Genomic DNA, 288,358 nt, shown 5'->3' with positions numbered 1-288,358 from the left:
TTCGCGCTGGCTGAGAAGACTGTCTAGCATACTGTTGAGGCTGTCCGCCTCGAAACTCCCCAGAATACCCAGCTGATCTAGCCCTCTTAGGCTGTCTCCTATCACAATCCCTATCGGGCTGACGCCCTCTATGTCGGTCCTCCATACCTTGTGCGTATGCCTGCAACTGTGCAATATCCATCCCGGACTGAGATGCCATTGCCATACAGCTATCAATCAGGTAGTCATCCAACCCTATCACATATCGGTGCATCCTGTCTGTCATATCAGCCACGATGGTAGGTGCATATCTAGCCAGGGAATCAAACTCTAAGTTGTACTCTCGGACACTCCTGCCTCTCTGCCTCAGTTGTAAAAATCAGTCAACTCTCGCCCGCCGCAACTCTGGGGGTAAAAAGTGGTTGAGAAAAGTTGTTGTAAACTCATCCCACACAGCTGGAGGAGCATCCTCGCCTCTGGACAGCTCCCAAGACTCGTACCAATTAATCCATACGTCCCGCAATCTGTGTGAGGCCACCTCGACAGACTCAGTCTCAGAAGCCCTGACCAATCTCAATGTGCGCTGCATCTGTCGAATGAAATCCTGGGGGTCCTCATCGGGCTTAGACCCGTAGAACTCTAGGGGATTATAGGTCAAGAAATCACGGACCCTCAAACTGTCACGTCGGTCACCATCATCACCCCCTAGCCCGCGTCTGCGAGCCTGTCCTGCTACTAATGTCATCAATAACTGCACGGCGTCCCTCATCGCTCTATCCTCCACCCCTGGCTGAGGAGCTGGAGGCTCGGGCGCTGGAGCCTCTGGGGCTAATGGTGGAGCCGTCCCCTGACCATAGTGGCAGTGGCTGCTGCTCCAGGCTCCTCCAATGGTAGGGGTGTAGCAAAACCCTCTGACTAGGGTGCAATATCGGGCATAATCTGAGCCCGAGCCCGAGTGACACTCTGTATCTGGCTGGTCTCTCCTGCCACTGCTTTGCCCTTCTGGGCAGCAGTCGTCTTCTTTGGAGGCATCACTGTAAACATAATAATCGGTTAGAAAGAAATCATCCTAATAGCACAGCTCTATCGCACGATCTAAGATCCAAAGAAAGGTAACATCCTAAATGTCCTGTAGCCTCCTGTTTATAGATGTGGTGCACAACACACCGATAAACAAGACTCTACTAGACACGACCTGTAGACATTCCGAGGACAAACCGCTCTGATACCACTTTTGTCACGACCCAACCCCGTAGGCCGTGACTAGTGCCCGAGCTGGACACCCATACACACTTACCTAACCGATCGACATATCCATAACTTATACTTGTCCAACATATATTAGTTCATATAGATGCTAAGATAGGACATAGTCTTAAGCGGTCGCAGATAACAAACCTATTGTATAAACACACACACACACACACACATATATATATATATATATATATATATATACACGCACCAGCCGTTAAGGCTGTCACCGCAACAGGAGCCACTTAGACGCAAACTACACAGACATAACAGAATCATAACGACCCATGACCCACATACATGTCTACAGGCCTCTAGCAAAGATAACAAAATTATATGACAGGACAGGGCCCTGCCGTACCCCTGAATAGTCATATATACATAAATATGTACGATGGAAGGATCTGTACCAAAAGTGTGAGCTCCGGATCAAAGGAGCACTCTCAAGTAGCAGAATGAGCACCCTAGGCTGGCGGATCACCACAATAAGCGTCTGTACCTGCAGGCATGAAACGCAGCCCCCGAAGAAAGGGGGTCAGTACGGAGTATGTACTGAGTATGTAAGGCATGAAATACTGAAAACAGAATCATAACCGGAATAACAGTACAGAACTAGGTACACCTTCCAGAATACCAAGATACTTACCTTCCAGACACAAATCACGTATACCGATGTCATATGTCAGAAAAGTACAGAAAATAAGTGAATCTTCCAGAGTGCCAAAAGAGCTCAATTTCCAGACGCGGATCATGCATGACAGAATCACATATCATAGATGCATATAACGTGCCCCGGCCCTCCCGTGAGGGACGTGGTAAAACATGTACCATGTATGCATATAACGTGCCCCGACCCTCGGTGAGGAACACGGTGAATCATATATCATGTATGTCAATATCATATATGCATGTAACGTGCCCCGGCCCTCTTTTGCGGAACGCGGTGAATAGAATCATCATATGCCATCCTGGCCACCACCTCGTCATCATATCATCATATCAACATATCATATATAACGTGACCCAGTCCGCAAGTGAGAGGGACGCGGTGAACAATGCAGAGGAGTACGCACGAGAACATATCCTGGCCCGAGCTCTGTGAAGGACATACTGAAGCTGCATGAATAGAGTAGTGCGAAACCATATACACATAAATCGAGACCCGATAGATAGGTGTACTTATCGACACCTAAAGGTTCAGAACAAGTTTCAAACCAATCGGAGCTAGTATAGGAAAGTAACGGATATTTTATCCCAGAACCTTACGGATATTTCAGGAGCCATTTTTGGAAAACCGAAGCAATAATCATATATACATATAACAGATTTTGGAACAATCATGTTAAGTACCTTTCGGATCTCGTGATGGATAAAATCAAATATAGCTTTTGGAACCGTACGTACATATCAAGGTATATCAAAACTTAACGAAATAGTCGGTCGTGCTATCATTCGAAAATCAAGACATTAATCATATCACTTATCTCTTAAATGCCAATTCAGGAACATATCAAATAGGTCTTTGGACATCATGCCGACATCATATATAATCTATATATACATATAACAGATTTATGCACGCATACTCGTAGAACATCGTACATTGTATTGCTGCGGACGTGCAGCCCAATCCATAAACGTATTATAGTATTGCCGAGGAACTTTCGGCCCGATCCAAGATTGTATGCGAAAGTTAGAAACATTAATACTTGCAAAATCATTTTAAGGACATGAATTATTATACTTGGCTTATTATCCAATTATGCGATAATCTCAACCATACAACGTATACTCGTATCAATAGGCCAATAGAAATCGTAGACGAACTCGGAAACTTATCAAATAGAGCTTCGGAATCATGAAGACGTATCGAAACCATATGAGACGGCTTATGGAGGTCAAAGATATTAGCCACCCTAATGGCTCTAAGAACGAGAATTTCTTTGAAATCATACATATACATCATTTGTTTATTTCATAGAGATCATGCCATAAGAAAGAAAGGTAAGCCTTACATACCTTGCCCGCTTTCTACGCAAATCCGAATTTAAGTCTTTGGCTTCACAAGATCTACAACAACATTAATGTGCACCAAACATTAGGTATAAACACTTAAGAATTCAATTCCAACCAACACTTTTTTTTCTACGGAAATTTCGGCAGCATTTCCCCTGTAAATACTACCATCCCCGAGAATCCAACTCGGCTATATCATCAACAACAAATCCGAGAATTTAACTCGGCCAAAATATCAACAACAATACCAACAATTATTCCAATAATACCAACAATCAATTTAAGACATATTCTAACATTAGTAACCTTCTTCTCTACATAGTTCATCAACATTCAATTCAACTACGTACATTTAAACCGATATCAACACTCACATATTCATTATTAATCCGAGATCATCCAAGCACAATTCAAGAACATTCAAACAATCTGCACAATACTCAAACAATTCCACCAACACACCATACTCCACCCGAAACTTCCAATTCCAACAAGGACAATAACAACACATTTCCTATCTTTCAAATTCATGACTACACTTAACAATTCACACGTTAACAATGTTATTCCCGCAAATACAAGAAACGATATTAGAATCACATTAGCCTCCAAATCAGCCCGTAACCACCACAACTTCAACTTGAATCATCAAATTCTCATTTTCATCATAGAATACATATCAACAACAACCAAATTACTACATAAAAATTAGGCCATCTTTCCTACACTACACACACATACACGACCAACCCTCCAACATGCATAGTTCCATGATTTTTATCCATTTCTACATACTACAACATATATAAACCATTTATAACATATAAAAGAGGATTAAATCTTACCTCTTCTTCTCAACTCCTCAACTTAGCTAGGGTTGTGATTTTGCAACAAAGAGCGATTTTCTTGTTTAAATAATTATACCACGTTGGAGAGGACCCTTGAATTAGTAATATTACTAGGAAAATATAATTTTGGATCAAAGATTTAAGGCTCCAATTTTTTTTTCCTTTTGTTTTCTCCTTGGCCGGAACTCTCCTTGCTCTTGCTCTCAATTTTGTTTCTTGAAAGTTCTTGAATTTTATGGCAAATAATAGTAGCCCTTTCTCTATATATTTCATGGATTAAATTTCACATGGGCTTGCCCCATGCCACCCCTATGGCCGGCCACTTTGTTGGGCCTTTTGCCTTTTTCCTTTTTTTTTTCCAAGCCCAACTTACTATAATTAATATTTTGTAATTTATGAAACCAATTTCAAAATTCCAATTTTGCCCTTAGCCTTCCTCAATATTTTCGCACCAATATTTTGTGGACAACTTGTGTGCCAAACAAGACCAAACATATAGGCTTGCTCTTAGCTTCCCGCAATTATCTTAAATTATCCAAATGCACTAAATGCGGGATATAACAGTACCCTTCAATGGTATCGGGGCCCAATAATGGCTTTTTCCCTCAGTACTAATTATATCGGTGTAGTTTTGCCTCAAACCACCTTACACCTTTCTTTGACGTGTCTAAAATATCGCAACCGCATTGTTGTTACTGAATTCTTACCCCTCTTATCCAGTACTCACTTGGTCTCACTCTTAGCACACAAATATTAGTAGGTTGCATAACTATTCTTGTACAATTTGTACAAAGTGCATCCAATCTTAGTCACAGTCTTTCCTTCTCCTGGTTTATCCTACTCTACATATCTTATTGTACTATCACTCACTTGCTGTCTATTTCGCCATACTCCTTTCCCTTCCTCTATTCACCATTTGATTTCCTCATATTCTACTATAGGAGAGATTTCTTATCCTTTCTCTTTTGCTGCTTTTATGTCACAATATCATTAGCCAATAACTCCGTTGTCAACATCATAACCTCTAATCCAGTATAGCCTTGCTACCCCTTATAATATCTTTTAAGTTACTCGTTACCATTCTCTTGTAGTATTCTTCCTTTTTTATAAGCACCCACCTTCTGATGTTATATTATCCATGATCTTTACCAATAATTCTCAGCACTGTTCCCAATACTATCTTGGCTACTATCCGTTTATTGCTTGCTTTCAAATCTTACTAACTTGTTTCAGCAAGGGGTCTCACTTAAAGTTTAAGTATTCACATTAAACGTGTTGCATATCAGTTGATTTCATCTTACAATTGCATTCCTCTCATCCGCTTCCCCCCTTTAGGGTGTACCCACATCACTATCTATTTATATTCTACTCTATGTCCCTACTTCAAATTTTCAAATTCCTATGATTCTTTTTCCAATACATTTGGTATACTGCGCCATATCCATGTCTTCCTTTATATCATCTATAACTTAGATTACCCATGTACGAAACCTTAACACAATCACGAGGTGATGAGAACTCTCGATATATAGTACAAAATCTTATTTGATAATTTGTACTCGAGCAATGTAATCAATGTAGAAATTCACCCAAGGCCACATTCCATTCATTCCAATCAGTAATTAGCTAGTGCTTATAATCGTTTCAAATTCTCCATTCGGTAGCACTTATATTCTAATGATAATTGTCCCAAGCTTTCCTATAACACCGTGTTTATCCCAATGGATATCATCTGTTTCTTCTAATAAATTCACAGTACATCAGTTGTTTCGCAACTCCACATTCCTTGTCCTTTAAGGATTTCACCATTTCCGAGGTGAAGTCACATACGTAGTACTCTTTTATGCCTCATGCTCTTTCATTCTTGTTGTATACTCAACGCTAACTTCTAACTTGCTCAAAATCATGTCGAATTTGTCTTACTAGTGGTCTTGTCTTATCACCTTGTCGTCGTACTACACCTTAAGTTCATAGTTATATGTTTCCCCTTTGTCCTATACTCATACTTAATTGATTACGTCTATCTTGAGCGCTTCCTTTAGTATTCCTTTCATTTCTCCAGTCTATGTCCATATTTTATTTTATGCATGAGGAATCTCATGCTACTCCCGTATCCTTCAGAAAGCACTACTTCTGCATAACCCCTTTCTCATTTTTAGAACATATTCTGTTCTTATCATACCAGTCATTTCTGGCATTCATTTTGTCTTGTTGCTCACCTTCCTTTAGGTTGCTCCTTCATAGTTCTGTCACTTGTAGTACTCATTCTCCAAGCTATACATGTCATAACGTATCGCTATACTGTAATCCCAATTGCTTCATTCTTATCTTCCTCTGCTCGCTTTCACTTTTGTTACCACCTGACTTTTATTCTGAACTTTCCCTATTGAACTTTGTAAGTCTTTCTTGTTCATTATACATTTGCTTTTCCGTTTCACACCAATCACATCATATCCTTTAGTTACTTCCTTGCTAGGCTTTACTCATTTCTATAGCAATCCTTATGGTATTCACATTACATCTTGTTCGTAATCCATCCATAACGTAACACTGCTTAATCGTATTCACGATTATTACTATGTTTTAATTACACTCTTTGGGCTAGGCGTACTTAACCCTTCACCCTTTCTGATCAATCTTATCCTTAATATCTCACAAGCTGTCTTATCAATATTTCCATGACTTGTCATAATTCTCCCTTCTCCGTACTTTTGTCTCAGTCATACTATTACTCCTTTTAACTATAAACTCGCCGTAATTTATCCCTACTTATCAGTTCACCTGATACCTCAATAAAAAGTTTTGTTAAGAGTTGCCACCTTTTTCTATATCATCCCTTAGTATCACAAGCTCTTCCGAATCATCCTAGCATTTCATCAATAACACGTGGAACACATGATCCATGACAGCTCACAAGTTTGAGTTTTCCTCCACAAATTCCATCTCCAATTAGTTGGTTAAGAACTAATAAAATGTTACGATGAAGCATTCTCCAACCACCACCAGAAGAAAACTAGAATCTGACAAGCACCACAGGACTTCTTAGTGCTTGATTCACATGGTTTACCTCCAGGTTTATTCTTGAGTCGTGAACGAATTGTTTAGTTCATAAACTACTTGTTGTATGCTTTGCACTCTTCCAATAAAGTGAAACTTAATTGCTGGACGTATTTGCCCTACAACATGAGCTTTTTCTAAGGAAAAATGTGGTTAGAACGTATTCTGGTCCGTTCAAATGAATTGAGAATTCGCTGCTCACATACGCTTCTTCAAAACAAGGTCTCCTAAATAAGAATGATGCTTCTTATGGATGACGTGGGGGGGGGGGGGGGGGTAACACTTAAAGCTTTTAGTCCACCATAACAAATTTACCCAATCAGTATAGATTTTCAAGACATATTATGAACTTATATCTCATTCTCTTCTTTTTCCTATTTCTGGGACAATTTGGGCAGAGTTTCCTCTGCACTTCTTACTATCCCAGAACCTGCACGTAGGAAATACTAACAATGCCTCACAGGGCCAACATATGTACACATATATCATATCGTATCATAGCCACACAGGGCCCCCAATTTCAAGAAAAAGTATAAAGGTGTCGGGACTTACCTCACATATCGCACCTCGAGACGTACCTGATCCTTTAACAATCTGCTCTGTTATAATTTCCTATCCACCTTCTCTTTCATCCTCCAACTTTACATTTCAATCCTATTTCAATATTCTTACCTTATCTGACATGCCTCTTTCGCACTGTTACTTACCTGTGTACTTTGTAACTGCCAATATCATCGGTCGCTTTCTTCTGTCAATGTCGTTCTTCAGTAAAATCAAATGTTAGTATAAGGAATTTCATTTCCTATGGCTGGGCTCTATCGCACTATCTTAGATATGAAAGAAAGGTAACATCCTAAATGTCCTGTAGCTTCCTGTTTATAGATGTGGTGCACAACACACCGATAAACAAGACTCTACTAGACACGGTCTGTAGACACTCCGAGGACGAACTGCTCTGATACCACTTTTGTCACGACCCAACCCCGTAGGCCGTGACTGGTGCCCGAATTGGGCACCCGTATATCAACCTGTTACATATAACATCAAACTGAAACTACGACAATACAAAAACTTATAAAGGAACTCCAAAGTTCGTAACATCATCATATATATATACTTCCAGATGAGCTGTCTCCTGAGGAGTCACAACTAATCATATCATGAAATAATACGCAAGCCGACAAGGCTGCCATCACATATCAATATCGTATGCAAGGCGATAAGGCTGCTACTAGAGATGAACATTATACCACAGCACATCGTATAGACACAGCTGAATAGAACCCATACACAACCCACACATATATCTACAGACCTCTAAGAATATGAATAGTGAAATGTGACGGGACAGGGCCCCGTCGTACCCCTAGATAACATATACATATGTATACCATAAGATCTGTACTAAAAGTCTAAAACCCGAAACAACGGAGCTCTACAAGACAGCAGAAAGGGAGTCCTAAGCTGGCAGATCACCAAAGTGAGTATCTGCACCTGCGGGCATGAAACGCAGCCCCCCGAAGAAAGGGGGTCAGTAAGGAATATGTACTGAGCATGTAAAGCATGAAATACAGTAAACAGGATCATAACTGAAATAAGGAGTACATAAAACAAGTACAATGTCCAGAATACCAAAACAATTGCCTTTGAAACATAAATCATGCATGTCAATATCATATATCATATACATATATACCGTACCCGGCCCTCTAGTGAGGGACTTGGTGAATAAAGTCATCATATGCCCTCCTGGCCGCCATAACATATCTTCATATCATCATATCATCATATATATATATATATATATATATATATATATATATATATATATATATATATATATATATATATATATATATATATATATATATATACCGTACCCGGCCCTCTAGTGAGGGACTCGGTGAACAATGCAGTGAAACTGTGCATGATAACATTCCCGGCCCGGGACTCGGTGAAAGACATATTGAGGCATGCACGAGCAGAGTAGTGAGAAACTATATGCAATTTAAAACATTTTCAAAGACTCAATAGAATAATCAACATGAATTACCATTTGAAAATCAGGACAATAGTCGTATCAAATACCTTCCGAATGTCACTCGGAACATATCAAACATCCCTTGAATGTCATCATAAGTATATCACAAATCCTTAAGGATCGTAGTAATATGCCACTATAGTATGAAACACCTTATAGGAGTCCAGTCATTAGCTATCATGGAGTTCCCAAGAATAGGAACGGATATATATCGACTATTGTCCAACGTACAGAAAAACTGAAAAAGGGAGGCTCAATCACTTGAGAATTACAAAATCAATAAGTGAATAAGAATCATAAATATCACTCGAAGTCTATGAATGGAATTACCCCAAAGTTCATATCATTCATCACTTAAATCTAAGACATGCCAATAGAAAGAAGGGACAACTTTACATACTTGTTGACGACTAATCGCAAAACCGTTCGCTTGGTCGCTCTTTTAGCCTATTTAATATAAGAATAACGTTATCGTTAGTGACTATATTTTCTAGTCCACAAATCTATAGCCCATTTCTTATAGAACCTATATTTTGGCTTATATATTCTCATTTAGGGTTTTCCATTAATTAAGGGCTTAACGAAAATCGGGCAGCATTTCCCCTATATATTCGCCTAACCCGAATTTCTAATTGTCCTCCTGTCAACACAGAAATACCAACAACAATGATATACACATACAAGTCTCACAATTTATCCCATAACAATTCTAACAACCCAACAACTTTCTCTTAACCTATTTCAACCCACAATTTCCTATAACATCGATTTTATGCATTTTCTTAATTCCAATTTCATCCAATCCAATTTTAATGACTCCATCACAAAATTATTAACACAATTACACCATAAAACAAGAAAATCTTACCAAATTTTCTCGGAGGAATTTCTACGCTCAATTGCTCCAATTTTGCAATTTCTTCTTCCTCGATTCAATATCCAACGTTGCTATCAACTCCTTGAACCTATGTAACACTTGGAACTTGATTACTAATAAACAAAATTAATTTTTCACCTCCATCCATGGCTGGCTGTGAGCAGCCATGGAAATTGTTCTTGCTTTCTCCTTTTTTTTTTTTTTTTTTTATTGCTCTTGTTTTTTTTTTTCAAGAATGAAATGCTACATAAGAGGTATGAATCATCTCCTTGGTATATATATACTCTCTTCCTAAATGCTACACGTGCACTCTTATGTGTCACCATTTCCTATTTTTTTTTTTAATTCGGGTGGGGCCCACTTGTATAATGAATTTTAATTAATTTAATTAATTACTAATTCTGAATTAATAATCTAATCACAATTGATTAATTCCTAATCTCCAATAATATTTTTACAATAAATAAAATTTATAAACAATTTATGTTTTTAATTAAAATTAAAAATTAAAGATTTCTATTTCGTGTCCGAAAATAACTCCGCCTTTAACTTGAGTCGATTTGCTTGCGAATAATTCGACATATAAATATACGGGGTATAACAAGTTTGATATGATTTTGAGTAATATTATAAGTTAGTGTTGGATACACAACAAGGGTGAAAGAGCATAAGGCATAAAGGAGTACCGCGTGTATATGACTTCACCTCGGAAAAAGTGAAATCTTTAAAAGATAAGGACTATAAGCCTGAGGAACAAATGAGGTATTGTGAATTTCTTAAAGGAAGGGTAAAGATAATGTTACAAGAGAGCCTTGGATACTTATCATCGGGATATAAGTGCTACCTAATCGAGAATTTGGAACGATTATAAGTACTAAACAATTATTGATTGGAGTGAGTGGAATGTGACTTTGGATGAGTTGCTACATTGGTTAGATTATTCGATTACATATTATCAGATGAGATTTTGTACTATACATAGAAAGGTTCTCGTCACTTCGAGATTTTGTTAAGGTTTCGTACGTGGATAATCAAAGTTATAAATTATAAAGAAAAGACATGGGATGGTACAGTATACCAAGTGAGATCCCTTGCTGAAACAAGCTAGTAAGATCTGAAAGCCAGCAATAAACGAATAGAAGTCAAGAGGGCATTAGAGACAGTGCCGAGAATTATTTGTAAAGATCTTGAATGATATGACATTAAAAAGTGGGTGCTTATAAAAATAAGGAGTACGACAGGAGAATAGTAACAAGTAACTTGAGAGATATTATAAAGGATGGCAATGTCAAGCTGGATTAGAGGCTAAGATGTCGGCAATAGAGTTGTGCGCTAATGGTATTGCAACTTATAAGTAGTGAAGGGAAGGGATAGAAAATCTCCTATAGTAGGATATGAGAAAATCAAATGGTGAATAAAGGAAGGGAAAGGAATACGACAAGATAGACACCAAGTGAGTTTTAGTACAAATAAGATATGTAAAGCAGAATGAATCAAGAGAAGGAAAGACTATGACTAAAATCGGATGTACTTTGTACAAATTATACAAGAATAGTTATGCGATCTACGCACATTTGTATGTTAAGAATGAGACCAAGTGAGTACTTGATAAGAAGAGTAAGGATTCAGTAATAACAATGTGGTTACGATATTTTGGATACATTAGGGAACGGTGTAAGATGGTTTGAACCAAGTACCGACATAGGATTAGTACTAAGGGCAAAAGCCATAGTTGAGCCCCGATACCATTGAAAGGTATGAGAAAAGAATGCAAGGTAAAGCATACAGACTAGTGAAACGACGCTAAGGTATGCTTAAACATTGCAACATAATGTGTGACATGAAAACTAGAAACAAAATCTGAGTAAAGGGGCAATAGAATATGCCTAAAGTGTTACAAGTTAGGCTAAGGGAAATTACAAAATGATTTAACCGAGACAATCAGAACAAGCGGGTTACTGGTTACTGGATGACAGTAAAGTTATAATATGAGGGGACCCTAGCGCTATTTGATAGCCAACCCTAAAGATCGAGATCAAGAACTAGAAGCAAGTGATAGTTCAAAACCTTTAAAAGAAAGTCAGAAAGAGACACATGATGCTGAGGATTCCAGAATACGGACTGTAACAGCAGAGTAAAGCAAGGATATTGGCGTAGAAAAATGTTACCCTCTGGGAAATTTCGTTTTACTCGTAGAACCTGCGAAGGGTCTACAGGTTACCAGAGGCATGCAATACTCTAGGGATATTGAAGTCTAATGAACCAAACGAGGGACGTCTGCACGTTATAAAAATCTTATTTAAAGATTAAGAGGTAAGATGAAGGGAACGATATCTTAAGGGAGTAACTATAGGAGAAGAAGGAGTCGAGTTATGACTACGTGCACCATTAGTAAAATTCCAAATCAATCAGTGACAGTAACATTTCAGCAGAAGAGCCCGCAACACAACTGACAACCGACTCGAAATAAAAAAGAGAGTAAAGACAATGACGTGAAATTATTACCTCGAGAAGCAACAGAAAGAGGAAATATTATAGGGATGACTATGTAGAGATCTGGAATGCGTTATAGTGAATTATAGCGAATCGACAAATGGAAGAGGTATGTGAAGGGCATAATTAAAAAAGAGAACACTTGAGAAAGTATTGGGAGTTCAGGTCCAGTTTAACATTCGAGGATGAATGTTCTAAAGGGGGGAAGGATGTTATACCCCGTATTTTTATACGTCGAATTATTCGCAAGAAAATCGACTCAAGTTAAAGACAGGATTATTTTCGGACATGAAATAGGAACTTTTAATTTTCAATTTTAATTAGTACATAAATTGTTTATAAATTTTATTTAGTGTAGAAATATTATTGGAGATTAGGAACTAATTAATTATGATTAGATTATTAAGTAAGGATTAATGATTTATTAAAATTAATTAATTAAATTATTAGAAGTGGGGCCCACCCGATTTATTTAAACAAAAAAAGGGAAAGGAATTTTGATGAGTCACTAGGAGTGGACACGTTTCCTATGGTGAGAAATCATATATATATGATGAATCACGTTAGCCATGATTCATTTTGGCAAAATGCAATTCAAAGTTAAAAAAAAAAAAAAGAGAAAGGAGTTATTTCCATGGCTGCTCTCGGCCAGCCATGGATGGAGAGAAAAAATATGATTTGTTGCATATTTGATCAAGATCCAGGTGAATTACAAGTTCAAGGAGGTGATAGCAACATTGGATATTGAATTGGGGAAGAAGAAATTGTGAAATTGGAACATATGGTTGCTCACTACTCTACTCGTGCATGCCTCAACATATCTTTCACTGAGTCCTGGGCCAGGATACGTTTTCGTGCACAGTTTCACTGCATTGTTCACCGAGTCCTTCACTAGAGGGCCGGGTACGGTATATATATATATATATATATATATATATATATGATGGTGTTATGATGTGATGACGTGATGGTGTGATGATGTGATGGTGTTATGGCGTTATGATGTGTTTATGGCGTTATGATGTGTTTATGGTGTTATGCTGTGTTATGGCGCCAAGGATGGTATGTGGTGACCATCTTCACCGAGTCCCATAATGGGCCGCTTATGATATATGATATTGACATGCATGATTTATGTTTCAAAAGGGCAAGTGTTTTGGTATTCTGGACATTATACTTGTCTCCTGTACTCCCTATTTCAGTTATGATCCTTTTTACTGTATGTCATGCTTTATATACTCAGTACATATCCCGTACTGACCCCCTTTCTTCGGGGGGATGCATTTCATGCCCGCAGGTACAGATAGTCGGTTTTGGTGACCCTTCCGCATAGGTGTCACGACCCAACCCCGTGGGCCGCGACTGGTATCCTAACTGGATACCCATACGTACCTACCTGACAGAATCGGCATACCAGACAGAATATTTCAAATAGGTGTTTACAGATTCAAGCCAATACAGATACGGCGCGCGCGAAAATACATATACATATGCATACTGAAACTTTTGCATAAGTCGATGAGGCTAACATAGCAGACGGAGTCACAAAATCCTACGCACCTACCTGAACAGATGTAACCCGTAACCCACATACATATCTACAGGCCTCTAACAGACATACAGAATCAGATGACGGGATAGGGCCCCGCCGTACCCAGAATTGTCATACATACAGAATATACAGATGTCAGAAGATATATACCAAAAGTATTCGCTCCGGATCGAAGGAGCTCTTCAAAATAGCAGAATCGGAGTCCTAGACTGGCGGTGTAACTCCAGGTGCGTCTGTACCTGCGGGCATGTAACGCAGCCCCCGAAGAACCGGGGGTCAGTACGGAAAATGTACCGAGTATGTAAAGCGGAAATGTATCAAACATAATCATAATCTGGACCAGAAACACAGAAATATAATAGATAGAATCATAAGTCGAATAGACAGACGGAAGTATACCGGACAGAGTCACAATCCAGACGGACAGACAGAATCATGGTCCAGACTGACAGACAGAATCATAATACATACGGACAGACAGAATCACAATACATACGGACAGACAGACGTATGCCGGACAGAATTATGCATGCAGAGTCATACAGAATCATACAGAGTCATGTGCTTATATAAATGCTGATAGCACATACATACATACATACAGATCCCGGCCCTGTCACGGGGGCGCAGTAAACAGAACCCGGCCCTCTTAGTACGGGACGCGGTGGACAGACAGAATCAGATAATGTGCCATCCTGGCCGCCATCCCCATACACAGATCATAATATCATACTGATATAAACAGATCCCGGCCCGTACACCGAGGGACGCGGTGAACAATGCAGAGGAATATGCACGATAACAGAACCTGGCCCGGGACGCAGTGAAGGAAGCATTGAGACATCCACGAACAGATTAATGAGAAACCACACAGATACAGACTCAATCAAACTGAAGTATGCCAAGCGGCGAGTCAAATCAGAGTATTCGGATGGTATTCATAGTACGCGCCTATATCCTACTTGGGAAGGCACGACAGATTATCACCAGAATCATATTTCCAGATGTCAAAACCATTTTGTAAGATTTATATAAAAAGTAGTCATATCGTGATCAGAATAATAGTCCAGAAGTTACTTGTGAAAATCGGACAGAAATGAGACAATTTAGATCATACAATAGGTATCGGGGCCCCGTGGGCCCACCTCGGACCAACTCGAGGCGACATACGTAAATTACTGATAATAGACCTTATGAGGTCATCCATAATCATATGGAAGTATTCCGACTCCGTTTAGGAAAGTTTTATACAAAAGTTCACTTTAGGGACAAGTTATAAGAAAAATAATTCAATCTTACTGAAGGAATTGGAGCGGATTTCCATCTCGAATTCCGAGGTACGGAGTTGTACTTAAGGCTCGCGGCCGAGCCTATTACGTTCAGAACATGCCTAAGAATGAAGGGGTAGGCTTTACATACCTCGATTGCGTCTTACGCTCGCTTGGCTTCGATTCCAATTTCGTCCAGAATCTACAAATGGTCAAGTTTACCAATTGTCAATTCAAGCCTTTAGGATTCCATACTTAATCACATAATTGCCTACCGAAATTTCGGCAGCATTTCCCCTATATATATAACATCCCCGAGACTTAGCTCAGCTTAATATATCAACACAGCAACCCAACAATTCAACAACAACATCGATAACAACATCAAATATCACAAAACACATAATATGGCATAACTAGCCATCTTTCCGACATAACACAATATCTTTCATTCCGACATTACACTTCCAAACCAATCTTAATATTTCCATATTCATCATTAGTCATGATCATTACAACGTAAATAGGAAGCATTTCATATCCTTTCTACAATATATTCACAAGGTATACACGATATACAAACTTTTCACCAAAACCATAATTCATCTAAAATTCCCAATCTTCAACATAATCGTTCATAATGCATTCTTAACTTCCAATTTCATTGATGAATATCATGATTTGCACCTTACCACTTTCATTTCCATATATACATAAACTACAATAAAGTTGCATATTTCCTACAACAACTTAACAACAAACTTTCCATAACAACAAGAACCATTTTTCTTCCATTCACTTCACAACAACATAATCATCATACTAAGGAAATTTAATTTATCCTCCACCATCAACACAACACAACACCACACGGCTACACTCCATATTTCCAATTTCTGTCGAATTCATTCAACTTTCATTTCCAATATAATTTCTATCATAACCACAACTAGACTACAACATAAAATTCAATTCATGTTGGCTACACATCAAGGCACCCACACGGCCACACAAGCATATATATAAATACCATGCAAACTTCCATATTTTCATAGTTTATACTCATTCCTACATTCCACAACATAAACAAAGCTTCATAACATGAAAAGAACATAAGATTCTTACCCTTTTCCCAACAAATTCTCCTTGCTACCAAAGATAGTTTCTTGCCAAAATAATTGTACCACTTTGTAGAGAACCTTGCACTTGGTAATAATCCCACAAGAAATGAATTTTTGAACCAAGGATTAAGCTCCAAGAATTTTTTTCCTTTTCTTTCCTTTCTTTCTCTCTTGGCCGTGACCTCTTCTTCTTTTTCTCTTCTTGTTCTTTCTTTGTTTTTCTTGAATCTTCTTTGGATATAGATGAATATATAATGTCACATGGGAATTAATTAGTTCCATGGACTTGAGCCATGTATGGCCGGTTGGGCCTCCCATTTTGGGCCTCACTTTCTTATTTTTTTTTTTAATCCAATTGGCTACATTTTTGTAATTCATGAAGCAAGTTTCCAAAATTCCAATTTTGCCCTTGGCCACCTTTCGTAATTCCACACCAATGTATTCACGACCGACACATTCATACCAAGTAAGGTCCAAATATGGCCTTATTCATTACAAGTCAAGTCATCTCGAATTTTTCGAATATACAAAAATACCGGATGTAACAATAGGACTTCTACTCAGCTGTCTTGGAGGGCTCCGTTGTTCCGGAGTCTAGACTTTTGGTACAGATCTTATGATGTATATATATATATATATATATATATATATATATATATATATATATATGTTTATCCAGGGGTACGACGGGGCCCTGTCCCGTCATATTTCACTGTTGATACTCTTAGAGGTCTGTAGACATATGTGTGGGTTGTGTATAATTTCTGTTCAGCTGTGTCTATACGATGTGCTATGATATGATGTCCGTATGTAGTGGCAGCCTTGTCGGCTTGCATATGACATGATATTGATGTGTAGTGGCAGCCTTGTCGGCTTGCGTATCATTTTATGATTTGATCAGTTGTGACTACTCAGGAGACAGTTTATCTGAATATACATATATGATGACCTTATGAACCGTTGGAGTTCTTTTGCAAGTTTCCATATTGTTCATAGATTCAGTTTGATTATATTTAACAAGTTCGTATACGGGTGTCCAGTTCGGGCACTAGTCATGGCCCACGGGGTTGGGTCGTGACAATAACGATGTGTTCCTATAGTTGATTAACTAACATAATGCGCATTCTCCCGTGAAGGTAGCAACCTGATATTGAAGGAGAACGAGTGAACGATCGCTTAGCTAAACGACAAAGGTATGTGAGGCTAGTCCTTTCTTTCTATGGCATGACTCCGAGCGTATGAGTCTCCTTTCTTATCATGAATTCTCTACATATGCCTGTCGGAAAGTCAAGTGTCTACAATCATAAATAGCTACGAGATAAGAGACATGTTATAAGTTCAATGATGATGTTAAATGTTGTAAACACTCACCTCATACCTTATTCCCTTCGAGGTGAGGCAGAATGCTATTAAGTTAAGTAAGCTATGTATGGCGGGTATCAGAGGGCGGGGAAACACCAAGCAAGACAGCCAAACTACAAGCACAATAGTTTTCTTAGATAGTAGGATTGGGCTTCAACATCCCGAAAGATCGTAGATATGAAAGTTTTTCCTACAAAATGGGCTGGCTTCCTAACCAAGCTACTCAACTCGGAAAAACTTTCGCACTACTACAGACATACTGTCAAAGCTTCGGAAAACTATTGTACTCATAGCAAGCTCAACTTGCCCAATATTTCCTAACCTATACTAACTTAGGATCAGCCTTTCCATGCCTTTCAAAGAGAAGAACAAGAGAACTTTAGAAGGAAAACATTTTATTGATATCGGAAAATTTATAGGGAAATTGTTTGATGCCCTCTAACTACTATATAGCCTCCTATTTATAGGAGGTGGAGGCTTCCACAAGACTTATCTTACATGGCACACGGGCCCCGCTAGACATGTGAAGGGCCTAATAAAACAAACCTAATAAAACAAGCCTGATATTTGAAGCATGACAACCATGTGCACGCATGTGACCGTGGGGTCCGATTTTTTATTTCTTGTAAGCACGTCAGTAAGCTTTATCCGACGGAGCGGTGCTTGATGGAGTCGATGGCGGAGTTGCGTATCCTTCCTCTATCCACCATTCCGGTCCATGTTTTTGCTTGAATTTTTCTTTGTTTTCCAAACTTCTTTTTCGCGACCTTGTGTAGTAGCATTTTTTGTTGGATGGCCCTGTCATCTCTGGATCTATTTTTGCTGAATCTTGAGATGGAAAATCCAACCTTATCTTTGTGATAGCCTGAGTGACTTCATCTTTGATTATTTCATACGGCACTCGGTACTCCTTTGCTGCTTCTCGAACTCTTTCCCAATGGGGATGATTATCAGTGTAATTCCATCGAGCCTATTCTTTCGGCCATATCTCCTTTGGGATGCACTTATTTTGCTGGAAAATAATTCTCTGTGCTTCGCTGTATTCATCTTGTAAGGACAAGACAGAGACGGGGAATTCCCACCATAGTGAAATATCTGGTTGAGCATAGACCTTCCCATCAATAATTTTTATCGGTCGATGTAACGTGAACACTTTTGCTGCATAGGAGTCTTGGAAACATTGAACCCAATATCTTCGTGGTTTGAACAATTGCAGAAACTTTTTGAGAGCAGGTTCAATCTTGTCAAAACATCGGAACATGTCGCACTTGAATTCCATGAAAATATAATACTGGTGACACAAGTACCAGAAAAACCATAATAGCTCCTATGGAAATCATTGTGCATGGCTATGAATACGTGACAGAATGGGTATTCTGGATTTACTCCGAATGGCTTAAGGATGGATCCTCCATATTTTCTGAATACTAGGAGCTCATAGAAAGTCATTCTTTCTGTGAGGATGGATGGATCAAACGGGTCCACAAACTTGCTGAAGAATTATGGCGGATGATCTGCTATTCTAGATGGACTAGCTCCTGATGAGCTTGTAAGCATGAAAATGTTGCTAGTTAGCCTCTTTTGCAGCTTGGCTTGAAATCTCTTTGAAAACTCATCTGGCCTGGATAGGAAATCCGCTAGAATATTATCTTTCCCTTTGAGGTGCTTTACTTAGAATTTGTAAGGGGAGAACTGTTGTGCCCATCTGAGAATCTGCGGATTTGGGATAATCTTTGGATTTATGTGGATCATCTTCGGGAAAACTTTCATATCCATCTCGATAAGAAACTCTGTGTGAATTAAAAAAAATTAAACTTTTTAATCCCATTTTTTACGGAAAGAATTTCTTTGAATGTGGAATGGTAATGTTGTTCAGCATCTTTGAACTTTCCACTGGCATATCCGCATATTTTCCGTTGGCCATCTTCAACTTCAAAAAGTACCGCACTCCAATATTCGTTGCTGGCATCTGTCTGCAATATGTTTTTCCCATCTGATAGAATATGGAGGGCTTTAACCTCTTTTGAGATTTCTTTTATCTTCTGAACTGCTTCATCCTGTTCCTTCCCCCAACCTTGGGCATTCTTCTTGAGCATTTTTGTAAGTGGAGCAATGTATGTAGACACATTAGGGATAAAATCTCTAACATAATTAATCACGCCTAAAAACTGTTGGAGCTGCTTCGTTGTAAAATTGGTGTCTGGGAATTTGAGCAGTTCTTGACAAATATGTGGCCCTGTATGCTCCATGAACAAAATGCATCCCCAGAAAATCAATTTCCTTCCTGGCAAGAATCATTTTTTTCTATGAGAGCATGATTCCATTTTTCTCTACTAGGTCATGGAATTGTTGCAGCAACGTGAGGTGTTCTTCCATAGTGTCACTAAAGAGTAAAATGTCATCAATGTAGACTAGTGATGCATGGAGGATGGGTTGAAATAATTTTATCATGGCCTTTTGGAACAATGAGGGTGCTGTTTTCAACCCAAAGGGCATGACCTTCCATTGAAAGTGGTGATCGGGTATACAAAACCCTGTTTTTGGTCTATCTTCTGGGTGTATTCCCAATTGCCAAAACCCCGATTTAAGGTCAAACTTGAAAAAATATTTAGCTTTGGCTAAGTGTGAAAAAAGGGTGAGTTTATTTGGGATATGGAATTTATTATCTTGGAGGAAATAGTTAAGAGGTTGATAGTTTATGACTAATCTGAGTTTACCTCTTGTTTGTTCTGCCCGTTTATTGACATAGAACGCCTCGCATGCCCATTGTGAATTAGAGGGCTCGATAAGTCCAAACTCCAAGAACTCTTCGCATTCTCTTTTCGCAAGCTGAAGATGATCCGGATTCATGCCGGAGTGACTTGCCTTCGTTGGATTAATTCTTTCATTCTTCTTGAAGGGGAGTTTAATGAAAAACTCCTCATTTAGCCATAGAGGCTTTTTGCATTTTCCCATAAACTCCTTGTGAGAATCCGCACATGAATGCTCCACCAACTGCTTTTCTATCTCCTTGATCTGTTCAACATCAGTTATTTGGAACAATCGTAAAACATCTGTATATGGCTTGAATTGTTTCTTGAACGTTATTCCATGGGCTTTAATCTGGAGCTGATCTTTAAGTTGGCTGAAGATGTCAAATCCGACAATGAGATCTTTTCCTGGTATATCTGATCCAATCAGCTTTGTTCGAAACTTCAACCCTGGGAAGAATTCAATTGTGATTCGATGCTTTGTGATGACTGTGGTGGTTAGGACTCCAGTCCCAGAAGTGTTGAAATCTTTGAAATGTGGAATCCATTGATCCTCAGGAAGGACGGCTGGGTTCATCAATGAACATGCCGCTCCAGTGTCCATGAAGGCAATAAACTGGATTGGTTTATCCCATTTGGATGGATAAACTTTAAGCTGGACCTGCAGGATCACCATGATGTTGTTGATATCTTCCTGAGCCTTTCCCTCTTGTTCTGAAATCTGGTAATATTCATCGCCATATTCTTCGTACACATCTATGGAAAAGAGGGTCCTCTCTGTGGGTTCGTCCTCTAATGAGAGTACAGATTCAAGATCGCTATCTTCATCTAGATGGATACCAGTGTAGTCCTCTATTTCAGTAAGAAGCTTGATCGACCTTCTAGATTGGGGACAATTTTTTGCATAATGCCCAATCTTGTTGCAGATGAAGCATCTATGATTTTTTCGGGACTTGCCTGGGCTCTTCCTCCTGAAATATTTTGTGCGACTCCTGAACTGGGATCCTTCTCGTGAAGGCCTTGGCCATTTGAATCGCTTGAACCTTCCCTTTCGTCTGGGGACATGGCACGAACAGCTTGACCTAGTAATTAGGTCAGACTTTCCGCAAGCTTTATCAAGGGCTGGATTGTTTTGTATGATCTGCTTCAAAATAGATCTCTTTGTGCAGATATCATCCAATGCTAGAAATATGGCTTGCCTGATGTAGCCGATTGGTTGGATTGTTATTGATTGAAACCTCTCCTCAACGATTGTCATGGTCCAGCTTGCTAACATCTTTTGAAGTGATGAAACAAAGGCTTGCTTGAGACTAGCTTCTCTGTCTAACTCAAAGAACATTTTAGCCATCTTATGAAAATGGATATCGATGGCATCTCTGTCAAATGCTACGCATTTCATTTCAAAGAACTGTCTCCTTATTTTTTCTTGCCTTTGGCCGGTATCTCCACAAAATACCTCTTGGAGTATTTTGATGTTGTAAGCAAAGTCTTGGGATGTGAGAAACATATTTTTGTCTTGTGTCCCAAGTGAATTCCACCAGTCTCGGAGAATTCTGGAGAACCTTGAAGTGAATTCTGACAGGATCATATACTTTTCCCATTTGACAAAATTCTTTGTCACCATCCAAGTGAAGAAATCTTTGATCCTTTGGGGCCATCTTGATACTTTGATATCATCCTGACTGAAAGTATGGAATCCAGTCCCAACGAATTTTGCTGTTCTTGGTTCTGGCCTTCTTTCTAGAATTGGCTCATCTGTCATCCCGTCCCGATCATCATCTACTTCAGAGATTTCTGGTTCTCTGGGTTGATTCATGAATATTGGCGGGTTATTTTCTTTTGAAGAGTCAACTGAGGAATCTTCCCTTGTCTCAACGCTTGCTTCCGTAGGATCAGTATCAAATGAATCTTGGTCACTGGATCCTAGGGTATCATCCTCCTCTACATCCTTTGTGGGTCGGGTCACGTAGAGGTTTGGAATATTATGGGCCGAGATCATCAAGTTTTCCAGCTCGGGTTCTTTTGAACCTTCTCCGAGTTCTTTCTTTAGTTTGGACTGCTTTTGGGGCGCCATAGAGTCTTTCCTTTCCCAAACCATTTTCGCAATGTCAAACTCACGTTCATTTTTTTGTTTTTGGGCAAAAGGCATAGGGTCTCGCTTTGTGGATTGGAGCACAGTGAAAGAATGGTCAAGCTTTGGTGGTGAGTATGTTTGTGAGGACATAGGGAAAAAGGTAGGTTTTGATGGGCAACTTTGTGTTTTTTGCGGTTCACGGTGACCATATCTCAGTAGCTGTATTTGTTCTTTAAGGTCAGCCATTTCCTTTTGTTGTTGGTTAAAGAAATGGAAAAGGGAAGTGTCTGGTGGACAAATCTCATACTGCATGTTTGTCATTCACAATTCTAGGGCTTTGATCAGTCCAGCATGCTGAGAAGATGCTTGTTCCACCTTCTTCTCAATTGTCTCCACCCTGCTCATCATCTTATTCTGTGTGTGAGCAACATTTCTGATGGAAGTGCTAATATTAGTTAACACTTTGTTTTGGCAAATGGCATTTTCGGATTGCCAATTGATTGTCGCTTCCACTTCACTTGTTGGTGGCTTTTCTCCCGTGGGCAGCACAACATGTTGCCTTGGAATTTTTTGGGCATGGCTTGCACCATCCTTTTCAAAAGGTTGTTGTGGAGGAAATTCAGTGGTGTGACTGGAGCTGGAGGGGTTCATCATGAATATTTCTGGCTTTGGGATACTTGGGTTTGAAGGTTTGTGATGTAAATTTTGGTTAGGGAGAGATGGCCAATTTTGGGGTTTGTACGAAACAAGGAATTCATATTTTCCTAGACGGCTCAGTGAACCGATAGATGAGTCTCCTTCTTAATACCTTGTTCGGAACTTTCTTTCAGAGTTTCCCCTCTTTTTCTTTAATCTGGCTCTTCTTGTATGGTGTTCATCCCATTCAATTTTATCGTCAAGACATTCTTGACAGTCACATTGGATATCCCATGGGCAGTGTCCGTGAAAGGACATTTGAACCACCATACTTCATGACCTTCATTATCGAACTGCTTTATCCAGTCATGTTCGCTCATGATACCGGGGAGATGGTAAGCGAATGTTTCAGGGTCATCTTAGTGTGCTTGGTTATGAGTGGGTTGGTACATCTGGAAAGAGAAGGTTGTTTTGTTGGGTTTTTTAAGGTGAGAGTGGTCAAAGCTTATGGCGACTATTTTATCGGGTTTTTGGGAAAAAGTGGGTTCAGAAGATTGGAGAGGTTCAATAGGTTCTATCAGCTTTTCATAATTCGTGACCCATGTATCTGGAAGGACTTTGATAAGTTCTTCTCTAGAAAGCTGTTTTGGGATTTGGGTGCACATGGTTATGTATTGTCCATTCAAGGTGAGGTACAGTACTTATAGATGTTCATAATGGAATCGGGGGATCATGACCTTACGTCACTCCGATAAGGTATAGTTGTCCTTGAGTCTACATGCATGTATTATGATGAGCATATGATGATGGCATTACACCGTACCTATATGGTCGGGCAGATATACACACCACTATAGTGGGTAGCTTATACCCCGGACGCGGGAGACCTGGACGCAGGTTATCTACTATTACACCGCTCTTACATGGACGGGCAGCTTATATTTATACATGTATGCATCTATGATGTGACGATGAGTACGAGTAAGACAGTATGCATTCTTTATTTTATATTTGGCAGTCAGATACAAATGTTTCATATTGATATCTCCTTATATCATTGTCTTATTTCATTGCTTATGCCTCTCATACTCAGTACAATATTCGTACTGACGTCCGTTTTCTTTGGACGTTGTGTTCATGCCCATAGGTAGACAGGAAGGTGAGCTCGATCCATATTCTTAGTAGCTGTCAGCTGATTGAGAGCACTCCATTGTTCGGAGGTGCTTATGATTATTCTTTTAGTACATATGTATATTTTGGGCACGACGGAGTCTTGTTCCGTCTACATGTATAGTATGGCAGTAGAGGCTCGTAGATGCGCAGTGTGGGTTGGATGGTCTCACAAGTCTACTGTGGCATATTTGTATATATATATTATCTATTTTGATAGCCTAAAGAGGCTTATGTATATAAAACCAATTGTACTTTCAAATGGAAAATGATTGTTTTACGATTATGAATGATAAAGAAGTGTAAAATGACCATGACGAGTGAGGAAATAGGTGGTGCTCGGTGGTTAGCCCGGGTACCCGTCGCGGCCCCTAGTGGGGTCGTGACAGAAGTGGTATCAGAGCAGTTCGTCCGAGGAAGTGTCTACGAGCCGTGTCTAGTAGAGTCTTGTTTATGGTGTGTTGCGCGCCACGCTAATAAACAAGAGGCTACGGGGCATTTAGGAAAATGACCATCTTTCTCTTATAAGATCGTGCGATAGAGCCGTGCATAAGATTTTATTCTTCTTAAAAGTGTGTTGTGATTTCAGAAAAATGCCGCCAAAGGGAAAATCCACAGCCGCCCAGAAGGGCAAAGCTACGACGAAAAGGCGAACGGAAAGAGAGCCTCCGATGAATGTAGAAGAGGGCGAATCAAAAAATGAGGCCTCGCCCAATGTAGAAGAGCAAGGAGGAGCCTCAGCTCCAATTCCTCCACCAGTCGCTTCGGGTCAACAAGTGACCGAAGCTATTCATCTATTGACACAGTTGGTTGCCGCCCAAGCACAGCAGCAGAATGCGGGCCCGAGTGATCGTTCAGCTAGTACGAGAGCCCGTGATTTTATGACTTTAAATCCTACAGAATTTTTTGGGTCAAAGCCTGTTGAAGACCCACAAGGCTTTATTGATGAGATGCTGAGGACGTTGAAAATTATGCATGCTTCTGAGACTGAGTCCGTGGAATTGGCCTCTTATAGACTCCGCGATGTGGCGGTATTGTGGTACAACAATTGGATAGCATCGAGGACAAAAAATGCACCTCCTCCCGTTTGGCAAGAGTGTTTTGACGCTTTCATTCATCATTATTTGCCACCCGAGGTCCGCCGAGCTAGAACGGACAGGTTCTTGAATCTGAAGCAAGGAAACATGAGTGCTCGAGAGTATAGCCTGCAATTTAATTCTTTGGCCAAGTATGCCCCGACTATGGTGGCCGACATGGGGGATAGTGTGCATGGATTTGTGAGTGGTTTGGGGCCACACTTATTCAAAGACTGTCTGACAGCTTCATTGCAAGATGGGATGGATATTTCCCGAATACAGTTTGTTTAGAGTTCAAGAATTAGCCATAGTTACAGCGAGGACAAACATTCGAGGATGAATTATCCAAAGGGAGAGATAATGTAACATTCCGTAAATCTAAATTAGGTGTGAATGTGTTAAATGAGTGTTACCATGAAATTTTAGCCATGTGAAGTCCCATCGTGATGAGTTTGGGAGGAAATATGTCACGACCCAACCCCGTAGGCCCTGACTGGTGCCCGATCTGGACACCCGTATACATACCTATCATCCTTATTGTATACCCAACGCTAACTTCTAACTTACTTAAAATCATATCAAATTCGTCTTGATAATGGTCTTGTCTTATCACCTCCTCGTCGTACTACATCTTAAGTTTGTAGCTATACATTTCCCTTTTATCCTATATTCATACTCAATTAATTACATCTGTCTTGAGTGCTTCCTTCAATATTCTTTTCGTTTCTCCAATCTGTGTCCATCTTATATTCTGTGCACGAGGATTCCCATGCTACCTGTATATCCTTCCAAGACACTACTTGTACATAATCTCTTTCTCATTTTCAAAACACATTCTGTTCATCCCTATTTGTTCGCATCATACCGGTCATTTCTGGCATTCATTCTGTCCCGTTGCTCATCCTTCTTTAGTTTGGGCTTTCCCAATTCTGTCGCTCATATTACTTGTTTTCCAACCTATACATGTCATAACGCATCTCTACACTGTAATCCCACTCGTTTTCTTCTTATCTTCCTCTTTCTATTAACTCCTTCTCTTCCCGTGCTCGCTTTCACTTTCATTACCATTTGACTTTTATTTTGAACTTTCGCTATAGAACTTTGTAAGTCTTTCTTATTCATTCTACATTTGCTTTTCCGTTTCACACTAATCACATCGTATTTGTTTTTGTTACTTTCTTGCTAGGCTTTACCCATTTCTGTAGCAATCCTTATGGTATTCATATTACATCCTGTTCGTAATCCGTCCTATAACGTAACACTTCTTAACCTTATTCACGATTCTTACTATGTTTTAATTACACTCTATGGACTAGGCATACTTAAACCTTCACCCTTTCTGATCAATCATATCCTTAATATTTCACAAGCTGTCTTATCAATACCTTCATGATTTGTCGCAACTCTTCCTCCTCTGTACTTTTCTCTCAATCGTACTGCTATTCTCTTTTAACTGTAAACTCGTCGTACTTTATCCCTACTTATCGGTTCACTCGGTACCTCAGTAAAATGTTCTGTTACGAGTTACCACCTTTTTCTAAGTCATCCCTTAGTATCACAAGCCCTTTCGAATAATCCTAGCATTTCACCAACAACATATGAAATACATGATCCTAGACAGCCCACAAGTTTAAGTTTTCCTTCCACAGATTCCATCTCCAATTAGTTGATTAGTGAACTAATAAAATGTCACCATGAAGCATTCTCCAACCACCAGCAGAAGAAAACTAGAATCCGACAAGCACCACAGGACTCCTTAGTGCTTGGTTCACATAGTTTACCTCCATATTTGTCCTTAGGTCGTGAGCGAACCATTTAGTTCACAAACTACTTGTTGTACGCCTTGTACTCTCCCAATAGAAGTGAAACTTAAATACCGGGCGTTTTTTCCCATCAACATAAGCTTCTTCTAAGGCAAAAATGCGGCTGGAAGGTATTCTCGTCCATTCAAATGAATTCCAAATTCTGTTGCTCATATACGCTTCTTCAAAACAAGGTCTCCCAAACAAGAATGATGCCTCTTATGGATGACGTGGGGGTATTTCTTAACTCTTTAGTCCAACATAATAGATTTACCTTGTCGGTATCACCCTTCAAAATATATTATGAACTTATGTCTCATTATCGTCCTTTTTCCTACTTCTGGGATAATTTGGGCGGAGTTTCTGCTGTACTTCTTACTATCCCGGAACCTGCACGCAGGAAATACCAACAATGCCTCACAGGGCCAACATATATACACATATATCATATCGTATCATAGCCACACAGGGCTCCCAATTTCCAGAAAAAGTATAAAGGTGTCGGGACGTACCTCACATATCGTACCTCGAGACGTACCTGATCCTTTAACGATCTGTTCTATTATACTTTCCTATCCGCCTTCTCTTTCATCCTCTAACTTTACATTTCAATCATATTTCAATATTCTTACCTTATCCGACATGCCTCTTTCGTACCGTTACTTACCCGTGTGCTTCGTAGCTTCCAATATCGTCAGTCGCTTCCTTCTGTCGTTGTCGTTCTTCAGCTGAAATCAAAGGTTAGTACAAGGAATTTCATTTCCTATGGCTGGGCTCTATCGCACGATCTGAGATATGAAAGAAAGATAACATCCTAAATGTCCTGTAGCTTCTTGTTTATAGATGTGGCGCACAACTAGACACGGTCTGTAGACACTCCGAGGACAAACTGCTCTGATACTACTTTTGTCACGACCCAACCCCGTAGGCCGTGACTGGTGCCAGACCTGGACACCCCCATACATACCTATCAGATATAGTCAAACTGAAACTACGAAAAATATGGAACTTTACAAAAGAACTCTGTAGGTTCATAGCGTCGTCATATACGTATATTCAGATACACTGTCTCCTGAGGAGTCACAACTGATCATATCATGAAATGATACGCAAGCCGACAAGGCTGCCATCACATATCAATATCATATGCAAGCCGACAAGGCTGCCACTGTAGACGAGTATCATACCACAGTACATCGTATAGACACAGCTGAACAGAACCCATACACAACCCACACATATGTCTACAGACCTCTAAGAGTACGAATAGCGAAATATGACGGGACAGGGCCCCGTCGTACCCCTGGATAAACATATATATATATATGTATATATATCATATGATCTGTACCAAAAGTCTAAACTCCGGAACAACGGAGCTCTCCAAGACAGCTGAGTAGAAGTCTTATGTTGAAGGGTCACCAAACCGACTATCCGTACCTGCGGGCATGAAACGCAGCCCCCGAAGACAGGGGGTTAGTAAAAAATATGTACTGAGTATATAAAGCATGAAATACGGTAAAAAGGGTCATAACTGAAATAAGGAATGCAGGAAACAAGTACAATGTCCAAAATACCAAAACACTTGCATTTGAAACATAAATCATGCATGTCAATATCATATATCATATACATATATACCGTACCCGGCCCTCTAGTGAGGGACTCGGTGAATAAAGTCATCATATGCCCTTCTGGCCGCCATAACATGATGTGTACATCACCATAGCAATGGAGTGTCGGAGACGTCTCATGCCGTTTGGGGAGGTACAAGTCATGGGAAATATGTAACAACGAAGAAAAAGGGTGAATTACGATCTCGTAAGTCGTAATCGGGAAAGAGTATTTTGAAACACGAGAACATGGTCATTATTAGTATAATAAGTGATAAATATCATGTATGGAGGGTTTCGGAATATTTCAAGATCGAGCAAATTGAAGAAAATAAGTTCGACGAAAAATTGAGAAATGCTGGGCGGATTTTTAGTCAAATTTGGAGGCGCATATCTCCTAGTATATATGGAGTTTTAAGGTGTTTCAAAATTCTAAAATGAAGTTCGTCGAGTCTAGTTTGTAATGCAACAAACCGCTCGTCGATAGGACGTCGGAGTAGAGAATTATAGATGTTACAAACTGAACTGTCGACGCAGAAACAGTACCGCTACAGTACTGCTACAGTACTGTAGCTACAGTGACGCCGACTTTTGGCCACTTATAAAAGGGATTAAAATCCCATTTTTCATCCAAAAACCTTCCAAAATTTTCCAGAAAATTCATCCCACAAAGGGGCCTCTTACATCACTTAAAAGAGAGGATTTTGAGCAAATTTCAAATCACGAAATACTAATCGAGTTCCGGACAACGCGTAGACGCGATTATATTTGTGTTTTGCATTGCAGTGAGTTTGAAAATAAGTGGATGATGAAGATTTGGCTACCTTTATAAAAATAAGGTATGAATCATTAAATCTCTCTCTTTATCAACCTTGATTAAGGAATATTTGCAAGAATAAAGTTATAGTTGTTATGTTGATGTTGTAAAATTATGGATTGGAATTTTGAAGGGAATTTTGAATGAAAATATATATATTAATCTTGTTGGATGTTGAGGAGGTTGTTATTGATGTTGTGGTATTAATTTCGGCTTCTTTATGAAAAATAAATTTATTAAATGGTCGTATCATAAGTTGGTTGGTTGAGAAACTATTGGAGGGATGAATGTGATCCTAATATGGTTTCTTGTGATTATAAGAATAAATTTGTTAACGTAGATTACTAGTGTAGTTTATGAATTTGAGAGAAATGAAATGTGATGTAATTATTCTTGTTGGATTTGAAAGAATTCGGGTAGTGTATGTGTTGGTTGGGCCGTTTGAAATGTTGTGTGGGATGTTGAAGTATTCTTGAATATTGTTGAATGGTTTTGGAGTAGTATTTGAATATGTAAACAATTATGAATTAAATACAAATGAAATGTTGTTGAATTATGTAAAAGGAGTTACTAAGGTTGGGATGTATTTTGAAATAATTATTGAAGTTAGAGATATGATTGTTGGTATCGTTGTTGATAATTTGGCCGAGTTGCATTCTCGGGTTTGTTGTTGTTAAAATTGGCCGAGTTGAATTCTCGGGGATGGCGCATTTACAGGGGAAATGCTGCCGAAATTTTCGTAGACAAGTGTTACTTTAAGATTTAACTTCTAAAGGCTTCTAATTAATGTATGGTAAATGTGACCATTTGTAGATTTTGGAGAGTTTGGGACTTGAATTTGGAGAAGCTTAAGAAGCGGAAAAGGTATGTAAGGCTTCACCTTTCCTTCTTTTGGCATGTCTTAGACATATTAGGTTTGGATACGAGCCTCGGGGGCGATTCTATTCCTAGAAATCTGAGTTTGAATTTGACCCTTTTTCATTCAATAGAATTGAATCAAATTCTTCATGCCTTGTTGGAATAAGTGTTGAAATATCTATAACTTGTCCAAATGGAACCGAATGACACTAAGACCTTCATAAGTGACTCCATGAAGCTTAATGTATGAAATCTGTGTATGCCATCTCGACCTGACCCGAGGTGGGCCCGTAATCCCCGAGACCTATTTGTGTTGTCCTATTTGATTCATTTCCGTACCATAATTAAGGAAAACTTTTGGCTATTGCTCCGAGCTTGTTGTGATTCGTATGCATCCTCTAAAATAAGCATCTAGAAACGTCGATATAAGTATTCTGATTTGACTATTCCGATATAAATAGTCCGATACAAGTAATTGGATATGAGTGTTCCCAATTCTAAGATGAGTATCCTGATATGAACATTTTGATACAAGTAATTCGATATGAATATTTGGATATAAGCATTCGGATATGAATATTTTGATATACGCATTTTGATATCAGTCTTCTGGCATAAGTATTATGATAAGGGCATTCAGAAAAATGTATTCTGATATAAGTATTCTGACATAAGTACTCTGATATAAGTATTTGATATAAATATTCAGTTATGAGTAATCTGTAACAAATATTCTGATGGTACGTTCCATTATTCCATCGAGTCTTGATTTATGTGCATTTGGTTTCTCACTACTCTGCTCGTGCATATGTTATGTTTTCCTTCGCCGAGTCCCGGGCCGGTATGTATCGTGCGAATGGTTCGCCGAGTCCTTGTTCGAGGGCCGGGTTCCATATATGAATTCCGAAGTATGATGTGTCCGGTTCCAGGGTACTGTGGTATCCGTCCGTCCCCGGTTACCGTGTATATGAAGTATGATGTTTCTGGTTCCGGGGTACTGTGGTATCTGTCCGTCCCCGGTTACCGTGTATATGAAGTATGATGTTTCTGGTTCCGGGGTACTGTGGTATCTGTCCGTCCCCGGTTACCATGTATACCGAGTATGATGTATCCGGTTCCGGAGTACTGTGGTATATGTCCGTCTCTGGTTACCGTGTGACCAGTCCTCGGGTTCTCGTGGTATCTGTCCGGTTCCCGGGGTACCGTGTATATGTATATGGAATATGATGTGACCGGTCCCCGGGTTCTCGTGGTATCTGTCCGGTTCTCGGGGTACCGTGTATCCGGTTCCCGGGTTCTCGTGGTATCTGTCCGGTTCCCGGGATACCGTGTATATGTTTTGATGTGTGACGGAGATGTTCGGAGATATGAAATCTTCTGGAGTATGACGTATTATGGTGCCAGAGACGGGAGTGGCGACCATGTTCCTGTGCCCTATGCATGACTTTGATATGCATCATTTGTGATTAAAAAGTAAGTATTCTGATATTCTGGATAAGCTACTTACCTTCTGTATTTCTTCTGATATATGACATTGACATACATGATTCTATTCACCGAGACCCTCACTCGAGGGCCGGGACACGTTATTTGCACATATGATATGTATATATGGATCGGGCCGTACGTTCCACGGCAGTATATGATATGTGTATATATATGGATTGGCTATGTGAATATGTATATGGAGACATATGATGCCAGCACGTAAGGTCTGTATTTGGAAAGTAAGTGTTTTGGTACTCTGAACGATTTTTCTTATTTTCTGCACTTCTTCTGGCGTACAACATCAGTGTACATGATTTGCACTCTGAGAGATAAACACCCCGGTATTTTGACTAGTGTACACTCTCTTCGTACTGTGATTCTGATTGTGATTCTGTCTGTTATACTTCTGTACTTCTGATTCTGACTATGACTCTATTTACTGTATTCTGCCTTGCATACTCAATACATATTCCGTACTGACCCCCTTTCTTCGGGGGCTGCGTTTCATGCCGCGCAGGTACTCCCAGATGAGTTGAAGACATTATAGAAGATGTTCCAGCGAAGATGGCAAACTCCATTTGCTCCTGGAGGACTGCCGAGTCAGAGGTATATGTGATATGGTTTCTGGTTAATGTTAGAGACTTTGCAGACAGAGTCGTGGGTATAGTATGTCAGTTCTGTAAGCGGCTCCATCAGCCGATGTGTCAGCTTGTATTATAATGTGAATTCTATATAATTACAGATTTTGTTGAATTTGATAAGCAAAGAAAAAGAAAAAAAAAATTCTGAGAGCCTTAATATGTATTTCATGCTTATTTGATTTAACAAGTTCGGAAAGATCATGTATGAAATAAGAGTCTGTGGGTTCGCTCGGCTTCGGATGTGGGGTCGGGTGCCCATCACACCCTAGCGGAATTAGGGTGTGACAGTTATTACCGTGTTCCTGAGAATAGGAGCTTATGTATCGACAGTTATCCAACGTACAGAAACTGAAGAGGCAGGCTCAATCACTTAAGAATTGTAATATCAAAAAGTGAATAAGAATCATAAATATCACTCAAAGCTTATGAATGGAATTACCCCAAAGTGTGCTACATCCAGAACTGTTAGAAAATGAGGTAACACATAATGGGGAAGGGTCGCAGAATAAAGGAAAGGATGCAGTTGTAGCAGATAATGAGCTTGGAACAAGTGAACAAGGCCAATTCCAATAAGGAAGATATATAAGAAACAAGGGGTGGAAACAACTAGTGCAGCGATATCTACCAAGGGTGTTATTAAGTTGTACTGTGGTAACTTATCCTGGTAACAAAGGGCAGTACCAGAACAAAGGGAAACCAACTGGAAGGGATGATGGTCATAAACAAGTGAAGGTATCAAATAAATTTTAGGTATTGAACCAAGGAGAGGATGATGTTGATGTTAGGAGGCTGGAAAATAGTCATGAGGAGCATGGCACTAATGAAGAGGTGGTTGCAGTACAAGGGGTAATAGCTGGAAGTATAGATGACAAGGAGGAGCATAATAAGGTGCATGCTGGTGTGGATGTTGCATACTTGTGTTTGGATAAATGCCAGGCTACAAATGAAAATAAGTCATTGGAGGAAGGTGAAATGCATGAGTATGAAACTGACAAGAGTGGCACTGATCACAATGTAGTAGGTATTGCCAAAGTACAACAATCTAAAGATGATTCTGTTCAAATAGAAAGTGATACTCCACAGCTGAATGGCAAACTAAAATGTCTGGAGGTCAAAAAAGATTGTGACTTAAAGGTTTCTCATGAATGTAATGAATATGAGAATATAAAAGTTACTGCAGATTATCAAATGTCTGAACTGGTACAGAGAAGAGTTGGAGAACCTGATCAGCAATTGGGAGTTGAAAAAGGGGGTGGCAAGGATGCAGATGAATATGTTTTTCAAAGGCTGGATAGTAATAGAAGTCATGGTGGAAATGAGGCTTCTGAAAATTCTATGCAAAATCAGGTGTCTGAATGTACTCAACCAGGTGATGTGTATTTGAATGATGGCCTTGTTGACAAAATGCAAGATAGGACTGGTTTCATGGACCAGGAGGAGTCTAGTCAGGCATTAATTCTGAAGGATAATGCTGTTGAGGAGGTACTTAGTTCTAGCTGTAACTTGCAGTTGATTAGCTATTATCCAGAAAAAGTTACTGATGCTGAATATGGGAAGTTAGCTTTGGCTATTATTCCTGACATGACAGAGATGCAGCCTTTGGATCTTGCTGAAAGGGTATCACCAAATAAAGTTTTACATCAATTAGTTTCTCACAAGTTACAAGAGGAACATGATCAGTTAAAACTGATCAACAACAAGAAGGAAGATGCTGAGAGTGCTGCTATTGATATGAAACTACAACAGATGTGTGTAGAAGCAGGACTATCTCCAAAATCACAAAGCAAAGTGCTAAGGAAAGGAAGAAAGCAAAATCCTGAAGTTCAACAAGCTGGGAGGTATGGAACAAGGAGTCACATTAAGAAGTCTGTTAAATGATTGTTAAAACTTTATTCTGGAATATAAGATCAGTCAAGTCCCAACAAGCATTTCATAGAGTTCAAATGTTACATAAGCATCACAAGTTCTTTTTGATAGCTCTGATGGAACCTTTTCAACATCAGAGGCAAATCCAGAAATACAGAAGGAAACTTGGAATTCCTTATGCTGGTTCCAACTGTAATGGAAAATCTGGTTCTTTGTTCAACATAATGTTGATGTTGAGATTCTATTGGATACTGAGCAATCTATTACTGTAAAGTTGCAGTTCCAAGATTATAGTAAGGATATGGTGGTCACAATGGTGTATGCTAAATGTTCTGAAGTGGAGAGACTACAGTTGTGGGACAATCTATACCTCTTATCTAGTAATATGACATCTCCATGGCTGGTTGGTGGAGACTTCATTGTTTTATTGAATGAAGAAGAAAAAATAGGAGGACAACCAGTTTTTCCATAAGAATATGAGGATTTTGCCTTTTGTTTGAACTCTTGTGAACTACATGAGATGCCTTTCAAAGGGAGTCCTTTCACTTGGTGGAATGGTAGGGCTGCTAATGACTGTATTTTTAAGAGATTGGATAGGATGCTTTATAATGATATCTTTCGGAATTGGTTTGGACAATTAGAAGCGGAACATTTGTCAAGGACTGGTTCTGATCATGCACCATTACTTGTATCATGTGGAGATCAAGTGAAAAAGTTTATCAAACCTTTCAGATTTCTAAAATTCTAGGTGGAACATGATAATTTTCTTGATTTTGTTAAGCAGCAATGGGATACAGTCTTAACTGATGATGCATTTCTATCATTTAAGCTCAAGATGAAGAAACTGAAAACTTCCTTAAGTACTTGGCGTAAGACTACTTTTGGGGACATATTTAAACAGCTTGTTATGAGAGAGGAAATAGTTAAGATTAAAGAGCAACTGTTTGAAGAAAATCCATCAGAAGAAAATAGAATGGTCATGCAAAGGGCACAGGCAGAACATAAACTATATCTTCATTATGAGGAGGAATTCTGGAGGCAAAAAGCCAGGATGGACTGCTATTCTGAAGGTGATAAGAATACAAGATATTTCCATAGCCTGGTAAAAGGAAGAAGAAAGAGAATTCAGATTAAGAGGATAAAAGATGATGATGGTAATTGGCTTGAGGATGTTGATAGTGTTGCTGCACAAGCTGTCAATTTTTTCCACAAGCAATTTACTCATGAGGAGGTTAGTGAAGACTCACCAATACTTAATAACATTCAAGAGCTGATCAGAGAGGAGGATAATATTTTACTTGCTGAGCAACCTACCATGGAGGAAGTACAGAAGGCTGTATTTGAATTAAATGGAGATAGTGCCTGTGGTCCTGATGGTTTCTCTGGTATATTTTATCAAAAGTGTTGGGAGGTGATAAAGGCAGATGTATATAGTGTGGTTAAAGCTTTCTTTGAAGGACAAACTCTTCCAAAATCAATAACTCACACACATTTGGTTTTACTGCCAAAGAAGAATGTTGTTGACACATTCTCTAATATGAGGCCTATAAGTCTTAGTAATTTTATCAATAAGGTCATATCTAGAGTAGTGCATGACAGACTAGATAAGCTACTTACAAGGGTGATATCTTCAAATCAGTCTGGTTTTGTAAAGGGCAGAAATACAATTGAGAATGTGTTGTTGACACAGAAAATTGTTACTGATATAAGGAAGAGGGGAAAACCATCAAATGTTGTAATTAAGCTGGATATGGAAAAAACATATGATAGAGTCTCATGGTTATATCTCTGTAAAGTCATGGGAAAAATGGGATTTTCTCCGTTCTTCATTGATCTGATATGGAGGCTGTTGGCAAATAATTGGTATTCAGTTCTTTTAAATGGCCAGGCACATGGTTTCTTTCATTCTACAAGGGGTGTCAAGCAAGGAGATCCACTTTCTCCTGCTCTCTTCATCATTGCTTCAGAAGTTCTTTCAAGGGCCTTAAATTCTTTGTTTGATCAGTCTGGTTTTGTGGGATATGGGATGCCAAAGTGGAGTGCTGATCTGAATCATCTGGCATATGCAGATGATACAATCATTTTCTCATCAGCTGATAGCCAATCTTTACAGATGATCATGGACATTCTTCAAGAATATGAGAAAGTATCTGGACAGATGATAAACAAGAGAAAAAGTTCTTTCTATTTGTTCAACAAGGTATCACAGGAGTTAAGTGAGCAGGTAGAAACAATAACAGGATTTATGAGAGGACACTTTTCTTTTACATATCTTGGAGTTCCCATTACTCATGCCAGAAAATGGAAGGTGGACTATACTGAATTATTGAAGAAAATCAAAGACAGGTTACAAACTTGGAAGGGCAAGTTACTATCCTATGGAGGAAAAGCAGTGCTGATCACTAGTGTGCTTCAAAGTATTCCAATTCATGTTTTATCTACTATAAGACCTCCTAAATGTGTTATAAAGGAACTACATAGCATCTTTGCTAGGTTCTTTTGGAATAATAAGGAGGATGGAAGATGCAGACACTTGGCAGCTTGGTTAAACATGTGCATTCCCAAACATGAAGGTGGTTTGGGTTTCAGGTTTATCTATGACAAATCCAAAGCTGTATGTGCTAAACTCTGGTGGAAGTTTAGAACCACTAGCTCTCTTTGGGCTAATTTCATGTGGAATAAATACTGTAAAAAACAAATTCCTCAGGTGGTTCAATGGAAGGGAGGGTCACAAGTCCGGAAGATGATGTTGGAGGCAAGGAAAAGTATAGAACAGGAAATCTGGTGGGAGCCAAAGATTGGAAGTTCAAACATTTGGTTTGACAATTGGACTAAGCTAGGTGCTCTTAATTATGTGGTTCTCCAGTCCTGGCAAATCAATGAGCAGGTTGAAGATGTTTCAGAACTTATGACAGATGGAAAGTGGAATATCAGCAAACTAATGTAGCTGTTTCCTGAGGATATTGTGCAGCATATAATACAGGAAATTTACATTAAGTATGCATCAAATGAATGGGATAGACCTTGGTGGATGATGAAAAGCACAGGCAAGTTTACAGTAACCAGTGCATGGCAATTACTGAGATAAAAAGCTAATGTGATAGTGCTATTTCAGAATATGTGGATTAAAGGGGTGCCTTTTAAAATTTCATTCTTTATGTGGAGATTGTGGAAGTTTAAAGTCCCAATTGATGAAGTGGTGGCAAGTATTGGTATTCCATTAGTCTCAAAGTGTTGCTGCTGTCAAAATGCTCAGATAGAGACTATAAATCATATGTGTCTATGTGGGGAATTGGCTACAAAGGTCTGGAGATACTTCAATATGGGGGCAGGACTGAGCATGAACTGTGTTCAGGTCAAGCAGGCTATAAGAAGTTGGTGGGAAGCAAAATGCCATTTCAAAATGAAGACCATATATAAAGCAGTGCCTGCTTTTATAGTGTGGGAAATATGGAAGTGGAGAAACAATAGGCTTCGTGGTGGAAATATGAATCTGAATCGAGTGTTGTATGACATAAATATGAACATTCATATGTTATGTAAAGTTCAGTTCCCTGGGATGAACATTCCAACTATAAGTCACCAGATGGTTCAATTCTTTGAAGGATATAAGCCTACTGTCATTTGTAGAATTATTGAATGGAGGAGACCTGCACCTGGAATTTACAAGTGCAATACAGATGGAGCTGCTAAAGGAAATCCAGGTCTAAGTTCTGCTGCCTTTTGTATAAGAAATGAAAAGGGAGATCTGGTGTATGCAGCTGCAGAAACTTTGGCAGATGGAACAAATATTATGGCTGAGGCTGAGGCTATTAGATTGGGACTGAGGCACTGTGTGGTAAAACAGCTTTTTCCAGTGATCATAGAGACAGATTGCATGACCATGAAGATGATTATAAATGATGAATGGAAGGTTCCTTGGATTATCTCAATGTTGGTGGATGATATCAAGAGGATGATGGCTGATCACACAGTTTCTGTGGAGCATATACATAGAGAAGGAAATGGGCTTGCAAATTTTTTAACTAACTTTGTTTTTGGTTTTGCAGGATCAGTTCAGTTTCATAACTTTCAGGAATTGCCAAGTCAAGCTAAGAGGATTTTGAATTTGGAGAAGAGAGGAATTCCAAACTTGAGAATAAGAACCATTCAAGATAAAGCACCAGATTGATATCATCACTGAGCACAGTTTGTCACCTGATTATGAGTATTTGCAGCATCTGTATTAGGGTGGTATTAGTGTTCTTGGCATGCTCATTCCTTAGTTCAAATGTTGTGATACACATGATCAAAGTAGCAGGCTGTGATAATTATGGATCAAATACTATACAAACCTGGTCTCATGATAAAGAGTAAGCTAAACATTGACAGATTTCAATGACCAGCAGACTGATAAGCAACAGATGCAGATTCAAATGCTGTATGCACTAGTATGGACATTACATATCTAGTCTAGGATGTATGCTCCTCTGACACTAATGCAGATTTGAAAGTGGTTTTGGCTCCCATATAGATGATGGTTTGGAAAGAAGATCACAACAGTTTTAAGATGCCTGAAGAATGATTCAAACGATTTGAAACATGCCACCTGTGAGACTTGAGGTGTGATAGATGTTATCAAGTCAAGGCTTTTTTGAATAGCTGTTAATATTCTGTTCAAATTCATAGTCTGTAATTCCATGTCCACTTTTCCTTTCCTTTTTCATTTCTGTTTTTTTGGTTCTTTTATTTATTTGATCAATCACTTTTGGATTGATATGTACATATTTTCTTTATCAATAAATTTCCATCTTTATGGTGGCTTTGAAAAAAAAAATAAAGGAATTACCCCAAAGTTCATATCAGTCATCACTTAAGTCTAAGACATGCCAAAAGAAAGAAGGGACAACTTTACATACCTGTTGACGACTAATCGCAAAACTGTTCGCTTTGTCGCTCTTTTAGCCTATTTAATACAAGGGAAATGTTATCGTTAGTAACTATGTTTTCTAGTTCGTAAATCCGTATTCCATTGCTTATAGAACTTATTCTTTTAACTTATACATTTTCCTTTAGGGTTTTCCATTAGTTAAGGGCTTAGCGAAAATCGGGCAGCATTTCCCATATATATTCGCCTAACCCGAATTTCTAATTGTCCTCCTGTCAACAGAGAAATACCAACAACAACAATATACACATAAAATTCTCACAATTTAGCCCATAACAATTCCAACAACCCAACAACTTCTCTAAATTCATTTCAGCCCACAATTTCCTATAACATCGATTTCATGCATTTTCTTAAATCCAATTTCGTCCAATCCAATTCTAATAATTCCATTACAATACCATTAACACAATTACATCATAAAACAATAAAATCTTACCTCAATTTTCTCGGAGGAATTTCTACTCTTAATTGCTCCAATTTCGCAATTTCTTCTCTTCCGACTTAAAATCCAATGTTTCTACAACCTCCTTGAACTTGTACTTCAGTTAAAACTTGATCAAAAATGTGAAACAAAGTATTTTTCTCAACAACCATGGCTGGCCGAGTGCTTGGCAGCCATGGAAGTTCTCCTTTTTTTTTTTTTTTTTTTTTTTAAGCTTAAATTTCAAGAAATGGAATGAAAAAGTGTTCTTGATTCATTATACAACTACATATGTATATGGCTCCCCTTACAATGACACGTGCCCACTATGATGATGATGATTCATCCATTTCACTTTCCTTTTTTCTTTTTTTTTAATAAATCGGGTGGGGCCCACAAATATAATTAACTTAATTAATTAACTAATTAATTACTAATCCCTACTTAATAATCTAATCATAGTTAATTAGTCCCAAATTTCCAATAATATTTCTACACTAAATAAAATTTATAAACAATTTATGTTCTAATTAAAATTCAAAATTAAAGATTTCTATTTCGTGTCCGAAAATAATTCCGCCTTTAACTTGAGTCGATTTGCTTGCAGATAATTCGACGTATAAACATACGGGGTATAACAAAATAGTTGTTTTGGAATCAAGACGGATAGTGAGGTGCACAAAGTTCGATGGAAGCGACTAAGTTTTTGATAGGTGTGTCTTCCAGCCCGATTTAATGATAATCTGATGGTAACTTGAAGACAATTAATACATGAAAGTTGTATCCCTTTCAAATAGTTTTCTAACGATATATGGTGGTGCACAAATGGAGCTCTATACAAAGTGTTATGCCCATTTTACTGAAGGCAGTGCAGCGGCACCCTTACGTCGCAAGGGTGGCGTGAGCAGAAGCAGTTTCTGACCAAATATTTTCCTTGTGCGGGACCTTTTCAATGAAAGAGTAGCATGGGACTAATATTTTTCTAGGTTACGTATTTTACTATATATTTATGGTCGTGGTTTATTTCCCAAACTTCCCCAAACACAAAAAACAACCTAAAAGGAGATAGAACTCATCCCAAGTGCAAGAACACTTCAAGGTAAGTATTATTGATGATTCTAAGTTGATTTCAATTCCCCAATACCTTATTAACATGATTAAAACCTTTAAATCTATTGATAATAGATTGAGACTTTGTTTTGGACGAAATAATGAAAGAATCTCTCAATTTAAGGGAATTGAACATCACAAAAGTAATCCTTTCCCCTTCTAATCATTTTTAGTTGTGAATTGATGAATTTTTGGGAAAGAAGTTTATGGGTTTGATAAAGAGAATCATATGAACTATGGTAGGGTTTTGGATTGTTGACTTAGGATTGTTATAATCATATGGGTGAGGAAGAATTAAATTCTATCTAATTGGGATCGTAGAATCACCTAGAAGTAATAGAATGGGAATTGGGTGAAGAAATCGCCATTAATGGAGGTTGTGGAGTTTTATGCCCACCAAGTGTTTGATGAAATTCCTAGATGGCCAAAACTTGAGTATTGTTGCTATTGTTGATTCCATTAACATATATTGATATAGATCACCGTTGAGAAGGGTGACGAACATTGTATTACGCTCAAAGGTCGGAGTTAAGGTATGTGAGGATAACTTTCTATTGTTGGGATTAATAATGATTCTCCCTACGCCACGTTCTTTTAAAACGTTATGAATTGCCTCATAAATAAAGTTAAGCTTAGTTCCTTGAATAGTTGCTGAACTTCCATTCTCTAGTTTCGTAATTCATTCATGACTTTCATTATGAATGTTGTGAGCTGAGTACGTAATCAATATAGATATGTGTTTGTTACCTATGAGTCTCATTCTAGATTACCAAGAATGTTTATAAATAGTTAAGGCTTCAAGTCTCATAATCAGTTCATGAGTACATGTCTTAGTGAATTAATGCTTAATATGTTAGTGTTGGACCTTTTAGCATGATTCTCAGTTATTTTATGTAAATTGATTTAATGTTGGACACCTGTGTTTTTGGGCCTAAGGCCACAGTTGTGTATACGTATACTTGGCCCCAGGCTATAGATTTGTCCACATATGTAATGACCCGTTAGGTCGTTTTGGTTATTTTCTTATTTTTGCCCATTAGACCTTGTGAACCCGCCTCTGTTCTTATCTTGGATTCCTGTGTGGTGGGTGTGGTTGGCATAATTCCCGAGGTAGTTGAAGAATCCTCAAGTGTTTGGATGACTCTAGGCATCCTCAGGGGTAATGGTCTTATTTTGGGAATTTTGTTGGTTCCAATAGCTTTGAAACGTCGAATATAGGTTGGTTAAGTATTTGGTTTAGTTCCTATATGTCTTGGGGGCATTTTTTTCATTAGGTTGGAAAGTTGGTTTTTAGCCATTCGGGGTTGACTCGGTCAATGAGACATCTTTGGGGAATTTTGAGTGTGCGAGTAAGTTCATAGCGCGTTTTTAGATATGTCTGCATATTTGGTTTGTATCGGCGACGTTCCAGCAGAGTCTCGGGATTTCGAGGTGTGAGAGTAAAAAATCAGATTTCTGCTGGTTCTTTTGTACTCGCGGCAAGCCTTTGTCCGCCCCTACGGTGTCGCTCCTACCGAAGGAGGCCCACAGGCGCGAGATTTGGGGAAGCTGTTGGGTTTCATTGTTTCGTCGATTTGTTCGCAGGGGAAGAGTTGCCCCTGCATGGATTAGCCCGCAGGAGCGCATCTCTGAAATTTTTTAGGGTCTTCGCCCCTAAAATCATTTGTCGTAGGAGCAGACTCACGGGCGCGAGGAATGGTCCAATGAAGCGGAAATCGCTGGGCAGAACCCTGTTAAAAATCCTATTTTGAACCTTAAACATTTCATTCACATATTTGGAGTTTCGAAGCTCGGCTAATGGTGATTTTTGAGAGATTCTTCAAGTTTCTTCAAGTGGGTAAGTTCCTAATCCCTCCATTATGATTATATCATCCTATATTATGTAAATTCATGCTAGAAATCTTGATTTAGGAAGGGGAATTGTGGGTTTTGGAACCCTAACTTAAGAGACTAAGATTCTTTCAATTGAGCATGAATTAGGGGATATTTGTAACACCTCGTCCTCTCGGAGCATGAGCACGCCACGTATTTCACCATATTAAAGGAATATCGGAGACGTCCCGTGAAGTATTGAAAGGTACAAGCCATTGAAAGTACGTAACCATGAAGTAAAGGATGAGTTATGATCTCGTAAGTCGTAACCGGGAAGGACAACCTTGGAACCAGGAGACTTGACTCTTATCAAGTATAATTAATTATAAATATCATGTATGGGAAGTTTCGGAAGTTCCGAGATCAAGCGGATAGAAGAAAAGAAAGTTAATGGGACTGTGGAAGAAGTTGGTGAAATTTCAGAAGCAAATTTTGGTCCAACTAGATGGGAGTGTAAATTTTAGCACACAAGGAGTTTTATTCAAGAGCCTAAAATGAATTTCGTCGAGTCTAGTTTCGAATGCAACAAACCATTCGTCAATACGACATTGGAGTAGGAAGTTATGAGCATTTTAAAACAAACTGCCAAAAGCCCGAGAACCTACGCGGAAATTCCAGAAACCACTTAAAAGCCCACTAATTTCGGCCCATTAAGCCAAACCCAATCCACACACATAGAAATACCCCACTAACTCACCATTTAAACTATTTCACCCCAAAACATCATATTTACATCCATAAGCAAACCTTAGAGAGATTAGGGATATTTTGGCACAAACTTTGGTAATATCTAGTGGACATTAAGGCTCGGGAGGTGCATAACTCTTCGTAAACCTCGGCTTTTGTCACGGCCCAACCGGAGGGCCATGACGGGCACCCAGAGCTAACCCACCGAGCACCTCTCATCGTATATTCTCATTCATCTATAGGTGAGCCACATGGCCTATTGACAATTCTACGCCTCAAAATGCCATTTTCAATGGCTAAAACACCTTTATATATCAACGTCAACAACTAAGCCCTTACACATAAACACAAGCCGATAAGGCTAACAAAATAGTATATCAAAACGTGAGCCGACAAGGCAAAAGACATCTGATATACATGACTGTCTACGAGCCTGTAAGAAGAGTATGAATATCATCATAAGGACATGACAGGGTCCCGCCATGCCCATACATATACACAAAAGAATAGTACCAACAGCTGCAGCTCCGAATCAAATGGAGCTCCTCTATGCGGTCTCTGAATGTTACCCCTCAAAATATTTCATGTCGTTGCACCGTAAATAGACTAACATAGGGTGAGGCGTATGTGATGTCCCTACAAGTAAGAAAGGTTACTTAACGATTCAAATTAAGATTCCAAAGGCGTTTGAGGCAAGAGAAGAAAGTTCGTTGAAGAATGCCAAGTATAAGTCGTGTTTTGGAAGGTTTTTGATAAGTACCGAACTAAGGTTGACTTAATGACGTCTTGAAGAAGAGTTATAATGCTCCTTAGGTTGATAATGAAGTGTTAAACAAGTGCTAAAAAGGTTCGATAAGGATTGGAGATCAAACGAAACGACGAGATGAACTTCAGAAAATTAGAGTTATACGACTACTTATACAGTCCGTATAACTTTATACGGTCCGTATAAGGGTCCGTATAACCCCCAACAGGAAAGCTAAATCCCTGATGCTGAAATTCGGTAAGTTATATGGACCGTATAATATTATACGCACCGTATAAGGGTCCGTATAACACCCGACGGGCTGAATAATTTTCAAGTATATAAATGTGTTCCCACTTCAAAAATTTCATTCTTCCAACTTCTCCACTTCTCTCTAAACATCTAGAACATTCCAAGCATTTCATCTACTAGAATTTAAGGGAAATAAAAGGTTAACATCATTAATCCAAGTAAATCAAGTGCAAGGGAGCCCTTTGAGGTGGCTAGAACTCAAGAATTCCTTTGGAAGTGGAGCTAGGGTTTTCTTCAAATGAAGCATTTCTATCCAAAACCCGTTCCTTCACAATCAAAGGTAAGTTTTATAATCATTCCATGTTATTTAGAATATTGAATGGTTGAAAGACTTAGGTTGTGGAAAGAGGTAGAATATGGAGCTCAATTATGAAAGAATGGTGTTCTTGAATAATAGTTTGGCATGAATCATGACTCTTGAAATATTATGAGTATGATCTTGTTATAAATGGTATTAAGAATATTGGTGAAGCATTATGTGAGGATAAATGTGGTGTTGTATTATTGCCATGGTTATGGATGACCTTGAGAAAAATTGCGAGAATTAGATAATGTCGAACTTGACAAAATTAATGATTATGATGTTATGAATGTTGTTATCGATGTTGGTAGTTGTTGTTATATTATATGGACAATGTTGTAGAAACAAAGGAAATTTTTCCCAATTTTCGTTCGCTTTAGCTTAAGCTTAAGTATTCTTCTGATTATCTAATTCTAGCACGAATTCTCTTGAATGTAGAATCGTGAACATGGAAGGAAGCGTTTAGTCGGCAAGTTAGGAAGGCGAAAAGGTATGTGAGAATAGTCCCTTCTTTTTCTAAGGAATGATTCCTATGACATGACTTCCTTTGTCCTTCCATGACCTTTTTACATTCTGGAAACTATGAGTCTATGTTTATACAGAGCTTTTTATGAGATAAAGATAAGAGTTACGTTATGAATATGATAATGATGATGATAAGTCTACGTTGAAAGATTCTAAATCTAATGATTCCTTGATGTTATTCATTGCTATTACACTCAACCTATAATGATATTTCCTTCAAGGTGAGGCATGATAAGTATGATTACTCCATAATGGGATCGGGAGTTCTCGACCATACGTCACCCCGATAGAGTTATAGCTTATCCTTGAGTTTGTATGCATGCTTTATGATAAGTATATGATGATGAGATTACACCATGCCTATATGGCCGGGCAGACACCGCTAAGGCGGGCGGCATATAGACCATGTCTAGAGGGCATGGGCAGACACCACTAGTGGACGACATGAGATGGTTACCTCGGACGCGGGAGGCCTAGATGCGGGCTAATGAAGATTACAACATACCTATATGGTCGGGCAGCTTTTATATGTACATACTTGATATGATGTTATTTATGATGTAAGTCAGCATGTATTATTCTGTCTTAAGTGACATTCAGTTATAGGTTGTTTCCTTACTTGATGTTCCCTTATTTCATCGATATGTTATTATTGTTCACGCCTTACATAATCGGTACAATGTTCGTACTGACGTCCTTTATTTTTTGATGTTGTGTTCATGCCCACAAGTAGATAGGGTGGCAGCCCAGATTCCTAAGAGCTACTCAGCAGATTTACAGGAGCACTCCATCGTTCCGGAGGTGTCAATTTTGAGATATTATTTTGTGTGTATATATATGGGCACGACGGGGTCCTGTCCTGTCCTTATGTCTTAATACTCTAGTAGAAGCTCGTAGATACATATGTATGGGTAGTAGATGTCCCCTAATAACTACATTGTACAATTGTATATCCTTTTTACAGTGGTGAGGGCTTATATCTATGCATGTGTTGCCTACGAGAATATATGTGTCCAGGATGAGAACGATGATTAGTATAATGAGTGGTGCTCAGTAGTTCGCTCTGAGTACCCGTCATGCCCCCCTAGTCGGGTCTTGAAAAAAGTGGTATCAGAGCACTTCTGTCCTAGGCTGTGTCTACAAGCCGTGTCCAGCAGAGTCTCATTTATGTGTGTGAAGCGTGCAACACTTATAAACCAGAGGCTGCGGGGCATTTAGGAAAAATAATAATTTTTCTTCTTATTAGATCGTGCAATAGAGCTATGTTATAAGGTTTCCTTTTCCCTAATTGTGCGTTATGATTTCAGCGACGTCGGTAAAAAAAAAAAACCACCGCCGCCCGGAAGGGTAAGGCTACGATAGAAATGCGGATGGAAAGGGAGCCACCAACAAATATAGAAGAAGGTGAATCTCATAATGAGGCTCCATCCAATACCTCTCACACTCCGCCTATTCTAGAAGAACATGAAGGTGTTCCTGCTCCGGCTGCTATGCCTCAAGTTTCTCCATCGGGTGCTTCGGGTCAACAAATGACCGAAGCTATTCAACTATTGACTCATCTAGTTGTCGCTCAGGCTCAGCAACAGAATACAGGTCCTAAAATGCCTGCAGCCTCCTGTTTATAAGTGTGACAAGTAGCACTCCCATAAACAAGACTCTACTGGACACGAATCGTCGACACACCCTAGGACGAAACTGCTCTGATACCACTTTTGTCACGACGCAACCGGAGGGTCATGACGAGCAGCCGGAGCTAACCCACCGGGCACCTCTCATCGAATATTCACATTCATCTATAGGTGAGCCACATGTCCTATTAACAATTCTATGCCTCAAAAATGCCATTTCCAATGGCTAAAACACCTTTATATATCAACGTCAACAACTAAGCCCTTACACATAAACACAAGCTGACAAGGCCAATAGAGTAGTATATCATAATGTGAGATGACAAGGAAAAGGACATCTGCTATGCATGACTGTCTACGAACCTCTAAGAAGAGTATGAATATAATCACAAGGACGGGACAGGGCCCCACCATGTCAATACATATACACAAAAGAATAGTACCAACAGCTGCAGCTCCGAATCAAACGGAGGTCCTCTAAGTGGTCTCTGAACAACCAGTCTATGGGTCAAGTACGAATAATGTATTGACTATGTAAAGAATAATCAATAACATAATGGAAGCATAAGAAATAACATAATATAGAAAAGTCATCGAATGAAAGAACCATTATACCTCTAGCGACGTTCATCATATTTAGTTACCCTCTTTCTAATGAGAAACTTCCATTTCATACATTTATACATATAGTAGTATCATACCCGACCATAGAGGTTCGGTATCGCACATACCCGACAATGAGAAGGTTCGGTGTTATACATACATGGCCCTACCCAGGCTCAGTGTCATCCATACCCAACTGTAGTGGTGTGCGCGCGATAGATATAATACCCGACCATATAAGCTCGATGTTCTTAATAGTAATACTTTAATATATATATATATATATTTATATTCACAGGAGTACATACATGTCCTTAACATCATCATCATCAACATTATTTTCATTATATCCTTCCTTAAAAGATCAACTATCATAGGATGGGACCAATGGTATCATGAGAATATCAAGATGATGAGCTTTAGTCATTCTAGGAATGAAATCATCATGGGACATGCTATGAATTTCACATGAAGGTATACATCAATGGGATCATGCCTTAAGAAAGAAGGGTTAGCCTAACATACCTTTATGCCTTCTTAACTACTTAACGTTCACCTCTAAAGCCCGAGAAATCTACATTTAAGGGGGGTACTTACCAAGGTTAGGCTTCAAAGGCACCCTTAAGTTCAAGAGAGTATAAGTCATAAGCTAATGAAAATTGTGCAGCATTTCCCCTATTTCATTTACTTCTACCAAATTCCAAAACAACTCCAATCAACAATGACATTATCAACAATAACTAAATCAAGAAATTTCATTCAAGTTAAGCATCATCCAATCCCAAAACTCCTTTTCATGATCATTCATAACAATGGCTACAACACAACACTATATATGCTTACATACAATATTTCCTCAACATCATCTATAACATCCACAACAAGATTTTACTCCTAACATGCCAATAATTTCAATTCAAGTTAATCTATGGCTCATAATATCTCCAATTTCATACTTGAACTCTATTTCCACTTTTCTTTCTTTACCCACATGGCATAACAATCAAACAACCTTAACCATATGTAAAAGATATGAAATCTTATGTTAATCACACAAGAACAAGTCTTGGATCAACTTACTTCACCAAAGTGAAAAACCCTAACATCAATACCCAAGGAAAACTAGCAAGCTTCTTAGCACTTAAATCTCTTAATTCTCTTGGATTTGGCTTAGATTAGTTTATGGTGTTGAAAAGAGGGTTTTTGGAGAGCTCTTGGATCTTATTTGAGAAAATAAAATGGGCAAATGAAGTGAAATGAAATATATAAAGCGCAACTTAAAATCTTGTCAGGCAATCCAGCGGCCACTTTGATGGGCCGTCAAAATGCTCCGTCAAACTACTTAGCTAATCATGGCTCACAGTAACTATTTTAAACTGGGAAGGTGCTATTTGATGGGCCACAGAAATTTCTGCGGTCCGTCAAACTGGTCCGTCAAAAATTTCTGCTCGAACAGTCTGTCTTAAAACAACCATAACTTTTTATTCTGATGTCACATTGACGAACGGTTTGTTGCGTTGGAAACTAAACTCGATTAACTTGAATTTAGAAAAAGGAAACACACCAAAACTCCTCATATTCTAGGAGATATACCTTTCCCAAGTTGGATCAAATCCGATCCAAAAATTTTGCCAAGTTTTCCCAAAGTTTCGACATACTCAATTCCTTAATTTTCTTGTTCTCAAATCCTTCCATTGCTTATTTCATGAGATTAAACCCCCATAACCATGATATAGGAACATATAATCTCATATATCCTAGAAGATAACTTCAGTTTCCACGATTAGGACAACTAACACCTAACAAATCTCAACGAACGAAACTACGAGGTGTAACACTTTTCCATCGTGGCGTCGTAGGAGGAGGAGGAACCCCTCCATGCAATCTGGTCCTTGATTATTTTAAGACAAATTTAGGTAAATCCCGATCCTTCTTTGGTAATTTAGTTAATCCGTAGTAATACTCGCTAGATTATTGCATATTAAGTCGAATTGATCGGAAAAGTGAGATTATCCTCGTTGTGGGTGTTACGGGTGCATTGATATGAATATTGGTCTGAATGGAAGTTGTGGATGTTGATTCTTGAGTATAGTGGTTGTTGTTGATGGTTGTTGTTGTTACTGATATTACAGATATTTGACACATGCCGGGATATAACAAAAATAGAGGAAGTACTGCCAAATTTTTCGTAAATCGAGCTCTTCAAGAATATAGGATTTAGATAAGTGGAATCTACGAAATTGACTGAAGGAAGTATTTGTCGATATAGGTTCGGGAACGAGCGGTGTAAAAAGGCAACAAGTCGGGATTGGTAAGGCAGCAGAGACAGGCCTGATCTCCAGTGACCAAACACCCTTATGCTTGTACCTGAATAACACTGTCCAACAATAACCCATAGATGACTTAATTTGGAATATACTGTCTCAACAAAGGAGGACATAATGATCTCTGTACAATCTGTATTTATATATATAGATATATGAACCGGAAAGAACAATACAACCCGACTAGGCCCCTACATATACTATACACAAAAGAATAGAAGCCTACAAGGCTACATCATCTGTCAAATACATACAAGTGTCCACAGACCTTTACTGGAATAAAAGCTGTAGAAATGAGGGGACAGAGCCCCGTCATACCCATATACATATACATCTCAAAAGGATAGCATACCAAAACAGACTGCAGCTTCAGATCAAATGGAGCGCACTGACCATGCCTCTGAGGGCGTATAACGTGTTCTCAATGATAATCATGCTCATGTATGTATAGGTCATAGTGCTGAGAAACGTTCAGCCAGATCGATATATCACACAATAGTGCCGAGGAACGTACATCCCGATTTATATATAAAATAGTAGTGTAGAGGAACGTATGGCCCGATCCATATATCATCATCACGGTGCACCAGCTGATCATGTGGTAATGCATATATAACGCCTATCCCTTTCGCCATACCCCATATACATATAATATTCGCGTATATAACACCTTCTGGTCACGGGTTAATATGCATATAAATATATGAACGCAATGCATGTATAAACTGAATACATAGAACTCTCAGAGTGACACAAGGTCGTACTATCTTCGATGAACATCTTTTAAGCTAGCTTCATCAACATAAGAAATCTCAAGACCCATGAACAAAAGAAACAATCATAAATGGGGTATAGGAACATCAAAGACTGAAGTAATCCTAGTGCTTCTAAGAGTAGAGTAATATGGAAGCTTGTTGCTTGCTTTTTTGTTCATATCATAAGATCATGCAACAAATGAAGGAAAGGGTAGCCTTAACATACCTTGAAGTGTATCTAATCGTCCAACTTCTACTTCTCAAACTCGTAAGTCTACAATCAAGATAACATAGGCCTTAATCAGACTATTCACCTCACTTACTAACCATTTTAAATACAAAAAGAGCTTAACGAATTGTGGATAACATTTCCCTTGTAAAATTAACAATCTTCCAACTCCAGATTCAGTCTAACATCAACCAAAATATCAACAACAACAATTTCGACACTTACATATCGAGATATAATCAAATCGATTCCAAATGATCTCTTAAAATAGCCCCTAATCACCATCTTACCCTTCATCAACTTACCACTTCATAACTTTCTTCTCTTTACCTAAAACCACTAAAACTCTTAGTAATTAACTTAAATACAAAGGTAGGAATAATTTACATACCTTGAGAGGTCCAAGAATCCAAGGATCAACTTCAACTCCAACTTCCCAAGCTTCATAACTTTAATAAAACCCTAGGAACAACCTTCTTCTTCAAAAGCTCGGGTTTACGGGGCTCGGATCTTACTAGAATTCCTCTAATACGACGGGAATTGTAATGGGGAGATATTTTAGGGTTTGATCTGGTTCGGGAGTGAAAAATAATGAAATAAAATATGAGGGCTCCATATTTATAGGTGGAACAAGACAGCCCCAGAGGTTGCGGGTCAACGAGCAGGTCGACGGCTCGTTAACATCTCGACGGTCCGTCAACATCTCGATGGTCCGTCAACTTGCGCCGTCCCTGCTCCACCTGAGTTTCAGAGGTTGCTGGAAGTTGACAGTGTGAAGGACGCTTGCGTCCACATATTAGTGGGCCGTCCCTTTGCACCGTCAATATGCTCTGATGCTTGAATTCCCTAAGTCACCTAGTTCACGTTGATTCGATTCGTTTCACTTCTAATCCTATCGTATTGCAAAGAATGCATACTTATAATTTTTTTCACCCAAGGTAAAGCACTTGATATCTCAAAAACTCGAGTGCGGGTTTCTATATTAAGGATATGACCCACCAATAAGTCAAAGACTTTCTCGTGACGAAAACGGGAGGTGTAACATTCTCCCCACCTTAGAAACATCCGTCCTCGAATGTTCATAAAAGCCATGGGCTATAAAAATTTCGGCAGACTCTCCCCTGTAAATATGACAATCCAACCTGTACCCAGCAACCCAAAATAATGCCACACAAGGCCATATGCTAAAATTTACAACACCATGGCCTCACACGACCAATCACAATGACTATAAATGAAACCATCACCTGGAGGAGATGATGCCTCAGACTGAGCCTCCTGAGATGACGGGAATAAATAGCGATATTTAGCCTTCATTTCCTCTTTCGCTTCCCAAGTCATTTCCTTTACATTATTATTTCTTCAGATTACTTTAACAGAAGCCACATCTTTAGTTTGCAATTGACGAACCTGTCTATCCAATATAGTCATTGGAGTTTTCTCATATGATAACTGCTTAGTCACCTAGATATCATCTATCGATACAACCCTCGAAGGATCTCCTATAAACTTGCGGAGCATAGACATATGGAATACTGGATGCACAGACTCTAAATCAGAAGGTAACTCTAACTCATATGCCGCCTTACTCACTGTACGAATAATTGTATATGGCCCAATGTATCGAGGGCTCAGCTTAACCTTTTTGCCAAATCTCATCATTCCTTTCATAGGCGAAACCTTCAGGAAAACCCAGTCGCCTAGCTCAAACTCTAACTTGTGTCACTGATTATTGGCACAGAATTTTTGTCGACTCTGTGTTGTCAGTAATCTTTCTTGAATCAATTTCACTTTATTAACCGCTTGTTGTATCAAGTCTGGACCTAAGAACTGATTTTATCCACCATTAAACCATCCTATAGGCGATCTACATCTCCGCCCATATAAAGCTTCATAAAAACCATCTGAATGCTGGAATGGTAGCTGTTATTATATGCAAACTAAATAAAAGGTAAATGATCATCCCAGTTACCTCGGAAGTCAATCACACAAGCTCTCAGCATGCCCCCAAGTGTCTATATAGTACGCTCAGCTTGTCCATCTGTCTGCGGGTGAAACATAGTACTATGACTCACCTGAGTCCCCAATCCATTTTTAAAAGATTTCCAGAAGTTGGCTGTAAATTGCGCTCCGCTAACTGAAATAATGGCTATAGGAACACCATGAAGTCGTACAATCTCTTTAAGGTAAAGTTTCGCATAATCTTCAGCTGCATAAGTAGTTCCGACAGGCAGAAAGTGGGTTGACTTTGTAAGCCTATCAACTATGACCAATATTGAATCATACTTTCGCGAAGTACAGGGAAAACCTGTAATGAAGTCCATATTGATTACCTCCCACTTCCATGTCGGAATCTGCATGGCCTGCAATAAACCTCTGGGCTTCTAATGCTCTATCTTAATTTGTTGACAATTCGGACATTGAGAGAAAAAACCTGCTATATCTTTTTTCATACCATCCCACCAATAAACTTTCTTGAGATAGTGATACATCCTTGTTGGGCCCGGATGAATAGAATAGCGGGAATAATGAGCTTCCCCCATGACCTTCTGACGAAGCCCTGCAACATTAGGAACGTACAATCTACCTCTATACCTGAGTACTCCATCTCCTGTAATCACAAAGGGCGTCTTTTCTTTCTAAGGAGTTGTATCTCGGTAATGAACTAACACTGGATCCTCGTACTGGCGTTCCTTTATCTCGGCCCCCAAATCTGACATCGCAGTATCTTTAACAATAACCCCTGTATCACCTGAATCTAACAGCTGAACTCCGAGGCTAGCTAATTGATAAACTTTGCGGACTATCTCCTTCTTCTCTGGCTACACATATGACAGGCTACCCATGGATTTATGACTGCGAGCATCGGCTACTACATTAGCCTTTCCGGGATGGTACAGAATATCAACATCATAATCTTTCAACAACTCTAGCCATCATCTCTAGCATAAATTCAGGTCCTTCTACTTAAAAATATACTGGAGGATCTTATGATCAGTACAGATATCAACATGAAACTCGTATAAATAGTGCCTCAACATTTTCAAGGAATGAATCACTGCAACTAACTCAAGATCATGGGTTGGATAATTCTTCTCGTGCTGCTTCAGCTGTCTAGAAGCATAGGCGACAACCTTGTCGTGTTGCATTAATACACGGCCCAACCCAATACCTGAAGCATCATAATATATCAAATAACCATCATCTCCCTCTGGAAGAGTCAGGACGGGTGTTGAAGTCAACTTGTCGTTCAATATCTAAAACTCCGCTCACACACATCCGTCCATTGAAACTTAGCTGATTTCTGAGTCAGCTTGGTCAACAGGGCTAAAAGAGAAGAAAATCCCTCTACAAACTTTCTATAATAACCAGCCAAACCCAAGGGACTATGTATCTCTGTTAGTGTCGTAGACCTTGGCCAATTCTTTACAGCTTTAATCTTTTGAGTATCCACTCTAATGTCTTCATTTGAAATAATGTGACCCAGAAAAGCCACAGAGTTCAACAAGAACTCACATTTGGAGAACTTGGCATACAACTCTCTATCTCGAAGAACTCTAAGCAGTACATGTAGATGCTCTGCATGATCAGCCTCTAACGGTGAATAAACCAGAATATCATCTATAAATATAATAATGAACAATCTAGAAAGGGTATGAATACATGATTCATCAAGTCCATGAATATAGCTGGACCATTAGTTAACCCGAATGACATGACATGGAACTTGTAGTGCCCATATCTTGTCTTGAATGCCGTCTTCGAAATATCTTCCTCCTTCACCCTAACCTGATGATATCCTGACCTCAAGTCTATCTTCGAGAAATATTTGGTGCCTTTCGACTTGTCAAATAAATCATCAATCCTCAGAAGCGGATATTTATTTTTTACCGTCACTTTATTCAATTGCCCATAATCAACACACATTCGCAAAGATCCATCCTTCTTTCTTACAAAAAATACCAACGCTACTCACGGTGATGTCCTAGGCCTAATTAATCCCTTTTCGAGTAAATCCTGGAATTGCTCCTTCAATTCTTTCAACTCCGTAGGTGCCATTCTATAAGGAGGAATAGATATTGGATGGGTATCTGGCAATCAATAGTAAAATTAATCTCCCGCTCCGGTGGAATGCCTGGATGTTCATCCAGAAACACCTTTGGAAACTTATTGACAAGAGGGACAGACTAAAGGGTCGGTGATTTTACTTGCACATCCTGGACTCGAACTAGGTGATAAATATACCCCTTTCTGATCATCTTTCTTGCCTTAAGTAGGAAATAAACCTACCCCTTGGTGAAGCAGCATTACCCTTCCACTCTAGGACTGGCTCGCCAGGAAACTGAAATTGGACTACCTTTGTTCTGCAATCAACATTAGCATAATAGGAAGCCAACCAGTCCCAGCCCATAATAACATCGAAATCAATCATGTCTAACTTAGTTAAATCTGCTAGTGTGTGGCGGTTACAAACTATCACAACAAAACCTCGATGAACCCACCTAGCTATAACTGGATCACCAACCGGCGTCGACACCTAAAACAGCTCAATCAAGTCAGGCTCTATCCTAAACTTGCCAGCAATAAATGGAGTAACATATGACAAGGTGGAACCTAGATCAATCAGTGCGTACACATCATAGGAGGAAACTGATAATATACCTGTGACCACGACAGGAGACGACTCACGATCCTGTCTACCGACTAATACATAAACACGATGCTGGGGCCCACACAAGCTAGACCCTCCACTCCTCCCTCTACTACGTCCTGCTGGTGCCTAAGAACCTTGCCCTGAAGGGCGTACCGCAGAAGAAGAACCAGCTACAGACCCTGTGGGCTAAACCATACCCTACTCTCTTTAATCGGATACTGCCGCATCCTATGACCTAGCTGGCCAAAAGCATAACAAGCATCTGAGCCCAGCCGACACTGACCTGCATGTAACTTTCCACACTGGGCACACCGTGGCAAAGGGGGTCTTATCTAGACTAACTCCGGTCTATGTTGAGAACCCGAAGCCCTAGAACTCTGACCCATTCTAGAATAAGAAGACCGATCAAATCTCAGACCTGAAAACTTCGGAGGTACACTCCGTATGAAATGAAATGGATATCGAGAATATTGTTCTCTGTCCTCCTTTGAACACACCCCCGATATCTAAAGATCTAGCACTCTTACCATGACCCTGACCCCGCTCACGCTCTATCCTCCGCTGACGCTTACGGTCCTCTAAATTCCGTATATATACCTGTATACGTGTCACGACCCGACTAGGTGGCCGCGACGAGCACCCGGTGCTGACCCACCCGAGGACCCTCTTAGCTTACTCTTATACTTACATCTAGGCGATCCACATAATTATACATGCATTTCCATTCATTCGTCAACTAGTCCCATATGGACAGCCGCACATTTATATCATCATAGGCATTTATGCCACGTCAATATACATGGGCCAACGTGGCTGACAAAATGATATACAAAACATAGGCCGACAAGGCCAAACACATCTACCCACACACACACATGTCTACGAGCCTCTAAGAGTATAACATATCACATTAGCGGGACAAGACCCCGCTATGCCCATAATTATATACACAAAAGAATGAGTACCCAAGAGATATGGCTCCGAAGGAAATGGAGCTCTCTATGAAATCTCCAAATAGGCAGCTAAGGATCAAATTTGTCTCCCTGTGCACCTGCGGGCATGACGCAGCGTCCACAAACAAAAGGACGTCAGTACGAAGAATGTACTGAGTATGTAAAGCATGATCAACATCAATATAGAAGCATAATAGATATCATATGAAAATAGCATAGGAGGGGAGACAGTAATATCATCATCATGTCGCTTACTTGCATACATCGTCGTTCGTATCCCATAGTAATACTCGTACCATACTTGTGCTCATATTCGTATACATGTCCTTATTCGTATTCCTATACATAGTCTTTTCACATTCATGTTCATATTATATACATACTCATTTCATATACATAGCACTTACATAGCATACCCGACCTCATGGAATCGGTGTCTTATACATACTTGGCTAACCAAGGTTCAAGGTCATACATACCTGGCCCAACCAAGGCATCAGGGTTATCCGTACCCTCTTCAGAGGTGTGCGCGCGTTTCGTAATCGTATACATACTTTATACATAGTCATATACATATAGTCTTACCCGGCATCATAAGCTCGGGGTCTTATTATAGCCCTTTATAGGCACACATACACATATGTCGTAGCTCGTAAGCATCTCTAGTCTCATTTCACTCTCATCATCATTACTATGCTCATCATTATTGTTATATTTACATTATAGACTTACTCGTCATACGAGCAACGTAGTATAAGCCTAGTACATATCAAGGGTCGTGAGCTTATGAGCTCAGAATGTCAACAATGTGAAGACAACATACTCATATAGAGAAATTTAGGAATTTGGCCAAGAATCATGCCTTATGAAAGAAGGGTTAGCCTTACATACCTTTCCGTCGAACTATTCTATGCTTGCACGTTCCCTTCCAATGCTAGCGTTTATACCTTCATTAATATCATAACAATGGCCATTAGTCATTCACATTATCCACATTATCTAGAATTCCACAATTTGCCACCAATTCACCCACATTCATGATTATAACACCTATTTTCGTCCATTCGTCTAAAGTGTGTGGTTCATGAAATTAATACCATTTATAACACATTCATATCACAACACAACAACATTCATAACTCAATTCAAACTATTTCTCAAAATGTCACTATTCATCACTCATGACCTAGTTGACCACATTTCCACAATCCATGTATTTTGATTCTCCAATACCTCAAACATCTTGTAAAAATCGTGAATCTTACCTTAGAAGTTGTAGGAACAAGCTTTGGTTGATAATACTCTTCTTTGAGCAAAACCCTAGTTTTTCTCCATTTGGATTTCATGAATTGGATGATCCTTGATGATTCCCTTATCCTTGATTTACTTGTCTTAATGTTATGGATGACTTATGATCCTTGAAAACTCATAAAATAAATGTAGGGAGAAGTTCTAGAGAGAAGTGGTGTAATGTTGTAAATGAAATAAGACAAGTCTTGATCCTCATATTTAATGAATTGAAAAATATGTGCTGGGTGAACAGTGGTCGTCCATGGAGGTTTACGGTCCGTATTTCAGTTTACGGACCGTCCCTCGTGGTCGTTTTTAAGCTTAAGCAGAACCAGAAACTTTGGCCTGCATGCATGGTGATTTACGACCATGGTTTACGGGCCGTAAATCACTTTACGGTCCGTCCACCAGGTCGTATTTTAGCCATTTCCTCAGCTGGCAGAAAGCTGAAGTTGGACAGGCCAGTTTACGACGTCAAGTTTACGGACCGTATTGCACTTTACGGTCCGTATTTTGCACTATACGACCACTGGGTAGTTTTGCCAACTTTCAATTTTTCTCATTTCTCGACTTTTCATTCTAATCATCCATATCCTTTTACATGCATTTCCCATGAAACATTATACACTCGCACTCCTCGCACACATCATTAGTTCATTTACTTGCATACCAACGGGAAATTTTTCCAAGGTGTAACATTCTACCCCCCTTTGGAACATTCGTCCTCGAATGTTAAAGGCTTGGGGAATTCTATAAAAAATTCGCCAGAGTTTCCTCTGTAATGTGGCACTACCACCCTGTCACAACAACCCACAATAACAATGCCTCACAGGGCAATAATACAACAACACTAGAAATTTGGCCACACACGACCTGAATGTATAAAAGGGAAACATGCATACCTTATGATTTTGACGTCTCATCTTGGACTTCTTCCAAGGGCTGAAATAAATGTGGGTATTTGGATCGCATATTCTCTTCTGCTTCCCATGTCATTTCCTCTCGATTGTTATTTGTCCATAGAACTTTAATTGAGGCCACTTCTGTGTTTCTAAGCCTCCGTACTTTCCTATCTAATATGGCAATGGGTATTTCATCATAAGTTAACTTTTCTGTCACTTGAATATCATTCACTGGGACGATCCTCGTAGGATCTCCAACACACTTCCGAAGCATCGAGACATGAAATACTGGATGGACTGACTCCAAATCTGGAGGTAGATCTAGCTCATAGGCCACCTTGCCTATTTTGCGCACAATTTCGTATGGCCCAATATACCGGGGACTGAGCTTCCCCTTTTTGCCGAATCTCATCACTCCCTTCATTGGCGACACTTTCAAGAATACCCAATCTTTCACTTCGAACTCTATGTCTCTTCGACGATTATCCGCATAGGACTTCTAACGACTTTGAGCCGCTAGCAACCGATCTTGTATGAGCTTAACTTTCTCTATTGCTTGCTGGACCAAGTCTGGCCCTATCAACTTAGCTTCTCCGGTTTCAAACCACCCAATTGGGGATCTACACTTTCGCCCATATAGAGCCTCATACGGTGCCATTTGAATGCTAGAATGGTAACTGTTATTGTAAGCAAACTCAATGAGTGGCAAATGGTCATCCCAATTTTCTCCAAAATCTATCATACATGCCCGTAACATATCTTCAAGAGTCTAAATAGTACGTTCAGCTTGCCCATCGGTCTGTGGGTGAAACGCCATCCTTAGGCGCACTTGGGTTTCTAAACCTTCTTGGAAAGACCCCCAAAACTTGGCTGTAAACTGAGTTCCTCTATCGGAGATAATAGATACCGGAACGCCATGGAGTCTCACTATCTCTTTAAGATAAAGCTTGGCATAATCTTCTGCCACATAGGTCGTCCTGACCGGTAAGAAATAAGCTGACTTTGTGAGTCTATCCACAATCACCCATATGGAACCATACTTACGTCGAGAACGGGGTCACCCTGTAATGAAATCCATATTAATCACTTCCCACTTCCAAGTTGGGATTTCTATAGCTTGCAATAAGCCACCCGGCTTTTGGTGTTCTATCTTCACTTGTTGGCAATTAGGACACTGAGCTACGAAGTCTGCTATGTCTTTCTTCATCCCATTCCACCAATATATAGTCTTAAGATCATGATACATTTTCATCGCTCCGGGGTGAACGGAGTAATGGGAACAATGAGCTTCTCTCAAAATCTGATGACGTAGACCTGCAACATCGGGAACACATAACCTGCCTTGACATCGGAGAACTCTGTCTTCCGAAATGTCAAATGATGACTCCTCCTTCTGAGGGAGTGTATCTCTGTACTGCATTAGCATAGGATCCTCATATTGTCGCTCTTTTACTTCCGCTACTAACGATGAAACTGCTGAATTCTGAATAGTAGCTCCGCTGCTACCTGAGTCCACCAGTCGGACTCATAGGCTAGCTAACTGCTGAAGATCATGGGCCATCTCTTTCTTTTCTGGTCGTACCTCAATGAGACTTCCCATCGACCTACGGCTAAGAGCATCAGCCACAACATTTGCCTTTCCGGGGTGGTATAGGATTTCAACATCATAGTCTTTTAGCAACTCTAGCCATCGTCGTTGCCGCAAATTCAACTCTTTCTGCTTGAAGATGTACTGGAGACTCTTATGATCTGTATAAATATCCACGTGGACACCATATAAGTAATGTCTCCATATCTTTAAAGCATAGACCACCGCGGCCAATTCTAAGTCATGGGTAGGATAATTCTGCTCATGTTTCCGTAATTGTCTAGAAGCATACGCAATCACCTTACCATTTTGCATCAATACACAGCCTAGCCCAACGCCTGAAGCATCACAATAAATAACATATCCTTCCAATCCCTCTGGAAGTGTCAAGACAGGGGCTGAAGTCAGTCGGTCTTTCAACTCTTGGAAACTACGCTCGCAAGCATCTGTCCATTGAAACTTAGCTGACTTCTGAGTCAACTTGGTAAGCGGTGCAGAAATAGAAGAGACACCCTCAACAAATCTTCTGTAATAACCGGCTAAGCCCAAAAAGCTACGAACCTCCGTAGGGGTCGTAGGCCTTGGCCAGGTCTTCACGGCCTCAATCTTTTGGCTATCCACTCGAATACCGTCAGCTGCAACAATGTGGCCCAGAAATGCCACTGAGTTCAACCAAAACTCGCATTTGGAAAACTTCGCGAATAACTCTCGAGTTCGAAGAACTCCAAGGACAACACGCAAGTGATCCGCATGTTCTGCCTCGGATCTAGAATATACTAGGATATCATCGATGAATACAATCACGAATAAATCCAGAAAAGGCCTGAATACATTGTTCATTAAGTCCATAAACACTGCCGGTGCATTAGTTTGCCCAAACGACATTACTCGGAACTCGAAATGGCCATATATTGTTCTGAAAGCTGTCTTAGGGATATCTTTCTCCCTAACTCTTACTTGGTGATACCCGGACCTCAAATCAATCTTTGAAAACCATTTGGCACCTTGCAATTGATCAAATAAATCATCAATCCTCGGGAGGGAATACTTGTTCTTAATTGTCACTTTATTCAATTGTCGATAATCAATGCACATTCTCAAAGAGCCATCCTTCTTCCGGACGAACAATACGGGTGCTCCCCACGGGGATGAACTAGGCCTAATGAAGCCTTTTTCAAGTAAGTCTTTTAATTGCTCCTTCAACTCTTTCAACTCTGCGGGTGCCATCCTATAGGGAGGAATAGATATGGGTTTAGTGTCTGGCAACACATCAATCGCAAAATCTATCTCTCGCTCGGGAGGAAGGCCTGGAAGCTCTTCCGGGAACACATCCGGAAATTCGTTCACTACCGGAACTGACTGAAGAGTCGGCGACTCAGCTTCTACATCTTGAACTCGCACTAGGTGATAAATACACCCTTTCGTGATCATCTTCCTTGCCTTTAGATAGGAAATAAACCTACCTTTTGGTGATGTCGCATTCCCTTTCCATTCTAAGACTGGTTCTCCCGGAAACTGGAAATGAACCATCTTCATTCGGCAATCAACATTGGCGTAACAAGAAGCCAACCAATCCATGCCCATAATAACGTCAAAATCTACCATTTCTAACTCATGCAAATCAATCATGGTACGACGATCACAAATCACAATCACACAATTCCTATATACTCGGCTAGCTATTACCGATTCACCCACGGGTGTAGACACCTCAAAAGGTTTGATAGACTCCGGCTCAATTATAAATCGACCCGCAATATATGGAGTAACATATGATAATGTGGAGCCCGGATCAATCAAAGCATATACATCATGAGAAAATACCGATAATATACCTGTGACCACATCAGGAGAAGACTCAAGATCTTGGCGTCCAGCCAAAGCATAAATACGGTGCTGAGGACCGCTAGTACTGGGAGCTCTGCCTCTACCTCTACCATGGCCGACTGGCGCATGTGAACCTGGCCCCGTAGGGCGTACAGATGCCGAAGATCCGGCTGCCGACCCTGATGGATGGGTCCTACCTCTACCATGTACTGAGGGGCAATCACGCATAATATGGCCTGGCCGACCACATGAATAGCAAGCGTCTGAACCTGATCGGCACTGACCCCAATGCAACTTTCCACACTGAGAACATCGTGGTACGGGTGGCCTTGGCTGGCCTGATCACCTCTAAACTGAGACCCCGAATAACCCTGACTTGGCTCGGAACGAGTAGATCTGTCAAATCTCTGCCCCGTGAACTGTGGAGGTGTACTGGTCATAGAATAGCCTGAATGGCTGGGAAACTGCTGTGGCGGACTGAGATTGAGCCAGAATCTAGGACTCATCTTCCTCTACTACCGGTGGCGGTGCTCTTTCAGCCCGCTTTTCTGCCACAGTCTTGCCCTTTTGGGCTGCTGTAGCCTTTTTCTTTTTAGGCATCTCTGAAATACACAACACACGATTTAGGAACAAGAATTTCTTACATCATAGCTCTATCGCACGATTCTTATGAAGAAAGAATGTCATATATTCCTAAGATGTCCGCAGCTTCTCGTTTATAAGTGTGGCGCGCAACACACCCATATCCAAGACACTACTAGACACGGCTCGTAGACACATCCTAGGCCTGAACTGCTCTGATACCACTTTTGTCACGACCCGGCTAGGGGGCCGCGACGAGCACCCGGTGCTGACCCACCCGAGCACCCTCTTAGCTTACTCTTATACTTACATCTAGGTGATCCACATAATTATACATGCATTTCCATTCATTCGTCAACTAGTCCCATATGGACAACCGCATATTTATATCATCATAGGCATTTATGCCATGTCAATATACATGGGCCAACGTGGCCGACAAAATGATATATAAAACATAGGCCGACAAGGCCAAACACATCTACCCACACACACACATGTCTACGAGCCTCTAAGAGTATAACATATCACATTACCGGGACAGGACCCCGTTATGCCCATAATTATATACACAAAAGAATGAGTACCCAAGAGATATGGCTCCGAAGGAAATGGAGCTCTCTATGAAATCTCCAAATAGGAAGCTAAGGATCAAATCTGTCTCCCTATGCACCTGCGGGCATGACGCAGCGTCCACAAACAAAAGGACGTCAGTACGAAGAATGTACTGAGTATGTAAAGCATGATCAACATCAATATAGAATCATAATAGATATCATATGAAAATAGCATAGGAGGGGAGACCGTAATATCATCATCATGTCGCTTACTTGCATATATCGTCGTTCGTATCCCATAGTAATACTCGTACCATACTTGTGCTCATATTCGTATACATGTCCTTATTCGTATTCTTATACATAGTCTTTTCACATTCATGTTCATATTATATACATAGTCATTTCATATACATAGCATTTACATAGCATACCCGACCTCATGGAATCGGTGTCTTATACATACTTGGCCAACCAAGGCTCAAGGTCATACATACCTGGCCCTACCAAGGCATCAGGGTTATCCGTACCCTCTTCAGAGGTGTGCGCGCGTTTCGTAATCGTATACATACTTTATACATAGTCATATACATATAGTCTTACCCGGCATCATAAGCTCGGGGTCTTATTATAGCCCTTCATAGGCACACATACACATATATCGTAGCTCGTAAGCATCTCTAGTCTCATTTCACTCTCATCATCATTACTATCCTCATCATTATTGTTACATTTACATTATAGACTTACTCGTCATACGAGCAACGTAGTATAAGCCTAGTACATATCAAGGGTCGTGAGCTTATGAGCTCGGAATGTCAACCATGTGAAGACAACATACTCATATAGAGAAATTTAGGAATTTGGCCAAGAACCATGCCTTATGAAAGAAGGGTTAGCCTTACATACCTTTCCGTCGAACTATTCTGTGCTTGCACGTTCCCTTCCAATGCTAGCGTTTATACCTTCATTAATATCATAACAATGGCCATTAGTCATTCACATTATCCACATTATCTAGAATTCCTCAATTTGCCTCCAATTCACCCACATTCATGATTATAACACCCATCTTCATCCATTCGTCTAAAGTGTTTGGTTCATGATCTTAATACCATTTATAACACATTCATATCACAACACAACAACTTTCATAACTCAATTCAAACTATTCCTCAAAATGTCACTATTCATCATTCATGACCTAGTTGACCACATTTTCTACAATCCATGTATTTTAATTCTCCAATACCTCAAACATCTTGTCAAAATCATGAATCTTACCTTAGAAGTTGTAGGAACAAGCTTTGGTTGATAATACTCTTCTTTGAGCAAAACCCTAGTTTTTCTCCATTTGGATTTCATGAATTGGATGATCCTTGATGATTCCCTTATCCTTGATTTACTTGTCTTAATGTTATGGATGACTTATGATCCTTGAAAACTCATAAAATAAATGTAGAGAGAAGTTCTAGAGAGAAGTGGTGTAATGTTGTAAATGAAGTAAGACAAGTCTTGATCCTCATATTTAATGAATTGAAAAATCGGTGTTGGGTGAACAGTGGTCGTCTATGGAGGATTACGGTCCGTATTTCAGTTTACGGACCGTCCCTCGTGGTCGTTTTTAAGCTTAAGCAGAACCAGAAACTTTGACCTGCATACATGGTGATTTACGACCATGGTTTACGGGCCGTAAATCACTTTACGGTCCGTCCACCAGGTCGTAGTTTAGCTATTTTCTCAGCTGGCAGAAAGTTGAAGTTGGACAGGCCAGTTTACGACGTCAAGTTTACGGACCGTATTGCACTTTACGGTCCGTATTTTGCACTATACGACCACTGGGCAGTTTTGCCAACTTTTAATTTTTCTCATTTCTCTACTTTTCATTCTAATCATCCATATCCCTTTACATGCATTTCCCATGAAACATTATACACTCGCACTCCTCGCACACATCATTAGTTCATTTACTTGCGTACCAACGGGAAATTTTTCCGAGGTGTAACAATACGGGAGATATCCATGCCCGGCTGTAATACAGCAGTCACACAATCATCTATCAAATGTGGTGCTAGACCAGCTGTCACGACCCAACCCCGTAGGCCGTGACTGGTGCTCGCACTGGGCACCCGTATACCAACCTGTTACATATAACATCAAACTGAAACTATGACAATACGGAAACTTATAAAGGAACTCCGAAGTTCGTAACATCATCATATATATATACTTCCTGATCAACGGTCTCCTAAGGAGTCACAACTAATCATATCATGAAATAATACGCAAGTCGACAAGGCTGCCGTCATATATCAATATCGTATGCAAGCCGACAAGGCTGCTACTAGAGACGAACATCATACCACAGCACATCGTATAGACACAGCTGAACAGAACCCATACACAACCCACACATATCTCTACAGACCTCTAAGAATCCGAATAGCGAAATATGACAGGACAGGGCCCCGTCGTACCCCTGGATAGCATATACATATATATATCATAAGATTCAAACCAAAAGTCTAGACTCCAGAACAACGGAGCTCTCCAAGACAGCAGAAAGAGAGTCCTAAGCTGGCGGATCACCAAAGCGAGTGTCTGCACCTGCGGGCATGAAACGCAACCCCCCGAAGAAAGGGGGTCAGTACGGAATATGTACTGAGCATGTAAAGCATGAAATACAGTAAACAGGATCATAACTGAAATAAGGAGTACAGAAAACGAGTACAATAGCCAGAATACCAAAATGCTTGCCTTTAAAACATAAATCATGCATGTCAATATCATATATCATACACGGCCCATTATGGGACTCGGTGACATAATCATATTATCATTATATACATATATACCGTACCCGGCCCTCTAGTGAGGGACTCGGTGAATAAAGTCATCATATGCCCTCCAGGCCGCCATAACATATCATCATATCATCATATATATATATATACCGTACCCAGCCCTCTAGTGAGGGACTCGGTGAAAAATGTAGTGCAACTGTGCACGATAACATACCCGGCCAGGGACTCGGTGAAAGACATATTGAGGCATGCATGAGCAGAGTAGTGAGCAACCATGTGCAATTTAAAACATTATCAAGACTCAAACAGAATAAGAAGAAGGGATTTACACCTGAGTATCAATAGCGACAATCATATCAAATATCCCTCAAACGTCATCATAAACAATATCAAAAGAGCCTTAGGAACCATAGACATATGTCAATATAGAATGAAACAGCTTATAGAAGTCAAGGACATCATTTATCGTAGAGTTTCTAGGAATAGGAACTTATATATATATTGACTATTATCCAACGTATAGGAAACTGAAGAGGGATGCCCAATCGCTTAAGAGTTCTAACATCAAGAAGTGAATAAGAATCATGAATCACACTCAAGAATAATGAATAGGATTACACCAAAGCTCATATCATTCATCACTTAAATCTAAGACATGCCAAAAGAAAGAAGGGACAGCTTTACATACCTGTTTAACGACTATTCGCAAATCTGTTCGCTTTGTCGCCGCCTTTAGCCTATTTAACGTCAAAGTAACGTTATCGTTAGTAACTATACTTTCTAGTTCATAAATCCGTAGCCCATCGCTTATAGAACTTATTCTTTAACTTAGACATTCTCGTTTAGGGTTTTTGTTAGTTAGGGACTTAACGAAAATCGAGCAGCATTTCCCCTATATATTCGCCTATCCTGAATTTCCAATTGCTCCTCTGTTGACTCAGAAATACCAACAACAACAACATATGGACATAATCATATCTTCAATTCCTTCAATTCCATAAGGATAACAGCATGTTCATATCAACACAACTTCAACCATAACTTTTTAATTCTTTTCACCCCTTCACCATATAATCCATGACAACAACAACAACAACTATAATGCAACTTAAAATTAATTTACCATGTATAATTAAAGCAGCCCCCTACACGGCTAAATTTACATTTTAACATCAACATGTACAACTTCTCACATTCATCACAATTTACCAATTCATACAAGTTTAGTCACCACCAAAACGTGCTTAAAAAAGATTAAATCATACCTTAACAAACTTGGCTCCTCAGTATTGTTAATCTATTGAATGTGCACAACATCACGACATTTAATTTCCTCCAAGTTCACCCCATTCTAGGCCAAGCAACCATGGCCGAGAGCCCTTCCTTTTTCTTTGTTCTAAGTATTTCTTTTGCTTTGTTCTTGTTCAACTTTGATGATTAAATGGCTTCTTGATGACACATATATTTGAGGCTTCCAAGCCCCACACGTTCCCCCTTATGTGACATGTGTTTTCCACTTTTTTTTGTTTTATTTAAATATCGGGTGGGGCCCACTTTATTCATTAATCTTAATTAATTTAATTAATCACTAATTCTTGCTTAATAATCTAATCCCGATTAATTAATTCCTAATCTCCAATAATAATATTTTTACACCAAATAAAATTTATAAACATTTTATGTTTTAATTAAAATTGAAAATTAAAGATTTCTATTTCGTGTCCGAAAATAATTCCGCCTTTAACTTGAGTCGATTTTCTTGCGAATAATTCGACGTATGAATATACGGGGTATAACATCCTTCCCCCCTTTAGAACATTCGTCCTTGAATGTTAAACTGATTCTGAATTCCCAATACTTTCTCAAGTGTCCTCTTATTTAATTATGCCCTTCACATATCTCTTCCATTGGTCGATTCGCTATAATTCATTATAACGTATTCCATGCCTCTACATAGCTATTCCTATAATATCTCCTCTTTCTGTTGCTTCTCGAGGTAATAATTCCACGTCATTGCCTTTACCCTCCTCTTACTTCGCAGTCCGTTGTCAGTTGTATTGCGAGCTCTTCCGTTGAAATCTTACTTTCTTCCTTGTATGCTTAGTCTTAACTTGACTCCTTCTTCTCCTATAGTTATTACCTTAAGGTATCGTTTCCTTTATCTTACCTCTCAATCTTTAAATGTGATTTTAATAACGTCCCTCGTCAGTTCATTAGACTTTAATATCCCTAGAGTATCGTATGACTCTGGTAGCCTGTGGACCCTTCGCAGGTTCTACGGGTAAAACAAAATTTCCCAGAGGGTAACATTTTTGTATTCCAATATCTTTGCTTTACTCCGCTGTGACAGTCCGTATTCTGAAATCCTCAGCATCATGTGTTACTTTCTGACTTTCTTTTAAAGGTCTTCAAATTCACTTGCTTTTACTTCTTGATCTCAATCTTTAGGGTTGGGTATCAAATAGCGCTAGGGTCCCCTCATATTATAGCTTTACTGTCATCTAGTAACCCATAACCCGCTTGTTCCGATCGTCTCGGTTAAATCATTTCGTAATTTCTTTTACTCTAACTGCCATACTTTAGGCATATTACCTCGTGTCGTTTCTCTATTTTTGACTCAAACTCTCCTATTGCCTCTTTACTCAAATTTGCTCTTAGTTCCCCTATCACATATCCTATTGCAATATTTACACGAGTATGTGTAGGTGCTCAAATCAGCCCAGAAAATGCCTTGGCGTCGCCTCACCAGTCTTCATGTAGACCCTATATTCTTCCCTTATATTTTTCAATTGATACCAAGGCTCAACTATGGATTTTGCCCTCAGTACTAATTATATCTCTGTAGTTTTGCCTTAAACCATCTTGCACCTTCCTTTGATGTACCCAGAATATCGCAACCGCATTGTTGTTACTGAATTCTTACTCTTCTTATCAAGTACTCACTTGGTCTCATTCTTAGCATATAAATATTCGTAGGTTGCATAACTATTCTTGTATAACTTGTATAAAGTGTATCTAATCTTAGTCATAGTCTTTCCTTCTCCTGGTTTATTCCTCTCTACATATCCGTACTAAAACTCATTTGTAGCATTTCTTGTCATACCCATTTCCTTTCTCTTTTGCTACTTATGTGTTACAATGTCATTAGCCAATAACTCTGTTGCCAACATCTTAACCTCTAATCCAGTATAGCCTTGCTATCCCTTATAATATCCTTTAAGTTACTTGTTACCATTCTCTTGTCGTATTCTTCCTTTTTATACGCATCCACCTTCTGATGTTATATTATCCAAGATCTTTACCAATAATTCTCACCATTGTCATAAATATCATCGTGGCTTCTATCCATTCATTGCTGGCTTTCAAATCTCACTAACTTGTCTCAGCAAGGGATCTCACTTAAAGTTTAAGTATTCATATTAAACGTGTTGCAGCGTCAGTTGATTCCATCTTACACTTGCATTTCTTTCATCCGCTTCCCCCCTTTAGGGTGTACCCACATCATTATCTATTTATACTCTACTCTATGTCTCCATTTCCAATCTTCAAATTCATATGATTCTTTTCCAATATGTTTAGTATACTACACCATATCCATGTCTTTCTTTATATCCCTCATAACTTAGATTACCCATGTATGAAACCCCAACATAATCACGAGGCGACGAGAACTCTCGATATATAGTACAAAATCTCATCTAATGGTTGGTACTTGAGTAATATAATTAATGTAGCAACTCATCCAAAGCCACATTCCATTTATTCCGATCAGTGATTAGCTAGTGCTTATAGTCGTTTCAAATTCTTCATTCGGTAGCACGTATATTCTAATGATAAGTGTCTCAAGCTTTCCCATAACACCATTTTTATCCCAACGGATATCGTCTGTTTCTTCTAGTAAATTCACAATACACCAGTTGTTTCGCAAATCCGCAATCCTTGTCTTTTAAGGATTTCACCATTTCCGAGGTGAAGTCACATACACGTAGTACTCCTTTATGCCTCATGCTCCTTCATCTATGTTGTATACCCAACGCTAACTTCTAACTTACTCAAAATCATATCAAATTAGTTTTAATAGTGGTCTTGTCTCATCACTTTTTCATCGTACTACACCTTAAGTTTGTAGCTATATATTCCCCTTTTTTTTTCCTACACTCATACTCAATTAATTACGTCTGTCTTGAGTGCTTCCTTTAGTATTCCTGTCATTTCTCCAATCTGTGTCCATCTTTTATTTTGTGCACGAGGAATCTCATGCTACTCCTGTATCCTTTAGAAAACACTACTTCTACACAACCCCTTTCTCGTGTTCAAAACATATTATGTTCATCTCTATTTGTTCTTATCATACCAGTCATTTCTGGCATTCACTTTGTCTTGTTTCTCATCTTCCTTTAGGTTGGTCTTTCACAATTCTGTCACTGGCATTACTCGTTTCCTAAGCTATACGTGTCATAACGCATCCCTACACTGTAATCCCACTCGCTTTCTTCTTATCCTCCTCTTTCTATTAACTCCTTCTCTTCCTGTGCTCACTTTCACTTTCGTTACCATTTGACTTTTATTCTGAACTTTCCTTATAGAACTTTGTATGTCTTTCTTATTCATTCTACATTTGCTTTTCCGTTTCACACTAATCACATCGTATTCTTTAGTTACTTCCTTGCTAGGCTTTACTCGCTTCTATAGCAATCCTTATGGTATTCACATCACATCCTGTTTGTAACCCATCCTATAACGTAACACTTCTTAATCTTATTCATGATTCTTACTATGTTTCAATTACACTCTGTGGACTAGGCGTACTTAACCCTTCACCCTTTCTGATCGATCCTACCCTTAGTATCTCGCACGCTGTCTCATCAATACCTTCATGACTTGTCATAACTCTTCCTTCTCCGTACTTTTATCTCAATCATACTATTACTCCTTTTAATTGTAAACTCTTCGTAATTTGTCCCTGCTTATCGGTTCACTCGATACCTCAATAAAATGTTCTGTTACGAGTTGCCACCTCTTTCTAAATCATCCCTTAGCATCCCAAGCCCTTCTGAATCATCCTAGCAATTCATCAACATTATATGAAATACATGATCCTAAACAGCCCACAAGTTTGAGCTTTCTTTCCACAAATTCCATCTCCAATTAGTTGATTAAGAACTAATAAAATGTCACCATGAAGCATTCTCCAACCACCACCCGAAGAAAAACTAGAATCTGACAAGCACCACATAACTTCTAATGCTTGATTTACGTAGTTTACCTCCATATTTGTTCTTGGGTCGTGAGCGAATCATTAAGTTCACAAACTACTTGTTGTATGCTTTGTACTCTTCCAATAAATTGAAACTTAATTGCTGGACGTTTGTTTTTCCTACAACATGAGCTTTTTCTAAGGCAAAATGTGGTTGGAACGTATTATGGTCCGTTCAAATGAATTGCGAATTCGCTGCTCATATATGCTTCTTCAAAACAAGGTCTCCCAAATAAGAATGATGCCTCTTATGGATGACGTGGGGGTATTTCTTAAAGCTTTAGTACAACATAATAAATTTACCTTGTCGGAATCAACCATCAAAACACATTATAAACTTATATCTCATTCTCTTCCTTTTTCTTACTTCTGGGAAAATTTGGGCAGAGTTTCCCCTGTACTGCTTACTATCCCAGAACCTGCACGCAGGAAATACCAACAATGCCTCACAGGGCCAACATATATACACATATATCCTATCGTATCATATCCACATAGGGCTCCCAATTTCCAGTAAAAGTATAAAGGTGTCAGGACTTACCTCACATATCGCACCTCGAGACGTACCTGATCCTTTAACGACCTGTCCTGTTATACCTTTCTATCTATCCTCTCTTTCATCCTTCAACTTTACATTTCAATCATATTTCAATATTCTTATCTTATCCAACATGCCTCTTTCGCACCATTGCTTACCGGCGTACTGTGTAGCTTTCAATATCATCGGTCGCTTTCTTCTGTCGATGGCGTTCTTCAGCTAAAATAAAAGGTTAGTATAAGGAATTTCATTTCCTATGGCTGGGCTCTATCGCACGATCTTAGATATGAAAGAAAGGTAACATCCTAAATGTCCTATAGCTTTCTGTTCATAGATGTGGTGCACAACACACCGATAAACAAGACTCTACTAGACACGGTCTGTAGACATTCCGTAGGCCGTGACTGCTGCACCAAACTGGGCACCCCCCCCCCCCCCCCCCCCCGTAGGCCGTGACTGCTGCCCGAACTGGGCACCCGTATACCAACCTGTTACATATAACATCAAACTGAAACTACGACAATACGAAAACTTATAAAGGAACTCCGAAGTTCGTAACATCATCATATATATATACTTCCTGATCAACGGTCTCCTGAGGAGTCACAACTAATCATATCATGAAATAATACGCAAGTCGACAAGGCTGCCGTCACATATCAATATCGTATGCAAGCCGACAAGGCTGCTACTAAAGACGAACATCATACCATAGCACATCGTATAGACACAGATGAACAGAACGCATACACAGCCCACACATATGTCTACAGACCTCTAAGAATACGAATAGCGAAATATGACAGGACAGGGCCCCGTCGTACCCCTGGATAGCATATACATATATATATATATATATATATATATGTATCATAAGATTCAAACCAAAATTCTAGACTCCGGTACAACGGAGCTCTCCAAGACAGCAGAAAGGGAGTCCTAAGCTGGCGGATCACCAAAGCGAGTGTCTGCACCTGCGGGCATGAAACGCAGCCCCCCGAAGAAAGGGGGTCAGTACTGAATATGTACTGAGCATGTAAAGCATGAAATACGGTAAACAGGATCATAACTGAAATAAGGAGTACAGAAAACGAGTACAATAGCCAGAATACCAAAATGCTTGCCTTCAAAACATAAATCATGTATGTCAATATCATATATCATACCCGGCCCATTATGGGACTCGGTGACATAATCATATCATCATCATATACATATATACCGTACTCGGCCCTCTAGTGAGGGACTCGGTGAATAAAGTCATCATATGCCCTCCTGGACGCCATAACATATCATCATATCATCATATATATATATACCGTACCCGTCCCTCTAGTGAGGGACTCGGTGAACAATGTAGTGAAACTGGGCACGCTAACATACCCGGCCAGGGACTCGGTGAAAGACATATTGAGGCATGCACGAGCAGAGTAGTGAGCAACCATATGCAATTTAAAACATTATCAAGACTCAAACAGAATAAGAAGAAGGGCTTTACACCTGAGTATCAATAGCGACAATCATATCAAATATCCCTCAAACGTCATCATAAACAATATCAAAAGAGCCTTAGGAACCATAGACATATGTCAATATAGAATGAAATAGCTTATAGAAGTCAAGGACATCAGTTATCGTAGAGTTTCTAGGAATAGGAACTTATATATATCGACTATTATCCAACGTATAGGAAACTAAAGAGGGATGCCCAATCGCTTAAGAGTTCTAACATCAAGAAGTGAATAAGAATCATGAATCACACTCATTACTAATGAATATGATTACCCCAAAGCTCATATCATTCATCACTTAAATATAAGACATGCCAAAAGAAAGAAGGGATAGCTTTACATACCTGTTTAACGACTATTCGCAAATCCGTTCGCTTTGTCGCCGCCTTTAGCCTATTTAACGTCAGAGTAACATTATCGTTAGTAACTATACTTTCTAGTTCATAAATCCGTAGCCCATCGCTTATAGAACTTATTCTTTAACTTATACATTCTCGTTTAGGGTTTTTGTTAGTTAGGGACTTCACGAAAATCGGGCAGCATTTCCCCTATATATTCGCCTATCCTGAATTTCCAATTGCTCCTCTGTTGACTCAGAAATACCAACAACAACAACATATGGACATAATCATATCTTCAATTCCATAAGGATAACAGCATGTTCATATCAACACAACTTCAACCTTAACTTTCTAATTCTTTTCACCCCTTCACCATATAATCCATGACAGCAACAACTATAATGCAACTTAAAATTAATTTACCATGTCTAATTAAAGCATCCCCCTACACGGCTAAATTTACATTTTAACATCAACATCTACAACTTCTCACATTCATCACAATTTACCAATTCATACAAGTTTAGTCACCTCCAAAACGTGCTTAAAAAAGATTAAATCATACCTTAACAAACTTGGCTCCTCAGTATTGTTAATCTATTGAATGTGCACAACATCACGACATTTAATTTCCTCCAAGTTCACCCCATTCTAGGCCAAGCAACCATGGCCGAGAGCCCTTCCTTTTTCTTTGTTCTAAGTATTTCTTTTGCTTTGTTCTTGTTCAACTTTGATGATTAAATGGCTTCTTGATGACACATATATGTGAGGCTTCCAAGCCCCACACGTGCACCCTTATGTGGCATGTGTTTTCCTTTTTTTTTTTAATTTAAAAATCGGGTGGGGCCCACTTTATTAATTAATCTTAATTAATCACTAATTCTTGCTTAATAATCTAATCCCAATTAACTAAATCCTAATCTCCAATAATAATATTTTTACACTAAATAAAATTTATAAAAAATTTATGTTTTAATTAAAATTGAAAATTAAAGATTTCTTTTTCGTGTCCGAAAATAATTCCGCCTTTAACTTGAGTCGATTTGCTTGCGAATAATTCGACGTATAAATATACGGGGTATAACACCAGCCACGAAATGATGAACTCTGTCCTCCATCTCAGCCACCATGGCTGGGACATATCTGGCTAAAGAATTTAAGTACACACAATACACCTGAATGCTCATACTGCCCTCCTTAATACGCAAAAACCTATTTGCTCGGGCCCGTCGGACTTCTGTTGGTAAATAATGCTGAATAAAAGCATCTGAAAACTCTCGCCAAATAGCTGGAGGGGCATTCTCTCCCCTAGATAGCTCCCATGTCTGATACCACTGTACTGCAATATCACGAAGCCTATACAAAGCTAACTCTACTGACTCGACCTTCTCCGTGTGCATAACCCTCAAGGTCCTCTGCATACTATCAATGAAATCTTGGGGGTACATATTTTACTTCAGGACAAAAAACTCTGGAGGATCCAACCCGAAGAAAGTCTTAACCCTTTAACTACCAGCCCGGTCTACCTAATCAGCACTAGCTCCCTGTCGTTGGGCCTGAGCGGCTACCAATCTAGTCAATAACTGTATAGCATCCCGCACATCTTGGCCCGGTGCATCTGGCAGAGGAACTGGGGCACTGGAGCAGGTGCTAGAAGCGGGGTATGTGAAGTTTGAGATGGGCTCTCACTCTGAGTCTCAACCCGAGCCTTAGTAACCTACCAAGTACGGCTAATGGCCTCACCAACTACTTTCTTGCCCTTCTGGGCAGCTGTAACTTTCTTGCGAGGCATAGCTGAAATCAGAACAAATCATTAGCAAGCAAACGCTTAACACATGGCTTTATCACACGATCTAAGAGAAAAAGAATGACACATTCCTAAATGTCCAGTAGCCTCCTGTTTATAAGTGTGGTGCACAATAGACCCATAAACAAGAATCTACTAGACATAGTCTATAGATAACCCTAGGACGGAACTGCTCAGATACCACTCCTGTCATGACCCAAACCGATGAGTCGCGACGAGTGCCTGATCTCTAGTGACCAAACACCCCTACGGTCATATTTGAACAACACTAATCTAATAATGACCCATAAATAACTCAATTTGGAATATACTTATTACCCCCCGTATCTTCAAAGAAACACTTATCAAATTTGAAACCTAAGTACGTTGAGTTATGGTTAAGTAAAACCACTTTGGAATATAAGGTGCAAACATTATTAAGTAAGTATATTTAATGAGTGAGGGATGTAGACAAGGTATACCGGAAGGTTTTATAAGGAAATAAGTGGAAGAAATGCAGTAGTACGACTTTGGAGAAAGGATGGGTAAAGTTTTGTGTGAAAATTTTGGTCCAACTTGAGGGACGAATATCTCTTAGCATATGAAGGGTTTTGAAGTGAAACGAAAGCTTAAATGAATTTCATTGAGTCTAGTTTCCAACGCAACAAACCGCTCATCGATAAAATATCAAAGTAGAGAATTATGGACGTTACAAGTTAGGCTGACAGAGCAAAAACGCTGCTACAGTACTGCTACAGTGACCAGACCCGAATTTGACCCCCTATATAAAGGGTAAAACCCCTTTATTCACCAGATATTTCCCCAAAACCTCAGAAAAATAGTTGAGGGTGTGAAAAATAGTTGAGGGTGTGAGAATATCAAGAATTGAGCGATTTTCAAATGGCGGAGTAGTTTAGGTGAGGATAGCGCACAGTGGTGATTGCGGCATCATTTGGCAGTGGATTTTGGTTTTGATTCTAGGCTAACACCGAAGATATTTCTGTTTTAGTAAGAAAAGGTATCAATCTCTCCCTATTGATATTGCTCTAGGTTTGCTTACGGAAATAGAGCGATTAAATGGTAGTATAATGAATTAGTTGGTTAAAAATCGGATAAGCATCGTATGGGTTGTCTTATGGAGTATTTGGACATTTATGGTAACGTTGTTGATGATAGTGATCCTAACAATTGTATGAATTCCCTTTATTGTAGATTGCGAGTTCCAGAAGTAGAAGTTCGGCGAATAGATAAGCTTCAAGGCATGTAAAGTTGTCCTTTCTTTCTTGTTTGGCATGAATTACATAAAATGAGCAAACTACAATCATACATGATTCCAATATGATTCCAATGAACTTGATTCCAATGAACTCTAGTTCTCAATAGTACTTGACATGACAGTTGCGTTTGATTCTCAAGTGTTGGTTCATTCTAATTATTCTCTTGTATCCCAAATGACGATTCATTTTGTACATGATTGCTCCCATGATTCATTTTGTACATGATCACTCCTATTACTCGTGCACAGTTTTATTGCATATTTCACCGAGTCCCTCACTAGAGGGCTGGGTACGTATTATATTTCACCGAGTCCCATAATGGGCCGGGTACGGTATATTATATATGCATGACTCTCAACATAAGGTACAGATGCTTTGGTATTCCTTAATTATCATACTTATTTCCTGTCATCTTTCCATTCAGTCATGATCTTCATTATTGTACTTCATGCTTTACATATTCAGTATATCTTCCGTACTGACACCCTTTCTTCGGTGGCTACGTTTCATGCTCGCAGGTACAGATACTTAATTTGGTGATCCTCCATCTTAGGACTTCTGTTCAGCTGCTTGGAGAGCTCTATTGTTCCGGAGCTTGACTCAATTTGGTACAGATACTTTTGACATAAACTTATGCATATTCAGGGGTAGGGCAGGGACCTGACCCGTCATATGTCACTGTTATACTCTTAGAGGTCTGTGAACATGTGTGGGTTATGTATATGTTTGTAAAGCTATATCGATGTAGTTCATTTTTAATATCCCCCTGTCTAGTGGCAGCCTTGTCGGCTTGCATATTTTATTATGTTTTGGTTAGCTGTGACTCCTCAGGAGATAGGTTCACTCTGATATATGACATTATTAGCCTACAACATGCTTTTACAATTTACATATTTTCCTTAGTTCAGTTTGATTATATCTAATAGGTTCGTATACGAGTGTCCAACTTGGGCACTAGTTATGGCCCATCGGTTTGGGTCATGACAATACTGTCTCAAGAAAGGAAGACATCATGATCTCTGTACAATATGCATATAATATATATATATATATATATATATATATATATATATATATATATATATATATATATATATATATATATACACACACATGTGAACTGGAAAGAACAATGCAAGCCGACTAAGCCGCTACATATACTGTACACAAAAGAATAAAAGCCGACAAGGCTATATTATCTATCAAATAAATACAACTGTCTACAGACCTCTACTGGAATAAAAGCTATAGAAAGGATGGGACAGGGCCCCGTCATGCCCATATACATACATATCTCAAAAGGATAGCATACCAAAACAGACTACAGCTCCGGATTAAATGGAGCGCACTGCCCGCCGCTGGGTAGAGGTCCTACTAAGCAATAGGGGAGTCAGTAAGGATAATGTAATAAGTATGTAAAGCATAAGAGTAACATGAAAATAAGAATCACAAACGAAGTCCAAAACTCAAAAGCCAAACCGACTGTCTGAAAGCATCTGTATAACTGGGAATCTGAAAATAGCTGCATAAATCTGTATGACTGACAATGCCTCTGTGGCCATATAACATGCTCTCAATGATAATCACGCTCTTGTATGTATAGGTCGTCGAGTTGAGGAACGTTCCGCCCGATCCATATATCATATAATAGTGTCGACGAACATACGGCCCGATCTATATATAATATAGTCTGCTGAGGAACGTACGGCCTAATCAATATATCGTCATCACGGTGCACCAGCTGATCTAGTGGTAATATGTATATAACACCTATCTCTTTCCCCATACCCTATATACATATAATAATCGCGTATATAACGCCTTCTGGTCATGAGTCAATATGCATATGAATATATGAATGCAATGCATGTATAAACTGAATACATAGAACTCTCGGAGTGACACAAGGTCGTACTATCTCCGGTGAACATCTTTTAAGCTAACATCATCAACATAAGAAACCTCAAGACCCATGAATAGAAGGAACAATCATAAACGGGGTATAGGAACATCAAAGGCTGAATTACTCCTAGTGCTTCTAAGAGTAGAGTAATATGGAAGCTCGTTGCTCGCTTGGTTGTTCATATCATAAGATCATGCCAAAAATGAAGGAAAGGATAGCCTTAACATACCTTGAAATGTATCTAATCGTCCAACTTCTACTTCATGAACTCGTAAGTCAAAAATCAGGATAACATAGGCCTTAATCAGACTATTTACCTCACTTATTAACTATTTTAAATACAAAAAGAGCTTAACGAATTGCGAACAACATTTTCCTTGTAAACTTAACAATCCTCCAACTTCTGATTCAATCCAACATCAACCACAATATCAACAACCACAATGTCAACACTTACATATCGAGATATGATAAAATCCATTCGAAATCATCTCTTAAAATAGCCCCTATTCACCATCTTACCCTTCATCAACTTACCACTTCATAACTATCTTCTCTTTACCTAAAGCCACTAAAACTCTTAGTAATTAGCTTAAATACAAAGGTAGGAATCATTTACATACCTTGAGGGGTCCAAGATTCCAAGGCTCAACTTTAACTCCAACTTCCCAAGCTTTACAACTTTAATAAAACCCAAGGAACAACGTTCTTCTTCACAAGCTCGGTTTTACGGGGCTCGGATCTTACTAGAATTCCTCTAATACGATGGGAATTGTAATGGGGAAATATTTTAGGGTTTGCTCTAGTTGGGGAGTGGAAAATAATTATCACGACCCAACCCCGTGGGCCATGACTAGTGCTCGCCCTGGACACCCGTATACGTACCTGTTAGATATAGCCAAACTGAAACTACGAACAATATGGTAACTTACGAAAGAACTCTAACGGTTCATAACGTCATCATATAGATATATATGTATCCAGATAGACTGTTTCCTGAGGAGTCACAACTAATCATATCATAAAATGATACGCAAGCCGACAAGGCTGCCACTACATATCAATATCATGTCATATGCAAGCCGACAAGGCTGCCATTACAGATGGACATATACATGGCACAACCTTTAGACACAGCTGAACAGAACTTATACACAACCCACACATATGTCTACAGACCTCTAAGAGTACGAATAGCGAAATATGACGGGACAGGGCCCCGTCGTACCCTTGGATAACATATACATACATATCATAAGATCTGTACTAAAAGTCTAGACTCCGGAACAACGGAGCTCTCCCAAAACAGCTGAGTAGAAGTCCTATGCTGAAAGGTCACCAACCGACTATCTGTACCTGCGGGCATGAAACGCAGCCCCCGAAGAAAGGGGGTCAGTACGGAATATGGACTGAGTATATAAAGCATGAAATACAGTAAGAAGGATCATAACTGAAATAAGGAGTACAGAAAACAAGTACAATGTCCAGAATACCAAAATACTTGCCTTTGAAACATAAATCATGCATGTCAATATCATATATCATATCCAGCCCATTATAGGACTCGGTGAACATGGTCGCCACCCCGTCTTTGGCGCCATAAAACCATAAACACATCATAACGCCATAACACAGCATACTCCATAACACAGCATAAATCCATAACACAGCATAACTCCATAACACAGAATAACTCCATAACACAGCATGACACCATCATACATACATACATATATATATATATATATATATATATATATATATATATATATATATATATATATATCTTATTTCGGCCCTCTAGCGAGGGATTCGGTGAACAATGCAGCGAGACTGTGCACGATAACCTATCCTGGCCCGGGACTCAGTGAAAGACATATTGAGACATGCACGAGTGGAGTAGTGAACAACCATATGAAAATTAAAATGTTTTCAAGGACTCAATCGAATAATCAAAATGAACTGTTTGAAAATCAGGACAATAGTCATATCAAATACCTTTCGGATGTCACTGTAGATTATATTAGAATGGAACTTCTAGAATCATATATACGTATCAAGGTATATCAAAGACTCAATGGAATAATCAACACGAACTATCATTTGAAAATCAAGACAATAGTTATATCGAATACCTTTCGAATGCCACTCGAAAACATATCAAATATCCCTCGAATGTCATTATGAAGTATATCAAAGAGCCTTAAGAATCATAGTCATATGTCGATATAGTATGAAACATCATATAGAAGGCTGGACATTAGTTATCATAGAGTTCCTAAGAATAGGAACTGATATATATCGACTATTATCCAACGTACAGAAAACTGAAGAGGGAAGCTCAATCACTTAAGAGTTCTAACATCAAGAAGTGAATAAGAATCATAAATCACACTCAAAACTTATGAATAGAATTACCCCAAAGTTCATATCATTCATTGCTTAGATCTAAGACATGCCAAAAGAAAGAAGGGACAGCTTTACATACCTGTTAACGACTATTCGCAAACCCATTCGCTTTGTCGCTCTTTTAGCCTATATAATATAAAAATAACGTTATCGTTAGTAACTATACTTTCTAGTTTCTTAATCCGTAGCCCATCGCTTATAGAACTTATTATTTAACTTATACTTTCTCGTTAAGGGTTTTTCATTATTTAAAGACTTAACGAAAATCGGGCAGCATTTCCCCTATATATTCGTCTAACCCGAATTTCCAATTATTCTCCTGTTAACACAGAAATACCAACAACAGAGATATACATATAAATTTCTCACAATTCAGCCCATAACAATTCTAACAACCCAACAACCTTTCTAAATCCATTTCAACCCACGATTTCATATAATAACAATTTCATGTATTTTCTTTCTTCCAATTTCGTCCAATCCAATTTTAATAATGTCAATACAATACTATTAACACAATTACACCCCAAAATAAGAAAATATTACCACAATTTTCTCGAAGAAATTTGTACGCTCAATTGTTCCGATTTTACAATTTCTTCTTCTCCAACTTAAAATCAAATGTTGTTATCACCTCCTTGGATTTGTATTGCACTTGAAATTGATCAAAATATTCAAAGATCCAATTTTTTTTTCACCACCATGGCTGGCCGAGAGCAGCCATGGTTGATAACCTTTTTTTTTTTTTTTTTTTGGAAAATGGATGAAAAAAATGAAACTATGTTCATCTTATTTCTTATATATAGGGTCACCCCTAGGAGGACACGTGTCACCCCTCCTTTGTGAGCCACAAATCCACTTCTTGGATTTTTATTTTATTTTTCTTTATCCACTTCTTGGATATTTATTTTATTTTTCTTTTTTTTTAATTTCGGGTGGGGCCCACTTAGTAATTAATCTTAATTAATTTAATTAATCACTAATTCTTACTTAGTAATCTAATCACAATTAATTAATCCCTAATCTCCAATAATATTTTTACACTAAATAAAATTTATAAACAATTTATGTTTTAGTTAAAATTGAAAATTAAAAATCTCTATTTCGTGTCCGAAAATGATCTCGTCTTTAACTTGAGTCGATTCTCTTGTGAATAACTCGACGTATAAAAATACGAGATATAACAATAATGAAATAAAATGTGAGGGATCCATATTTATTGGTCGAACAAGAAAGCCCCAGAGGTTGGGGGTCAACGAGCAGGTCGACGGACAAATGGGAAAAAGGACTTAGCTATTGACACAAAGGACATGTAGTATTCATCTTCAAGCTGAGAAATCAGCAAAATGAATCTCTAGTTGAGACAAGAAAGGCGGACGGTGGGAAGATGCGACACGAAACTACCTTAGGACAGCGTGTAAACCAAATGGAAAGTCAGGACGAACTGAGTCGGCAAAGATGAATGAAAACAACTGGGAGCTAGGACACGGAGGGTATATTGAGCAAGAATAGGATAGACCCTGAGACGAAAAAGCTATGAGATAAGCCGAATAAGCATAAAGGATAAATGAGCATAAAATAAAGTACATAGAGGTAAAAGCGAAAAGGACCAAAATGCATCAAGGACAAGGAATCTCGAATAATGAAGCATTGAACAAGTTTGAAAGTGTAACTGCAATAAGGAAGCATAGTGCAGGATTAAGTATAGTACGAGGGAAACACTGAAGTCACGAGGCGACCACGACATTCGACTCAAAGGAAATGTACTGGCTACGGGAGTGAAGTGAGTAACGACTAACGCCGTAAGAAGACAAATGCTAGAAGATTCACCCTATCAGGAAAGTGACCTCAGGATTCTGGGATTTGCAACTTTGCCACGTAGTAGGGAAATATTAGTAAGCATTGGGGGAAGACCCGAGAAACCAGACGACAAATTCAGATCAATAAGGTGTATTGAGTGCGGATAGCATTAAGTAATGCGAAGATCATATGCAGGCATGCATTCATCTTAGTAAACGCCCAAGTAATGTATATGAATGAAGTGGAAGGACACGAGGATCTTAACAACCTTAGACTTGCCCTAGAGAATTCTGGGAATTGACCAACATGAAGAGGGACGGAGTTCCACAATCTGGAGAAAAGAGCGAAGTGTATGGAAGACTAGACAGAAGCAAGATAGTGGAAACGGATAACTGAAAAACGGAACACTCTAAAACCCAGAGCAGAAGAGTAAGACAGCGGAGACAGGATTGAGTTGAGAGAGTTGACGTCAGAAGGCAAAGTAGAAGGACTTCTAGGTCAACCGCGCTCTGAGAAAGCGCCATCTTTGAAACAAGCATCTTGGAAATAGCGGGACAAGACCAGCATTATCGCGAAGGGAATCAAGCATGGATTACCAACAAGGTAAGACGCTTTAACTCGAGGAGCATTCAACCATAGATATGACTATAACAATTGTATTAGAGATCGCTAACCCAAGAATTAAGGTCATAATGAGAAAAAAGGTAAAAAGGCCACACCATAAAAACACGATGCGAATTCTAAGGACAAGACCCTAATCATGTTAGGGGGAAAACTATGGACAAAGGTGTTAAAGGTCGAAGTTGATCAAGAGAACCGCTCAAGCTATTCCAAACATAAGGTGCTATAGGCATTGGTAGCAGAGGCGAAGTGTAAGGAAGCATTCCATGAAATTCTTCGAAAATATTGGTTAAGGACTATATTGCGGGTGGCAATACGAATTGGAGCGTGACTCAAGACTTATTGATTTTTCCACAAAATCTTTTGAAGCGACTCAACAAATTTTAGTCGCGGTAAGGGATACGAATATTGCCAAGGGCAAGTAAGTAACATGCAAATGGAATCTAACTTCTTCTCCGAAACAAGGTTGAGAGCCCCAACCAGTCAGTCAAGAATGAAGAAAGGACTTAAATATGTGACAAAGGCTTCGACATTCCTTGAGTTCTATTCTTTGCTAAGGCTTCGACATTCCTCGAGTTCGTTTCTTTGCTAAAGAAGATTCGAGAAGGAGATGGAAGTAAAGGATGCATTATCAGAAGACGAATAAGGTATAGGTTGAAAAAAAGGGTCAACATAGTTGGATGAGATTGGAAGGGCCTTAATTGATGTGTCGGCTCAGGTAATACCCCTATTTGATGCAAGGTATCCCACCCGTCACCAGGACTTGATTAGTGGTATGTCGGTCAGTCGCCACGGGAGCAAAGGACAAGCTAAGTGCAGCAGGTAATGAGTGCCCTAAGCGAGGGTAAGCCACATAGGTACTAAGTCGAAGCGGGCAACGACAAAATAACCAAAGATTGAGATATTAGAATAAGACAGGCACTAAGTCGAAGGCCATAACCGTAAGGAATGGGGTAAGCATAAAACCTATGGCCATTAAGAAGGTGTCAGACGAAGGATGATTAATGCAAAAAGGGCCTAAGAAGAGAATGACAGTAAGTAGATGCCATCAGCAGCCAAAGGATTGGAAGAACTAGAAACAGAATTTTCCAAGTATTAACCAGATCCAAGGAGCATATCATAACTTTGTCACTCAGAGCAGGCCAAGCGTTGTTGGCACCCTTAAGGGCAGATAGATAAAGGTCGAGGGAAGAAACTTTTCGAGCAAAGACGCAATGTTGGTGTAAAGGTATAGAAGTTGGGAACGTTATTGCAAGAATTAAGAATAGTCATGAGGACTCCAAAGGAAGCCAGAAGGAAAATGCACCAAGGAAAGAGTACCCCGTACCACATTAACTTAATAACAACAGGCAGTAATGAAGGATTAAATGGTAAAAATCAGGACAAAGGAAAGCTGGGGAAGACTCGGAGGATAACCGAGTATGTCCATTGATCATCAGCCTTTTCCATCTATGCACAAGGGTGCAGACAAGGAAGAAAGTGATTCTTGGAGGCAGATTATCAACAAGATAGACAGAAGAATTAACGGAAACTAAATACAAGTTCAGAAGATGAAGATTGGATGGACGTCAGGTTTAAGTATACAACGGTACCCCATAGTTACTCAACAAAAAAGAAAACAAAAGTTAGTATATGGAAGACAAAGCGTAGAGCTGTAAAGGTCTTCCTCGTAAAGATAACTTGGGTGGCAATAAATACAAGAACGTATGTTTGGGGACAGGCGAAGCAAATATGGACACTATCAACAGTACGCCATAGTGCGATGGACCATAATAAGAGGGGACCCCATACTTTCAAGGGCTTATGGAAGTGCATGTATACACCGCATAACATGCCACGTGCGTGACAGATCCAAGCAAATCAAGAAGCACAAAAGTGAAAAAGGAGGTGTTTATGCGGACAGAGAAAGAAAGGCTGGTTCAGGACAACCAAAGGTACTTAAGGCCATCCACACTAGAAAAAAAATTAGACTCAGTGGTTATAGCTGGTCGGAAGGTAATACCTAGAGGAGAAGACATAGGATGTAAGGAGTAATGAACGAAGGATCCATATTCAAGAGATAATCCACTGAGGAAGCCTTTAGGAGGATTTTTGGTGTATACAAGCACACTTAAGTCCAATATAACTTCTACCCTATGGAATGATATTAAAATTCTGGGAGAACGGACCCGACAAGTGAGAAAACCCTTCGACCATTAACATTCGAGGACGAATGTTCTTAAGGGGGGAGTATGTTACACCCCACCCTCTTGAAGCATGAACATGCCATGTATTTCACCATATTAATGGAATATTTGAGACGTCCCACGAAGTCTTGAAAGGTACAAGCCATAGGAAGTACGTAACAATGAAGTAAAGGATGAATTATGATCTCGTAAGTTGTAACCAGGAAGGACAACCTTGGAACCAGGGGGCATGACCCTTATCAAGTATAATTAATGATAAATATCATGTATGGGAAGTTTCAGAAGGTTTCGAGATCAAGCAGATAGAAGAAAAGAAAGCTAATGGGACTTTGGAAGAAGTTGGTGAAATTTCAGAAGCAAATTTTGGTCCAACTAGATGGGTGTGAATTTCATACCGAGCCGCGCTATGGTCGGCTAGGCACGACACATAGATATACAACCACTGATCAGTTGGGTTTGTTTAACAAGTACTGAAAAGGGGTCGGGTACGTTAAGATAATGATATTGTTACACCTCGAAAAATTTCATATCGTTGTGCGGTAAATAGGCCAACATAAGTTAAGGTGTACATGATGTCCCTAATAGTAAGAAGGGATACTTAATGATTCTAATTATAATTCCAAAGACAGTTGAGGGAAAAGAGAAGAAATCTTGTTGGAGAAAGTTAAGGTATAGAATTTCGAACACAGTGAATCAGCAGGTATTCTTGGTGATTTACGGGGTTAGAAGTTGAACAAATCGAATCGACGCAAACTGAATGGATTTAGGAAAATCTGCAGACACCAGTCAGTGCCGACAGGCTGTCGACATATCGACGGACCGTCACTGTGCACCGTCACTATGTTTCTGCAAATTGAAACCTGCAGGCGTAGGTCGACAGACAAGCTGATGAACCATCGACCCGATCGTCAATATGTTTCTGTGATTAGAGATTCTTAGGTGTAAGTTGGCGATGCAAGTCAATAGTCGTCGACACGTCAACGGGTTTTCGACCCGGTTGTCGAACTGCTTCTCTGGAACTTTCCAGTTTCAGCTATAAATAGACGAGTTGAGCTCCAAATTTTCAGATTTCAGTCTCTCTCTAATTCTTGAAGGTTCTAGAAAAATTCTCCCATCATATTATCATATATCCAAGGGAAGTCAAGGAATAAACACCAAGATTAGTAGAATCAAGTGCGAGGATACTGTCTAGGGTTTGTGGAAACTAAGAATCTCTTTGGTATAGGGTTTTCTCCAATTGAAGTATTTACATCCAAAGCCCATTCTTACATCATCAAAGGTGAGTTTTATGATCATTTCAAGTTATTAAGAATATTGACTGGTTGAAAGACTTTGATTGAGGAGAAAAGTAGAATATGGAGCTCAAATGTGAAAATAATGGTATTCTTGAATAGTGACTTGAATTATAGTTCTTGACATGTTATGAGTATAATCTTGTTATAAATGATATAAATGATGTTAAAGAAGCATTATGTGAGGATGAATGTGGTGTGTATGATAGCTATGGTTATGGATGATTTTGAGAAGGAATTTTGAGGATTGAATAATGTTTAGCATAACAAAGTTTATTTATTATGATATTGTAGGTGTTGTTGTTGATGTTTGAGAATTGTTATATTGTATGGAGAATATTGTAGAAACAAAGGAAGTGCTGCCCAATTTTTGTTAGCCCTTAGTCGCCTTAGTTTAGCTTCAAATGTAGAATTGTGAGTATTGGAGGGAAGCAATTAGTTGATAAAGCTAGAGCGACGTAAAGGTATGTAAGGCTGGTCCCCTTTGTTTTCTAAGGCATTATTCCTATAATATGACTTCCTTTATCTTTCCATGACTTTCTCATATTCCGAAAATTAAAAACCTATGACTATTAAGAGCTACTCATGAGATAATGATAAGAGGCGTGTTATTTATGCGATAATGATGACGATGGATCTAAATCTAGAGACCCTAAAGCTCATGATATGATATTCTTATGAAGCTAATGATTCTTATATGATTCATTGATGTTATTAATTGTGTTAGACTCACCTTGTTATATCCCGTAATTTTGCATATTTGGGAAATTTGAAACAATTGTGACTTGTGAGAAATAAGGCCATATTTTGACTTTAATTAATATATATGTTTCTCATGAAAAATGTTGATGTGGAAATATCGAGGAAGGCTAAGGGCAGAATTGGGAATTTCGGAAATTAGTTTCGCGGATTACAAAATATGGACCATAACTAATTGGGCTCAAAAAAAAAAAAACAAGAGGCCCAAATTAAAAGGGGTGGCCGGCCATGGATATGGGAAAAGGCCCAAGCCCATGAGCCAATTAATTCAAGACTAACCATTAAATAAAGGGCCATTCATCTTTTTCATTTAGAAGTTTCAAGAACACAAAACTTGAGCACAAAAGAGAGAGGATTTCGGCTAGAGAGAGGAAGAGAAAGAAAAAAAATTTAGCTCATCAATTCTTGGTCCAAAAATCATAATCTTCTAGTATTCCTATTAATTTGGAAACCCTCTTCAATGTGATACAAATTTGGAAGCAAAAGAGTACTTTTTTTACAAAGTGAAAATTCTTGAAAAAGGTAAGAATTCTACTCTTTTTATCTTGGAAGAAGTTTATATATATGTTGTAGTATATGGAAGTGAATGTAAAGTATGAGAATTTTGTGTTACGGGTATGTGGGTGTGTGGCCGAAAATGGGTAAATGGAGAGGGATGATCAAAATTTTATTTATTATGTTAATTATGTTGTAATGGCCTTTTAATGCAAATGGAAGAATTCTAATTTAAGTTGGCATGAAAAATTGTTGTTAAGTTGTTATATGAAATTTTGTGATTTTATTGTAAATTTATGTAATTATGGAAATGAGATTGTTAAGGTGTAAATTGTGGTTGTTGTTGATGAAATGGGAAGATGAAAAATGTGTTGTGAATGTTGTGTTAAAGGTTGGAGATTTCGGATGAATTCTAGTCTTGGTGGATTTTTGTATACTTTGTAAAATGGTATGAAATGCGCTTAAATTGCACTTGAATGGTCTTGAATTGGTAATGAATGTGTAAGTGTCGATATTGGCTTGAAAAATCCGTAGTTGAATGGAATGTCGGTGAATTACGTTGGAAAGGAAGGTTACTAATGTGGAATGAGTTTTAAATTGGTTTTGATGTTATTGGTTTGGTTGTTGGTATTGTTGGTATGGTTGTTGATGAATTTGGCCGAGTTTAATTCTCGGGGATGTTCAATTTACAGGGGAGGTGCTGCCGAAATTTCGGTAGACAAATACTACTTAGAATTAAAATTCTAAGTACTTGTAGCTAATTTTTGGAAATTAATAATATTATTGTAGATATTGGAGAGCCCGAGACTTGAGTCGGGATTTGTTTGGCGAGTGATCGAGATTTGGTAGTGAGCGATCGAGGTATGTAAAGCCTATCTTTCTTTCTTTTGGCATGACCTTTATGAAATGAACAAATGACATATATGTATGCTTCTAAAGGAAAATTCTATTCTTAGAGCCATTAGGATGGTCGATGTCTTTGATCTCCCCAAATTATTTCATATGATTTGCTACGAAATTATGATGTCCAGAAGATTCTAGTTGGTATGTTCTGAATGATGTCCGAAAAATATTTGAAATGGCCAATGTTTGGATATATGTATTTTGATATGATTCTTAGGCTCCGTTTGATTTGCTCCATAACGTTCCTTGGAAGCTCCTTATTATAAACGATACTTGAATTTATAAGTATGACTTATGAAATATTTTTAGAAGGTTCAGTACTTCGAAAATTTGTAATTCGCTCATACTAATCCCAATCAATCCGAATCTTGTTTTGAGCATTCAAATGTCTGTAAAAATATTTGGCTATCGAGTTTGAATATGTATAATCTGGATATGTGCAGATGATTTTTAAGGCTTCGTTGGAAGTACTCTATAATGTTATTTGAAAGCTCCTTAAAAATGAATGATACCTAATTTTCAAGAAAATGACCTATGAAGTGTTTTCGAAAGTTTTGTAATTTGAAAGTTCGTAACTTTTGTATACTAATTCCGATGGACTTGATGCTTACCTTGAGCCTTCTAATATCAGTATGTATATGTATTTATTCGTCGAGTCTTGGAATTCATTTAAATATGTATATGCATATGGTTTCCGCACTACTCCGCTCGTGCCTACTACTATGATATCATTCGCCGGATCCCGGGTCGGTTTTGTGATTGTGCGCACTATGTGATATTCAGCAGTATGATGTGTTGTGGTTCCCGAGACCTCGCCATAGGGCCGGGTACCGCTTATATATGGCGTTATGATGTGATATGGCTTATGATATGTTCTGATGTTGTGACATGATGGGATGATATGATATGTTCGGGGATTGTACGGAGATTTGAAAACATCTGGAGTATGATGTGTTGTGGCGCCAGTGTCGGAGTGGCGACCACGTTCCTGAGCCTTATGCATGATTTTTATTTGCATTACTTATGTTTGTAAAGCAAGTTTGATATACTGATTCTGTAACCGCTTTCCATACTCCTCATTTCAGTTCTGATTTGGATTACTGTACTTCCTGCTTTACATACTCAGTACATATTTCGTACTGACCCCCCTTTCTTCGGGGGCTGCGTTTCATGCCCGCAGGTACAGACGTTTGTTCTGGTGACCCGCCAGTGTAGGATACATTCTGCTACTTTGGAGTGCTCCTTTGACTCGGAGCCCATACTTTTGGTAAAGACCTCTCATTGTATATGTCTCTGTATATATGTAAGACTATCTGGGGTACGGCGGGGCCCTCTCCCGTCATATGTTTCTGTTATGTTTTGTAGAGGCCTGTAGTCATATATGTGGGTCATGGGTCATGTTTGTTCGTTTGTGATTATGATCGGCGTCTTAATGCGTCCCCGTTTACTATTATGGCCAAAACGGCTCATTTGTCTGTATATGCATATATATCTGGCGATGTGTATTCCGCCAATCTATTGGATTTGGATATGATGTTTCTGTACGGGCGACCGTTTAAGATGATATTTGTTTTCAATATTTTGCTTAAAATGACGTATGTTAAGTTTGAATGAATTGTGCTATGTCGATCTGGTACGTAAGTCAGTTTGTGTGTCCAAATAGGGCACCAGTCGCAGCCCACGGGGCTGGGTCGTGACACACCTTATGATATTAGGTCCCTCAAGGTGAGCCATAATGATCATGACTACTCCATAATGGCATCGTGGGTTCTCGACCTTACATCACCCCGATATATTTGAAGCTTTTAAATGAGTTCTAATGCATGCTTTATGATAAGTACATAATTATGAGATTACACCATGCCTAGATTGCCGGACAGGACACCACTAAGGCAAGCGGCTCATGATAACACCGTGCCCAGATGGCCGGACATGACCCCGCTAAGGCAGGCTGCTTATGGTAACACCGTGCCTATTTGGCCGAACATGATACCACTAGTGGGCGGCGTGACATGATTACCCCGGACGCGGGCTAATGATGTTATTATTTCAGACAGATTATGTATGTATATGTGACATGTCTGAAAGGTAAAAGTGAGCATGCATGACTCCGCCTCAAGAGGCAAGCAATTACAGTTATCTTTCCTTCTTATGCTTTCTATGTTTCCTTATTATGTTATCATATATGCCTTATATACTCAGTACATTGTTCGTACTGACGTCCTTTTCTTTTATAGAAGTTATGTTCATGTCCACAGGCTGACAGGGAGACAGTGCGGACACCTAGGAGCACTTCCGCAGATTTACAGGAGCACTCCACTACTCCGGAGTAGAGCCACTTCTTGGTATATTATTTTGTGTTCATATTGGGGCATGGCGGGGTCTTGTCCCGTCCTTACGATTCCAGTACTCCAATCAGAGGCTCGTAGATACCTATATGTGGGTTGTAGATGTCATGTGATCTCTTCATTGTATTTTGTACATCATTTTTGTAGCCTTACGGGCCTATGCTTATATATATGTTTTGGGAGGTATTTGGAGGTTGGTTCATGATAAGTTGTGTTGAGAGGGATATATTTCCAGGTAGTCAGCATGATAAGTGGTGCTCGGTAGTCAACTCCGGGTATCCGTCATGGCCCGCGAGTCGGGTCATGACAGATATGAAGTTTACCCGAACGCGGGAGGGTATGGAGATGGGCATATTTACCGAGTCCCACTAAGGCCGGGTACATTATATATACATATACTATATAGCATATAACATATAGTTTTTATCATGCACTGCATATTGATTGTCTTCGGGTTATGACTTTTATTATACATCTTCTGGACTTTCTTGTTTCATTACCAGATTTCATCCTGCCTTACATACTCAGTACATATTTTTTGTACTGATTTTTTCCATTTTAGGACCTGCATGTTGTGTTGTAGGTCAGGTCAGGTTTACTGAAGACACATCTTGATAGGAGCATCGTTCGCGGGTCAGCAAGTGCCATTCATCCGGACTTGCCTGTTTTGGTATATGCTTATGACTGCATGGTTACTATATATGTTTTGGTTATGTCCGTGGACGTGTATTCCCAACCTTTGATGAGGATGATGTTTCTTACTCTTAAAGGCTCGTAAACCATGTGTAGTGTGTTGGTTTGGTCGTGAGAATTATGTTCTGTTAAATGGGCCTACTGATTTATGATATTGTTTAGTGGCGGCCTCATCGGCACGCGTACTGTGATTATGTGTATATGTAGGTGATGTTGTCTACTGTTCGGTTTGGGTTTTGTGGAATGCAGGTGCCGCTAAGGCTTTATGCGAAGTTATTCCAAGTCCATTATGACTATATTATCCAGTTCAGGATAGCTCAGCCGGCATTCCAACCGTGAGGTCGGTTGTCCTGTCGCGCCTCCCGGTGAGGGGTGACAATATTAATGGATGAGTTTTAGTTTATGAGTTATATTAAGTATGAGGAACATGATTCTAGGTTTAATTTACTATTTTGCCCTTTGTGGCTCAGAATCCTATTTGGGGTGACTTTTCGGTTTATATGTAGAGTATGCCATTATGGGTATCAATGGATTCGTATTACTCCCTAGAGTGCTAATTAGCCCATGTTGAAACCGTTCACTAATAAAATTACAAAATCGACCTTGGGGGTTTGGAACGGGGTCTAGGGGTTCACTTTTTGGACCAAAATCTTCTATAAGGTGATATGGGCATCGTTTGTCTCGTATTCTTACGCTTAATAGGTATTTGAGTAGATTGGATCGTTCGGAAGCTCTACGGAAGGGCAAGGCTCTGTCGTGATTTGGATTGACTTCTTACCAGACATGTATCGAGTACCGGTGACATGTTATGGAAACTTGTCCAATGAAATTGTATAGTTAGTCTGAATCCCATGTTTTGGGCATAACCGGTAAATAGTATGATCCTATGGAACTGTGGGTAGGGTATGAACCCGTATTTTCTATCTCTTTGATTGTATGACTATTTTATTTGCTACGTGTGGTACTCATCACTCCTAAATGCTTATCGAAAAGAGGAAAATAAGCTAAGAAAATGACTTTATAGTGTAATTGGCTAAAGATAGGCACTTTACAGCTTATAATGAGTAAAGATGAGATGTTTTACTATATCTATTGGCTTTTTATCAATGCTCTTTCTATAATCATGCCTTATTTTTTATCTCATGCATTATATATATTTGAGGATAAATTTGTGGGTCTGAGGGGAAATGTTTCCGGAAGGTGTGATGAAGTTATCTTGAGACAAAACCTTATTGTGTATAACAGGCTAAAGGTGGGACCTTTATGATTATGTGAACTTGAAAAAGGGAATCTTGTGTGTATTCTGACTTATAATTGTGATGCCTGACATATCCATGGTTATTATATATCTCATGTATACTTATCATGACTAAAATTAAGGTCCTTTACTGTATGCATTGGTTTCTTGTTTTTGAGCATATCATATTCATATTTATCATGGCATCTCAAATGCATTGATGGAACTAATGAAAGGTCCGAAGGGAAATGATTTCGGACGAAGTGATGATGATTATGAGCTAATGAGCTAGTTGACAGGTATATGAGCCTAAGGGCTGAGATGTGATATGTGGAAAACCGTGATTCGATTGTGCTACTGGAGCGGTCCATGATCCGATGATTTTCCGGAGCGGTGGTATATGGACCTCGCGATTCCCTCATGGGTCACGATTCATTCGTATTCGAATGTGTGTATACCGGTTAATGGAAAGGCCTTGCAGTGCATTGTACGGCATTACATGTATTTGCATTTATATTATAGCATTCATTCTATCTCATTGTTGTTATTATGGTTTGAGTAAGTTTATGGTTTATTGTGCCTTGGCTGTGGTTTTGGTTGCCTTTTTGTCTTGGGATGACTAACAGATTAAGGACTTTGGTGCTTATTTGATCTCTTGATAGCCCAGGGACTTAGATGCTTATTTGGTTGCCTGATGTGCTTGTAGATTAGGAGATTCACATAGGCTTAAACTGAGATTATTACGGCTTCATATATTATTATTATTATTATTATTATTATTATTAATATTAATAATATTATTATTATTGTGTACTAATTTCGGTTGGTGTTTAAGTGTTGAAGTAGTACTTGTAGGCCAACCCTCGTCTTCGTTTTTGTTAGGGTTGATCGACGATGCTGCTGAGTAAAAATTTTACCCCGTACTCGCGCTACACTTGCTACACACTTTTCATGTGCAGGTTTTATTTCCAGTACAAGTGGAGTCTGAGATACTGCTGACCATTGTGAGGGTCATCTGGACAATTCGGGGTGAGCCAACAGTTGATCCATGGCACCGGATATTCTTCAATTATCATTATTGTTGTCTTTTATTTCTGACAACATATGTACTTTCCAGATGCATGCCTAGACTTATACTTCATTTAGTCGTTGTTGTACTAGTGACACTAGATTCGGGGATAGATGTACCTTTATTCCATATTCTATGATATTAACGATTATTAATACTTGAATGATTTCTTTTCCGCTTTAATTCCTTCATTAAATTGTTCTCACGGGTTGTGGATGGCTTACTAACTTGGTGGGAGTTCGCGCCTTCACGGCTTATGAAATTGGGTCGTGACAAATTAGTATCAGAGCTTTAGGTTAATCGGTCTCACAAGTACAAGAACCATGTCTAGTAGAGTCTTGAGAATCGGTATGGAGACGTTTGTACTTATATTTGAAAGGCTATGGGACACTAAGGAAAATTCCATTTCTACAATCCTTATGATGCGTATTTGATTTTGGTAAGGTCTAAGCTTCATTTTTCAAATCTCTCACTTATGGTGAGGACACATTTTCGGGTTCGGGCATGAGCGACGGAATGTGACATCGCGTAGTATGCTACGAGGTGTGTCACAGTGATAAGTACTTTGTTTTGGGGTGCGTGTGGTAGGTCTTCAGTTATTCGACGGAACAGTGGTGTATGGAAGGAATTTGAATGGATCACTCTCAGTTATGGGACGAGCCTAAGCGGTAGATTTGCTAACCTAGAAATTAAAGGTTATAGATGATTGACTCTTATGGAAATGATCGGGCATAATCCTTTAGTAAAGGTCGGGTTTGTGGGTTTGCATGATATCTTTTTGGCTTGACGGTAAGGAGTCATTATGAGCTACGAGTTTGCCGAGACTACTCTACCTGCGAAGTGATTGCTAAAGGGACGTAAATTCATCTTTAAGTTTGACTACATCGTAGATTTCTGTAAGAGACAGTGATCAGTTAATAGGAATGGATCTAGCGAGGGATAAGTGTAAGGATTTGACTACTTGGGATATACTTGTGGATAGTGTAAATGTGGCTTTGGCTAAAAAGGTTCTACGATTAACGATGGATGTTAACTAATTCAAGTTGCGAAGTATATTTTAGAGGGTTATTTGAGGGTCAGCGAAACTAGTTTGAACAAAGAGTAGTGGATTTGCTAAAGGACTTTGGATACTTATTTGGGGTCGGTAGACTTATAGTGTCACGACCCGCCTAGTGGCCATGACAGGTACCCGAGACTAACCACTGAGCACCATTTATTCTTTTGCTCATCATACTCATTCTACCTTTCTTTATTACTCCTATGCTCATAATCATAGGAAAACCATTTTTCATTGGAAACATAGTTGCCTTTATATACATAAGCCCTTTGGCTATCAAAATAATACATATATATACATACATACATATATATATATGTGTGTGTGTGTGTGTGTGTGTGTGGTAAAATCGTGAGACCATACTACCCACACATGCGTATCTACAGGCCTCTACTAGAGTACTAGACATATGGACGGGACAGGATCCCGTCGTGCCCAAAACATATATGTACACAAAAGAATAAATCAATGGCACCTCCGGAACAACAGAGTGCTCTCAAAGTGTTCTTGTAGCTCCTACAACTCTGGATTACCTCCCTGTCTACATGTGGGCATAAATACAGCGTCCAAAGAAAATGACGTCAATACGATCATTGTACTGAGTATGTAAGGCATGAAAGAAATGAACATAATAGAGAAATAATAAGACATAAGATGAAGATATTGTCACGACCCAGCCCCGTGGGCCATGACTAGTGCCCGAGCTGGATACCCATATGTACCTGTCAAACATAATCGGAATGGTACCATAATTCCTCAATCAATCACATCGTAATAACATACGCAAGCCGACGAGGCTGCCACAGTATATATCATTATACCACGCAAGCCGACAAGGCTGCCACTACGAAACGATAGTATATGCAAGCCGGCAAGGCTGCTACAACGACAGAACATCCACAATAAAACTATATAGACACAGCTGATAAAATCTGTATACAACCCACATACATGTCTACAGACCTTTAAGAGTATCAACAGTGAAATATGACGGGACAGTGCCCCGTCGTACCCCTGGACAAACATATATATAAACATCAGATGGTCTGTACCAAAATCTAGGCTCTGAAACAACGGAGCTCTCCAAGACAGCTGAATGGAAATCCTAAGCTGGGGGATCACCGAATCGAGCGTCTGTACCTGCGGGCATGAAACGCAGCCCCCCGAAGAAAGGGGGTCAGTACGAGATATGTACTGAGTATGTAAAGCATGAAATACAGTAAAGAGGATCATAACTGAAATAGGGAGTGCAGGAGACAAATATAACATCCAGAATACCAAAACACTTGCCTTTTGAACATAAATCATGCATGTCAATATCATATATCATACCCGGCACATTATGGGACTCGGTGAATAAAGTCATCACAGGCCCTCCTGGCCGCCATAACATATCATCATATCATCATATATATATATATATACACCATACCCGGCCCTCTAGTGAGGGACTCGGTGAACAATGCAGTGAAACTATGCACGATAACATACCCGGCCCGGGACTCGGTGAAAGACATATTGAGCCATGCACGAGCAGAGTAGTGAGTAACCATATGCAACTTAAAACATTATCAAGGCTCAAACAGAATAAGAAGACGGGATTTACACCTGAGTATCAATAGCGACAATCATATCAAATATCCCTCGAACGTCATCATAAACAATATCAAAAGAGCCTTTGGAACCATAGACATATGTCAATATAGAATGAAATAGCTTATAGAAGTCAAGGACGTCAGTTATCTTAGAGTTTCTAGGAATAGGAACTTATATATATATATATATATATATATATATATATATATATATATATATATATATATATATATATAGATTATTATCCAACGTATAGGAAACTGAAGAGGGATCCTCAATCACTTAAGAGTTCTAACATCAAGAAGTGAATAAGAATCATGAATCACATTCAAGACTTATGAATAGAATTACCCCAAATCTCATATCATTCATCACTTAAATCTAAGACATGCCAAAAGAAAGAAGGGACAGCTTTACATACCTGTTAGCGACTATTCGCAAACCCGTTCGCCTTGTCGCTCTTTTAGCCTATTTAATATAAGAGTGACACTATCGTTAGTAACTATACTTTCTAGTCCATAAATCAGTAGCCCATCGCTTGTAGAATTTATTATTTGGCTTATACTTTCTCGTTAAGGGTTTCTCATTATTTAAGTACTTAACGAAAATCGGGCAGCATTTCCCCTATATATCCGCCTAACCCGAATTTTCCAATTATTCTCCTGTTAACACATAAATACCAACAACAGAGATAGACATATAAAATTCTCACCATTCAGCCCATAACAATTCTAACAACCCAACAACATTTCTAAATCCATTTCAACCCACGATTTCCTATAACATCAATTTTATGCATTTTCTTACTTCCAATTTCATCCAATCCAATTTTAATAATTCCATTACCACATTATTAACACAATTACACCATAAAATAAGGAAATCTTACCAAATTTTTCTCGGTGGAATTTCTACGCTCAATTGTTCCAATTTTTCAATTTCTTCTTCTCCAACTAAAAATCCAATGTTGCTATCACCTCCTTGAACTTGTATTGCACTTGAAACTTGATTAAAACATCCAAGGACCAAATTTTTTTCCTCAATACCATGGCTGGCCAAGAGCAGCCATGGATGATCTCTTTTTTTTTTTTTTTTTTTTTGAAAAAGACTGAAAAGTAAAGAAATTTGTTCATCAACTTTCTATATATATGGTTGCCTCTAGGGGGACACGTGCCCCCTCCCTTGTGAGTCACTAATCCACTCCTTGGATTTTATTTATTATATATATATATATATATATATATATATATATATATATATATATATATATATTCTAATATTATTTCAGGTGGGGCCCACTTTAGTAATAAAGCTTTAATTAATTTAATTAATCACTAATTCTTACTTAATAATCTAATCACAATTAATTAATTCCTAATCTCCAATACTATTTTTACACTAAATAAAATTTGTAAAAAATTTAGGTTCTTATTAAAATTGAAAATTAAGGGTTCCTATTTCGTATCCGAAAATAATCCCGTCTTTAATTTGAGTCGATTCTCTTGCGAATAACTCGACGTATAAAAATACGGGATATAACATCATTCCCCCCCTTTAGAACATTCGTCCTCGAATGTTGAATTGGTCCCGTAAGGTTTTATAAGAATTTTAGGGAAGTCCCCCTTATCGTTGTAACATATAGTTTCATCGACAATCAATATAATCAAATGAGGAGTTCAAGTTACCTGTAGGCGTAGGGAACAAATAAGGGTACTTATTCTTCATCTCCTTCTCGGCTTCCTAGGTCATCTCTTCTCTATTGTTGTTTCGCCATAATACTTTGACGGAAGCCACGTCCTTAGTTCGCAACCTCCTAATCTGCCGATCAAGTATGGCTATAGGCTGCTCCTCATAGGATAACCCCTCTGTCACCTGTACACCATCTACGGGAAATACTCTGGAAGGATCACCTATAAATTTTCAAAGCATTGACACGTGAAAGACTGGATGCACTGCTTCCAAATCAGACGGTAGGTCCAACTCGTAGGCAACCCGGCCTACCCTACGAATGATCTGATAAGTCCCAATGTACCTCGGGCTTAGCTTCCCTTTCTTGCCGAATCTCATGACACCCTTCATGGGTGAAACCTTCAAGAACACCCAATCACCAACCTGAAATTCTAAGTGTCAACGTCGATTATCTGCATATGATGTCTGTCGGCTCTGGGCTGCCGGCAACCTTTCCTGAATAAGCTTCACCTTATCAATGGCCTGCTGACCCATGTCTGGGCCTATAAATTTAGTCTCACCAACATCAAACCAGCCAATAGGTGACCTGCACTTCCTCCCATACAAGGCCTCATACGGTGCCACCTGAATACTCGAATGGTAGTTGTTATTATAGGCAAACTCAATAAGTGGCAAATGATCATCCCAGCTACCCCTGAAATCAATAATACAGGCCCGTAACATATCTTGTAGTGTCTGAATGGTACACTCGGCCTGTCCGTCAGTCTGAGGATGGAATGATATGCTAAGACTCACTTGTGTCCCCAATCCCTCCTGGAAGGATCTCCAGAAGTTAGCTGTAAACGGGGCTCCTCTATCGGAGATGATAGCTGTGGGAACCCCGTGAAGTCTCACTATCTCCTTGAGGTATAACTTAGCATAGTCTTCAGCTGAATAAATAGTCCTAACTTGAAGAAAATGGGCTGATTTTGTCAACCTATCAACGATAACCCAAATAGAGTCATATCTTTGCGGAGTGCAAGGTAAACTTGTGAGAAAGTCCATATTAATTACCTCCCATTTCCAGGTTGGAATCTCCATCTCCTGTAATAATCCACCGGGCTTCTGATGCTCGACCTTAACCTGTTGACAATTCGGGCACTGAGCAACAAACTCCGCTATATCCTTTTTCATGCCATCCCACCAATACAAATATCTGAGGTCATGATACATCTTCGTTGACCCTGGATGAATAGAATAACGGTCATAGTGTGCCTCCCCCAAAACCTGTCACCGTAACCCTGCAACCTCAGGTACACATAATCTGCCTCTGTATTGTAGCACTCCGTCAGGTGCAACTCTGAATGGAGTCTCCTCCTTTTGAAGAGTTGCATCTCTATAATGTATAAGAACAGGGTCCTCGTACTGGCGTCTCTTTACCTCTTCAATGATAGAGGATTTGGCAACCCCTCGAATAGAAACTCCGCCATCATCAGAATCAGCCAAACAGACTCCAAGATTAGCTAACTGGCAAATCTCATGAATTATCTCCTTCCGTTCTGGTTGTACACCTGCCAAACTACCCATAGATTTACAACTGAGTGCATCTGCTATAACATTTGCTTTCCCTGGGTGGTATAGAATGTCAACATCATAGTCCTTCAGCAACTCTAGCCAATGCCTCTTCCGCAAATTCAGCTCCTTCTGCTTAAAGATGTATTGGAGGCTCTTATGATCTGTATAAATATCAATATGCACGCCATATAAATAATGTTTCCATATCTTCAAGGCATGAATCACCGCTGCTAACTCCAGATCATGAGTGGGATAATTTCTTTCGTGCTTTTTGAGCTGTCGGGAGGCATAGACTATAACTCTGCCATGCTGCATCAACACACAACCTAGCCCAACGCCTGAGGCATCACAATAAATAACATAGCCATCTGGCCCCTCAGGAAGTGTTAGAATTGGAGCAGTAGTCAACTTATCCTTCAATAATTAGAAGCTTCGCTCACAAGCATCGGTCCACTGAAACTTGGCTGCCTTCTGTGTTATCCTTGTTAAAGGCACTGAAATCGAGGCAAATTTCTCTACGAACCTCCTGTAATACCCTGCTAGCCCCAGAAAACTGTGTACTTCAGTAGGCATCGTAGGTCTAGGCCAAGTCTTCACCGCCTCAATCTTCTGTGTATCTACCCGAATGCCATCAGCTCCAATAATATGCCCCAAGAATGCTACTGAAGTCAACCAGAATTCACATTTAGAGAACTTAGCATACAACTTCTGGTGCTGGTGCACCCTAAGTACCATCCTCAAATGATCTGCATGCTCCCCTTCCGATCGTGAGTAGACCAGAATATCATCGATAAACACAATCACAAACATATCTAAGAACGGCTTGAATATTCGGTTCATCAAATCCATAAATACTACTGGAGCATTGGTCAGCCCAAAAGACATCACTCTAAACTCATAATGCCCGTATCGGTCCGGAATGCAGTCTTTGGAATATCTGCCTCCTTTGCCCGCACCTGGTGATAGCCTGACCGCAAGTCTATCTTCGAGAAACACTTAGCACCCTGCAACTGGTCAAATAGATCATCAATTCTGGGGAGGGGATATCTATTCTTTATCCTCACTTTATTCAGCTGCTTATAGTCGATACACATCTGCAGTGACCCATCTTTATTTCTCATAAATAGTACCGATTCTCCCGAAGGCGATGTACTGGGCCTGATGAAGCCTCTTTCTAACAAATCCCTCAGCTGCTCCTTTAATTGTTTCAATTCTGCAAGTGTCATTCTGCAAGGAGGAATAGATATGGGCTGAGTATCTGGCAACACATCTATAGTGAACTCTATCTCCCGCTCAGGAGGAAGACCTGGAAGTTCATCTGGGAATACATCTGGAAACTCGCTAACTATCAGCACTGACTGAAGAGTCGGCGCCTCTGCCTTCAGGTCATGCAGCCGAACCAGATGATAAATATAACTCTTTCTGACCATCTTCTTTTCCTTCAGGTATGAAATAAACTTACCCCTCGGCAATGCTGTATTTCCCATCCACTCTATCATTGGCTCTCCTGGGAACTGAAATCGGACTATCTTGCCTCTACAATCAACGTTAGCATAACAAGAAGCTAACCAATCCATACCCATAAAACATCAAACTCATTCATATCTAGCTCTATCAGATCTGCCCTGGTGCAATGACTATATATAATAACCGAACAATCTCTATATACTTGCCTTGCTATAACAGAATCTCCTATCGGTGTAGCTACCTCAAATGGTTATATCAATTCAGGTTTTATCCCAATTCTACTAGCAACAAGGGGAGAAATATACCATAATGTGGAGCCTAGGTCTATCAATGCATACACATCTCCAGAGAAAATCGATAGTATACCTGTAACCACATTTGGTGACGCCTCCTGATCCTGTCTACTAGCCAAAGCATATATGCGGTTCCAAGGACCGCTAGAGCTAGAAGCTCCGCCACGACCTCTACCACGTCCTGCTGGTACCTGAACACCCTGCCCCATAGGGCGCACAGCTACAGAAGAAGATGAACCAGCAATCGAGCCAGTGGGCTGAACCCTACCACCTGAACCGCCCCCATACAGACACTCTCTTATAATATGGCCTTGACGGCCGCAAGAAAAGCAAGCACCTGTAACGAGATGGCATTCCCCAGAATGGGGCCTACCACACCGAGAGCACCGAGGCAAAGGTGGCCTCGACTGGCTGAAACCTCTGTTCATCTGCGAACTCGAAGCCTTGGAGCTCTGACCGGCTCCTGAATACCCTGTGCTGTCAAACCTTCTACCTACAAACTGTGGAGGTGCACTCTGTGCTGGCTGGGACAGATATCTAATATGCTGCTGAGGCTGCCCGCCTCGAAACTCGCCAGGATAGCCAGCCGATCTGGCCCTCTTATGCTGGCCTCTATCATAATCTCTATCTGGCTGGCGTCCTCTGTGTCGATCCTCTACCCCCTGTGCGTATGCCTGTACCCGAGCAATATCCATACCTGGCTGAAGAGCCACTGCCATACAACCATCAGCCAAATAACGATCTAACCCCATCACATACCGATGCACTCTATCCTCCATATCAGCTACAATAGTGGGTGCATATCTAGCCAACGAGTCAAACTCCAGGCTATACTCTCGAACACTCCTGCCCCTTTGCCTTAACTGTAGGAATCTATCAACTCTAGCTTGCCGCATCTCTGGAGGCAGAATGTGGCCAAGGAAGGCCTCCACAAACTCATCCCATATTGCTGGAGGAGCATCCTCGCCCCTAGACAACTCCCACCACTCATACTAATTGACAGCCACATCCCGCAATCGATACGAAGCTAACTCAACAGACTCAGTCTCAGAAGCCATAATTATCCGCAACGTACGCTGCATCTGCCGAACGAACTCCTGCGGGTCATCCTCGGGCTTCGACCCGAAAAACTCTCGAGGATTACAGCTTAGGAAGTCACGGGCTCTCAAACTGTCATATCTATCCGTCTGGTCAACCCCTAGTCCATGCCTGTGAGCCTGCCCTGCCACTAATCTGGTGAGCAACTGAACTGCATCTCGCATGACTATCCTCCGCCCCTGGCTGAGGAGCTGGAGGCTCAGGTGCTGGAACCTCGGGAGCTGGCGGTGGAGCCGCCCCCTGACCTGGAGCTGTTGCTGTACTAGGTTCCTCTGGAAGTGGCGGTGTAGCAGAACTCACGGACTGGAACACAATCTAAGGCATAAACTGGGCACGAGCCCTAGTAACTCTCCGAGTCTAGCTAGTATCCCCTGCTACCGATTTGCCCTTCTGGGCAGCTGTCGCTTTCTTTGGAGGCATAGCTGTAAACATAATAGTCTGTTAGGAAGGGATTATCCTGATAATATTGCTCTATCGCACGATCTAGGATAAGAAGAAAATATGTCATCATAAATGTCCTGTAGCTTCCTGTCTATAGATGTGGTGCACAACACACCAATAAACAAGACTTTACTAGACACGGTCTGTAGACACTCCGAGGATGAACTGCTCTGATACCACTTTTGTCACGACCCAGCCCCGTGGGCCATGACTAGTGCCCGAGCTGGACACCCATATGTACCTGCCAAACATAATCGGACTGGTACCATAATTCCTCAATCAATCACATCGTAATAACATACGCAAGCCGACGAGGCTGCCACTGTATATATCATTATACCACGCAAGCCGACAAGGCTGCCACTACGAAACGATAGTATATGCAAGCCGGCAAGGCTGCTACAACGACAGAACATCCACAATAAAACTATATAGACACAGCTGATAAAATCTGTATACAACCCACATACATGTCTACAGACCTCTAAGAGTATCAACGGTGAAATATGACCGGACAGGGCCCCGTCGTACCCCTAGACAAACATATATATAAACATCAGAAGGTCTGTTCCAAAATCTGGGCTCCGGAACAACGGAGCTCTCCAAGACAGCTGAATGGAAATCCTAAGCTGGGGGATCACCGAATCGAGCGTCTATACCTGCGGGCATGAAACGCAGCCCCCCCCCCCCCCCCCCCCCGAAGAAAGGGGGACAGTACGAGATATGTACTGAGTATGTAAAGCATGAAATATAGTAAAGTGGATCATAACTGAAATAGGGAGTGCAGGAGACAAATATAACATCCAGAATACCAAAACACGTGCCTTCTAAAACATAAATCATGCATGTCAATATCATATATCATACCCGGCCCATTATGGGACTCGGTGAATAAAGTCATCACATGCCCTCCTGGCCACCATAACATATCATCATATCATCATATATATATACACAATACCCGGCCCTCTAGTGAGGGACTCGGTGAACAATGCAGTGAAACTATGCACGATAACATACCCGGCCCGGGACTCGGTGAAAGACATATTGAGCCATGCACGAGCAGAGTAGTGAGCAACCATATGCAACTTAAAACATTATTAAGGCTCAAACAGAATAAGAAGAAGGGATTTACACCTGAGTATCAATAGCGACAATCATATCAAATATCCCTCGAACGTCATCATAAACAATATCAAAAGAGCCTTAGGAACCATAGACATATGTCAATATAGAATGAAATAGCTTATAGAAGTCAAGGACGTCAGTTATCGTAGAGTTTCTAGGAATAGGAACTTATATATATATATATATATATATATATATATACTATTATCCAACGTATAGGAAACTGAAGAGGGACGCTCAATCACTTAAGAGTTCTAACATCAAGAAGTGAATACGAATCATGAATCACACTCAAGACTTATGAATAGGATTACCCCAAAGCTCATATCATTCATCACTTAAATCTAAGACATGCCAAAAGTAAGAAGGGACATCTTTACATACCTGCTAGCGACTATTCGCAAACCCGTTCGCCTTGTCGCTCTTTTAGCCTATTTAATATAAGAGTGACGCTATCGTTATTAACTATTCTTTCTAGTCCATAAATCCGTAGCGCATCGCTTGTAGAATTTATTCTTTGGCTTATACTTTCTCGTTAAGGGTTTCTCATTATTTAAGTACTTAACGAAAATCGGGCAGCATTTCCCCTATATATCCGCCTAACCCGAATTTTCCAATTATTCTCCTGTTAACACAGAAATACCAACAACAGAGATATACATATAAAATTCTCACCATTCAACCCATAACAATTCTAACAACCCAACAACTTTTCTAAATCCTTTTCAACCCACGATTTCCTATAACATCAATTTTATGCATTTTCTTACTTCCAATTTGGTCCAATCCAATTTTAATAATTCCATTACCACATTATTAACACAATTACACCATAAAATAAGGAAATCTTACCAAATTTTTCTCGGTGGAATTTCTACGCTCAATTGCTCCAATTTTTCAATTTCTTCTTCTCCAACTAAAAATCCAATGTTGCTATCACCTCCTTGAACTTGTATTGCTCTTGAAACTTGATTAAAACATCCAAGGACCAAATTGTTTTCCTCATTACCATGGCTGGCCAAGAGCAGCGATGGATGATTTCTTTTTTTTTCTTTGATTTTTTTTTTTTTGAAAAAGAATGAAAAGTAAAGAAATTTGTTCATCAACTTTCTATATATATGGTTGCCTCTAGGGGGACACGTGCCCCCTCCCTTGTGAGTCACTAATCCACTCCTTGGATTTTATTATATATATATATATATATATAGATATATTTTAATATTATTTCGGATGGGGCCCACTTTAGTAATAAAGCTTTAATTAATTTAATTAATAACTAATTCTTACTTAATAATCTAATCACAATTAATTAATCCCTAATCTCCAATAATATTTTTACACAAAATAGAATTTGTAAACAATTTAGGTTCTAATTAAAATTGAAAATTAAGGGTTCCTATTTCGTATCCGAAAATGATCCCGTCTTTAATTTGAGTCGATTCTCTTGCGAATAACTCGACGTATAAAAATACGGGATATTACAGATATAACCTGCTTAACCTTTCAGACTAGATGCATTTCATAGATATATCATATATAATCGTATTACGTATATCATCATAGCACATACATTCTCATATCATATATACCATCATCGTTAACCCGCGCCCGGGTAACCATCATTTGCGGCGCCCACTAGTGGTGTCATGATCGGCCCTCTAGGCTCGGTGTAAATAAAGAAACCCGCCTTAGGGGTGACATGCCCAGCCATCTAGGCACGGTGAAATCGTATGCAGCTCGCCTTCGCGGTGACATGCCCGGCCAATTAAGCACGGTGGGATCGTATCATGTAGTCAACATAAACTTATCATTATCACACACCTCATAGGCATATCATAACCTTATCATAAACTTAGCATCATCTCACATTCATCATTTAACATACATTAAAACTTGAAGGTAACCATGGCTATGTCGGGGTGACATGAGGTCTTGAACCCCCGACTACGTTATGGAGTGATCATAATCGTCATATCTCACCTTGAAGGGACTAACATTTTAAGGTGAGTGCACACAAGGAAAAGCATCAATGGAACTATACATAGGATCATTAACCTCATGGAAATCATACCTCACTTTAAGATTCTTTGTACTTAAACTCATCATCATCATTATCATGCTCGTATCATATCTCTTTTCTTTAGCTTATACATATATAGATCGTTACAGTCATAGACTCATAGTTTCCTTTATTTAGGAAGATCATGGGAAAATAGGAGGATTCATGCCATAGGAGTCATGCCATAGAAGGAAAGGATTAGCCTTACATACCACTTTCTCTTAGCTATTCTATCGTTTGATCGTTCTCCTTCGATGCTCGCATTTCTACCTTCAAAAGAGTTCGTATTAACATTACCTAATCGATTACATGAACATGCCTAACTAAAGCTACACAAAATTGGACAGAATTTCCTTTGTTTATACAACTTTCCTCATATTACATATCAACTTCCAAACATCCATAACAACATTGACAATATTATAAGTGATAATCATCATTCCTCTACATTATCCACATTTCACAATTTCACTTCAATTACTCCATAATCACGGTCATAGTTCACTATTGTGTTTTCTCACATATAATGCTTATCCCATGTTCTAAATTTCATTTATAACATACTTAAAATCACAACATATCAATATTTATGACTCTTTCCAAACTACTGCTCAAAATCTCATTATACTCTTCTTTGTGACCCATTTTCTATCTCCTTTCATAATCTAAGTCTTTCAACCTTTCATTACCTTAAACAACATAAAAAGATCATAAAACTTACTTTAGGTAGTGTAGGAATAAGACTTGATCGGAAATACTCCTCTTACACCAAAACCCTAGTTCACTTCCATTGGAATTTCTTGGCTTGGATGAACTTTAATGAGTTTCATAAACTTGATTTTGTTGGTTTGATGAAGTTTATCACAAACCTCCCTTGAGTTCTTGTGGATGAAGAGTATAGAGCTCTCTAGAATGTTCTTGAATTGTGGAGAGGAGAAATGAAATGAATTAAATGGGATGGGGTCCTTATATCAATTTTAGAAGTTGTCCCGACCAGCTTCTGGCCGTATGTATGGCCGTAGATCTTGTCCAGTGAAGGACCTATTCTAGTCACAACATACGGCCTATCATACGGCCAGTATGTTGGGCCGTATAATGCCCAGTGTTTCCGAACTCTTTCTCGTCGACTCGTTTGATCCCCAATCCTTATGGAACCTTCTTAACACTTGTTTAACACTTCATTAACAATCTAATGGACATTATAACCATTCTTCAAGGCATCACTAAGCCATCATTAACTCATTACTCGTAAATTGTCTTCCGATACATAGCATATAGCTTGTCTTTCTTGGCAACTTCCGTCTCCTACCTCGAATGCCTTTGAAATATCATTTAAAATCATCAAATGTTATTTCTTACTTACCAAGACATCGTATACTTCATGCTCTATTCACTGTATGTTAACGGGAATTTTTTCGACGTGTAACATTCTTCCCCTCTTTTGGAACATTCGTCCTCTAATGTTAAGCACTCGGGAATTATACGAAAATTTTGCCAGAGTTTCCCCTGTAATATGGCACTACCATCCTGTCATAACAGCCCATAATAATAATGCCTCACAGGGCCACAATATAATAACAACATAGCTTGGCCACACACGACCCATATGCATAAAAAAAACATACGTACCTCATAATCTTGACGTTTCATCTTGGGTCTCTTCTGGCGGCTGAAATAGGTGCGGGTACTTGGATTTCATATTCTCTTCTGCTTCCCACGACATTTCTTCTCGGTTATTATTTCTCCATAAGACTTTGACTGAAGCCACTTCTTTATTTCTAAGTCTCCGTACTTGCCTATCTAGTATGGCAACAGGTACTTCTTCGTAAGCCAACCTTTCTGTCACTTGAACATCATCTATCGGGACAATCCTCATAGGATCTCCAATACACTTACGGAGCATTAAGACATGAAAAACTGGATGGACTGATTCACGTTCTGAGGGTAAGCCCATTTCATAAGCTACTTGACCTACCTTGTGGACAATTTTGTAAGGTCCAATATATCGAGGACTCAGCTTCCCTTTCTTACTAAATCTCATCACCCCTTTCATTGGCGAAACCTTCAAGAATACCCAATCATCAACTTGAAATTCTATGTCTCGCCGACAGTTGTCCGCATAAGATTTTTGGTGACTTTGGGCTGTCAACAATCGATCTCGGATCACCTTAACTTTCTCTACTGCTTGTTGAATCAACTCAGGACCTAATAGTTGTACTTCCCCTACTTCATACCATCCAATTGGGGATCTACACTTCCTTCCATATAAAGCTTCATACGGAGCCATTTGAATGCTGGAATGATAGCTATTGTTATATGCAAACTCAATAAGGGGTAAGTGGTCATCCCAACTACCCGAAATCTAGAACACATGCTCGTAGCATATCTTCCAAGGTCTGAATAGTACGTTCGGCTTGCCCACTAGTTTGCAGATGAAACGCCGTTCTAAGCTGTACTTGAGTACCTAAACCTTCTTGGAAAGATCTTCAAAACATAGCTGTAAATTGTGCCCCTCTGTCTGTAATAATGGATATTGGAACACCATAAAGCCTCACAATCTCCTTAAAGTACAACCATGCATAATCTTCTGCTAAGTATGTAGTTCTGACTGGAAGAAAATGAGCTTCTTTCGTCAATCTATCCACAATCACCTATATAGAATCATACTTGCTTCGGGAATGGGTAACCCCACAATAAAATCCATGTTGATCATTTCCCATTTCTAAGTAGGGATTTTCATTGCTTGCAATAATCCTCCTGGCTTTTGATGTTCGATTTTCACTTACTAGCAATTTGGACATTGAGCTACAAATTCTGCTATGTCTTTCTTCATTCCATCCCACTAATAAATTAACTTGAGGTCATGATACATCTTTGTCGCTCCTGGATGAATAGAATACCGAGAATAATGAGCTTCTTCTAGAATTCGGCGATGTAATTTTGCAACATTCGAAACACATGGCCTGCTTCGGTATCTAAGAATTCCATCCATAGAAGTTTCAAATGGAGACTTCTCTTTTTCATGAAATGCGTCTCTATAATGGCCCAATTGAGGATCTTCATATTGACGCTCTTTCACTTCAATATTCAGGGACGAAATTGTGGGATTATTAGTACCAATTCCTGCAATACCTGAATCAATTAGACGTACTCCAAGATTAGCTAGTTGGTGGAGCTCATGAATTAGTTCTTTCTTCTTCAGAGGAACTTCACATAGGCTGCCCATCAATCGGCGGCTAAGCGCATCAGCTACTACATTTGCCTTCCCGGGGTGGTATAAAATACTGACATCATAATCCATCAATAATTCTAACAACCGCCTCTGCCGCAGATTCAACTCCTTCTGTTTGAAAATGTATTGAAGACTTTTATGATCTGTATAGATATCAACATGCACACTATACAAGTAATGTCTCCACATCTTTAATGCATGAATAACCACAGCCAATTCGAGATCATGAGTCGGGTAGTTCTTTTTATGTTTTCGCAGCTGCCTCGAAGCATAAGCAATGACTTTACTGTGCTGCATCAATACGCATCCTAACCCAACGCCAGAAGCATCACAATACACAACATAACCACCTGGCCCTTCTAGGAGTGTTAAGACTGGAGTTGCGGTTTCTTTCAATTCCTGAAAGCTATGTTCACAAGCATCATTCCATTGAAATTTAGCTGACTTCTGGGTTAGCTTCGTCAATGGGCCTGAAATAAATAAAAATCCCTCTACGAACCTTCTATAGTAACCTGCCAATCCCAAAAAACTTCAGACTTCTGTAGGCGTCGTAGGCCTTGGCCAAGTCTTCACAGCTTCTATTTTCTGAGTATCAACTCTAATGTTATCATCTGAAATAACATGACCCAAAAATGTCACAGAATTTAGCCAAAACTCGCACTTTAATAATTTTGCATACAATTCTCGAGTTCGAAGAATTCCAAGGACAATACGTAAATGGTCTACATGTTCTGATTCTGTGCGAGAGAATACCAGAATATCGTCAATGAATACGATTATGAATAGATACAAGAGAGACCTGAATACATTATTCATCAAATTCATGAACACTGCCGGAGCATTAGTTAACCCAAATGACATCACCCGGAATTCATAATGGTCGTATCTCGTTCTGAAAGCTATTTTGGGAATATCTTCTTCTTTGACTCTCACTTGGTGATAACGTGACCTTAGGTGTTTTTTGGAAAACCACTTGGCACCTTTAGTTGATCAAACAAATCATCAATCATTGGGAGAGGATATTTGTTCTTTATCGTCACCTTATTAAACTGCCTATAATCGATACACATCCGTAAGGAACCATCTTTCTTTCTCACGAATAGGACTGGTGCTCCCCACGGTGATGAACTAGGTATAATAAACCCCTTATCAAGCAAATCTTTCAGTTGTACCTTTAGTTCTTTCAATTCTGCAGGAGCCATTCGGTAAGAAGGAATAGAAATAGGCTTAGTATCCGGCAACACATCAATGGCAAAATCAATCTCTCTTTCCGGTGGAAGACCTGGAAGTTCATCTGGAAATACATTTGGAAATTCATTCACTACCGGAACGGATTGGAAAGTTGGCTATCTTGCTTCAGTATCATGAACTCGGACTAAGTGATAAATATAGCCCTTAGCTATCATCTTTCTTGTCTTAAGGTAGGAAATAAACCTACCTATTGGAGATGTTGTATTTCCTTTCCATTCAAGCATGGGCTCACCCGGAAATCGAAATCTAGCTACTTTGATTCATCAATCGACATTAGCATAGCATGAGGCCAACCAATCCATGCCCATAATTACATCGGAATCTAGCATTTCCAGCTCAACTAAATCAGCTTTAGTCTGGCTGTCACATATTACAATTACATAATTTTTGTACACTTGTCTAGCTATCACGGGATCACCAATCGGAGTAGATACCTCGAAAGGATTAATTGGCTCGGGTTTCACCCCAATACGACTAATAACATACGGAGTAACATAAGATAGTGTGGAGCCCGGATCTATCAATGCATATACATCATGAGAAAACACGGATAGTACACCTGTAACTACATCCGGGGAGGACTCAAGATCCTGTCGTTCGGTTAAAGCATAGATACGGGGCTGAGTGGCACCTGAAGTAGATGCTCCCCTTCTGCCTCTACCTCAAACTATTGGGATCTAGGGAGTCTGCCTTACCGGGTGCACTGAAGAAGAACCAGCCGCTGATCCTGTGGGCTGAGCCCCAACACTACCACTCATCGACGGTCAATCTCGCATCATGTGCCCAACCTAGCCATATGCATAGCAAGCATCTGAACCTCGGCGACACTGTCCGGAATGTAACTTACTGCACTGACTATATCGCAGTACTGGTGGTCTCCTCTGACTATAATTACCCCCAAACTGAGAACCTCAAGCTCTCGAACTCTGACCCTGTCCTAAAGGAATGGAGCGATCAAATCTCCTACCTACAAATCGTGGAGGTGCACTAGTCGCCGACTAGCCTGAGTGTGTAGGATATGTCTTCCTCGATCCCCCTCTAAAATCGCTACCTGCACCTATAGATCTGGCCCTCTTGCTTTGCCCTTTATCAATATCACGCTCACCCTTTTGTGGATGCTGTTGCCCTTCTAAGTTCTGGGCATGGGCCTGAATGCGGGAAATATCCATCCCATCTTGCAATGAAGCTATCAAGTAATCCTTGAACAAATGTGGCCCTAAGACACTTACAAATCTGTGCACTCTATCCCCCATGCCGGCCAGCATAGTCGGAGCACATCTAGATAGTGAATTAAACTGAAGACTGTACTCCCGGGCACTCATATTTCCTTGCTTGAAATTTAGGAACCTATCCGCTCTAGCTCGGCGGACCTTGGGTGGCAAATAGTGGCGGATGAAAGCATCTACAAATTTTTGCCAAATGGGAGGAGGCGCATTCTCTTTTCTTGATGATATCCAATTATTATACCACAAGACCGCCACATCCCGGAGTCTATAAGATGATAACTCCACAGACTCAGTTTCACAAGCATGAATAATCTTCAATGTTCTCAACATTTCATCGATAAAACTTGACGGGTCTTCATCCGGCTTTGACCCGAAAAACTCCGGAGGATTCAAACTCATGAAATCAAGGGCTCTAGTACAAACGGCCCTGTCAGTTGAACCCAAACCCTGCCGCTACGTCTGGGCGGCAACTAACTGCGTCAATAGATTAATAGCCTCAGTCACTTGTTGACCTGAAGTAGCAGGTGGAGGAACTGGAGGCATAGTAGCTGGGGCTGAAGCCCCTTCTTGTTCTTCTATAATAGGAGGAGGAGATGAAGTATTAGATGGAGCCTCATTATGTGATTCACCCTCTTTTACATTCATAGGCAGCTCCCTTTCTACCCGCCTTTTCATCGTAATCTTGCCCTTCTGGACGGCTGTAGCTTTTCCCTTTGGCGGCATCTCTAAAATCATAACACACTATTAGGGAGGAGAAAATCTTATACACGGCTCTATCGCACGATCTCATAAGAAGAAGAATAGTCATTTTTCCTAAATGCCCTGTAGCCTCCTGTTTATTAGTATGGCGCGCAACACACCATAAACAAGACTTTACTAGACACAGCTCGCAGACACTTCCTAGGATTGAACTGCTCTGATACCACTTTTGTCACGACCCGCCTAGGGGCCATGACGGGTACCCGGGGCTAACCACCGAGCACTATTCATTCTATTCCTCATCATACTCATTCTACCTTTCTTTATTACTCTTATGCTCATAATCATAGGAAATCCATTTTTCATTGGAAACATAGTTGCCTTTATATACATAAGCCCTTTGGCTATCAAATTAATACATATATATAAATATATATATATATATATATATATATATATATATATATATATATATATATATATATATATATATATATATATATATATATATATATATATATATATATATATATGTATGCGTGGGAAAATCGTCAGACCATCTGACCCACACATGCGTATCTACTAGCCTCTACTAGAGTACTAGACATATGGACGGGACAGGACCCCGTTGTGCCCAAAACATATATGTACATAAAAGAATAAATCAATGGCACCTCCGGAACAACGGAGTGCTCTCAAAGTCTGCTAGTAGCTCGTACAAGTCTGGATCACCTCCCTGTCTACCTGTGGGCATGAACACAACGTCCAAAGAAAAGGACGTCAGTACAAACATTGTACTGAGTATGTAAGGCATGAAAGAAATGAATATAATAGAGAAATCATAAGATGACGATATAACCTGCTTAACCTTTCAGAATAGATGCATTTCATACATATATCATATATAATCGTATTACATGTATCATCATAGCACATACATTCCCATATCATATATACCATCATCGTTAACCGGCGTTCGGGTAACCATCTTTTGCCGCCCACTAGTGGTGTCATGCCCAGCCCTCTAGGCTCGGTGTAAACATAGCAGCCCGCCTTAGCAGTGACATGCCCAGCCATCTAGGCACGGTGGAATCGTATGCAGCCCGCTTTCGCGGTGACATGCCCGGCCAATTAGGCACGGTGGGATCGTATCGTCATGTAGTCAACATAAACTTATCGTTATCACACATCTCATAGGCATAGCATAACCTTATCATAAACTTAGCATCATCATACATTCATCATTAAACATACATTAAAACTTGAAGGTAACCATGGCTATTTCAGGGTAACATGAGGTCGTGAACCCCCGACTACGTTATGGAGTGATCATAATCGTCATATCTCACCTTGAAGGGACTCACATTTTAAGGTAAGTGCACACAAGGAAAAACATCAATGGAACTATACTTAGGATCATTAACCTCGTGGACATCGTACCTCACTTTAAGATTCTTTGTACATAAACTCATCATCATCATTATCATGCTCGTATCGTATCTCTTTTCTTTAGCTTATACATATATAGATCGTTACAGTCATGGACTCATAGTTTCCTTTATTTAGGAAGATCATGGGAAAATAGGAGGATTCATACCATAGGAGTCATGCCATAGAAGGAAAGGATTAGCCTTACATACCTCTTTCACTTAGCTATTCTATCATTTGATCGTTCTCCTTCGATGCTCGCATTTCTACCTTAAAAATAGTTCGTATTAACATTATCTAATCGATTACATGAACATGCCTAACTAAAGCTATAGAAAACTGGGCAGCATTTCCTTTGTTTATACAACTTTCCTCATACTACATATCAACTTCCAAACATCCATAACAACATTCACAATATTATAAGCGACAATCATCATTCATCTACATTATCCACATTTCACAATTTCACTTCAATTCCTCCATAATCACGGTCATAGTTCACTATTGTGTTTTCTCACATATAATGCTTATCCAATGTTCTAAATGTCATTTTTAACATACTTACAATCACAACATATCAATATTCATGACTCATTCCAAACTACTACTCAAAATCTCATTATTCTTATCTTTGTGACCCATTTTCTATCTCCTTTCATAATCTAAGTCTTTCAACCTTTCATTACCTTAAACAACATGGAAAGATCATAAAACGTACTTTAGGTAGTGTAGGAATAAGCCTTGATCGGAAATACTCCTCTTACACCAAAATCCTAGTTTACTTCCATTGGAATTTCTTGGCTTGGGTGAACTTTAATGAGTTTCATACACTTGATTTTGTTAGTTTGATGAAGTTGATCACAAACCTCCCTTGAGTTCTTGTGGATGAAGAGTAGAGAGCTCTTTAGAATGTTCTTGAATTGTGAAGAGGAGAAATGAAATGAATTAAATGGGATGCGGTCCTTATATTAATTTTAGAAGCTGTCCCGACCAGATTCTGGCCGTATAAATTATATTGGCCGTATGTATGGCCGTAGATCTGGTCCAGTGAAGGACCTATTCTGGTCACAACATGTGGCCTATCATACAACCAGTATGTTGGGCCGTATAATGCCCAGTCTTTCCAAACTCTTTCTCGTCGACTCATTTGATCTCCAATCCTCATGGAACCTTCCTAGCACTTGTTTAATACTTTATTAACAATCTAAGGGACATTATAACTCTTCTCCAAGGCATCATTAAGCCATCATTAACTCATTCCTCATAAATCGTCTTCCGATACATAGCATATACCTTGCCTTTCTTCGCAACTTTCGTCTCCTACCTCGAATGTCTTTGAAATCTCATTTAAAATCATCAAATGTTATTTCGTACTTACCAAGACATCGTATACATCGTGCCCTTCGTTAGTCTATTCAATGTATAGTAACGGGAAATTTTTCGAGGTGTAACATATAGACCAGGATGGTGGAGCTTCTCATCTTTTAAGGGGATTTTGGCAAGGAAACCAGTATAAGTAATATGAGGACATTGGTAAGAATTCATGTGTAGTAGTAGTAGTCAAGGATCTCCTTTCAAGTTATAGACTACTTCGATGGTAATTGAGAGTTGCACCGGCGGGGATTAACTTCGTTGCATAACCTAGGTTGGTTTGTATTTTGTAGTTGAAGGACTTCTTAAGGGGTGGTTTATGTGGTGCGTTGGAATTAGAGGGGATTTCAATTTTAATATTCGACTGGGGCAAGTGAACCTTTCTGTTACACCCCGTAGCTTCATACGTGGAAATTTTAAAGTGGTGGACGTTCCAAGTATGGACACTGGAGTTCCTTTCAAGGGTATATAATATTATACGAACTAATCCTATGGTCGTGATGGTTTACGTTCATATAATAAGCTATGGGAAACGCTGAGACTAAGCAAATCGAAAAAAATAAATTCGTCGTGTCTAGTTTCCAACGCAAAAAGGCGCTCATCAATAGGACATCGGAGTAGAGAATTATGGATGTTACAATTTCAGCTGACAGAGCAGAAACACGTGTTACAGTACTGCTACAGTAAACGCTACAGTACCCGACCCGACTTTGGCCCTTATAAAAAGGGTAAGAACCCCTTTTTTCACCAGATTAAGCCCAGACATTTTCAGATTTTTGGAGAGAGAGAGAGGGAAACAAAAAGTAAGCAATTTTCAGGTGATGGAGTATTAATCGAAGCTCGGGTGAACGCATAGATGTAATTCTAGTATGGTTTTGCGGTGAATTCAAGGTGGATATAAAATATATCGTTGTTTTAAAAAAAATAAGGTATGAATCTCTCCTTATTAATGTTAATTTTGGTTTATTTACGGAGATAAAGTCGTTAAATAATTGTATAGCGAGTTGGTTGGCAAAAATTTCACCATAGTTTCCCCTATAATATGGCACTACCACCTTGTCACAACAACCCATAATAAAATCGCCTCATAAGGCCACAACACAATATCAATATAAGTTGGCCACACAAGGCCCATATGCATAAAATAAAATATACATACCTCATAATCTTGATGTTCCATCTTGGATCTCTTCTGTGGGTTGGAATAAGTGAGGGTATTTGGATTTAATACTATCTTCTGCTTCCCAAGTCATTTCCTCTCGGTTGTCATTCCGCCATAAGACTTTAACTGAGACCACTTCCTTATTTCGAAGTCTCCGTACTTTCCTGTCTAATATGGCAATAGGCAATTCTTTATAGACTAGCTTTTCAATCACTTGAACATCATCTATTGGGACAATTCTCGTAGGATCTCCAACACACTTGCGGAGCATTGAGACGTGGAAAACTGGATGGACCAATTCAAGTTCTGGAGGCAAGTCCAATTCATAAGCTACTTGACCCACCTCGCGGATAATCTTATAAGGTCCAATGTATCGAGGACTTAACTTTCCTTTCTTACCAAATATCATCACACCTTTTGTTATACCCCATATATTTATACGTCGAATTATTCGCAAGCAAATCGACTAAAGTTAAAGGCGAAATTATTTTCGGACATGAAATAGGAACCTTTAATTTTCAATTTTAATTAGTGCACGAATTGCTTATAAATTTTATTTAGTGTAGAAATATTATTGGAGATTAGGGATTAACTAACCATGATTAGATTATTAAGCGGGGATTAATAATTAATTAAGCTAATTACACCTTGAGTGGGCCCCACCCGATTCTTTAAAAAATATATAAAATAAAACAAAATAAATAAAATATAAGCAAATGGATGAGTCATATTGTTGGGCACGTGTAGGGGTACTAAACTCCCTATAAATGATATGTGATGACTAAGAATAGTCATGTACACATTTCATTTTCAATTAAGTAACTTAAAAGAAAGGCAAGTTTACTTAGAGAAAAAAAGGGGGGGGGGGGGGGGGGGGGGTTCGGCCATGGCAGCCCATTGTTTAAAAAAAAAAGTTTTTGCTTGCTTAGATTAATTCCAAGTGATTTAAAAGTTCATGGAGGTGATAGCAACATTGGATATTGAATTGGGGAAGAAGAAATTGCGAAATTGGAGCAATTAAGAGTAGAAATTTCTCCGAGAAAATTAAGGTAAGATTTTCTTGTTTTATGGTGTAATTATGTTAATAGTAATGTAATGGAATTATTAAAATTGGATTGGACGAAATTGGAATTTTTAAAATGCCTGAAATCGATGTCATAGGAAATTGTGGGTTGAAATGGATTCAAAAGGGTTGTTGGGTTGTTAGAATTGTTATGGGCTGAATTTTGAGGATTTTATATGTATATCTCTATTGTTGGTATTTCTGTGTTAACAGGAGAATAATTGGAAATTCGGGTTAGAAGAATATATAGGGGAAATGCTGCACGATTTTCGTTAAGCCCTTAACTAATGAAAAACCCTTAACGAGAAAGTATAAGTTAAAGAATAAGTTCTATAAAGGGATGGGCTATGGATTTACGAGCTAAAATGTATAGCTACTGACGATAACATTACTTTTATGTTAAATAGGCTAAAAGAGCGACAAAGCGAACGGTTTTGCGATTAGTCGTCAACAGGTATGTAAAGCTGTCCCTTCTTTGTTTTGGCACGTCTTAGATTTAAGTGATGAATCATATGAACTTTGGGGTAATTCTATTCATATGTCTTGAGTATCATTCATGATTCTTATTCACTTCTTGATGCTAGAACTCTTAAGTGATTGAGTTCCCCTCGAGTCCTCTATACGTTGGATAATAGTTGGTGTGTAAGTCATATTTTTAAAGACTCTGTAATGATTAACGTCCCTGACTTCCAATAGCTGTTTTGCATTATCTTGGCACATGACGTATGATTCCTGAGGCTCTATTTGATATAATTCTTATTGACATCCATACTTACCATGACTATTGTCTTGATATTCGAGTGTTAGTTAGTCCACTGATTCTATTGAGTCTCGGATGATGATGTAGTGGCATATGGTTGCTCATTATATTCTACTCGTGCATACTGTTATTGTATCATTCACCGAGTCTCGGGCCGGGTATGTATTCGTGCACAGTTTCACTGCATTGTTCACCGAGTCCCTCACTAGAGGGTCGGGTACGTTATATGATGATATGATGATATGATGATATGATTATGGCACCGAGTCCCATGATGGGCTGGGTACGGTATACGTGTACACGACTTTATTCACCGAGTCCCTCACTAGAGGGCCGGGTACGGTATATGTATATGATGATATTATGGTATGATGATATGATGATATGATTTTATTCACTGAGTCCCATAATGGGCCGGGTATGGTATTTGATAATGATATGCATGATTTTGTTTCATAAGGCACAGGTACAGTGATTTCTTGATTATCATACTTGTCTCCTGGAATCTCTACTTCAGTTATGATCTTCCTTATTGTATTTCATGCTTTATATAGTCAGTACATATTCCGTACTGACCCTCTTTTTTCGGGGGGCTGCGTTTCATGCCCGCAGGTACAGATAGTCAATTTTGTGACCCTTCAGCATAGGACTTCTATTCAGCTATCTTAGAGAGCTCCGTTGTTCCGGAGTTTAGACTTTTAGTATAAATCTTATGGTATATATATGTATATGTTATCCAGGGGTACGACGGGGCCCTGTCCCGTCATATTTCGCTATTCGTACTCTTAGAGGTCAGTAGACATATGTGTGGGTTGTGTATAGGTTCTGTTCAGCTGTGTCTGTGCGATGTGCTATGACATGATGTTCATCTGTAGTGGCAGCCTTGTCGGCTTGCATATGATATTGATATGTAGTGGCAGCCTTGTCGGCTTGCGTATCATTTCATGATTTGATTAGTTGTGACTCATCAGGAGACAGTGTATCTGGATATATAAGTACATGATAACGTTGTGAACCTTGAAGTTATTTTCCAAGTTTCCATATTGTCATTAGGTTCAGTTTGACTATATCCAAGAGGCACGTGTATGGGTGCCCAGGTCGGGCACTAGTCATGGCCTACGGGGTTGGGTCGTGACAAAAGTGGTATCAGAGTAGTTCGTCCTCGGAATGTTTACAGACCATGTCTAGTAGAGTCTTGTTTATCGGTGTGTTGTGCACCACATCTATAAACATGAAGCTATAGGACATTTAGGATGTTACCGTTCTTTCATATCTATGATCGTGCGATAGAGCCCAGCCATAGGAAATGAAATTCCTTATACTAACCTTTAATTTCAGCTGAAGAACGACATCGACAGAAGGAAGCGACTGACGATATTGGAAGCTACAAAGTACACAGGTAAGTAACGGTGCAAAAGAAGCATGTTGGATAAGGTAAGAATATTGAAATATGATTGAAATGTAAAGTTGAAGAATGAAAGAGAAGGTAGATAGTAAGGTATAACAGGACGGATCGTTAAAGGATCAGGTACGTCTCGAGGTGTGATATGTGAGGTAAGTTCCGACACCTTTATACTTTTACTGGAAATTGGGAGCCCTGTGTGGATATGATACGATATGATATATATGTCTATATGTTGGCCCTGTGAGGCATTGTTGGTATTTCCTACGTGCAGGTTTGGGGATAGTAAGAAGTACAGAGGAAACTCTGCCCAAATTCTCACAGAAATAGAAAAAGAAGAGAACGAGATATAACTTCATAATATGTCTTGAAAGTCGATACCGATAGGGGAAGATTTATTATGTCGGACTATAGCTTTAAGAGATACCTTCCATGTCATCCATAAGAGGCGCTATTCTTATTTGGAAAATTTTATTCCGAAAAAGCATATATTAGCAACAAAGTTTGGAATTCATTTGGACCGACTAGAATACTTTCCAATCACATATTGCCTTAGAGAAAGCTCATGTTGAAGGTAAAAACGTCCGGCAATTAAGTTTCACTCTATTGGAAAAGTACAAAGCATACAGTAAGTATTTTATGAACTAAATGATTCGTTCACGACTCAAGAATAAATCTGGAGGTAAACCATGTGAATCAAGCACTAGGAGTCCTGTGGTGTTTGTCAGATTCTAGTTTTTCTTGTGTGGTTTCGGAGGACGTTTCATGGTGACGTAACCTTGGAGCGGGAATGTTCTTGTGTTCTTGAGGTAACATTTCATCATGACCATGAGTTTATTAGTTTTAATCAACTAATTGGAGATGGCATTTGTGGAAGGAAAGCTCAAACTTGTGAGCTGTCTAGGATCATGTATTTTATATGTTGTTCATGAAATGCTAGGATGATTCGGAAAAGCTTGTGACACTAAGGGATAAATTATGACGAGTTTATATTTAGAAGAAATAGTAGTATGATTGAGAAAAAAAAAGTACGGAGGAGGAAGAATTATGACAAATTATGAAGGTATTGATAATACATCTTGTGAGATATTAAGGGTAAGATTGATCAGAAAGGGTGAAGGGTTAAGTACGCCTACCCCATAGAATGTAATTAAAACATAGTAAGAATCGTGAATAAGATTAAGAAGTGTTGCGTTATAGGATGGATTACGAACAGGATGTAATGTGAATACCATAAGGATTATTATAGAAATGAGTAAAGCCTATCGAGGAAGTAACTAAAGGATATGATGTGATTAATGAGAAACGGAAAAGCAAATATACAACGAATGAGGAAGACCTACCAAGTCCTGTAGGGAAAGTTCAGAATAGAGATCAAGTGATAAAGAAAGTGGAAGTGAGCACAGAAAGAGAAGAAGTAATTGAAAGAAGAAGATAGAAAGAAAACGAGTGGGATTACAGTGTAGCGAGGTGTTATGACGTGTATAGCTAAGGAAACGGGTAATATAAGTGATAGAATTGTGAAAGACCAACCTAAAGGAAGATGAACAATGAGATAGAATGAATGCCAGAAATGAGGTATGATAAGAATATGTAGGGATGAACAGAATATACTATGAAAATGAGAGAGGGGTTATGCAGGAGTAGTGTTTTCTGAAGGATACAGGAGTAGCATGAGATTCCTCGTGCACGAAATAAAAGATGGACAAAAATTGGAGAAATGAAAGGAATAATAAAGGAATCACTCAAGACAGACGTAATTAATTTAGTATGAGTGTAGGAAAAAAAAAGGAAATATATAGCTACAAACTTAAGGTGTAGTACGACGAAAAAGTGATGAGACAAGACCACTATTAAAACGAATTTGATATGATTTTGAGTAAGTTAGAAGCTAACATTGGGTATACAACAAGGGTGAAAGAGCATAAGGCATAAAGGAGTACTTCATGTGTATGACTTCACCTCGGAAAATGGTGAAATCCTTAAAGGACAAGGATTGTAGATTTGCGAAACAGCTGATGCATTGTGAGTTTACTAGAGGAAACAGGTGATATCCGTTGGGATAAAGATAGTGTCATAAGAAAGCTTGGGACACTTATCACCAGAATATAAGTGCTATCGAATGGGGAATTTGAAACGACTATAAGCACTAGCTAATTACTGATTGGAATGAATGGAATGTGGCTTTCGGATAAATTGCTACATTAGTTACATTACTCGAGTACCAACCATTAGATAAGATTTTGTACTATATATCGAGAGTTCTCATCGCCTCGTGATTGCGTTGGAGTTCCATACATGGGTAATCTAAGTTATAGATGATAAAGAAAAGACAGGGATATGGTGCAGTATACCAAATGTATTGGAAAAAGAATCACATGGATTTGAAAAATTGGAAATGGGGACATAGAGTAGAATATAAATAGTTAAGGATGTAGGAACACCTTAAAAGGGGAAAGCGGATGAGAGAAATGCAAATGTAAGATGAAATCAACTGACACTGCAACACGTGTAATATGGAAACTCGAACTTTAAGTGAGATCCCTTGCTGAAACAAGTTAGTAAGATTTGAAAGCCAGCAATAAACGGGCAGAAGCCAAGATGGTATTTGAGACGGTGTTGAGAATTATTGGTAAAGACCTTGGATAATATGACATCAGAAGGTGGATGCTTATAAAAAGGAAGAATACGACAAGAGGATGGTAACAAGTAACTTAAAAGATACTATAAAGGATAGCAATGCTATGATGGATTAGAGGTTAAGATGTTGACAACAGAGTTATTGGCTAATGATATTGTGACATATAAGTAGCAAAGGAGAAAGGATAGGAAATCTCTCCTATAGTAGGATATGAGAAAATCAAATGGCGAATAAAGGAAGGGAAATGAGCGTGACAAGATAGACCGAAACTGAGTTTTAGTACAAATAAGATATGCAAAACGGGATGAACCAGGAGAGGGAAGGACTATGACTAAGATTGGATATTCTTTCTACAAACTGTACAAGAATAGTTATGCAACCTACGAATAATTGTATGCTAAGGATGAGACCAAGTGAGTACTTGATAAGAAGAATAAGGATTCAGTACTAACAGTGTGATTGTGATATTTTGGATAGATTAAAGAAAGGTGTAAAGTGGTTTGAGGCAAAACTATAGAGATATAATTAGTACTGAGGGCAAAAGCCATAGTTGAGCCTTGATATCAATTGAAAGATATAAGGGAAGAATATAGGGTCTACATAAGTCGGGCGAAGCGACACTAAGGTATTTTGCGGACGTATTTGAGCACTTACACCTACTTGTGTAAAGATTTCAATAGGGTGCGTGGTAAGGAGAACTAAGAGCAAATTTGAGTAAAGAGGAAATAGAAGAGTTTGAGTCAAAAAAAAATATAAAGAAACAACACGAGATAATATGCCTAAAGTATTGCCAGATAGGGTAAAGGAAATTACGAAATGATTTAACTGAGACAATCAGAACAAGCAGGTTACTGGTCACTGGATGACAGTAAAGTTGTAATATGAGGGAACCCTAGCGCTAATTGATAGCCAACCCTATAGATCGAGATCAAGGGGTAAAAGCAAGTGATAGTTAAAGACCTTCAAAAGAAAGTCAGAAAGTGACACATGATGCTGAGGATTCCAGAATACGGACTGCCACAGCGGAATAAAGCAAGGATATTGGATTACAAAAATGTTACCCTCTGGGAAATTTCGTTTTACTCGTAGAACCTGCGAATGGTCCATAGGTTACCAGAGGCATGCGATGCTCCAGGGATATTAAAGTCTAATAAACCGACGAGGGACGTCAAGTTAAGATAAAGGAAACGATACCTTAAAGGAATAACTAAGGAGAAGAAGGAGTTAAGTTAAGACTAAGCGCACAAGGAATAAAGTAAGATTTCGACAGAAGAGCTCGCAATACAACAGACAACGGACTGCGAAGTAAGAGGAGAGTACAGGCAGTGACGTGGAATTATTACCTCAGGAAGTAACAAAAAGAGGAGATATTACAGGGATGGCTATGTAGAGGCATGGAATGCGTTATAATGAATTGTAGCGAATCGACCAATGGAAGAGGTAGGTGAAGGGCATAATTAAATAAGAGAACACTTGAGAAGGTATTGGGAATTCAGAATCAGTTTAACATTCGAGGACGAATGTTCTGAAGGGGGGAAGGACGTTATACCCTGTATATTTATACGTCGAATTATTCGCAAGCAAATCGACTCAAGTTAAAGGCGTAATTATTTTCGGACATGAAATAGGAACCTTTAATTTTCAATTTTAATTAGTACACGAATTGCTTATAAATTTTATTTAGTGTAGAAATATTATTGGAGATTAGGGATTAACTAACCATGATTAGATTATTAAGCGGGGATTAATAATTAATTAATCTAATTACACCTTGAGTGGGCCCCACCCGATTCTTTAAAAAAAATATAAAATAAAACAAAATAAATAAAATATAAGCAAATGGATGAGTCATATTGTTGGGCACGTGTAGGGGTACTAAAATCCCTATAAATGATATGTGATGACTAAGAATAGTCATGTACACATTTCATTTTCAATTAAGTAACTTAAGAGAAAGGCAAGTTTCCTTAGAGAAAAAAAGGGGGGTTCGGCCATGGCAGCCCATTGTTTAAAAAAAAAAAATTTTGCTTGCTTAGATTAATTCCAAGTGATTTACAAGTTCATGGAGGTGATAGCAACATTGGATATTGAATTGAGGAAGAAGAAATTGCGAAATTGGAGCAATTAAGAGTAGAAATTCCTCCGAGAAAATTAAGGTAAGATTTCTTGTTTTATGGTGTAATTATGTTAATAGTAATGTAATGGAATTATTAAAATTGGATTGGATGAAATTGGAATTTAGAAAATGCCTGAAATCGATGTCATAGGAAATTGTGGGTTGAAATGGATTCAAAAGGGTTGTTGGGTTGTTAGAATTGTTATGAGCTGAATTGTGAGGATTTGATATGTATATCTCTGTTGTTGGTATTTCTGTGTTAACAGGAGAATAATTGGAAATTCGGGTTAGACGAATATATAGGGGAAAAACCCTTAACGAGAAAGTATAAGTTAAAGAATAAGTTCTATAAAGCGATGGGCTACGGATTTACGAGCTAAAAAGTATAGCTACTGACGATAACATTACTTTTATGTTAAATAGGCTAAAAGAGCGACAAAGCGAACGGTTTTGCGATTATTCGTCAACAGGTATGTAAAGCTGTCCCTTCTTTGTTTTGGCATGTCTTAGATTTAAGTGATGAATCATATGAACTTTGGGGTAATTCTATTCATAAGTCTTGAGTATGATTCATGATATGATGATGTGACGATACGATGATATGATTATGGTATTGAGTCCCATGATGGGCCGGGTATGGTATACGTGTACACGACGTTATTCACCGAGTCCCTCACTAGAGGGCCGGGTACGGTATATGTATATGATGATATGATGGTATGATGATATGATTTTATTCACCGAGTCCCATAATGGGCCGGGTACGGCATATGATAATGATATGCATGATTTTGTTTCGTAAGGCACAGGTACAGTGATTTCTTGATTATCATACTTGTCTCCTGGAATCTCTACTTCAGTTATGATCTTCCTTATTGTATTTCATCCTTTATATACTCAGTACATATTCCGTACAGACCCTCTTTCTTCGGGGGGCTACGTTTCATGCCCGCAGGTATAGATAGTTGATTTGGTGACCCTTCAGGATAGGACTTCTATTCAGCTGTCTTGGAGAGCTCCGTTGTTCCGGAGTTTAGACTTTTAATACAGATCTTATGGTATATATATGTATATGTTATCCAGGGGTACGACGGGGCCCTGTCCCATCATATTTCGCTATTCGTACTCTTAGAGGTCAGTAGACATATGTGTGGGTTGTGTATAAGTTCTGTTCAGTTGTGTCTGTACGATGTGCTATGACATGATGTTCGTATGTAGTGGCAGCCTTGTCGGCTTGCATATGATATTGATATGTAGTGGCAACCTTGTCGGCTTGCGTATCATTTCATGATTTGATTAGTTGTGACTCCTCAGGAGACAGTGTATCTGGATATATATGTACATGATAACGTTGTGAACGTTGAAGTTCTTTTGCAAGTTTCCATATTGTTCTTAGGTTCAGTTTGACTATATCCAAGAGGCACGTGTATGGGTTCCCAGGTCGGGCACTAGTCATGGCCCACGGGGTTGGGTCGTGACACCTTTCATGGTGACACCTTTAAGAATACGCAATCCTTAACTTGAAATTCTAGGTCTCGCCGGCAGTTATCCGCATAAGATTTCTGGCAACTTTGGGCTGTCAACAATCGATACCATCCAATAGGGGATCTACACTTCCTTTCATATAAACCTTCATACGGAGCCATTTGGATTCTGGAATAGTAGTTATTGTTGTATGCAAACTCGATTAGAGTTAAATGGTCAACCCAACTACCACCGAAATCTAGTACACATGCTCGTAGCATATCTTCCAAAGTCTGAATAGTACGTTCGGCTTGACCATCAGTTTGCGGATGGAATGCCGTGCTGAGCGTTACTTTAGTACCTAGACCTTCTTGGAAAGATTTCCAGAACTTGACTGTATATTGCGCTCCTCTATCTGTGATAATGGATATCGGAATACCATGGAGTCGCACAATCTCCTTGAGATACAACCTTGCATAATCTTTTGCGTAGATGTGGTTCTGACTGGAAGAAAATGAGCTGCTTTCGTCAATCTGTCCACAATCACCCATATAGAATCATACTTGCCTTGGGAACGAGGTAATCCCACAATAAAGTCCATGTTGATCACTTCCCATTTCCAAGTAGGGATTTCCTTTGCCTGCAATAATCCTCCTGGCTTTTGATGTTCAATTTTCACTTGCTGGCAATTTAGGCATTGAGCTACAAATTCTGCTATTTCTCTCTTCATGCCATCCCACCAATATATCAACTTGAGATCATGATACATCTTCGTTGCACCTGGGTGAATAGAATACTGAGAATAATGAGCTTCTTCTATAATTCGACGGTGCAATTCTGCAACATTCGGCACGCATAGCCTGCCTCGGTATCTATGAATTCCATCCATAGAAGTTTCAAATGTAGACTTCTCTTTTCCATGAACGGCGTCTCTATAATGGCTGAAATGTGGATCTTCACATTGACGCTCTTTTACTTCCATATTCAGGGATGAAACTGTGGGATTTTTAATACCAATTCCAGCACTACCCGAATCAGTTAGACATACTCCAAGATTAGCTAGTTGGAGGATCTCATGAATCAATTTTTCCTTTCCGGACGAACTTCACATAGGTTGCCCATTGATCGGCGGCTAAGCGCATCAGCTACTACATTTTCCTTTCTCGGGTGGTATAAAATGCTCACATCATAATCTTTCAATAATTCTAACCACCTCCTCTGCCGCAAATTCAATTCCTTCTGTTCGAAGATGTATTGAAGACTCTTGTGATCTGTATAGATATCAACATGTACACCATACAAGTAATGTCTCCACATCTTTAATGCATGAATAACTGCAGCCAATTCGAGATCATGAGTTGGGTAGTTCTTTTCGTGTTTCCGTAGCTGTCTCGAAGCATAAGCGATGACTTTACCGTGCTGCATTAACACACATCCTAACCCAACACCGGAAGCATCACAATATACTACATAGCCATCTGGCCCTTCTGGGAGCGTCAAGACCGGGGCTGAAGTTAATCTGTCCTTCAACTCTTGGAAGCTACGTTCACAAGCATCATTCCACTGAAACTTAGCTGAATTTTGGGTTAGCTTCGTCAATGGGGCCGAAATAGATGAAAATCCTTCTACGAACCTTCTATAGTAACCTGCCAATCCCAAGAAACTACGAACTTCTGTAGGCGTCGTAGGCCTTGGCCAAGTCTTCACAGCTTCAATTTTCTGAGTATCAACTTTAATGCCATCATCTGAAATGACATGGCCCAAAAATGTTACAGAATTCGGCCAAAACTCGCACTTTGAAAATGTTGCATACAATTCTTGGGTTCGAAGAATTCCAAGAACAATACGTAAATGATCTGCATGTTCTGATTCTATACGAGAGTATACCAGAATGTCATCAATAAACACTATTACGAATAAATCCAAGAGGGGCCTGAATACGTTATTCATCAAATTCATGAACACTGCTGGGGCATTAGTTAGCCGAAATGACATCACCCGGAATTCATAATGGCCATATCTCGTTCTGAAAGCCGTTTTGGGAATATCTTCTTCTCTAACACTCACTTGGTGATAACCTGATCTCAGTTCTATTTTGGAAAACCACTTAGCACCCTGTAGTTGATCAAATAAATCATCAATTCTCGGAAGAGGATATTTGTTCTTTATCGTCACCTTATTCAACTGCCTATAGTCGATGCACATTCGTAGCGAACCATCTTTCTTTTTTACGAATAGGGTAGGTGCTCCCCACGATGATGAACTGGGTCTAATAAATCGCTTCTCAAGTAAATCTTTCAACTGTGCCTTTAGCTCTTTCAATTCTGCCGGAGCTATTCGGTAAGAAGGGATAGAGATAGGCTTAGTGTCCGGCAACACATCAATAGCGAAATCCATCTCTCTTTCCGGAGGAAGGCCTGGGAGTTCATCTGGAAATACATCCGAAAATTCATTTACTACCGGAACGGATTCGAAAGTTGGCGATGTTGCTTCGGTGTCATGAACTCGGACTAAGTGATAAATATAGCCCTTAACTATCATCTTCCTCGCCTTAAGGCAGGAAAATAAACCTACCTCTTGGAGATGCTGTATTATCCTTCCATTTAAACACAAGCACTCTCGAAAATTGAAATCGAACCACTTTCATTCGACAATCAACATTAGCATAACATAAGGCCAACCAATCCATACCCATAATTACATCGAAATCTAACATTTCTAGTTCAACTAAATCAGCTCTAGTCTAGCGGTCGCATATCACAATTATACAATTTTTATACACTTGTCTAGCTATCACGGGATCACCAACCGGAGTAGATACCTCAAAAATGTTATACCTCAAAAAATTTCCTGTTAACATACAGTCAATAAGCCAACGAAGGGCATGACGTATACGATGTTTTGATGAATAAGAAATAGTATTTGATGACCCTAAACGAGATTTCAAAGGCATATAAGGTAAGGAAAGAAAGTTGTTAAGGAAAGCAAGTCATATGTTATGTGTTCGGTGGGGATTATGGACGATGAGTTAATGACGGCATAATGAAGTCTTAGAGAAGAGTGATAACGTCCCTTAGATTGGTATTGAGGTGTTCAACAAGTGTCAAGAGGGTTCCATAAGGATTGGAGATCAAACGAGTCGACGAGAACGAAATCGGAACAACTGGGCACTATACGGCCTAACATACGGACCGTATAAATTATACTGGCCGTATGTTAGCCAAGAGGGGCACAACCTACTGGACCAAACATGCGGCCACACATACGGCCCATATAAAATATACGGACCAAGATACGGTCCGTATAACTTGGTCGGGAAAGGTTTCAATTTAATATAAGGGACCCTTTCTCATTTCATTTTCCACTCTCCTCTCTTCAAGAAAACCCTGGAACACTCTCCATCATTCATCCACAAGAAAACAAAGGAAATTGATGATCAGCTTCATCAAACCAACAAGAATCAAGAGTGTGAAACCCATTAAAGTCATCCAAGCCAAGAAATTCCAAAAGGGGTGAAATAGGGTTTTGGTGCTAGAAGGGTATTTCCATTCAAGGCTTGTTTCCACACTATCTAAGGTACGTTTTATGGTATTTTCATGATGTTTGAAGTATTGAAAAGTTGAAACACTTGGATTGTAGAAGAGTATAGAAAATGGGTCATAAATGTGTGAATAGTATCATTGTTGAGTAATAGTTGGAATGAATCATGAAAATGGATATGTTGAGATTATGAATATGTTATGAATGACATTTAGAACATGGAGTGAGTATTATATGTGAAAGAACACGATAGTGAACTATGGTCATGATTATGGACGAATTGAAGTGAAATTGTGAAATGTGGGCAATGCAATTGAATGATGATTGTTGTTTATGATATTGTGATGGTTGTTATAAATGTTTGAGAGTTGATATGGAATAGGGAGGAAGTCATATAAATAAAGGAAATGCTGCCCAAATTTCTCTAGCTTTAGTAAGCCCGTTCTTATAATTGCTTAGCTAATGTCGATACGAATTCTCTTGAAGGTAGAACATGTGCATTAAAGTAGAACGAGCAAGTGATAGATTAGTTAAGTGACAAAGGTATGCGAGGCTAGTCCTTTCTTTCTAAGGCATGAATCTTATGGCATGATTTTCCTCCTTCTTCATGAATCTCCTATGAGATAAGAGATACGTTATGAGCACGATAATGATAATGATAAGCTTAAGTTTAAAGATTCTAGAAATCCATTATATGATATTTTTATAAATATACGGATGCTATCTATAACCCATTGATGTCGTTATTGTATACACTCACCTTATACGCTAATTCCTTCAAGGTGAGGCAGAATGTCAATAAATGCTCCATAATGAAACTGGGGGATCACGACCTTGCGTCACCCCGACAAAGTATAGTTGTCCTTAAGTTCCATGCATGTATTATGATGAGCATATTATGATGATGATATAACACCGTGCCTATATGGCCGGGCAGTCATCGCTAAGGCGGGCAGCGTATACACCATGGCCAGATGGCATGGGCAGACACCACTAGTGGGCATCATGAGATGGTACGCCAGACGCGAGAGGCCTGGACGCAGGCTAATGCTAATGATTATCACACTGCACCTATATGGTCGGGCAGCTTATATATTTATGTACATATGATATGATGATGATTATGAAAGTAAGCCAGCATGCATTATTTATTTTATGATTCACAGTCAGATACAAATTGCTCCTCATTTGATGCCTCCTACTTCATTGATACTTTATTATTATTTATGCCTTACATACTCAGTACAATGTTCGTACTGACGTCCGTTTTCTTTGGACGTTGTGTTCATGCCCACACGTAGACAGGGAGGTGATCCATACTCGTAGGAGCCATTAGCTGATTTGAGAGCACTCCCTTTTCTGGAGGTGCCATTGATTATCCTTTTGGTATATATATATGCGTGTTTATTTTTGGGCATGAAGGGGTCCTGTCCCGTCTATATGTCTAGTACTCTAGTAGAGGCTCGTAGATACGCAGTGTGGGTTATATGATCTCACAAGGCTACTATTGTACATGTGTGTGTGTGTGTGTGTGTGTGTGTATATATATATATATATATATTATCATTTTGATAGCCAAGAGGCTTTTGTATATGTAAGTATTTATGTTCACAAAAGAGAAATAATTTTCTTATGATTTGAATATGAAATTGATAAAAGAAAGTCTATTGAGTATAATGAGTAGTAAAATGAGTGGTGCTCGATGGTTAGCCCCGGGTACCCGTCGCGGCCCCTAGTCTGGTCGTGACAAAAGTGGTATCAGAGCAGTTCAGTCCTAAGAAGTGCCTACGAGCCGTGTCTAGTAGAATCTTATTTATGGTGTGTTGCGCGCCACGCTAATAAATAAGAGGCTACAGGGCATTTAGGAAAAAATACCATCTTTCTTCTTTTGAGATCGTGCGATAGAGCTGTATATAAGATTTTATCCTCCCTAATAGTGTGTTGTGATTTTAGAAATGCCGCCAAAGGGAAAAGTTAAAGCCGCCCAGAAGGGCAAGACTATGACGAAAAGGCGGACAGAAAGAGAGCCACCAATGAATGTAGATGAGGGTGAATCATATAACGAGGCTCCATCTAATGCTTCTTCCACCCCGCCTATTACTGAAGAACAAAAAGGGGCTTCAACTCCAGCTCCTATGCCTCCAGTTCCTCCACCGACTACTTCGGGTCAACAAATGACCGAGGCCATTCTTTTATTGATGCAGCTAGTTGCCGCCCAAGCGTAGTGGCAGAATGTGGGCCCAAGTGATCGGTCAACTAGTACTAGAGCCCGTTACTTCATGAGTTTGAATCCTTCAGAGTTCTTCGGGTCAAAGCCGGATGAAGACCTGCAAGGCTTTATTGATGAGATGTTGAGGACATTAAAGATTATTCATGCCTCCGAGACTGAATCTGTGGAGTTGGCATCATATAGACTCCGGGATGTGGCGGTATTATGGTATAATAATTGGATAGCATCAAGAAGAGAGAATGCCGCTCCTCTCGTTTGGAAAGAATTCGTAGATGCTTTCATTCGCCATTATTTGCCACCTGAGGTCCGCCGAGCTAGAGTGGATAGATTTCTAAATTTGAAGCAAGGGAATATGACTGCTCGGGAGTATAGCCTTCAATTTAATTCATTGGCCAGATATGCCCCGACTATGGTGGCTGACATAGGAGATCGGGTGCATAGGTTTGTGAGTGGCTTAGGGCCACATTTGTTTAAAGATTGTTTGATGGCTTAGTTGCAAGATGGGATGGACATTTCCCGTATTCAGTCCCATGCCCAGAATCTAGAAGTACAACAACCTCCGCAAAGGGGTGATCGTGATGTTGATAGAGGGCAAAGCAAGAGGGCCAGATCTATGGGCACAGGCGGTGATTATATAGGGGGATCAAGGCAGACACATTCTAGGCACTCAAGCCAGTCGGTGACTAGTGCACCTCTCAAGGTCATCATCAATGACTTTAGTCAAATTCATCATTATACAATCCCCACAATTTCCTCTCAAGGTCATCCATAGTCATAATCATAATACAACGCTACATTCATTCTCATTTAATGTTTCTCTCATACTCTTAACATCATTCATAACGTGATTACAATCTCAACATATCAATATTCATGATTCATTCCAAACTACTACTCAAAATTTACACTATTCCCACTTTCATGACCCATTTCCTATACCCTTCCACAATCCAAGTGTTTTAACTTTTCAATACCTTAAATAGCATATTAATTCCATAAAACTTATCTTAGATAGTGTGGGAATAAGCCTTGATTTGAAATATTTCTCTTTCACCAAAGCCCTAGTTCACTTGCATTGATATTCCTTGGCTTGGATGCACTTTAATGTGTTTCTTGCACTTGATTTTTGTGGTTTGATGAACTTGATCATCAATTTCTCTTGGGTACTTGTATATGGAGTGTGTGGAAGTTTATAGAGAAGTCGTGAGTTGTGGAGAATGAAAAACGAAATGAAATAAATGAACTTGGGAGATTCTTTTATAAATTAAAAATTTGTCCCGACGTCATTATATAGACACTTATATGGTCCGTGTAAATTTATACGGTCCGTATAAGTGACCATGAAACTGCTCCATTAACCATCCCTTTCTGTGTCAATTTGACGGCACATTATACGGTCCGTATAATTCTATACAGTCCGTATAAGTGACCGTATAATCCCATCAGTGAGGGACCTTCACTGTGATAGTTCTATGGACCATTATACGGACCGTATAATATTATACGGACCGTATAATCGGTCATATAATCCACCTCTTCTCTGATTTTGGTTCTCCTCACTTTGTTTGATCTCAAATCCTCGTGGGACCTTCGTGATACTTGTTTAACACCTCGTTAACAATCTAAGAGATATTATAACTCTTCTCCAAATCATTACTAAGCCATCATTTATTCGATGCTCATAAATTTTGTCCGGTACGCAACATATATCTTGCTTTCCTTGACTACTTTCGTCTCCTACCTTAAACGTCTTTGAAATCTTATTTAAAGTCATCAAATGGTATTTATTTCTTATCGAAACATCGCATACAACATGCCCTTCGTTAGTCTACTCACTGTACGTTAACGTAAAATTTCTGGGGCGTAACAAGTACCAAGAACTATATGTTGTAGTGATTCTAGGAATGAAGTCGTCATAGAAGATGTTTATGGATTTCCACGTGTAGGTGTACCACAATGGTATCATGCGTTAAGAAAGAAGGGTTAGGTTTACATACCTTTACGTCTTCTTAACTATTTAATTTTCACCTCCAAAGCTTGAGAAATCTACATTTAAAAGGGTTCATACATGGTTAGGCTTTCAAAGACACTCTTATGTTTAAACTAGTATAATTCATGAGCTAGCGAAAATTGGGCAGCATTTCCCCTATTTCATCGACTTCCACCATATTGAAAAACAAATCTTAAACAACTATAATAACATCCATGATATCATAATCAAGTAGTCATATTCCCTTAAGTCTCAAAATTCATTCTCATATTTAACTTATATCAATAGCTTCACACCAACCATTTGCATAATTGCATACAACACTTCCTTGTCTTCATTATTACCCTTGATAACAATATTATGCTCATAACATTCTAAAAATGATAACCCAAGTTAAGTTACCACTCGAAATATCATGAACTCTACATTTGAAGTTCATCTTCTACTTTCTTCCGTCACCCAAGTTGTTCAACAACTAAGCATGCTTAATAACATGAAATAGACATGAAAACTAACCTTTCATCATATAGGAATGAGCTTTGGATCAAGCTACCAACTTGAATGAAGCCCTAGCTTCAACACCCATGGTATGCTTGAATCCTACAAACCCTAGTGAGTCTCCCAACACTTGAATATCTTGATTCTTGCTATTTGATCTTTGATTTCTCTTGGGTTTGAGTGGAATATGCTTGGAAGAGGTTCTAGAGCTTTTAAGTATTTGGGGAAAGTGGGAAATGAAAAATAAGAACAAGGGTCGTCTATATATATAAAAAGAAAAAAGTTGCCCGACTCGATTATACGGCCATTTATACGGTCTGTATAAATGGAATGTATAATCCCACTATGGTTGTACCCTTCTCTGGAAATGGTTATACGGACCATTATACAAGCCGTATAAGTTATACAATCTGTATAACTGGTCGTACAACCCAAAATTTTCTGAAACTTTCTCGCGTCGATTTGTTCAACACCCAATTCTTATGGAACCTCATTGACACTTATATGACACTTCATTAACTATCTAAGAGGCCCTATAGCTCCTCCTCAAGACATTACTAAATAAATATTAGCTCAATTATTGCGAAAACCTTCCAAATATGACTTGCATTTTGCTTCCTTTGACAAACTTAGTTTCACTGATTCATATGACACCAAATTCTTATGGTACGCGCTTAAAGTTATCAAAGACTCTCCTAACTATCCTAAGGACTTCATGTACACCTAAAACTCGCGTTACTCCACGTACAATGCTACAATCCGAAATCTCAGAGATGTAACATGAGTATTCATGGATTGTGTAATGAGTTCATGATGCTCGGAATGATATACATGTATGAAACACAAAGTTTTATTATTTAGACTATAAGAACATTTAAGCTTTCCATTAAACTATGGTTTATTACTCATAAGGATGATAATTTCATGAAAAACATGAATAAACGTTGCGTGGAGAGGAACAATAGTATTCCCACACGTAGATAGAAGCCCTACATACGATAATTGCTCCAAAACATGGAATAAAGTCTAAACCTTGAAGAAGAATTCCTAAAGCCTGAACTTGGAAACTTGAGATGGGTTATCTTTAAAATCCTAGGTCTATAGTATAAAATTTCATATAGAACCCATGTATGAATGTTAGAAACACTTAGAATTACTTGGAATACGCTTACCTTGATGTAGGAGAAAGATGAGAGAAGATGAACTTCGTGCTAGGGCTTGAAGAGAATGAAAAAATAACAAAAAAGTATGCATATTTATATTGTTGAGGCTTTGTGCCATTTACAGTACACTTTTACGGCCCATAAAACATATCTATGGTCCGAAAAAGATGACCGTAAATCAGTTCCAGAAACTTTGATATCTCCTGCTCTCTTACGATACCAATGAATGGTAGCGTAAATAATTTTACGATACAATCTACGGTCCATAAAACATGTACGACCCGTAAAACCCACCTTAAATCATTAACAATAAGTTGGATTTCTGGGGGTCCATTTACGGTACAATTTACGACCCGTAAAACCCACCTTAAATCATTATCAGTAAGTTGGATTTCTGGGGGTCCATTTACGGTACAATTTACGACCCGTAAACCATTTTATGGTTCGTATAAATGGGCATAAAATGGTGATCATCGAATTGAAATGGATTTTAATTATAACACTCCCCATCTTGGTTTTTTTAACATGCACAAGGCCCAGTTTGAGGGTACCAGGTGTTACAGACCTCGCCTCTCAAACATAAAAATTACTCTAGAGAGAGAAGCTCTCAAGAAACCAACTTCCTCAAAGGTCCCTCCATCAACCAAGGTAAGATTTGGCCATAAAATATTGATGATTTCTTCATCTTAATGCAAATTGATACCACCTACTCATGCAATCCACAGATTTTCAAGAAAACCTTTCTCAAGGGTTCAAGTGAAGGAATTGAAGTTTTTCATCAAAAGTTTGAATTTTTCATTTGGTTTTGTAGCTAATAAGGTAGGTAAGGCTAACTTTCTATGTGTAGGAATGTCTCTTGTTCTTACCCACACCAAGTTCATCCTTGTCTCCATGTTTTTACTTAATAGAAGGATTATGCCCTGAATTATGAAAACTGTCTATTATTCATATATTTTCAACTATGAAGTGATGTATTCATTCATGTTATTACATTCCATATGTCATGAATTATCTGCGTATCTATGAACACTCATAACTTCGATTCCACGAGATTCATTATTCCACAGGTATATATAATGCACAATAAAGTTATAAACTTTCCTCAAAGGTTACTAGATAGCCTCCCTTAATTGGGATTTTCCTGCAACTCTATTAATTGGGATTCCCGTACTATTATAACAGACCGCGTTGATCCATGCAACAATCATGGTGAGATGCCCTAGTTGATCGGGCGATGATTGGACGCCACACACGTGGTGACTATTATGTATTATAATGTTATGTCAGTGACTATGATCTACTGTATAAACTTCTTTATATATTTTAAGATAAAATATAACAATTGAAATATTTGCACGAGTTTAAATTATGATTTATGAAAGAGTTATTTCCAGTGCAGGATTAAGTCTCTAGATGCTTATTTGTAGTATTCCCATCATCACATATGATTAATGATATGCATGTTTAGTTACTTCTATGTTTTAGTTGCTTATCACTTCATATCCTACGTTTGTTGATTTCAGCTGCCCATTCCCTCGTGCACCCCATTTATAATTCTTTCATTAGTTGCTTTACATACGAGTACTATTTGAGATTACTCATGTCCCTTTTGCCCAGGGCCTGCATTTCACAATGCGCGTACAGATATGCAAGATAATAGGACCCCACAATAGGATCCACATGTATAAGCAATTGGTGCCAGTAGTTGTCTACTTTCTTGTTCATGTCATGTCATGTGGTAGTGGTATGCTAGGGGCCTTGTCCTGGAGATTGTTTAGTATTCAGATTCATGTTAGAAGTTTCATTGATTTCTTTAGCATGTCATGTTGGGTATGCAGTAATGTTTAGCCATGTTGACTATGTTGTCATGATTTCAGACTATTTCCGCACTTATATCTACAGACAATATTTTTACTATTATTATTACTTGTGTGCAGTAATCAACTCTAACTACTAAATCATGTTTTAAATAATATTCTATAATTGTACATCTCTCTTGTTTATTCAACAAATCATGTGTTTTCACGTGTAGTCAGGCACCGAGTGTCGTGTTACGCCAGGCCCTGGTTCGGGGCATGACAAATGGTAAATTACTCAAACAAATTAACATATGCTTTGTTTGGTCTAGAAAAACAGGAGATATCATTACATCCTTTCAGAAATAAATACCTAAAATGGGACAATAAAATCAAAACAAGTTGAAAATGATGGAAGAAATCAGAGAATAATTCAAACTCAGAACAACAAAGAGTTGGTTTTGTTAATAAATATCCATCCAACTTCTACTTAGTAACCGACTTAACAATAATTAGTTGGCTAACTAGTTTGCGCCAGGTCACTGATCTCTGTATGACTGCCATGTCGCCCTAAACCAGAGGTGAGGCGGGCACCCGAGCCTTACTTATCGAGAACCAATGTATATCATCTACCAATCCAAGCAAAGTAATAACATGAGCTGACAAGGCCATTACATGAGCTAAATGAAAAGAAATGACTCTTCGACAATCAACAACTTAAGATATATGCATATAAGGGCTAATGAGGCCACCATGAAGTCTATACATCAGAACATAAGGCCGACAAGGCCACACAAAATGACTATACATAGGATACATGTCTACAAGGGTCTAAGAGTACCATACTTGTCATAAGGTCGAGATGGGACCCCGCTATATCCATGAAATATATTGCAAGAGGATAATGAAACAATGCGATAACTCCAGAAAGAATTGAGCTAATCAATCAACCGTTGAACTGGGACATCCTACTATGGAGGTTCATCAGTCTGTCTACCTAGACCTACAATATGAAATGCAGCGTCACTGGCGAAAGGACGTCAGTACGATTGAATATACTGAGTATGTAAGGGAAGTCAGAATATAGAGAAGGCATCAATGTAAAGAGAGATAATAAAGAATCAACCTTAAAATCTAAATGCCATATAGGGTGCATGGTACGTTATCTGGTTAACATATGTAGCAATAGGAACCAAGAAAACAGGACATAACATGATTCATTAAGCATAACAAAGGAAAGATATAGATGAGCATTTCTATCTTAACATGAATAGGGTCGTTTTGGAGGGACGTTCGTTTACGTTTCGTTTTAACCGGACACATGTGAAAAGAAGGAAAGGATAGCCTTAAGATACCTTTACTTCTGTTCCTTTGTCGACCATGGTGAAACCGACCTTCTTTACAACCTCATCTATAAGCAACAATGATAAGGGTAATATCATACTTACAAATAAAACATAACAACTCAACAAAGAGCGACAAGCTCATTTTCATATGGTGTTTCACCCTGCCATTCCTTCTTCCAACTCCAAAACAAAAACATATAACCAATAAAAACAGCTATACTAACATATCCCAGAATTCTAATGCATCAAGAACAACCCATATTCCAGTTATAACAACTCCAACGATCAAACTCACAGCTTCCCAACACCGTTCCATCAGTTCTTGGAAAACAATGTATCTAAAGCTCAAAGGAGCTTGTATACACAGAGAGGAGAAGAGACCTTACCTTAGATGTCAAAAACCAGTCCTTCTACTACCTTACTTCACTATGAAGCAACCTTTGATCCGCTAAAACCCGAAGAGAATCGATGTTAGAATTGTGAAAACGACGGAAAATCAAGTGGGTAAAGCTTAACCTTAACTTACCAAAAACAGTAAAAGAATGTTGGTGCTCCTTTTAGTACTAAACAATTGATGTTGATAAAAATGGTTCATGTTGCTGCTCATTAAAATAAGGTGTTGTACCCCTTTTTCCCTTTGTGTAAAGTCTCAACAAAGGTATGTATAAGGTTCCCCCCCCCCCCCCCTTACACGTGGAATAATTATATCCACACTTAATCCCTTTTGATTTGTGAATGCCACCACTACATATAAATATATGTGTATGTATATGTAAAAATATGTATGTATATGTATATATGTGTGTACATACATATATCGATATATGTGTATGTATATGTATATATATGTGTGTGTATATACACATATAGTCACCAACACCGTTGATTCCTATCATCATTTTCCAGTAATTAATTCTTGTCTTCCACTATAATCCCTCATTAGCTAATTACATACATAGTTAATTTTTTGATCTCAATTCACTTGGATAATAACCATTTTTAACACACTTCATACACTCATTAGCATGATCATGTGATATAACACTAGTTCATAGCCGCTTTTGGCGCATAAAAAATATTATTTACAATCACTGTTGTCCCACTTGTTAAGTCCTAAATTATTGTGGGAACTTTACCTTTTTACATATTGAGCTCTTGAATTACATACAAGAGTGTGACCAAAATTCTATACGGTTCGTATAACTTGTTCAACATTGGGAACTCCGACGAAAATCATTTCCTCCGATTCTTTTAATCGCTAATCCCCACATAAGATTTTAAACATTGTTATAAACCTTCTATACCTTCATGAAGGACCTTAATCCCTTCAAAAACTCATATGAATTCTCTATGACACATCCTAACACTAAGGTACGTGGTGTTACATCCTGTCCCTTAGGAACATTCGTCCTTGAATGTGAGGGCGCGATTTCGAGGGAACTAACCTTCGGAGTACTAAGATTCTTGGCCATAACTTTATCTTATATTTGGTACGTCACACGGAAGGGATATTACTACTGATAAATGGAGCCTATGCAAGGACTGGATACCTCTAGTCCACTCAATCCATTAACTAGCTTTTATCTAGGAATGTACTCACCTTATACCCTTCGCGTGATTAGTTACTTAGTCGTACTCTAGTGGAGTCCTACAATAACTATGTTGACTCTACCTTCTTAAGCAGGAGCTTATTACTTAGAAATAACATAAAACTATTGACCTAGTCATGACCTGCCACTCAACTCAAGGAATGACCTATAGTTCCATAACTTTCACTTATGATTTACCCTTAATACAATGCTCTAATCCCATATAAAATAAACATCCTTAAATTTACTTTTGCAACCTGCGCTTGCTCTACCATCATCTATAGTGGTCTATAAGATCACAATACACTTCGGCAATCATATTGTCGATACATGTCGACTTATTTCATCCTATAGGGTCTCGCATATTCTCAAGTCTTTCTCGTTGCCTGAACATTCAAACTTGCGGACACACTCCCTTTTAACATAGAAGTATTGGCATGTATGAGAGGGGTTGTAATACCCTTGATGTCACACGGGAAATTGGTACTGTTATATGGGGACTTGACACGTTAAAGACCATGTCAGTAGGGCCCGATAGCTAGTGCGCACAAGTAGGCATGCTATGGTTTCATACTCTGGATAATCTACACACTAGTTAGTTAAACGATTTCACTCTTTGAGTGACTTAGAATAGTTTCGTTCACCCGATTCACCTTAAGGAAGATACTGCAACTTGTTTGTGCTAGCCATAGGACTAGTGATACCGTTTACGGTAATTCCTCAGCAATCGTTTGAAAACTATTAACACAACTTGGCATACGCTCTTCTCTCTAGCCCATAGACCATCCTGAATGTTTTTAATGTAATTGCCCTTAGGCGAAAGCTATACCCTTTGGATTGATGACGTGCCCTAGTTCAGAAGATACTTCAGTTACATGAACTCAACTGCTATCTGCACTCGATGCCTAGCACATAATTCTACTTATTAAGGCATAATGTATGTAAATCCTCCACAATGGTTGTAGTAGGGCACTTCCCTATGCAGACGAAGGACCTAAAGCATTTCATAATATTGTTCAACCGTACTGCCCGATTTACATTAAGAAGGGATTCCAATGTATTTACAATGATCTACCACCCTTAATATGAATAGCGTGCACAATTATCTAACTCCAAAAATGACAATCTAGAATTTCCAATAATTCATCCTTTTGCAAAAATTCATAACCTATCAATGATCATTCAGTAATTATTGATATTCTAAAACCTCACAACGGTAGTTAAGATGCTATCGACATGGTTCCTCTTAACGGAAATATAATCTCTTAACCGCCATTAGGAACTATCAGCACTAGACATGACCAAGCTATCCATATGGTCCATCTCAATCATCATCCACCATGGATCAGTAACCTCTAGGACCCATCTACTTAATCCATCCTAAATAACACTTTGTATCTCGATAATGATTTTGTGAAGCTTATCGACATAGTTACCTTATATGAGTTTCTGCACCCCGATTCCGACATAAAAGCTATGACCGTTGTGACCATCTTAGATAATGACATAAGCCCACTAGCCTTACCTCGCGACCTGCCAATATCCGCCCATCCGAGGGAGAGAATTTTTCCACCTAATGATAACCTAGTGACTTGACCTTGGGGTAGCGTGCTCGAAGGACAAACTAGACCGCGAACGCGTAGCATATTTCCTCACATGGCTCATGAGGTTTATAACATAAGGTAAATATATTTCCAGAGACTACATTTTCAATATACCTTATGACTCGTCTGCAATAATCTGGAATCAATCATCCAACCTACCTTAATTTTTGGTCTAGCATCCATCAACGACCACCAGAAGCTAGTTATTTTATTCGTCTTACACGTCATCCTATCCCTCCTTTTCTTCTAATGATCATATATACCTGATCTCGACCATCTAGGACTATCGATACCATTCGTATTAGCTAATATTCTATAATACCCTTAACCCTACTTTGGAAACCATCGACATCATCCCACCTAAATGGGACTCTAAACCCACAATGATCTTTTGCTTGCTCGTCCTTAAGAATGTCACATTTCATAGACTTCTAACATAATCTTTATGCGACGCGACTCGTAGGCTTTGAGCTCCATACCTTTATAAGGAAACAACAACCGTACATCGTGCCGTAGTGGCAGAACAAAGAACAACCTTACATACTTTCTATAACTCATATGATGCTACCTATAACTCTTAACATCCCTTACCTTGAAAGTACCCTATGACCCCATTTTGATGTGGTTTTTTGTGAACTCAACTCTAGAAAAGGACTATTCGAATTAAATGTCGATATCAAAGCACATGACATATTCATATTCAGCCCATGAAACATATAATGTAGAACCAATCTACTTTTCGTGACCTTAGATTTCATCATACATTTAGAGGAGAAAATAACGGGGGTTGTTTATGTAGCAGAATTTGATCTCTTACTAATCAAGAGAGCTCTATGCAATTTTATGAAAGCTTGCCACAGTAAAAATGTCTTCACTTGGAAGGAACAGCTATATCCAAATTATCACAACCCAAATTCACTATGTCGCGCGGGCACCTACCATTTCCCACCTCGATAGGTGAACCTTTTTCCTAATTCATAAATTTAACCTCAATAAAGTAACTAGTCTTTGGGGTTGGTGTTGAACTCTTTGGGAGAAAATATGGAGGGTTTCAAGTCTGATAGAAGTGATAAAATGAGCTTACAACGAGCCTGAAGCAATATATGAACTTGGACAATTTTAACCCACTTCAATTGCCCATTTTGACAGACCATCAATAATTCACAGTCCATGGATTGGACCGTCAAACTGTAGTCGCTCTGCAGCGTTTTCTTAAAATGTTCATAACTTTCTGTACAAAGCTCTGATTGACAAACGGTTTGTTGCATTGACAGGTAGACACTCTTGATCCCAGAACCTTTTATCATTTACCAAAGCTGTACGAAAATGTATATAACATCAAGATTTATACCTACGTCACACATACCTCCTCACATAAGGTCTCCATCCCGAGTTTATGTTAATTGATTTGAGACGAAACCTTAGCACACGACAAAAGAGGTTTGTGACATCAGCTTCTGACAAACTTGCCTTTACTTGCTTCATTTGATCCCAACACATTTAGATGCTCGCATTACAATTGTATACCAACTTCTCCTAACCCATGAGTGTTCCACATTCCTTCCGGCTCACATTGGCTTACTTACGATACAAACGGCACAAAAAATTTCCAAGGTGTAACATTCTTATACTTTTGAATATGTCTAGCTTGTTTGAAAGGTTCCATTAGTGATATTAAGAAAATTTTGTGGCATCTGTTAGGATCTTCCTACTCTTATGCACTTCAAGAATCTGATTCTTGAAACAATTTGCATAAGAAATTAATGCATCAGAAATAGTAAATCAAAACAAGAATTTTCACGTGGAAAACTCCTTGCACAAGGGAGTCAAAAACCATGACCTATCTTCCTATAGCATGCACCCAAGAATTTCACTATAATCGAGCATATGACAGGCTTACAAATGCCTTGTCAAACCTAAAGGATATGTTTCTTCAACAGTCTGCCTAAACAACTTAGTTATTTAGTATAATGAAAGTAACTAACAACGAACACCGATTACACAATACTTGCAAATATAAATAGGTAGGAATAATAAAAGAACCGAACTACAACTAAAGAACTAGATGAATAATTCTTGATAAGCTCGAGTTCTTTATTGTTTGGATAGTTGTCTCTTCTTGAGATGAAGGTGTTGATTGCCCTCACGCTTCTCTATTTATTGGATTATTTGTGGTTGTAGCTTCCAAGCTCCAATTCTTGATCCTGCTATGTATATATAGTAGTAGTCACCACCTTCAATGATTGAATATAAGAAGGATTTGATTTTATTAATTATACTCGATAATCAAACCTTGTTTGACTTGGATCTTCTTTTCTTTACATGTTTGCGCATTAGCTTCCTTGTCCTACTACAATGTTAATTATAATAATATCAACTTATGCTATAATGTAGATATTTACAATAACCAAAATATAACTCTTCCCTAAATAGGAATCAGTCAATAATTTGTCTCCTCCAATATCCGCATGATATAGCTTGAATCTCCAGTTGCGTAAGGACCAATTCTTTTGAGCCATTTCTCAAGATGTTGTTACTACTTAACCAAGTCCTTTGGAGCTCTGATTGGATACATGGTTCATCATATGAATTCTCTTTGTATATCTGTAACGACCCGTTAGGTCATTTTGGTAGTCCTCTTATTTTTGCCTATTTTGCCCTTATAAATCAGCCACTTTTCTTGTTTTGGATCGTTGTGTAGCTGGTGTGGTTGGCACAATTCTCGAGGTGGTTGAGATATCTTAAGTTGGAAAAATTTTCTAAGTTAAAAAATCTTTAAATGTCAGGTTGACTTGAGGCATCATCGGGGGTATTTGTGTCATTTTGGAAATTTTGTTGATTCCATTAGCTCCAAAACATTGAATATAGGCTGGTTGTGTATTTGGATCAATTCCCGAGTGAGTCAAGTGCATTTTAGTCATTTAGTTGGAAAGTTGGGTTTTGGCTGTTCGGGGTTGACTTGGTCAATGAGACCTCTTTTGGAAATTCCGAGTGCGTGAGTGAGTTCGTAGCATCTTTTTACATATGTCTATATATTCGGTTTGTATTGGAGAGGTTCTAGAGAGTCTCAGGATTTCGGATTATAAGAGTAAAAACCAGATTGTTGCTGGTTCTTGTGTATTCGCTTGGGCGAAGGGAGTTCCGCCCCTGCGGAATCACCCCAGCTAAAGGGGCCCATTGGAGCGAATTTGGGTTAACTGGCCTGGTGCCTCTTTTGCATAAACGTTTTCGCAGGAGTGACGTCGCGGCTGCGAGGGAAGCTCTGTTGTTGTGGAAGCCTAATATATTTTATGAATTCTTCATCGGCAAGGTTTCTTCTGTTAAAGCAAGTCTGTGAGTACGAAAGTTAGTGTGCAAGAGTGAGAAATCGCTTGACAGAATGTCTTATTAGTGTCTTTCATCCTTAGACATTTCATTCTAAACACTTATGTCTTGAGAGCGATTTTGAAGTAGATTGAGGAGATTTCAAGGAGAAACCTTTGGGTAAGTCTTCTAAATTTTGTGTTTGATTATTTCCATGATTTAGATTCATAACCCATGCTTAGAATGCTTGAATTAAAGAAGAAATTGAGGGGTTTTGGAACCTAACCTAAGAATTGGGGGGTTTTTGGTAATTGAGCATGAAATTGTGATTACTAACGGATGATTTTTGGTTTCTGAGTTGTATTAAGTATCACGAACATGATTCTAGGTTCAATTTACTATTTTTCCCTTTTGGGTTCGGAATCCTAATTTTAGGGCGTAATTTGGAGATTTGGATTTATATATAATTATTGGTGTTCATGAGTTCGTATTCTAACGTATAATCCATATTTTGCCAGACTTTGATCATTTGGAAATCGTTCGGAACGGCAAGCATGATTTGTGATTTGATATTCGGCATTCCAAGCAAGTTGAAACCTTGCACTCTTTCTTGAACGTGTGGTTGGCTAAAATGAATCTAGTAAGACGACTATGGGTTAATTAAGGGGGTTCCGATACTTGTGAGGTGACGAGCGCCAGTATCGGATACCAGTCTTCATGTTAAGGGTATTTGCACACTGTTGATTGTATAATTGGTCCGAATGCCATGCTTTGGGCATTAGCTTAAATATCAGTATGATCCTTTGGTTCTATGATTAGGGTCTGATGCCTATACTTTATGTAATTTATTATTGCCTGTCTTATCTAATTTTCTGCATATCACTCATATATCCTCGTTAAAATGAAAACAAGCTAAAAGGTAAACCCTTTATGATAAAGAGAACTAAGAGTGGATTCTATGCTTATGTATATGCTCTTGATTTGATGTATGCCATAGTCATACTTTATATGCATTTTATGCACACTATTTGAGGATATGATTGCGAGTCTGAGCGGATCTAGTTTCGGACAAGTGATGAGGCTTTAGCGTATTTCGTTGATAATAAGGTCTGGTCGGCTAAGTGACAGGTTCAATGATGATGCTTTAGTGCATTCTGTGGACAAATGCGTCTGGTCAGCTAGGCAACAGATTCTTCAGACATGACATGTGGAAAACCATGATTCAAGGGTGCTACAAGAGAAGTGATATATGGGCCTCATGAGCCCCCTATAGTCACGATTCGTTCACATTCAAACGTGTGTATATCGAGATGTGGAGTAAAGGCCTTGCTTTGCATTGCACAACATCCATTCATTATTTATGTCGTTTTGTTGTGAATATTCAGAATGACTTATTTTATCTTGATATCTACCAGCTATGTGAGTTTAACTGTTCAAAATATGATTATCCTCTATTTCGGACTAATGGTAAACAAGTGTGTTGTGGTATTGTAACCCAACCCTCGCCTCTGTTCTGGACTGGGTTGGTCGACGATGTTTCTGAGGACCCGTTGATTATTGTACTCACGCTACACTTGTTGCACCTTTTTTGTGCTGACTCGGTCCCTAGCATTAGTGGAGAGCGTGACTACTAGGCTGCCCATTATGAGGCCTTGCTAAGAGATCAGGATGAGTGCCGTAGTTCTGGACAACTCTAGATTCTCTTCATTAACTACTTTTTGTCTTTCTTCAATCCAGACAGTTTTTCATTAATGTATTTCAGACTATTTTTACTCCTAGTAGTCCTTATGACGACGCATTGTATGGTATGAGAAGTGTCATCATGATAAGGACGTGTGACTAACTTTAGATTTAAGCTATTACGTGAAGACTCGATTGAGTGGAGTTATGATTTAGATTCTCTAGTTTGGCGATATCCCTAGGGAATAAGAGAGAGTGTGAACGACTATATGCTAGCCAAGTTTCAGCAGTTAGTGGAATAACCATATGATAAGTGTTGCAGTTTTGAAGACCACATTTGAGGGGTTTCATCATGACATGTAGGTTTTTTGAGATACAACATGATGGGACATGTACGGATATTCTGAAAGCGAAGCAAGCCTTGGATAAATCAGTTGATTGGATGAAAGAAATAGTTGATGTGGTTGTGAAGAGAAGTTTGAAAAGCGTATGAACATGAAAGATCACCTTTTATGGTAAGGTATGAGAAATTAGGGCTTCGGTTTAAGATGCTTGTGGAGAGTCTTCAACTACTTGACAGAACATTGATGTAATGAAAGGAATTCGAATGGATCATTCTCAGTTATGAGACAGGCACAAGTGGTGGATGTGCTCGTTCGGGCCAATGGTTACGATAGGTGACTGAATCTTGTGGGAATAGTCAGGTATAGTCTTTTAGTAAGGGTCGTCTTTGCAGGTTTGCTTGATATCTCAGGGTTAAGGTGATACAAGAAGTTATTTGAACTATGAGCTTGTGATTTTGGGAGAATCCTTTGTTTATGAAGTAAATTCTAGAGGAACACAAATTGATCAGTAAGTTTGATTATGTCGTAAGCTTCTAGAGAAAACAACGATAGACTAAAGGAAATAAATATAGCGATGGGTGAGTGTGAAAATCTAACTACTTAAAAAGTATCGATTGTTACTCCTAACTTAGAGAGGAGTGTGCCTTTTTAAATTGTGGCTTCGGCTCAGCAAGTCCTACGATTAGTAGTGGGTGTTAAATATTTCAAGTCGCGAAGTATATTTCTATCACGACCCAACCGGAGGGCCGCGACGGGCACCCGATGCTAGCCCACCTGGGCACCTCTTAACATACCTTTACATTTACATCTAGGTGACCCGCATATAAAATCATACATTTCTAGTCATCGATCATACTAATCCCATTGGACAACAATACCTTTATATAAACATTAGCAACTATGCCCATATCAATGTACATAAGCCGACGAGGCTAAAAAAAACGACGTCCAAAATATAGGCCGACAAGGCCACACATATCTAACCATATACACATGTCTAGGAGCCTCTAAGGAGAGTATGTCATATTGTATAGGCGGGACAGGAGCCCGCTATGTGCATAAATATATACAGAAAAGAATAAGTACCAAAAGCTTTAGCTCAGAAAGAAATGCAGCTCCGCTATGTAGTCCCTGAGTAATGTAGCTATGAATGAAGCCTGTCTTCCTGGCCACCTGCGGGCATGACGCAGCATCCACAAACAAAAGGACGTCAGTACGAAGAATGTACTGAGTATGTAAAGAATGATCAATATCAATATAGAAGCATAATAAGCAACACAAGGAATAACATAAGATGGGAGATAGTAGAATCATCGTCATAAGCACTTACTTGATTTGCATAGGGACTTTCCATTTATAATGTGAGGTTGTGTACATACATTCGTATACGTATCCGTACTCATATCCGTACTCATTTACATTCGTATCCATAGTCGTGTCCATATATATATCCTTATTCATATTCATATCATATACATATTTTTATTCGTATTCGTATCATATTCATATTCATACTCATATCTATATCAAATACGTATTCACATCATATACATAGCATTTACATAGCATACCCGACCACGAAGGTTTGGTGTTTCACGTACCCGACCATGGTTAGGCTCCGTGATCATACATACCTGGCCAACTAAGGCTTCAGGGTTGCACATACCTGGCCCTACCAAGGCTTCAGGGTTATCCGTACCCAACTTCAGTGGTGCGCGTGCATCGTCATATACATATATACATCTATATATTCTACCCGGCCATATAAGCTTGGAATTTCATAATAGCCATACATAGGCACACATACATATAAGCTCAGAGGCATCTTTAGCATTATCACTACTATCATCGTCATCATTATCGTTATTATCGTCACCATCATTATCATCATTACCATTATCATCATTCATTACGTCTATCCTTATAGGATTATTCGTCATATGAGGAATTAAATACAATCGTAATACATTTAAAGAATTATAAGCTTTGTAGCTTTTTGAAGATAGAATCATTTGGAGCGCATCATAGGCTCATAGAAGGATAGATATTTTGCCAAAGAACCATGCCTTATGAAAGAAGGGTTAGCCTTACATACCTTTCCGTTCAACTATTTTATCGCTTGTACGTTCTCCTTCAATGCTCACGTTTGTACCTTCATTAGAGTTATACTATCATTAGAAAACCGATAGCTAGCATACTTGACTAAGGCTAGAGAAAATAGGACAACATCTCCTTTATTTATACGACATTCCTCCATATCGTAAATCAACTCGCAAACGTCAATAATACATTCACAATATCATAACAATAGTCTTTATTTATCCACATTATCTATATTTCTCAATTCACTCCCATTTATCCATATCCATGGTCATAACACACATTTACATTCATTCATATACAATGTCTACCCCATGTTCTTAACGTCATTTATAACAGATCCATATCACAACACATCAAGAATGATGACTCAATTCAAGCTATTACTCGAAATAGCATTATTTCCACATTCATAACCCATTTTTCTATATCCTTCTACAATCCAATTGTTTCAACTTTCAATACCTTAAACAACATGGAAATATTATAAATCTTACCTTAGATGGTGTAAGGATTAAACTTGGGTGAAAACACCCCACTTGAGCAAAACCCTAGTTTCACCTTCACTTGGATTTCTTGCCTTGGATGAACTTTAATGGGTTTCTTACAGTTGATTCACTTAGATTGATGTTGTTGATCACTAATATCTCTTGAATTCTTGTTGGAGAAGTGTGGACAGATGTTTTAGAGAGAAGGGTTGTGAAAGGAAATGAAATGAAATAAGACTTGGATCCCTTATTAAATATGCCAAAATTGTCCCGACCAGTTCTACGGACCAACATGCGGTCCGTATAAATTATATTGACCGTATGTCTGGCCGTAGATTTGGTCCAGAGAGGGGTACCAATCTGGGCTGATTATACGGTCCAACATACGGTCTGTATGTTTTATATGGCTAGTATGTTTGGCCGTATAATCCCCAGTTTTTCGAAGTTCGTTCTCGTCGACTCGTTTGATCTCCAATCCTTATGGAACCTTCTTAGCACTTGTTTAACACCTTATTAAAAATCTAAGGGACGTTATAAATCGTCTCCAAAGCATTATTAAATCCCCGTTAACTTTTTACTTGTAATTCCTTTTCGATACTTATGGCAAGCCTCGCCTTCTCTTGGCAAACTTTCTTCCCTTATTTCAAACGTCTTTGAAATTTTAATTAGGGTCATCAAATATCATTCCTTACTTATCGAAATACCGTATACTTAGTGCTCTTCGTTAGTCTATTTACTGTGCATCAACAAAATTTTTTTTGAGGTGTACCATTCTTCCCCCCTTAAGAACATTCGTCCTCGAATGTTAGGTTCTCGGGGATTTTATAAAAATTTCATCAGAGTTTCCCCTATAATATGACACTATCATCCTGTTACAACAGCCCATAATAACAATGCCTCACAGGGCCACATAATAATAGCAATAGAGTTTGGCCACACACATGACCCAGAAGCATAAAAAGGAAAACATACATACCTTATGATCTTGATATCTCGTCTTTGATCTCTTCTAGGGGCTGAAATAAGTGCAGGTACTTGGATTTCATATGTTCTTCTACTTCCCACGTCATCTCTTCTCGATTATTATTTCTCCACAAAACCTTAACTGAGGCCACTTCTTTGTTTCTAAGTCTCCGTACTTGCCTATCTAGTATGGCAATGGGCACCTCTTCATAAGTCAACTTTTCTATCACTTAAACATCATTTACTGGCACGATCCTAGTAGGATCTCCAACACATTTACGAAGCATCGAGACATGAAAAACTGGGTGAACTGACTCTAACTCAGGAGGTAGATCTAACTCGTAGGCCACTTTGCCTATTTTGCGTACAATCTCATAAGGCCCAATGTAGCTGGGACTAAGTTTCCCTTTTTTGCCAAATCTCATTACACCCTTCATTGGTGACATTTTCAAGAATACCCAATCTTTCACTTGGAACTCTAAGTCCCTTCGACGATTATCCGCATAGGACTTTTGACGACTTTGAGCTGCTAATAACCGATCTTGTAAGAGCTTGACTTTCTCTATGGCTTGTTGGACCAAGTCTGGCCCTACCAATTTAGTCTCTCCTACCTCGAACCACCCAATTGGGGATCTACACGTTCGCCCATATAAAGCCTCATATGGTGCCATTTGGATGCTAGAATGATAACTAATGTTATAAGAAAATTCAATGAGTGGCAAGTGATCATCCCAATTACCTCCAAAATCTATTATACATGCCCGTAACATATCCTCAAGAGTCCGAATGGTAAGTTTAGCTTGTCCATTAGTCAGTGGATGAAATGCCGTACTAAGGCTACCTTGGGTCCCTAAACCCTCTTGGAAGGACTTCCAAAAATTAGTTGTAAACTGAGTCCCTCTATCAGAGATAATAGATGCTGGGACACCATGGAGTCGCACTATCTCTTTAACATAAAGCTTTGCATAATATTCCGCCGCATACGTCATTCTGACTGGTAAAAAATGAGCTGACTTCGTGATTCTATCCACAATCACCCATATAGAATCATACTTACATCGAGAACGGGGTAAGCCTGTAATGAAGTCCATGTTAATTACTTCTCACTTCCAAGTTGGAATTTCTATAGCTTGCAACAATTTGCCCAGCTTTTGGTGCTCGATTTTCACTTGTTGACAGTTCGGACATTGAGCTACGAATCCCGCTATATCTTTCTTCATCCCATTCCACCAATATATAGATTTAAGATCATGGTACATTTACGCTGCTCCGGGGTGGACAGAATAACGGGAACAATGAGCTTCTCTCAATATTTGGTGGCGTAAACCTGCTACATCAGGAACACATAATCTTTCTTGGCATCAGATAACTCTGTCTCCTGTAATCTCAAATGACGACTTCTCCTTCTGAGGGGGTGTATCTCTGCAATGCATTAGCATGGAATCATCGCATTGTCGCTCTTTCACTTCTGTGCGATGAGACTGCTGAATTCTGAATGGTAGTTCCCCTGCTACCTGAGTCCACTACTCGAACTCCTAGGCTAGCTAACTGCTGGAGCTCACGAGCCATTTCTTTCTTCTCGGATCATACATTATACAAACTTCTCGTAGATCTACGGCTAAGAGCATCAGCCACAATATTTACCTTTCTGGGGTGATATAGGACATAAACATCATAATCCTTTAGCAATTCCAACCATCGTCGTTGCCGCAAATTTAACTCTTTCTGCTTAAAGATATACTGAAGGCTCTTGTGATTTGTATAAATATCCACATGGACATCATATAAAAAATGTCTCCACATCTTTACTGCATGAATCACTGCAGCCAATTCTAGATCATGGGTTGGGTAATTTTTCTCATGTTTCCGTAATTGCCTTGAAGCATACGCAATCACCTTACCCTGTTGCATCAACACACAGCCTAGCCCAATTGCTGAGGCATCGCAATAAACAACATATCCTTCCAATCCCTCTGGAAGTGCTAGGACTGGGGCAGAAGTCAATCTATCTTTTAGCTCTTGGAAACTACATTCACAAGCATCTGTCCATTGAAACTTTGTTGATTTCTGGGTCAGCTTTGTGAGTGGTGCAGAAATAGAAGAAAAACTTTCAACAGATCTCCTGTAATAACCTGCTAAACCCAGAAAGCTACGAAACTTCGTAGGAGTTGTGGGCCTTGGCCAAGTCTTCACGGCCTCAGTCTTTTGGTTATCTACCCAAATACCATCGGCTGCAACAATGTGCCCCAAAAATGTCGCTGAATTCAACCAAATCTCACACTTAGAAAATTTTGCAAACAACTCTCGAGTTTGAAGAACTCTAAGGACGGCATGTAAATGATCTGCATGTTCTGCCTCGGATCTAGAATACACCAAGATATCGTCGAGGAATACAATCACAAATAGATCTAGGAAGGGCTAGAACGCACTGTTCATCAAATCCATAAATGCTGCCAGTGCGTTGGTTAGCCCAAATGACATTACCCGGAACTCAAAATGACCATATCTTGTTCTAAAGGTTGTCTTAGGGATATCTTTCTCCCTAACTCTCACTTGATGATACCCGGATCTCAAATCTATCTTTCAAAACCATTTGGCACCTTGTAATTGATCAAATAAGTCATCAATCCTCGGAAGAGGATATTTATTCTTAATCGTCACCTTGTTCAATTGCCGATAGTCAATGCATATTCTCAAGGAGCCATATTTCTTTTGGACAAACAATACGGGTGCTCCCCACGGGGATGAACTAGGCCTAATAAAGCCTTTCTGAAGCAAGTCTTTCAATTGCTCCTTCAACTCTTTCAATTCTGCGGGACCCATTCTATAAGAAGGAATAGATATAGGCTTGGTGTCTGGTAACACATCAATAGCAAAATCAATCTCCCGCTAGGGAAGGAGGCCTGGAAGCTCTTCTGGGAACACATCCAGAAATTCATTTACTACAGGAACTGACTGAAGAGTCGGTGGTTCAGCTTATACATCTTGAACCCGAACTAGATGATAAATACATATTTTTGTGATCATTTTCTTTGCCTTTAGATAGGAAATAAACCTACCTTTTGGTGACGCAGTATTCCCTTTCCATTCTAAAATTGGTTCTCCCGAAAATTGGAAACGAACCATTTTCATTCTACAATCAACATTGGCATAGCAAGAAGCCAACCAATCCATGCCCATAATAACATCAAAGTCTACCATTTTTAACTCATGCAAGTCAATCATAGTACGACGGTCACAAACCACAACTATACAGTTTCTATATACTTGGCTAGCTATTACCGATTCATCAATGGGTCTTGACACCTCAAAAGGTTTGATCGACTCCGGTTCGACTCTCAATCGACCGCAATATACGGAGTAACATATGACAATGTGGAGCCTGGATCTATCAAAGCATATACATCATGACAAAATACCGATAATATACCTGTGACCACATTAGGAGAAGACTCAAGATCTTGGCATCCAGCCAAAGCATAAATATAGTGTTGAGGACCGCTAGAACTGGGACTCTCCCTCTGCCTCTACCATGGCCGATTGGCGCATGTGAACCTGGCCCCATAGGGCGTACAGATGATGAAGATCCGGCTACCGACCTTGAAGGCTGGGTCCTACCTCTACCATGAACTGAGGGGCAATCACGCATAATATGGCTTTGTCGACCACATGAATAGCAAACCTGTGAACCCAATCGGCATGGACCCCAATATAACTTCCCACACTGGGAACATCGTGGGATGGGTGGCCTCGCCTGACCCGAATCAACTCTGAATTGAGACCCCGAAAAACTCTGACTCGGCCCGGAACGAGTAGATCTATCGAATCTCTGGCCTGAAAATCATAGGGGCGCATTAGTCATAGAATGGCCTGAATGCCTAGAAAATTGCTGTCTGAGCCTGCCTTCAAACTCACTCATCGGACCCGAAGATCTGGCCCTCTTGCTATGTCCCCTATCATGCTCACGCTCACTTCTTTGTTGTTGTAGGCTTTCTTTAAAATTTTGGGCATGGGCTTGAATGCGTGAAATATTCATATTGTCCTGAAGGGACGCAGTCAAGCACCTATCTATCAAATGTGGCCCTAGGCCTTTCACGAATCGGTGCACTCGGTCATCCGTATCCGCTACCATGGCCGAAGCATACCCAGCCAAAGAATTGAAGCGGAGACTATACTCTAAAGCACTGATGCTACCTTGCTTCAAATTCAAGAATTTATCGGCTCTAGCTCGCCGAACTTCTAGAGGAAAATAATGTCGGAGGAAAGAATCAACAAATTCTTGCCATACCGGGGGTGGTGCATTGGCTCCCCGCAAAGCCATCCAAATCGTGTACCAATGGATCGAGACATCCCTCAATCTATAGGATGCTAACTCCACCGATTCAGTGTTCTAAGCATGTATCAAACGAAGCGTCCTCAACATTCCATCAATAAAATTATGAGGGTCCTCATCTGGCTTTGACCTAAAGAATTTCGGAGGGTTCAAGCTAATGAAGTCACGGGCCCTTGCACTAACAGCCCTATCACCTTTCCCTGTACTTTGCCGCTGAGTATGGGTAGCAACCAATTGAGTAAGCGAATGAATGGCCTCTTTTACATCTTGGCCTGAAGTATCCGGTGGAGGAGCCGGAGGTGTTGGAGCTGGGGCTTAGGCTCCCTCATGCTCCTCAGAAATAGGCACTGACTGGGAGGACTGAGATCGAGCTGCATTCTGGGACTCACCTTCCTCTACAACTGTTGGCAATACTCTTTCAGCATGTTTTTCTGCCACTGTCTTGCCCTTTTGGGCTGCCGTAGCCTTTCTCTTTACAAGAATTTCTGAAATACATAACACACCGTTAAGGAAAAAGAAGTTCTTATGTCATAGCTCTATCGCACGATGTTATGAAGAAAAAAGGTCAATCATTCCTAAAATGCCTGCAGCCTCTTGTTTATAAGTGTGGCGCGCAACACAGCCATAACCAAGACTGTACCAGACACGGCTCGTAGACATACCCCAGGATAGAACTGCTCTGACACCACTTTTGTCACTACCCAACCGGAGGGACGCGACGGGTACCTGGTGCTAGCCCACCCGATCACCTCTTAACATACCTTTACATTTACATCTAGGTAAGCCACATCTAAAATCATACATTTCTATTCATCAATCATACTAATCCCATTGGACAATAATACCTTTATATCAACATTAGCAACTATGCCCATATCAATGTACATAAGCCGACGAGGCTAACAAAAAGATGTCCAAAATATAGGCCGACAAGGCTAAACACATCTAACCAGATACACATGTCTACGAGCCTCTAAGGAGAGTATGTCATATCATGTAGGTGGCATAGGACCCCACTATGCGCATAAATATATACACAAAAGAGTAAGTACCAAAATCTTTAGCTCCGAAAGAAATGCAGCTCCGCTATGTAGTCCCTGAATAATGTAGCTATGAATCAAGCCTATCTTCCTAGCCACCTGCGGGCATGACGCAGCGTCCACAATCAAAAGGACATCAGTACGAAGAATGCACTGAGTATGTAAAGCATGATCAATATCAATATAGAAGCATAATAAGCAACATAAGGAATAGCATAAGATGGGAGATAGTAGAATCATCGTCATAAGCACTTACTTGCTTTTCATAGGGACTTTCCATTTCTAATGCGAGGTTATGTACATATATTCGTATTCGTATCCGTACTCATACCCGTACTCGTTTACATTCGTATCCATAGTCGTGTCCATATACATATCCTTGTTCATATTCATATCATATACATATTCTTATTCGTATTCGTATCATATTCGTATTCATACTCATATCTATATCATATACGTATTCACATCATATACATAGCATTTACATAGCATACCCAACCACGAAGGTTCGATATTTCACGTACCCAACCATGGTTAGGCTCGGTGATCATACATAGCTGGCCAACCAAGGCTTCAGGGTTGCACATACCTGGCCATCCCAAGGCTTCAGGGTTATCCGTACCCAACTGCAGTGGTGCGCGCGCATCGTCATATACATATATACATCTATATATTCTACCCGGCCATATAAGCTCGGGGTTTCATAATAGCCATACATAGGCACACATACATATAAGCTCATAGGCATCTTTAGCATTATCACTACTATCATCGTCATCATTATCGTTATCGCTATTATCATCGTCATCATTATCATCATTACCATTATCGTCATTCATTACGTCTATCCTTATAGGATTATTCATTATATGAGGAATTTAGTACAATCATAATACATATCAAGGATTATAAGCTTTGTAGCTTTTTGAAGATAGGATCGTTTGGAGCGCATCATAGGCTCATAGAAGGATAGATATTTGGCCAAAGAACCATGCCTTATGAAAGAATTTTTAGCCTTACATACCTTTCCGTTCAACTATTTTATCACTTGTACGTTCTCCTTCAATGCTCAAGTTTCTACCTTCATTAGATTTATACTATCACTAGAAAACCGATAGCTAGCATACATGACAAAAGCTAGAGGAAATTGGACAGCATCTCCTTTATTTATACGACATTCCTCCATATCGTAAATCGACTCCCAAACATCAATAATACATTCACAATATCATAACAATAGTCTTTATTTATCCACATTATCTATATTTCTCAATTCACTCCCATTTATCCATATCCATGGTCATAACACACATTTACATTCATTCATATACAATGTCTACCCCATGTTCTTAACATCATTTATAACATATTCATATCACAACACATCAACAAACATGACACAATTTAAGCTATTACTCAAAATTGCACTATTTCCATATTTATAACCCATTTTTCTATATCCTTCTACAATCCAAGTGTTTCAACTTTCAAATACCTTAAACAACATGTAAATACCGTAAATCTTACCTTAGATGGTGTAGGGATGAACCTTGAGTGAAAACACCCCACTTGAGCAAAACCCTAGTTTCACCTTCACTTAGATTTCTTGCCTTGAATGAACTTTAATGGGTTTCTTACACTTGATTCACTTAGATTGATGTTGTTGATCACTACTATCTCTTGAATTCTTGTGGGAGAAGTGTAAAGAGATGTTTTAGAGAGAAGGCGTGTGAAAGGAAATGAAATGAAATAAGACTTGGATCCCTTATTAAATACACCAAATATGTCCTGGCCAGTTCTACGGACCAACATACGGTCCGTATAAATTATACTGACCGTATGTCTGGCCGTATATTTGGTCCAGAGAGGGGTGCCAATCTGGGTTAATTATACAGTCCAACATACGGTCCGTATGTTTTATACGGCCAATATGTTTGGCCGTATAATCCCCAGGTTTTCGAAGTTCGTTCTGGTCGACTCGTTTGATCTCCAATCGTTATGGAACCTTCATAGCACTTGTTTATCATCTCATTAACAATATAAGGGATTTTATAACTCGTCTTCAAAGTATTATTAAATCCTTGTTAACTTGTTACTCGTAATTCCTTTTCGATACCTATCGGAAGCCTCGCCTTCTCTTGGCAAATTTTCTTCCCTTATCTCGAATGTCTTTGAAATTCTAATTACAGTCATCAAATGTCATTCCTTACTTATCGAAATACCGTATACTTCATGCTCTTCGTTAGTTTATTTACTGTGCATCAACGGAAAATTTTTTGAGGTGTACCAATTTCATTGGATAGATTGAGGATCAGTGGAAACAGTCTAGGCAAAGGGCAATGAATTCACCACAGAACTTAAGGTATTTGTACAGCGTTGGTAAACTGATGAACCAAGATGGAAGAGCAATTTCCCTGTTAAAGGATTTTGGCAAGGAAACCAGTATGAGCTATATGAGGACATTGGTAGGAATTTATGTGTGGTAGTTAAGGATCGCCTACATATTATAGACCATGTCAATGGTGTTTGAGGTTTTTCATCGATGATGATTAGTTGTTGTTTTCAGGTATCTTCTAGTAGGAAGGTATCATGAAGAATTGAATATGTGATGCGTTAGACTTAAAGGACATTCAGTTTTAAGGTTCGAGTTAGACAAGGGAACTTTCAGTTGCTCTAGATTGGGGCTTACTACAATCTCTATGATTGATTTAGCTATTCTGTAAGATTTAAGATATTTCGATCAACCCCTCAGTAGGTTTAAGTAATTTTCGATTGATGATGATAAATGTAGTTCTAAATGGGATATAGAAATTAGAGATTTGAGATAAAAGGCATCTTACTATCGGCTTCGGAGGATTAGGGTTCATAAGACTTGGATTTGTATTAGCGTGACTACTTAAATCATGTACGGGTTATGGTGACATTATGTTATCCCATTCAGGTTAGGTGTGGGAATGATAAGTATGATAAAGGAAGTCTATGGACGATTTGTACTAGTGTCTGGTAGGTGCCAGTGGGACCTTGTGATTGAATATCAATGAGAAGGTAACCTGTGTATTACCAAGATGGGTGTTTCCACGACATAGTTGAATGGACAAGTAAGAGTTGATTAATAAAGGGAAGTCTCTACGATGGGAAGTTGGAGGCATAATTCCAAGGTAAAACTATGTCAGCGGTAGTATACTTTGTCGAAGTATTGATGGTTAGGTAGTATGTTTGAGTATTCCTACTACGAATGACTTGAGGGTATTGTCCGTGGTAAGACACATGGATTGTAAGATTGATACTTTTGGATTTGCTAAAGGCATAATAGGTATTGTACTCAGAGATTTTAGAGTTGTGAAGGATGAAGCATAGGGCCATGGGCCTTACTTTGGAGTATTTGAGTGATAAACAAGTTAGTGGAAATTCAAAGAAGAGAGATCGATGTAATTAGATTCTTTGAAGTTTATCATATTTGGGTGATTAGTGCGAGTTGACGGATATGAAGAATTAAAGTCTTAAGGTATAGCTCGTGGGTATTTCGTTAACTACTGGGAACATTTCAGATTTCGAGGTTGGAAATGACAACACGAGGTTGAGGATTCAAGAACAACAGATAAGAATGGATCACTACAGACTTATGGAAGGCTTACTGTTCACTTATAAAGATTTGAAAATGGTTCGACTAATTATTGGTGACATTCAATGTACGATGCGTTTTAATCGGGCCAAGTTTGTTCATTTACTGTCAAGTGGCTTATGGATAGGTTACCAGATGATCTATGGCTAATTGAGTAACCCATGTCTAACTATTGAATGGTTTTTAGTTTGAAACAGAGGTATCGGAGGTATGCCGAGCGTTGCAGAGATTACAAAGGAATTTGATAACATTTGGTGATGATAGCTTACGGACAAATAATATCGATATATACAGATACGTAATGAGGTGGAGGAGGAACAAATGGATAGGGGAAATATTTGGAGTGATCAGTTAACTTTTACAGCATTGGCGCAGCGAGATAATCCCGAGGATGATGTGCACAGTATGTTACTTGAAAGATAAGAAGATTTAAATGGTGAGTGTTCATTCAGTGGTTTTAACTCATCGAAAAAAAACTGTCAGATTTTAGATTTTCACAATCGGCGTTGGATAAGGTTAGTTTTGGATGGAAATGCATGGAATTTGGTCAGAACAACCACAAATCCTTTTCCGAATAGACAGAGTCTTGATTTGGACTCGTGGAGTGTCATAGCATGATTTCTATGAATTCGTGGTACTAAAGATTATTTTGGAAGGTGTGGAACAAAGATAAATGGAATTAGAGTACTTGGCGAGTATAATTTACAATGGATGACAGTTTCAGTTAAAAGATTATTGCAACTATGATGATAATTGTGGAATCCACCAAATTGCATCAGAGTTATGGTTATGATCAAAATTTGGCATTTTAAGTAAGGCTGGATCAAATGAGTGTGGATCAGATTGTTGGGCTAAGTGAAAGCAAGGTTTGGCAGATCGAGGCAATCAGTTTATATCTCATTTCTGGCAATCTATGCAAAGGGAGTTGGGTGCTCAAGCAGAGCTTAGTTGTAACATATCATCCTCAGACTGATGGACACCTCTTACCATATGATACCTCCAAGGGTGCCATCTCAATGCTCGAATGATAATTGTTATCCAGTTGGTTGGTTTGACGCATTTGAGGTAAGACTTCGAGGTATAGACTTGTAGCGAGATCCTTTCGACAAGGTCAAGTTGATTCAGAAGGGGTTTCTTACCGCTCAGACTAGACAGAAGAATTGTGCGAGTTGGAAGGTTCGTGACTTTAGGGTAATGGTTGGTAAGCGATTTTTGCTGAAGGTTTCACCCATGAAGGGTGTGATGAGGTTTGGGAAGAAGGGCAAATTTTTCCTTAGGTTCCTTCGTTAGTTTGAGGTCGTTCAACGTATTGGGGAGTTAGTCTATGAGTCGGATTTGCCTTCTGGCTTGTTGGGTGTTCACCCCGTATTTCATAATTTGATGCTAAAGAAGTCCCATTATGATGGTTCTCATGTGATGAGATAGGATTTGATAATGCTTGATTAGAACCTGTCCTATGAGGAGAAGCCGATAGCTATCTTGGACCGGCATTTACAACTTGAGATCCAAGGAAATTGCTTTTGTGAAGGTTCAATGGAGAGGTCGTCCTATGGAAGAGGCCACTTAGGAGACCGAATTGGATATAAGGGCGAGATATCCTCAGCTTTTTAATGCCCCAGGTACGTCCTTTCTCTTTTCTTTACTTTTATTTTTTATGATCGAGGACGAACATGTGTAGAGTGGTGGATGATGTAACGACCCATTAGGTCATTCTGGTAGTCATTTTTTTAAAAAGTTAGTTTAAGGTCGTTCGGGGTTGACTTGGTCAATGAGACCTCTTTTGGGAATTTTGAGTGTGTGAGGGAGTTCGTAGCATTTTTTTACATATGTCTACATATTCGGTTTGTATCGGGGAGGTTCCGGGAGAGTCTCAAGATTTCGAGTTTTTAGAGTCAAAACCAGATTTTTGCTAGTTCCAGTGTATTCGCTTCGGTGAAGGGAGTTCCGCCCCTACGGAATCGCCCTATTTCGAAGGGGCCCACAGGAGCGAGTTTAGGGTAACTGGCCTGGTTCCGATTCCGCAAGAGCGACGTCGCGGCTGTGAGGGAAGTTCCACAGCTGCGAAAGCCTAAGATATTCAATAAGTTTCGCCACGATGAGGTTTTCTCCTGATGAAGCGAGTCCGCTGGTGCAAAAGCTAGTGCACAAGAGCGAGAAATCGCTGGACAAAATGTCTTTTTAGTGTATTTCATCCTATACATTTCATTCTAAACCCTTAAGTCTTGAGAGCGATTTTGAAGGAGATTGAGGATATTTCGAGGAGAAACCTTTGGGTAAGTCTTCTAAGTTTGATGTTTGATTATTTCCATGATTTAGATTCATAATCCATGCTTAGAATGCTTGAAATAAAGAAGAAATTGAGGGGTTTTGGAACCTAAACCCAAGAATTGGGGGTTTTGGTAATTGAACATGAAATTGTGATTATTAATGGATGATTTTTGGTTTATGAGTTATATTAAGTATGAGGAACATGATTCTAGTTTCAATTTACTATTTTCCCTTTTGGATTCGGAATCCTAATTTTAGGGATTAATTTGAGGATTTGGATTTATATAGCAATATGGGTGTTAATAGGTTTGTATTCTAACATGTAATCCACATTTATCATTCAGAGATATTCAGAATAGAAAGCAGGCTTTGTGATTCGAGATTCAGCATTTCAGGCAAGTTGATACCTTGCACTTTTTCTTGAACGTGTGGTTTGCTAAAATGAATCTAATAAGATATTTATGGGTTAATTAAGGGGGTTCCGATACTTGTGAGGTGGCGAGCACCAGTATCGGATACCGGTCTTCATGTTAACAGTATATGTACACTTTCAATTGTATAGTTGTTCTGATTGCCATGCTTTGGCCATTAGCTGGTAGATTAGTACGATCATTTGGATCTGTGATTGGAGTCTGATGCCCATACTTTATGTCTCTTATTATTGCCTGTCTTATCTTATTTTGTGCATATCACTCATATATGCTTGTTGAAATGAAAAGAAGCTAAAAGGTAAAGCCTTTATGATAAAGAAAACCTAAGAGTGGATTCTATGCGTACGTATATGCTATTGATTTGATGTATGCCATATTCATACTTTATATGTATTTCATGCACACTATTTGAGGATATGATTACGAGTCCGAGGGGATCTAGTTCCGGACTAGTGATGATGCTTTAGCGCATTCCGTTGACAAATAGGTTCGGTCGGCTAAGTAACACGTTCAGTGATGATGCTTTAACACGTTCTTTTGACAAATCTGTCCAGTCGGCTAGTCGACAGATTCTTGAGCCATGATATGTGGAAAAACGTGATCCGAGGGTGCTACCAGAGCGGTCCGTGATCCTAGGACTTCTCAAAGAGGTGATATATGGGCCTCATGAGACTCCCATGGGTCACGATTTGTTGACATTCGAATGTGTGTTTATCGAGATGTGGAGTAAAGGCCTTGCATTGGATTTCACATAAACCATTCATTCTCCTTGCATTGGATTGCACAACATCCATTCAGTCTTTATGTTGTTTTGTTGTAAATATTCAGATCGACTTGTTTTATCTTAATGTCTACCAGCTATGTTAATTAAACAGTTCAAAATATGATTTTCCTGTATTTCGTACTAATGGCAGACTAGTATGGTTATGGTATTGTAAACCAACCATCGTCTCCGTTCTGGATTGGGTTGGTCGATGATGTTGATGAGTACTCATTGATTATTCTACTCGCGCTACACTTTCTACACCTTTTTGTGTGTAGACTCGGTCCGCAGCATTAGTGGAGTATGTGACTACCAGGCTGCCCATTAGAAGGCCTTGCTGAGAGATCGGGGTGAGCACCATATTTCTGGACAACTCCGGATTCTCTTCATTTACTTATTTTCCGTGTTTCTTCATTCCAGGCAGGTTTCATTGATGTATTTCAGACTATTTTTAAGCTTAGTAGTCCTTGTATGCAAGTGACATCAGATTTTGGGGTTAAGTGTAATAACTTTTAATTATTTTATCTCAGATTGTTTAAGACTTGAAATTGGCTTATCTCAGATTGTTCAATTTTCTGCTTAATAAGGGTATATTAATAGCTTGTGTTAGCTTACTAGCCCGATGGGGCTAGTGCCATCACGACTTGAGATTTTGGGTCGTGACAATATCCTTTTAATTGTCTCGAGTACACTGTGTCACGACCCGACTAGGGGCCGTGATGGGTACCCGGGGCTAACCACGGAGCACCACTCGTTCTGCTACTCATCATACTCATTAAGCCTTCTTTTATCAAATTCATACTCAAATCATAAGAAAAATCATTTTTTTTCCATTTGAAAACATAAATACTTTTATATATATAAGCCTTTCGGCCATCAAAATAATATATATATACATACATACATACATACATAATAGCAACCTCGTGAGACTATATAACCCACAACTGCGTATCTACGAGCCTCTACTAGAGTGCTAGACATAAGGACGGGACAGGACCCCGTCGTGCCCAAAATATATATTTGTACACAAAAGAATAATCAAGGCACCTTCGTAGCAATGGAGTGCTCTCAAATCGGCTGACAGCTCCTACGAGTCTAGATCGATATCACCTCCCTGTCTACCTGTGGGCATGAACACAGCGTCCAAAGAAAACGGACGTCAATACGAACATTGTACTGAGTATGAGAGGCATGAACAATAATAATACGTCAATGAGATAAATGATGCATAAAATAAGGAACAACTGTATCTGACTGTCACATATAAAAGAAATAACACATGCTGACTTACTCATAATCATCATCACATCATGCATGCATAAATGTATAAGTTGCACGTCCATATAGGTACGGTGTGATAATCATTAGCCTGCGTCCAGGCCTCCCGCGTCCAGGGTATCATCTCATGCCGCCCACTAGTGGTGTCTGCCCATGCCATCTAGACATGGTGTATATGCTGCCCGCCTTAGCGGTGTCTACCCGACCATATAGGCGCGGTGTGATAGCATCATGTACATATCATAGACTTGTCATATTCTCATCATACTATTATCATAATGCATGACCGGAAACTTAAGACAATTATACTCTATCGGGTGACATAAGGTCGTGAATCCCCAATTCCATTATGGAGCATTTATAAGTATTCTGCCTCACCTTGAAGGAAATAGTATGTAAGGTGAGTGTATACAATAAACAACATCATTCACTTAATAGGAACATCATAGTATGAACTCTAGAATCTGTATACTTAACTCATCGTCATCATTATTGGGCTCATAGTCTATCTCTTATCTCATATAACTGTTCATGAACATAGACTCATCGTTTTTTCGAAATGTAGGAGAATCACGAAGAGGAAGGAAAAGTCATGCTATAGGATTCATGCCATAGAAAGAAAGGACTAGCCTCACATACCTTTTACTTTTAACTAATTTATCGCTTGCTTGTTCTCTTTCAATGCCCACGTTTCTACCTTCAAGAGAATTCACATTAACATTAGTTAATCGGCTATATGAACGTGTCACTATTTCTAGGAAAAATTGGGCAGCATTTCCTTTGTTTATAAATATTTTCCCATATTCTATATCAACTCCCAAACAGTCATAACAATATTCACAATATAATAGACAACAGTCATCATTCATCTACATTATCCGCATTTCACAGTTCCTCTTCAAATTCTCCACAATTGTGGTTATAGTTCACTATTGCGTTTTCTCATATATAATGCTTATTCCATGGTCTAAATGTCATTCACAACATACTCACAACCACAACATACCAATATTCATAATTCAATCCAAACCTTCACCCAACAATGTAACTATTCCCACATTTATGACCCATTTCCTATATTTTATACAATCCAAGTGTTTGTAACTTTCAATACCTTAAAAAATCAAGAATGATCATAAAACACACCTTAGATGATGGATGAACAACACTTGAGTGGAACTTCCCTTCTTGCACCAAAACCCTAACTCACTTCCCTTGAGTTTTCTTGGTGTAGATGAACTTTTGTTAGGTTTCATACAATTGATTTCATGGATTTGGTATAGTTGATCATGGTTTTCCGTAGGTTTCTTATGGATAAGTAAAGGAGAGTGTTCTAGAGGTTTCTTGTGAGAGGAGAGTGGAAATGAAATGAATTAATGAGGGGAGGGTCCTTATATTAAATCTTGAAATCAGTCCCGACCAAGTTATACGGACCAACATACGGTCCGTACAATTTATACGGGCCATATTTTTGGCCGTATTTTTGTCCAGTGTGACATGAAATTCTGAGCTAATTATATAGCCAGACAGACGGCCAGTATAATTTATATGGCCAGTACGTTGGGTCGTATAATGCTCAGTTCATTCGAACTCTTCCTCGTTGACTCGTTTGATCTCCAATCCTTATGGAACCTTCTTGGAACTTGATTAAAACCTCAATACCAATCTAAGGGACATTATCACTTGTCTCTAAAACATCTTTAAGCCATTGTTAACTTGTCGTTCACAATTCTTACCTGACACACGACATATCCTTTGCTTTCCTTGACAACCGTCTCCCCTTACGTCTATTGTCTTTGAATCTCAATTAGGATCATCAAATGCTATCTCTTACTTATCAAATCATCGTATACGTCGTTCCCTTCGCTAGCCTATTCACTGTTACGCTAACATGGAATTTTCCAAGATGTAACATTCTTCCCCCCCTTTTGAAACATTCGTCCTCAAATGTTAAACACTCGCGAATTTTATGAAAGTTTCGCCAGAGTTTCCCTTGTAATATGGCACTACCACCCTGTCACAACAACCCATAATAATATTGCCTCACAGGGCCACAACACAATAACAATGTAAATTGGCCACACACGACGAAAAGTTTGAAAAACAAGTATACATACCTCAAGTGCGGGTACGTGTATTTCACTTTCTCTTCTACCTCCCAAGTCATTTCTTCTCGGTTTTCATTTCGCCACATGACGTTGACTGAAGCTACTTCCTTGTTTCGAAGTCTGCATACTTGCCTGTCTAATATGGCAATGGGCACTTCTTCATATGCTAGCTTTTCTGTCACCTGTACATCATCAATCGGAACAATCCTCGTAGGATATCCAATACACTTACGGAGCATTGAGACATGAAAAACAGGATGAACTAATTCAAGCTCTGAAGGCAATTCCAATTCATAGGCTACATGACCCACCTTGCGGATAATTTTATAGGGTCCAATGTATCGAGGACTTAACTTCCCTTTCTTGCCAAATCTCATCACTCCTTTCATTCGCGACACCTTCAAAAATACCCAATCATCAATTTGAAATTCCAAGTCTCGCCGGCGGTTGTCCGTATAAAATTTTTGGCGACTTTGGGCTGTCACCAGTCGATCTCGTATCCCCTTGACTTTTTCTAGCGCTTGTTGAATTCATTCAGGACCTACTAGTTGTACTTCTCCTATTTCAAACCATCCAATTGAGAATCTACACTTCTTTCCATATAAACCTTCATACAGAGCCATTTTGATACTGGAATGATAGCTATTGTTATATGCGAACTCAATTAGAGGTAAGTGATCATCCCAGCTACCACCAAAGTCTAGGACACACGCCGGTAGCATATCTTCCAAAGTTTGCATAGTATGTTCGGCTTGCCCATCCGTCTGCGGATGAAATGCCGTGCTAAGCTTCACTTGAGTACCTAGACCTTCTTGAAAACACTTCCATAACTTGGCTGTAAATTGGGCTCCTCTATTTGTGATAATGGATAGTGGAATACCATGGAGCCACACAATTTTTGGAGATACAACCTCGCATAATCTTATGCTGAGTATGTGGTTCTGACTGGAAGAAAATGAGCTGCTTTTGTTAATCTGTCCACAATCACCTATATAGAATTATATTTGCCTCGAGAACGAGGTATCCCCACAATAAAATCCATGTTGATTACTTCCCATTTCCAAGTAGGAATTTCCATTGCTTGCAATAATCCTCCTGGCTTTTGATGTTCGATTTTCACTTGTTGGCAATTTGGACATTGAACTACAAATTCTGCTATGTCCCTCTTCAAGCCATCCCACCAATATATCAACTTGAGATCATGATACATCTTGGTTGCACCTGGGTGAATAGAATACCGAGAGTAATGGGCTTCTTCTAGAATTCGACGACGCAATTCTGCTACATTCGAAACACATAGTCTGCCTTGGTATCTAAGAATTCCATCCATGGAAACTTCAAATGGGGATTTCTCTTTTTCATGAGATATGTCTCTGTAATGGCACAAGTGAGGATCTTCATACTGACACTCTTTCACTTCTACATTCAGGGACGAAACTGTGGGATCATTTATATCAATTTCTGCACTACCAGAATCAATTACACGTACTCCAAGATTAGCTAGTTGATGGAGCTCATGAACTAACTCTTTCCTTTTCGGAGGAACTTCGCATAAACTGCCCATTGATCGGCGGCTAAGCACATCGGCTGCTACATTTGCTTTTCTGGGGTGGTACAAAATATTCACATCTTAATCTTTCAATAACTCTAACCACCGCCTCTGCCGCAGATTTAACTCCTTCTGTTTGAAAATGTACTGAAGACTCTTATGATCTGTATAGATATCAACATGCACACCATACAAGTAATGTCTCCACATCTTTAATGCGTGAATGACTGTAACTATCTGGCCCTTCTGGAAGTGTTAAGACTGGAGCTGAAGTTAATCTGTCCTTCAACTCTTGAAAGCTGTGTTTACAATCATCATTCCATTAAAATTTAACTGACGTCTGGGTTAGCCTCGTCAATGGAGGTGAAATAGAGGAAAATTCCTCTACGAATCTTCTATAGTATCCTGCCAATCCCAGAAAACTACGAACTTCAGTAGGCGTCGCAGGCCTTGGCCAAGTCTTCACAGCTTCAATTTTCTGAGTGTTGACTCAAATGCCATCATCAGAAATAACATAGCCTAGAAATGTTACAGAATTCAGCCAAAACTCGCACTTTGAAAATTTTGCATATAATTCTCGGGCTCGAAGAATCCCAAGAACAATACGTAAATGATCTGCATGTTCTGATTCTGTGCGAGAGTATACCAGAATATCATCAATGAATACTATCACGAATAAATCTAAAAGTGGCCTGAATACATTATTCATCAAATTCATGAACACTGCCGGGGCATTAGTCAACCCAAATAACATCACCCGAAATTCATAATGGCCATACCTCGTTTTGAAAGTCGTTTTAGGAATATCTGCTTCTCTAACTCCCACCTGATGATAACCCGACCTCAAGTCTATTTTAGAAAACCATTTGGCACCCTGTAGCTGATCAAACAAATCATCAATCCTTGGGAGAGGATATTTGTTCTTTATCGTCACCTTGTTCAACTGCCTATAATCGATGCACATTCGAAGGGAACCATCTTTCTTTCTCACGAACAAGACTAGTTCTCCCCACGGCGATGAACTAAGTCTAACAAACCCCTTCTCAAGCAAATCTTTCAACAGTGCCTTTAGCTCTTTCAATTCTGCAGAGACATTCGATAAGGAGGAATAGAAATAGGCTTGGTGTCCGGCAACACATCAATGGCGAAGTCAATCTCTCTTTCTAGGGAAGGCCTCGAAGTTCATCTGGAAATACATCCGAAAATTCATTCACTACCGGAATGAATCGTAAAGTTGGCGACCTTGCTTCGGTGTCATCAACTCGTACTAGATGATAAATATAGCCTTTATCTATCATCTTTCTTGCCTTAAGGTAGGAAATAAACCTACCTTTCGGAGAAGCTGTATTACCCTTCCATTCAAGCACGGGCTCTCCCGGAAACTGAAATCAAACTATTTTCATCCGACAATCAACATTAGCATAACATGAAGCCAACAAATCCATACCTATAATCACATCGAAATCTAGCATTTCTAGCTCAATTATATAAGCTTTGGTCTGGCGATTGCATATCGCAAGTGCACAATTTTTATACACTTGTCTAACTATCACGGGATCACCAACCGGAGTAGATACCTCAAAAGGTTTAATTAGCTCAGGTTTCACCCAATACGACCAGCAACATATGGAGTAATATAAGAGAGTGTAAAACCCAGATCTATCAAGGCATATACATTATGGGAAATATGGACAATATACCTGTAACCACATCCGGGGAGGACTCAAGATCCTGTCATCCGGCTCAAGCATACACACGGGGCTGAATGGCACCTGAAGTAGATGCTACCCCTCTGCCTCTACCTCGACCTGCTGATATCTGGGGAGTCTGCCCTACCGGGCGCACTGAAGACCAATAGGCCACTGATCCTGTAGGCTGAACCCCAACTCTACCACTCATCGACGGCCAATCTCGCATCATGTACCCAACCTGGCCGCAGGCATAGCAAGAATCCGAACCTTGACGACACTGTCCGGAATGTAGTCTACCGTACTGGCTGTACCGCGGTACTGGGGGTCTCCTCTGACTATAATCTTCCCTGAACTGAGAATCTAGGCCCTCGAACTCTGACCTGTCCTGAACGAAAGGAGCGATCAAATCTCCTACCTGCAAACCGTGGAGGTGCACTAGTCACCGACTGGCCTGAGTGTCTAGAATATGTCTGCCTTGATCCCCCTCTATAATCACTGCCCGCCCCCATAGATCTGGCCCTCTTGCTTTGCCTTCTATCGATATCACGATCACCTCTTTGTGGTTGCTGTCGTCCCTCTAAATTCTGGGCATGGGCTTGTATTCGAGAAATATCCATCCCATCTTGCAACGAAGCCGTCAAACAATCTTTAAATAAATGTTGCCCTAAGCCACTCCCAAAGCGATGCACTCTATCTCCCATGTCGGCCACCATAGTCGGGGCATATCAAGCCAATGAATTAAATTGAAGTCTATATTCCCGGGCACTCATATTTCCTTGCTTTAGATTTAAGAACCTATCAGCTCTAGCTCGGCAGACCTCGGGTGGCAAATAGTGGGGAATGAAAGCGTCTACAAATTCTTGCCACATGGGAGGAGGCGTATTCTCTTTCCTTGATTCTAGCCAATTGTTGTACCACAATACCGCCACATCTCGGAGTCTACAAGATGCCAACTCCACAGATTTAGTTTCAGAGGAATGAATAATCCTCAATTTTCTGAGCATCTCATCAATAAAACCTTGCGGGTCTTCATCCGGCTTTGACCCAAAAAACTCCGGACGATTTAAACTCATAAAATCACGGGCCCTAGTACTAGCTGCCCGATCACTTGAACTCACATTCTGCCGCTGTGCCTGGGCGGCAACTAACTGCCTCAGTAGATGAATTGTCTCCTGTCATGACCCAACCCCGTAGGTCGTGACTGGTGCCCGACTTGGACACCCATATACACACCTGTCAGATATAGTCGAACTGAAACTACAAACAATACGGAAACTGGTAAAGGAACTGCAAAGTTTGTAACATCGTCACATATATATATGCTTCCAGATCACTGTCTCCTGAGTAGTCACAACTAATCATATCATGAAATAATATGCAAGCCGACAAGGCTGCCATCACTTATCAATATCACATGCAAGCCGAAAAGGTTGCCACTATAGACGAACATCATACCACAACACATCGTATAGACACAACTGAACAGAACCCATACACAACCCACACATATGTTTATAGACCTCTAAGAGTACGAATAGCGAAATATGACGGGACAGGGCCCCGTCGTACCCCTAAATAACATATACACACATATATATATATCATAAGATTCAAACCAAAAGTCTAAACTCCGGAACAACGGAGCTCTCCAAGACAGCAGAAAGGGAATCCTAAGCTGGCGGATCACCAGAGCGAGCATCTGCACCTGCGGGCATGAAACGCAGCCCCCCGAAGAAATAGGGTCAGTACGGAATATGTACTGAGCATGTAAAGCATGAAACACCATAAACAGGATCATATCTGAAATAAGGAGTACAGAAAACAAGTACAATGTCCAGAATACCAAAACACTTGCCTTTGAAACATAAATCATGCATGTCAATATCATATATCATATATATATATATATATACCGTACTCGGCCCTCTAGTGAGGGAATCGGTGAATAAAGTCATCATATGCCCTCCTGGCCGCCATAACATATCATCATATTATCATATATATATATATACCATACCCGGCCCTCTAGTGAGGGACTCGGTGAACAATGCAGTGAAATTGTGCACGATAACATACCCGGCCCGGGACTCAGTGAAAGACATATTGAGGCATGCACGAGAAGAGTAGTGAGAAACCATATGCAATTTAAATCATTATCAAGACTCAAACAGAATAAGAAGAAAGGGTTAACACTTGAGTATCAATAGCGACAATCCTATCAAGTATCCCTCGAACGTCATTATAGAATATATCAAGAGACTTAGAAGTCATAACCATGTATTAAGATCATATGAAACAATTTATAGAAGTCTAGACATTAGTTATTACAGAGTTCCTGAGAATAGGAGCTTCTGTAATGACAGTTATCCAACGTAAAGAAAACAGAAGAGGAAGGCTCAATCACTTGTGAATTGTAATATCAAGAAGTGAATAAGAATCATAAATATCACTCAAAGATTATTAATGAAATTACCCCAAGGTTCATATCATTCATCACTTAAGTCTAAGACATGCCAAAAGAAAGAAGGGACAGCTTTACATACCTGTTGACGACTAATCGCAAAACCGTTCGCTTTGTCGTTCTTTTAGCCTATTTAATACAAGGGTAACGTTATCGTTAGTAACTATACTTTTTAGTTCATAAATCTATAGCCCATTTCTTATAGAACCTATATTCCAACTTATATATTCTCATTTAGGGTTTTCTATTAGTTAAAGACTTAACGAAAATCGGGCAGCATTTCCCCTATACATTCGCCTAACCCGAATTTCTAATTGTCCTCCTGTCAACACAGAAATACCAACAACAACAATATACACATAAAATTCTCACAATTCAGCCCATAACAATTCTAATAATCCAATAATCCTTTTTAACCCACAATTTCGTATAACAATGATTTCATGCAATTTCTTACTTCCAATTTCATCCAATACAATTTTAATCCTTCCATTACAACACAATTAATTCAATTATACTACAAAACAAGAAAATCTTACCTTAATTTTCTCGGAGGAATTCTCTACACTTAATTGCCCCAATTTCACAATTTCTTCTTCCTCAATTCAATATCCAATGTTGCTATCACCTCCTTGAACTTGCAAATTACTTGGAGCTTAATCAAACAAGGAAAACAAAAATTTACTTCAACAACCATGGCTGGCCGTGAGCAGTGGCAGCCATGGTTGCTCATGCTTTTACTTCAATTACGTTCAATTTCCATGAAAAGAGGTTCTTTTATACAAATTCTATGTGAAGCTTCCCAAAGGTGAAATGTTACCTCTTTGAAAATCTTATTGTATATACATATCGTGTTAATCCTTTTCCACCAAATGATGCCACGGCCAATTACTTAAGACATTAGTCACCATTTGTTCTTTTACCATGCAACACGTGGAATCACTTTATAACACTTATCCATTATTTAATTAATATCTTGTCTCCACTACACTCCATATGTGACTGATTGCACACATAATTAATTCCTTGATCTCAATTGACTTTAATAACAATTATTTTTAATACACTTTATATACTCATTGCCATGATTATGTGACATAGCACTAGTCCATAGTTCCTTTTGGTACCAATAAAATATTATTCACAATCACCGTGGTCACACTTGTCAAGTCCTAAATTATTTCGGGACCTCAAACTCTTTGTACACTGAGCTCTCGATTTTCATCCTTGAATATGATCGAATTTTCCGGGCTCGGGAAATTTTTTACTCATATTGGACAATTAAATTTTTCTAGTCCCGAAATATGGGATATTATATCTTGGACCGTATTTCATCAAATAAATTTCGAACCTCGACAAAACTTATTTTCCTAGATTTGTTTAACTTTAAATATTTATAACACATCTGTACCATTACTACAACCACCCACAAGCTTGGAAGACAACATCGTTTCCATTACTAATGTCATTTAACTCGCACACCTTCCAACACATGAGAACATGGGATGTAACATCCTTCCCCCCTTTAGAACATTCGTCCTCGAATGTTAAACTGGTCCTGAACTCCCAATACTTTCTCAAGTGTTCTCTTATTTAATCATGCCCTTCACATACCTCTTCCATTTGTCGATTCGCTATAATCCACTATAACGCATTCCAGGTCTCTACATAGTCATTCCTGTAATATCTCCTCTTTCTGTTGCTTCCCGAGGTAATAATTTCACGTCATTGCCTTTACTCTTATATTACTTCGTAGTCCGTTGTCAGTTGTGTTGCGAACTTTTCCGCTGAAATCTTACTTTCTTCCTTGTGCGCTTAGTCTTAACTCGCCTCCTTCTCCTCCTATAGTTATTCCATTAAGATATTGTTTCCTTGATCTTACCTCTCAGTCTTTAAATATGACTTTTATAACATGCAGACGTCCCTCGTCGATTCATTAGACTTTAGTGTCCCTGGAGTATCGCATGCCTCTGGTAACCTGTGGACCCTTCGCAGGTTCTACAAGTAAAATGAAATTCCATAGAGGGTAACATTTTTGTACTCCAATATCCTTGCTTTACTTTATTCTGGAATTCTCAACATCATGTGTTACTTTCTGACTTTCTTTTTAGAGGTCTTTAACTTCTCGATCTCGATCTTTAGGGTTGGCTATCAAATAGTGCTAGGATCCCCTCATATTATGGCTTTACTGTCATCCAGTAACCAGTAACCTGCTTGTCCTAATTGTCTCGGTTAAATCATTTCGTAATTTCCCTTAACGTAACTGGCACTACTTTAGGCATATTATCTCGTGTTGTTTCTTTATTTTTGACTCAGGCTCTTCTATTGCCCCTTTACTCCAATTTGCTCTTAACTCTCCTATTACATATCCTATTGCAATCTTTACACAATGGTGCTCAAATTAGCCTAGTAAATACCTTAGCGTTGCCTCGCTAGTCTTTATGCAGACCCTATATTCTTCTCTTATATCTTTCCATTGATATCAAGGCTCAACTATGGATTTAGCCCTCAGTACTAATCTCATCTCTGTAGTCTTGCTACAAACCCTCTTACACCTTTCTTTGATGTACCCAAAATATTACAACCGCATTGTTGCTACTGAATCCTTACCCTTCTTATCAAGTACTTACTTGGTCTCATCCGTAGCTTACAAATAGTCGTAGGTAGCATAACTATTCATGTACAATTTGTACAAAATGCGTCCAATCTTAGTCATAGTCTTTCCTTCTCTTGACTTACTCTGCTCTACACATCTTATCGTACCATCGCTCACTTGCTGTCTTTAGGGTTGGCTATCAAATAGTGCTAGGATCCCCTCATATTATGGCTTTACTGTCATCCAGTAACCAGTAACCTGCTTGTCCTAATTGTCTCGGTTAAATCATTTCGTAATTTCCCTTAACGTAACTGGCACTACTTTAGGCATATTATCTCGTGTCGTTTCTTTATTTTTGACTCAGGCTCTTCTATTGCCCCTTTACTCCAATTTGCTCTTAACTCTCCTATTACATATCCTATTGCAATATTTACACAATGGTGCTCAAATTAGCCTAGTAAATACCTTAGCGTTGCCTCGCTAGTCTTTATGCAGACCCTATATTCTTCTCTTATATCTTTCCATTGATATCAAGGCTCAACTATGGATTTAGCCCTCAGTACTAATCTCATCTCTATAGTCTTGCTACAAACCCTCTTACACCTTTCTTTGATGTACCCAAAATATTACAACCGCATTGTTGCTACTGAATCCTTACCCTTCTTATCAAGTACTTACTTGGTCTCATCCGTAGCTTACAAATAGTCGTAGGTGGCATAACTATTCCTGTACAATTTGTACAAAATGCGTCCAATCTTAGTCATAGTCTTTCCTTCTCTTGGCTTACTCTGCTCTACACATCTTATCGTACCATCGCTCACTTGCTGTCTATTTCGCCATACTTCTTCCCCTTCCTCTATCCACCATTTAGTTTTCTCATATCCTACTATAGGAGAGATTTCCTATCCTTTCTCCTTTACTACTTATATGTCACAATATCATTAGCCAACAACTCTGTTGTCAACATCTTAACCTCTAACCAGTACGACCTTGCTATCCTTTATAATATCCTTTTAAGCTACTTGTTACCATTCTCTTGTCATATTCTCCCCTTTTATAAGCATCCACCTTCTGATGTCATATTATCCAAAGTCTGTACCAATAATTCTCAACACTGTCTCAATTACTATCTCGGCTTTTATCCGTTTATCGCTGGCTTTCAGATCTCACTAAGTTGTTTCAACATGAGATCTCACTTGAAGTCTAAGTATTCACATCAAACGTGTTGCAGTGTCAGCTGATTTTATCTTACACTTGCATTTCTCTCATCCGCTTCCCCCCTTTTGGGTGTACTCACATCATTATCTATTTATATTCTGCTCTATGCCTTCATTTCCAACTTTCAAATTCCTATGATCCTTTTTCCAATACGTTTTGTATACTGTGCCATATCCAAGTCTTTTCTTTATCACCTATAACTTAGATTACCCATGTATGAAACCCTAACACAATCACGAGGCGATGAGAACTCTCGATACATAGTACAAAATCTTATCTTATGGTTGGTACTCGAGTAACGTAATTAATGTAGCAATTTGTCCGAAGCCACATTCCATTCATCCCAATCGGTAATTAGGTAGTGTTTATCGTCGTTTCAAATTCTCCATTCAGTAGCACTAATGTTTTAGTGATAAGTGTCTCAAGCTTTCTCATAACACTATCTTTATCCCAACGGATATCGTCTGTTCCTTCTAATAAATTTACAATACATCAGTTGTTTTGCAAATCCACAACCCTTGTCCTTTATGGATTTTCCCCATTTCCGAGGTGCAAACACATATACATAGTACTCCTTTATGCCTCATGCTCTTTCATTCTTGTTATATACTTCTAACTTACTCAAAATCATATCAAATTCGTCTCAATAGTGGTCTTGTCTTATCACCTTCTCGTCGTGCTACATCTTAAGTTCCTAGCTATATATTTCCCCTTTTGTCCTATACTCATACTTAATTAGTTATGTCTATCTTGAGTGTTTCCTTTAGTATTCCTTTCATTTCCCCAGTCTATGTCCATCTTTTATTTGTGCGTGAGCAATCTCATGGTACCCCTACATCTTTCGGAAAGCACTACTTTTACATAATCCCTCTTTCATTTTCAAAACATATTCTGTTCATTTCTATTTGTCCTTATCATACTAGTCATTTCTGGCATTCATTCTGTCTTGTTACTCGTCTTCATTTAGGTTGGTCTTTTACAATTTTGTCACTTGTATTACTCGCTTTCCAAGCTATACATGTCATAACGCATCGCTACACTGTAATCCCACTCGCTTTCTTCTTATCTTCCTGTTTCTATTAACTCCTTCTCTTCCTGTGCTCGCTTTCACTTTCGTTACCATTTGACTTTTATTCTGAACTTTCCCTATTGAACTTTGTAAGTATTTCTTATTCGTTCTACATTTGCTTTTCCGTTTCCCACTAATCATATCGTATTATTTAGTTACTTCCTTGCTAGGCTTTACTCATTTCTATAGCAATCCTTACGGTATTCACATTACATCCTGTTCGTAGTCTATCCTATAATGTAACACTTCTTAATCTTATTCACGATTCTTACTATGTTTTAATTACACTCTATGGACTAGACGTACTTAACCCTTCACCCTTTTCTGATCAATCTTATCCTTAATATCTCACAAGCTGTCTTATCAATACCTTCATGATTTGTTTTAACTCTTCCTCCGCTATACTTTTGTCTCAATCATATTGCTATTCCCTTTTAACTGTAAACTCTTCGTACTTTATCCCTACTTATCGGTTCATTCGATACCTCAGTAAAATGTTCTGTTACGAGTTACCACCTTTTTCTAAATCATCCCTTAGTATCACAAGCCCTTCCGAATCATCCTAGCATTTCACCAACAACATATGAAATACATGATCCTAGACAGCCCACAAGTTCAAGCTTTCCTTTCACAGATTCCATCTCCAATTAGTTGATTAATGAACTAATAAAATGTCACCATGAAGCATTCCCCAACCACCAGCATAAGAAAACTAGAATCCGACAAGCACCACTGGACTTCTTAGTGCTTGATTCACATAGTTTATCTCCATATTTGTCCTTGGGTCGTGAGCGAACCATTTAGTTCACAAACTACTTGTTGTACGCTTTTTACTCTCCCAATAAAAGTGAAACTTAAATACCGGGCGTTTTTTCCCTCCAACATAAGCTTCTTCTAAGGCAAAAATGCGGCTGAAAGGTATTCTCGTCCATTCAAATGAATTCCAAATTCTGCTGCTCATATACGCTTCTTCAGAACAAGTTCTCCTAAACAAGAATGATCCCTCTTATAGATGACGTGGGGGTATTTCTTAACTCTTTAGTCCAACATAATAGATTTACCTTGTCGGTATCACCCTTCAAAACATATTATGAACTTATGTCTCATTCTCTTCCTTTTTCCAATTTCTGGGAAAATTTGGGCAGAGTCTCCTCTGTACTTCTTACTATCCCAAAACCTGCACGCAGGAAATACCAACAATGCCTCACAGGGCCAACATATATACACATATATCGTATCGTATCATAGCCACACAGGGCTCCAAATTTCCAGAAAGAAGTATAAAGGTGTCGGGACTTACCTCACGTATCGCACCTCGAGACGTACCTGATCCTTTAACAATCTGTTCTGTCATACTTTCCTATCCACCTTCTCTTTCATCTTCCAACTTAACGTTTCAATCATGTTTCAATATTCTTACCTTATACAACATGCCTCTTTCGCACCGTACTTACCTGTGTACCTTGTAACTGCCGATATCATCGGTCGCTTTCTTCTATCGATGTTGTTCTTCAGCTGACATCAAAGGTTAGTATCGGAATTTCATTTCCTATTGCTGGGCTCTATCGTACGATCTTAGATATGAAAGAAAGGTAACATCCTAAATGTCCTGTAGCTTCCTGTTTAGAGATGTGGTGCACAACACACCGATAAACAAGACTCTACTAGACACGGTCTGTAGACACTCTGAGGACGAACCTTGCTCTGATACCACTTTTGTCACGACCCAACCCCGTAGGCCGTGACTGGTGCCCGACTTGGACACCCGTATACACACTTGTCAGATATAGTTGAACTGAAACTACAAACAATACGGAAAATGGTAAAGGAACTGCAAAGTTTGTAACATCGTCACATATATATATATGCTTCCAGATCACTGTCTCCTGAGGAGTCATAACTAATCATATCATGAAATAATACGCAAGCCGACAAGGCTGCCAGCACTTATCAATATCACATGCAAGCCGACAAGGCGGCCACTATAGACGAACATCAAACCACAGCACATCGTATAGACACAGCTGAACAGAACCCATACACAACCCACACATAAGTCTACAGACCTTTAAGAGTACGAATAGCGAAATATGACGGGACAGGGCCCTGTCGTACCCTTGGATAACATATACATATATATATATATATATATATATATATATATATATATATATATATATATATATATATATCATAAGTTTCAAACCAAAAGTCTAGACTCCGGAACAATTGAGCTCTCCAAGACAGCAGAAAGGGAATCCTAAGCTGACGGATCACCAGAGCGAGCATCTGCACCTGCGGGCATGAAACGCAGCCCCCCAAAGAAAGGGGGTCAGTACGGAATATGTACTGAGCATGTAAAGCATGAAACACCATAAACAGGAAAATATCTGAAATAAGAAGTACAGAAAACAATTACAATGTCCAGAATACCAAAACACTTTCCTTTGAAACATAAATCATGCATGTCAATATCATATATCATATATATATACCTTACCCGGCCCTCTAGTGAGGGACTCGGTGAATAAAGTCATCATATGCCCTCCTGGCCGCCATAACATATCATCATATCATCATATCATATCATCATATCATCATATCATATATATATATATATATATATATATATATATATATATATATATATATACCGTACCCGGCTCTCTAGTGAGGGACTCGGTGAACAATGCAGTGAAATTGTGCACGATAACATACCCGGCCCGAGACTAGGTGAAAGACATATTGAGGCATGCACAAGCAGAGTAGTGAGAAACCATATGCAATTTAAATCATTATCAAGACTCAAACAGGATAAGAAGAAAGGGTTAACACTTGAGTATCAATAGCGACAATCCTATCAAGTATCCCTCGAACGTCATTATAGAAAATATCAAAAGACTTAGAAGTCATAACCATGTATTAAGATCATATGAAACAATTTATAGAAGTATAGACATTAGGTATTACAGAGTTCCTGAGAATAGGAGCTTATGGATCGACAGTTATCCAACGTATAGAAAACTGAAGAGGAAGGCTCAATCACTTGAGAATTGTAATATCAAGAAGTGAATAAGAATCATAAATATCACTCAAAGCTTATGAATGAAATTCCCCCAAGGTTCATATCAGTCATCACTTAAGTCTAAGACATGCCAAAAGAAAGAAGGGACAACTTTACATACCTGTTGACGACTAATCGCAAAACCGTTCGCTTTGTCGTTCTTTTAGCCTATTTAATACAAGGGTAACGTTATCGTTAGTAACTATACTTTTTAGTTCATAAATCTGTAGCCCATTTCTTATAGAACCTATATTCCAACTTATATATTCTCGTTTAGGGTTTTCTATTAGTTAAAGACTTAACGAAAATCGGGTAGCATTTCCCCTATACATTCGCATAACCCGAATTTCTAATTGTCCTCCTGTCAACAGAGAAATAACAACAACAACAATATACACATAAAATTCTCACAATTCAGCCCATAACAATTCTAATAATCTAATAATCCTTTTTAACCCACAATTTCGTATAACAACGATTTCATGCAATTTCTTACTTCCAATTTCATCCAATATAATTTTAATCCTTCCATTACAACACCATTAATACAATTATACTACAAAACAAGAAAATCTTATCTCGGAGGAATTTTCTACACTTAATTGCCCCAATTTCCCAATTTCTTCTTCCTCAATTCAATATCCAATGTTGCTATCACCTCCTTGAACTTGCAAATTACTTGGAGCTTAATCAAACAAGGAAAACAAAAAATTTCTTCAACAACCATGGCTGGCCGTGAGCAGTGGCAGCCATGGTTGCTTATGCTTTTACTTCAATTACGTTCAATTTCCATGAAAAGAGGCTCTTGTATACAAATTCTATGTGAAGCTTCCCAAAGGTGAAATGTTACCTCTTTGAAAATCTTATTGTATATACATATAGTGTTAATCCTTTTCCACCAAATGATGCCACGACCAATTACTTAAGACATTAGTCACCATTTGTTCTTTTACCATGCAACACGTGGAATCACTTTATAACACTTATCCATTATTTAATTAATGTCTTGTCTCCACTACACTCCATATGTGACTAATTGCACACATAATTAATTCCTTGATCTCAATTGACTTTAATAACAATTATTTTTTATTCACTTTATATACTCATTGCCATGATTATGTGACATAGCACTAGTCCATAGTTCCTTTTGGTGTACATAAAATATTATTCTCAATCACCGTGGTCACACTTGTCAAGTCCTAAATTATTTCGGGACCTCAAACTCTTTGTACACCGAGCTCTCGATTTTCATCCTTGAATATGATCTAATTTTACGACCTCGAGAAATTTTTACTCATATTGGACAATTAAATTTTTCTAGTCCCGAAATACGGGATATTATATCTTGGACCGTATTTCATCAATTAAATTTTGAACCTCGACAAAACTTATTTTCCTAGATTTTTTTAACTTTAAATATTTATAACACATCTGTACCATTACTACAACCACCCACAAGCTTGGAAGACAACCTCGTTTCCATTACTAATGTCATTTAACTCGCACACCTTCCAACGCATGAGAACACGGGATGTAACACCTCGGTCACTTGTTGACCCAAAGCAACTGGGGGAGTAATTGGAGCTGAAACTCCTCCTTGTTCTTCTACATTGGGCGGGGTGGAGGAAGTGCTAGATGGAGCCTCGTTATGTGACTCGCCCTCTTCTACATTCATGGGCGGCTCTCTTTCTACCCGCCTTTTCGTTGTAGTCTTACCCTTCTTGGCGGCTGTAGTTTTTTTCTTTGGCGGCATTTCTGAAATCATAGCACACTCTTCGGACGGAAAAGATCTTATAATACAGCTCTATCGCACGATCTCTTAAGATGAAAGATGGTCATTTTTCCTAAATGCCCTGTAGCCTCCTGTTTATTAGTGTGGTGCGCAACACACCATAAACAAGACTCTACTAGACACGGTTCGTAGACATTTCCTAGGACTGAAATGCTCTGATACCACTTCTATCACGACCCGTCACGGCCCCTAGTCGGGTTGTGACACACTGGTTGTCAAATCATTAAAATTTTAATATTAAGCCCATGATTATTGAGTATGTGGCTACTCAACAGTGTCTATGTAGCATTTGAAGCCTGTGAAAGGCCTGTTGACTATTCACTATTCTAATATTCTAGATAAATTACTTGATCGTCATTTAAAACTAGTTTCAATTGTTGTCCTTTTGAGTAAGCCATTGTTTCATTTAGATTCATGTCAAACACTCCCTTTTCATAGCCAAATTAGATGAGCAGTCTAATGTGCTCAGTTTAACTTCTAATTTTCCTCCTTCAAGCTGCTTCTTTGAATAATTTAGGTGTGATCTTCTCCTGCTTCTTCAACATCCTTTTCTTTTATGTTGAACTATACCCTACTGATTCTTTTTGTGGCTGAGGTAACAGTGTCTCTGCTGGTGCTTTTCTTGATATATTGTCATGTCATCTGCACTTTTTCAGTTTCATTCAGAGAACTAGTTCCATCACCTGGTTTCTTAAGTGATTTTTACCTATCATAAGTCATGTGTGGGTTTTCTTTTTGTCTGTTCTGCTGCAAATACTTCCTCATTTCCACATTTTATGATGACTTTATGGTTGATTCTTCTTCATTCATCCTCCTGCTTCTTTTCGTCTTCTAAAAAACTGGTTCCCATTGATGATTTTTAGGATGACAAATCCTGATTTCTTCTATTGTGCTTTTTGGAGTGTATCTCTATCATGATTGATTTTCTTCTTCTTCTTCTTCTTCTTCTTCTTCTTCTTCTTCTTCTTCTTCTTCTTCTTCTTCTTCTTCATGGAAGTGGATTTAGCACGATTCCCAGCTCCCTTTTATACTAGGCCTTTGGTGAGAGGAATTATTCTTTTCAACTTCCATCTGTTCAGATCATCCACAGATATTCATGTACCCTCTTTCTTAGGCTTATTCATTGGATCAAGGTTTGTTTTCTGGAGCGCAGGCTTTTATGGGTCCCTTTCTTTTGGATAGAAGATTAGGACACTCTTTGGTCAATTTTTGGCCCTTTGATGTAGAGCTGAGTTTATTATGTCTCTTCTTGTTAGGAGGTTACCGACCTATTTGACTTACCTTTACCTTTGCTAGGCATGAGTCTTGAGATATTTTGCAATTGTGTGATATAAAACACACAACTTCTTTTATTCTGAGCATTTATTCCAATTGGAGCTTCTTTCTTCCTTTATATCCTCTAGCTCTTCCTGTAGAATCTTATTTTTATCATTCTCAGTCTGACGCTCCTTCTTTACAACTTTAAGAGAACCTTTTTGATCCTTTTGAGATTGCTCAGACTGATCTTTCGCACTTGAGAGCATAGCACCAAGCTCTTCATTATCAAGTTCCAGTTGGGCATCAATCATCTTCCCCAGGTTCTCTTGTTGTTCTTCTTTGATTATGAGATCTATTTGAAGGGAATCAAGTGTTGCCATTATAACTTTTGCCTTTTAGAGATATGCATAGGCATCGATAATAACATAGACCACCTTTTATAGTTTTTCACTAGAATGGTTTCAAATATAATCTTTGGACTTAGAAAAGTTTGTCTCGTGGTCATCATCCTCAGCATCTGGGTTAGAGTTGGTCATGCGTTCCAATGTATTATCTGTATCTGACTCTTATAATAGATCTATTTCAGTTTTCTCTCTCGTCTTCATCATCACTTGAGGATTCTTCTATGGCAACTAAAGCCTTTCGTATAATTTGACCGGCTTGTCCAATGCTTATTCTGTTTCTAGGAACATGTTCCCTTCTCTTTGTATCAGGATCACTTCTTCTTCCATCCTCTTCTTTATCTGAACATTCTCTTAAAAAATGGATTGTACTCCCGCATCTGACGCATCCTTCTTGATTGCTTCTATCGAGTCCTCTCTATCTTAATGGGCCTCCTTTATTTAAGAACCCCACTCTTCTGACAAATTTTTAAAATCTTCTGGTGAGCAATGTCATATCTTCTTCATCAAGATCTTGGCTACGGGTAGTTGCAAAGACCAGTTTCACCTCTTTGGTTCAGGAGGTATTCTTTTGAACCTGGAGTTTTCTCATCTCATAGGTTTTTAAGTTTCTTGTGAGTTCTTCCATTGTCATCACTTCTATGACTTTGGTCTCCATAATGGCACTCTCTTATGAGTTAGGTAGAACGTCAAGTATTTTTTCAATTCCTTTTACCTGAGGAAATTCCACACTAAGAGGGTCTAGAATTGGTTATGGTGGTGAACCTGTTAAACATCTATTGGATGGATTCTCCCTTGTTCATCTTGAACAGCTCGTGCTGCTATTTAATATGAAGATTTTGACTTCTTTACCTGACTTGTTCCGTCATGTGTGGTTTATGAGGTGTCCCACATTTCTTTGACAATTTTGCAGGAGGAGATTCTACTATACTTATTAGGTCAGATGCCACAAATAAGTAACTTCTTGGCCTTGGCATTCTTTCTGTGGCCTGATTCTATGTATCGACATAGTCTTTTTTACCTTTAAGGCATGTTGTTCCTTTCTCGTCTATGAGCATGGGAATAATAAGACCTTTCTTGATAACATCCCATAGTTCAGGATCTTCACCTACTGTAAAGTCTTATTTTCTTGCTTTAAACTAGTCATAGTATTTGCAGTTGAAGCATGGTCGTCTTGTGGTTAATTGGCCTTTTTGTACTCTAAGAGGTGTCGTCTTCTTTCAAGGTGCTAGCCTTTGTAAGAATATCTAGCTATAATATGTCTCGGTATTATTTACGCTGTTACCTAAGTACTCAAATAACCAATATTATTGAGCAACTATGAAAAAAGGTAAATTAGGGAAAGTAATCAACACAAGGATGTAGCATGGCAAATCCCCTTGCCCTAGGGAGGAAAAACCATGACCTACCCAGATGAATTTTCCTAAACTCTTAACTAAACAAGCTCCAGTAAATTGAAAGTTTACAACTGCCCCTGTAACACCTAATAAATGGTTCCAAACAGTCCCGTCTCTACCCTTTTAACGCTCAACAGTTCTAAATAATAGCTCCAATTCAATGTAATGACTCGCTTGGCCGTTATAAGCATTCATTTTTTTCTCTGAAATACCCCTCATTTGGACACGAAACAGTAGCATTTCACGCGCCTGAATTGCGGGTAAGGGTGACCTATAGTTGACTTGGAAAGAAATTAATCAACATACGATTTTTTTGAAATAGGTGTTTCGCTTCTACGTTCGGCAGGCCGCTTCAGAGAGTCCCCGTCTGCAAATATTCATCCGCGTAGGTGAGAAATTTGAATGATTAATGAGTTCACATTTGTAGAATATGTTCGACAGAGGCAGTATCTGTCACACCCTAATCTTGATAGGGCATGATGGGCACCCGACCCTTATTTAGGGCCGAGCGAACCCGCTGACTCTTATTACACACATAATCTCTTTGGACTCTTAAATCAAATAAAAATGAAATACATAGTAAAGGCTTTCAGAAACATTATTTTCGTCGTTCTCAAGTCAAGTAAAATCTGTAATCATATGGAATTTGTAACATAACGCAAAATGGTACATCGACTTGCAAAGCCGCTTACAAGACTGACGACCCACATACGTGACTCTGTCTGCAAAGTCTCTAACATCACTCAGGAATCATAACATATATACTCTGACTCGGCAACACTTCGGAAGGAAATGGAGCTCGCCAATCCCGCTAGAACATCTTCTAGCAATGCCTTCTACTCATCTGTGTGTACCTGCGTGGCATGAAACGCAGCCCCCGAAGAAAGGGGGTCAGTACGGAATATGTACTGAGCATGTAAGACATGAAATACAGTAAAGAGGGTCATAACTAAAATATGTATTTAAAAACATCAATACACTTGCCTTATGAAATGAAAATCATGCATATCATTATCGTATACCGTACTCGGCCCATTATGGGACTCGGTGGATAAAATCATGCATGTGAACACCATATATCATATCATCATGTATATATACCGTACCCGGCCCTCTAGTGAGGGACTCGGTGAATGAAGTCATCATGTGCCCTCCTGGCCGCCATCCCCGTATTATCATATCATCATGTCATCATATATATACCGTACCCGGCCCTCTAGTGAGGGACTCGGTGAACAATGCAGTGGAATTACGCACGATAACATACCCGGCCCGGGACTCGGTAAAAGACATATTGAGGCATGCACGAGCAGAGTAGTGAGAAACTACATGCATATAAATCAATTTTCAAGACTCGATAGATGAGTACACTAATCGGCAATTGAAAGATCATAAACGCGATTTGAGTCAATCCGAGTTAGCATATGAAAGTTAAGGGCATTAACCCTTATAGAACCCTTTTAGGAACAGAACTCTTTATGCTTTGCTCGTTATTCAATCATACAATAAGCTCGACCATACTAAGCATGCTTATGTCAAGAAGTGAATAAGAATCATAAACAAGCTCGGAATTAAGGAATAGAGTTACCCCAAGGTACATGTCATAACTTACTCAGTTCTAGGACATGCCAAAAGAAAGAATGGGTAAGCCTTACATACCTTGCCCGCTTCCTAAGCTAATCCGAACTCAAGTCTCGACTTTCGCAAGATCTACACAATGTTAGTAGATTCCAAACATTAGCTATAGATACTTAAGAATCCAATCCTAAACTAACACATCATTTACGGAAATTTCGGCAACATTTCCCCTGTAAATACAACCAACCCCGAGAATTCAACTCGGCCAAATCATCAACAACAATACCAAAAACCACATTAACAACTTCAACGATAAATTCAAAATGCATTCTAACGTTAGTAACCCTTTCTACATAATTCGACGGCATTTCATTTATATTCAATTCAACCACATATAATCAGACCAACATCAATACTTACACATTTAAGCACTAGCCCGAGAGCTTCCAAACAAGACTCGAGAACACTTCAACAATCCGCGCAATGTTTAAAACGACCCAACCAATATACAACACCACCCGAACCCTCTCAACTCAACATAACCAACAACAATACATTCTTTCCTTCCAAATTCGTGCATTATACCAATAATCACACGTTAACAACATTATTCTCATAAATACAAGAAACTACATTAAAATCACATTAACTTCCACAAAAACCCACAAGCGATTACCACCTCGATTTGAGTCATTAAATCCTCATTTTTGCATTATAGAATCCTCAACAACAACAACCAAAACACTAAGTAAATTTAGTTCACCATATTCAACAAAATCGTCCACACACGGCTCAACATCACCATACATGATTTCATGAATTCCATTCATTTCTACATACTACAACATTCACAAATCATCCATAGCACATATAAAAGAAGATTAAACCTTACCTTTTTCCCACTTATCTTCTCACTCGGCTAGGGTTGTGAATTGCATAAACGAATGCTTTGCTTGCTCCAACAACAACTCCACATTAATAAGGGCCTTCCAATTGGTTGAAATGCTAGAAGAAAATTATTATTTTTGATCAATTCCAAGGCCCTCCAATTCGGCCAGCCATGGCCGAATATGGTTCCTTTTTTTTCTTCTAGTTTTCCTAAGTTGTGAAGAAAGGTGAAAAATGTCTAGATTCTTCCCACTTATTCATATATATATATATATATATATAGTTCCTACAAGTATAAGGGGGACACATGCCCCCACCCTTGGCTTGAGTCAATTGGCCAAGCCTTGGGGTGGGGACCACACCCACACCACACGGTCAAAAGTGGCCCTTATCTAGAACCTTCTTGAATTTCCCTTTTTGCCCCTACCCTTCCTCAATATTACCATGAGCCACCTTGTGAATTTTCCTTTTTAGGCCTATCCTTGCTCAATATTTCCATACTAATAAACAACTTGTGTATTAAAATAAATCTGGAAAAATGGCCTTGCCCTTAACTTATTGCGGTTATCTTGAATTATCTGAATGTACAAAATACGGGATATAACAGTATCGCATAGGCAAGCGATGGCTCGTGTATGCAGGAATCACTAAAACAGACCTAGAATTTATTTCCCTATTTCAGGATTGGACCTCATTTTCACCCGATATTTTTCTAGAGCTGGTTTAGGGAGCATTTTCAGAAGGTTCCAAGGCCATTTGGAGAAGGCAAGATCTATCCCCTATTTCATTACTCCCTTTTTTGTCCCTTATCTTCAATTAGTTATTTCATGTTTAGGTTTTTGCGATTTGGGGGTGTCACGACCCAACCCCATGGGCCATGACTAGTGCCCGATCTGGACACTCGTATACGAACCTGTTAGATATAGTCAAACTGAAATTAAGGACGGAATGGAAACTTGTAAAAGCAACTAAAGATTCATAACGCCATATATCATGGTAAACCTGTCTCATGAGAAGTCACAGCTGACCAAAGCATAACACAATACGCAAGCGGACAAGGCTGCCACTATATACGGGAAGATCCAAAACAAAGCATATCGACACAGCTGACCAAAACAAATATACAACCCACACATGTCTACAGACCTCTAAGAGTATAAAAGTGAAATATGACGGGACAGGGCCCCGCCGTACCCCTGGATATGCAGAAGTCTATATCAAAAGATCTGTACCAAAATAGTGTAGGCTCTGAAATGATGGAGCTCTCCAAAACAGCTGAGTTGAAGTCCTAGGCTAGAGGATCACCAAACCGAGTATCTGTAGCAGCGTGCATGAAACGCAGCCCCCCGAAGAAGGGGGGGTCAGTACGAGATATGTACTGAGTATATAAAGCATGAAATACAATAAAGAAAATCATAACTGAATAAAGATTACAGGAGGCAAGTATGATAATCAAAGATACCAATGCACCTGTGCCTTACGAGATGAGAATCATGCATATCTATATCATATACCATACCCGGCCCATTATAGGACTCGGTGAATAAAGTCATCATATACCATACCCGGCCCGCCATCGGACTCGGTGCCATAATCATATTGTCATATATATACATATGTACCCGACCCTCTAGTGAGGGACTCGGTGAACAATGCAGTGAAATTGTGCACGAAAACATACCCGGCTCGGGACCCGGTGAAAGATATATTAACGGCATGCACGAGCAGAGTAGTGAGCAACCATATGCAAACTAAATCATCATCTGAGACTCAATAGAATAAGTAGAATAAACTAACACTTGAGTGTCAAAGATAATAGTCATGTCAAGTACCCCCCAAATGTCACTATGGATTATATCAAATAGAACTTCAAGAATCATAGACACGTATCGAGACTAATGAAATAGGTTCTAGAAATCAAGAACATTAGCCATCCTACTGTCTCTAAGAATAGGAGTTTCTTTGGAGTTTATACATTTGTCATTTGTTTGTCTCACATAGATCATGCCAAAAAGAAAGAAGGGATAACTTTACATACCTTAAATTGCCAATATAAACCCAAAACGAACTCGTCGTAATGCTGATGCTAATTCTATAACAAGGAAATACATGCATGACTTTAGATGGCTTTCGTATATCATGTATATCAATTGATAACTTGATCCTAAAACGAAATAGGTAGCATCTCCCCAATAGCACTAGTATCTCCCAATTCCATATGTCACGATAACAACCAAAATAATAAAAATAAATCTCAACAACACAACATATATATCCATAATGACTTCATAATATTTTATAATGATCGTCAAGCTCGAAGTAGGATCGGTACAACCCATGTCACCTTTTGTATGCTTCTTTCTTAACTTAATAACATTCTCAACAGGATAAGGAAGTCATTTGCTACAAATTTCATCCTTATATCATATGATTGTAACAAGAAAACAGTCCACAAATTCAACTCTTTTAAAATGACGATTTTATTCTAAAGTACTTGTCTATTTCATCAATTCCCACAATTTAGCCAAAATATCAATCACAATACCAATAACAATATCAATAAATACATATCCAAATAGAATCAAATCCATTCTTAAATCACCTCCAAAACAGCCCAATATACATTCCTATACCGATGCTTGTATACACTTATTTATTTTCGTATATACATAGTATAACAACAAACACAACAACAACAACTACAGCCAATCCCACGATATTCCAGCCAACAAAAAAATTCACAACAACCACCAAACAACCCACATGATAACAACAACAATTTATCCGATTTCCGATATAGTTTTCCTAATTCTTTCATCTAGCAATATTGATACGACTCGGATAACTCAAATACATCTAGGAGAGAGGATTTCTTACCTTATATGTCAATAAATGATCTTCTTCCATCTAATTTCACTTCAAAGAAAGCCCGGATTCAAAAACACGACAAAATGGAATAACAAGATCGAAGCGGTGAACAAAAACCCGTAACAAAATTGAATAATGTCGTTGCTTTGTCTGGAAGGACAACCTGCTGCTATACTAGGAAAGGAAATACTACTATGTTTTTATTTTGGAGTGAAAATTATCCTTTTGGAAGGAGAGGTATGTTGCTTCCATGTTCACAGTAGCACACAACATTGAGCTAAATGAATAAGGGTCTCACATATAGTTGTACACGTTTTTTTTATCTAAAGAAAATGAGAACCCAACTTTTTTCATGATTCATTAACCATGGGCCCCGACCACCTTTTCCATGTATTACTATATTTGAAACTTATCCGAATAATTCCACCTGTACATCATGTAAATGAATCATATTTTCCTTTTCTTGGCATGGCCCCACGTGGCCACGTTAAGATAGTATTTATCTTTTTGGTCTGATAAATTAACTTCTTGTTCCCCACGCACAATTCAACACTTGGCAATTTACCCGCATAATCAATTTCTTGATCTCAGTTCACTTAAATATGAACCACTTTTAACACACTTCATATACTTATTATCACAATTATGTGGTAGAACTTTAGTCCATAGCCTCTTTATACATACACAAAATATCATTCCCGATCACCGTTGTCACACTTGTTAAGTCCTAAATTATTTCAGGACCTCATCCTGGTATATACTGAGTTCTTGATTTTCATGCTTCAATCTGAATAAATCTTCTGACCTCGAGTAAATTTTCTTAGGTTGGACGGTCTAATTTTATAGTCCAAAAATACGGTGTATTATAGCTTAAACCGTATTTCATTCAAATAAATTTCAAACCTCGACGAAACTTATTTTCTTCGATTTGTTTAATTTCTAATCCTTTTTATACATCTGTACCATCACTCTCACAACCTATAAGCTTAGGGGATAACCTCATTTCTGTTACAAATGTCATTTAACTCGCACACTTTCCAACGTATGAAAGCACGGGATGTAACATCCTTTCCCCCTTTAGAACATTCGTCCTCGAATGTTAAACTAGTCTTGTATGAGTATACTAGTTATGGTGATCTCATAACGATTCAGTTGTAACTCGAACTCATCTATCATGCTGTGCCTTTCTTTACTTAGCCTAATGCCATTTTCTGCTTGGCATATGTTAATATTGAATTTCGAAAGAAAGTGGTCATAATATAGTTACTTCCGTAATCGACTGCAACTTACTATATCCATCTATGTTTGAAGCGTAGGTCGAGTCTTTCTTGTTTTGGAGTCATCTTTCCGGTAACACTGTAGAATAGGAGTTGTCTTTCCTTTGGGTAGGTTTATCATCACATATTGGTTCCTCTTGTTCTATCTTCTAATTCTTATAGGTCTACTTCCACTCTTTATTTAGTTTACATAGTCCGCAGCGTACCTCTTTCTTGGAGTCATCATTTTAATCCTCTGACATGCACTATCTATAACATTCCCTTTGAATAGTTGAAAATGAGTTTCCTTCTTAGTAATGACTTTCGGTTGCAATACTCCCTTGATTCCTCAGGAATATCCTTTCAAGAGATATAAGTGAGTCACTTTCCTGATATGATCCTCCTTGATACTCGGACTCGTCGATCCTTTTTCTTGCTCAGTTAGTCTAGATACCTTTCGTCCTTATCGTTACCTCGTCCCATAATCTTAATCGTATAATCATTAGTTCTATACCTCCATTATTAAATCAACCATGTGAATCCTATACTTATATCATATTCAGAGTAATTGTCCTATTCGTCCTTAATGATAATTCCAACTCAACCTTTGAGTCAATTTACCATGTATTTTCCCTCAATTGACTCGGAGTATCACAAACACACTATTCTTGCGTACTTCTTACTCTTCTTTTTAAGTACCCAATTGGTTTTATTCTCGACATATAAATACTTGCAGGTTACATTACCATTCTTGTGTGATTCGTGTATGAACATCTAATCTTATTCGTAAACTCCCTTCCTTTGGTTCGTTCTATTTTATGTATCTCATACATACTAAAACTCTTTTGTCTATCTGATATAACTTATCTCGTCATACTCCTTTCTTTTCCTTTATTCCCACCTTTGATTTTCTCATATCCTATTATAGGAGATTTTCTATCCCTTCTCCTTTGCTAATGGTAAGTCACAATATCATTAAAAAACAACTCTATTGCTAACATCTTAGCCTCTAATCCAGTATAGCATTGCTATCCTTTATAATATCTCTTAAGTTACTCATTTCCATTCTCTTGTCATATTCTTTCTTTTTATAAGCACCCACTTTCTAATGTCATATCATTCAAGTTCTTTACAAATGATTCTCAGCACTTGTCAAATACCATCCTGACTTCTATCCATTCATTGCTAGCATTCAGATCTTACTAACTTGTTTCAGCAAGGGATCTCGCTTGAAGTTTAAGCATCTGTATCCATTATATATTTCAGTATCAACTGTTTCCATCCTACACCTGCATTTCTCTCACCCGCTTCCCACCTTAAAGGTGTATGTATACCATTATCTATTTATATTCAGCTCTATGTCCCGATTTCCAATCTCAAATTCATCTGATCCTTTTTCCAATTCACTTTGTATACTTTACCATATCCATGCATTTTCTTTATAATTTATAACTTTGATTATCCGCGTACGAAACCTTAACAAAATTACGAAACGACGAGGACCTTTCTATATATAGTACAAATTCTCATCTAATAATCTGTACTCAAGTAATGCAACCAATGTAGCAACCCATCCAAGGCCACATTCCACTTACTCCAATCAATAATTAAATAGTTCTTGTAGTCGTTCCAAATTCTCAATTAGGTAGCACTTATATTTTGATGATAAGTGTCCAAAGTTCTCTTGTAACATTATCTTTATCCCAACCTGTACTATCTGTTCCCTCTAACAAATTTACAATACATCATTTGTTCCTCAAACCTACATCCCTTGTCTTTTAAGGATTTCACTGTTTTCGAGGTGAAGTCATATACACGCAGTACTCCTTTATGCCTTATGCTCTTTTACCCTTGTTGTGTACCCATCACCGACTTCTAACTTACTCAAAATCATATTGGGTTCGTCTTAATGACAGTCTTATCCTATCACCTTGTTGTCGTACTACACCTTTAAGTTCGTAGTTATATATTTCTCTCTCATTCTATACTCGTGTTCTCGGCTATACATGTCATAACCTGTCACTACACTGTTATCTCACTTTCTTCTCATTTCCTCCTTTCAATTAACTCTTTATTTTCTTGTGCTCGCTATCATTTCCGTTATCCTATAATCATTGTTCTGAACTTTCCCTATAAAACTTTATAAGTCTTTCTTATTCGTTCTATAGCTGGCCTTTCCGTTTCACACTTGCCTTTGTACTTCAGTCACGTAGATCGCGTCATATCTTTTAGTCACTTCCTCACCAGGCTTTAATCATTTTCATAACAATCCTTATTATATTGTTACACCCCGTAAGAGTTTGTGCTATTTTAATTAAGACAAGAAAGAATGAGTTAAGAAAGTTCAAGGAAAGTTAATCGAGTTAGTAAGAATATCGTTATATATATATATAGTTGCCTTAAGTATCCCGAGGTGACATCGTAACCTAAAGGATATGAAATCGCGTTATGAGCGTATATGAGGTAATGTGAGTGCCCTTTTAAAGTATTTGAGATTATTAGTAATGATATAGAAGATGGATAAAAGATATGAATATATTTTTGCGATTGGAGTTTCGTCGAAGCTTCGTAAGTTCTCCAGTTACGTTTAAGGTTATTGTGATTCTCCGGACCCTTCGAGATGTGTATGGATTGTTATGTATGTATATGAGTATGTATATGTATGCATAAGAGGTTACATGAGGGTCGGAAGAGGATTAGAAGTTAAACGAATCTGAACGAAATGAATCCGAACAACTTCAGAAAAATCTCGGACCAGATTTTTAGCCCATATTGTTGGAGGCATATCTCCTAGTATATGAGGAGTTTTAAGGTGTTTCAAAAGCCTAAAATTAAGTTCATCGAGTCTAGTTTGCAACGCAACAAACCTCCCGTCAAAATGATATCGGCATAAGGAGATATGGACGATGAAAGTTGGGCTGGCGGGGCAGAAACTTGAGACCCGATCCAAGCACTCATATTTTGGCCCATGAGTATGTTTCGGCCCATGAGGCCCCTTAACGTTAAAATATATAGTAGATTCATTTGAGGGTTGATCATTTTCAGCTCATATCCTCCAAAACATTAGAGAGAGAGAGAGAGAGAGAGAGCTTCTAGGCTAAGGAAGCCATTTTGATTAAAATCCGAGCTCCGAATCCCGAAGCTCATTAAGAGAAAAACGTTGTACGTTGCGTTGCCTTCAATTTGAGATACATATTGGTCTTGGGGGATGAAATTTTCGTGGTGGAGCTTCTGATAAGGTATTTATAAAATTCCTTTTATGTTATTAAAGTGTTTATTTAGAGTTTTAACGAATTAGAACGGAGAAAACAGCATTATAAACTCGTTTGTTGTTTTGTTGAAATTTATGGGTGAGGGGCTGTTTTAATTGAAATTGATGGACTGATTTGAATTAATATTTTGGTTGTTGTAATCATGGATTATGTGAGGAGAGTGAAGGAATTTAATGGTTAGAGTTGGAGTTAAATTGTTGTGAGTTGTTGTAAGGATTATAGAGATAATAATGTGGTTTAGTTGCATATGAATAGATGATGTGGTGTCGTGTGGCTGCTGTTGTATTTCTCAGAAATTTGCTGAAAAGATTGCATGAAATAAGGTATAAGAAGTGCATATGGGCTGCTTGGTGTATTGCAAGTGTTCGTTAGAATTTCGGGCATCGTTATATTATAGTTGCGGGCTGTTTTGGTATGTTGTTGTTCTTGTTGAAATAAAAGAATTGAAGATATGATTGTGTCCATATGTTATTGTTGGTATTTCTGTGTCAACATGAGAGCAATTGGAAATTCGGATAGGCGAGTTTATAGGGGAAATGCTGCCCAATTTTTTGTAGACAAGTAATGAATTAAATATTTGAATGCTAAAAGTCATACTATTGACAATTGGTAAACATGACCATTTGTAGATTTTGAGCGAAACGAGAATTGAACTTGGACGAGCGTAAGGCGCAATCAAGGTATGTAAAGTCTTTCCCTTCATTCTTTGGCATGTTCTAGACATAATAGGCCCGGCCGCGAGCCTCAGATACGACCCTGTTTCTAGAAATCCGAGATTGAAATTGGCTCCATTTCATTCAATGAGATTGAATTGGTTTCTTAACCTTTCGTCGGCAAAATGACCTATATGTATGCAACTTTCACAAATGAAGTCGGAATGCCCTAAAACTCTCACGGATGACTCCATAAGACCTATGATCCATAATTTACGTACGCCACCTCATTTGATTCGAGGTGGGCCCACTATTCTCGGATTGTTCTGATTTGTTCCGTTTGACTTATTTTGAAGTGGAATTCAAAGGAAACCCTTGGCTACTTTTCTAACTACTATACGACAGTTGTTTTGAAGTATTTCGTAAGTCCCACAATGTATTTGAAACATGAAAACTTATGACTAGTGCGTCAAATACTGTGAGATGGTCGTTTAATCATTTCATTGGGGTTATAACATGTTTGACTGTTGTTTCGGGGTTGAAGTAACAGTTTGTTTTGATTATCCTGTTGGGTTATGGTAAGAGATTTGCATGCTTACGGTTATTTACAATTCCGCTCGTGCATTCTGTTATTACTTCTTTCGCCCAGTCCTGGGCCGGTTTTATTATTGTGTGCACTGTGTGACGTTGACCGCTGGATTCTTCACCGCGGTATGCCGCATTTGTGATGTTGACCGCTGGATTCTCGACCGCGGTGCGTGCGACATTGACCGCTGGATTCTTGACCGCGGTATGCCGCATTTGGAATGTTAACCGCTGGACTTTTGGCCGCGGCATTTGTGTGTTTGATTTTCTATGTGTATGAGACGGAAATGTTTTTTTAAAAGAAAGCAAAGCAGTTTGGCATTTTGATTGCCGTATTTGTCTTCCGGGATCTGATATATATGCTACCTGTATCTGTATATGCTTATGATTCTGCATACATGATTCTGTCTGTTACGCTTCTGTATGCCTTATCTGGATTATGACTCCGTCTGTTACACTTCCGGAAATATGATTCAGACCGTGATTCAGTCTGTTACACTTCGGTACCTCTAACTCTGATTACGATTATGTCAGCCATATTCTGTGCCCCTATCCATATGGTGATTCTGTCCGCTATATCTCTGCACTTCTGGTTCGGACTATGATTATATTTGTTATATTTCCGCTTTACATACTCAGTACATTTTCCGTACTGACCCCCTCTTCTTTGGGGGCTGCGTTTCATGCCCGCAGGTACAGATTCAGGTTTTGGTGACCCACCGGCGTAGGATTTCCATTCTGCGGTTCGGAGTGCTCCCTTTGTTCCGGAGCCGACATTTTGGGTACATACTCTACCGATGTTCAGGTTTATGTTTATTCAGGGTACGGCGTGGCCCTGTCCCGCCATATGATTCGGTTGGTCTGTTTAGAGGTCTGTAGACATATATGTGGGCTGGTGCCTATTTCTGTACAGTTGCGTTATTATGATCCCACTCGTTATGGCAGCCTTGTCGGCTTTTGATATGATTTGAGGCAGCGTGGGACATTTGTGCCGTATGCGCTATCTGTATGTGATTCAATTTGGATAAGTGTGTTAGGATGCCCAACTCGGGCACTAGTCACGGCCTACGGGGTTGGGTCGTGACATATATTCACATTATATCCTGTTCGTAATGAATCCTATAATGTAACACTTCTTAACTTTATTCACGATTCTTACTATGGTTTAATTACACTCTGTGGGGTCGGCATACTTAACCTTTTACCTTTTCTGATCAATCTTATCCTTAATATCTCACAAGCTGTCTTATCAATACGAATATATTCGTCACAATTCTTCCTCCTCTGGACTCTTGTTTCAATCATACTATTACTTCTTTTAACTATAACTCGTCATAATTTATCCCTGCTTATCAATTCAGTCGATACCTCAATATATCACTCTATTAAGACTTGCTAGCCGTTTCTAAATCATCTCTTAGTATCACAAGTGTTACACCTCGGAAATTTCTCCGTACTTGTATGATGAGTGGAATGATGAAGAGTTTGAGTGTATGATGTTTTGTTAAGTCGGGAATGGCTAATTATGAATTTTTTGAAATAAGAAAGTCGCGGAAAAAATTTCAGCCCAGTGGTCGTATAGTGCAATCGTCTTCCATCAACCAAAAATTCTAAGTTTCTGTCAAAGTGTTGAATATGGTTAAATATGACCCAGTTTACGGCCCGTAAACTGGTTTACGGTCCGTAAACCCGGTCGTGAAATGCCATGTTCCTCAGCAAAAACTTTCTGTTTTTGAAATGATTAAATACGGCCATGGAGGACGGACCGTAAATCAAAATACGGTCCGTATATGGTGGTTTACGACCACTGTTCATCCCGACAAGAATTCATTAAAGATTAGATTTTGAGATTATTAAGAGGGACTTAAGCCCATTTCACGTCATTTTTCATCCAAACACTTCAAGAAAACTCTAGAGTGTTCTTCAACACTTCAACTATAAGAATATCAAGAAAATCCAAGGAAACCTAAGATTATCAACACCAAATTCATGGAATCAAGTGTAAGAACACAACAAAGGATCATCTAAGTCAAGAAATCCCACAAAGGGTGGAACTAGGGTTTTGGTTAATTGAAGTATTTCAGCTTAAGGATTGTTCAACCATCATCCAAGGTAAGTTTCATGATTATTCCATGTTGTTTGAAGTATTGGAAAGCTTAGACACTTGAAATGTAGAAGAACATAGAAATGGGTCATTATTGAGTGAATAGTGACATAAATGAATGATAGTGGAATTGAACTATGAATATTGAAGTGTTGTGAGTACAAATACGATATAAATGATGTTTATATCATGAAACAAGCATTAAATGCATGAAAACGCAAGGATGAGCTAGAAGTAGAAATAAGGGAAAAATGGGAGGAAAATGGTGGATTTTGCCAAATGTACGTAAACGACGATTGTCGATTATGATATTGCGAGTAATGTTATGAATATTGGGAGTTGATATAGAACGTGAGAAAAGTTGTATGAGCGAAGGAGACGCTGCCCAACTTTTCCTAGAATTAGCGACGCGTTCTTATAGTTAGTTTACTAATGTTGATATGAATTCTCTTATGAAGTTAACGACGTGATATCGACGGAGAACAAGTGAGCGATATCTTAGCTAAACGACCAAGGTATGTGAGGCTAGTCCTTCTTTCTAATGGCATGAATATTTTAGCTTGAATCCCTATTCCTTTCATGAGTTCTTACATTCTAAGAAGTTAAAAGCTTATACCTATGAATGTCTATATGAGATAAGTTATACGATATGATGACACTAGAATGATGATGATGTTATTCCTTGCCTACACTCACCTTATGTACTAGTCCTTTCAAGGTGAGGCAGAATGTCCATAATGGTTCCATAATGTAACCGGGGGATCACGACCTTACGTCACCTCGATAGAGTAAAGTTGATCATGAGCCTTATACACGCATTATGATAAGATAAGTATGTTATGATAAGCATAATACTATGAGTATTTACGTTAAGCATGTCACCTCCAAAACAGCCCAATATACATTCCTATACCGATGCTTGTATACACTTCTTTATTTTCGTATATACATAGTATAACAACAAACACAACAACAACAACTACAGCCAATCCCACGATATTCCAGCCAACAAAAAAATTCACAACAACCACCAAACAACCCACATGATAACAACAACAATTTATCCGATTTCCGATATAGTTTTCGTAATTCTTTCATCTAGCAATATTGATACGACTCGGATAACTCAAATACATCTAGGAGAGAGGATTTCTTACCTTATATGTCAATAAATGATATTCTTCCATCTAATTTCACTTCAAAGAAAGCCCGGATTCAAAAACACGACAAAATGGAATAACAAGATCGAAGCGGTGAACAAAAACCCGTAACAAAATTGAATAATGTCGTTGCTTTGTCTGGAAGGACAACCTGCTGCTATACTAGGAAAGGAAATACTACTATGTTTTTATTTTGGAGTGAAAATTATCCTTTTGGAAGGAGAGGTATGTTGCTGCCATGTTCACAGTAGCACACAACATTGAGCTAAATGAATAAGGGTCTCACATATAGTTGTACACGTTTTTTTTATCTAAAGAAAATGAGAACCCAACTCTTTTCATGATTCATTAACCATGGGCCCCGACCACCTTTTCCATGTATTACTATATTTGAAACTTATCCGAATAATTCCACCTGTACATCATGTAAATGAATCATATTTTCCTTTTCTTGGCATGGCCCCACGTGGCCACGTTAAGATAGTATTTATCTTTTTGGTCTGATAAATTAACTTCTTGTTCCCCACGCACAATTCAACACTTGGCAATTTACCCGCATAATCAATTTCTTGATCTCAGTTCACTTAAATATGAACCACTTTTAACACACTTCATATACTTATTATCACAATTATGTGGTAGAACTTTAGTCCATAGCCTCTTTATACATACACAAAATATCATTCCCGATCACCGTTGTCACACTTGTTAAGTCCTAAATTATTTCAGGACCTCATCCTGGTATATACTGAGTTCTTGATTTTCATGCTTCAATCTGAATAAATCTTCTGACCTCGAGTAAATTTTCTTAGGTTGGACGGTCTAATTTTATAGTCCAAAAATACAGGGTATTATAGCTTAAACCGTATTTCATTCAAATAAATTTCAAACCTCGACGAAACTTATTTTCTTCGATTTGTTTAATTTCTAATCCTTTTTATACATCTGTACCATCACTCTCACAACCTATAAGCTTAGGGGATAACCTCATTTCTGTTACAAATGTCATTTAACTCGCACACTTTCCAACGTATGAAAGCACGGGATGTAACATCCTTTCCCCCTTTAGAACATTCGTCCTCGAATGTTAAACTAGTCTTGTATGAGTATACTAGTTATGGTGATCTCATAACGATTCAGTTGTAACTCGAACTCATCTATCATGCTGTGCCTTTCTTTACTTAGCCTAATGCCATTTTCTGCTTGGCATATGTTAATATTGAATTTCGAAAGAAAGTGGTCATAATATAGTTACTTCCGTAATCGACTGCAACTTACTATATCCATCTATGTTTGAAGCGTAGGTCGAGTCTTTCTTGTTTTGGAGTCATCTTTCCGGTAACACTGTAGAATAGGAGTTGTCTTTCCTTTGGGTAGGTTTATCATCACATATTGGTTCCTCTTGTTCTATCTTCTAATTCTTATAGGTCTACTTCCACTCTTTATTTAGTTTACATAGTCCGCAGCGTACCTCTTTCTTGGAGTCATCATTTTAATCCTCTGACATGCACTATCTATAACATTCCCTTTGAATAGTTGAAAACGAGTTTCCTTCTTAGTAATGACTTTCGGTTGCAATACTCCCTTGATTCCTCAGGAATATCCTTTCAAGAGATATAAGTGAGTCACTTTCCTGATATGATCCTCCTTGATACTCGGACTCGTCGATCCTTTTTCTTGCTCAGTTAGTCTAGATACCTTTCGTCCTTATCGTTACCTCGTCCCATAATCTTAATCGTATAATCATTAGTTCTATACCTCCATTATTAAATCAACCATGTGAATCCTATACTTATATCATATTCAGAGTAATTGTCCTATTCGTCCTTAATGATAATTCCAACTCAACCTTTGAGTCAATTTACCATGTATTTTCCCTCAATTGACTCGGAGTATCACAAACACACTATTCTTGCGTACTTCTTACTCTTCTTTTTAAGTACCCAATTGGTTTTATTCTCGACATGTAAATACTTGCAGGTTACATTACCATTCTTGTGTGATTCGTGTATGAACATCTAATCTTATTCGTAAACTCCCTTCCTTTGGTTCGTTCTATTTTATGTATCTCATACATACTAAAACTCTTTTGTCTATCTGATATAACTTATCTCGTCATACTCCTTTCTTTTCCTTTATTCCCACCTTTGATTTTCTCATATCCTATTATAGGAGATTTTCTATCCCTTCTCCTTTGCTAATGGTAAGTCACAATATCATTAAAAAACAACTCTATTGCTAACATCTTAGCCTCTAATCCAGTATAGCATTGCTATCCTTTATAATATCTCTTAAGTTACTCATTTCCATTCTCTTGTCATATTCTTTCTTTTTATAAGCACCCACTTTCTAATGTCATATCATTCAAGTTCTTTACAAATGATTCTCAGCACTTGTCAAATACCATCCTGACTTCTATCCATTCATTGCTAGCATTCAGATCTTACTAACTTGTTTCAGCAAGGGATCTCGCTTGAAGTTTAAGCATCTGTATCCATTATATATTTCAGTATCAACTGTTTCCATCCTACACCTGCATTTCTCTCACCCGCTTCCCACCTTAAAGGTGTATGTATACCATTATCTATTTATATTCAGCTCTATGTCCCCATTTCCAATCTCAAATTCATCTGATCCTTTTTCCAATTCACTTTGTATACTTTACCATATCCATGCATTTTCTTTATAATTTATAACTTTGATTATTCGCGTACGAAACCTTAACAAAATTACGAAACGACGAGGACCTTTCTATATATAGTAAAAATTCTCATCTAATAATCTGTACTCAAGTAATGCAACCAATGTAGCAACCCATCCAAGGCCACATTCCACTTACTCCAATCAATAATTAAATAGTTCTTGTAGTCGTTCCAAATTCTCAATTAGGTAGCACTTATATTTTGATGATAAGTGTCCAAAGTTCTCTTGTAACATTATCTTTATCCCAACCTGTACTATCTGTTCCCTCTAACAAATTTACAATACATCATTTGTTCCTCAAACCTACATCCCTTGTCTTTTAAGGATTTCACTGTTTTCGAGGTGAAGTCATATACACGCAGTACTCCTTTATGCCTTATGCTCTTTTACCTTTGTTGTGTACCCATCACCGACTTCTAACTTACTCAAAATCATATTGGGTTCGTCTTAATGACAGTCTTATCCTATCACCTTGTTGTCGTACTACACCTTTAAGTTCGTAGTTATATATTTCTCTCTCATTCTATACTCGTGTTCTCGGCTATACATGTCATAACCTGTCACTACACTGTTATCTCACTTTCTTCTCATTTCCTCCTTTCAATTAACTCTTTCTTTTCTTGTGCTCGCTATCATTTCCGTTATCCTATAATCATTGTTCTGAACTTTCCCTATAAAACTTTATAAGTCTTTCTTATTCGTTCTATAGCTGGCCTTTCCGTTTCACACTTGCCTTTGTACTTCAGTCACGTAGATCGCGTCATATCTTTTAGTCACTTCCTCACCAGGCTTTAATCATTTTCATAACAATCCTTATTATATTGTTACACCCCGTAAGAGTTTGTGCTATTTTAATTAAGACAAGAAAGAATGAGTTAAGAAAGTTCAAGGAAAGTTAATCGAGTTAGTAAGAATATCGTTATATATATATATGGTTGCCTTAAGTATCCCGAGGTGACATCGTAACCTAAAGGATATGAAATCGCGTTATGAGCGTATATGAGGTAATGTGAGTGCCCTTTTAAAGTATTTGAGATTATTAGTAATGATATAGAAGATGGATAAAAGATATGAATATATTTTTGCGATTGGAGTTTCGTCGAAGCTTCGTAAGTTCTCCAGTTACGTTTAAGGTTATTGTGATTCTCCGGACCCTTCGAGATGTGTATGTATTGTTATGTATGTATATGAGTATGTATATGTATGTATAAGAGGTTACATGAGGGTCGGAAGAGGATTAGAAGTTAAACGAATCTGAACGAAATGAATCCGAACAACTTCAGAAAAATCTCGGACCAGATTTTTAGCCCATATTGTTGGAGGCATATCTCCTAGTATATGAGGAGTTTTAAGGTGTTTCAAAAGCCTAAAATTAAGTTCATCGAGTCTAGTTTGCAACGCAACAAACCTCCCGTCACAATGAAATCGGAATAAGGACATATGGACGATGAAAGTTGGGCTGGCGGGGCAGAAACTTGAGACCCGATCCAAGCACTCATATTTTGGCCCATGAGTATGTTTCGGCCCATGAGGCCCCTTAACGTTAAAATATATAGTAGATTCATTGGAGGGCTGATCATTTTCAGCTCATATCCTCCAAAACATTAGAGAGAGAGAGAGAGAGAGAGAGAGCTTCTAGGCTAAGGAATCCATTTTGATTAAAATCCGAGCTCCGAATCCCGAAGCTCATGAAGAGAAAAACGTTGTACGTTGCGTTGCCTTCAATTTGAGATAAATATTGGTCTTGGGGGATGAAATTTTCGTGGTGGAGCTTCTGATAAGGTATTTATAAAATTCCTTTTATGTTATTAAAGTGTTTATTTAGAGTTTTAACGAATTAGAACGGAGAAAACAGCATTATAAACTCGTTTGTCGTTTTGTTGAAATTTATGGGTGAGGGGTTGTTTTAATTGAAATTGATGGACTGATTTGAATTAATATTTTGGTTGTTGTAATCATGGATTATGTGAGGAGAGTGAAGGAATTTAATGGTTAGAGTTGGAGTTAAATTGTTGTGGGTTGTTGTAAGGATTATAGAGATAATAATGTGGTTTAGTTGCATATGAATAGATGATGTGGTGTCGTGTGGCTGCTGTTGTATTTCTCAGAAATTTGCTGAAAAAATTGCATGAAATAAGGTATAAGAAGTGCATATGGGCTGCTTGGTGTATTGCAAGTGTTCGTTAGAATTTCGGGCATCGTTATATTATAGTTGGGGGCTGTTTTGGTATGTTGTTGTTCTTGTTGAATTAAAAGAATTGAAGATATGGTTGTGTCCATATGTTATTGTTGGTATTTCTGTGTCAACAGGAGAGCAATTGGAAATTCGGATAGGCGAGTTTATAGGGGAAATGCTGCCCAAATTTTTGTAGACAAGTAATGAATTAAATATTTGAATGCTAAAAGTCATACTATTGACAATTGGTAAACATGACCATTTGTAGATTTTGAGCGAAACGAGAATTGAACTTGGACGAGCGTAAGGCGCAATCAAGGTATGTAAAGTCTTTCCCTTCATTCTTTGGCATGTTCTAGACATAATAGGCCCGGCCGCGAGCCTCAGATACGACCCTGTTTCTAGAAATCCGAGATTGAAATTGGCTCCATTTCATTCAATGAGATTGAATTTGTTTCTTAACCTTTCGTCGGCAAAATGACCTATGTGTATGCAACTTTCACAAATGAAGTCGGAATGCCCTAAAACTCTCACGGATGACTCCATAAGACCTATGATCCATAATTTACGTACGCTACCTCATTTGATTCGAGGTGGGCCCACTATTCTCGGATGTTTCTGATTTGTTCCGTTTGACTTATTTTGAAGTGGAATTCAAAGGAAACTCTTGGCTACTTTTCTAACTACTATACGACAGTTGTTTTGAAGTATTTCGTAAGTCCCACAATGTATTTGAAACATGAAAACTTATGACTAGTGCGTCAACTACTGTGAGATGGTCGTTTAATCATTTCATTGGGGTTATAACATGTTGGACTGTTGTTTCGGGGTTGAACTAACAGTTTGTTTTGATTATCCTGTTGGGTTATGGTAAGAGATTTGCATGCTTACGGTTATTTACGATTCCGCTCATGCATTCTGTTATTACTTCTTTCGCCCAGTCCTGGGCCGATTTTATTATTGTGTGCACTGTGTGACGTTGACCGCTGGATTCTTGACCGCGGTATGCCGCATTTGTGATGTTGACCGCTGGATTCTCGACCGCGGTGCGTGCGACATTGACCGCTGGATTCTTGACCGCGGTATGCCGCATTTGGGATGTTAACCGCTGGACTTTTGGCCGCGGCATTTGTGTGTTTGATTTTCTATGTGTATGAGACAGAAATGTTTTTTTAAAAGAAAGCAAAGCAGTTTGGCATTTTGATTGCCGTATTTGTCTTCCGGGATCTGATATATATGCTACCTGTATCTGTATATGCTTATGACTCTGCATGCATGATTCTGTCTGTTACGCTTCTGTATGCCTGATCTGGATTATGACTCCGTCTGTTACACTTCCGGAAATATGATTCAGACCGTGATTCAGTCTGTTACACTTCGGTACCTCTAACTCTGATTACGATTATGTCAGCCATATTCTGTGCCCCGATCCGTATGGTGATTCTGTCCGCTATATCTCTGCACTTCTGGTTCGGACTATGATTATATTTGTTATATTTCCGCTTTACATACTCAGTACATTTTCCGTACTGACCCCCTCTTCTTTGGGGGCTGCGTTTCATGCCCGCAGGTACAGACTCAAGTTTTGGTGACCCACCGGCGTAGGATTTCCATTCTGCGGTTCGGAGTGCTCCCTTTGTTCCGGAGCCGACATTTTGGGTACATACTCTACCGATATTCAGGTTTATGTTTATTCAGGGTACGGCGGGGCCCTGTCCCGCCATATGATTCGGTTGGTCTGTTTAGAGGTCTGTAGACATATATGTGGGCTGGTGCCTATTTCTGTACAGTTGCGTTATTATGATCCCACTCGTTATGGCAGCCTTGTCGGCTTTTGATATGATTTGAGGCAGCGTGGGACATTTGTGCCGTATGCGCTATCTGTATGTGATTCAATTTGGATAAGTGTGTTAGGATGCCCAACTCGGGCACTAGTCACGGCCTACGGGGTTGGGTCGTGACATATATTCACATTATATCCTGTTCGTAATGAATCCTATAATGTAACACTTCCTAACTTTATTCACGATTCTTACTATGGTTTAATTACACTCTGCGGGGTCGGCATAATTAACCTTTTACCTTTTCTGATCAATCTTATCCTTAATATCTCACAAGCTGTCTTATCAATACGAATATATTCGTCACAATCCTTCCTCCTCTGTACTCTTGTTTCAATCATACTATTACTTCTTTTAACTATAACTCGTCATAATTTATCCCTGCTTATCAATTCAGTCGATACCTCAATATATCACTCTATTAAGACTTGCTAGCCGTTTCTAAATCATCTCTTAGTATCACAAGTGTTACACCTCAGAAATTTCTCCGTACTTGTATGATGAGTGGAATGATGAAGAGTTTGAGTGTATGATGTTTTGTTAAGTCGGGAATGGCTAATTATGAATTTTTTGAAATAAGAAAGTCGCGGAAAAAATTTCAGCCCAGTGGTCGTATAGTGCAATCGTCTTCCATCAACCAAAAATTCTAAGTTTCTGTCAAAGTGTTGAATATGGTTAAATATGACCCAGTTTACGGCCCGTAAACTGGTTTACGGTCCGTAAACCCGGTCGTGAAATGCCATGTTCCTCAGCAAAAACTTTCTATTTTTGAAATGATTAAATACGGCCATGGAGGACGGACCGTAAATCAAAATACGGTCCGTATATGGTGGTTTACGACCACTGTTCATCCCGACAAGAATTCATTAAAGATTAGATTTTGAGATTATTAAGAGGGACTTAAGCCCATTTCACGTCATTTTTCATCCAAACACTTCAAGAAAACTCTAGAGTGTTCTGCAACACTTCAACTCTAAGAATATCAAGAAAATCCAAGGAAACTAAGATTATCAACACCAAATTCATGGAATCAAGTGTAAGAACACAACAAAGGATCATCTAAGTCAAGAAATCCCACAAAGGGTGGAACTAGGGTTTTGGTTAATTGAAGTATTTCAGCTTAAGGATTGTTCAACCATCATCCAAGGTAAGTTTCATGATTATTCCATGTTGTTTGAAGTATTGGAAAGCTTAGATACTTGAAATGTAGAAGAACCTAGAAATGGGTCATTATTGAGTGAATAGTGACATAAATGAATGATAGTGGAATTGAACTATGAATATTGAAGTGTTGTGAGTACAAATACGATATAAATGATGTTTATATCATGAAACAAGCATTAAATGCATGAAAACGCAAGGATGAGCTAGAAGTAGAAATAAGGGAAAAATGGGAGGAAAATGGTGGATTTTGCCAAATGTACGTAAACGACGATTGTCGATTATGATATTGCGAGTAATGTTATGAATATTGGGAGTTGATATAGAACGTGAGAAAAGTTGTATGAGCGAAGGAGACGCTGCCCAACTTTTCCTAGAATTAGCGACGCGTTCTTATAGTTAGTTTACTAATGTTGATATGAATTCTCTTATGAAGGTAACGACGTGATATCGACGGAGAACAAGTGAGAGATATCTTAGCTAAACGACCAAGGTATGTGAGGCTAGTCCTTCTTTCTAATGGCATGAATCTTTTAGCTTGAATCCCTATTCCTTTCATGAGTTCTTACATTCTAAGAATTTAAAAGCTTATACCTATGAATGTCTATATGAGATAAGTTATACTATATGATGACACTAGAATGATGATGATGTTATTCCTTGCCTACACTCACCTTATGTACTAGTCCTTTCAAGGTGAGGCAGAATGTCCATAATGGTTCCATAATGTAACCGGGGGATCACGACCTTACGTCACCTCGATAGAGTAAAGTTGATCATGAGCCTTATACACGCATTATGATAAGATAAGTATTTTATGATAAGCATATTACTATGAGTATTTACGTTAAGCATGTCATGATTGCATTCACACCGGGCCTAGTTGGCAGGGCAGACACCGCTTCGGCGGGCGGCGATACGGATACACCATGACCTTCAGGCATGGGCAGACACCACTAGTGGACGGCATGAGATGGTGCCCCGGACGCGGGAGGCCTGGACGCGGGCTAATATTATTGATTATCGCTCCGTTCCGACATGGACGGGCAGCTTGCATATGATGCATACATATTATGATGATGAGTATGAGTAAGATAGCATGCATTACTTCATTTATGATTATCAGTCAGATCCAGATGTCTCATGTTGATGTTACCCCCATATTATTGATGTCTCCTTTCATTATGTATGCCTCTCATACTCGGTACAATATTCGTACTGACGTCCTTTCTTCGGACGCTGTGTTCATGCCCATAGGTAGTCAGGGAGGAGAGCTTGGCCCAGGTCCTCAGTAGCTGTCAGCTGATAGATAGCACTCCATTGTTCGGAGGTGCTTATGGCTATTCCTTTGATGTACATTCATATATGCATATTTTGGGCATGACGGAGTCTTGTTCCGTCTATGTATTCATTATGTTAGTAGAGGCTCGTAGATACGCAGTGTGGGTTAGATGGTCTCACAAGATGTTTTCATATGTATGTATATTATTTTGATGGCCGAGTGGCAAATGTATATAAAGTATTTATGTTTTGATTAAATATAATTTTCCTACAATTGGTATGTAAAATTGATAAAAGAGTATTAAATGAGCAAGACAAGTAGTAGAGTAAGCGGTGCTCGGTAATTTGCTCCGGGTACCCGTCGCGACCCCTAGCTGGGTCGTGACAACAAGCCCTTCCAAATTATCCTAGCATTTCTTTGTACCATATCGATATCGACCTCATAATTACTATTACTACCAATTCAATAGTTAACTTTATTTCTCGAAGTTAGCCGTACCTGCAACTTAATCAAATCCTATCATTGCTGTTGACACGACCTTTCAAGACATATTACGAACTTATATCTCATTCTCTTTTTATTTCTAGGAAAATTTTGGCAGAGTTTCCTCTGTATTTCATACTATCCAAAAACCTGTACGCAGGAAATACTAACAATGCCTCACAAGGCCAATATATATATATATATATATATATATATCATAGCCACACAGGGCTCCCAACATTAACAACCATATGAAAATGATGAACTTACCTCGTATGTCCAACTCAAACTATACCTGTTATACTTTCCTGTTTACTTTCCCTTTCAATCTTTACCTGCAGGTTTCAATCATACCATATCTGACATATACCTTGCTTACCTATCTTTTTACTGATTCCTTCAACATCTTCTGTTCACACTTTATAACTGAACTTATCATCAATATATAAACATTCAATCCATTTTCTTACTATACTTACAATTACTTACCTTGATGATGACCAGTTCGCCATTCTGTATATACAAATTCTGATAATGTAACCTCAATAAAATATTAGCCTCTGTAACTCCCAGTAGCATTATTTACCTTCTCTTGTCGACACCACTCTCCTGCTGAAATCAAAGGTCAGTATATAAGGGATATCATTTTCTATCTCTTGGCTCTATCGCACGATACTAAGATATGAATAAAAGGAGTAACCATCCTAAATTCCCTGTAGCCTCGTGTTTATAAATGTGGCGTGCAACACACCATAAAACAAGACTCTACTAGACACGGTATGTAGACACTCCGAGGATGAACTGCTCTGATACCACTTTTGTCACGACCCAACCCCATGGGCCATAACTAGTACCCGAGCTGGACACTCGTATACGAACCTGTTAGATATAGTCAAACTGAAACTAAGGACGGAATGGAAACTTGTAAAAGCAACTAAAGATTCATAACGCCATATATCATGGTAAACCTGTCTCCTGAGGAGTCACAGTTGACCAAAGCATAACACAATATGCAAGCCCACAAGGCTGCCACTATATACGGGAAGATCCAAAACAAAGCATATCGACAAAGCTGACAAAAACCTATACACAACCCACATATGTCTACAGACCTCTAAGAGTATAAAAGTGAAATATGATGGGACAGGGCCCCGTCGTACCCCTAGATAGGCATAAGTCTATATCAAAAGATCGGTACCAAAATAGTTCCAAAACAGCTGAGCTGAAGTCCTAGGAAGGAGGATCACCAAACCGAGTGTCTGTACCAGCGAGCATGAAACGCAGTCCCCTGAAGAAGGGGGGGTCAGTACGAGATTTGTACTGAGTATATAAAGCATGAAATACAATAAAGAAAATCATAACTGAATAAAGATTACAGGAGGAAAGTATGATCATCAAAGATACCAATGCACCTATGCCTTACGAGATGAGAATCATGCCTATCTATATCATATACCATACCCGGCCCATTATGGGACTCGGTGAATAAAGTCATCATATACCATACTCGGCCCGTCATGGGACTCGGTGCCATAATCATATCGTCATATATATACATACGTACCCGACCCTCTAGTGAGGGACTCGGTGAACCATGCAGTGAAACTGTGCACGAAAACATACCCGGCTCGGGACTCGGTGAAAGATATATTAACGGCATGCATGAGCAGAGTAGTGAGCAACCATATGCAAACTAAATCATCATCTGAGACTCAATAGAATAAGTAGAATGAACTAACACTTGAGTATCATAGACAATAGTCATGTCAAGTACCCCTCGAATGTGACTATGGATTATAGCAAATAGAACTTCAAGAATCATAGACACGTATCGAGACATAATGAAATAGGTTCTGGAAATCAAGAACATTAGCCAACCTAGTGTCTCTAAGAATAGGAGTTTCTTTGGAGTTTATACATTCGTCGTCTGTTTGTCTCACATAGATCATGCCAAAAAGAAAAAGGGATAACTTTACATACATTAAATTGCCAATATAAACCCAAAACGAACACGTCGTAATGCTGATGCTAATCCTATAACAAGGAAATACATGCATGACTTTAGATGGCTTTCGTGTATCGTGTATATCAATTGATAACTTGATCCTAAAATGAAACAGGTAGCATCTCCCCAATATAACTAGTATCTCCCAATTCCATATATCACGATAACAACCAAAATAACAAAATTAAATCTCAACAACACAACATATATATCCATAATGACTTCATAATATTTTATAAGGATCGTCAAGTTCGAAGTAGGATCTGTACAACCCATGTCACCTTTTGTATGCTTCTTTCTTAACTTAATAACATTCTCAACAGGATAAGGAAGTCATTTGCTACAAATTTCATCCTTATATCATATTATTGTAACAAGAAAACAGTTCACAAATTCAACTCTTTTAAAATGACGATTTTATTCTCAAGTTCTTGTTTATTTCATCAATTCCCACTATTTAGCCAAAAAATCAATCACAATACCAATAACAATATCAATAAATACATATCCAAATAGAATCAAATCCATTCTTAAATCACCTCCAAAATAGCCCAATATACATTTCTATACCGATGCTTGTATACACTTATTTATTTTCGTATATACATAGTATAACAACAAACACAACAACAACAACTACAGCCAATCCCATGATATTCCAGCCCACAAAACAATTCATGACAACCACCAAACAACCCACATGATAACAACAACAATTTATCCGATTTCCGATGTAGTTTCGTAATTCTTTCATCTAGCAATATAGATACGACTCGGATAACTCAAATACATCTAGGAGAAAGGATTTCTTACCTTATATGTCAATAAATGATCTTCTTCCATCTAACTTCACTTCAATGAAAGGCCAGATTCAACAACACAACAAAATGGAATAACAAGATCAAAGTGGTGAACAAAAACCCGTAACGAAATTGAATAACGCCATTTCTTTATTTGGAAGGACAACCTGGTTCTATACTAGGAAAGGAAATACTACTACGTTTTTATTTTGGAGTGAAAATTATCCTTTTGGAAGGAGAGGTACGTTGCTACCATGTTCACAATAGCACACAACATTGAGCTAAATGAATAAGGGTCTCACATATGGTTGTACACGTTTTTTTTTATTTAAAGAAAATGAGAACCCAACTCTTTTCATGATTCATTAACCATGGGGCCCGACCACCTTTTCCATATATTACTACATTGGAAACTTATCCGAATAATTCCACCTGTACATCATGTAAATGAGTCATATTTTCCTTTTCTTGGCATGGCCCCATGTGGCCACGTTAAGATAGTATTTATCTTTTTGGTATGATAAATTAACTACTTGTTCCCCACTCACAATTCAACACTTGGCAATTTACCCGCATAATCAATTTCTTGATCTCAGTTCACTTAAACATGAACCACTTTTAACACACTTCATATACTTATTATCACAATTACGTGGTAGAACTTTAGTCCATAGCCTCTTTATACATCCACCAAATATCATTCCCGATCACCGTCGTCACACTTGTTAAGTCGTAAATTATTTCAAGGCCTCATCCTTGTATATACCAAGTTCTTGATTTTCATGCTTCAATCTGAATAAATCTTCCGACCTCGAGTAAATTTTCTTAGGTTGGACGGTCTAATTTTCTAGTCCAAAAATACAGGGTATTATAGCTTAGACCGTATTTCATTCAAATAAATGTCAAACCTCGACGAAACTTATTTTCTTCGATTTGTTTAATTTCAAATCCTTTTTATACATCTGTACCATCACTCTAACCACCTATAAGCTTGGGGGATAACCTCATTTCTGTTACAAACATCATTTAACTCGCACACTTTCCAACGTATGAAAACACGAGATGTAACAGAGGGAGAAATCTTTTGATTTGTAAAACCCCTAGATGGGTAAATGGTTTAGTTAACTAAGATTATGTTTTTTTGCGAAAATGTCGCTTAGTGTTTATGTTAGAGAAGATAATTCAAACTTCAATGTCTAATTCAAAAAAGGTTTCCTCAAATGGGTTAGTGTAGAGTTTTTTTTTTTTTAAAATTGGGGGTATTGGTAATTAGAGGAATTGAAAGCTCACTCGGGGTTAGTTAAGTATGAAACTTAGGTTGTTAATCGTTGGAGCTTCAAATAGACTAATTTGACAAAAACTTCTGAATTTACCCTTGTGGGGCCGAGGTCATTTTCTTGAGAGTTGTTGGAGTCATTCTAGGAGTAAGGTAGTTGAATGTTCACAGTATCACTTGCTAATGTAGAATACTTGCTTTACTAGATTTCGCTCGTTCGGATATGATCCCGATATTAGAAGGCTCAAGATGGATGTTCGTTGTACGTGTTCGAAAATCGAGGTAGGTTACGGCTTATCTCCTTAGACTTTTATTAGCAAATCGCATGTGTTATGTAGTTGTTGAAGGAGAAAGCACGATAGGTCTTCGGGCATGGTTGTGGTATTAAATCCACTAGGTTGGTATGCTTTCTAATTATGTGGGCTTGTCACCATTCTCTATGCAATCATTGACATGTGGTGTACTTGATTACGTGGTTATGGTGATTTAGGATGTGTTGGTTCTATTTGTTGTAATTGAGATTGATTTTCTGATAAGTTTCCATGGTAGTTTGATAATTCGTGCGTGGATTGAATTGTCTTTATGGTGTTTTATGAATTCCATTTCATATTCATTGGCATTGTTACATGTGACCCCTTATTCTTGCATTCATACATTCATACATGATGAAAGGGTTTTGGAAACGGATTCGAATTGGAAAGAAAGAGAAAGATGAAAGTACAAAATGATTATTGCTATGATCCAAGGTTTGTACCGGATACGTTGAACAATCCACGGCATGTAGTCCATCCGGGGTGGGTAGTACATGACCTCCTCGGGTCCCTATAGTTCATGACTATTGAAGCGACAAATGCTTATAGCCTGCGTACAGATTTTAGACATTGGTCATTGCATCTCATTTGCATTGCATCTCTCATTATCACATCATTATATTATCTTATCATATTCTTGTTTGTATTGTACTTATGTTGTGATCTATGGATAAGGTATTGTTTAGAACTTGGCAAACTTGTGGAATAGGGGCTTAACCTAGGCTATGACTTTATGATTTTGTAATAGTCTGTGCCTGCCGATTGTTGTTGATTGTCTTATCTATTTACTTGTTGATTTCTATGTTTCGTATGCGTTAACTAATCTTAGTTGGCCTATGATACTTACTAGTACGTGGGTTGTACTGATACTACTCTTGGTTCACCCTTTTGGGTTGTAGAGTTTTTCCAGGTAATTGTTTGAGGTATCAAGATAGATTTTCGAGGATCGTCACAGAGATGTTCTCAGAGAGCCACCAGCCGATTGTGCTTCCCGATGTCTCTTCCTATATACCCTGTCTATTTTTTTCTTGTTGATAGTGTTTATCATTTTGGAGTTTGTATGTCTTTCAAATCTTATAAATTGTGGTAAAATCTCTTGTACAGTGTAAGATCAGATTTTGGAAAATTTATTTATAAATGTCTTGTTTCGTCACCTTTGTATGTCAGTTCAATTTAGTTTATGTCTTTATTTACTTCAATTTTGCACTTTTCAGTAAAAGGGTGGTTGATGGTTTGGAATGGTATGCCTACTATATAACTTAGGTTACTTGCTACCACAACTGGTGATTTGGGTCGTGACAAGTTGATATCAGAGCCATATTTTACTGGTATCACGAGTACAAGAGCGATGTCTAGTAGATTTTTTTGGAATGGTATGTAGATGTCCGTACCCATCCACAAGAGGCTATACTTTATTTAGGAAATTTCTCTTCTTTCACTCCTATCATGCCACTTTGGTCAAATTGGTGTCTATTGATTCCAATTGGTACCCAGTCGATTCCAATCGGTATCTTGTTATAATGTGTTTTTAAGTGGTGCAAACGCTTGGTTGGTATTAGAAAGCAGTTTGACGAGTTTCGGGTATCGTGTGAAGTTTTTTAGACATAGCTAATTTTTCTTACTGGTTGAAGTCTCTTGTGTCCACGAGGGAAAGTACTGCATTGACGAAGCCACATCTATGTAAGATGGGTCGCCGATGCGAATCTTTACTATGTACCAAGTGTCGCTCCACCAGACACGTTCCGCCGATGGGGGGCTGAATCTGCGGAGTCTGGTCCGCAAAAGCGGACCAATATCGATATACCTGATGTTTGCATGTGCGAGCTTATCGACCATTAAGTATACCCGTATCTATGAATTAGGATTCTGCATCCGCGAAACCACTGGGCAGAAACTAGTGAAGTTATGTCCCAATTCCGTCACCTGTTCCAATATTTTCCCATATAAAAATTCATTCTAACCAACATTCCTACATATAATCAAAGCCCGACAAGGGCACAAGTCTAGCATAATATCAAAGCCCGACGAGGGCACAAATCCAACATCCAAAAACCAAAGAAAAACAACGAAACTAAAGAATACAATAGCCAATCATCAAATAACCAAAAGCAATAAAATGTCTGAAATAAAAGCCCCAACAAGGGTTAACCAATAAGCTAAAAAGGGATCAATCTTGTCGAGCTGAACTCTGGGCCTCGTCCTCTTTATCTGATTTGCTATCATCACCACCGGAGCCACCCTCGAGCACTGTCAAGAAGGAGTACTTCTCATTATCATCCTTGTCCTTGACCAGAAGCTTTCCCTTTAGATTCGTCAGCTTGAAGAGTCCCTTGATGCCCCTCCACATCATCACCACCAGCTTGCCCCTTGACATGCTCTTCTTCTTCTCAGCATCGAAGTCCCGGCAAAGCTCACCGTGCGCCTTAACCATGCAGCTATAGGCTATCTCAAGGGAACTAATAGATGTCTTTAGCCCTTTCTATCCCTCTAAGTACTGCCTCATCTCCTCTGAGGGGAATTGGCCAGCAACAGACTCTGAAGGACCGGCCGCTATAAAAGGTTTGGAAATCTCGGACACCAACTCCGGAATGAACCTCAGCTGGGTAACAATCGAACCATAGGGCCCTCCGGTTGTGAAGGGGGCTCATCCTCAGCATCATCAGCCTCAGCATCCTCAGCGATCATATAAATCTTCCTTTTCTTGCTCTACACTGCACTACCCTCTCCAGTGATCACCACTGGATGGAAACCCTTCTCTGGATCAACCCAATTATCTATAGGAAGCATAGAAACCCCCGCCTTCTCTCACAAAGAAGTAATAAGAGAAGGGAACATGTGACTCGGACTACCCTGGTGCAAGTGTTCCCGAATCAGGTGATAACACACGTTCATCGAAACATCGTCTAGAATGCAGGAAATCATCAGGGCATGAACATACGTGCAATCAGTAGTATTACCTGAACAACATACCTATAGGTGATGATGTACTGCCTCCTCGATGCCTCCGCAGTAACGTAGGTGCTTTTTATTCTTGTCTTTTTATGAACCCAAGTAATCTTGTCCCTCTAGCTTTCTGGATTGAGCTTCGGCACCAACCAATTCCCACAGAATTGTTTTGCCTTAATAGCTTCCACCGATGTCACAACCCAACAAAAGGGTCATGAAAGGCACCCAGAACTAACCTACCGGGCACCACAATACGTACATACATCTCATATCCATAACTGAGTGGGCCATCATGCTAGCTCATAAATATCAAAAACTATATGGGACAGAAGCCCTAAGATAATATACATACGTCATCAAGTTGATCCAAGTACACATGCCGGCAAGGCTATCAAAACAATGATACAATAAAACACAGACTGAGAAGGTCATAGAACATCTAAGGCGGATGTCATGCATACTTAGCTTTTAAAAAAACATATATATATATAATACTATACCCGTCCATATAGGCTTGGGTGAAACATGCCCGGCCATATAGGCTCGGTATGAAATGTACCTAGCCATATAGGCTCGGTTTTATCATCATATCATCATCATCTCGCGCCCGGGGCATCCCGCATCTGGGGTAACATCATAACATGCCCACTGCAGTGGTGTGCACAAGAGGTGCCATACCCGACTGACTATAGTGCAGCTCGGTGTGAGAAAATACATATATATATATATATATATATATATAAGCATGTATGAGAGCCCAAATAAAATCCATAGCTCTATCGGAGTGACGTAAGGTCTGTAAACCTCCGCTTATCATTACGAAACTATTATCATGGACATATCTCACCTTAAAGGAACAATAATCATAAGATGATATCAACATCAATAATAAGATCAATAACCATAATATGATATCAATAACTAATAATCATGAGATAAGGATCAACAATGTCATAACAACATCAAGAACATATGCTTCTAATATTTCTAAGAGAGGAATAATTATGGACATACTTTGTGTAAGCTCGAAGCAATGAATCCATGCCTTATGAAAGAAAAGGATAGCCTTAACATATCTTGTCATCTCATTATCTACTTAACACTTATCCTTCCGAACTTGCAAATCTACATCCAAGGTGACTCATACAAAAATCTGGCCATAGGAACATTTACACACTCAACTTAGTTAGTTAATAAGTTAACGGAATTCGGACAGCATTTTCCCTATTTTATCTACTCCGAACAAATTCCAAAACAGCTCCCAAACATCAATAATAACATCAACAATAAAGTAATCAAGATGCTTCATGAAAAACATTTACAAATCTATAAGAAACTTCGTTCGAAAATCAGTCCATAGGCCAACAACATCAACATATCAACCTATGACTTTTATGCTATGTTTTGCTTTATTTAAACCATTAAAAACTTCCAAAACAACTTAATATCAAAGTCAAGATGAAGAACATACCTTATAACTTGAAGAACTTCACCACTCTCACAATTCATTCTAAGCATACCCACCTCAACTTCAATTAGAAACAAGCTCCTTCCACGAACTAGTTAAGGATTTCAAAGCTTGATCTTCACTTGAAATAACTTAGGATGTTTACGATGGTTGCGAGGGATTTGGAAGGGTCTAGAAGATCTGATTTTGGTGATAAGATGAACCAAGGTTATGCCGCTCTTATTTATAATCAAGAAATAAATCTCCACCCCCTCAATTCGACGGCAGCATCGATGGTACCGTCGTTATTCAATGAGCCATCGAATTGCATAGAATTCGATAAACCATCAGAAGTTCTAGAATGCCATGCTTGACTATATGTAGTCAATTGATCAAGTACATCAGCAATACTAGCATAGGAATTATTCATGAAACACCTTCCAGCAGCATTATTAGCTATTGCTTGAGTCATAGTATCCAACCTTCTGTAGAACTTCTCCTTCAGAATATGATCTGCGAAACCATTGTTCGGACTCCTATCCAAATATTCTTTATACATCTCCCAAACTTCAAAAAGTTGCTCCCCGTGACGTTTTTTGAACTCGTAAATCTGATCACGAATATTAGCGCTTTTACTCAGGGGATACCACTTCCTGAGAAACACTTTGACCATCTCATCCAATGTAGCAATAAAGTTTCGAGGAAGTTTTGCAAACCATTTTCTCGCATCTCCGGCTAATGAATATTTGAAGAGTTTCAGCCGAACAGCCTCTTGAGGCACACCTCCAAAAAGTTTGTTATATGCTGGTGAGGATCATCATCGACTGCATTCTGAAAGTATCCCTCTTTTTAGAGCATATGATAGAGGGACATTTCAAACTTAATAGTAGTAGCACCCACCCTACGATGAACTATTGCAGATGCAAAGTCCTCCATCATAGCTGACTGATCACCAAAAACGTTCTCCACTGGAAGTGTGTTGTCTGCCATGATCATCTGGTTTACAATGTAGCAAACAAGGTGGGTTGGAATAGGACAAAGACTTTAAGTAGAGTAAACACTATTTAGTTATTTCAAAACCGTATTCTCCGGCAATGGCGCCAAAATATGATATGCTCAAATTACACTAGTTAATAGCATAAAGGGGACGCTATCAAATATAGTAACCCAACTATGTTGGGGTCGAATCCCATAAGGAATATGTTGTGAAAAGTTTACTAAACGAGTATTATACTAATCATGCTGTCCTAGTGTATTCCAGAAAAGGGGTTTTATAAGAGTTTTGGTTTGTGGACTAATTTAGTATGACTAGTAATTGAGTTGTAAATATATGGGTAAAGGTTGTGTCCCCCTCAGATTAAGTTTATGATCATGGGTCTTGATCTTAATATACTTCTAATGGATCGGTGTATGAATGCAGTTAACCTCTGTGTGAATCTAGACTATTTCCCAATAAGAAAAGATTATTTATTTCTATGATTTTCCCAAAGATAAGAAAGTATGCATGAAGAACGGTTAATTATGCTAAGTAAATTCTTCTTATTCCTAAGTGAATTTATTAAACAAGGGTTAAAGCCTTAAGTTCTTGTTATTTGATCATATGAAACCTTAGTTATTTTCCCAAATAAACCAAAGTTTATGGCATTCGCTAATGTTTGAAACCACTAACTATATGATTAAAACGAAGAACAAATAAACCCTAACAACCCATTATGCATATATCAATCCCAATTCCCAATAAAAAAACACCCATCTTTGGGTTCACAACCTCAGTAAAGAATTTAGCTACTCATTGAAGAAGAAGAAATGCAATAAATAATTAAGATCATAATGCTTACAAATGATTGATTGGAATTGAAGGGAAAATAATTGCAATTGTTGGTAATCCCAAAAAGACTTCAAAAACTATGAGTATTCAATTCTAAGGAATTAAGACTGAAAGCTAATAAAATTGTAGTCTACAAAAAAACTACATCAGGTATTTATAATGGTTTAAGTCGTGAAAAACAAGTTGAAAAAAAACCCCCCATCGGATCAACATACGGACTGTAAATATTAGACGGTCCTTAAAATCTTCAGCTCCTGTCCGAAAAATCCCATTCCGCTGCCCAGATCTACACTCCATTTTGACGGACCATAAATATTTTACTATCCGTATAACTGGTCCGTACATTATTCCTTCAATATGAGACTTCCTGTGATTGATCTACGGTGGGATTTATGGACCATAAATGATATACGGTCCGTACTTTCTACTGTGAATTTTCTGTCAATGTGAGACTTCTCTGTCACTGATCTATGATGGAATTGACAGCATGTAAATATTACAGTCCATCTTTTCGCTCCGTAAAATCCCAGCTTCAGTTACTTCTCTTTCTTGAACATCTGTTTAAGCCATTTTCCTGACTTTCGCCACAAACATGATAAATACCTGTAACATAAGAAAAACACATCAAAAGACCCAAACTTGCTTGAAAAACAAGTAAAATTCGCCATCAAAAAGCATCAAATGTGCTGGAATTTCGCGACACATTAACACCCCCAACTTAAAGTCTTTGTTTGTCCTCAAGAAAGTCATACACCACAAATGACTTAGCTAACATAGATACAAATAGAATAACAATGCCTACGATGGTTTTGGCTAAGAACTACCAGCATGTATTATTTTCTTTCACTGACCCTCTCAATTTTAAAACAGTTTAAACTAGACGTATGTTCCAAAACACTTCATGACCAACAATGCAGCTTCCATAAATGACAGCTGGTTATTGGAACTATTGATTCATGCACAAACGCTACTTTTGGCTAAGTATTCAATGTTGCTCAACCTTCATGCCCTCACACAGACCAAAGAATGTCCCACACACATATATACAAAGAATTGGGATGAAGACAAAAGAGAGAAGAAACACTTACACTCACAAAGACGTTCACACATTACAAATGCACATACCATATGCTTAACCTTACTTTCAATGCCTTAACTTTGGACGGTTCAGCCGTGATCACACTAGGACTTATTCTCTGCTTGTAATGTGGGCTTAAGGACGGATAGGATACTTATTTAAAAATTAGTGACTCACCCTCCTTGAACACTACACTTTTCTTTTACTTTGCTTCGCCTCTTATTTTTCTCCCTTTTTTTTCACTTGTTCGACCTCGATGTGGTTTGCTATTAATAAAACTTGTTATACCCCGTATTTTTATACGTCGAATTATTCGCAAGAAAATCGACTCAAGTTAAAGGCGGGATTATTTTCGGACATGAAATAGGAACTTTTAATTTTCAATTTTAATTAGAACATAAATTGTTATAAAATTTATTTAGTGTAGAAATATTATTAGAGATTAGGGATTAAATTAATGGTGATTAAATTATTAAGTAAGGATTAATGATTTATTAAACTTAAATAATTTAATTATTGAAAGTGGGCCCCACCCGATTTAATAAAAAAAAAAAATGACAAATCAAGAAAATTTTTGGTGAGTCACAAGGGGGCAACACGTGTCACTTTGAGGGATGCCATATATATGGAAATTGGATGATCAATTTAGGAGTTAATTTCCATTTCACAAGTTGAAACTTACAAAAAAAAAATGCAAATTCCATGGCTGCTCTCGGCCAGCCATGGATGGGGCGAAAAAATATATTCTGTTGCCTTCTTGATCAAGTTCAAGTGCAATACAAAATCAAGGAGGTGATAACAACATTGGATTTTATGTTGGAGAAGAAGAAATTGTGAAATTGGAGCAATTAAGTGTAGAAATTCCTCCGAGAAAAATTTGGTAAGATTTTCTTATTTTGTGGTGTAATTGTGTTAATAGTGTTGTAATGGTGTCACGACCCAGCCCCGTGGCCCATGACTAGTGCCCGAGCTGGACACCCACATGTACCTGTCAACATTATAGGGCCGACACTATAGGCCTCAACTAATAACATCACAGCATATTCACATACGCAAGCCGACAAGGTTGCCACTATACATGTTATTATACTACGCAAGCCGACAAGGCTACCACTACACGTCAGAACATTACGCAAGCCGACAAGGCTGCCACTACGAAACGATAATACAAGCAGGACGACAAGGCTGCAACAACAATAAGACAATATATGCAAGCCGACAAGGCAGCTATAGCGATAAAACACACATAATGAGCATATACACAACTGATCACATCGGAATACAACCCACATACATGTCTACAGACCTCCAAGAGTTTCAACCGTGAAATATGACGGGACAGGGCCCCGTCGTACCCTTAGACAACATATACATATATACATCAAAAGGAAGTCTGTACCAAAATCTAGGCTCCGGAACAACGGAGCTCTCCAAGATAGTAGGAAGGGGAGTCCTAAGCTGGCGGATCACCAAAACGAGTATCTGCACCTGCGGGCATGAAACGCAGCCCCCCGAAGAAAGGGGGTCAGTACGAAATATGTACTGACCATGTAAAGCATGAAATACAGTAAACAGGATCATAACTAAAATAAGAAGTACGGAAAATGAGTACAATAATCAGGATACCAAAATACTTTCTTTTGAAATATAAATCATACATATCAAGTCATATATCATATCCGACCCTATTATGGGACTTGGTGAACATGGTCGCCACCCCGTCTTTGGCGCCATAACACAGCATACTCCAGAATATAGTATAACTCCGTAACACCGCATAACTCCGTAACACAGCATAACACCATAACACAGCATAACACAATAACACAACATTACACCATAACACAGCATACCACCATAACACAGCATAACACTATAATATATATACCGTACCCGGCCCTCTAGTGATGCACTCGGTGAAAAATACAGTGGAAATGTGCACGATAACAGATCCTGGCCCGGGACTCAGTGAAAGACATATTGAGGCATGCACGAGTAGAGTGGTGAGAAACCATATGTAGTTTAAATCATTATCAAGACTCAATAGAACAATCAATGCGAGTTATTATTTATAAATCAGAACAATGGTCATGTCCAACACATTTCGAATGTTATTTAGGGCATATCAGCTAACTCTCGACTGTTATCACAACGTATATCAAAGGGCTTGGAAGCCATAGTCATATGTCAATAATGTATCAAACGTCTTATAGGAATCCAGCCACAAATTGTCATAAAGTTCCTAGAAATAGAAACGGATGTATATCGACTAGTATTCAACATACAGGGAACAGAAGAGGGAAGCACAATCTCTCGGGAGTTCTAACATCTCTAAGTAAATAAAAATCATAAATTACATCCAAAGTCTAGGAATAGAGTTACCCCAAAGTTCATATCATTTCACTTAGATCTAGGACATGCCAAAAGAAAGAAAGAACAGCTTTACGTACCTGTCGACGACTATTCGTGAATCCTTTTCGCCTCGTCGCACTTTAGCCTATTTATATAAAAGTAACGTTCTCGTTAGTAACTACATTTTCTAGTTCCCAAATCTATAGCCCATTCCTTTATAGGACCTATATTTCAGTTTGTATATATACTCTCGTTTAGGGTTTCCTTGTCACGACCCAACCCCGTAGGCCGTGACTAGTGCTCGATCTGGGCACCCAAACCCATCTATCAAATACATTCAAGTAAATAGCAGAAGCCGACAAGGCTGTATTTACAAATTTAGATAATTTCCCGAAAAATTTCGGCAGAGTCTCCTTTGTTTTTCAGACTATCCCGAATAGCCCTGTACATAGCAAACACCAACAAAGGCCACACAGGGTTAACAAAACAACGTATATACATATGCGGACCGGCCGCCTTGGCGTATGGGATCGCCCAAACAACATATACACATATCCATACAAAAAGACCCTAACCCACGAACATGTCCACAGACCTCTAAACTGACCGACAGAATCATATGATGGGACAGGGCCCCGCCGTACCCAAATAGTCAGATATGCAGAAATATATATACATGGCGAAAGATATATATACCAAAAGTGGACTCCGAATCAAAGGGAGTACTCCGAAATAGCAGAAGTGGAGCCCACAGTGGTGGATCACCGGCGTCTGTACCTGCGTGTATGAAACGCAGCCCCCGAAGAAAAGGGGTCAGTACGAAAGATGTACTGAGTATGTAAAGCATGGAGTACAGAAATATAGACCACAACTGAAAGCAAACAGGATACAAAGGAGAAAAATGTCGAACAGTATATCCAAATGTGTATCAAAATCATATATACATAATGCAAACAAAATCATGCAAAGCTCGGGAACGTGGTCACCACTCCGACGCTGGTGCCACACACAGCATAACACCAGAAGGTTCAAATCTCCGTACATCCCCGAGTACACACATATCAGCATATCATATCACCAGCCATATCACAGCATATCTCCAAACGGAACCCGGCCCTATGGCGAGGTCTCGGGAACCGTAACACAGCATACGGTCGAATTTATCATAGTGCGCACGAATCATAACCGGCCCGGGAACCGGTGAACGAAGTCATAATAAGGCACGAGCGGAGTCGTGAGCAAACAATGCAATTGTATATCAAAATAGCCTTTCAAAACTTGAGTACTTCATAAGTCATTTCATTAACCAAGGTAGTCGGATAATTAGTTAGTACGGAAGTTTATTTCACAAACATGTTTCCAAAGTGGTACGTATGGCTCACAACATAGCTTAATATATCATAGTAATCAAAACATTATTTCATAGGGGACAATTTCAAAATCAAAGATTCTTTATCGAAAATTATCCAAAAAGAGAGCCTAATAGAACGAATAAGGCATCTCGGGGTTAGCGGGCCCACCTCGGGTCAAGTCGAGGTGGCGAACATAAATTACGAACATTTAGTGTCTATGGGATCATGCATAAAGATTTCGAAGTAATCCGATTGCATTTGCATAAGTTTCGGATGTTTACTTGCTTTCTAGCCAAAATAGGGTCATTAGGCTTCAGTTGAATTGAATGAATAGTAGCCATTTTATAGATCGGATTTCGAGGAGCAGAATTGCTCCCGGGGTTCCGATATCAACCTAACATACTAAGACATGCCAAAAGAAGAAGTGGGGAGCTTTACATACCTTATAAACGTCTTATGCCCACCCCAAACTCAAATCCCGTTTCGTCCAGAATCTGCAAATGGTCAAAGTTACCAATTAGAGATTCTAAGGCTTAAGAATTTCCTTAACTTCATTTTTGTCTACCGAAATTTCGGCGCCATTTCCCCTATATATCTAACACCCCCGAGACTTAGCTCGGCTCAATAAACATCAACACAACAACCCAAACATCACAAACATCGTAAGCCACAACTAAATCATTCTAACTTCAATATTCTTTCTTTCTACATAAATCAACAGCTTTCATTCAAACTGCGAAATACCAAACTAACACCCACATTATTGTATTCATTTACTCATTCAAGATTATTCAAACACGTCCCAATAATATTCCAAGCAATATACATAAGTTCAAACAATTCGCTACTTTCCATATTGCATCCCAAAACGTCAACAACTACGACGAACATACTAACTCGCGTTGTTTCATTCCGAATTCGTTAACAACAACCATAATTCACATTTTAAAGTCTTACTTCCATAATTATATAAAATATACAAAAATCATATAATTTCCCATAAGAACCCGCAACCATTTTTCAATGCCAAATCAACTCGTTAAATATTCATTTACTTCATAAATGCCACAACGACGCAACTAACGAACTAGATAGGATTCAATTCACCTTCCCTTCCAACTCACATGGCTCACGGCCACATACCAACACACACACACTCACGGCTGCACACACATACATCACTACCACAAAATTCTCATTTTATTCCAATCATCATAACATTCATACCAATTCCATAACACAAAAGTGGAGAAATTCTCACCTTTCCTTCAAGTTTCAACCGGCCGCAAACGTCGCTCTTGTGCCAAACCAATTATATCACGTCGGAGAGCGTCTTGCATACACTACGAATACAAGAAGAACAAGATTTTTAAGACTAAGATCAAGGCTAGAAAAGTTTCTTTTCTCTTCTATAGGGTTTCGGCCGAGAGCCTTATTTTCTCCAAGGTTGATTGATTTTTTTTTGTTTCTTGATCTTTCCCATGGATAAGTATGTGTATATATTTGCTTACTTATTCATTGGTCACATGAAAGTCACATGACCTATTAAATCCATGGGCTTGGACAAGCCATGGGTCATGGCCGGCCACCTTTGTGGCTTGGGCCTCAAATTTTGTTCAATTGTTTTTTTCTTGGCCCAATTCGAAAAATCTCGTTTTGCAATTCCCGAAACTAATTTCCGAAATTCCAAATTTTTACCCTTGGACTTCCTTCACATTTCCACACCAATATTTCCATAAACAACATAGACATTTTAACTAAAATCAATCATTTCCTTATAACATGCAAGTCTTAATTATTTTCACGATTTCCGATTATGCGAAAACACGGGATATAACATTCTCCCCCCTTAAGAACATTCGTCCCCGAATGTTAAATTAATCTTATAATGTGACGGGGGAGTCTCCCTTTACAATTAGCACACATAACTCATTCGTCAATCAATACAACAAACTTGAAAGTTTAAATTACCTGTGGCCGCAGGGAATAAATGGGGCTATTTCTTCTTCATCTCATCCTCCGACTCCCAGGTCATTTCTTCCCGGTTGTTGTTGTGCCACAGGACTTTAACATAAGGCACTTCCTTAGTGCGTAGTCTCTGTACCTGTCGGTCCAAAATGGTTATAGGCTGCTCCTCATAAGACAAGTGCTCCGTTACCTGAATATCGTCCACTGGGAAAATCCTGGAAGGATCACCAATACATTTTCGCAGCATAGACACATGAAATACCGGGTGTACGGCCTCCAAATCGGAGGGTAAGTCTAGCTCGTAGGCGACCTCGGGCTCAACTTACCCTTTCTACCGAATCTCATGATACCCTTCATAGGCGACACCTTCAGAAATACCCAGTGGCCAATCTGGAATTCTAACGGTCGACGTCGTTTGTCTGCATATGCTTTCTGTCGACTCTGTGCAGCCAATAATCGGTCCCGGATAAGTTTGACCTTATCCACTGCTTCCTGGATCACATCTGGCCCAATTAACTTAGTCTCGCCCACGTCGAACCAACCAATAGGAGATCTGCATTTTCTACCGTAAAGGGCTTCATACGGCGCCATCTGAATACTGGACTGATAACTGTTATTATAGGCAAATTCAATAAGCGGCAAGTGATCATCCCAGTTGCCCCTGAAATCAATAACGCAGGCCCGCAACATATCTTCCAGTGTCTGAATAGTGCGCTCAGCCTGCCCGTCGGACTGGGGATGAAAAGCTGTACTGAGGCTCACCTGAGTCCCTAATCCCTCCTGAAATGACCTCCAGAAATTTGCCGTAAACTGGGCACCTCGGTCAGTAATAATAGATACAGGGACTCCGTGAAGTCTGACTATCTCTCTGATGTACAATCTAGCGTAGTCCTCCGCCGAATAAGTAGTCCAGACTGGAAGAAAATGGGTTGATTTCGTCAATTTGTCAACAATAACCCAAGTAGAATCATACCTGCGTGGAGTGCGCGGTAACCCAACGACGAAATCCATATTAATCATCTCCCATTTCCAGGCTGGAATTTCCATCTCCTGTAATAACCCACCGGGCTGCTGGTGTTCAATTTTAACCTGCTGGCAATTCGGGCACTGACTAACGAACTCTGCAATATCTTTCTTCATACCGTCCCACCAATACAAACTTCTGAGATCATGATACATTTTAGTGGAACCAGGATGAACAGAATACCGCGCATTATGCGCCTCGCCCATGATTTGTCGCTGTAAGCCTGCAACATCCGGAACATAGAATCTGCCTTCATATAATAATACCCCTTCAGGTGAAATTTCAAACGGAGTCTTGTCTTTATTAAGGGCCACATCTCTGTACTGAACCAGGATAGGATCTTCAAACTGACGCTGCTTTACCTCTGCTATAATAGATGATTCAGCAATTGCACGAACAGAAATCCCAGAATCTCCAGAATCCGCCAAACGAACTCCAAGGCTGGCCAACTGATGAATTTCACGAACCAAATCTTTCTTATCAGATGGTACATCAGCTAAACTGCCCATGGACTTGCAGCTAAGTGCATCCGCTACCACATTGGCTTTTCCAGGATGATACAAAATATCAACGTCATAATCTTTCAATAATTCAAGCCATCTTCTCTGCCGCAAATTTAGTTCTTTCTGCTTAAAAATATACTGGAGACTCTTATGGTTCGTATAAATATCAACGTGGACCCCATATAAATATTGCCGCCAAATCTTCAAAGCATGAATCACCGCGGCTAACTCAAGATCATGAGTGGGATAATTCTTCTCGTACGGTCTGAGCTGCCGGGAAGCATAGGCTATGACTCGACCGTGCTGCATCAACACGCAACCTATCCCAATACCAGAGGCATCACAGAAGACAACATACCCGTCTGATCCTTCTGGAAGAGTTAACACTGGGGTTGTAACTAATTTTTCTTTCAACAGCTGGAAACTGCGCTCGCAGGCATCTGTCCACTGAAATTTCGCTGCTTTCTGAGTAAGCTTCGTCAGTGGTGCTGCAATAGAAGAAAATTTTTCCACGAACCTGCGATAATATCCGGCTAACCCCAGAAAACTGCGCACCTCTGTCGGTGTAGTAGGCCTGGGCCAATTCTGTACAGCTTTAATTTTCTGCGTATCGACCCGAATACCGTCTGCTCCGACAATATGCCCCAAGAAAGCCACAGAAGTTAACCAGAATTCACATTTGGAAAATTTAGCATATAATTTCTGTTGACGGAGAGTGCCAAGTACTGTCCTCAAATGATCTGAATGCTCCTCTGCTGATCGTGAATAAATCAAAATATCATCGATAAACACAATCACGAACATATCCAAGAAAGGCCGAAATACCCGATTCATGAGATCCATAAATACCGCTGGAGCATTAGTCAACCCGAAAGACATAACTCTGAATTCATAATGCCCGTACCGGGTCCTGAAAGTAGTCTTTGGGATATCTGATTCTCGCACTCGCACCTGATGATAACCTGAGCGCAGATCTACCTTCGAAAAATATTTAGAACCCTGCAACTGATCAAACAAATCATCAATCCGGGGGAGGGGATATTTATTCTTTATAGTCACCTTATTCAATTGCCGATAATCGATACACATGCGCAGTGACCCGTCTTTCTTTCTTACAAGTAATATCGGCGCTCCCCAGGGTGATCTGCTGGGTCTGATAAAACCCTTATCCAACAAATCTTTCAGCTGCTCTTTCAACTCCTTCAATTCAGCCGGTGCCATTCTGTACGGAGGAATAGATATAGGCTGCGTATCCGGCAACAAGTCTATAGTAAAATCTATCTCCCGCTCGGGCGGAAGACCCGGAAGCTCATCAGGAAATACATCTGGAAATTCATTTACGACCGGAACAGACTGAATGGTAGGTGTCTCAGCTGTAGTGTCGTGCACATGAACCAAGTGATAGATATAGCCTTTCTGAATCATCTTCTTGGCCTTGAGGTACGAAATAAACTTACCCCTCGGCGATGCTGTAGACCCGAACCACTCTATAACTGGTTCCCCTGGAAACTGAAAACGGACTACCTTTTTCTGGCAGTCAACATTAGCATAACAGGAAGCTAACCAGTCCATACCCATAATGACATCGAATTCTAGCATATCTAATTCTATCAAATCAGCTTTAGTGCAGCGATCACATATAGTCACAGAACAATCCCTACATACCTGCCTCGCTATAATACAATCCCCAACCGGTGTAGCGACCTCAAATGGCTCTATAGGCTCAGACACTATCCCAATTTTACTAGCAACGAGCGGGGAAATATATGATAAAGTAGAACCAGGATCAATCAGTGCATATACAGATCTGGAGAAAACCAATAATGTACCTGTGACGACATTCGGCGAGGCCTCCTAATCCTGGCGGCTGGCTAATGCGTATATGCGGTTCGAGGGACCGCTAGAACCTGAAGCACTGCCACGGCCTCGACCGCGTCCCGCCGGTGCCGGCATACCTCGCCCCGCAGGGCGTGCAACTGATGGAGCAGATGATGAACCAGCGGCTGACCTCGTCGGCTGAGCCACACTACCAGAACCGCTCGCCAACGGACAATCTCGCATAAGATGGCCCTGACCACCGCATGAAAAATAGGCTCCAGTAAGTCGATAACACTCTCCCGGGTGCGATTTCCCGCAATGGGAACAACGGGGCCTGGGTGGTCTGGGCTGGCCGGGACCTCTAGCTATCTGTGACCCTGATGCTTGGAGCTCTGACCGGCCCCAGACTGTCCTGCACTGTCAAATCTCCTACTGGCTGGCTGTGTACCCCGGCCTGACGGAGGAGGATGTCTGCCTGACTGCTGCTGCTGAGGCTGTCCGCTTCGAGAATCTCCAGAATAACCTGCGGATCTGGCCCTCTTGGGCGGCCTCCTGTCCCGATCTCTGCTAGAATAATCAGCTCTATGTCGGTCCTCCATACCCAGGGCATAAGCCTGTAGTCGGGCAATATCCATGTCTGCCTGAAATGCCACGGCCATACAGCCATCAATCAAATAGCGGTCTAACCCCATCACGTATTTGTGCATCCGATCGGCCATATCTGCTACTATGGCAGGTGCATACCGGGCCAAAGAATCAAACTCCATATTATACTCACGGACGCTCCGACCCTCTACTGCAGATGCAAAAATCGGTCAACCCGCGCCCGCCGTAACTCTGTGGGCAAAAAGTGGTGAGTGAAAGCAGTCACGAACTCGTCCCAAGTAGCTTGGGTAGCACCCTCACCCCTGGATAGCTACCAGGACTCATACCAGTGAGCAGCAACATCCCGTAGTCTATGCGAAGCCAACTCAACAGACTCAGTCTCTGAAGCCCTGACCAAGTCTAGTGAGCGCCACATCCCCCGAATAAAGTCATGGGGGTCCTCGTCGGGCTTAGACCCAAAAAACTCTGGAGGGCCACACAATAGGAACTCTCGAACACTCAGGCTATCACGCCTGTCGTCATCATCATCATCCCTTCGCCCGCGTCTGCGAGCCTATCCCGCTACCAGAGTGGTCAATAACTGCACAGCCTCTCTCAGTGTCCTGTCCTCCGCCCCTGGCTGAGGAGCTAGAGGCTCGGGTGCGGGTACTCGGGCCCCTGGAGCTGCCGATGGACCTGCTCCAGGCTCCGCCTGTGGTGGTGTAGCGGATCCCTCTGAATGGGGCACAACCTCGGGCAAATCATAAACACGAGCCCGGGTAACTCGCTGTGCCTGACTAGTCCCTGCTATCCCTGCCTTGCCCTTCTGGGCCGCCGTTGCCTTCTTCGGAGGCATCACTACAAACACAATAACGAATCAGATCAAAATCATCCTAATAGCACAGTTCTAACGCACGATCTAAGATTCCAAAGAAAAGTGACACCCTAAATGCCTTGTAGCCTCCTGTTTATAGATGTGGTGCACAACACACCGATAAACAAGACTCTACGAGACACGGCCTGTGGACATTCCAAGGACAAACCGCTCTGATACCACTTTTGTCACGACCCAACCCCGTAGGCCGTGACTAGTGCCCGATCTGGGCACCCAAACCCATCTATCAAATACATTCAAGTAAATAGCAGAAGCCGACAAGGCTGTATTTACAAATTTAGATAATTTCCTGAAAAATTTCGGCAGAGTCTCCTTTGTTTTTCAGACTATCCCGAATAGCCCTGTACACAGCAAACACCAACAAAGGCCACACAGGGTTAACAAAACAACGTATATACATATGCGGACCGGCCGCCTCGGCGTATGGGATCGCCCAAACAACATATATACATATCCATACAAAAAGACCCTAACCCACGAACATGTCCACAGACCTCTAAACTGACTGACAGAATCATATGATGGGACAGGGCCCCGCCGTACCCAAATAGTCAGATATGCAGAAATATATATACATGGCGAAAGATATATATACCAAAAGTGGACTCCGAATCAAAGGGAGTACTCCGAAATAGCAGAAGTGGAGCCCACAGTGGTGGATCACCGGCGTCTGTACCTGTGTGCATGAAACGCAGCCCCCGAAGAAAAGGGGTCAGTACGAAAGATGTACTGAGTATGTAAAGCATGGAGTACAGAAATATAGACCACAACTGAAAGCAAACAGGATACAAAGGAGAAAAATGCCGAACAGTATATCCAAATGTGTATCAAAATCATATATACATAATGCAAACAAAATCATGCAAAGCTCGGGAACGTGGTCACCACTCCGACGCTGGTGCCACACACAGCATAACACCAGAAGGTTCAAATCTCCGTACATCCCCGAGTACACACATATCAGTATATCATATCACCAGCCATATCACAACATATCTCCAAACGGAACCCGGCCCTATGGCGAGGTCTCGGGAACCGTAACACAGTATACGGTCGAATTTATCATAGTGCGCACGAATCATAACCGGCCCGGGAACCGGTGAACGAAGTCATAATAAGGCACGAGCGGAGTCGTGAGCAAACAATGCAATTGTATATCAAAATAGCCTTTCAAAACTTGAGTACTTCATAAGTCATTTCATTAACCAAGGTAGTCGGATAATTAGTTAGTACGGAAGTTTATTTCACAAACATGTTTCCAAAGTGGTACGTATGGCTCACAACATAGCTTAATATATCATAGTAATCAAAACATTATTTCATAGGGGACAATTTCAAAATCAAAGATTCTTTATCGAAAATTATCCAAAAAGAGAGCCTAATAGAACGAATAAGGCATCTCGGGGTTAGCGGGCCCACCTCGGGTCAAGTCGAGGTGGCGAACATAAATTACGAACATTTAGTGTCTATGGGATCATGCATAAAGATTTCGAAGTAATCCGATTGCATTTGCATAAGTTTCGGATGTTTACTTGCTTTCTAGCCAAAATAGGGTCATTAGGCTTCAGTTGAATTGAATGAATAGTAGCCATTTTATAGATCGGATTTCGAGGAGCAGAATTGCTCCCGGGGTTCCGATATCAACCTAACATACTAAGACATGCCAAAAGAAGAAGTGGGGAGCTTTACCTACCTTATAAACGTCTTATGCCCACCCCAAACTCAAATCCCGTTTCGTCCAGAATCTGCAAATGGTCAAAGTTACCAATTAGAGATTCTAAGGCTTAAGAATTTCCTTAACTTCATTTTTGTCTATCGAAATTTCGGCGCCATTTCCCCTATATATCTAACACCCCCGAGACTTAGCTCGGCTCAATAAACATCAACACAACAACCCAAACATCACAAACATCGTAAGCCACAACTAAATCATTCTAACTTCAATATTCTTTCTTTCTACATAAATCAACAGCTTTCATTCAAACTGCGAAATACCAAACTAACACCCACATTATTGTATTCATTTACTCATTCAAGATTATTCAAACATGTCCCAATAATATTCCAAGCAATATACATAAGTTCAAACAATTCGCTACTTTCCATATTGCATCCCAAAACGTCAACAACTACGACGAACATACTAACTCACGTTGTTTCATTCCGAATTCGTTAACAACAACCATAATTCACATTTTAAAGTCTTACTTCCATAATTATATAAAATATACAAAAATCATATAATTTCCCATAAGAACCCGCAACCATTTTTCAATGCCAAATCAACTCGTTAAATATTCATTTACTTCATAAATGCCACAACGACGCAACTAACGAACTAGATAGGATTCAATTCACCTTCCCTTCCAACTCACATGGATCACGGCCACATACCAACACACACACACTCACGGCTGCACACACATACATCACTACCACAAAATTCTCATTTTATTCCAATCATCATAACATTCATACCAATTCCATAACACAAAAGTGGAGAAATTCTCACCTTTCCTTCAAGTTTCAACCGGCCGCAAACGTCGCTCTTGTGCCAAACCAATTATATCACGTCGGAGAGCGTCTTGCATACACTACGAATACAAGAAGAACAAGATTTTTAAGACTAAGATCAAGGCTAGAAAAGTTTCTTTTCTCTTCTATAGGGTTTCGGCCGAGAGCCTTATTTTCTCCAAGGTTGATTGATTTTTTTTTGTTTCTTGATCTTTCCCATGGATAAGTATGTGTATATATTTGCTTACTTATTCATTGGTCACATGAAAGTCACATGACCTATTAAATCCATGGGCTTGGACAAGCCATGGGTCATGGCCGGCCACCTTTGTGGCTTGGGCCTCAAATTTTGTTCAATTGTTTTTTTCTTGGCCCAATTCGAAAAATCTCGTTTTGCAATTCCCGAAACTAATTTCCGAAATTCCAAATTTTTACCCTTGGACTTCATTCACATTTCCACACCAATATTTCCATAAACAACATAGACATTTTAACTAAAATCAATCATTTCCTTATAACATGCAAGTCTTAATTATTTTCACGATTTCCGATTATGCGAAAACACGGGATATAACATTCTCCCCCCCTTAAGAACATTCGTCCCCGAATGTTAAATTAATCTTATAATGTGACGGGGGAGTCTCCCTTTACAATTAGCACACATAACTCATTCGTCAATCAATACAACAAACTTGAAAGTTTAAATTACCTGTGGCCGCAGGGAATAAATGGGGCTATTTCTTCTTCATCTCATCCTCCGACTCCCAGGTCATTTCTTCCCGGTTGTTGTTGTGCCACAGGACTTTAACAGAAGGCACTTCCTTAGTGCGTAGTCTCTGTACCTGTCGGTCCAAAATGGTTATAGGCTGCTCCTCATAAGACAAGTGCCCCGTTACCTGAATATCGTCCACTGGGAAAATCCTGGAAGGATCACCAATACATTTTCGCAGCATAGACACATGAAATACCGGGTGTATGGCCTCCAAATCGGAGGGTAAGTCTAGCTCGTAGGCGACCTCGGGCTCAACTTACCCTTTCTACCGAATCTCATGATACCCTTCATAGGCGACACCTTCAGAAATACCCAGTGGCCAATCTGGAATTCTAACGGTCGACGTCGTTTGTCTGCATATGCTTTCTGTCGACTCTGTGCAGCCAATAATCGGTCCCGGATAAGTTTTACCTTATCCACTGCTTCCTGGATCACATCTGGCCCAATTAACTTAGTCTCGCCCACGTCGAACCAACCAATAGGAGATCTGCATTTTCTACCGTAAAGGGCTTCGTACGGCGCCATCTGAATACTGGACTGATAACTGTTATTATAGGCAAATTCAATAAGCGGCAAGTGATCATCCCAGTTGCCCCTGAAATCAATAACGCAGGCCCGCAACATATCTTCCAGTGTCTGAATAGTGCGCTCAGCCTGCCCGTCGGACTGGGGATGAAAAGCTGTACTGAGGCTCACCTGAGTCCCTAATCCCTCCTGAAATGACCTCCAGAAATTTGCCGTAAACTGGGCACCTCGGTCAGTAATAATAGATACAGGGACTCCGTGAAGTCTGACTATCTCTCTGATGTACAATCTAGCGTAGTCCTCCGCCGAATAAGTAGTCCAGACTGGAAGAAAATGGGTTGATTTCGTCAATTTGTCAACAATAACCCAAGTAGAATCATACCTGCGTGGAGTGCGCGGTAACCCAACGACGAAATCCATATTAATCATCTCCCATTTCCAGGCTGGAATTTCCATCTCCTGTAATAACCCACCGGGCTGCTGGTGTTCAATTTTAACCTGCTGGCAATTCGGGCACTGACTAACGAACTCTGCAATATCTTTCTTCATACCGTCCCACCAATACAAACTTCTGAGATCATGATACATTTTAGTGGAACCAGGATGAACAGAATACCGCGCATTATGCGCCTCGCCCATGATTTGTCGCTGTAAGCCTGCAACATCCGGAACACAGAATCTGCCTTCATATAATAATACCCCTTCAGGTGAAATTTCAAACGGAGTCTTGTCTTTATTAAGGGCCACATCTCTGTACTGAACCAGGATAGGATCTTCAAACTGACGCTGCTTTACCTCTGCTATAATAGATGATTCAGCAACTGCACGAACAGAAATCCCAGAATCTCCAGAATCCGCCAAACGAACTCCAAGGCTGGCCAACTGATGAATTTCACGAACCAAATCTTTCTTATCAGATGGTACATCAGCTAAACTGCCCATGGACTTGCAGCTAAGTGCATCCGCTACCACATTGGCTTTTCCAGGATGATACAGAATATCAACGTCATAATCTTTCAATAATTCAAGCCATCTTCTCTGCCGCAAATTTAGTTCTTTCTGCTTAAAAATATACTGGAGACTCTTATGGTTCGTATAAATATCAACGTGGACCCCATATAAATATTGCCGCCAAATCTTCAAAGCATGAATCACCGCGGCTAACTCAAGATCATGAGTGGGATAATTCTTCTCGTACGGTCTGAGCTGCCGGGAAGCATAGGCTATGACTCGACCGTGCTGCATCAACACGCAACCTATCCCAATACCAGAGGCATCACAGAAGACAACATACCCGTCTGATCCTTCTGGAAGAGTTAACACTGGGGTTGTAACTAATTTTTCTTTCAACAGCTGGAAACTGCGCTCGCAGGCATCTGTCCACTGAAATTTCGCTGCTTTCTGAGTAAGATTCGTCAGTGGTGCTGCAATAGAAGAAACATTTTCCACGAACCTGCGATAATATCCGGCTAACCCCAGAAAACTGCGCACCTCTGTCGGTGTAGTAGGCCTGGGCCAATTCTGTACAGCTTTAATTTTCTGCGTATCGACCCGAATACCGTCTTCTCCGACAATATGCCCCAAGAAAGCCACAGAAGTTAACCAGAATTCACATTTGGAAAATTTAGCATATAATTTCTGTTGACGGAGAGTGCCAAGTACTGTCCTCAAATGATCTGAATGCTCCTCTGCTGATCGTGAATAAATCAAAATATCATCGATAAACACAATCACGAACATATCCAAGAAAGGCCGAAATACCCGATTCATGAGATCCATAAATACTGCTGGAGCATTAGTCAACCCGAAAGACATAACTCTGAATTCATAATGCCCGTACCGGGTCCTGAAAGTAGTCTTTGGGACATCTGATTCTCGCACTCGCACCTGATGATAACCTGAGCGCAGATCTACCTTCGAAAAATATTTAGCACCCTGCAACTGATCAAACAAATCATCAATTCGGGGGAGGGGATATTTATTCTTTATAGTCACCTTATTCAATTGCCGATAATCGATACACATGCGCAGTGACCCGTCTTTCTTTCTTACAAATAATACCGGCGCTCCCCAGGGTGATCTGCTGGGTCTGATAAAACCCTTATCCAACAAATCTTTCAGCTGCTCTTTCAACTCCTTCAATTCAGCCGGTGCCATTCTGTACGGAGGAATAGATATAGGCTGCGTATCCGGCAACAAGTCTATAGTAAAATCTATCTCCCGCTCGGGCGGAAGACCCGGAAGCTCATCAGGAAATACATCTGGAAATTCATTTACGACCGGAACAGACTGAATGGTAGGTGTCTCAGCTGTAGTGTCGTGCACACGAACCAAGTGATAGATATAGCCTTTCTGAATCATCTTCTTGGCCTTGAGGTACGAAATAAACTTACCCCTCGGCGATGCTGTAGACCCGAACCACTCTATAACTGGTTCCCCTGGAAACTGAAAACGGACTACCTTTTTCTGGCAGTCAACACTAGCATAACAGGAAGCTAACCAGTCCATACCTATAATGACATCGAATTCTAGCATATCTAATTCTATCAAATCAGCTTTAGTGCAGCGATCACATATAGTCACAGAACAATCCCTACATACCTGCCTCGCTATAATACAATCCCCAACCGGTGTAGCGACCTCAAATGGCTCTATAGGCTCAGACACTATCCCAATTTTACTAGCAACGAGCGGGGAAATATATGATAAAGTAGAACCAGGATCAATCAGTGCATATACATATCTGGAGAAAACCAATAATGTACCTGTGACGACATTCGGCGAGGCCTCCTGATCCTGGCGGCTGGCTAATGCGTATATGCGGTTCGAGGGACCGCTAGAACCTGAAGCACTGCCACGGCCTCGACCGCGTCCCGCCGGTGCCGGCATACCTCGCCCCGCAGGGCGTGCAACTGATGGAGCAGATGATGAACCAGCGGCTGACCCCGTCGGCTGAGCCACACTACCAGAACCGCTCACCAACGGACAATCTCGCATAAGATGGCCCTGACCACCGCATGAAAAATAGGCTCCAGTAAGTCGAAAACACTCTCCCGGGTGCGATTTCTCGCAATGGGAACAACGGGGCCTGGGTGGTCTGGGCTGGCCGGGACCTCTAGCTATCTGTGACCCTGATGCTTGGAGCTCTGACCGGCCCCAGACTGTCCTGCACTGTCAAATCTCCTACTGGCTGGCTGTGTACCCCGGCCTGACGGAGGAGGATGTCTGCCTGACTGCTGCTGCTGAGGCTGTCCGCTTCGAGAATCTCCAGAATAACCTGCGGATCTGGCCCTCTTGGGCGGCCTCCTGTCCCGATCTCTGCTAGAATAATCAGCTCTATGTCGGTCCTCCATACCCAGGGCATAAGCCTGTAGTCGGGCAATATCCATGTCTGCCTGAAATGCCACGGCCATACAGCCATCAATCAAATAGCGGTCTAACCCCATCACGTATTTGTGCATCCGATCGGCCATATCTGCTACTATGGCAGGTGCATACCGGGCCAAAGAATCAAACTCCATATTATACTCACGGACGCTCCGACCCCTCTGCTGCAGATGCAAAAATCGGTCAACCCGCGCCCGCCGTAACTCTGGGGGCAAAAAGCGGTGAGTGAAAGCAGTCACGAACTCGTCCCAAGTAGCTTGGGTAGCACCCTCACCCCTGGATAGCTACCAGGACTCATACCAGTGAGCAGCAACATCCCGTAGTCTATGCGAAGCCAACTCAACAGACTCAGTCTCTGAAGCCCTGACCAAGTCTAGTGAGCGCCACATCCCCCGAATAAAGTCATGGGGGTCCTCGTCGGGCTTAGACCCAAAAAACTCTGGAGGGCCACACAATAGGAACTCTCGAACTCTCAGGCTATCACGCCTGTCGTCATCATCATCATCCCTTCGCCCGCGTCTGCGAGCCTATCCCGCTACCAGAGTGGTCAATAACTGCACAGCCTCTCTCAGTGTCCTGTCCTCCGCCCCTGGCTGAGGAGCTGGAGGCTCGGGTGCGGGTACTCGGGCCCCTGGAGCTGCCGATGGACCTGCTCCAGGCTCCGCCTGTGGTGGTGTAGCGGATCCCTCTGAATGGGGCACAACCTCGGGCAAATCATAAACACGAGCCCGGGTAACTCGTTGTGCCTGACTAGTCCCTGCTATCCCTGCCTTGCCCTTCTGGGCCGCCGTTGCCTTCTTCGGAGGCATCACTACAAACACAATAACGAATCAGATCAAAATCATCCTAATAGCACAGTTCTAACGCACGATCTAAGATTCCAAAGAAAAGTGACACCCTAAATGCCCTGTAGCCTCCTGTTTATAGATGTGGTGCACAACACACCGATAAACAAGACTCTACGAGACACGGCCTGTGGACATTCCAAGGACAAACCGCTCTGATACCACTTTTGTCACGACCCAACCCCGTAGGCCGTGACTAGTGCCCGATCTGGGTACCCAAACCCATCTATCAAATACATTCAAGTAAATAGCAGAAGCCGACAAGGCTGTATTTACAAATTTAGATAATTTCTCGAAAAATTTCGGCAGAGTCTCCTTTGTTTTTCAGACTATCCCGAATAGCCCTGTACACAGCATACACCAACAAAGGCCACACAGGGCTAACAAAACAACGTATAAACATATGTGGACCGGCCGCCTCGGCGTATGGGATCGCCCAAACAACAAATACACATATCCATACAAAAAGACCCTAACCCACGAACATGTCCACAGACCACTAAACTGACCGACAGAATCATATGACGGGACAGGGCCCCGCCGTACCCAAATAGTCAGATATGCAGAAATATATATACATGGCGAAACATATATATACCAAAAGTGGACTCCGAATCAAAGGGAGTACTCCGAAATAGCAGAAGTGGAGCCTACAGTGGTGGATCACTGGCGTCTGTACCTGCGGGCATGAAACGCAGCCCCCGAAGAAAGGGGGTCAGTACGAAAGATGTACTGAGTATGTAAAGCATGGAGTACAGAAATATAGACCACAACTGAAAGCAAACAGGATACAAAGGAGAAACATGCCGAACAGTATATCCAAATGTCTATCAAAATCATATATACATAATGCAAACAAAATCATGCAAAGCTCAGGAACGTGGTCACCACTCCGACGCTGGTGTCACACACAGCATAACACCAGAAGGTTCAAATCTCCGTACATCCCCGAGCACACACATATCAGCATATCATATCACCAGCCATATCACAGCATAACTCCAAACGGAACCCGGCCCTATGGCGAGGTCTCGGGAACCGTAACACAGCATACGGCCGAATTTATCATAGTGCGCACGAATCATAACCGGCTCGGGAACCGGTGAACGAAGTCATAATAGGGCATGAGCGGAGTCGTGAGCAAACAATGCAATTGTATATCAAAATAGCCTTTCAAAACTTGAGTACTTCATAAGTCATTTCATTAACCAAGGTAGTCGGATAATTAGTTAGTACCGAAGTTTATTTCACAAACATGTTTCCAAAGTGGTACGTATGGCTCACAACATAGCTTAATATATCATAGTAATCAAAATATTATTTCGTACAGGACAATTTCAAAATCAAAGATTCTTTATCGAAACTTATCCAAAAAGAGAGCCTAATAGAACGAATAAGGCATCTCGGGGTTAGCGGGCTGTCTCGACCCGACTAGGGGCCGTGATGAGTACCCGATACTTGTACCGAGCACCCCTTGTCTGTCGTTTTACCTCTACCTCTTAGCAAGCCATAATAATAGTGCCATATTTGTTTTTTAAAACGCTAACATTAACAGCGTCATTATGAACATAGACTAGTAAACTTCGTTATCACTTTATACAACAACATTAAGACGCCAAAATACCACATATCTAACTGTATATAACTGACTGTGCATATCTGTCTACGAGCCTCTAGACATAGAACATTTATACATAGAAAGGGCCGAGTACTGTCGTGCCCGATAATGCATACACAAAATAGTACCACTGAAGTGAGGCTCCGGAACAACTGGAGCGCTGCCCAATGCTGCAGATAGAGCCCTAGAGACCCGGTCCGTATACCTGCTAACCTGCGCGGCATGAACGCAGCGTCCACAAGAAGGGACGTCAGTACGAATAATGTACCGACTATGTAAGGCATGCCAAAACACTGCATGCAGTAACATAAGGTACGATCAATAATAATATCACGGAGCCATAGGGCGTATAACGAGGCAAGAACGTAACCTGTACATAGGAAGGCCCCTCTTTAGGCCGGCTATCATGTAGGCTTGTCTTTTCATCTTTGAAACGTTTCTTTTCATGGGCATAGGAGTCAACATTTTTATATTTCTTATTCTCGTGTGCAGAAAACGGTACGTTTCAATAACGGTATCTTTCATTCACATTTATAGACGCCGAATACATCGGCTCTCCCAACCCCCTCCCCAACGGTGACCCAACACATTACATTACATATGTATCATACATCATATATATATGTATACAGTCACCGCGTACGGCTCTTCCCATTTCCCGCGTCCGGGCATCCCGCGTCCAGGATGGAATCCAGCTGAATCAGGTGGTGATATAACAGTGGCCCTTCCCTTTTCCCCATACACACATACATATACATTTCTTATATACAATTTACTTTATCTTATATATATATACATATCCATACACATATACCCGTTTTATATAAATATATCATATAATCACACGAGAGAGAGCCAAGGAAAATCACGTATTCATCGGAGTGACATAAGGTCGGCGATCTCCGATTACATTACGGAATGCTAGTGATAGCTTTGTCTCACCTTGAAGGAACAAGTAATTTTAAGGCGAGACTATCAACGGAGAATAGTGTTACAGTAACCGTAGAATGAAATCGTGGGCATTATAGATTGCAGTCATAGGCTTTGGAGTCTTAGAAAATAAAGTTATAACTAGAAGATATAAATACGATTTAGAAAATTAGTTTATCAATTTCATATTCACATTGGATCCTTAGCTTAGAAATCTCAGTCATAGGATCGTTCCGGTCGTACTTATCAAGCGCATTCTCTTGTCTAACATTGTCGTTATCATTATCCCATAAAAACACTCTGGTTAGGGTAGTTACAGTACTTTATCATTCGGTGACAAGATCGGGATCAAAGGTCCCCTTTGAATTCACCTTAAGTAAGTCAACCAAGACTATAGGGAAATCCGAGAGTAATGGGCCCACCTCGGGCCGGATGAAGTAGCGTATACGATTTACGTATGTCACGTGTCATAGCGTTACTTGTATGGGTCTTAGGGTAATCGGGTCCCATTTATACCAGTTATAGGGGTCTAGGAGGTCTTTTCATCACTTTGCACACTTTCTACTTCAATTCGATTGAACGAAAAGTTGAAAACTGTAGGTGCGGATTCTGGGGAATAGGGTTGTCCCCGAGGCTCGTACCCAACTTATTAGATCTAAGACATGCCATAGAAAGAAGGTTGAAGCCTTACATACCTCTTTCCGCTCCTTTAGCTATTCCAAATTCACGTCACAATTTCGTCAAAATCTGCGAATTGGTCATTTTTACCAAAACTTCCATTAGTATACTTAGAGTCAAAACCTTAAGGAAACATTTTGCTACCGAAATTTCGGCAGCATTTCCTCTGTAAATATACCATCCTCGACATTCAATTTAGTCAAATTCTCATCAAACACAATCCGGGAATTCAAACCCGGCCAAACTATCAACATAATTCAACAATCGCACTAACAATTCACATATTTCCTTCAATATACATAATCTCGCAATTATCAATACTTCACCAAAGTTATCAAACCTTTATTTGCGATATGAAATCTACAATGATTACAACTTCATTTTTATTATGGAATCCATGACAACAACAATCAAACACTACATAAAAATCAATTCGATTGTCCCACACAACAACACTACATTCGGCCACCATTTTCAATCAACACAACAACCAAAATACTAACTAGCACTTGCTTACCATTTCTTCATGCTTCAACACATATACATTACTATACATACAATATACACGGTCATGGACACACCATATACCTCACGGCCACAACACAACATCAATATTCTCCAAACTCATTCAACTTCCATTTTCCACATATAATTCACAACAATAACTACCAAATACTAGATGAAATACTTGAAACATAACTCCTACATATATACACATGCACGGCTACATGCTATATCCACTCCCTTCACGAGTTTCATCCATTATGGCATACAACAACACATATAAACCATTCATAAAACATGAAAAGTAAGCTTGAATCATACCTCTTTTATTTAGCTACTCAAGCTAGCTATGCTTGGCACCTTGGACCAATACTTGTTTCTACCACTCCAATAACTCCACCATGTTGTTATGCACCCTCCAAGGAGAAGAAAGTGATTTTTGGAGAAATTTTTAGCAATTTTTCTCTTGGATCTTCACTATGGCCGAAAGCCTCAAGGGCTTTTCTCCTTCTTTCTTTATTCTTCTTTTCTTGAATTTTCTAGAAGTGTTATGAGATAAAGATGACCTATCCATCTTTTATAATTTACCATTTAATCCCACATGGGCTTGGACCCATATCAATGGCCGGTTGGGCCTTTAATTTTTGCCCAAAAAGACTTTGAAGCCCACTTATATTTTTGACTAATTTATGTAATTCATGGAGCATTTTTTCCAATTTCCAAATTTGCCCTTCGTCTTCCTCCGTATTTCCACTTCTAGACTTTTCATAAGCAACTCATGTACCATACAACATAAAGGGTGGCCTTGCTTGTTGTCTTCCCGCGATTGCCTTGAATTATTCGATTGCACAAAATACGGGATATAACATTCTCCCCCCCTTTAGAACATTCGTCCTCGAATGTTAAACTGGCCTCATAGCGTAGTATAATACTTCGGGGAGGTCTTTTTCTTAGGTGCCTCATGTCACTTAACATATTCATCTTTAGAAGCTTAGGTTTCCCTTTGCGATCTTTATAGTTGCAATTCCTCCTTTGTGGCATCTGCCGCGTCTATTCCCTCACTAGACATGTTCCCGCACACCGCCTTATCATGAATTCCTTGTATTAGCTAGTGTGGACTCAATATCAGTCTCACCCTGTGACATCTGTACTTTTTCCTTCATCCTCGAAACTTTCTGTTGTCATGCCTTCCCCTTTTTTTGTTAGTTTAGCCCGTCTCGGCCTACATGACCCGTATGGGGTTTCTAACCACTTTCCACATCCTAATTTACTTTGGGCTGCCTAATTTTACACTCGTCTCTTATTTCCGCATTTATGAAATTTTCAGTATATTTCCCAGAGGGTCACCCATCATGGAATTAATCCCACCTGAGCACGCTTAACCTTGGAACTTTAATGCATTTCGATGTCTCGGTGTCAATATTTTTACTTCCGGTTTCCCGCACTACCTATATCACATAATATGGGACGCGTTGGGGTCTCGGTAGTTTCGAAACGTCCGCGTAACACGTATTTTTCTTTATTTACAGTTCTGACCTTCGCAATTTCCAGTATTCGCCTTTTTACCTGTGCGTATGGCCACTTTTCGTCCAAATTCCCGAATTCTTAATAAGTTCAGTAATACAGAGGACAGTATAGGGTAAAATAAAATCTGGGTTAATTAACACACGCTTATCATAGAAAATATTGAAAAAGTACTTGTGGCCGCGTTTGCGGAAGGTTCAGGGTCCTGTCGTCCTGTCAGTACATATAGGCAGTGCGGAGGACCAGCTGAACTAGGTGCTCCTCCTCTACCTCGGCCGCGGCCCGCTGGAGCCTGAGAAGACTGTCCACGAGGGCGCACGGTCGACGATGAACCGATCGCTGATCCGGCTGGCTGAGTTTGGCCTCCTCCATCCTTTAGTGGGCAATCACGTACAAAATGGTCAGTCCGACCACAGGCAAAACAACCACTGGTGTCTAGGTAGCACTCCCCAGAGTGTGGCTTGCCACACCGAGCACATCGTGGTGGGGGAAGCCCCGTCCTGCTAGAATCTGCTCTGTACTGGAGTCTTGAGGCCTTAGAGCCTTGTCCTGTTCCTGAATTGGTAGGTCGGTCAAATCCCCATTCCGCAAATCGAGGAGGTGCACTGGCCGCTGGTTGGCCCGAATACCCAGATTGCTCTTGTGCCTGCCCCCCTCTATACTCGCTCCTACCCCTGGAAAATCTGCCTCTTTTTCTAGAACCCCTATCTGGATAGCTCTCCTCTCTCCGTGTCTGATACTGCTCTTCCAGATTTTGGGCGTGGGCCTGGATGCGGGTAATAGTCATCCCATCCTGGAGTGAGGCCGTCAAACAGTCCTTAACCAAATGTGGCCCTAGCCCACTTACAAACCGGTGCACATGGTCTCCCCTATCAGCTATCAGGGCGGGGGCATACCTGGCTAGCGAGTTGAAACGAAGACTGTATTCCCGAACACTCATATATCCCTGTCTAAGGTTCAGGAACATGTCGGCTCGAGCCCGTCGAACCTCTGGTGGAAGGAAATGTCGTAGAAATGCCTCCGTAAACTCCTGCCAGACCGGGGGAGGGGCATTTACTCCCCTAGAGGATATCCAACTGTTATACCACAATACTGCTACATCCCGCAACCTATATGATGCCAATTCTACTGACTCTGTATCTGAAGCATGCATTATCCCCAGAGTCCTCAGCATTTCACCCATAAAACTCTGGCGGCTTCAGGGTAATGAAGTCACGGGCTCTTGCACTTACCGCCCTATCTCCCGGATCTGCATCTCGCCGCTGAGCCTGTGTGGAGACTAACTGGGTCAGTAACTGGATGGCCTCTGCCACTTGCTGGCCCGGAACTGCTGGCGGCGGAACTGGACGTGCGGGGGCTGGAGCTGGAGCTCTTCCCTGCTCTGTCGGTGCAGGGGGAGCAGGAAAAGTCTGAGGGGGAGCTTCATTATGAGATTCTCCTTCTTCTAGCTCCCGCTCGACTCTGCTGCCCGCCACCCTCTTGGCTTTCTCGGCCGTCGTAGCCTTTCTCTTCGGCGGCATTACTGAAACCATAGCATCGGATTAGGAAAGGAATGTGGAAGCCTGATAGCATAGCTCTATCGCACGATCTTAGGACACAAAGAGGGTCATATTTCCTAAATGCCCTGTAGCCTCCTGTTTATAAGTGTGGCGCGCTACACACCCATAAACAAGACTCTACTGGACACGGCTCGTAGACAAACCCTAGGACCGAACTGCTCTGATACCACTTCTGTCCCGACCCGACTAGGGGCCGTGACGAGTACCCGATACTTGTACCGAGCACCGCTTGTCTGTCGTTTTACCTCTACCTCTTAGCAAGCCATATGAATAGTGCCATATATATTTTTTTAAAACGCTAACATTAACAGCGTCATTATGAACATAGACTAGTAAACTTCGTTATCACTTTATACAACAACATTAAGACGCCAAAATACCACATATCTAACTGTACATAACTGACTGTGCATATCTGTCTACGAGCCTCTAGACATAGAACATTTATACATAGAAAGGGCCGAGTACTATCGTGCCGGAGAATGCATACACAAAATAGTACCACTGAAGTGAGGCTCCGGAACAACTGGAGCACTGCCCAATGCTGCAGATAGAGCCCTAGAGACCCGGTCCGTATACCTGCTAACCTGCGCGGCATGAACGCAGTGTCCACAAGAAGGGACGTCAGTACGAATAATGTACCGAGTATGTAAGGCATGGAAAACACTGCAAGCAGTAACATAACGTACGATCAATAATAATATCACGGAGCCATAGGGCGTATAACGAGGCAAGAACGTAACCTGTACATAGGAAGGCCCCTCTTTAGGCCGGCTGTCATGTAGGCTTGTCTTTTCATCTTTGAAACGTTTCTTTTCATGGGCATAGGAGTCAACATTTTTATATTTCTTATTCTCGTGTCCAGAAAACGGTACGTTTCAATAACGGTATCTTTCATTCACATTTACAGACGCCGAATACATCGGCTCTCCCAACCCCCTCCCCAACGGTGACCCAACACATTACATTACATATGTATCATACATCATATACATATGTATACAGTCGCCGCGTACGGCTCTTCCCATTTCCCGCGTCCGGGCATCCCGCGTCCAGGATGGAATCCAGCTGAATCAGGTGGTGATATAACAGTGGCCCTTCCCTTTTCCCCATACACACATACATATACATTTCTTATATACAATTTACTTTATCTTATATATATATACATATCCATACACATATACCCGTTTTATATACATATATCATATAATCACACGAGAGAGAGCCAAGGAAAATCACGTATTCATCGGAGTGACATAAGGTCGGCGATCTCCGATTACATTACGGAATGCTAGTGATAGCTTTGTCTCACCTTGAAGGAACAAGTAATTTTAAGGCGAGACTATCAACGGAGAATAGTGTTACAGTAACCGTAGAATGAAATCGTGGGCATTATAGATTGCAGTCATAGGCTTTGGAGTCTTAGAAAATAAAGTTATAACTAGAAGATATAAATACGATTTAGAAAATTAGTTTATCAATTTCATATTCACATTGGATCCTTAGCTTAGAAATCTCAGTCATAGGATCGTTCCGGTCGTACTTATCAAGCGCATTCTCTTGTCTAACATTGTCGTTATCATTATCCCATAAAAACACTCTGGTTAGGGTAGTTACAGTACTTTATCATTCGGTGACAAGATCGGGATCAAAGGTCCCCTTTGAATTCACCTTAAGTAAGTCAACCAAGACTATAGGGGAATCCGAGAGTAACGGGCCCACCTCGGGCCGGATGAAGTAGCGTATACGATTTACGTATGTCACGTGTCATAGCGTTACTTGTATGGGTCTTAGGGTAATCGGGTCCCATTTATACCAGTTATAGGGGTCTAGGAGGTCTTTTCATCAGTTTGCACACTTTCTACTTCAATTCGATTGAACGAAAAGTTGAAAACTGTAGGTGCGGATTCTGGGGAATAGGGTTGTCCCCGAGGCTCGTACCCAACTTATTATATCTAAGACATGCCATAGAAAGAAGGATGAAGCCTTACATACCTCTTTCCGCTCCTTTAGCTATTCCAAATTCACGTCACAATTTCGTCAAAATCTGCGAATTGGTCATTTTTACCAAAACTTCCATTAGTATACTTAGAGTCAAAACCTTAAGGAAACATTTTGCTACCGAAATTTCGGCAGCATTTCCTCTGTAAATATACCATCCTCGACATTCAATTTAGTCAAATTCTCATCAAACACAATCCGGGAATTCAAACCCGGCCAAACTATCAACATAATTCAACAATCGCACTAACAATTCACATATTTCCTTCAATATACATAATCTCCCAATTATCAATACTTCACCAAAGTTATCAAACCTTTATTTGCGATATGAAATCTACGATGATTACAACTTCATTTTTATTATGGAATCCATGACAACAACAATCAAACACTACATAAAAATCAATTCGATTGTCCCACACAACAACACTACATTCGGCCACCATTTTCAATCAACACAACAACCAAAATACTAACTAGCACTTGCTTACCATTTCTTCATGCTTCAACACATATACACTACTATACATACAATATACACGGCCATGCACACACCATATACCTCACGGCCACAACACAACATCAATATTCTCCAAACTCATTCAACTTCCATTTTCCACATATAATTCACAACAATAACTACCAAATACTAGATGAAATACTTGAAACATAACTCCTACATATATACACATGCACGGCTACATGCTATATCCACTCCCTTCACGAGTTTCATCCATTATGGCATACAACAACACATATAAACCATTCATAAAACATGAAAAGTAAGCTTGAATCATACCTCTTTTATTTAGCTACTCAAGCTAGCTATGCTTGGCACCTTGGACCAATACTTGTTTCTACCACTCCAATAACTCCACCATGTTGTTATGCACCCTCCAAGGAGTAGAAAGTGATTTTTGGAGAAATTTTTAGCAATATTTCTCTTGGATCTTCACTATGGTCGAAAGCCTCAAGGGCTTTTCTCCTTCTTTCTTTATTCTTCTTTTCTTGAATTTTCTAGAAGTGTTATGAGATAAAGATGACCTATCCATCTTTTATAATTTACCATTTAATCCCACATGGGCTTGGACCCATATCAATGGCCGGTTGGGCCTTTAATTTTTGCCCAAAAAGACTTTCAAGCCCACTTATATTTTTTTTTCCAATTTCCAAATTTTCCCTTCGTCTTCCTCTGTATTTCCACTTCTAGACTTTTCATAAGCAACTCATGTACCATACAACATAAAGGGTGGCCTTGCTTGTTGTCTTCCCGCGATTGCCTTGAATTATCCGATTGCACAAAATGCGGGATATAAGACGGGCCCACCTCGGGTCAAGTCGAGGTGGCGAACATAAATTACGAACATTTAGTGTCTATGGGATCATGCATAAAGATTTCGAAGTAATCCGATTGCATTTGCATAAGGTTCGGACGCTTACTTGCTTTCTAGCCAAAATAGGGTCATTAGGCTTCAGTTGAATTGAATGAATAGTAGCCATTTTATAGATCGGATTTCGAGGAGCAGAATTGCTCCCGGGGTTCCGATATCAACCTAACATACTAAGACATGGCAAAAGAAGAAGTGGGGAGCTTTACATACCTTATAAACGTTTATGCCCACCCCAAACTCAAATCCCGTTTCGTCCAGAATCTGCAAATGGTCAAAGTTACCAATTAGAGATTCTAAGGCTTAAGAATTTCCTTAACTTCATTTTTGTCTACCGAAATTTCGGCAGCATTTCCCCAATATATCTAACACCCCCGAGACTTAGCTCGGCTCAATAAACATCAACACAACAACCCAAACATCACAAACATCATAGTCACAACTAAATCATTCTAACTTCAATATTCTTTCTTTCTACATAAATCAACAGCTTTCATTCAAACTTCGAAATACCAAACTAACACCCACATTATTGTATTCATTTACTCATTCAAGATTATTCAAACACGTCCCAATAATATTCCAAGCAATATACATAAGTTCAAACAATTCGCTACTTTCCATATTGCATCCCAAAACGTCAACAACTACGACGAACATACTAACTCGCGTTGTTTCATTCCGAATTCGTTAACAACAACCATAATTCACATTTTAAAGTCTTACTTCCATAATTATATAAAATATACAAAAATCATATAATTTCCCATAAGAACCCGCAACCATTTTTCAATGCCAAATCAACTCGTTAAATATTCATTTACTTCATAAATGCCACAACGACGCAACTAACGAACTAGATAGGATTCAATTCACCTTCCTTTCCAACTCACATGGCTCACGGCCACATACCAACACACACACACTCACGGCTGCACACACATACATCACTACCACAAAATTCTCATTTTATTCCAATCATCATAACATTCATACCAATTCCATAACACAAAAGTGGAAGAATTCTCACCTTTCCTTCAAGTTTCAACCGGCCGCAAACGTCGCTCTTGTGCCAAACCAATTGTATCACGTCGGAGAGCGTCTTGCATACACTACGAATACAAGAAGAACAATATTTTTAAGACTAAGATCAAGGCTAGAAAATTTTCTTTTCTCTTCTATGGGGTTTCGGCCGAGAGCCTTATTTTCTCCAAGGTTGATTGATTTTTTTTTGTTTCTTGATCTTTCCCATGGATAAGTATGTGTATATATTTGCTTACTTATTCATTGGTCACATGAAAGTCACATGACCTATTAAATCCATGGGCTTGGACAAGCCATGGGTCATGACCGGCCACCTTTGTGGCTTGGGCCTCAAATTTTGTTCAATTGTTTTTTTCTTGGCCCAATTCGAAAAATCTCGTTTTGCAATTCCCGAAACTAATTCCCGAAATTCCAAATTTTTACCCTTGGACTTCCTTCACATTTCCACACCAATATTTCCATAAACAACATAGACATTTTAACTAAAATCAATTATTTCCTTATAACATGCAAGTCTTAATTATTTCACGATTTCCGATTATGCGAAAACACGGGATATAACATTCCTATTATCTAAAAATTTAGCGAAAATCCAGCAGCACTTCCCCTATATGTTCACCTATCCCAAATTTTCAATCGCTCTCCTGTTGACACAGAAATACCAACAACAACATATGGATACAATCATATCTTCAATTCCTTCAATTCCGCAAAACAACAATATGTTCATATCAACACAATTTCAACTTTAACTTTCTAATACTTTCGCCATATAATCCAAGATAACAACAACTATAACGCGACTTAAAATTAACTATCATGCCTAATTAAAAACAGCCCCTACGGCTCAACAACATCCAACATCCACTTACATAATATTTCATAGGCTTAATTCATATTTACTAAGTTACAACAAATCCAAATCCCCACTAAAACGTGTAGACATGATCAATTCTTACCTTACAAATTTGCTCCTCAACTTAGCCGAAATTCAGTGCATTAAAATGTTACACCTCCTTGCTGCTCTCCAATTGTTGATTCTCATCCTTATGACCTTCATTTGGTTTAAAACACCATAGAAAAATTAAGTTGTATCAGATTTGTGAGCTTGCTTGAAAATTAGCCATGGCCGAACCCTTCTTTCTCTATTTCTATACTTCAACAATGTTGAAGATGAAATGAACCAATGACTGGTCTTATGAGTCATCAACCACCTATTTATATGGTGCTTGTGGGCTGGACAAGTGGTCCACTCAAGGCATGGGCCAATCAAATTTTTCCATGCCAAGGTGGGGTCCACACGGCCCACTAAGGGCTAATTAATGAATAATTAAACTTTAATCCCCTCTTAATAATCTAATCATGGTTAATTAATCCCTAATCTCCAATAATATTTTTATACTAAGTAAAATTTATAAACAACTTATGTTCTAATAAAAACCGAAAATTAAAGATTTCTATTTCGTGTCCGAAAATGATCCCGTCTTTAACTTGAGTCAATTCTCTTGCGAATAACTCGACGTGTAAAAATACGGGATATAACATCCTTCCCCCCTTTAGAACAATAGTCCCCGAATGTTAAATTGGTCCCGTGAGATTTTATAAGAATTTTTGGAAAGGTTTTCCCTGTTAGGTCCCGTATTTTTACATTGGAACATTGTATGGCAGAGTGCGACAAGTTTAATACAAAAACTGTTTTAGGGTTCCCGGTAGGGATTTTTCACCCCCCGATTTTGGTTCGATGCACAAGTTGCCTAGGGATTTCGTTTGGTATAGGAATATTATTGGAGATTAGGGATTAATTAACCAAGATTGGATGATTAAGTGAGATTAAAAACCTAATCACATCATTAAGGAAGCCTAAGTGGCTCTGTGGGCCTCACCCATGAGTTGGCCAAATATTATTGGCTAAAATCTTGGGTGGGACACATGTCCAACTTGTGGACTGCATATACAAGTGAAAATGCCGATTCATGGTTCAACTAGCTAACCATTTCACCTTCACAAGTTGAGAGAAATCAAGAGATAGAGAGAGAAGCTCCCGGCCATGGCTGGCCGAGAATGAACTCCAAGGTTTGATAAAAAACAAATCTCCATCAATTCAACTCCTTACCAAGTGCATAAGAACGTGTAGTAGTTGTTGGAAAGAAACAAGGAGGTGTGGCATGGCAATAATGTTGAAATTCGGCCAAGGTTGAAGAGTAAATTGTAAGGTAAGAATGATCATTTTTCATGTATTGTATGATGATTTGAATGTAGAGTTTGTGCATGTTGTTGTTGGATTGTTGTTGTGGTCGAAGTTGAGATGAGCCGTAAGCTTAGGTGAAGCCATGCTTGGTTTTATTTTGCGTATATTGTAGACGAGTTGAATGTGTATCAACCTATGAAAAGGAACAAAGATTGTAAGAAGTTTTTGTGTGGTTGTGTTGAGACCGTGTAGGTGTGTTGAATGGAATTGATATGTTGATTTACTTGAAGTCCTTCTGTTGTGTTAGGATGTAGTTAAACATGAGGTTGAGATGTAAAAAGAATTAGTATGTGTTGATAAAGGGAAAACAGTCCAAACCATGGACTGTTTTGGTAAAAAGGAGGGACTAACTAATCTTGAATATTGATTGTGATTGTTATAATTTCTATAAATAAGAGTAGGGATATTGCATGGTTTAAAATTGGAGTTCAAGTTGTTGTGGACTGTCGTAGAAGTTAACATGTCGTCAATAGGATTCCTTGTGATTATATGAACATTGTTGCTAGACGTGTTGTTGTTGGTTGGGTGAAATTGGAAAATTTCGAGTTGTATAGTATATTTGTCCGGCTGTTTTTGAGTAATGTACAGGCTGTTCGAAATTCCCTCGTGACCTAATCGTAGTTTGATATCTTAATATAGGATAAGAGTGCTACTGAGCAGCTTGTACAAATTGCGTAACGACTAAACGCTAAAGGTATGTAAAGCCTAATCCTTCCTTCTTTTGGCATGTCCTAGACGTAAGTAAGAAATAATATGAGCCTTGGGGTAAACTCTACTCTCTAGTTCCAAGTATGACTTATGATTCTATTCATTCCTTAATGTTATTGTCACGAGCCTACTATATGATTGATTAATAAATGATGTATAGAAATTCCTACTCTTAGAGAATTGCATAATTAGAGGTATACTTGACTTTCACAAGCTATATCTTGTTAAACTGATACCTGCATATGAATTCTGAAACGTTCCTTGTTATAGTTTGTAATGACCTTTATAAAGCACTTAATATGATCATTATTCTGGTACTTGAGAGCTGATTAGTTTACTTATCTATTGAGTCTCAAAAGATGATTGGTATGTATGTGGTTGCTTATTCTTCTGCTCGTGCTTACCGTTACATCCTTCACTGAGTCCCGGGCCAGGACACGTTCTCGTGCGTATACTTACTACATTATTCACCGAGTCCCTCACTAGAGGGCCGGGACACGTTATGTATATATATATGAGTATATGATGGTATGATGATATGATGACAAGATGATACGGGGATGGCGTCCAGGAGGGCATATGGTCATTATTCACCGAGTCCCTCACTAGAGGGCCGGGACACGTTATATGTACATGTATATGATGATATGATTTTATTTACCGAGCCCCTCACTAGAGGGCCGGGACACGTTATATATGTTATATATACAGAATGATTATTCAGTTTTGACTACTAAACTCTATATTGATATCGGTATGATGTTGACGCATATGAATTATGTCCAAAGATAAGTTTTATGGATTTCTGTTTATTGCATTGGGTCCTACCCATTCGTAGTGGCAGCCTTGTCGGCTTGCATATATATATATATATATATATATATATATATATATATATATATATATATATATATATATATATATATATATATATATATATATATATATATATATATATATGTTTGGGATGTTGCGCGTAGTGGCAGCCTTGTCGGCTTGCGTAGATATATATATGTTTGTTGTTGGAAATTGTAACTCCTCAGGAGACAGGTGGCTATGACATGCATATATGTGACAGCTTTAAAATAACGTCTTGCCTTTTTATACAAATAAGTTCTCGATATGCTAGCTGTAGATGATTATAGTTAACATGTGATATGAGTGTCCAACTCGGGCAGTAGTCACAGCCTACGGGGTTGGGTCGTAACAAAAGTGGTATCAGAGCGGTTCATCCTCAGAGTGTCTACAGACCGTGTCTAGTAGAGTCTTGGTTATCGATGTGTTGTGCACCACATCTATAGACAGGAAGCTACAGGACATTTAGGGTGTCATCTTTCCTTCTGTCGTAGATCGTGCGATAGAGCCTGGACTGTGGAAAGATTGGTTTCTGACGTCTTTCCCTGTAGGTAGGTGCAGAATTGCGAGAGATGAAGAGGCCAGCTTCAGATAGCGGGGGTGCTAAGAAGGCCCCTAGGGTAAGTTCGGGACCCCAGCGACAATTCCTCCAGAGTTTTTGATATCCAGGGAGACGGTCCCTGAAGCCATGCCAGTTGCTCCTGTGGCAGGGCACCACGTCAGACCGGCCACCCCGGTAAGTGATACAGATTATTCCAGCCCCCTGTCCTGGTCATTGGTAAACCAGGAGTTGCCCGATTATCTACATTTCCCGGGTTCAGATGAAGAAGACGATGAAGGTCAGACGAGTAGATAGCGGGCAGACGATGACGAGGAGCACACTTCACTTTCTAGATCACCGGATCACACTAGAGACTGATCGACTACAGGTATATGAGATCTTATCGAAATTTCCTATGTATGTGCAATTGTTATAAATTGTTACCTAATAGCGGCAAGCGGAAATCAAAAGCATCAGTAACTGTAAGCAGAATATATGTTAGACATAGTATGAATGCTGTAGGTATGTTTGAAACCTGCAGTTAAAGATGGAAAGGAAAATATACAGGAAAGAGTAACAGGTACAGTTTGGGTTCGATACACGAGGCAAGCTCGTCATTTTCATCTTGTGACTGATATAGGAAGCCCTGTGCGGCTACGATACGATATAATATATATGAGTGTATGTTGGCCCTGTGAGGCGTTGTTGGTATTTCCTGCGTGCAGGTTTTGGGATAGTAAGAAATACAGAGGAAACTCTGCCAAAATTTTCTGAGAAATAACAAGGAAATGACGTATATGTTCGTAATATTTTTGGAAAGTCGCGCCAATAGTAACGATAAAGTTTGACTAAGTCGCAAGTGCGTCTGACTTTGAGAGATAAAGATTAACCGATGAATTGATGGTAATAGTAATTATGAGGTCGGTATCAGTATGGTAAAATGAAATGCTAGGATAATTTGGAAGGGTTTGTGATACTAAGGGATGTTTTAGAAGGGGCCGACAAAATCTTAATAGAATGTTATATTGAGGTATCGACGGAACTGATAAGCAGGGGTAAATTACGACGAGTTTATAGTTAAAAGAAGAAATAGTATGATTGAGACAAGAGTGCAGGGGAGGAAGAATTATGACAAACACGAATGTATTGATAATACAGCTTGTGAGATATTATGGGTAAGATTGACCAAAGGTTAAGTACGCCTACTCCACAGGGTGTAATTAAACCATGGTAAGAGTCGTGAATAAGGCCAAGAAGTGTTACACTATAGGATTGATTACAGACAAGATATTACGTGGATGTAACAAGTGTTGTGATAAGAATGAGTAAAGCCTAGTGAGGAGGCGACTAAAGAATATGACGTGATTTATGTGACTAAGGTATAAAGGCAAATATGATATGAAAAAGCAGAAGATAGGATGAATGAGGAATATTTATGAAGTTCTATAGGAATAGCCCGGAATAAAGAGTATGCGGTGACGAAAATAAGAGCGAGCACATGAAAACAAGGATGGGTCGCTGCGAATGTGTATTGATGTTGATTATAGGCAGCTGAACAAGGTGACGATAAAGAATAGATATCCCCTTCCCAGAATTGATGACCTGTTTGACCAGTTGCAGGTTGTTAAGTGTTTTTCAAAGATAGACTTGCGGTCGGGTTATCACCAGGTGCGGGTAAAGGAAGCAGACATTCCGAAGACTGCATTCAGGACCCGATACGGGCATTACGAGTTTAAAGTGATGGCCGTTGGGCTAACCAATGCTCCAGCAGTATTTATGGATTTGATGAACCGAGTGTTTAAGCCAATCCTTGACTTGTTCGTGATTGTATTCGTTGATGATATTCTGGTCTATTCACGATCGGAGGAAGAACATGCAGATCACTTGAGGACAGTACTTAGGGTCCTCCAGCATCAGAAATTATATGCTAAGTTCTCTAAATGTGAATTCTGGTTGACTTCAGTAGCATTTCTGGGGCATATTGTTGGAGCTGACGGTATTCAGGTTGACTCACAGAAGATTGAGGCCGTAAAGACTTGGCCCAGACCTACGACACCTACTGAGGTACGTAGTTTTCTGGGGCTAGCAGGATATTACAGGAGATTCGTAGAAAAGTTTGCTTCGATTTCAGCGCCTTTAACAAGGCTGACACAGAAGGCAGCTAAATTCCAGTGGACTGATGCTTGTGAACGGAGCTTCCAGTTGCTGAAAGAAAAGTTAACTACGGCTCCAGTTCTAACTCTTCCTGAGGGGCCAGATGGCTATGTTATTTATTGTGACGCTTCAGGTGTTGGGCTAGGTTGTGTATTAATGCAGCATGGCAGAGTTATAGCCTATGCCTCCCGGCAACTCAGGAAGCACGAAAGAAATTATCCTACCCATGATTTGGAGTTGGCAGCGGTGATTCATGCTTTGAAGATATGGAGGCATTATCTATATGGCGTGCATGTTGATATTTATACAGATCATAAAAGTCTCCATATATCTTTAAGCAGAAGGAGCTGAATTTGCAGCAAAGAAGATGGCTAGAGTTGCTGAAAGATTATGATGTTGATATTCTATATCACCCAGGAAAGGCCAATGTGGTAGCAGACGCACTCAGCCGTAAATCTATGGGTAGTTTGGCAGATGTACCACCAGGGCAGAAAGAGATAGTCCATGAGGTTTGTCGATTAGCTAGTCTGGGAGTTCGGTTGACTGATTCTGATAATGGTAGAATTTTTGTGCGAGGTGTTGCTGAGTCATCTATTGTAGGAAGAGGTAAAGAGACACCAGTATGAGGATCCTATTCTTATACATTATAGAGATACAGCACTTCAGAAGTATGAGACCCCATTCGAGATTGCGTCTGACGGAGTACTACGATACAGAGGCAGACTATGTATACCTGGGGTTGCAGGATTACGGCAACAGGTTATGGGGGAGGCATACTATGCTCGTTATTCTGTTCACCCAGGATCAACAAAGATGTATCATGACCTTAGGTGTTTGTATTGGTGGGATGGTATGAAAAAGGACATAGCAGAATTTGTGGCCCAGTGCCCAAATTGCCAACAGGTGAAGATCGAGCACCAGAAGCCTGGGGGACTATTGCAGGAGATGGAGATTCTGGCCTGGAAATGGGAGGTAAGCAATATGGACTTCGTTACAGGTCTACTTCGCACTCCACGGAAATATGACTCTGTCTGGGTCATCGTTGATAGATTAACGAAATCAGCTTACTTCCTTCCAGTCAGGACTACATATTCAGCTGAGGATTATGCCAGGTTGTATCTCAAGGAGATAGTGAGACTTCATGGGGTTCCCACAGCTATCATCTCTGATAGAGGAGCCCAGTTTACAGCTAACTTCTAGCGGTCCTTCCAGGAGGGATTGGGGACACAGGTGTGTCTCAGCACAACATTCAACCCTCAGACTGACGGACAGGCCGAGCGTACCATCCAGACATTACAAGATATGTTACGGGCCTGTGTTATTGATTTCAGAGGTAGCTGGGATGATCACTTGCCGCTTAGTGAGTTTGCTTGTAATAACAGCTACCATTCTAGTATCCAGATGGCACCATACGAGGCTTTATATGGCAGGAAGTGTAGATCACCTATAGGCTGGTTTGACGTTGGTGAGACTAAGTTGATAGGCCTAAATATGGTTCAGCAGGCTGTCGATAAGGTGAAGCTTATTCAGGAGAGGTTACCGGCAGCCCAGAGTCGGCAGAAATCATATGCAGATAACCGACGGCGACACTTGGAATTTCAGGATGGTGACTGGGTGTTCTTGAAGGTGTCACCCATGAAGGGGGTCATGAGGTTCGGCAGAAAAGGGAAGTTAAGCCCGAGGTACATTGGGCCTTATCAGGTTGTTCGCAGAATAGGCCAGGTTGCCTACGAATTAGACCTACCATCTGATCTAGAAGCAGTACACCCAGTGTATCATGTGTCTATGCTTCACAAATGCATTGGTGATCCTTCCAGAGTGTTTCCTGCAGATGACATCCAGGTAACAGAGGAGCTATCATACGAAGAGCAGCCTATAGCCATACTTGATCGACAAATCAGGAGGTTGCGTACCAAAGACGTGGCTTCGGTTAAAGTGTTATGACGGAACAATAACAGGGAGGAGATGACTTGGGAAGCTGAAGAGGAGATGAAGAAGAAATATCCTCACTTGTTTACTACGCTCACAGGTAATCTAAAACTCCTTGCTTAAATATGTTAATTGTCTGATCAATCTATATGCTAGTGATAAAGGGAACCTTTCCCCTAGTTCACATAAGACCCGATGGGATTAAATCAAAATTCGAGGACGAATGTCCTAAAGGGGGGGAGGATGTTAGGTCCCGTATTTTTACATTGGAACATTGTAAGGCGGAGTGCGACCAGTTAAATACAAAAATTGTTTTAGGGTTCCCGGTAGGGGTTTTTCACCCCCCGATTTTGGTTTGATGCACAAGTTGCCCAGGGATTTCGTTTGGTATAGGAATATTATTGGAGATTAGGGATTAATTAACCAAGATTGGATGATTAAGTGAGATTAAAAACCTAATCACATCATTAAGGAAGCCTAAGTGGCTGTGTGGGCCCCACCCATGAGTTGGCCAAATATTATTGGCTAAAAGCTTGGGTGGGACACATGTCCAACTTGTGGACTGCATATACAAGTGAAAGTACTGATTCATGGTTCAACTAGCTAACCATTTCACCTTCACAAGTTGAGACAAATCAAGAGATAGAGAGAGAAGCTCTCGGCCATGGCTGGCCGAGAATGAACTCCAAGGTTTGATAAAAAAAAAAAATTCTCCATCAATTCAACTCCTTACCAAGTGCATAAGAACGTGTAGTAGTTGTTGGAAAGAAACAAGGAGGTGTGGCATGGCAATAAAGTTAAAATTCGGCCAAGGTTGAAGAGTAAATTGTAAGGTAAGAATGATCATTTTTCATGTATTGTATGATGATTTGAATGTAGAGTTTGTGCATGTTGTTGTTGGATTGTTGTTGTGGTTGAAGTTGAGATGAGCCGTGAGCTTAGGTGAAGCCATGCTTGGTTTTATTTTGCATATATTGTAGACGAGTTGAATGTGTATCAACCTATGAACAGGAACAAAGATTGTAAAAAGTTTTTGTGTGGTTGTGTTGAGACCGTATAGGTGTGTTTAATGGAATTGATATGTTGATTTACTTGAAGTCCTTGTGTTATGTTAGGATGTAGTTAAACATGAGGTTGAGATGTAAAAAGAATTGGTATGTGTTGATAAAGGGAAAACAGTCCAAACCATTGACTGTTTTGGTAAAATGGAGGGACTAACTTATCTTGAATATTGATTGTGATTGTTATAATTTCTATAAATTGGAGTAGGGATATTGCATGGTTTAAAATTGGAATTCAAGTTGTTGTGGACTGTCATAGAAGTTAACATGTCGTCAATATGACTCCTTGTGATTATATGAACATTGTTGCTAGATGTGTTGTTGTTGGTTGGGTGAAATTGGAAAATTTCGAGTTGTATAGTATATTGGTCGGGCTGTTTTTGAGTAATGTACAGGCTGTCCGGAATTGCCTTGTGACCTAATCGTAGTTTGATATCTTAATATAGGATAAGAGTACTACTGAGCAGCTTGTACAAATTGCATAATGTCTAAACGCTAAAGGTATGTAAAGCCTAATCCTTCCTTCTTTTGGCATGTCCTAGACGTAAGTAAGAAATGATATGAGCCTTGGGGTAAACTCTACTCTCTAGTTCCAAGTATGAATTATGATTCTATTCATTCCTTAATGTTATTGTCACGAGCCTACTATATGATTTATTAATAAATGATGTATAGAAATTCCTACTCTTAGAGAATTGCATAATTAGAGGTATACTTGACTTTCACAAGCTATATCATGTTAAACTGATACCTGCATATGAATTCTGAAACGTTCCTTGTTATAGTTTGTAATGACCTTTATAAAGAACTTAATATGATAATTATTCTGGTAATTGAGAGCTGATTAGATTACTTATCTATTGAGTCTCAAAAGATGATTGGTATGTATGTGGTTGCTTATTATTCTGCTCGTGCTTACCGTTACATCCTTCACTGAGTCCCGGGCCAGGACACGTTCTCGTGCGTATACTTACTACATTATTCACCGAGTCCCTTACTAGAGGTCCGGGACACGTTATGTATATATATATGATGATATGATGGTATGATGATATGATGACAAGATGATACGGGGATGGCGGCCAGGAGGGCATATGGTCATTATTCACCGAGTCCCTCACTAGAGGGCCGGGACACGTTATATGTACATGTATATGATGATATGATTTTATTTACTGAGCCCCTCACTAGAGGGCCGGGACACGTTATATATGTTATATACAGAATGATTATTCAGTTTTGACTACTAAACTCTATATTGATATCGGTATGATGTTGACACATATGAATTATGTCCAAAGATAAGTTTTATGGATTTCTGTTTGTTGCATTAGGTCCTACACTCCTTGTCTCAGTATGATTCTATTTACTATGATTCATGCTTTACATGCTCAGTACATATTCCGTACTGACCCTCCTTTTTTTCGGGGGGCTGTGTTCATGCCCGCAGGTACAGACGCTCGTTTCGGAGATCCGCCAGCCTAGGATATCTATTTAGCTACTTGGGATTTCTCCTTTGTTCCGGAGCCTAGCTTGTGGTATAGATCCCTTTTGTTGTATATATATGTGTTTGTTCGGGGTACGGCGGGGCCCTGTCCCGTCATGTGATGTCGTTGTTACTCTTAGAGGTCTGTGGTCATTTGTGTGGGTCTGTATATAGTTGTTGTTTCGTTGTATGGGTATGACTTATGTTTGGGGCGTACCCATTCGTAGTGGCAGCCTTGTCGGCTTGCATATATATATATATATATGTTTGGGATGTTGCGCGTAGTGGCAGCCTTGTCGGCTTGCGTAGATATATATATGTTTGTTGTTGGAAATTGTAACTCCTCAGGAGACAGGTGGCTATGACATGCATATATGTGACAGCTTTAAAATAACGTCTTGCCTTTTTATACAAATAAGTTCTCGATATGCTAGCTGTAGATGATTATAGTTAACAGGTGATATGAGTGTCCAACTCGGGCACTAGTCACGGCCTACGGGGTTGGGTCGTGACATTCCCTATCGTTATCACATATAGTTTTATCAAGCAATCAATATAATCAAGTGAGTAGTTTAAATTACCTGTAGTCTTAGGGAACAAGGATATTTGTTCTTCATCTCCTCCTCAGCTTCCCAGGTCATATCTTCCCTACTGTTGTTTAGCCATAACACCTTGACGGAAGCCACGTCCTTAGTTCGCAACCTCCTAATCTGCCGATCAAGTATGGCTATAGGCTGCTCTTCGTAGGCTAACTCCTCTGTCACCTGGATATCATCCACGGGGAATATTCTGGAAGGATCGCCTATATATTTGCGGAGCATCGACACGTGGAAGACTGGATGCACTGCTTCCAAATATTATAGTCCATCTTTTCGCTCCGTAAAATCCCAGCTTCAGTTACTTCTCTTTGTTGAACATCTGTTTAGGCCATTTTCCTGACATTCGCCACAAACACGATAAATACCTGTAACATAAGAAAAACACATCAAAAGACCCAAACTTGCTTGAAAAACAAGTAAAATTCGCCATCAAAAAGCATCAAATGTGCCGGAATTTCGCGACACATTAACACCCCCAACTTAAAGTCTTTGTTTGTCCTCAAGAAAGTCACACAACACAAATGACTCAGCTAACATAGATACAAATAGAATAACAATGTCTACAATGGTTTTGGCTAAGAACTACCAGCATGTATTATTTTCTTTCACTGACCCTCTCAATTTTAAAACAGTTTAAACTAGACGTATGTTCCAAAACACTTCATGACCAACAATGCAGCTTCCATAAATGACAGCAGGTTATTAGAACTACTGATTCATGCACAAACGCTACTTTTGGGTAAGTATTCAATGTTGCTCAACCTTCATGCCCTCACACAGACCAAAGAATGTCCCACACACATATATACAAAGAATTGGGATGAAGACAAAAGAGAGAAGAAACACTTACACTCACAAAGACGTTCACACATTACAAATGCACATACCATATGCTTAACCTTACTTTCAATGCCTTAACTTTGGACGGTTCAGCCGTGATCACACTAGGACTTATTCTCGGCTTGTAATGTGGGCTTAAGGACGGGTAGGATACTTATTTAAGAATTAGTGACTCACCCTCCTTGAACACTACACTTTTCTTTTACTTTGCTTTGCCTCTTATTTTTCTCCCTTTTTTTTTCACTTGTTCGACCTCGATGTGGTTTGCTATTAATAAAACTTATTATACCCCGTATTTTTATACGTCGAATTATTCGCAAGAAAATCGACTCAAGTTAAAGGCGGGATTAATTTCGGACATGAAATAGGAACTTTTAATTTTCAATTTTAATTAGAACATAAATTGTTATAAATTTTATTTAGTGTAGAAATATTATTAGAGATTAGGGATTAAATTAATGGTGATTAAATTATTAAGTAAGGATTAATGATTTATTAAAATTAATTAATTTAATTATTGAAAGTGGGCCCCACCCAATTTAATAAAAAAAATGAAATGACAAATCAAGAAAAAATTTGGTGAGTCACAAGGGGGCAGCACGTGTCACTTTGAGGGATGCCATATATATGGAAACTGGATGATCAATTTAGGAGTTAATTTCCATTTCACAAGTTGAAACTTAGAAAAAAAAATGCAACTTCCATGGCTGCTCTTGGCCAGCCATGGATGGGGCGAAAAAATATATTATGTTGCCTTCTTGATCAAGTTCAAGTGCAATACAAATTCAAGGAGGTGATAGCAACATTTGATTTTAAGTTGGAGAAGAAGAAATTGTGAAATTGGAGCAATTAAGTGTAGAAATTCCTCCGAGAAAAATTTGGTAAGATTTTCTTATTTTGTGGTGTAATTGTGTTAATAGTGTTGTAATGGTGTCACGACCCAGCCCTGTGGGCCATGACTAGTGCCCGAGCTGGACACCCACACGTACCTGTCAACATTATAGGGCCGGCACTATAGGCCTCAACTAATAACATCACAGCATATTAACATACGCAAGCCGACAAGGCTGCCACTATACATATTATTATACTAAGCAAGCCGACAAGGCTGCCACTACACGTCAGAACATTACGCAAGCCGACAAGGCTGCCACTACGAAACGATAATACAAGCAGGGCGACAAGGCTGCAACAACAATAAGACAATATATGCAAGTCGGCAAGGCTGCTATAGAGATAAAACACGCATAATGATCATATACACAACTGACCACATCGGAATACAACCTACATACATGTCTACAGACCTCTAAGAGTTTCAGCCGTGAAATATGATGGGACTGGGCCCCGTCGTACCCTTAGACAACATATACATATATATATCAAAAGGAAGTCTGTACTGAAATCTAGGCTCCGGAAAAACGGAGCTCTCCAAGATAGCAGGAAGGGGAGTCCTAAGTTGGTAGATCACCAAAACGAGTATCTGCACCTGCGGGCATAAAACGCAGCCCCCCGAAGAAAGGGGGTCAGTACGGAATATGTATTGAGCATGTAAAGCATGAAATACAGTAAACAGGATCATAACTCAAATAAGAAGTACGGAAAATGAGTACAATAATCAGGATACCAAAATACTTTCTTTTGAAATATAAATCATACATGTCAAGTCATATATGATATCCGGCCCCATTATGGGACTCAGTGAGCATGGTCGCCACCCCGTCTTTGGTGCCATAACACAGCATACTCCAGAATATAGTATAACTCCGTAACACAGCATAACTCCGTAACACAACATAACACCATAACACAGCATAACACCATAATATATATATACCGTACCCGGCCCTCTAGAGAGGGACTCGGTGAACAATGCAGTGGAAATGTGCACGATAACAGATCTTGGCCCGGGACTCAGTGAAAGACATATTGAGGCATGCACGAGTAGAGTAGTGAGAAACTATATGCAGTTTAAATCATTATCAAGACTCAATGGAACAATCAATGCGAGTTATCATTTAGAAATCAGAACAATGGTCATGTCCAACACCTTTCGAATGTTATTCAGGGCATATCAGCTAACTCTCGACTGTTATCACAACGTATATCAAAGGGCTTGGAAGCCATAGTCATATGTCAATAATGTATCGAACGTCTTATAGGAATCCAGCCACAAATTGTCATAAAGTTCCTAGAAATAGAAACGGATGTATGTCGACTAGTATTCAACATACAAGGAACAGAAGAGGGAGGCACAATCTCTCGGGAGTTCTAATATCTCTAAGTAAATAAAAATCATAAATTACATCCAAAGTCTAGGAATAGAGTTACCCCAAAGTTCATATCATTTCACTTAGATCTAGGACATGCCAAAAGAAAGAAAGGACAACTTTACGTACCTGTCGGCAACTATTCGTGAATCCTTTTCGCCTCGTCGCACTTTAGCCTATTTATATAAAAGTAACGTTCTCGTTAGTAACTACATTTTCTAGTTCGCAAATCTATAGCCCATTCCTTTATAGGACCTATATTTCAGTTTCTATATATACTCTCGTTTAGGGTTTCCTATTATCTAAAAATTTAGCGAAAATCCGGCAGCACTTCCCCTATATGTTCACCTATCCCAAATTTCCAATCGCTCTCCTGTTGACACAGAAATACCAACAACAACATATGGATACAATCATATCTTCAATTCCGCAAAACAACAATATGTTCATATCAACACAATTTCAACTTTAACTTTCTAATCCTTTCGCCATATAATCCACGATAACAACAACTATAACGCGACTTAAAATTAACTATCATGCCTAATTAAAAACAGCCCCTACGGCTCAACAACATCCAACATCCACTTACATAATCTTTCATAGGCTTAATTCATATTTACTAAGTTACAACAAATCCAAATCCCCACTAAAACATGTAGACATGATCAATTCTTACCTTACAAATTTGCTCCTCAACTTGGCCGAAATTCAGTGCATTAAAATGTTACACCTCCTTGCTACTCTCCAATGTTGAATTGGTCCCGTGAGGTTTTATAAGAATTTTTGGAAAGGTTTTCCTTATAGTTATCACATATAGTTTTATTAGGCAATCAATATAATCAAGTGAGGAGTTTAAGTTACCTATAGGCGTAGGGAACAAGTTAGGATATTTGTTCTTCATCTCCTCCTCGGCTTCCCAGGTCATCTCTTCCCTATTGTTGTTTCGCCATAACACCTTGACTGAAGCTACGTCATTAGTTCGCAACCTCCTAATCTGCTAATCAAGTATGGCTATAGGCTGATCTTCGTAGGCTAACTCGTCTGTCACCTGGATATCATCCACGGGGAATACTCTGGAAGGATCACCTATATATTTGCGGAGCATCGACACGTGGAAGACTGGATGCGCTGCTTCCAAATCTGCTGGTAGGTCTAGCTCGTAGGCAACTCGACCTACCTTACGGATAACCTGATTAGGCCCAATGTATCTCGGGCTTAACTTCCCTTTCATGCTGAATCGCATAACACCCTTCATGGATGATACCTTTAAGAACACCCAGTCACCAACCTGAAATTCTAATTGTCGACGTCGATTATCTGCATATGATTTCTGCCGACTCTGGGCTGCCAGTAATATCTCCTGAATAAGCTTCACTTTATCGACCGCCTGCTGAACCATATCTGGGCCTATCAGCTTAGTTTCGCCAATATCAAACAAACCAATAGGCGATCTGCACTTCCTCCCATACAAGGCCTCATATGGTGCCATTTGAATACTCGAATGGTAGCTGTTATTATAGGCGAACTCAATGAGTGGCAAGTGATCATCCCAACTACCCCTGAAATCAATAACATAGGCTCGTTACATATCTTGTAGTGTCTGAATGGTACGCTCGGCCTGTCCATCAGTCTGAGGGTGAAATGCTGTGCTGAGACTCACTTGTGTCCCCAATCCCTCCTTAAGGATCTCCAGAAGTTAGTTGTAAACTGGGCTCCTCTATCAGAGATAATAGCTGTGGGAACCCCGTGAAGTCTCACTATCTCCTTAAGGTACAACCTGGCATAGTCCTCAGCTGAATATGTAGTCCTGACTAGAAGAAAGTGGGCTGATTTCGTCAACCTATCAACGATGACCCAGATAGAGTCATATTTTCGCGGAGTACGAGGTAAACCTATGACGAAGTCCATATTGATTACTTCCCACTTCCAGGCCGGAATCTCCATCTCATGTAATATTCCCCTAGGCTTCTGGTGCTCGATCTTAACCTGTTGGCAATTCGGACACTGAGCAATAAACTCTTCTATATCCTTCTTCATGCCATCCCACCAATACAGGCATCTGAGGTCATGATACATCTTCGTTGACCCTAGATGAACGGAGTAACGGGCATAGTGTGCCTCTCCAATAACCTTTTGTCGTAAGCCCGCAACCTCAGGTACACATAATCTACCTTTGTATCGTAGCACTCCGTCAGGTGCAAGCCGTAGTCAACTTCTCCTTCAGTAACTGAAAGCTTCTCTCACAAGCATCGGTCTACTGAAACTTGGCTGCCTTCTGTGTTAGCCTTGTTAGAGGCGCTGAAATTGAGGCAAACTTCTCCACAAACCTCCTGTAATTCCCTGGTAGCCCCAGAAAACTACGTACCTTGGTAGGCGTCGTAGGCCTCAGCCAAGTCTTCACCGTCTCAATCTTCTGTGAGTCTACTAGAATGCCATCAGCTCCGACTATATGCCCCAAGAATGCTATTGCAGTTAACCAGAATTCACATTTAGAGAACTTGGCATACAATTTCTGGTGCTGGAGCACCCTAAGTACCATCCTTAAATGATCGGCATGCTCCTCTTCTGATCGTGAATAGACCAGAATATCATCAATAAATACAATAACGAACAGGTTAAGTAATGGCTTGAACACTCGGTTCATTAGATCCGTAAATACCGCTGGAGCATTGGTCAGCCCAAAAGACATTACTCTAAACTCATAGTGCCCGTATCGGGTCCGGAATGCAGTCTTCGGAATATCTGCCTCTCTTACTCGCACCTGATGGTAGCCTGACCGTAAGTCTATCCCCTCACACCTGGGTAGGGGATACCTATTCTTTATGGTCACTTTGTTCAGCTGCTTATAATCAATCAATACACATCCGCAGCGACCCATCTTTCTTTCTCACAAAAATCACTGGTGCTCCCCAAGGTGATGTGCTTGGCCTGATGAATCCCTTTTCTAATAAATCCCTCAGCTGCTCCTTCAATTCTTTCAATTCTGCAGGTGCCATTCTGTAAGGAGGAATAGATATGGGCTGAGTATCTGGCAACACATCTATAGTGAACTCTATCTCCCGTTCAGGAGGAAGACCTGGGAGCTCGTCTGGAAATACATCTGGAAACTCATTAGCTACCGGGACTGACTGAAGAGTCGGTACCTCTGCTTTAAAATCATGCACACGAACCAAATGATAAATATAACCCTTTCTGACCATCTTCCTTGCCTTGAGGTATTAAATAAACTTACCCCTCGACAATGTTGTATTTCCTACCCACTCTATAATTGGTTCTCCTGGAAATTGGAAATGAACTACCTTTTCCCGACAGTTAACGTTGGCATAGCAAGAAGCTAGCCAATCCATACCCATAATAACATCGAATTTAGTCATATGCAACTCTATCAGATCTGCTTTGGTGCAACGGCTACCTATAATCACCGAATTATCTCTATATACCTACCTTGCTATAACAGAATCTCCTACGGGTGTGGCTACCTCCAACGGTTCTATCGGCTCAGGTTTTATCCCAATTCTACTAGCAACAAGGGGAGAAATATACGATAAAGTAGAGCCTGGGTCTATCAATACATATATATATCGGGAGAAAATCGATAATATACCTGTAACCACATTTGGTGACACCTCCTGATCCTCTCTATTAGCCAGGGCATATATACAGTTCGAAGGACCGCTAGAACTGGAAGCTCCACCACGACCTCTACCACGGCCTGCTGGTGCCTGAAAACCTTGCCCCCCAGGGCGCATCGCTACAATCGAAGACGAACCAGCAACCGAACTAGTAGGCTGAGCTGCACTGCCTGGACTACCCCCGAGTGGACAATCCCTCAAAATATGGCCCTGACGGCTGCAAGAAAAGCAAGTACCCGTAGCACGATAACACTAGCCAGAATGATGCTTCCCACATCGTGAACACCGAGGCAAGGGTGGCCTCGACTGACTGGAACCTCTGTTCACCTGCGAACCCGAAGCCCTGGAGCTCTGACCTGCTCCTGAATACCATGTACTATCAAATCTCCTACCAGCGAGCTGTGGGGGTGCACTCCGTGCTGGCTGCGAGGGATATCTTCTATACTGCGGCTGAGGCTGAGGCTGCTTGCCCCGAAACTCACCCGGATAGCCAGCCGATCTAGCTCTATTATGCTGGCCTCTTTCATAGTCTCTATCGGACTGACGTCCCCTGTGTCGATCCTCCATCCCCTGTGCATACGCCTGTACCCGAGCAATATCCAACCCTGGCTGGGAAGCCATTACCATGCAGCTATCAACCAAATAACGATCCAACCCCATCACGTATCGATGCATCCTATCGGTCATATCAGCTACAATAGTAGGCGCATATCTGGCAAACGAGTCAAACTCGAGACTATAATCTCGAACGCTCCTGCCATTCTGCCTCAGACGTAAGAATCTATCAACTCTAGCTCGCCGCATATCTGGAGGCAGAAAGTGGCCAAGGAAGGCCTCCACAAACTCGTCCCATACTGCTGGAGGAGCATCCGCGCCCCTAGACAACTCCCATGACTCATACCAATTGACGGCTACATCCCGCAGTCGATAGGAAGCTAACTCAACAGACTCAGTCTCAGAAGCCTTAATTAATGTTACATCCCGTATTTTTGAACGTCGGATTATTTGTAAGCTGAGGTGGGGTCCACACGTCAAGATTTTTTTTTTTTTTTTTTGGGACATGTGACAAATTATATGAATCACATATGTGAAGTTAAACACAACTCAAGAAGGACCCTTGGGCCAAATCAAAGTGGAAGTCCTCCAAACGAATATTTTTAAGAAAACGTTTTCGGGTGACCTGACTTTGGGGGGCAAAAACGGTATTATATGTTTGGAATTTGGAAAAATACCAAGAAGTAGAAGTTGTAGATAATTGAATTATCTTTCCAACCATAGGTCGTGGGTTCCCAGGTGACGTCGGTACAAGGAGATATGGACGTTTTAAGGTCGAAAGGTCAGTGGGCTAGGCCCAACTCGGGACCAACCGAGTTGGCCCAAAAAAAATGAAAAGAAAAATTTAGGCCCAAGGTGAGAGGGTGGCCGGCCATACCTGGTCCAAGCCCACCAAATTAATTAATTTCCATGTGGCAAATTAATTATAAAGGGATCATTATCCCTTAGATGATTCAAGAAACTTAGAAGGAGAAAGAACAAACAAAACAAGAGCAAAAAAAAGGGCCATTTCGGGTTTGGCCATAGAAAATTCACCCCTCCAAATCTTCCTCCAAAAATTATTTTCTTGTGGTATTCCTACTAATTTAAGGGTCCTTTACAACTTGGTGTAATTGTTTTGGAAGAAGGAGCACTTATTTCTTCAAGTTGACAACTTGTTCAAGTGAAGGAGTTGTAGAAAAAGGTAAGAATCAATTCCTTTTTCTTATGTTATGAAGGTTTGTTTATGTTGTGGTATGTGGAAATGAGTAGAAATTATGGAAATAAGGAAGTTTGCAAAGTGGGTATGTATATATATATATGTAGCCATGAGTGTATATATGTTGTATACATATATGAGTTGAATTTTATGTTGTATTCTAGTTGTGGTTATGGTGAAAATTATATTGGGAATGAAAGTTGAATGAATTTTGGTTGAAGTTGGAATGTAGAAGATTATGTCACTTTAGAATGATTTTGTGATATTATGGAAATGAAGTTGTTAAGATGTGAATTATGATTATGGTTGATGAAATTGGAAGATGGAAATATGTTATGAATATGTAGGTTGAAAATTTGAAGTTTTGGGTGAATTATGTTTTGGTGGAAAGTTTGTATATTTTGTATATCTTGTGAATATTTCGTAGAAATGATATGAAATATTTCCAAATTATATTGTGATGATCTAGATTAATGATGAATGTGAAACCATTGGGATTAGTTTGGAAATTGAAGTTGAAATGAAGGTTATGACATTATGTTGGAAAGATAGCTAGTTAAGTTATATTGTGTTTATAGTGATTGTTGTTGTTGTTGATGTTGTTGTTTGGGTTGTTGTTGATGAATTATAGCCGAGTTGAATTCTCGGGGTGCTATATGTATAGGGGAGGTGCTGCCGAAATTTCGGTAGCCAATTATGCATCAAATTGGAACTTTGGTATTATTAGCTTACAATTGGTAAACTTGACCAATTGCAGTTTTTCGACGAAACGGGAAGTGAGATTGGAAAGGCTTAAGGAGCGTGAAAGGTATGTAAAGCAAACCCAATTCTTCCCTTGGCATGCCCCTAGTATGTTAGGGTCGGATCCGGGCCTCGAAGGACCTCTTGGCCCTCGGAATCCGCAAGACAAAATTTCAGTTTTTCCTTCAATAGAATTGAACTACTTTGATACGTTTTTTCTGAAATTATGCGATTTTGCTCCAAATTACTCAGAAAGTCATAGAATGTCTGTAGAACCTTTTTAGGTGACTCTATATGCTTAGAGGGCACAATTTGAGCCCGCCGCCTTATTTGTCCCGAGGCGGGCCCGCTATTTACGGTTTTGCCCCTAATATGCTAAAGATTCCTTTTTAAGCGATTTTTGAAAGAAATGTTTTAATTACCCTACTAATCGCTTAACGAATATTATTTTAAATATTCTGTTAAATATTATAAATTATTTTGACACTCGGAATGACTTCGGGAAAGTTATACTTCTGTAATTTATTATGATATCCGAAATACATTTATTATGATTCCGTCCGACCCCATTGGATTTGTTTGTCTTTGATACGCTTCATCGAGTCTTTGAAAACATTTATTATAATTTTTAAATTGCATTAGTCTCTCACTACTCCATTCGTGGATGTCCCAATGTTTCCCACACTGAGCCCGGGCCAGGATATGTTGTCAAGCGTAATTCTCTGCATTGTTCGCCGCGTCCCGATGTGAGGGGGCAGGTATACGCGTACATGGGTCTGTGGAGTATGATGTGCCATGTCCGCCTATTCTGATCTGATCTGTATGGCCATTTTGATATGACATTATATGATACGGGGCCACGCCCCTTTTTCTGATTCCTCTGTATAGTGGCACCAGCGTCGGGAGGGTGGCCACATTCTGTCTGCCGAGTCCCGTGTCAGGGACCGGATATGATATGATATGACATATGTTTTTGTACGCATTCTGTCTGTTTTGGAAATATGCATTTGACACTCTGGATTCTGTACTCATTTTCTGTAACCAATATGATTTGACTTATGTGATTCCGCTTTACATATTCAGTACATATTTCGTACTGACCCCCTTTCTTCGGGGGCTGCGTTTTCATGCCGCGCAGGTACTGACGACAGGTTCGCTGATCCACACGTTTAGGATCCTAATTCTGCTATTTGGGGCGCTCTCTTCTACAGAGCCCATCTTTTGGTACAGTCTGTCACTGCTATCTGGATATGTACTTTGTTCAGGGTATGACGGGGCCCTGTCCCGTCTTATGATTATGATATGTTCTGTAGAGGTCTGTGGATGCATCTGTGTGGGTTCTGTACATATGTTTGGGATATTCTGTTCTGTGATGGCCTTATCGGCCTATGTGTGCCAAGTCTGCTTTTCTGCTAAATTCTGTAGCGACCACTAATATTATTATTATATTATTATTCTGTTAATATGCTAATTTGGGGTATCGGGTACGTATAGGTGCCCAGCTCGGGCACTGGTCGCGGCCCACGGGGTTGGGTCGTGACAAAAGTGGTATCAGAGCGGTTCGTCCTCGGAATGTCCACAGACCGTGTCTAGTAGAGTCTTGTTTATCGGTGTGTTGTGCACCACACCTATAAATAGGAAGCTACAGGACATTTAGGGTGTTTCTTTTTTTGAAATCTTAGATCGTGCGATAGAGCTGTGCTATTAGGATGATTCTGTCCTGATCCGTTGTTGTTTTTCTTTCAGTGATGCCTCCGAAAAAGGCGACGGCTGCCCAGAAGAAAAAGGGCGTGGTAGGAGAGACCAGCCGGGCTCAGAAGGGTACTCGGACCCTTGCTCAGATGATGCGTGATATTGCGTCCCGGCCAGCAGACTCTGCTACGTCTTCATCATCAGAGGAGTCTGGGGCAGCTCCACCAGTAGCTCCAGAGGTTCCAGTACCTGAGCCTCCAGCTCCACAGCCAGGGGCTGAGGATCGGGCTATGAGAGATGCGGTCCAGTTGTTGACCAGACTGGTAGCAGGGCAGGTTCATAGGCACGGACTTGGGGATGGTCGTGCAGACAGACGTGACAGTTCGAGAGCTCGTGAGTTCCTGACCTGTAATCCTCCAGAGTTCTTCGGGACAAAGCCCGAGGAGGATCCTGAGGAGTTTATCAGGAAGATGCGGCGCACGTTACATTTGATTAAGGCATCTGCGACAGAGTCAGTCGAGTTGGCTTCGTACCGGTTGTATGATGTAGCAGCAAATTGGTACGAGTCTTGGGAGTTAGCCAGAGGCGTTGGTGCTCCCCCAGCAGTCTGGGATGAGTTTTCTGAGGCTTTTCTTAGCCATTTTCTGCCTCCGGAGTTACGGCGGGCCAGGGCTGACAGATTCTTATTGCTGAGACAGAGGGGCTGCAGTGTTCGAGAGTACAGTATGGAGTTCGACTCATTGGCCCGATATGCACCTGCTGTGGTAGCTACTATGGCTGACAGGATGCACAGGTATATTATGGGGCTGGACCATTATTTTGTCGACAGTTGCTTGGTATTGGCCGCTCAGCCCGATATGGATATTGCCCGGATTCAGGCGCACGCTCAGGGCATGGAGGACCGGCACAGGGGTCATCAGCCCGATAGGAGTCAGGATCGGAGACAGCCCAAGAGGGCCAAATCATCTGGGTATTTTGAGGAATTTCGGAGTGGGCAGCCTCAGCAGCAGCAACAGTCTAGCAGGCATTCTTCCCAGCCGGCACAGAGCACACCTCCGCAGTTCTCAGGCAGGAGATTTGATAGCCCAGGGTATTTAGGAGCAGGCCAGAGCTCCGGGGTTTCAGGTTCGCGGGTAGACAGGAGTTCCGGTCAGACGAGGCCACCCAGGCCTCAGTGTTCTTATTGTGGGAGATACCACCCTGGAGAGTGCTACCGTGCTACAGGTGCTTGTTATTCTTGTGGCCGTCAGGGCCATACTGTGAGAGAGTGTCCGTATAAGGGTAATTTGGGAGGTGCAGCGCAGCCTACCGGATCAATCGCTGGGTCATCGTCTCCTTCGATAGCCATGCGCCCTGCGGGGCAGGGTACGTCGACATCAGCAGGCCGCGGCAGAGGTAGTGGCGGGGCTCCCAGTTCAAGCGGTCCTTCGAACCGCATCTATGCCTTGACTAGTCGACAGGACCCGGAGGCGCTACCAAACGCGGATACAGGTATACTAATGTCTTTTTTCGAAATATAAGTGTATTGACAGATCTAGCCTCTACTTTGTGATATATTTTCCCCAAAATGCTTACAAGACCCTATAAGATTAATTTAACATTCGAGGACGAATGTTCTAAAGGGGGGGAGGATGTTACATCCCGTATTTTTGAACGTCGGATTATTTGTAAGCTGAGGTGGGGTCCACACGTCAAGATTTTTTTTTTTTTTTTTTGGGACATGTGACAAATTATATGAATCACATATGTGAAGTTAAACACAACTCAAGAAGGACCCTTGGGCCAAATCAAAGTGGAAGTCCTCCAAACGAATATTTTTAAGAAAACGTTTTCGGGTGACCTGACTTTGGGGGGCAAAAACGGTATTATATGTTTGGAATTTGGAAAAATACCAAGAAGTAGAAGTTGTAGATAATTGAATTATCTTTCCAACCATAGGTCGTGGGTTCCCAGGTGACGTCGGTACAAGGAGATATGGACGTTTTAAGGTCGAAAGGTCAGTGGGCTAGGCCCAACTCGGGACCAACCGAGTTGGCCCAAAAAAATGAAAAGAAAAATTTAGGCCCAAGGTGAGAGGGTGGCCGGCCATACCTGGTCCAAGCCCACCAAATTAATTAATTTCCATGTGGCAAATTAATTATAAAGGGATCATTATCCCTTAGATGATTCAAGAAACTTAGAAGGAGAAAGAACAAACAAAACAAGAGCAAAAAAAAGGGCCATTTCGGGTTTGGCCATAGAAAATTCACCCCTCCAAATCTTCCTCCAAAAATTATTTTCTTGTGGTATTCCTACTAATTTAAGGGTCCTTTACAACTTGGTGTAATTGTTTTGGAAGAAGGAGCACTTATTTCTTCAAGTTGACAACTTGTTCAAGTGAAGGAGTTGTAGAAAAAGGTAAGAATCAATTCCTTTTTCTTATGTTATGAAGGTTTGTTTATGTTGTGGTATGTGGAAATGAGTAGAAATTATGGAAATAAGGAAGTTTGCAAAGTGGGTATGTATATATATATATGTAGCCATGAGTGTATATATGTTGTATACATATATGAGTTGAATTTTATGTTGTATTCTAGTTGTGGTTATGGTGAAAATTATATTGGGAATGAAAGTTGAATGAATTTTGGTTGAAGTTGGAATGTAGAAGATTATGTCACTTTAGAATGATTTTGTGATATTATGGAAATGAAGTTGTTAAGATGTGAATTATGATTATGGTTGATGAAATTGGAAGATGGAAATATGTTATGAATATGTAGGTTGAAAATTTGAAGTTTTGGGTGAATTATGTTTTGGTGGAAAGTTTGTATATTTTGTATATCTTGTGAATATTTCGTAGAAATGATATGAAATATTTCCAAATTATATTGTGATGATCTAGATTAATGATGAATGTGAAACCATTGGGATTAGTTTGGAAATTGAAGTTGAAATGAAGGTTATGACATTATGTTGGAAAGATAGCTAGTTAAGTTATATTGTGTTTATAGTGATTGTTGTTGTTGTTGATGTTGTTGTTTGGGTTGTTGTTGATGAATTATAGCCGAGTTGAATTCTCGGGGTGCTATATGTATAGGGGAGGTGCTGCCGAAATTTCGGTAGCCAATTATGCATCAAATTGGAACTTTGGTATTATTAGCTTACAATTGGTAAACTTGACCAATTGCAGTTTTTCGACGAAACGGGAAGTGAGATTGGAAAGGCTTAAGGAGCGTGAAAGGTATGTAAAGCAAACCCAATTCTTCCCTTGGCATGCCCCTAGTATGTTAGGGTCGGATCCGGGCCTCGAAGGACCTCTTGGCCCTCGGAATCCGCAAGACAAAATTTCAGTTTTTCCTTCAATAGAATTGAACTACTTTGATACGCTTTTTCTGAAATTATGCGATTTTGCTCCAAATTACTCAGAAAGTCATAGAATGTCTGTAGAACCTTTTTAGGTGACTCTATATGCTTAGAGGGCACAATTTGAGCCCGCCGCCTTATTTGTCCCGAGGCGGGCCCGCTATTTACGGTTTTGCCCCTAATATGCTAAAGATTCCTTTTTAAGCGATTTTTGAAAGAAATGTTTTAATTACCCTACTAATCGCTTAACGAATATTATTTTAAATATTCTGTTAAATATTATAAATTATTTTGACACTCGGAATGACTTCGGGAAAGTTATACTTCTGTAATTTATTATGATATCCGAAATACATTTATTATGATTCCGTCCGACCCCATTGGATTTGTTTGTCTTTGATACGCTTCATCGAGTCTTTGAAAACATTTATTATAATTTTTAAATTGCATTAGTCTCTCACTACTCCATTCGTGGATGTCCCAATGTTTCCCACACTGAGCCCGGGCCAGGATATGTTGTCAAGCGTAATTCTCTGCATTGTTCGCCGCGTCCCGATGTGAGGGGGCAGGTATACGCGTACATGGGTCTGTGGAGTATGATGTGCCATGTCCGCCTATTCTGATCTGATCTGTATGGCCATTTTGATATGACATTATATGATACGGGGCCACGCCCCTTTTTCTGATTCCTCTGTATAGTGGCACCAGCGTCGGGAGGGTGGCCACATTCTGTCTGCCGAGTCCCGTGTCAGGGACCGGATATGATATGATATGACATATGTTTTTGTACGCATTCTGTCTGTTTTGGAAATATGCATTTGACACTCTGGATTCTGTACTCATTTTCTGTAACCAATATGATTTGACTTATGTGATTCCGCTTTACATATTCAGTACATATTTCGTACTGACCCCCTTTCTTCGGGGGCTGCGTTTTCATGCCGCGCAGGTACTGACGACAGGTTCGCTGATCCACACGTTTAGGATCCTAATTCTGCTATTTGGGGCGCTCTCTTCTACAGAGCCCATCTTTTGGTACAGTCTGTCACTGCTATCTGGATATGTACTTTGTTCAGGGTATGACGGGGCCCTGTCCCGTCTTATGATTATGATATGTTCTGTAGAGGTCTGTGGATGCATCTGTGTGGGTTCTGTACATATGTCTGGGATATTCTGTTCTGTGATGGCCTTATCGGCCTATGTGTGCCAAGTCTGCTTTTCTGCTAAATTCTGTAGCGACCACTAATATTATTATTATATTATTATTCTGTTAATATGCTAATTTGGGGTATCGGGTACGTATAGGTGCCCAGCTCGGGCACTGGTCGCGGCCCACGGGGTTGGGTCGTGACAATTAACCTCAGCGTACGCTGCATCTGCCGAACGAACTCCTGCGGGTCATCCTCGGGCTTCGACCCAAAAAACTCTGGAGGGTTATATCTTAGAAAGTCACGGGCTCTCAGACTGTCATGTCTATCTATCTGATCAACTCGTAGTCCTTGCCTGCGAGCCTGTCCTGCCACTAATCTGGTGAGTAACTGAACTGCATCCCTCATGGCTCTATCCTCCGCCCCTGGCTGAAGAGCTGGAGGCGCAGGTGCTGGGACCTCAGGAACTGGCGGTGAAGCCGCCCCCTGACCTTGAGCTGTCGCTGCCCTAGGTTCCTCTGGAAGTGGCGGTGTAGCAGAACTGGCGGACTGGAGCACAACCTCGGGCATAATCTGGGCACGGGCCCTAGTAACTCTCCTAGTCTGGCTAGTATCCCCTGCTACTGATTTGCCCTTCTGGGCAGCTGTCGCTTTCTTCGGAGGCATAGCTGTAAACATAATAGTCTGTTAGAAAGAGATCATCCTAATAATATAGCTCTATCACACGATCTAGGATAAGAAGAAAAGATGAAATCCTAAATGTCCTGTAGCTTCCTGTTTATAGATGTCGTGCACAACACACCGATAAACAAGACTCTACTAGACACGGTCTGTAGACACTCCGAGGATGAACTGCTCTGATACCACTTTTGTCACGACCAAGCCCCTTGGGCCATGACTAGTGCCCGAGCTGGACACCCACACGTACCTGTCAACATTATAGGGCCGACACTATAGGCCTCAACTAATAACATCAGAGCATATTCACATACGCAAGCCGACAAGGCTGCCACTATACATGTTATTATACTACGCAAGCCGACATGGCTGCCACTACACGTCAGAACATTACGCAAGCCGACAAGGCTGCCACTACGAAACGATCATACAAGCAGGCCGACAAGGCTGCAACAACAATAAGACAATATATGCAAGCCGGCAAGGCTGCTATAGCGATAAAACACGCATAATGATCATATACACAACTGACCACATCGAAATACAACCCACATACATGTCTACAGACCTCTAAGAGTTTCAACCGTGAAATATGACGGGACAGGGCCCCATCGTACCCTTAGACAACATATACCTATATACATCAAAAGGAAGTCTTTACCAAAATCTAGGCTCCGGAACAACGGAGCTCTCCAAGATAGCAGGAAGGGGAGTCCTTGTTATATCCAGCGTTTTTGCGCATTCGGAAAAATTCAAAATAATTTTGACTCGCGAGGAATGAGGCTATGATTTTATTTTACTCAATACATGTGTGATGTTCATGGAATATTGATGTGGAAATATGGAAGGAGGCCAAGGGAAAAATTGGAATTTGAGAATTAGTTCCGTGAATTACCAAGTGTGATCCATCACTAGTTGGGCTAAAAAAAAATTAATTAAATTAAGAGAAAGTGAGGCCCAAAACAAGAGGCCCAACCGGCCATGGTCCAACAAAAGGCCCAAGCCCATGGCAATTCATCCATGTGAGGAATAAGTAAATAAAAGGCCTCTTAATCATCAAAATCCCCTAGAAGGTTCAAGTGAAACAAGAGAAAGAGAAATCAAAAAGATGAAGAACAAGAGAAGGGCCTATTCGGCCAACCCTCAAAAAATTCCAAGCCTTCAAGTTTGATTCAAGAATTATAATTTTCTTGTATTCCTACTAAGTTCAAGATTCTCTACAAAGTGGCATAATTATTTTGGCAAGAAAGTGCTTGTGTTTGCAAGGAGAACTTGTTGGGAAAAAGGTAAGGATTTCTTGTTTCTTTTATGTTATGAAAGATTTATAGATGTTATAGTGAGTAGAATTGAATGGAAATCATGGGATTGTGATGTGGTGTGTGTGAGCCGTGTGTATGTGTGTGTGTATGTGTGGCCGTGTGGTGCCATGTATGGAGGGAGGTGGATTAGATTTATTCTGTCCGCTATATGACAAGTGTTATGACTATAGTTATGAGTCTTATAATATATTTTGACGTCTGGAGTGCTCCTTTGACCCGGAGCGTATACTTTTGGTATATATCTTCTGTTATTACTTATTCTGTATATATGGTAACTTGGGGTACGGCGGGGCCCTGTCCCGTCATCTGATTCTGTTATGTCCGTTAGAGACTTGTAGACCTGTATGTGGGTTATGGGTTGCTACTGTTCAGGTAGGTATGTACGAGTTTGCGACTCTGTCCGCTATGATAGCCCCAATGGCTTATGTGTAAGTCTGAGTATGTTTATGTATATATATATTTCCGTGCACTGTAGTTATATTGTATGAATCCGTGTAAATCTAATATGAATTAGCTGTTTGGTACGCCAATTCTGTTAGGTAAGTACGTACGGGTATCCAGTTACGGTACCAGTCGCGGCCCACGGGGTTGGGTCGTGACAGTCCTAAGCTGGCGGATCACCAAAACGAGTATCTGCACCTGCGGGCATGAAACGCAGCCCCTCGAAGAAAGAGGGTCTGTACGGAATATGTACTGAGCATGTAAAGCGTGAAATCCAGTAAACAGGATCATAACTAAAATAAGAAGTACGGAAAATGAGTACAATAATCAGGATACCAAAATACTTGCTTTTGAAATATAAATCATGCATGTCAAGTCATATATCATATCCGGCCCCATTATGGGACTCGGTGAACATGGTCGCCACCCCGTCTTTGGCGCCATAACACAGCATACTCCAGAATATAGTATAACTCCGTAACACAGCATACCATAACACACCATAACACCATAATATATATATATACCGTACCCAGCCCTCTAGTGACGGACTCGGTGAACAATGCAGTGGAAATGTGCACGATAACAGATCCTGACCCGGGACACAGTGAAAGACATATTGAGGCATGCACGATTAGAGTAGTGAGAAACCATATGCAGTTTAAATCATTATCAAGACTCAATGGAACAATCAATGCGAGTTATCATTTAGAAATAAGAACAATGGTCATGTCCAACACCTTTCGAATGTTATTCAGGGCATATCAGCTAACTCTCGACTGTTATCACAACGTATATCAAAGGGCTTGGAAGCCATAGTCATATGTCAATAATGTATCGAACGTCTTATAGGAATCCAGCCACAAATTGTCATAAAGTTCCTAGAAATAGAAACGGATGTATATCGACTAGTATTCAACATACAGGGAACAGAAGAGGGAGGCACAATCTCTCGGGAGTTCTAACATATCTAAGTAAATAAAAATCATAAATTACATCCAAAGTATTGGAATAGAGTTACCCCAAAGTTCGTATCATTTCACTTAGATCTAGGACATGCCAAAAGAAAGAAAGGACAACTTTACGTACCTGTCGGCGACTATTCGTGAATCCTTTTCGCCTCGTCGCTTTTAAGCCTATTTATATAAAAGTAACGTTATCGTTAGTAACTACATTTTCTAGTTCGCAAATCTATAGCCCATTACTTTACAGGACCTACATTTCAATTTATATATATACTCTCGTTTAGGGTTTCCTATTATCTAAAAATTTAGCGAAAATCCGGCAACACTTCCGTTATATGTTCACCTATCCCATATTTCCAATCGCTCTCCTGTTGACACAGAAATACCAACAACAACATATGGATACAATCATATCTTCAATTCCTTCAATTCCGCAAAACAACAATATGTTCATATCAACACAATTTCAACTTTAACTTTCTAATCCTTTCGCCATATAATCCAAGACAACAACAACTATAACGCGACTTAAAATTAACTATCATGCCTAATTAAAAACAGCCCCTACAGCTCAACAACATCCAACATCCACTTACAGAATCTTTCATAGGCTTAATTCGTATTTACTAAGTTACAACAAATCCAAATCCCCACTAAAACATGTAGACATGATCAATTCTTACCTTACAAATTTGCTCCTCAACTTGGTCGAAATTCAGTGCATTAAAATGTTACACCTCCTTGCTGCTCTCCAATGGTTGATTCTCATCCTTATGACCTTCATTTGGTTTAAAACACCATAGAAAAATTAATTTGGATCAGATTTGTGAGCTTGCTTGAAAATTAGCCATGGCCGAACCCTTCTTTCTCTATTTCTGTACTTCAACAATGTTGAAGATGAAATGAACACATGGCTGGTCTTATGAGTCATCAACCACCTATTTATATGGTGCTTGTGGGCTGGACAAGTGGCCCACTCAAGGCATGGGCCAATCAAATTTGGCCATGCCAAGGTGGGGTCCACACGGCCCACTAAGTGCTAATTAATGAATAATTAAACTTTAATCCCCTCTTAATAATCTAATCATAGTTAATTAATCCCTAATCTCCAGTAATATTTTTATACTAAGAAAAATTTATAAACAACTTATGTTCTAATAAAAAACGAAAATTAAAGATTTCTATTTCGTGTCCGAAAATGATCCCGTCTTTAACTTGAGTCGATTCTCTTGCGAATAACTCGACGTGTAAAAACACGGGATATAACAAATGGAATTATTAAAATTTGATTGGACGAAATTGGAATTTAGAGAATGCATGAAATAGATGTTATAAGAAATTGTGGATTGGAATGGATTCAGAAAGGTTGTTGGGTTGTTGGAGTTGTTATGGGCTGAATTGTGAGAATTTTATATATATATCTCTGTTGTTGGTATTTCTGTGTTAACAGGAGAATAATTGGAAATTCGGGTTAGGCGAATATATAGGGGAAATGCTGCCCGATTTTCGTTAAATCCTTAATAATGAAAAACCCTTAACGAGAAAGTAAAAGTTAAAGAATAAGTTCTATAAGCGATGGGCTACGGATTTATGAACTAGAAGGTGTAGTTACTAACGATAACGTTATTTTTATATTAAATAGGCTAAAAGAGCGACGAAGCGAACGGGTTTGCGAATAGTCGTTACCAGGTATGTAAAGCTGTCCCTTCTTTCTTTTGGCATGTCTTAGATCTAAGCGATGAATGATATGAACTTTGGGGTAATTCTATTCATAAGTTTTGAGTGTGATTTATGATTCTTATTCACTTCTTGATGTTAGAACTCTTAAGTAATTGAGCTTCCCTCTTCAGTTTTCTGTACGTTGGATAATAGTCGATATATATCAGTTCCTATTCTTAGGAACTCTATGATAACTAATGTCCAGCCTTCTATAAGATGTTTCATACTATATCGACATATGAATATGATTCTTAAGGCTCTTTGATATACTTCATGATGACATTCGAGGGATATTTGATATGTTTCCGAGTGGCATTCGAAAGGTATTCAATATAACTATTGTCTTGATTTTCAAATGATAGTTCGTGTTGATTATTCCATTGAGTCTTCGATATACCTTGATACGTATATATGATTCAAGAAGTTCTATTCTAATATAATCCACAGTGACATCCGAAAGGTATTTGATATGACTATTGTCCTGATTTTCAAATGACAATTCGTTTTGATTATTACATTGAGTCCTTGAAAATATTTTAATTTGCATATGGTTGCTCACTACTCCACTCGTGCATGTCTCAATATGTCTTTCACTGAGTCTCGGGCCAGGATATGTGATCGTGCACAGTCTCACGGCATTGTTCACTGAGTCCCTCGCTAGAGGGCCGGAATATGATATATATATATATATATGATGGTGTTATGGAGTTATGCTGTGTTACGGAGTTATGCTGTGTTACGGAGTATGCTGTGTTATGGAGTTATGCTGTGTTATGGAGTTATGCTGTGTTACGGAGTTATGCTGTGTTACGGAGTATGCTGTGTTATGGAGTTATGCTGTGTTACGGAGTTATGCTGTGTTATGGAGTTATGCTGTGTTACGGAGTATGCTGTGTTATGGCGTTATGATGTGTTTATGGTGTTATGGCGCCAAAGACGGGGTGGCGACCATGTTCACCGAGTCCCATAATGGGCCGGATATGATATATGATATTGACATGCATGATTTATGTTTCAAAGGCAAGTGTTTTGGTATTCATGAAATTGTACTTGTTTTCTGTACTCCTTATTTCAGTTATGATCCTTCTTACTATATTTCATGGTTTATATACTCAGTACATATTCCGTACTGACCCCCTTTCTTCAGGGCCTGCGTTTCATGCCCGCAGGTACAGATAGTCGGTTGGTGACCTTTCAACATAGGACTTCTACTCAGCTGTTTTGGGAGAGCTCCGTTGTTCCGGAGTCTAGACTTTTAATACAGATCTGATGATATATATATATGTATATGTTATCCAGGGGTACGACGGGGCCCTGTCCCGTCATATTTCGCTATTCGTACTCTTAGAGGTCTGTAGACATATGTGTGGGTTGTGTAAAAGCTCTGTTCAGCTGTGTCTATACGTTGTGCTATGTATATGTTCGTCTGTAATGGCGGCCTTGTCGGCTAGCATATGACATGATATGGATGTGTAGTGGCAGCCTTGTCGGCTTGCGGATCATTTTATGATTTGATCAGTTGTGACTCCTCAGGAGACAGTCTATCTGGATATATATATATATATATATATATATATATATATATATGATGACGTTATGAACCGTTAGAGTTTTTTTGCAAGTTTCCATATTGTTCGTAGTTTCAGTTTGGCATCTAACACGTACGTATACTGGTGTCCAGGTTGGGCACTAGTCATGGCCCACGGGGTTGGGTCGTGACAAAACTACTTTCTTTTTAGGCCGCACTTTTTTTGATTTTCTCCCCCTTTGTTTCCTTACACTATTGTACATTTGTTTTAACAACCACGTCGAATCATGAACAGATAACTCATGCCACCCCCAATTTGGGCTTTTAGCCTCTTCTTCACACTTCTGTCACCCCCAACTAAGGCGTTTCGCCTCTTCTCTCTAATAGTGTCAAGGAGGGAACGGGCGCACAGATGGATTCATCTAAAATGGGTATGGGTTTGTTAACGTCTTGTCAAGAAAAAGGTCAAAGGCTCAAACGGGGAAACTAGAGATTAATTGCATCACAGGGTCAGGCTTATAAGGAAATAGTGACTGAATTCCAAAGAAAGCCTACGATCACTTCACAACCAAACCATCCTAAGCATTGGAGTACGAAAACCAGGGAAGTTCCATATTGCAAAAGCAGAGTATGAACACCACTAATGCACTCACACGCACAATGGCATAAGGATCACTTTAATTACTACCCAAGTCATTCGACACACATAATACCCCAATATTCCAACTGTCATAAATAGAAAAATGCATGTCAATACACAACATATACGGAGAATCTACAACATTTTTTTGAAGAGGGATCATTTTTCATCAAACATTTTAAAAATCAACATGCATAGTTTTAAGTTCATTAACCACTACCATATAAGTCATAGCTATTCTATCTTATCTACACAACCTAAACATGCCAGTTTCAATAGAAATAAAACCCCTCAGGAAAAGAACTCTGGCAAAGAAAAGCCGAGGGGGTTCCTAAACACATATATACATTACAATGAAATCAAGTAGTCCCGAGCCCAACTGAAAATTATGCACTACCCCAGTGCATCATTGTAAGCATATAAAAAACAAAGGGTTAGGACTACCTAAGGTGCTCTAGGCACGGTGCTCATCCTGTTGTGCACCCACCGCATCAGTACGGGCGGGTGCTGGATCAATGGTGCTGCTAGGAGGCTCTGACTGACTTTGTGGGAGTGGGTCCTCTACAAGGATAGTAGTCACGTCCTCCTCAAGTACCACAATACTGGGCATCGTCTGCTACACATGAGGAGCTATGCTGCTCGATGCCCTTGTGTAATGGTAGTCAACAAGGGACTGTCGTATGGCTCTCTTCAGCTGGCCCTTATCTATTTTACTTGGATCTAACCCCTCCCTATCATCCCTAGATCTCGGCCGCTTGCCTTTATCTTGGGCTGAGGGCTCCTCTCTTGACAGTCGAACTATTGGCACCAAAGACGCTAAATCTATCAGCATTGCTAGTTGAGGAGAGTCTGCAAACACTCCCCCCTCATTCACTTGTAGCCCAAGGACCTCGTCCTTCAGTTGCGCAATATCTTTCTTTACCATCTTCATCTCAGTTGCCGACGGTACCTTCACCAACTCGTGGACTCTCCTCTCAATAAAATCAATTTTGGAGTGAATTTGATGGTGTGATTAAGTGAGGGACTACTGCACTGACTCTATCTGTCACGACCCAAATCGGGGCGGCCGCGACTGACACCCAAGACCCTACTTGGCTTAGTGCCATACTACCATTTCATTCTCAAGTCACACCTTTTTGTGAACCTTTAAATTATGAAATGACGCTTCCGTTAAGTAAAACATGATTTTTTTTTAATAGAACTCTTTCATCATGTCAGGAACTTCTCTCTTATCATTAAGTCAAAGAAAACCTTTAGTCACAATAAAATCTTTAAATCAATGCATATGAACACATCGACCAATGTGGCCGCCTTACACAACTGTAGACCTCTCGATGTACTATGCACAGGACATTGTCTGTAAAGTCTCCAACATGAAGCAAGATACCACAACATAGGTCGGGACACGACCCTAACGTACTCATAATGCATATATATACATAAGTACTCTGACTCAGCACTACTCCGAATAAAAATGGAGTTCACCAAACCAGCTGATAGCCTGGGAATATCCTATAGTGATTGTCCTCTACTAATCTGTTGGCACCTATGTGGCATGAAACACAGCGCCCTAGGCAAAGGGACGTCAGTACGAATAATGTACCGAGTATGTAAGGTAGAAATGAAACAACATATCAAGATTCAAAGGGTAAGAAGAATGGAGGAGTCAACCTATACCTGTGACTGTCGCCAAGGACCATGAATATGCATAATGTACCCATTCGCGCCTTCGAGCTTCGCCCCGTCAGGCATCATATAATATAGGCCCCTTTGGGCATCATAATCATTATATACCAGCCGATAAGGTGGTTTACGTATATAATGCCATAGCCCTTCCCATGCTCCATAATATCATAATGCATAAGTATATAAATATGTATATATGTATAATTGCATGATAAAGCTTATAAAACTTGGAAGTCCCTTCGGAGTGACTCTCTAGTCACCATAATTATACGCCCCCTTCGGGACTTGGAATTAATCAAGAAATGTATTGAAATGAGAAAGCTCGTACATGCCCCTTCGGGACGTAGGAATCAAGAAACAACATGCTTGGAAGTTCAATCATAAGAATGTCAAAGAGTAAATTTCTCTAACGTTCTAAGAGTAAAATCATTATGGAGCAACATTCGTTTACGTTTCGTTCTATCATGGATCATGCCAAAATGAAAAAAAGGATAATCTTAACATCCCTTGTTGATATTCTACTACTTAATGCTTATCCTTCGAAGCTCGTAAAGCTACATTGAAGAAAATTCACACTACTATTAGGCTTATCGTCATATGCTTTTCTTAAGTCTTCAAATTAAACCCCTTTAGAATCTGCCAAAATTCGGGCAGCATCTCCCCTGCTTATATCCCTTGCCCGAAATCACAATACCAATAACCAACACAAATACAACAACAATAAACCCAACAACATCATCATCCATACAAAAATATTCAATAAAACATGCCACACGATGTTTATCAACATAAAATAAGAACGCACACTTCCTTTCTTCTCAATCAAGGAACATAATCTCATCAACACACCAACAAAATGAGATACCATCCATATACATGGAAATTATCTCAACAACACAACCACAACATTCTCAAAACAGGCGATAAACTCAACAACCACAACACAACACTTTATGATCTTTCCTCCATAACTATTTTCACTTTTAAGACTTGCTAAACCTTTAAATCCATTTAACATATGAG

Source organism: Lycium barbarum, chromosome 12 (assembly GCF_019175385.1).
Source record: "Lycium barbarum isolate Lr01 chromosome 12, ASM1917538v2, whole genome shotgun sequence".
In the NCBI taxonomy this organism is placed as follows: Eukaryota; Viridiplantae; Streptophyta; class Magnoliopsida; order Solanales; family Solanaceae; genus Lycium; species Lycium barbarum.
This window is presented reverse-complemented; position numbering follows the sequence as displayed.